Below are 243793 nucleotides of genomic sequence, written 5' to 3'. Positions count from 1 at the left end.
ATCTGGGAGCCAGGTATGTTCAAAGTGGTCAGTGGTAGAAGCCCTCATGAAGGCAGGAATGCTGCAAACCTCCACTTACTGCCTTCCAGGACCATTTAAGTCATAGTAGTAAGAGCTGCTAGAAGTAGTCATTACCAACTTGATTACCAGCAATACACAATGATGTCAAGAAGACATTCCACATCCTTCTGTCATCACTAGCTCTCATTTCAACCACTAAAATAGGTACCAGCTATAGACCAAAAAAAAGGGAGACATGAAACGTTCATGGCTGTTCAAGTTAGAAAACTATGGCAGCGGCTATATTAACAGAAATGCAAATGTGTACACTAATTACAACATTTATTTACAGTCATTTTCACCAGTTGTGCAGCCTAAACTGCCATTATCTTGTTTAGTCATTCCTAAGATGCATTATTTCTGACATCAAAATATCCTGAAATTGGGAAACTACTGACCCAACCCCAACTGTGATAGAACTGCATGAACACCTTTCTAAGATGAAGGACCAGCATCACAGCAGCACATCAGGCCAACAAAGGCAGAAGTCCAGCAGCAGGAGAGGGCAATCGCACGATGACAGCATCGTGAGGTCAGCTCACCGACACTGTAGGTGTGCAGGCTTATCCTGATGACAAGAGCCATGGACCTCACCACGTGTCTGAAAACTGCAATGTTGCTACTTAAATGCCAAGCCTTTAATGGTGCATTAATAGATCGTTATTAAGTAGCAAATTAGCAGCTTAAATCTACATAAGTCAGCTGTGTACTGACTGTACCTCACAGTAACAAATTCACCAAATCTGTATCTTGTCTTCTTTGTAACAATGTTAAATATTCGTATATCTCAGTTCTCAGGTGTGATTCCAGCAGCTATGGTGAGGCAATTGCTGCTCCTGAATCTCCACCTTCATTTGCCTTCACTGGTGTCACTGTCGCTGTCACTGCTGCTGTCAGTATCACTGTCACTGGTCAATGCAGTTAGGTTACCTAGGGCTTCCCTGTTAAGAAAAGAAAATGGAGGATTACACTGCAATTCAACTGGGTGCTGGGGTTCTCGGTGTCTCTGACACTCACCTATAGCCTGTCAGTTTTGAAATCAGAAAAAGGGACCCTGTAGCTGCATCAAACTATATTAGAAACAAAAATGTTCTAACAGTCAAATCTATAGGCTTTCCTGACTTGCATGACAAATGAAATAGTCATTAAATTACTACATTCTGACTTTTTGCAAGGAAATAGAAGGGATAGAAAGCTATGAACATTTTGAATGGGCAGATGGACGAAAGGTCTCCATTTTACAAACTTTGCTTCATGGTGCCCACTTACTTTTGTTCCTGGTTGATTGCAAAATCACTCATTACTCTCTGGGTGAGGCCCTCACAAATAGGTAAGCTGAAGGCACTTGCCAGCTTTACTACTTCAATGGCCTGGGAAGGGCTGTTAGACACTTTTGCACTGTCCATAAGCTCATTCAGCAACTCACTTCTGTAAAAGAAAGGCAAAGTGTGAACTTTCTCCAACCCCTTCAGTAAAATATTTATAGGCAAGATCCAGTGTAAGTTCAGTAATAGAATTCCCAACAGTATTTCTGGAGACAAAATTAGATGAAGTCTAACATTTATTTTTATTTGTTTGCGGTGAGGTTAGAAAGTCTACAGGGCCAAAGGGATTATCAGCATTCATTCAATATGACTTCATGATGATCTATTCAATGTAGCCCCAATGTATGATGATCCATGAGCACAGATAAAAAACTGCTTGCCTCAGGATGCCCTGGATAGTAGGGAGTTGACGGCATGCTTGCCTAACAGCAGAGTGCCCAAATGTAGTGGCTAAGGCTGGTGAAGAAATTCCAAATGTGGCTACTTCCAGGCTGTACCCAAAGAGAGCTAGTTGATTTCAACTTACCTAGGAATCTTATTATGCTTCCTGAAAAGCCCCAACATTTTCCTGCTCAAGAAAGGAAGAAGATTATGAATACTATTAGAAAAACAAGGCAATCAGATACTATAGCTGTCTTCCCTCTGAAATCAGAGACTAAATGCCCTTTTCTTAACTATACTGTTAAGCTCCCAAAGACACACATCTGTGGGCTCTACTAGCTCCCAGCCCTGTGTCTACATGAGAATCACCGCAGGTGCTTAAACTCCCCAAACGAATCTACACTGCAATTTTCACAGGTAAATCTGATATGCTGCCAATGTCGAGATTTGCTGGTATAGGTTGAATATTCCGAATCCAAAAATGCTCCAAAATCTAAAACCCCATACACTTCTGGTCTCAAGCATTTTGGAAAAGGGATCACCACTGTCCTTCTAAGGAGGGAATCCATCCTGTGCACAGCTGGAAAAGAGGCATAGAACAGAACCATGCTGTCTCCCTCTCTCAAAGTACGGCAGGGGTTCAGTCTGTCTTAGAATTCTGTTATGAAGTGCAGGCTCAGATTGAGGCAACAGTCTCATGTAAGTGCTCCCCATCAGCCTGCCACACGCAGGACAAAGGAGAAACACACACATTCAGCTCCCATGACTCAGCTGAGGTCCGTACCCCTGCGCCAATCATCACAGCCTGGTCGTATCAAGTGTGTGCCAAACTGCCTGCGCTAACAACCAAATGCAAATGTCATACGTCTCTGTCACTAGCAGTATAGTTGCTAGAGACGTGAGCCACACCTCAAAAACAAGCCTTCATCATCTTTTCCTGGAGATAGCTGACTAGCAATCAGATGTTCAAATAAAGTTACTTTCTTGTACAAGGAGCCATGCACAAGCACCCCCCACTTATGACTCTCAGAACACACATTTATATACAAAACAAAATCCAGGAAAACCACCTGTCACTACCTCTACAAAAGATCCTTTTGCTCATTTTTGGAAACATGAATATGCATAAGGTTCCCATTCACAAACACTAAAAATTAGTATGTGAATGAAGTGCTGATAAAAACATAACCAGAACACAGTGGCACCAACCAAGGATGGGTTGTGGTCAAGGCCAAGTTTAGTTAATGTGCGTAAATGCCAGCTTCCAGAAGTCTAAGTACACAGCCCACATTTTCAGCTGGAGAGTGGGATGGGAGAAGCATCCAAAAATACTTCAATAACCCAAATGACCAAAACATTTTCAAAACTACGTTTCTTTGATCATATATTTCTTTGACCTTTAGTCAAGTGGAGTAATGAGGTTTAGTGACTGACTTGTCCATAGACACAGAAAGTAGAAAGACAATTCTCAGCCTATGGTTTCAGAGAACTATGCCTTATCTCAACTACATCGTGCATATTGTCTTCTTCCAAAAGTTTGCTTTTTAGTTGGTATTTGCAAGTTCCCGAATCAAATACTTGTTATATGGCCAAATCAAAGAACCTCTACCAGCGTGGGTCAATGTTTTAGATCCAAATACAAAAGCTTCTAAGTGTATACTTGTGGTACTGTACTCACCAGGCTTCCTGAGTTCTCCCAGCCCTTAAAAAGAGGATAGCTATACAGTTGAGAGAGGTGGCTGGCCAATCCTGAGCAGTCTGTCTGATGGGTTGGCTTTCATACGCAGATTTGATATCAGCAGCACAGTCAGCAAATGCCACCTGAAGCTGAGAAGCTTTAGGAGTCAGCAGAACTGCCTAACTGATTTTATGAGAATTTCAGTTCAGGAGACTTAACACAGGATCCTTAAAATCTGAGCAATGCATTTTACCATTTGAATATATTATGTGTATAGCACACAAGTAATTTAATTAAAAAAGGACCCTGTCCTAAGTATTTTGATTAGCCACAACTTTCAAATTCAGCTATGCATTTCCTTTGTAGATGGAGATTTTTTAAAAAGCAAGCTGAAGACAGAAGCTAATTTCATGTTGCTTGCTTTGGACTACAGGAAAAAGGGCAACTTTAAGAAAAGATTTCTGCTAAGGGCAAGATATGTTTAGATGTATCATCACTCAAATATGGGTTTGGGTGGCAGAACTCTCCAAAATGGCAGGTGAAACCGGGAAAACTAGCCTTAAGAAGACCTCAGTATGGGAGGATATACTGGCTGGTGAGTTACAGGCCTACCTCTGGTGGGTGCTTGTCCCTTGCCATGAGCATCAGGATCTCTTCTCTCAGCTCGCTGCGGAAAGCATGACCATATTCTTTACTATCTTGAAACAAGAAAGGAATAAGGAGTGATCATTGTTATGTAAAACCAACACTCTCTTGTTCACTGTCAACCTATTTTTTGGTGGGTAAAAATAAGTTGCTGTTATTTATTCTAGGCTTATCCCAGGATTCCAGAAACCCACCAGGATTCACAGTGGAACAAATGTAAAAGCCAATGCCTGGGCCTTGTTCCAGTGACGTGTTCATCACGGCATGTGCACTACATGGGAGCGGCCACCAGCTCCACGTGGTAAGACGTTGTTTTATAGCACTTGGGAATTTTTGATATACTTTTATTACTCATTAGAGCAGTCGTGTGAAGCAGGAGGGCAGGACTAGAGCCTACTGACTTTATAGTACAGTAGTCACCTAGTGAAAGATACAGAGTATCTATTTCATTTTGCAGCCAAGTTATACACATAAGACACACATGCGCGTGATTCGTGATGCTCATGGCTATTACTTGGAAACATAATCATCACTGACTGTGGTTAGCAAAGTGAGGCAACAATGGCACAGAGGAATCACACAGGCTTTCGGGTCAAAAACCTTTATTCAGATTTAGGGTCTGCCACGTCATTAGCATTTATTTTCTTTGGGTCATATCCCACAACAGGTGCACAAAACTCAGCTCATTCCTATGTCACGAAGGGACTGACTTAAGTCATTTTCAACAAATTTTTCTCCTGATAGCCAACATGCAACATGAGCACATGACCTTGAAGTAGATCTCAACTAACACATTCAGTTCAGTCAAAATGGAAGTTTTCATCCCTAACAGTAATGTTAGCACATTCCTTATCAAAATAGAGGATACTGAGGTGAGATGCACTTGGGCACATAAAAAGTAAAACTGACCTTTCCAAATTTTAGGAATCACTTCTAGCCGATTGGCCACATCCAATGCTTGGAGAAGATGTATCAATGTTTGGGAGTGGGGAAAGTAGACCTGATTAAGACAAACACATTTTTAAAGCATTAATCTGCAGAAACCCAATTCATCTAGAATGATAAATAACAAGTAATAAATGAACTATCTTACTGAAGGTATCAGGTCCTCATACCACTTCAAGGTGACATCAATTTGTTCCATTAGACAAATCAAATCGAAGAACTTGGAACTGTGATGAAGGCAAAAAGTGTGTTTAGTCTAAAGTCCCTGTGTCTAACAAAAGGGGAAATAAGGATTTAAATTACAGCGTATTATATGTTACAAAGAATTTCAAAATACTTACAACTTGAAGTTAAATGAGCCAATTATTTGGTTTAAGAGCTGCCAGTATGTGCTGACTTCTCAATTAAACACCCTACCCTCGACTGGTCATTTCTAACTGTTTCCTTTGTATACTCTTAGGTCATAGTGAATAGATACTGAATTTCAAATTCATTTTAAAAACATGCAACGTGAAACAAGGATTTGGATACACAGAAAACAATTCTCACACATCTGTTAACATGCTGCCTTCTTAAATTCATGTTCTTATCTGCCTAAAAGCAAACCCATTTAGGGAGTATCTCTGGGTTCCAGTATCTTGATCTTTGAATACAAAAGCAAGGGAGGTGAGAGGAAATCTTCAGGGCTCACCATGCTATAACAACTTGAAAATGTAAAATGAGAGTGGGTAGAGGAAAAAGATATGTGGATTTTACAGTGTTGCAGAAAAAAAAAAAGAAAACCCTTAAAGGACACAAACTAGTCTTTCAAATCTGGCAGTTTTACCATTGCTTTAATTCCTAAGTGCTCAATTAACATGTCCTATTTGATCATTGGCATGCTGCCTGAAACCAGAGGTGAGGTATGAAGGGACGTCAACAGCCTCCCACTTGCAGAATCTGGTAACTCATGAAAAAGGATACGTTTCCAACACACTTACTAATAGAAATTACGATGATGTTCAAGTCCAATGAATTTCCAGTTGTCTCCGGTATTTAAAAGGCCATGTATTTGGTAGGCAAGTTCTAGATCTCTGAGAGATGAGCACTGAAAATTTGCAAGTAGTAAGTATCACTCTGATACCGTCAGCTAGTGGTTCACAAATAAATAAAAACAGTAGAGCATCTTGTGAAAATACTTAATGTTGACTCAACGTATTATTGGTCGACAGCAAATAAGTTACAAGAAATGGGGGGGAGACAAATCCCAAGTTCTGTGAAATTTATTATAGTATTATTTTAATTTAGCAATTATACCATTAGAAATTAATCCTATAACAACACCTGGTCAAGTGCACAAAAGACACCTGTAGTGCAGAGTCTGGACTAGTAAAAATCTCCATGAAGTAACTCCAAAATCTACTCACAGGAAAGTTAAGTTATAGTTCTTACTATGAAATACTGATTGCTGTCAATAAATAAAACACCCTGAAAGTATGCCTGGATATACATACACTTGAGTACCCACAGTAAAAACCTTGCGAGGATCCACACTAAATACTAGGTTGGTGAAAAGTAATTGTGGTTTTTGCCATTGAAAGTAGCAGCTTTTGTAATTGCGGTTTTTGCCATGGAAAGTAATGGCAAAGGCCACAATTACTTTTGCACCAAACTAATAGTAAAGCAATTAAATTACCCTTAGGGAACTGGGTTCATCCTAAAACTGCTTGAAATGTTTCCTATGGTAAGCATGATTAAACAAACTAAAATAAAAACCATTATCAATTTTAACTTACTAACAGGCAAATCTGAAATATTATGAAAATTCATAATATTTAGGGGCATGAAAAACGTCAATGTAAACAATAAACAAAGGGTAGGGATAGTATGAGATTGAAAAGTACAGATTTTAGGCCAGGCGTGTTGGCTCAGGCCTGTAATCCCAGCACTTTGGGAGGTGGTCAGGAGTTCAAAACCAGTCTGGTCAACATGGTGAAACTCCATCTCTACCAAAAAAAAATACAAAAATTAGCCAGGCATGGTGGCGCACACCTGTAGTCCCAGCTATTCGGGAGGCTGAGGCAGGAGAATTGCTTGAACCCAGGAGGCAGAGGTTGCGGTGAGCCACTGTACTCCAGCGTGGGTGACACAGTGAACCTCCATTTCAAAGAAAAACAAATTACAGATTTTAGAGAAAGAAGAAAAAACAGAAGCAAAGACATGAACACAAGAGTTAGAAAGTGAACAGAACCAGGGAGAACCCTCCAGTTACAGATTAATTTAGGAAATGGATAGCGAATTAATAAAGAAATGATACTTACTATGCTCATGGCTGACTGAAAAAACTTATCTGAAAATCAAAGTTCACAAGAGTTTTGGTTACAATGGATAAAATATATTTTCAAGTCAGTAACATTAACAAAAATCCTGCCAACAAAACTGGTAACATCAAGATAAAGCTAAGAACGTAAAAACTTAAGAGAGTCAGGAACGTGCCACAGACATTTTGGCTTTCTCAGAAAGATCATGGCAAATATTACTAAGCTATATATACCTACTATGTACTCAAATTTATTTAAAAATATAATAAAAAAATACTTCTAAGCTATAGGGATCACAAGGCCTCTAACTGGCACTCAGGGAAACCGGCCCTCTGTCTTTAGAGGAGGAAAACACAAGTGATTGCTATACATACCATCATCCGGGTCCTTTGGAGAAAATCTCTTTTCCATTAATTCATTCATTATATCATAAATGATGACGGATGATCTCTTTGAAGGGTTTCCTGCAGAACAAGAAAGCAAATGTGTTTAATCCACTTCCTTTACCACCACCAAACTCACAGTACCTAATACAAAGGGACACATTTCTCCTTCCTCCACCTCCAGCCTGGGTCCTCGCATAGACCTGGGTGGAGACCAATGCTTGCTAAAGGAAACACTATACCCTGCAGAGAGCAATTCTCTGTAAAATCTGGAATAATCACTGGTCTCTGTTCATGTGCTCCACTGAGACTTTCCCCTTCCTTTAGTCTCTTCATATGAAGCCTGGCTTACTGGAGTAGGCGGCAGACAGTAACACACACTCCTTCACCAAACCAGCATACTTAGAAAAACAAATTTTTTTTTTTGTTGAGACAGAGTCTTGCACTACTGCCCTGGCTGGAGTGCGATGGCACAATCTCGGCTCACTGCAACCTCCGCCTCCCGGGTTCAAGTGATTCTTCTGCCTCAGCCTCCCGAGCAGCTGGGACTAAGGCCCCTGTCACCACGCCTGGCTAATTTTTTGTATTTTTAGTAGACACAGGGTTTCCCCATGTTGTTCAGGCTGGTCTTGAACTCCTGACCTCGTGATCTGCCCGCCTCGGCCTCCCAAAGTGCTGGGACTACAGGCATGAGTCACTGCACCCGGCCAAAAATGGTTTTTGCTAGTAATCATTTGTGTTCCCTTTAAATATAATCAGAATGAGGTCAAGAAAAAGTAAACTAGAATTAATGGACAGGGCAGTTCTTAAAAATAACATGAGCTGAGCACTAATAAGTCAGAAAATCATCTGCAATATTCCCAGTCAAATATTTCTCTACACTCCTTTCCCTACCTGTGCTGTATGTCGTGGTAGTAGAGCTGTAATGACAGTACAGATAGAGTTTCACAATTTACTCAGGCATGCTTCCCTTTGCTAACATTCTTAATTTTATTAGTTACATAATATTCTCTTTTCAATGTATTGTTTCTAGGTTATTTGAGGCTCTCTCTTTTGGGTAAATTCCTAGAAACTATTATTACTATTGAGACAGCGTCTTGCTCTGTCACCTAGGCTGGAGTGCAGGGGGACAAACGCAGGTTACTGCAGCTTCAACCTCCTGGCCAAAAGCAATCCCCCTGCCTCATACTCCTGAATAGCAGGGACTACAGGGATGCGCCACCATGCCCAGATACTTTTTTCATGTTTAGTAGACATGGAGGTCTCTCTATGTTGTCCAGGTTGGTTTCAAACTCCTGGGCTCAAGCAATCCTCCTGTCTTGGCTTCCTAAATTGCTGGGATTACAGGCGTAAGCCAAAATTACTGTTGCAGACAGGCAATTTATATACATAAGACAAACCAACACAGCTCCCCCAGATCCCCCATCCCCCAGTCCTGGCTGTTACTTATGAAATGTAAGTACATCTGACTTTGATTAGCAATTGAACCAGTGATGAGAGTTATAGAGGAAAGGAATATACTTTGGGATCAGAAATAGTAGCTCCATCACAATCTCACCAAGGTTGAATAAAATTTTAGGGGACACAATTATGGAAACTGTTTACCTGTTTCCAAGGTATAGTCAATTAACTGTTTGGTTCCTTTTCCTAAAGATAAAATTTGCCTACACAGGTGAGGATATGGATTTCACAAAGTTAGTCCTCCAAACCAGAGAGAATCAAGTTCCCTTCTGTAATTTTTATAGTCTATCCACAAGAAAGAATGACTAGAACTGTCAATTCTGAACTCAAGGGTTATTTCTTAGGCTGGGGATAATGGATAAGACCCAAAAGATTTTGAGTGTCTCATATGTGCCTTCCAAGCACAGTAGCAGACACGGTGTGGAACTCATTTAACTACCACACCCTGCTGCTATTCCTCAGGTAGGTATCCAGTCACTTTGACATAGCTGGTAATAAATTGTAGAGTGGACATCTCAGCTCAGGTGTGTCTCTCTTCAAAGTCCATCTACAGAGCAGAGCTCCCACTGGAACTGACCTAAAAGTGGACAACGAATGGTGCCTTGAGGTCCTCCCAAAACGCTTCACAATAAGTTTACCTTTCCTCTGGAGCAGCAACGTCCACAAACTTTTGGCAAAGATGGAAATGTTCTGAATCTGCATCACTGAACATGGTAGCCACTAGACACATGGCTACTGAGCACTAATGTGACAAAATAATTTATTATTTTACTTAATTTTTTTTTTTTTTTTTGAGACGGAGTCTCGCTCTGTCGCCCGCCCAGGCTGGAGTGCAGTGGCGCAATCTCGGCTCACTGCAAGCTCCGCCTCCTGGGTTCACGCCATTCTCCTGCCTCAGCCTCTCTGAGTAGCTGGGACTACAGGCGCCCGCCACCACGCCCGGCTAATTTTTTTTTGTATTTTTAGTAGAGACGGGGTTTCACCATGGTCTCCATCTCCTGACCTCGTGATCCGCCCGCCTCGGCCTCCCAAAGTGCTGGGATTACAAGCGTGAGCCACCGCACCCGGCCTATTTTACTTAATTTTAATTAACTGGCCACATGTGGCTAGTGGCTACGGTATTAAATAGCATAGCTCCAGAGAACGAAAGGAACTTCAACCAAAATACATTCTACCCAATTCCTGTTTGTACAACATCACTGCCACTACAATCCATAACCCTCACCCCTCCAGCTCAAGTTTTAGACCACAAACAAGATTGCTACCCTCAAGAATAATTTTAGGTAGTAAGACCCTGTCCAATAAAAAAAAAAAAATCAGCTAGGCATGCTGGTGGGCATCTGTAATCCTAACTACTCAGGAGGCTGAGGAGGGAGGACTGTTTGAGCCCAGGAGTTCAAGGCTGCAATGAGCAAGATCCTGTCTCTAAAAAAAAAGCCACAACTTTCTGCTCAGGCTGTACAGGTTAATTTACAAATTCTCTTTTCTTAATTCATATGCAGAGAAGATAACCTACAACAATTAATCACATAAATTCAAGAAAGCTGGTCAATTTTCTATATAAATTAACACAATTTAAGGCCATACATACCAGGTTGATCAAACAGCTGAATAATATGGTGATATGTTGCCAGCGAGGGTTCTCAAATTACCAGGTAGATAGAAAAAATAAACAGTGAGGTAAAAACACAGCAATCCAAAATATAGTTTACTGAGACACACTGAATTAAAAACATATTGTTAATATTTAAGCAAAATATGCATTTCTATTCCTTTGAACAAAGATATTTTCCAACTCATTAATGTAAAGGTGAAAAACTATCATGAAGACTGTATCACTTTTTGAAAGTCCAAATACTTACTAGTCACATTCTTCACTGAGAACAGTAAAACATATTGAAGTGAATTGATTCCCAAAGCAACTTTCAATAAAGTAATTAATGAAAAATATACAATACACTAGCACACACTTAGGTTCAAATACCTAATTATGCTAGGAAAATGTCATGAATTTAAAACTAGCTAACTCAAAGCAATCACTTCTCCTCAGATTCAACAGATCCATAAACAAAGTACCTAAAATACTAATGAACACTAAGATGATGAAGGCACTCCCACTATAATAAGTACATGTAATTAAATGTGCCAAATGTGGAAAGAAAATTTCCAACATATTATGTAAGCAGAAGGATAATTTAAAGCTCTTTGCTTATGTAGCCCTGAAACCTCTGGCTGGCACAGTCTCTGTCCTCAGAGAACTCAAGGGCGCATCCTCACCTATTCCAATGGCTTTCATTTCACGTAAAATCTGTAAGGCCGGCGATCTTGCAAGCACATGAAATCTTCGGAGACATTTCAGAATGGTATTAAAAGTCTGCAGATTTGGTTTCACCTTCTGTGCAACCATGTGTCTTAGCAGCTCCTAGTTGAATAAAAAACAACAAGTATCTTTCGTGCCTGGGTAATCTGTCCAATAATCTATGTTTCATACAGAATAAAGAATTTAGCTTGCTTATGTTTAAAGCAGGTTAGTAACTATATCCCTATTTTAAGAACTGTTTATTGATTAGCAGGTTCCATGATTCTGCCTTTTAAAGGAGCCTGCTAATTCAAACACCCACCCCACTTGATAGAGGTGGTCAACTGTCTTCAGTCTTCTACCTAGGAGAGTTTTCCAAGAAAAGATGCAAAAATAATAGACTAGTATGATATAAAAAAGTGTTTTTTTTTTTTTTAGACAGAGTTTCGCTCTTCTTGCCCAGGCTGGGGTGCAGTGGTGTGATCTTGGCTCACTACAACCTCTGCCTCGTGGGTTGAGGCGATTCTCCTGCCTCAGCCTCCTGAGTAGCTGCAACTACAGGCGTGCAACACTATGCCTGGCTAATTTTTGTATTTTTGTAGTAGAGCCGGGGTTTCACCATGTTAGTCAGGCTGGTCACAAACTCCTGACCTAAGGTAATCCACCCGCCTCAGCCTCAAAGTGCTGGGATTATAGGCATGAGCCACCATGCCCAGCCGTTTCTAAAGTTACTAGGCAAGAATCAACCCAGTGATTTCAACTTTTTGAACTTATACCTGATAGGATTTGACAACAAATATGCATTACTTTGTAACAGAAAAACTACTATGGAAAATAAATGAATAAAATGGTCCAGAATTCTAGCTGTATACTCTGGGTCAAGTAACTTTTTCTTCTTATATGCCAGACACAGCTGAGTTCCAGGGCTGCGGAAAGGGTAGTGAACAGGTAACTGCTACACAGTGACTGCCATACACATGCTCATCAATGCTGTCTCCAGCCCATGTACTTCTTTTTTTTTTTGAGATGCAGTCTTGCTCTGTTGCCCAGGCTGGAGTGCAATGGTGCGATCTCTGCTCACAGCAACCTCCACCTCCCGGGTTCAATCGATTCTCTTGCCTCAGCTTCCCAAGTAGCTGGGATTACAGGTGTGCACCACCACGCCCAGCTAATTGTTTGTATTTTTAGTAGAGACGGGTTTCACCATGTTGGCCAGGCTGGTCTCAAACTCCTGGTCTCAGGTGATCTGCCCACCTCAGCCTCCCAAAGTGCTGGTATTACAGGTTTGAGCCACCACACCTGGCCAGCCCATGTATTTCTGGTAAAGAGTATTTAAGCCCTATTAAAAAATAAACTGAGGATTCCTCCTTACCAGTATTTTACTCCATTTTTCCTCAAATTTCTCATTTATCACGAATACTGTTGCTTCAATCATTGCATTAAATGTGTATACATCAGCTGTAAAAGAATAAAATGATAAAATTTGGGGTTGAAGATTAATCCCTAAATGGCTGAGTTTAAGGCAAAGCAGTCATTCCTATGTGTCCCTTGGTTAATCACATGTCCACAAAACTGGAAAACTACTCTCCTCTCTGGATCTCTACTCTTGCTTCAATCATCTATGCGTCAGGAAAAGGCAAAGTGTAGGCCAATGACTGAGGCAAAATCCAAAGTCTTCACACAGACAATTAAGAGAAAGAAGGAAACGGAGAAAAGGACGGAGGGGAGTTCTTAAACTCACCACGGAGTCTGTTGTTTAGTAACTCAGTGTACAAGTTTAATGCCTGCTCACAAGCTCGGTGCTGGAAAAGGAAAACGAAAAATTAAGCATCATCAAATTCATTTACTTAAGAAGTCCTTGCACATTTCTGTCTCAGAGTTTGGTAATATAGCTCAGGCTCAACAGATCAGGCTCCTGTTCTCATGAAGCTCATACTCTAGTGCAGTGGGGTTTTCTATCCACTGGTAATGCCTCAACATATTTTTATTTGTCACAACTGAAAGTGGGGGAGGAGTGTACTACTCACATCCAGTGGGTAGAAGCCAGGGAGCTACTAACATCCTACAATGCACAGGACAGACCTCACAAATTACCTGACCCAAAATGTTAGTGGTTCTGAGGCTGAAACACCCTGATCAGTGGAAATGAAAGACAAAAATAAATAAAACAAATGTACCTTCACCATTCCTCGGATCATTGTGCAATAGGAATGGGCATTTTTCTCTGGCATTAGAGAAAAGATTCTCTCAGCGTTGTTTTTTGCTCTAGACACAAGAGAGTAAATGTGAACCCGGGCAACAGGAAATACCAATGAGAGCTACCACCATTTACTGACGGTTTATTATGTTCTAGGCAATGTGCCAAGTACTTTACATACATTATCTCAATTCTTACAGGGCGTTATGGTTATTATCATTTTGAAAATGGGGAAAATCAAGACTTAACGATCTTAATGTGTTGTCAGGGCTTTGCAGGTTAAGTGGCAGAATTAGAATTGAAAATGAAAAGTTTGTAAACAAGTATATAAATATCTATGCTATTAAAAACAAGATGCAACTGTATGACAAAGTCCCTAGTAAAGTTTCCTCACCTTTCTTCAATCTTCAGATACTACTTCCCAGAGGCAAAATGGTTTCTTTTGGATCCTTCTGGCATATTCTAGCATATGTACTTTTAACACTTCTCTCACTCCATAACCTCCGCCTCCCAGGTTTAAGTGATTCTCCTGCCTCCACCTCCCGAGTAGCTGGAATTACAGGCACGTGCCACCACGCCTAGCTAATTGTTGTATTTTTAGTAGAGATGAGGTTTCACCATGTTGGTCAGGCTGGTCTCAAACCCCTGACCTCAAGTGATCCACCTGCCTTGGCCTCCCACGGCGCCAGGATTACAGGCGTGAGGCACTGTGTCCAGCTTACCCCAAGGAATTTAATCTTTCATCCTATCAAATTCATCACTTCAATAACAATTTTAGATAATCATGGTAGCTTTCCCTCTCCAGACATTCACATGAAATATACTCCTTTTAGACACCTAGCAAATCTTCAATATAATTAAGTTATTACCTTTCATTCAAACTGCTGTGTATGTCCACATGTTGGTCAGTGGTCTTAATTTAGCAGTACACTCTAGTGTCTATGATATTTTTAGTAAACAAAAGTATTAAATCTTTCAGAATTAGAGGTATATATTCCAAGGTAGCACTGTTAATGAAACTACCAAAGGAACCACACCATATGAAAGTTATGCTGAGTTAAACAGATGAGGGGGAAAAAAAGGGTCAACCTCTCAACAGATTCTTGTGTTGTTGAATGGAGATAAAGACCTTATTGAAAAACGGTCTAAATGTGTACGAATACAAATAGTGAAATTTATATTGCACAATAAAAATCAATTATTTTAGGACATCACAAGAAAACATCTTCACGGGGTGATGGGGCATATTCCATGCACTGTAAGACACTGTAATTCAAGGTTCTAATTACGTGTGACATACTGCCATGTAACTCCAAACTGACGACCAGCTTTCCTCCTAGATGTCTCATCATTTTCCTCTTCCTGAAATGAATAATCATCAAGAGAAATAAAAGTTAAGGCAATGGAATGCATTTCTCAGTCAGACTACTCAAAATCAGAAAGGCAAAGGGAACTCAGAAAAATAAAGGAAACACAGATCCAGCAGAAGGCAAAGAGGAAGCCCAATAATGCTTACATCTAGACAGTTAATTTCTTAAGTGCAAATCAGATGAAAAGCCAAGTTGACTCTCAAAGCAACAAGTGACAGAGTGGAGATAAGATGAAGCCAGTTCCGGCCGGGCGCGGTGGCTCACGCCTGTAATCCCAGCAATTTGGGAGGCCGAGGCGGGCGGATCACGAGGTCAGGAGATCGAGACCATCCTGGCTAACATGGTGAAACCCCGTCTCTACTAAAAATACAAAAAATTAGCCGGGCGAGGTGGCGGGCGCCTGTAGTCCCAGCTACTTAGGAGGCTGAGGCAGGAGAATGGTGTGAACCCGGGAGGCGGAGCCTGCAGTGAGCCAAGATCGCGCCACTACACTCCAGCCTGGGCGACAGAGCAAGACTCTATCGCAAAAAAAAAAAAAAAAAAAAAAAGATGAAGCCAGTTCCCCGTTTGTCCTGGTCCTCAGATAGAAAGAGGAAAACCAAACAACACAGCATATTTGCTCAGAGACTACATCTGGCTTGATCCATACAAACTGTCATAATTAGGGTGAAAGCAAGATAAACAACATATAGTTAATGCCTAACACTCACCCAAGCAAACTAAGACTTTTTTTTTTTTTTTGAGACAAGAGTCTCGCTCTGTCGCCCAGGTTGGAATGCAGTGGTGTGGTCTCGGTTCACTGCAACCTCCACCTCCTGGGTTCAAGCAATTCTCCTGCCTCAGCCTCCAGAGTAGCTGGGACTACAGGCACGTGCCACCACGCCCAGCTAATTTTTTGTATTTTTTTTTTAGTAGGGACGGGGTTTCACCATGTTAGCCAGGATGGTCTCAATCTCCTGACCTCATGATCCACCCACCTCGGCCTCCCAAAGTGCTGGGATTACAAGTGTGAGCCACTGCACCTGGCAAGACTTCTTACAAGACTAAATCTTGTCTTTATTTATAAACCAAGGTCTGGGATGAGGCTGACGTAGAGCAATACAGGCTTGGTTGGCATTGCAGAGGTCAGTGCTGGCTCTGTAGCCTGCTGCCTCAAGAGCTGGGGCTAGAGAGGCGGAGGGCCAACCAGAGCAGGGCTTCACGAAGTGATGCTCCGGAAAGCAAGGTGTAACTGCAACCTACTGCCTATGCACTTTTAAAAATGTAAGGTTCTCTACATAAATAATCTACATTTGGCCAGGTGCAGTGGTCAGTAATCCCAAAACTTTCAGAGGCTGAAGGATCGCTTGAGCCCCAGAGTTGAAGACACCATCCTGGGCAATACAGCAAGACCCTATGTCTACCCACCCTCCCCACCCAAAAAAAACTAGCCAGGCATGGTGGCCCACACTTGTGGTCCCAGCTACTTGGGAGAATGAGGAAGGAGGAACACTTGAGCCCAGGAGTTAGAGGCTGCACTAAGCTATGATAGCATCACTGCACTCCACCCTAGGTGATAGAGTGAGACCCTGTCTCTGAGGGGGAAACAAGAAATCCACATTTAGTTGGGCAAAGAGTATAAAAGATAGAAACGAAGAAAAACACCAATAATCCCATCACCGAGAAACACTTTTTAAATGATTTTTTTCTTATGCATTTGTAAAAACATTTTTACAAAAATGGAATATATACTGCTGATAGCCTGTTTCCCACTTATTGGATGAATGCTTCCATAGCCAAACAAATCTACTCTAATGTGTTCAATGGCCACACAACTTTTATCATAATTTGATCATCTACTGTTGGACATCTAGATTGTTTTCAACATTTTTGCAAATATAAATACCTCCTTATGAAAAATGTCACATGAGCATCTCTATTTGATCCAAAGGATTTGAGACCTAGTTCTAGAAGTAAAATTCACGGTCGAGAGAGAGGCTATGACTCAGCTTACAGGCGGCCCCCAGCACACTACTGTTCTGACTCCAGCCCAGTGTTCTCTCCTCTAAGTCCACGTATGAATTTTTGAGGGGGCCCAGGCCATGGAGTCTTTCCCTGGCCGGAAGACATCATGTTATTACTCTAAGTGACACAGGCCAGCCCAAACATTTCTGATCAATGCTTTGCCTTAATATGAAGTAGGTGAGGACAACATATTGTTAAAAAGTAAACTAGGACAGAAGTAACTGTTTAAAATCTCTCTTCCTCCTGTACCACTTTTTATCAAGGCTATAGTACCACACATCTCAGTACAAATCTCTACTACCCTGACACATGGCAAAACAACTCATCTTATTTTTAAAAGCAATTTCTTCAAAAACAAGCTTAAGGAAAAAAAAAAAAAAATCAAGGCCAACAGTTATTACCAATGCTTCTGACTGTTCAGTTTGTTGAAAATGATAATCAGTTGAGGGCTCCTGGTCACCATAGTAACACAATAAATCCAAGAGACTATTTGTTGTTTCAAGAGACACAGTGGTTCCTGTGGGCAAGAGACAGAAAGAGAAAGAAACCTTGAAACAATGAAGAACTAAATCCTGTTAGGTTAAAATGCGTCATTTTTTTATATTAGCGGTGGTCTTCATGGCTACATACTTAATGTTGTCCACTACTTTACGCACTCAACGTCAACTTAACCACCTGGAGTGACATAGACAGGGACATAACCCCTATTAACCACGTAATTTGACGTAGAAGACTGGAACACAAGATGAAGTTTGGACCTGTGCTCACTTATTTTATGTACTCATTATCCTCAAACTACTTCATGGTTTTAATTATCATCACCAAACTGAACACACTGCAAACTATCCCCACTTAGTTCCCCCCAGCCCAGGTGCATTTGAACAAACGCAAGCAGAATTATTCCATTTGGATCCAGATACTCACTAAAAACTTACCTAGAAATACTAGCATAATTGTCTAACTATAGTAGTCTCTTAAAAATTGTTCAAAACATTATGTTCCCATCTTGACACTCATTAAAAAGGCTAAAAAGGGAACAGGAGGAAGAGAAGTATGAGATATAATCTGCTATCTTATAAGAAAAGTAAATGTATCTTTTTGTTTTGAGATAGGGTCCCATTCTGTCACCCAGGCTGGAGTGCAAGAACATCATAGCTTACTACAACCTTGAACTTCTGGGCTCAAGTGATCCTCTCACCTCAGCCTCCTGAGCAGCTGCGACTACAGGTATGTGCCACTGCACCTGGCTAATTTTTAAATTTTTTGTAGCAATGAGTTCTCACTATGTTGCCCAGGCTGGTCTTGAACTCCTGGGCTCAAGCAATCCTCCTGTTTTGGCCTCCCAAAGTGCTGGGATTACAGGTGTAAGCCATCATGCCCAGCCAATAAATTATCTTTCTGAACAAAATACATTGATAAATTTAAAATGCCCATCAGGAAATGTAAAAGTCCAGAAGAGAAAGCAGGGCAGAGGGTACAGGCTATGGAGAAGCAACTGGTTCACACCATCTCAAAGCTATGAGACCCTGGAAAAATTACCTAATAGTTACCATCATAAGATTACTATAAAACACACCAATGAATACGGTATTGTAGAATTAAGTATGTGAAATGGCTAGCACAGTGTTTTGCACTTATTAGGGGCCTGACAATGAAATGTTCTAGGATCCTTTCCCTGGTATGTTAGCTCACTTTGTTACTGAGCTATGGGTCTGACACCTGTCTTTACTGAAGGACTGCACAAACCTATCCAATAAAGGGGGTAAAACTAGAAAAAGACAAGCCTTAGCACTAAGAACTTTAATGCAGATTCACACCAGATGCCGATCATATTAACAAGCAGAGGGAAGTGCCTCACTAAATTATAATCTATTGCCATCACTCAGACATACATCTGATGCTGTACCAATGTACACACCAAAATTCTCAAACATAGCTTTCTGCAAATGTTTCTTGTGTTCAAGTGTATAATGATTCAGTCCAGTTTCCACCACTTCCATGTTTATTCTAAATCACCGAATAGCACTCTAGATTCTAAAAACTTAACGCCGGCTGCTTCTGATGTTGCTATATGTAGATCTTCATGGTGACTTAGCAGCTGTGCTATTTACATGTGTAGCTCCGGAAGTTTACATCCAGCTCCAATTCAGAGAACCACACAATTTTAGAGCTAGAAGCTTTGAGAAATTAAGTAACTTTTTGAACGCTAAGAACAATTAGTGACACAGATGGCACCAGCATCAAAGCCCCTGAACCTAATTGAGTGTGCTTTTCTTTTTACATATTTCTTTCTTGTGTGTTGTGGCCCAATCTTCCAAACATCCTTAAAGAGTCCAGGAAAGCTGAGCACGGTGGCTCACGCCTGTAATCCCAGTACTTACGGAGGCCGAGGTGGGTGGATCACGAGGTCAGGAGATCAAGACCATCCTGGCTAACATGGTGCAACCCCGCCTCTACTAAAAACACAAAAAAGTTAGCTGGGCGTGGTGGTGGGTGCATGTAGTCCCAGCTAGTCGGGAGGCTGAGCAGGGAGAATGGCGTGAACCTGGGAGGCGTAGCTTGCAGTGAGCCGAGATTGCGCCACTGCACTCCAGCCTGGGCGACAGAGCAAGACTCCATCTCAAAAAAAAGAAAAAGGGTACAGGAAATCTGGGAGCACTGTGCACCTACCTAATGTTAAAAACAGAAGCTAAGGTAGAAGGGTGATACAATTTCTCTACCAGTGCTACAATAAACCAACAAAGCTGCCATTCTACTTCGCCTGTAATTCTTAAATAACTCTAAAGCTAAAAATGAAATAAACTATTAAAAATATAAAGCACGCAGCCATCAAAGCAGAGTAAGTATAGCAGGACCTGTAACTTTTACTCAAAATATCTGAATCATATAACTGGGGCCCACTTCAAAGCCCGTGTTATTACAGGGGCTTTAATCGAACTCAGTCACCTGCTTGCAAAAGCTGATCAAACATGTCCACAGAGGCTCTGACTTTTCTGAGCTCGATTTGTTCCTTCAGGGCGGCTTCACTTACGTCTTTGATCTGAGGTTCAAAGTACTCAGGCATTAAACACTAGGAAAACAAGATGACTAAAGTTACTACAAACAGGTAAAGGTGAGGAAAGGATAACCGATTAGGACAAGATTTTTATCACCAACATACCAAAGTAAAACTTCACTGCTCCAATTCACGTTTCCTGCACCAGATACTATTGATCATTTTAACATGATTGTCTTCACAGGGAATGGAACTAAACCCTTCATCTCTAATGCTGTGCATCCTCTAAACATTTAATACTACCCAAGGTATGCTGATTTTACCTCATTCACTAACTTATTCAAATACTTTCTGAATGCCTACTACTTTACCCCCAGACATTAAGCTTGGCACTGGGGATACAGAGACGAAAGGCATTCTCTACCTTTGGGGTACTCACAATCTAATGGAGAAAGCAGATAACCAACAAATGATTATTCCACCACTGCCACTGTCTTAGTTCAGGATTTTAATATTTTGACTTACACAATCACACTGGCTTCCTCATCTATCTACAAGTTCTACTATGAAAACAAGAAGTGTGTGTTTCCCTCTGAGCTTTGGGAAGCAGAGAGATGTGGGGGCATGGGAGCAGTTTAGATATGATGAGTCTGAGATTAGTACTTCCACCAACAAACTCAGGAGGGCAGAGGCACATCTGCTTTGCTCACCACTATATGGACAAGCACTAAGCACAATACCCACCACACTGCATAAATCCTCACTCCAAAACTACAGAACAAAAAGGGAGCTGGAAATACAATGTGGAGTTCAAAGTAAAGGGATCGAGGCTAGATACACAAAAGAGTACCAAATGGATTATAAGGGTCACTGAAACAGAAGAGTATACACAATAAAAAGAGAAAATGAGCATAACAATCTAAGAAAGATACCCATGCTTAAGAAGCGGATTAAGGCCGGACACGGTGGCTCACACCTGTAATCCCAGGACTTTGGGAGGCCAAGGCAGGTGGATCACGAGGTCAGGAGTTCAAGACCAGCCTGGCCAAGATGGTAAACCCCGTCTGTAATAAAACTACAAAAATTAGCCAGGTGCGGTGGCAGGCACCTCTAATCCCAGCTACTCAGGAGGCTGAGGCAGGAGAATTGCTTGAACTCGGGCGGCAGAGGTTGCAGTGAGTCAAGATCGTGCCACTGCACTCCAGCCTGGGCAACAGAGTGAGACTCCATCTCAAACAAAAACAAACCAAAAAAGAAGCGGATCAAGGGCAAGCAGCAGTGGCTTACACCTGCAATCCCAGAGATTTCAGAGGCCGAGGAGGGTGTTTGCTTGAGCCCAGAAATTTGAGACCAGCCTGGGCAGTGCAGTGAGACAAGACCCTGTTCTCTACAAAAACTAAAAATTAAAAAAAATCGGCCAGGCATGGTGGCACACCCCTGTAGTCCAAGCTACTTGTGAGGCTGAGGCAAGAAGATCACTTGAGCCCAGGGGTTCCAGGCTGCAGTGAGCTATGATTGCACCACTGCACTCCAGCCTGGGTGACAGCATGATGCCCTGTTTCAAAAAAAAAAAAAAAAAAAAAAAAAAAAAAGGAAGAGAGGTAGTGAAGGAAACTTCGGTCATAGAATTAAAGATCTAAGAGCATGGTGTCACAAAAATCAAATGGGGAAAATATTAAGATGAAGAGCAAATAAATACAGAAAGAATATTAAAGAGTTAGTCTTGTGATCAAAGCTAACTCCACACTTTAAAAGGCTTATCATCCAAATATCGAGGGTATTCAAATGGCTACTGAAATATTAGCCATGAAAGCCTGGTTTAATTTACATTTAGAATAGTATTATGTAAATAATGTAACTACCTCTCCTTACCGGTATATGAGGTTCAGCTATGTCCTTCTGAAAATATTTGGGGTACGAATGAATAATAAACTTGGCCACATTCTCTCCAGATTTCTTTGCCAGTGAAAATGAACGCTATATAAAGAAAAAGATTTAAATACATGTAATTTAAACTCAAGCAAGATTATAGTTACACTCTCAGCAAGAATTTCTCCCCCCTCACAAAAAAAAAATGCAACAACACACAGAATCCCAATTAGAAATTATAGACTATCCCATCTTTTCTACTGTGATATAATTTCAGTTAGCATCTTATACACAGCTTGAAATATACAAAAAGCAAGCCATTTAAACTGAGTGGGTCCCTCCAGTGTGAAAAAGCCCTAAGTATTAGAAACCAAAACCAAAAATCCTCTCCCCATTGACGATATGTACATCTTTTTGAAAAAAGTAGTAAAGGGTTCACAAGGTCTATCAATTTCTCAGCATTTGTAAACCTTTCCCAGGTTATTACAACTAAATTATTTATGTACTGTTGTATACAAACCAGCGAGATAAAATACTGGAAAATTATATGAAAATACTCACAGATTCCAAAGAGGATGCTGGTATAAGGTAAGGATCATCTTGAAACACATAAGGCACAGCTGTGGTATCCTGTGGAAAAGACATAATACAATTTCTATATTTATTTTGAAGACAGCTCGCTGTAACTTTTAGCTCCTGAGCTCAAGGGATTCTCCTGCCTCAGCCTCCCAAGTAGCCTGGGCTACACGTGTGTGCCACCACAGCTGGCCATTTAACAAAATATTTGTAGAGAGGGTGTCGTGCTGTGTCACCCAAGCTGGTCTCAAACTCCTGGCCTCAAGCAGTTCTCTCACTTCTGTCTTACAAAGGGCTAGGATTATAGACGTGAGCCACTGCATCCAGCCCACAAGTCTTTTTTAGCTAAACTTTTAAGAGGACCTTGTGAGTTTTGATAAACAAAAATTCCGTAAGTTGTCATTATGTATGGAACCTAAATGCGCAAATGTGTGTGGGCATATATACATGTATACATAGAGAAGAAAGACAAAAGACAAACACCTGCACTGTACTCTCAGCTCTACAAGACTTGCCTTTAATTATGCAAAGCAAACAATGGCTTAAGCCTCCCTCTCCATGGCTGATTTTAATATTTAAGTTTGCTATCACTGGGGACTGTTTTAAACTCTAGGTAAGAATCATCTGAATTAACTAGTCCTAACAGCAGAATCCCAGAATAGGATTTCCTCCAAAGCAAGGTCACTATCCACCCACGCTCAACTTCACCAAGAGTCCCTTCTCCAAATGGAAGATATCACCGTGCCCTCTCAGGAGTGAACAACAGAAGCTTCTCCCACGTCTTGTTACCCATTAAAATTGCTCCCTAAACCCGAGCATAATCAACTCTCCAATACCACCAGGGGCCCCACTGAGAAATGCCCCAGAATTGCCTTCTCTATACTCTTCTGTGTCTGAGTGCCTTACTTGGGCCTTTATTCCAAAGCAAAAACTTATCCTATATCCTTAACGCTGTTTTACTGACCTGGACTCCTCAGGGAGGGGGCGCGGAAGCTTCCCTGCAGCTCTCAAGGGAAAGCTGCTCATACCTGGAACCTGGAGGCAGTATTTTATTTTGGACCTAGCTTTCTGCTACCCCTTTCAAAAACCCCTTTCCCTTGAGCCTCACCTTAGGAGCCCTGTTGTGAACTTCAGTTTTTATTTGAATTACACTAATGGAAAGCCAATGTTGAATTCTTAAGAGTTATATGATCCAGGGTCACTACAGCTGCTGAACTGAGAGCAGTGTGTAGGGAGGTGCAGTGGGAGATGACAGAGACTGCTGCAATTAATCTAGACTTGTAAGACGACAATAACCAAGGTGATTGGTAGTGATATCAGGCATCTAAAATTTTGATATTGTGCAGAAAAGAGTTAACAGACCTGAAACCACTATCCTTAGGAACGTCTGCTTCCAAGCCTGGCCCTTGGCTGCCATCTGGGAATCTGGATATCGGAAGGGTTCCCACCATTCCTAGAACTGCTAAGAATGGTTCACTGTGCCTAACCTGTTTGTACAACGTGTTTTGTGCCAAACACCTGCTTTCCTTCTGGGAGTGTGGAAACTTGGTATAATATATGCCAGCCAGTGGGTGGTCTACATGGCCAGCCTCCCCTAAAAACTCTGGGCACTGGGTCTCTAATGAGCTTTGGTAGACACTTTGCATGTGTTGTCACAAGTCACTGATGGAGGAATTAAGTATGTCCTGTGTTGAATCTTCTGGAGAGGTCTTTTGGAAGCTTGTGACTGATTTCTTCTGGTCTTTATCCAATGAGCCTTTTCTCTTTGCTGACTTTGCTTTGTATCTTCTTGCTGTCATATCTCTTAGCCTGGGAGTGGTCACGGAGACCTCACACACACATATCTTTTGAAGAGATAAACAAAGGCTTTGCTAATATGATTCCCAGGATTTTGGCCTGAGCAGCTGTAAGAATGGAGTTGCCATTAATGAGATGGCAAAGAAATATGTGAGGAATGTTTGGAGGGAAAGGGGTTTGGTTTTGGATATGTTAAGCTCTTTATCACACTCTCAAGTGGAAAGGTTTCCCATTCTCCACATAGCTGTCTTTTCTAAAATGTCTGCTTAGAATTCCTTTCCCCCCATCCTGGCTAACACAGTGAAACTCCGTCTCTACGAAAAATACAAAAATTAGCTAGGCGTGGTTAGGGGGCGCCTGTAGTTTCCAGCTACTCAGGAGGCTGAGGCAGGAGAATGGCGTGAACACAGGAGGCGGAGCTTGCAGTGAGCTGAGATCGCGCCACTGCACTCCAGCCTGGGTGACAGAGGGAGACTCCATCTCTATAAAAAAAAAAAAAAAAAAAAAAAAAAAAATTCCTTTCCCAGTCTCGGTGATATAACCCCTTCTCAGTGCTACCTCAGTCTTCCCCTCTAGAACTACACAATAACTGTGTCTAATTCTATATCCAGCACAGTGCTTGATAAGCATCATAAGGGCACAAAATATTGTTGCTGAAATGAATGGATAAACAAATAACTCTTGGATTTTTAAGGGCCAGATAAGTCACAATTCTACACATAATTTCTATAACTTCTTTGATTTGAAGGTGGCCCTGGGCCATTCTCATTGAAATGCTGAGAATATCTCAGAGGTCCATTTCTATGTTTACATTTCAGGTGCCTATTTATGGATAAGTGAGCTACTGAAAATCTCAATGCTTTGCAAGTAGGGAGATGTAGTAAAGTCCTTTTTCAGAAACTGGTAGAGTACACCAGTGCACATTAGACCCAACACTATCTTTAGTAGCTCCATCTTTATTTTATTTTATATTTAATTTTATTTTTGTGGCGAGGGGGGAAAGGATCTTACTCTGTGGAGTACGGTGGTGCGATCCTGGCTCACCGCAACCTCCACCTCCACCTCCCAGGATCAAGTGAGCCTCACCTCAGCCTCCCAAGTAGCTGGGATTACAGGTGCATACTACCATGCTCAGCTAATTTTTGTGTTTTTTGCAGAGACAGGGTTTCACCATGTTGCCCAGACTGATCTCAAAGTCTGGAGCTCACAGGATCCACCCGCCTTGACCTCCCAAACTGCTGGGATTACAGGCATGAGCCACTATGCCCAGCCTAGTAGTTCCATTTTTAGATGTAGTTTAATATCTACAATATAAGAACAATTCTGCGTACCTGTAATAATCGACTTAAAGAGGATCAATATCCATACAGATACTGTGGCAGAAAGAAAGACTTAATTATTTTAGACTTTTCCCCACAGATGAAATTAAAAGTTTTCGGTTAATAAAAAATACAACCAAGCAGAAAGTTCCATTTCTGATGCATTTACCAAAGTTTCAGTGTATCTACCAGACTACAAACTCTATTCTTGAGTTGCCAACAAAGCAAATTTCATGTCAATGAAATCAACAATACAGTAGTAGCAGTAACAAAATACAATGTACCAAGCATTTCCTTTGTCTCAGACTCTGTCCTAAATCTTACGTATACTTAATTCATTTGTTAATAATTCCCACTGCAACCTTGAGGTTTGGTGCTATAATTAACCCCCAATTTATAAGTCAGGAAACAGAAGTATCAAGAGGTAAAGTAACTTGCCTAAGATCATAAAGCTAGTTGCTTGGCTATTAAAACAAACCAGTAGGCTCCAGGACCCAGATTATTAATCATTACATGATTGTCTGCATGACAGGTACATTATTTCTCCAAGTTGGTACACTACAGCCAAATCATCCCCTAAGAACATACATTTCAACAAGCCCTTCCAGGGATTAAAGATCACTGGTATGGTAGAAAAACACTGCATTTCGAGATAAAAGGCGTGGAATTAAGCCTTTAATTAAGGTTTTAACATCCTAACCAGCCACTGGCCACTTTCAAAACCTTAGCTTCCTCATTTGCTAAATGAAGGGATTTGATAATTTCATTTAAAAAAATTTTTTTTTTTTTTTTTTTTGAGACAGAGTCTCACTAACTCACCCAGGCTGCAGTGCAGTGGCAGGACCTTGGGTCATTGCAACCTCTGCCTCCCAGGTTCAAGAGATTCTCTTGCCTCAGCCTCCTGAATAGGTAGCACTACAGGTACCACCATGCCTCATAATTTTTGTTTTTGTTGTTTTGGTAGAGACGAGGTTTCACCATGTTCACCAGGCTGGTCTCGAACTCCTGACCTCAAGCAATCCGCCTCCCTCGGTCTCCCAAAGTGATGGGATTAGTGATGGGATTACAGATGTGAGTCACTGCGCCCAGCCAATAATTTTATTCTTTAAAAAAAAAAAAAAAAAAAAAATGGCCAGGCACCATGGCTCACGCCTGTAATCCCAGCACTTTGGGAGGCCAAGACGGGTGGATCACGAGGTCAGGAGATCAAGACCATCCTGGCGAACACCGCGAAGCCCCGTCTCTACTAAAAATACAAAATAGCCAGGTGTGGTGGCGGGCGCCTGTAGTCCCAGCTACTCTGGAGGCTGAGACAGGAGAATGGCGTGAACCTGGGAGGCAGAGCTTGCAGTGAGCCGAGATTGTGCCACTGCACTTCAGCCTGGGTGACAAAGCAAGACTCCACCTCAAAAAAAAAAAAAAAAAAAAAAAAATGTTTGGCGCAGTGGCTCACAACTGTAATCCCAGCACTTTGGGAGGCCAAGGTGGGCGGATCACCTGAGATCAGGAGTTCGAGACCAGCCTGACCAACATGGAGAAACCCCGTCTCTACTAAAAATACAATATTAGTTGGGCGTGGTGGCACATGCCTGTAATCCCAGCTACTTGGGAGGCTGAGGCAGAAATGCTTGAATCCAGGAGGCGGAGGTTGCGGTGAGCCGAGATCGCACCATTGCACTGCAGCCTAGGCAACAAGAGCGAAACTCTGTCTCAAACAAAACAAAACAAACAAACAAAAAACAGATGGGGGTCTTGCTACGTTGCCCAAGCTGGTTTTGAACTCCTGACGTCACGTCAAGTGATCTTCCTACTTTGGCCTCCAAAAGTGTTGGGATTACATTCATGAGCCACCTGGCTCAGCTGGATTAGACAATTTTAAAGAAACTTTCTAGATCCACAACAGTTTACTTCTGAGTAATGACGAGGTCTAAGTATTAAATGTGTTATTAGCCGAGTTAAAAAGTGTGTTATTAGCCAAGTTTTAGGTTTAAAAAAAAAAAAAACCAAAATCCTACTTACCCTGTTTACTGTGGATGCAAGTGCCTGAAGAACGGCTACTTTATCCCTAAAAAAAAGAACCACAAGTTAATCCTCATCAGAGCGCTTCATAGCCACAAACTGAACAAGTGATTCTACTCTCAGTGTACTGGCCAATAACAAAGTGCAGATCTCATCTGAAGCTGGTTCTTATGTCACAAGGTCACTAGAATAAATTAGAAATTAAGAAAACTGCCGGTTCTTTCCCCTAGTTGGTACATGTTCCTCTCTTTGCCTGTCCTCTCTGGCCTGGTGCATAATGCCATAACCCAGGGCTAGTGATTTCCATCCCGCCCTCATAAAACTATCTGGCCTACTTCCTCTATCCACTTTCCTATGGATTCTTACTGCAGTTTTCGGGACTACTGTTGCCTTTACTATCGTAATTGGTAGCTCTTGATTCAGTTATAGGAGAATAAACCACAGGCTTCACTCTGGACCTATTGCATCAAAGCCTCCCAAGATCCATGGAGGACTGTCACACACACTCTGACTGAATTCCCAGATAATTCTGATGCAACCTCCTGGTTTAGAACCTCTCAACCATACATAACCTTATGGTAAGAATTGCAGGCCAGCTGTCCACTGCACCTGAGTAGAGACCTTCACTGAACTATTAGAAAAGGCTTCACCGGAATAAATGACAGACAAGATAATTTGATCTCAGATATATTTTTGCTCCTATGTTAGATTTAATGTGTTTCCTTTCCAAAAGGGAATTATACCAAGAGCATTTTTCTAAATAAAGTTTAACATAACATTCTTAAGACTATAAGTCATCTGAGGAAAACAAAAGTACAGGAAATTTTATATTTTGTCAAAACTAATTCCCTGATGTATATAATATCCACTAAATTTTCTATCCACGTTTAGAAGTCACATTTATGTAATTTCAGCAAGTGTGATAACGACACATTCTCACATCTCTCAGCATTCCTTCAGCAGATCTTTTATTGCCCTATTTAAGTCTTATCAAGTTAGCATACTTTCCTAACATATTGAACAAATGGCAGTGAAAAATGATGACATTGAGATTACTCACTGATTCTCTTTCTTAAAACAGTTACTTTAAAAAGTTATCACACATTATCTTAAAAAAAAAACTAGAACATTACACGTTAACCTAAAGTGTCTAGTGTCATCTTGTGACCCCTCTCCACGATGAATTTGGTATTTGTATTTCCAGAACTTTTAAAGGTATTTTTACACATAAACATCTCCCTAAAGAACGTATACACACTGTCATTCTGCATGTGTCTACATAAGTTTGACTGCACTATCCATGTTATTAAATATAGAGCTAATTAATTCCTTTCAATGTAAAAAGTTACTGTATGATAACCTTTTAAAATTATCCATTCACTTTTCAATGGGCATTCAGGCTGTTTCAACCTGTTACTATTCCCAAGTAATAAAGAACAGTCTTGTCCATGTATATATGCAAATGTTCCTCCAAAGTGGCTAACCAGTAAGGTACGCACATTTCCGATTCTGATTCTGCCAAATTTCCCTCCAAAGACTTGTTCCAATTTACTGTCCCATAAACAAACGTATTTCTTCAAATCTTCTCTCTGCCAATATGGTAAGTTTTAATTTGCACTTCTTTTATGATCCCAGTTACCTATGCATTGACATAACTGGGCTCCCTGGCCTCCCTAAAATAATCACACAATTCAGATTAATAAAGTTTTTTAAAAAGGCTTTTTAAATGAACCCGAGTCTTTTTTTTTTTTTTTTTTTTTTTTTTTTTGAGATGGAGTCTTGCTCTGTCGCCCAGGCCAGGCTGGAGTGCAGTGACGCGATCTCCACTCACTGCAAGCTCCGCCTCCCGGGTTCACACCATTCTCCTGTTTCAGCCTCCAGAGTAGCTGGGACTACAGGCGCCCCCCCACCACACCCAGATGGTCTCGATCTCCTGACCTCATGATCCGCCCGTCTCGGCCTCCCAAAGTGCTGGGATTACAGGCGTAAGCCACCGTGCCCGGCGAACCTGAGTCTTTAGGTCACATAATTTTAAGACCTAGCTTTTTGAGGGGCCATTAAATGCATTCAATAGTACTACACTGTAACAAACACTTTTGCCAAGTTTTAGTTCCTGCATATTCAACAAATGTTGAATAAATGAGATGAGGCAATTTGTTCAAGGATATATCCAGTGGAAAAAAAAAGCTAAATTTTGCTGTCCACACCATTTACTTTATTTTACCCCATTAGAGATAATAAAGACAGTAACTGTCTGCTCTTCCAACCATATGAGAGAACTTCCTTAAAAAAAATTATTCTAATGATGATGTTCATGTATAACCATGTATTATTAACCACGTAAATAGTAACCCACACTAATTCAAAATCTCTTTCAATTGTTCTTTTAAGTAAATCTCATTGCTCATTCACTCACTATTCTCCACCTTTCTATTTTTTGTCCTTTAAACTCCTAGCTTCTCCCCGCTCAGCTACTCTCTTCAAGAATGCTCTCCTATTGCTCTTCCTGTCACTGTGTCCTTACCTAACCCTTATACTTCTCTCATAGTAAGAACTCAACCATTTGCTGAATGAACATGATAGAATACTTACCAAGTTTTCTTTTTTGGAATTACTACTTCTTCAATCCCTAATGTAAAAAATAAAACATGAATCAGTTTCCTAGTACTACAATGGAATCCAACGTGTTGATATAAAAATAGAATTCAATATATTTTAAAATATACCTGCTTTATCAGTTCCTTCAACCTTTGAGAGGGTTGCACTACCAGAATAAAATCTGCAAAAAAACCAAAGCCTTAAAGCTAATAGTCATTAATGAAGTACCCAGCTCACCTCCACCTATGTGTACTTTGAGCCCAAATTTTCCAATTATCACGGATTAAACTGGATAACTCATGTCAATGAATGCTGAGAAGACAGTCTGCACAGCATGTTCAATATCATTAACGAATGGATACAGGATATGGACAAGACTATCAAAACTTTTTTTTTTTTTTTAGAGACAGGGTCTTGCTCCATTGCCCAGCCTTTAGTGCAGTGGTGCAATTATAGCTCACTGAACCCTTGAACTCCTGGGCTCAAGCGACCCTCCTGCTTCAGCCTCCTGAGTAACTAGGACTACAGGCATATGCCACCATGCCCGGCTAGTCAAAATTTTTGGAAGCAAGCAATCTCATTACATAAATGGCAGAGGGGGAGGAAAGTTTTTAATAGCACTTGAACAATCTGGTTTGAAATGCAAGAACTTTCAACTTCAGGAACCCAAAACACTATGACATTAAAAAGAACAATTCAGTGAGCTCTTGCTTCTATACAGATACTGCCCTGATCAGAAAGGACTACCTCACTTAGATCACCCATGGCTTCTCATTCCACTTCTTTCAACAATCAAGAACGTACCGAATACATAAGGCCCGATTTAGACTTGGAATTGCTGATATTTTCTATTTTCAGAGGTTCAATATGAAATCCTTTTTAAACCAAAATATAGAATCATTGGCCCATGACTGAGTTTTTAAGTGTTCTGTTTAAGTGTTCTGATCACACTAAAAACACAGTCAACACACCACACAGATAATGTGCACAGTTAGTATTATCTTGTGTTTCCCCTTACTAAATGGCATCAGTAACATTCAGAAAATTGTCAAGATGTGATTGCATAGAAAGATACTTCCTCCAGTAGTATCTGGTTTCAGGTATCATTTTAAAACAAGAATACCCCTCTATGTTAAGGACATTTCAGAAAGAGATCAACTCTTTCAAGTCACACTATTTGTTTCTCATGACCTTAAAACAGAGATCACAGTTATTTTAAGAACGGATGCTGAGGGAGAGATTCTACTTCAGGCAAACAAAATGAGTAGAAAAATGCTAATGATGGCTACCAGGAAACGGAGGACTGGCATTGAATGGCAGCACAAAGGTTTCTGCAGTATCAGATGGAGTGGTTTCTGTTTCTTGAGGGGAACTAAGGGAGAGTACATATAAAAAACATATTGTAAATTACATATCCCACTTCTACCTCACAAACTTTTCGGATGGTTATTACCAACTCCAGTCTGCAGACGAGGAAATCTGTCTACTATCATCCAATTAAGTGAATGGCAAACACTAAAAATAAAATTAGGCTTTTAGCAAGTTTCCACTACAAATTACTGCCTCTCATATTCCCACAATGCCACTGGTTGTACTGAGTGAAAAAAAAAAAATTACACAAATAGGTCACACATGTTCCAAGCTATAACTATCACAGATCAAAAGGGCATGGTCACATCTTTCAGACTTTTCTGCTTTTATGAAAACCTGATAACTTCTTTAGCCAAAGTCCCCACGGTGGCGACCAGAGACTGCCTTTTATTTGGGAAGATCTTGTACGGTCTCCTCGCTCCTCCTGATTGGGTTAAAATGAGTAATGGCGGATAATTTTTAATTTGGTGTAGTGTTGCTAATAGCCACACTCACTGGAACGCAAGCTTCACGAGAGCAGGGTCCTAGCTTTGCGGATGGTGTTAATTAACTACAGAATATTGCAAGCAACCAATAAGTATTTCTCTAACGAATAAATGCGTTGCGAACCCTATTTCAAAGGGCCACCTCCCCGTACCTGGTCTTAAGGGCACGCGGCCGTAAGGGCGAGCATGAGCAAACCACTTCTTCGTGCCTACTTCCACAGCCAGCTGGGAAACATAGGACTAAGGTGACTCCGCGGTCTTCTTCGCGGATACCCGAAGCGTCTCTTACCTGTAGCTGCGTGCCTGTTCACACAGACGCGCCCGCCGACCCGTCAGCGCCTGGCCAAGCCTGCTGCGGAGCCGCAGCCAGCGAACAGCAGCTACAGCCGCCATCTTTGACTTCTCCGCAGAGCATGTTGGGAAAGCGTTCCTAGACCTTCAGGAAGGTGGGGCGAAGTGGGCGGGGAGCAGGGAACAGCTCCGCTATTGGCTGAAGCGGAAGAAGACGGAAGCAATCATAAAATGGGAGGTTGCAAGCTCATGGTTTGAAAGACTTTGTCACGGAAGCTAAAAGCTCTATACACCCGATTTCCCTCGGAGGAATTTTCCTAAATAATTATTTTGATGTCTTATATATCTTTGATTGTTTTCAAAACAAAAGAGCGAGCAGAGAGTCGTAAAACTATTTGTTCCCCCCCCCGTGCAGAAGTGATCTCATCCACGTAAACGTCATTCCTGCGACCGCTTCCGCGCGCAAGCGCACTTTGAATCGCGTGGTGACTTCCGGCTTGAGGGTGAATGAAGAATAGTCAGGTGGTGAGTGGAACGTCTCTCTGGGTGTCGGAATTGAAAACGGACCTGGAGGATGTTGATCTCCAAGAACATGCCCTGGCGGCGGCTGCAGGGCATTTCCTTCGGGATGTATTCGGCTGAAGAGCTCAAGTAAGGAGTTGGTCGGGTAGCGTGCCCAGCCTGGCTCTTGACTTCGGCGCCCTAAACTACGATTCCCAGAAGCCCTTGCGCCCAGTCTATCGTCTGAGTCCATGCTTGTGTGGCGCTTGTCCTGCTGGGAGCCGTAGTTCTGGGAACGTTCCTGGGCCGGCGTGGACTGCCTAGATAAGAGTCCGGTGGGGCTGGGGGAAAGAGTTTGCGCTGGGGGTGGGGGAATATAAGGGTGGGGAGGGTCCTGGTCTGCAGCGTTATCATCTGCCAGTCTCCTTGTTAACTAACAAGCATTTGTGGAATTAACCATAATGTACCCGACATGGTTAATTAGGCACGTAGTAAGTTTCCTCTTGTTGGTAAAATGATTGTCCTTCAAGTGTCAGTTCAGGCTTTAACTTCTCTTTGCTAGGACCCCACTATATTCTGGGTCTGGTTGTTAAACCAAGGGAACTCTCTTTAGTCTTCATTTTGATCAAGGTAGCATTTGACATTCTCCAATGCACTCTCTTGAAACTTTCCTTTCTTCCAGAACCTTATTTGTCTTCAAGTTCTCCTATTTTTATGACAAATACTTCTACCTCCCTCTCTTCCTCTATCGATCTATAACCCCACAAACATTTATTGAGCATCCAGTTTTTTCCAGGCACCAAGCTAGGCGTTAATGACACATTGGTGAGCAAGGTCTGTACCTCGTTTTACTCCTTAAATGTTGATGTTCTTCAAGATTCTATTCTGGTAATGTTTTCTTCATGGTAAATATTGCCCCTAGACGATCTCACCACTTTCATGATTTATAGTCTCAAATTTAAATCCCCAGCGCAAATTTATTTCCCTGATTTTCAGACCCATTTGTTCAGCTGTCTGTACATCTTTAATTGAATTTTACACAGAGATCTTAAATGCACATCAAAAACTCAACATGGCCAGGCACGGTGGCTCACGCCTGTAATCCCAGCACTTTGGGAGGCCGAGGCCGGCGGATCACGAGGTCGGGAGATCGAGACCATCCCTGGCCAACATGGTGAAACCTCGTTTCTACTGAAAATACAAAAATTAGCTGGGCGTGGTAGCGGGCACCTGTAGTCCCAGCTACTCGGGAGGCTGAGGCAGGAGAATGGTGTGAACCCAGGAGGTGGAGCTTGCAGTGAGCCGAGATCGTGCCACTGCACTCCAGCCTGGGTGACAGAGCGAGATTCTGTCTCAAAAAAAAAAAAAAAAAAAAAACCAGCCTGGGTAACATGGCAAAATCCTGTCTCTAGAAAAACATATTAATCGAAAAATTGGTTGGGCATAGTGGCACATGTCTGTGGTCCCAGCTGCTCGGGAGGCTGAGGTGGGAGGATCACTGGAGCCCAGGAGTTCGAGGCTGCAGTGAGTTGAGGTTGCACCACTGCACTCTAGCCTGGGCAACAGGAGTGAGACCTTGTTTAAAAAAAAAGAATAATGCTGCCTGTGAAGCAGTCAGTGTATAGTAGATGCTTAATTCCTTTTTATAAAGTTTATCAATGTACTTAGTGCAAGTTTTGTTCTAAATCTGTTTTTAAGAAGTTACCACTCATTCATTTAGCACATATGTATTTTATGACTTATTCATTTAGCACATATGTATTTATTAACTATTGGGTACCAACACCGCACTTAGTATTGGGGTGCGCTAGTGAGAAGGACAGACAGAGATTGTGCCCTCCAGAGCTATCAAACAGGCATTAAATAATCATGTAACTATAGTTTTGTGTTGGAAAGGAAACATCAGAGAGGTTGGTAACCTTAACTTTCCTCTTGGTCTTTTTTATCCCCTTAGGAAATTAAGTGTTAAATCCATTACGAACCCTCGGTACCTGGACAGCCTGGGGAACCCATCGGCACACGGCCTGTACGATTTAGCTTTGGGCCCTGCAGATTCCAAAGAGGTGTGCTCCACCTGCGTGCAGGACTTCAGCAACTGTTCTGGGCACCTGGGCCACATTGAGCTCCCACTCACGGTGTATAACCCTCTCCTCTTCGATGTAAGTGCTGCCTTAGTTGTGTGGGTCTCAGGCTGCTGGTGGGATTTGTGAGTGCTGCCTCTCTCCCACAAGAGTGGTCTAAGGAGGTTAAGCCGCAGGCACTCCAATGAAAGCATTCTGTAGAATGAGATTTTGAAGCTTTGAGCCAAATACAATAACTTCAACTTACCCTGTAGCCCTAAATAAATGAATATCAGTTTGATTCCAGTTGAGTAGAGCCACAGCCTGATTCTGTTTGCGTGGAGGGTCGGGGAGAGTTCAGATTCATCCGCTACACCTTTTGTTTCAGGGTGTTTGTGCTCTTCAGAAATCTCAGTGGCACCTGCCTGGTAATAGAGAGAACTTCAGTATTCTCAGGGTCTCCCTGAGCCCTTCAGGTGTCTCTATAGGCACTTGTGTGGTGGCAGGAGAAGCAAAGCCCCAGAAAGCCCAGCAGTGAGGTCAGAATGAAGCTCCTGTCTAGAGTCATGCTGGTACATTTTCAGCTTTTTATTTCAGCTAACCTCACCTCCAGGATTTTTTTTTTTAAGCTACACATATATTGGTATACATGGACATGATTTTTGTCTGTTAATCATGTTAAAGAGAAGTGTCTTTTTTTTTTTTTTTTTTTTTTTTAAGACAGTGTCTCATTCTGTCTCCCAGGCTGGAGTGCAGTGGCTCGATCTTGGCTCACTGTAACCTCTGCCTCCTGGATTCAAGTGATTCTTGTGCCTCAACCTCCCGAGTAGCTGGGATTACAGGCACGTGCCATCATGCCCAGCTAATTTTTGTATTTTTACAAAAATTACAAGAGGCAGGTTCACCGTGTTGACCAGGCTGGTCTCAAACTCCTGGCCTCAAGCGACTGTCCTCAAGTGATCCGCCCACCTTGGCCTCCCAAAATGCTAGGATTATGGGCGTGAGCCACTGCACCTGGCTGAGAAGTCTCTTAATTAAATCTTGGAATAAAATAAAGATATTTGTCTACCTCAGGTTGTACACCCAAAGTAAATTTCAAATCTAAATGGATTAAAATAAAACCTTAAAAGAAAATAGAGGGGAATATTTATCTGGTTCTTAAGATAACAAAGGCCTTTCTAAGCATGTAGGCTGAAGTAGAGTTTTTAAAGGACTAGACTGACTACATAAAGAAACTTGTGAGGATACTGAAAATCACCATGACTACTGTGTCTCTTTCTAATATCCTGTTTGTTTTTATTCCCTCTCTTCAGAAGCTGTACCTGCTGCTTCGGGGCTCTTGTTTAAACTGCCACATGCTGACTTGTCCCCGGGCTGTGATTCACCTCTTACTCTGCCAGCTGAGGGTTCTGGAAGTCGGGGCCCTACAAGCAGTCTACGAGCTTGAGAGAATTCTGAACAGGGGAGGTGGGTAGCGGTGGGCACAGGAATCAGGAAAGGCAAAGTGGTGGGAACAAGAGATGCTTGTATGTTGTCGTAGTTACCATGCCCATAGTCACTAGCACGGTTGATCTTTGTGTCTTATAACTGGATACCAACAGCTGAGTGTGAAAACAGGAAGCCGGAAGAATAATAAAAGGAATGTTCATAGAAACAATAGTGAAATACCATTTAATCAATTTATGAGCTTTTTCTGATTTTCTGGACCAAGGATTCAATCAAGGTTTATTCAATCAAAAGACATTGCTTTTGATTGTTACATCTCTTTGATCTGTCTTAGAGTAGAACATTGTAATGTAGAAAATTGTTTTTCATGATACTGACTTTTTTGGAGACTCAAGGCCAGTTGTCTCATAGGATTTCTTACATTTTAGATTGTCTGATTATTTCCTGTAATTAGATTCACATTTCAGCAAGAATACAACCTACATGATACAGGGTACTTTGTATTGCATCATTTTAGGAGGCATATGATGTCAGGTTGTTCACTTATTGGTAATACTTACTTTGTTTACTTCTTGTATTTGGTGTTTTTGGTCTTTTTTTGTATTAACACATAATATTTACACATATTTTATGGGGTACATAGTGATGGTGTGATACAGACAGTGTATAGTGATCAGATCAGGATAATTAGCATATCTGTCCTCTCAAACATTTATCATTTCTTTGTGTTGCGAACATGCAATATTCTCCTTCTAGCTGTTTGAAACTATATTATTGTTAGCTATGGTCATCCTATAATGGTGTAGAACACTAGAATTTATTCCTCCTGTCTAATTGTAATGTTATCTCCTTTAACAAATCTCTTCCTGTTCCCCTCTTTTCCCTACCCTTCTCAGCCTCTAGTATTCTCTATTCTGCTTTTACTTCTATGAGATCAACTTTTTTTTTGGCTTCCACATATGAGTAAGAATGTGCAGTGTTTAACTTTCTGTTCCTGGCTTATTTCACCTAATGTCCTCCAGTTCCATCTATGTTGTTGCAAATGACAGGATTTCATGCTTTATTATAGCCAAATAGTATTCCATTGTGTATATATATACCACATTTGCTTTATCCCTCTATCTATTGTTGGACATCTAGGTTGGTTCCATATCTTGGCTATTGTGAATAGTGCTGCAATAACCATGGGGGTGCAGGTATCTCTTTGATATACCAATTTCTTTTCCTTTGGATAAATGCCTAATAGTGGGATGCTGGATCATATGGTAGTTCTATTCGTAGTTATTTGAGGAACCTTCATATGTTTCTCGTAGTGGCTATTCTAGTTTACATTCCCACCAACAGTGTATAAGAGTTCCCTTTTCTCCACATCCTCACCAGCATTTGTTTTTTTTTTGTCTTTTGGGGATAGCCATCCTAATGGGATGAGATGAAACCTTATTGTGGTTTTGATTTGTGTTTTCTCAATGACTAGTGATGTTGCACATTTTTTCATATATTTGTTGGCCATTTGTATGTGTTTTGAGAAATGTTTGTTCAGATCATTTGCCCATTTTTTAATCAAATTGTTTGGGATTTTTGCTGTTGAGATGTTTGAGTTCTTTATATATTCTGGATATTAAGCCTCTGTCTCTAAGATGAATAGTTTGCAAATATTTTCTCCTATTCCGTAGGTTGTCTTTTCACTCTGTTGACTGACTACTTTGCTGTGCAGAAGCTTTTTAGTTTGATATAATCTCATTTGTTTATTTTGGCTTTTGTTGCCTGTGCTTTGAGGTCTGATTCATAAAATATTTTTCCAGACCCAATTTTGAGTTGATTTTTATAAAGGAGGGGTGAGATCTAGTTTCATTCTTCTGCATATGGATATTTAGTTTTCCCAGCATCATTTATTAAAGGCACTGTCCTTTTCCCCAGTGTATGTTCCTGGCACCTTTTGCAAAAATCAGTTGGCTGTAGATATGTAGATTAATTTTTGGGTTCTCTGCTTTCATTGGCCTATGTTTCTGTTTTCATGCCAGTACCCTACTGTTTTGGTTACTACAGCTTTGTAGTATATTTTGAATTCTGGTAGTGTGATGCCTCCAGCTTTGTTCTTTTTACTCAAGATTGCTTTGGCTGTTCAGGGTCTTTTGTGGTTCCATACAAATGTTACGATTTTTTTTTTTTTCTGTTTCTGCAAAGAATGTCATTGGTATTTTGATAGGGATTGTACTGAATCTGTAAATTGCTTTGGGTAGTGTAGTAATTTTAACAATATTAATTATTCTGATCTATAAGTATGGGATGTTTTTCCATTTGAATCCTCTCCAGTTTATTTCACCAGTGTTTTGCAGTTTTCCAAGTCTTTCACATCCTTGGTTAAATTTATTCCTAGGTATTTTTTTGGTAGCTATTATAAATGGGATTGCTTTCTTGATTTCTTTTTCAGCTAATTCATTGTGTGTAGAAATGCTACTGATTTTTTTTATCCTGCAACTTTACTGAATTTGTTTATGAGTTCTAAGAGGTTTTTGGTAGAGTCTAGGTTTTTCTATTTATAAGATTATGTCGGCTGGGTGTGGTGGCTCACGCCTGTAATCCCAGCACTTTGGGAGGCCGAGGCGGGCAGATCGCAAGGTCAGGAGATCAAGACCATCCTGGCTAACACGATGAAACCCCATCTCTACTAAAAATACAAAAAAATTATCTGGGCATGGTGGCGGGTGCCTGTAGTCCCAGCTACTCAGGAGGCTGAGGCAGGAGAATGGCATGAACCCAGGAGGCGGAGCTTGTAGTGAGCCAAGATCACGCCACTGCACTCCAGCCTGGGCGACAGGGCAAGACTCCATCTCAAAAAAAAAAAAAAAAAAAAAGAATATGTAATCTGTAAACGGACATTTTTACATCCTTCTTTTCAGTTTGGATGCCTTTTCTTTCTCTTGCCTAATTTCTCTGGCTGGTTACTTTTGGATAAAGTAGGGATGATGAGATCTCTATTGTAAAGAGATTTTTTTTCATAGTTAATATTTACATGAGAATTTCTGGTGCTATTAAAAATACCTTATTTAAAATTTCATTTTGTTTGTTGATATGTAAAAATGTTATTGATTATTTATGAAGCGACGTGGCAAAATTATCTCATCAATTCTGATAGTTTATCTGTAGATATTTTTAGATTTTCAATACAATCCTATCTGCAAATACTGGCCTTTTTGTTCCTTTCCAAGCCTTATATGTTTTCTTTTGATGGCTAGGATCTACATTACTGTGTTGAAGTGGTAGTGGGTATCTTTGTCTTATTTCTTGTCACATAGAAAAGTTGTTCCCCTTTCCTGTTCTCCTCCCTCTTCTTGGATACTTCAGTTCTGAAGACATTAGGTGAGCGGAGCAAGCTGGGATTCCACAAAGAGACATGGCCTAGTATGTGGTGTCTGAGCCCCAGCAGAGTGAGCAAAGCTTTGTGGGAAGGGTGTCCCTGCACAGGGACTCAGCCAGAGCAGAGTGAGAGGGGATCCCTGCACGTGTGGGCAGCCCTGTGCAGAATACCAGAGCTCGAATAGGGTAAGGAGGATGTTCATTTGCAGATAAAGGCACAGCTTAGAGTGTGAGAGTCCAAATCAGGTGAGAGGGTGTCTGTGCAGGGTGGCCCAGCATGGGGTGTATGAGCCCAAATATGATAAGGAGGGGTCCACAAGGAGGGTGGGCTCATGTGGAGCTTGAGCCCAATTTGGGTGAGGGCTCCACACAGAGGAGGGGATGACGGCGGCAGTGGTGGGAGAGTGGATACGTACGGGGGGAGAGAGACATTGATGAATAAGTACTTAATTGATTGAATATGTACTTAAGGATAGTGGGGGCCAGGTTTTAACTATCAGAAAAGAGAGTTACAAATATATGAAAGAGAGAAGACAGAATTAATCCTGTATTGTTAAAATGAAATTAAAAGTTCTGGTATAAAGTGTGTGTGTACACATGTATTTTCCCCTGGCCCTGTCCCTGAAAGGGCTCAGAGGAGTGATAGTAATAGGCGCACCTAGCACCCCTTTCTTGTTTTCTAAATACTATTCTCCACTGAAAAAGCTTCTTGGAGAAATGGCTGATCTAGAGCTGGGACAGAGAAAGTACAAGACCAGCCTGGAATGTCACATGCCAGAAAGGAAGTATGTGCTCAAAGAACGATGGGACATGTCCAAAGGGCACAAAAGCCTGTGTAAAGGGCCCACTCTGGCCAAATCTAGGACAGTTTGAGCATCATAATAAATGATGATACTAAGTGATTATAACCCATTGAATGAAGTAGGAATCCATGAAGCTACTTTTATGTTGATATAAATGAAAGAATGAATGGAGTGACTGAAAGTTTAAGTAATAGGCTACTTACGCACTTTCAAAGTACCCTCCCTCCCATACAGACACATAATCTTTTTTAATTACGAAGGTCAGAGGGAGAATAACTTTACCTCCCATGGAGAAGAATTATTGCCTGGCAGTCACCCCCTTACTCAAGTGATCAAAGTGAAACTTACCTGATGGGACTGACTGAAATCATGCACCCCCTTATAGGATGCAGTGAGAAGAACACAACAGTGCTTCTGGATATTCCTGCCAAAGATGCGTTAGCCGAATCTGATAATGAGGAAACATCAGACATGCCCACAATTGAGGGATATTCTATAAAACTTGCCTTTAATCTTCAAAACTGTTAATGACTAAAGACTAAGGAACTATTCTAAACAAAGGAGACTAAAAAGTGTAACAGGTGGCTCTAAACTGGATACTTTTGCTATAAAGGACATTAGTATTGTTATTTTGAGACAGAGTCTGGCCCTGTCATCCAGGCTAGAGTACAGTGGCACTATCTCGGCTCTCTGTAACCTCTGCCTCCCGGGTTCAAGTGATCTCCCACCTCAGCCTCACGAGTAGCTGGAACTACACCCAGCTAATTTTTGTATTTTTTTAGTCGAGACGGGGTTTTGCCATATTGGCCGGGCTGGTCTTGAACTCCTGACCTCAAGCGATCCACCTGGCTCAGCCTCCCGGAGTCCTGGGATTACAGGTATGAGCCATCACTCCCAGCCTGTAAAGGATATTACTAAAGGAGTTGGCAGAATTTGAATGGTGTTTGACGATTAGAAGGTAATAATTTATCAATGCTAAGTGACCATTTTTTGATGATTGTATCATGGTCATATTTGTGAGTGTCCATGTTTATAGAAAATGTTCACCAAAGTATTTGGAGTTGATGGTATATAAGATCAGCAGTGTACTGTCAAATGGTTCAAGAAAGATAGATTTCTGGAAATACTTGGAGTTTTTCTATAAATTTGAGATGGTTTCAAAATATAAATAAATTGTACCCTTAAAATAGTGAACCCTTTCAACATTTCACTATAAAGTATGGTGTTTACTGAGCTTTTAATCAGATTAAGGAAGCTCCTTTGTATTCCTGTTTTGCTGTGGTCGCTAAATATTAAATTTTATCAAATACCTTTTCAGTATATACTGAAATTTTCAGATAATTTGGCTCCTTTTAAACCAGCTAACATGGTGAATGACTCCATTCCTTTCCTAATGTTAAACTAACCTGGGATTCCTGGGATAAACCCAAATTGTTTATGATATATTACCTTTTTAATATGTTGTTGGATTTGATTTCTTAATATTTTACTTGGGATTTTTGCCTCTGTAATCATGAGTGAGATTGGTTTATATTTCCTTTCTCCTATTGTCTTTTTGGGTTTGGGTATCTAGATTATGTCAGCCTCATAAAATAAGTAAGATAATTCTTTCTTTTTTTTCGAGAGAGAGTCTCACTGTGTTGCCCAAGCTGGAGTGCAGCGGCGCAATCTTGGCTCGCTGCAGCCTCCGCCTCCCGGGTTCAAGTGATTCTGGTGCCTCGGCCTCCCAAGTAGCTGGGATTATAGGCGTATGCTACCACGTCCAGCTAATTTTTGTATTTTTAGTAGAGACACTGTTTCACCATGTTGGCCAGGCTGGTCTTGAACTCCTGGCCTCAAGTGATCCACCCACCTTGGCCTCCCAGAATGCTGGGATTACAGGCATGAGCCACTGTGCCTAGCCAAGTTAGATAATTCTCTCTTTAAAACACCCTGGAGGAGATTGAAGACATAGTATGCCAGCAGGGCAGTGCCACACATTTCTCTTCAGCATGTGTCCTCACAGGGACTAGTTGTCTTTGGCTCCCCACATGACAGACGACTGCTCAAACGCAAAGGAACGAGATCACATCAGCGGCTATGGGAGCCACCCTGGCCTAGAAGCCCCATCTCCCAGAAAGGAATCAATATCGTTTCTAACAGTTCCACGGGCTGTGCTTCCAGGGACCCTAGGATATGCCCAGCTAGGACCCAGGGAAGCTCAGAGCTGTAGTCTTTCCAGTCCAGATATAGCCTAACCAATTGGGGTCATTTTTACCATCAGTAGTGTTGCCTAATAACACAACTGACATTTCTACTTTTATTTATTTATTTGTATTTATTTATTTTTTGAGACGGAGTCTTGCTCTGTTGCCCAGGCTGGAGTGCAGTGGCGCAATCTTGGCTCACTGCAACCTCCGCCTCCCAGGCTCAAGTGATTCTCCTGCCTCAGCCTCCTTGAGTAGCTGGGACTACAGGCAAACGCCACCATGCCCGGCTAATTTTTTGTATTTTTAGTAGAGATGGGGTTTCACCATGTTGGCCAGGCTGGTCTTCAACTCGTGACCTCAGGTGATCCGCATGCCTTGGCCTCCCAAAGTGCTGGGATTACAGGTGTGAGCCACCGTGCCTGGCCTATTTCTACTTTTATTACATTTCCGAGGGAACAGAGCTAAAAAGTTAACTCATGGTCAAATTTGTCCAAAAGAGAGATTGAGAGAGAGAAAGAATTTTCTTAAACCAGTGCTCACAGTAAGTTATATGTTTCTAGGAATTTCCCCATTTCATTTAAAGTTTCAGATTTATTGGCATAAAATTATTCATGGTGCCTCCTATTATACCTTAAACTTTTTTTTGTAAAATATACACAGAAATGCATTGATTCTATGTACAGTCCAATACAAAGTAACTATCACCCTTAGAGTCCAGTTCAATGTCAGCCTATTGTTTATGTCCCCAAAACCCTCCCTCCTTTCCCTGTCCCCTTGTGTATTTATTTTTGACAGTTTGTCTGCCATTCACCTTTAAAAATTCTTTGTTGGGGCTGGACACAGTGGCTAATGCCTGTAGTCCTAGCACTTTGGGAGGCTGAGGTGGGAGGATTGCTTGGGCCCAGGAGTTAAAGAGCAGCCTGGGCAACTTAACAAGATGCTACCTCTAGTTTTCTAATAATTATAAAAATAAATGTAAAAATAAAAATTATTTATGGGAATAATTTGAGGGCTAGGATGATGCTGCCTTCTCCAGAGAAGATTCTCATTGCTTCTGCTGTGTGCATGGCACTGATGCCAACTTGGGTCTGTCATTATCCAGGTTCAACGCTTAAAGCTCCCTGGATGGCCTGAGTGATTGTACAAGGGCTGGTAGTTCCTGATAGTATAGTCCTTTGTGTTCCAGCTTACTATGTTTATGTGTTGGGGGGCGAAGAATGATGGCTTCCTGTTAGATTTCTAACCTTATACTAAAGAAGCTTTAGGTTTTTAAATTTGTTCTTTTTAAAGGCAGAATCTCACTGTGTTGTTTAGGCAAGCACTGGAGTGCAGTGGCAATTCACAGGTACGATCATAGCGCATTGCAGCCTCAAACACCTGGGCTCAAGCGAGCCCCTGCCTCAGCATCTGGAGTAGCTGGGACTGCAGAGGCACCACTGTGCCCAGCTTAGGTTAAGACTTTCATTTCTGTTTCCTACATCATTTGAGAGTTTGTGAATAAAAAGTCAAAATTGCTGCACTGGAAAATGTACTCAAGGCCAGGGCTCCTGGGGAGCATCATAGGCATATTCCCTGGGGCACATGAGTATACCAAGTGATGTCTTGCCTCAGCACAGCACCAAAGCTCTGCATCAACGCATGTGGCTGCATGCTTTTTCATCTTGCTAGATTCCTAGTTTCCCTTTAGTTTGCTCTGGTTATTTATTCCTCACTGTCCTGTCAGCTCTTCAGAACGTTAAGATTTTTAAAATATTTTAACCTATCTTGGTTCTTTGCAGTCTTAGGTTTGGTCTGGGGAATCCAGCCCACCATTACTGGAAGTACGATGTTCTCATTTGATTTTTTTTTTTTTTTTTTTTTTTCGAGATGGTGACTGGCTCTGTCACCCAGGCTGGAGTGCAGTGGTGCGATCTTGGCTCACTGCAACATCCCCCTCCCAGCGATCTTCCCACATCATCCTACCAAGTAGCTGGGACCACAAGTGGATGCCACCACACCTGGCTAACTTTTTGTATTTTTGGTAGAGACAGGATTTCACCATGTTGCTCAAGCTAGTCTCAAACTCCTGAGCTCTAGTGATCCGCCTGCCTCTGCCTCCCAAAGTGCTGGGATTACAGGTGTGAGCCACCATGCCTGACCTTGTTTGATTTTTTAACAGCGATGCTGTCTCACTCTTTTGAAAGTGCAACACAGTAGCCATAGTTTCTTTTTCTCCCTTCAAATGAACCTTTTCCACCCTTTGAGAGGCTGGTCCCAGTTGTGCTGCTCATCGGAGGTGTACATTACTGTGATAATGGAGTTTTCCTCTTTGTTTTCCAGTTTCTGGAAGAAAACGCCGATCCCTCTGCCTCTGAAATTCAGGAGGAATTAGAACAATACACAACTGAAATTGTGCAGAACAAGCTCCTGGGGTCCCAGGGCGCACATGTGAGTTAACACTGTCTTTCTCCCATGCTGTTTTGGTCATCATTTTATCACTCTCCCTCTGTGCTGTCCTTTGCATATACTTCTGGCTTCCCAAAGTAGACCTGAGTTTGAATTTGAGCTCTGCCTCTCATGAGACCTGCAACCTCACAAATTACACAACTGTCCCTGAGTGTCCACTATCTAATCTCTAATGCCTACCTGCAGGACCAATGAGAGGATTATGTGACATATGATTTTGGTATAGCATCCAGCAAGCCTCTTCTTAAAAAATGGCATCAGGTCTTTTTTTCTTACTCCAACACTTCTCTCTAACCCACCGCTACCTTATTCTCCCCTCCATACACTGCCTAATTATTAATTTGTTCAACGAATGAATGAATGGGTAGATAATTCACCTGTGATACTAGTCTTGAAATCTGCTTCACTTCATGCCTGGGTTTCACACCAGAAATGCTGATTTAATTGGTCTGGGGTAGGGTCCAAGTGGAGTTACAAAAGCTCCCAGATGGTTCCCATCTGCTGCCAGGTGCAGAGCCACTCATGTGGCTGGACTGTGGATGTGCCTTCCTCAGAACCCTGAGGTCCTTCTGAGGCAGGCCAGCTGCATCCAGAGGGCTTCCTTTTACAAGTGAAGGTAACTAGCGCTTATTGAGTACTCGCTGTATTTCAAGACCCCACTGCATTCATGATTCTTTATCTTAGTAAGAGCTTACTGAGGTGGTTATTACTCTTATTCCCATATTATAATTGAGGAAACTGAAGGCTTCAAGAGGTCACTCAGTAATTATCAGAGATCAAGTATATTAGGGTTCTATGGAAGATTTTGTTTAAGAAAGTGGTGGTGGGGGTGTTTCCTCTGGTTAAAAATAAAAGGTGAAAACATAAAGTAAATATATTGGATTCTCTTCAAAATGGCACTCCTAGGTTCTCTGACTTTTTTTGAAAAAACAGGTGAAGAACGTGTGTGAGAGCAAGAGCAAGCTCATTGCTCTCTTCTGGAAGGCACATATGAATGCTAAGCGCTGTCCCCACTGCAAGTAAGTATCAGGGCCCTTGCCCCAGGTGAGACGCCTCTGGGCAGTCACTCGTTGCTGTTATTAAATATCTTACTGGGTTTTTTCTCTCCTCAATCACAACTGTCCTCCTGCGCAGGACCGGGCGATCCGTTGTCCGAAAGGAACACAACAGCAAGTTGACTATCACGTTTCCAGCCATGGTGCACAGGACAGCTGGCCAGAAGGACTCGGAACCCCTGGGTGAGCAGGCTGGGTCCGGAGAGGAGCTCCATGTGAGGCCAGCAGATGTGTCCTAAACCCTGGGAATACCTGGTTCTCCTCACCACGTGTTTCTCCCCTGCGTTTGGGAGGGGCCAGCAGAGGCACACTGTGCAGGCCTCTCAGGCCTGAGGGGACCCTGGCGAGTGCCCAGCTCAGGCCTCTCACACGGGAGAGCTGATGGGAGGGGCTGCTTTATGAGGCAGTGCCCCACAGGCGCCTCTTGCCTTAAGTGGTCGTTTTTCTGAAAGATTTTTCAGGAAGAAATTAAGAAATTTACCTGGCAAATATTTTGAAACATTTTACTGTAAAACAAGTGTGGATCTATTTTGGAATAAAATGTAGGCGAATAATTTTTAAGAAAATGCAAGAATTCAGCAAAACATGAGCGCCTCCTGCAGGCTACTCCTGGCTCTCCGCTCAGATCCCCCCCAGGGTAGAGAGTTCTTTCCTCAGCTCTGCCCTACCCAAGCTCTGCTTGGGAAAAATTTTGAGATAACTTAATACTCTCACTTTGTAATTTTTATAGTCAGAGGCTTATTTAAAAATGTTTTTTGGTTTTTATTCTGAAGTGGTCAGAAGATTAAATAGAGTATTCCAAGAGAAGCACTGAGAGCAGTACCTGCTGTGTAATATGTGCTATATAAATGTTAACTGTTCATTTCTTTTTATGTCATCAGTGTGCCAGGGTAGAAAATGCATAACCTGGCCGGGCACGGTAGCTCACACCTGTAATCCCAGTACTTTGTGAGGCTGAGGCAGGCAGATCACTTGAGGTCTGGAGTTCAAGACTGGCCTGGCCAACGTGGTGAAACCCCATCTCTACTAAAAATACAAAAATTAGCCAGGTGTGGTGGCAGGCACCTGTAATCTCAGCTACTCAGGAGGCTAGGGCAGGAGAATCGCTTGAACCCAGGAGGTGCAGTCTGCAGTGAGCTGAGATCGTGCCACCGCACTCCAGCCTGGGTGACAGAGCAAGACTCCATCTCAGAAAAAGAAAGAAAGAAAAAGCACAACCTGCAATTGTCACTTGGCTCTGCCACTTTTTCTGAGTGGCGGATAGAAGGCTGTTTTGAGGCGTTTCCATTTCCAACTCTATGTACTGGCATTCATAAAGCCTCTTGCCTAGAATTGAGGAAATTACATGCATGGCAGTCCATAGCAGATACTGTTACTAAACCTTTCACCAGGGCTTGAGAATATGGGATAAGCATGGAAATAACATCCCCTCCTGGAGATGCATGATGTATGTTTTACATTGAACACTCTGGCATGGCCTGGAGTAAATGAAAAACCGGTTTATTATTTTTTAAAAATGTTATAGTTTAGGATAATTTTTAGACTTAATAGAAGAGTAGTAAACATAGTACAGAGAATTCCTTAATACTGTTTACTTCATTTGCCCTACCGTATAACATAGTAGATTACCGTGGTGCATTTGTCAAAACTGAGTTTAACATTGGTGCAACACTGTTACCTAAACTACAGACTTTTTAAATTTTGCTGGTTTTCCAGTAATTTCCTTTTTATGCTCCAGGATCCAACCCAGGATACCACACTGCATTTAGAAAGCCTTTTTAATTTTGTTTCATGGTTGGCAGTTAACACCATAAGAGTGGATTTTCCTACACTTAACCATTAAATAGCCCTCAAAACAATTTTCTTGTAATACCTGTTGGGAATAGCTTCTGTAGCCCTTAGGATGCCTTATAAAATGTGCATAGATTGAGAACAAAGATGGTTCGAATTCTAGAAGATAGTTTTCGTGGGGCAAATGTCCAGCAGGTAAGTAGCCTTTCAATGCCTTCACCAAACCCATTCTTCTAAAGTCATCTTTCATTGCAGCCACGCGAATATGATGGTGCAACCAAAAGTCTGTGCATTAGAAACAAGTAGACCATAGTCTTCCACAGCTCCAGGCTTGGGTATTCAGTATTTAGCACACATTTATTTGTTGGGCGCTCAGCATTATGCCAAGGACCGTGTTTGTGATGAGCACAATGCCAAGACACAGACCAGACCATGTGGTCTTGCTCTCTGAAGGGGCTGCAAGTGACACGCATCAGTAACCCTGGGGAGCAGTGATGTGGAGGAAAGTGAGCACCCTCAGCATGGGTCTGACCATGTTCCTGGTATCAGAGGGAATCAAAAAGTGAGGGCTAGGCTGGGAGTGGTGGCTCACGCCTATAATCCCAGCACTTCAGGAGGCTGAGTCAGACGGATCATCTGAGGTCAGAAGGCAGGCAGATCATCTGAGGTCAGGAGTTCGAGACCAGCCTGACCAACATGGTGAAACCCTGTCACTACTAAAAAAAAAAAAAAAAAAAAAAATTATCCGGCTGTGGTGGTGCACACCTGTAATCCCAGCTACTCGGGAGGCTAAGACAGGAGAATCACTTGAACCCAGGAGGTAGAGGTTGCAGTGAGCCGAGATTGCGCCATTGCACTCCAGACTGGGCAACAAGAGCGAAACCCCGTCTCAAAAAAAAAGGAAAAAAAAAGCGAGGGCTGTGCCTGAGTAGTCCCCATGGACTGGTGATCCCACAGGGAGCGCTGTCAGCTTGTGAAATGCCACACGTGCTGCTCCAGTGTGCTCCATGTGCCCCCCCGAGCCCCACAAGGCACATTAACATTTAAAATGAGAATTCATATAGCCAAGACACTTCCAGCCATTGTGATCCCAGGTTATTTGACCTCTGAATCCCTTTTTCCTATGGCACTTCTTACAACTGAAAGAAAGACACATTCAAGATGCTCTGAAATCCCAGCTAGGCAGAAGTCATTGTTGCAAGCTGCAGAAGTTCTTGTTAGGAGGGGATGCAGCTCATGTGAGGAGATGGGCTTCCACAGCTCTCTTCTGACTCTAAGATCCTGTGATTGAAGAACAGCCTCTGCCTTCACGGTGACCAAACTGCAGTGGGGGCATTGCTGGGACAGGAGCTGAGGAGATTCGACCCATCTTCAGCATTTCCAACCTATTTAGTAGAAGAGAAAGTTCAGACATTCATTTTCAGAAATGCCCACATAATGCAGGTTAATGGGGTCTGTTTTCTCCCACTGAACATATGTATCTTTCTAATGCTGTGGTTATCCCTGAAGGTCAAGGCCATTCTTCATTGCATATCCATGCTTCCTTCAATTGCGTTAACTCGTTGAAATATTATGCTTTTATTGACATCAAGACTTTAAACATGCAGACTCCTTGACTTAGCAATTCTGCTTTGATGACTTTATCCTAAGGAATTAGAATACTCACAGTGTTGTTTGAATAGTTTAAAACTGGACATGGGCCGGGCACGGTGGCTTACGCTTGTAATCCCAGCGCTTTGGGAGGCCGAGGCGGGCGGATCGTGAGATCAGTAGATCGAGACCATCCTGGCTAACACGGTGAAACCCCGTCTCTACTAAAAATACAAAAAATTAGCTGGGCGTGGTGGTGGATGCCTGTAATCCCAGCTACTTGGGAGGCTGAGGCAGGAGAATGGCATGAACCCAAGAGGCAGAGCTTGCAGTGAGCGAAGATTGTGCCACTGCACTCCAGCCTGGGCGACAGAGTGAGACTCTGTCTCAGAAAAAAAGAAAATACTGGACGTGACTTAAATACCTATTAACAGAGACTACTTAAATTATGGTGCATTTGTTAATTGTTCTCCAAGTTAGAGATTTCTCTAAAAACTTATGATGACATATCCTCTGCATATTTTAAAGAAACTAGCTGGAGAATTGGAGGTGGAATGAAGCTAGTTTTTAAAAATGGAGGAGGCCGGGCGCGATGGCTCATGCCTGTAATCCCAGCACTTTGGGAAGCCAAGGTGGGTGGATCATGGGGTCGTTAGTTCGAGACCAGCCTGGCCAACATGGCAAAACCCTGTCTCTACTAAAAATACATAAATTAGCAGGGCGTGGTGGTGTGCGCCTGTAATCCCAGCTACTCGAGAGGCTGAGGTAGGAGAATCGCATGAACCTGGGAGGCGGAGGTTGCAGTGAGCCGAGATTGCGCCACTGCACTCCAGCCTGGGCGACAAGAGCAAGACTCCGTCTCAGGGGAAAAAAAAAAAAAAGAGGAAAAGGCAAGAGTGGTGTTTTTAAGTGTAGACTATCTTAGTCTATTTTAAACATCTATATTTGAGCCGTATACTCTTAATTTAGAATTTGCTGTGAGCTAGACACCCTGTCAAGTGTTAGGAACACAGACAAGGCATAGTTCCTGTCCTGATACGTGAATAAAAAGGGAAAATTGAGCAATGTTTAGTTTCAGTGGATGTATCCAGAAAAGGTTTTTTGGGTTTTGTTTTGGGCTTTTTTTTTGAGACAGGGTCTCACTCTGTTATCCAGGCTGGAGTGCAGTGATATGATCTCGGCTCCCTACAGCCTCTGCCTCTCAGATTCAAGCGATTCTCCTGTCTCAGCCTCCCTAGCAGTTGGGATTACAGTCATGTCCAGTATTTTCTTTTTTTCTGAGACGGAGTCTTGCTCTGTTGCCCAGGCTGGAGTGCAGTTTCACGATCTCCACTCACTGCAAGCTCTGCCTCCTGGGTTCACGCCATTCTCCTGCCTCAGCCTCCAGAGTAGCTGGGACTACAGGCATCCACCACCATGCCCAGTTAATTTTTGTATTTTTCATAGAGACACGGTTTCCCTGTGTTGGCCAGGCTGGTCTCAAACTCCTCAGGTGATCCGCCTGCCTTGGCCTCCCAAAGTGCCCAGAAAGTTTTGAACCTGAAAGACACACTACTTACTTGTCTTAGTTAATCATCTAAATGCCTGGACCCTACCTCCTGAATGGCAGCCCCAAGCCTGGTCTTCTAATGTAACCTGGGTATTGCTGGTAGATGGCATCCCAGAGTTATCTTGCTCAGTGTGAGAAACCAAGCGCAATCTATTTCTCACGCACCAGTATGATATTTGTAAAAAGAAGTCAGTATATATTTACCCATAAAAATACTTATTTATCCATAATTCAACTTATGTGAACTTTTCTGGTAAAAACCAGGTAGATAAAGATATTTATTATAATGTTACTTATAACAGCAAAATTTGGAAATCAATCCAGATGTCCAATTATGAGAATATGGTTAAGTGAATTAGGAATCATCCTTGATGGAATATCACATAGCCATGAAAAATGGTGATCAGGCAAAAGCTACATAGCAACGTGCAGAAATGCTGATGAGATGATACTAAAAGGGCAAAGTAGCACAAAAATAAATCCACACTGAAGATTACAGTTGTGTAAAATACTTGTATAGACAAAAAGGCCTGGGAAACAATATATAAAAGCGATAGGAGTTGTTCATGTGATAGGATTATGGGTAATGTTTTCTTTTACTTTGCTTTTTTTTTTTTTTTTTTTTTAGGTTTTATACAATAGCCATATGGTTTTTATTACCATAGAAATGAGATTAAGGACCAGAGGGAATCCAGGCCTGATAATATGCTACCGTAGAGATTGATTTTTGTGGTCAAGTTGCAGGCTTGGGGATAAAGAATTGATAAATCCCATTGCAGAAAGAGTACCTGTTACTGATTTATTGCACTTTGATTCTCCTCCTTGGCTTCAGGAATTGAGGAAGCTCAGACGGGAAAACGAGGATACTTAACACCCACCAGTGCCCGCGAACACCTTTCTGCCCTGTGGAAGAATGAAGGTGCTGTATCAGTCTAAAGAAATAGCCTTGATCTTCTCTAGGCTGTTATTTCCTGGACTCATTAACCCTGCCTTATTACTTCTTTTAAGTTGTAGTGACTGTAGCTCCCTCCTGGAACTGATCCAGAGGTTTGGGGCAGTCTTCAGGGCACATTGACATTGAGATATCGTAGAGCAGGGGAGGTCATACCCATTACGAAAAACTTGACAATTATTACAGCTGAGCCTGGTTATCAAATGACAACTCCTGGTGGGCCTCGCTTAATACAGGTTGGCATATTTTTAGAAGGTTCAGTGTAACTTATTTTAAATGCCCGTAAGTAAAATGCTGTGTCCTTCTGTGAATCAAAGAATGAACTCTGTCTTATTTAAATTGGGACTTTACTATAAGGGAAATCCTTCTTTCCTTTTGAGTGTATAACAAAACCTACGCAGTATATTCAAGCCCTTGTGAGAGTATGTGTAATAAGCACTTACAAATGAACACGTTGTTAAAGAGATATCAACAAAAAAAAAAAACACTGGAGTTAGTATGATTGCTTCTGTGGCAGGCCCTAGCACATTTTAATCTTTTTCTCTAGGCATTTTTTAAAGTAACCAGAAACCTGAAATAAAGCTTTGATCCACAGAAGATCCTTTCTTGGCAGTAACTGTTAGGGGTGGGAGGAGGCTTAACTTAAAAAAAATTTTTTTTATTCAACATATTTTTTAGGAAGATCAAAGTAATAATGATGTGTGTGATGTCTATGTGTTTTAATAGTCCAGGAGGGTGATTAAAAACAAGTGAAGTTTCTTCCCCATCCTTGCCCATCTCAGTCCCTGGGTTAAGAGCTATTGTCCCTGTAGTACCCATTTTTATGCTGTTATATCCCCTGCATGCAAACCGTCATGTATACAGAGGCTATTTTTTGTTTTTATAAAGAAAAATGAGGCCAGGCACATTGGCTCATGCCTCCAATCACAGCAATACGGGAGGCTGAGGCAGGTGGATCAGTTGAGCCCAGGAGTTCGAGACCAGCCTGGGCAACCAAGCAAAACCTCATCTCTTAAAAAAAAAAATACAAAACTTAGCTGGACATGATAGCACGCACCTGTAGTCCCAACTACTTGGAAGGCTGAGGTGGCAGGATTGCCTAAGCCTGGGAGGTCAAGGCTGCAGTGAGTCATGATCTCACCACTGCACAGCAGCCTGGGCGACAGTGAGACCTTTTCTCAAAAAAGAAAACTGTGACCTTAACTCTACATATTATCTTGTATTCTGTTTTTTCCTCACTAAGTAATATTTTTATGGTTGTCCTCCCATGCCCTTAGTTATAGATTTAAATGGTCTCCTTGGTTTCTTTCTTTCCAATGCAGGATTCTTTCTGAACTACCTTTTTTCGGGAATGGATGATGATGATATGGAGTCCAGATTCAATCCGAGTGTGTTCTTTCTAGATTTCTTGGTGGTGCCGCCCTCAAGGTAATACCCTTTAATTAACTTATTTCACCTGAAAAAAAGCGTACTAAGGAACTGAAACGTGACCTCTAAGAGAGGTGAAAGGGCCAAGGGCACTGAGAGACAAAGCTGCAGTTCCGCTCCAGGTGCAGGCGGTGGGAGGGCTTGCTTTCCTTGCCGTTTGTTGTGAACGCGATAGGAATGTTGGTTGTTTTTGTTTAGTTGTTTTGAAACGGAGTCTTGCACTGTCTCCCAGGCTGGAGTGCAGTGGCATGACCTTGGCTTACTGCAACCTCTGCCTCCTGGGTTCAAGTGATTCTCCTACCTCAGCCTCCCAAGTAGCTGGGATTACAGGCACATACCACCACACCCAAATAATTTTTGTATTTTACATAGAGATGGGGTTTCACCATGTTGGCCAGGCTGGTCTCGAACTCCTGACCTCCAGTGATCCGCCTGCCATGGCTTCCCAAAGTGCTGGGATTATAGGCTTGAGCCACCACACCCAGCTGGAATGTTGGTTGGGAAGGTTGGTTGTTTTGAGCGTGGTGGGGTGTGCTCCCTACAGTAGATATGGGTGAGAGGCTGAAGAACATGACCCTTTCCTCACACTAAACATTGGTTTATTCTGTATGTCGCCCTGCAGGTATCGCCCAGTCAGTCGCCTAGGAGACCAGATGTTTACCAATGGCCAGACGGTGAACTTGCAGGCTGTCATGAAGGATGTAGTTCTGATTCAAAAACTTCTGGCATTGATGGCCCAAGAACAGAAGCTGCCAGAGAAAGTGGCCGCACCCACTACAGATGAGGTCAGGGCTGCTCTGGTGCTGATGTGATGAGCACACACGCTTAGTGCTAACTCTGTGCAATGTGGATGTAGACACTGGGTACCGGGAGATGCTTCCTGGAATGTTCTGTGCAGCTGGCGGCAGCCTTAGTGTGAGCTCTGGGCTTAGGGGGCACCTAGGAACATTAGGGGGACACACATGGGTCTGAGAATGGAAAGGTCTGGGTTCTGGTCTAGGTTCTGCACCAAACGACCATGCCAGGTGACCCTAGTTGAGTCACTTCCTTATACTAGTGTCTGCTATAAAATGCATGTGATTTGTGGTGAGATTTCATACCTAGGCTGTTGCGGGCTACCAGCTCTCAGCAGCTCTAGAAAGAATAGCCTGCTTCCCTTAAGCTCTAAGAGTGTCCCTTCTGGGTCACAGTACTAGAGCTCATGTCGCCAGCTCTATTTTGGACACGTTAATGTCTCCAGCATTGGGGTCAGGAAGGCAGTATTGCAGAGTGGAAATTCCTCTCAGAATAGGACAGTTTCAACTAACATTTCCTGAGCCCCTTCTGTGTGCCGGGTTAAGTAGTAGATCTTCAGTGGGTACAAAGGTGAATTGGGCATCCAGGAAGCTTGCTGAGGTCATCAAGATCCTTCCCAGCTTTAAAGTACTCTCTGGATGCAAATAGGCAGCCTTGGGTAGACAGTCCGGGTTCTCAGACTCCAGCCACTGCGACAGTCCCGCTGTGTGCCGGGCCCATCACAAGGTGGCGCCACTGTCTCCTGGACACTTATGCTGCAGGTTACACTTGGGGCTTTCTGTGGTTTTGCTTGTTTCCTGATTGGCCAGCATTGGTGTGCTTTTAAAAACTCCTTAGTGTAAGAGACATCGACCATCTGCATGCCTTAGTGCAGTTTCCAAGGAAAGACCATGGGATAACTGTACCCAGTGACCAGGGTTGAGAATCTTAGTTTGATGTCCCTTAAAAATCGGGCAGCCTGGCCAGGCATGATAGCTCACGCCTGTAATCCCAGCACTTTGGGAGGCCAAGGCAGGAGGTTCACTTGAGCCCAGGAGTTTTAGACCAGGTGGGCAACATGGCGAAATCCCGTCTCTACCAAAAATACAAAAAATAGCTGGGTGTGGTGGTTCACGCCTATGGTGCCAGCTGCTCAGGTGGCTGAGGTGGGAGAATCGCTGGAGCCAGGGAAGTTGAGGCTGCAGTGAGCCATGATCGCACCACTGCACTCTAGCCCGGGTGACAGAGTTAGACCCCATCTCAATAATTTAAAAAATAAATAAATAAATAAAAAATGGGTCGTCCCATTTGTCAAATAAATGCTTGGCCTCTGAGGGGCAAATAGCATCCTCTGATTCCTATGTCCCAGTGCCCTCTTTCCTTGTGATTGACAGGACATGTTTTTTCTTTCCCCTTACTCTCTGTGTTCCATCCTCATGGCAGCCCTTGCCAGGCACTGTGTAGGCACTGGGGCTACGCCAGTGAGACAAGTTCTCACTCATTTCACAATCACTGATCCTGAACCAGGTAATGCCATGAGCAGTGAGTTGGGTTAACAGCCGGGTCATCATGCAGGCGACTGTATCTCCCTCCGGGACTCTAGCCAGAAGGGGACCCTGAGTGTTTTATGTAGAATACATCTATTTTCCCTAGAACTAAAGAAGATTCCTGTGTTCCTCAGGTTTGAGGACAAGCCCGCTTCATCACTACTGGGTTTTCATGACATTCTCGTTTCCTGAATCTTCACCCACCCTCACCCTCCCACCTGAAGACACTGACCGGTTTCTTCTCTTATCTGCCCACACTGGAAGACATGGGACCATCTGTCTCCTTGTGTCATACCCAGCCGTTGGGGCCAGTAGGTGGCTAGACAGTATCAATAAGTGGTGCTCTAAGCCAGCTGAAGGCTTCTGTGTATTTCTGTCCCCTGGGTAGGGAGTGGGAGAGGAGGAGACGGGGCTAGGGGCAAAAATATTAAAAAAGGATTGGTTAAATATTCCAATGAGACTTGGCAATCAGCCAGTAACTTGATATAGCTCAGTTGGAGACCCACATCTTAATTGAAGACATAGAATATCATATGGCAAACCTAGTTCCTTTTTAAAAATTGTTCCACCTGCATGTTTGTAATTGGTTTGGATCAAGTTTTTCAAAGCCATAAATAAAACTGAAACTGCATATGAGAACTGGTTATCTGGCAAGATGACAGAACTTCATAAGAAATGTACTGATGTGGGAAGGACTTCCTAGTTTTCTTTAGGAATTGCGTATTAAGGGATTTCAGCAAAAATGCCTTAAGGAAGGAGCGTGCTTATAAATTTTGAGTTCATCTTACTACTAGAAAGAGACAGGCTGGTAAATATGTAATAGTACTGATATGTCTTATCGACATGTACTTACAAGATTGATTTATTAGCATGTTTGTCTCCGATCTGTCAGGTTCAGAGGAGATAAACTCCAGAGTGCATAGTTATCAGAGCCAGAGTAAGAAAGAAAAATTAAATCAAGCCAGGCCTTTTGGAGCTTTTTTTCACCATCCCTGTTTTCTTGGTTTTTTATCTTCCAGGAAAAAGACTCTTTGATTGCTACTGACCAATCCTTTTTGAGTGTACTTCCAGGCCAGTCCCTCATAGACAAACTTTACAACATTTGGATTCGCCTTCAGAGCCATGTCAATATTGTGTTTGATAGCGAGATGGACAAACTAATGATGGACAAGTACCCAGGCATTAGGCAGGTGAGCAAAAAACTGGATTCCCATTGCTAGCTACAGAAGATAAAGAATAAACATTGTGTATTGAAACAAGAAACTAATAAGCCTACTGGAATTCTTGTTGAATGTTTTTTATGGCCTTTTTTCTCCCATAAAGATCCTGGAGAAGAAAGAAGGCCTGTTCCGAAAACACATGATGGGAAAGCGAGTGGACTACGCTGCGCGCTCAGTCATCTGCCCAGACATGTACATCAACACCAATGAAATTGGAATTCCCATGGTGTGTGTGTGTGTGTGTGTGTGTGTGTGTGTGTGGTTAGAGCTCATTTGCTCCCCGTGGGCGGCAGACAAGAATGCCGCAGAGGGCTGGGGACAGGATGTGCAACAGATTATACTGGCTTGGGCGGAACTAGCTTCTGCCTCTTCCTGGACAGCCCACAAGGAGGTGACTGGAAGCTGCATGATGGCATTGCTCTCACTCCTTGCCAGGCTTACAGACACCTTCTACCCACAAGTCAGCACCAGGGAGCTGAATGCAGGGTGTTCCACATCCCCGCCCACAAAGCTTCCTCCTGCCCACCTCAGCCTCATCTTTTGACCTTCCTTACCAAATTGAATACATGACAGGGGAGAGGAAGAGGGCATGGGGCATATCAGTTATCAGTCCTGTGTACTTTCCAGGCATCAGAAATGTGTACCCATGGAGAGGCTGAGGCAGGAGAATGGCGTGAACCCGGGAGGTGGAACTTACAGTGAGCCGAGATTGCGCCACTGCACTCCAGCCTGGGCGACAGAGCGAGACTCCGTCTCAAAAAAAAAAAAAAAAGGTGTACCCCATGTTACTGGGAAGAGGAAAGGGAGTGAGTCCCAGAGAGAGGCGTGTGCATGTTGCCCAGGCCCTGTTTCACTTCTCAGGGTCAGCAGCTTGCTGTTCACCTGTTAGTGCTCTCCCCCGACCCCCTCCGGGAGCCAGCTTCATCTTCTCACATCCTTAGCACTTCACACCATGGTGCTCAGCAGCAGCAGCCTTTAATCAGCTTCCTCCTTAATGGGCCGGCCTCTAGGTCAGTAATGTGAGGGTGGTTTAATTTCCCTCCGTGGAGAGCCTCATTTCCTTGCACGCCACCCCCTCCACCCCTCTCTGGGGACTGGTGATGAGCAGCGCTGAAGTGTTTCCGATCATCCTGTGTCCCCATGGCCTCATCTCTTTGTGGCACACTTGGGTTTCCTGTACAAAGGCGTGATGTGTCAGGAGACAGCAGTCTGAGAAGGCCCAGTCCTGTGCCCACTGCCCCCTGGGAACCATAGTCCTTGCATCCAAAAGCTGGATCATGCGGTGAGGACAAGCTTTGCGAAGTCCAGTGGTGACATTCCCAAATCTGAGGCCCCGAGGAGACAGGTAGCGACTTTTGGTTTCCCTCTCTGGACAGAGGGCAGGGGCCACCCTTGTTGGCCTTGACTTCATAGCGCCTACAGTATCCCCAGCTCCGTGAGAGACCTTTTGTGCTGCCTCTTCTGTCCTCTAGGGTGCTGGGTTTTCTTTCTTAGATCTGGGTTTGTTTGGTAGTGGCTTGTCCCTGGAGGAGAGACCCCGAAGTCATTTCTCTGCCCACCTGCAGACTGCCGCAAGTCTCAGGGCCATGGTGGCCTGGGGCATAGGTATTCCTCACAGGATACCTGGGAAGATTAGTGTGGATAGAACTGCCTCTGGCCCCTTGGATCACATGCTTCCCATAGAGCACTGTTGACAGGTGCCACAGGAGCAAGGAGCTAGAGACCAGCAGTGAAGCACAGACTAGTGTGCTCCCATATAAAGCAGTGTCCAGGGGTGGAGACAGACAGTAAATAGATGAACAAGTATATATATGCTCTATTGAACGGTGATGGGTGGTAAGTGCATCAGCAACAGTAGAGCAGGCTCAGGCTGAGGAACGCAGGGGCCGGGGTAGCCACAGGAGCCTTCTGAGAAAGTGCTGCTGCACGGGACCTGTACAAAGCTACACAAGTTCCTTTATGTAGGACATCTCAGAGCCTCTGGTGTATTTGTGTACATTTGGAAGCATTAGAGGTTTATAATATTCAGTAGCTCAAAAACTCATTTAACAGGGAACTTGTTTTACTTGGAGCGTATCCCAGGCCCAGCTTTAAACACAGCACACTGCATTTTCTTGGGTATCAGAGGAATGCGTCAGTTTCATCTCAAGTACCACCTTGATTGTAATGGCTACCAGAACTGTGGAGTTGAGATATTCCGATGCCATGTCTGGGCTCAGGGACAGCGCCATGATCCATTAGTGATGTCTGCTAGGGTGGATGAGGGATATCATGGCATTTGCCACCTGTCTCAAGCAAGTGCCCCATGCCACCTTTGGGAACTTTGAATTTATTGGCAGATAAGAAAATGAAGTTTTAGAGTGGGTTAAAAATATTGGCCAGGCGTGGTGGCTCACGCCCATAATCCCAGCACTTTGGGCAGCCGAGGCGGGCAGATCAGCTGAGGTTGGGAGTTCTCTACCAGCCTGACCAGCATGGAGAAACCCCGTCTCTACTAAAAATACGGAATTAGCCAGGTGTGGTAGTGCGTGCCTGTAATCCCAGCTACGCGGGAGGCTGAGGCAGGAGAATTGCTTGAACCCAGGAGGCGGAGATTGTGGTGAGCCGAGATTGCGCCATTGCACTCCAGCCTGGGCAACAAGAGCGAAACTCCATCTCAAAAAAAAAAAAAAATTATATAAACTGCTGCGCTTAAATTATTCTCCTCAGACTAACTGATAGAAAAGGAGGCCTAGTCTCTATACTATTAAGGGAGTAGCAGAAGACAGGCACGATGTTACTTTGCTCACTGGAAGACCTTCTTGGCCAAGTCAGACAGCTCCTCCACATCTTGGGTGGAAAAGACAGCGTATTGAGACAGATTTGGGGTCCATGAGACCTTTTTTTCCTCTCTGCCCTGAATTTCTACCTCCATTCCTCATTTCCAGGTGTTTGCCACAAAACTGACCTACCCGCAGCCAGTTACCCCGTGGAATGTTCAGGAACTTAGGCAAGCAGTCATCAACGGCCCCAATGTGCACCCAGGAGCCTCCATGGTCATCAATGAGGACGGCAGCCGCACAGCCCTGAGCGCTGTGGACATGACTCAGCGAGAGGCCGTGGCCAAGCAGCTCCTGACCCCAGCCACGGGGGCACCTAAGCCCCAGGGGACAAAAATTGTGAGTAAGGGCAGCTTTGGTCAGGGACCCATCCAGCTCCTGTTTGGATCCTGGTGATTGGTGGCCATCAGGCATGGCTCCAGTGAGCACTGACACAGGAGCCTATCCCTAAGAGGAAGCTCCCCGACACGTGGGTGGCTTTTTAGATTCATCTGTAGTCCCCGGCCAGAAGAATGGCTGCCCTTAAACAGGACTACTCAAAGGGCAGTCCCCAGACCAGCATCAGCAGCATCCCTGGAGCTTGTGAGCAATGCACATCCCCCGACCTCTACTGAATTTGAATCTCTGAGAATAGAGTTCGGAATCTTTCTTTACCATGCTTTCCAGAGGGTTCTTCTGCATGCTGATGTTTGAGAGCCACTCTTAGGAAGGGAGTGCTCTGTGCCAGTGATAACCAACAAATGACAGGTTATAACTAATGTTTCCATTTTGGGCAATTGCTAATGCCAGCCCATAGTGCTGTGGTAGGGAATCCTGAGGCTCTATCGAGTTCCACTGGAAGGAGCACATGATCGATTAACAACGTTGCTGAGTGCATGAAATCAGCAGGTGACAGCTCTGTGGCTCTGTCACATAATAGCCATTCCTGCTGGGAGGGGAGTAGCAGATGACCCCTAACTAGGCAACAGTGGCAGCAGTTGTTGGAGGGAAATGGATTCAACTTGGATGTAACCCACACGTGACTACCGGAGTCAACATGTGACTTCCTGGATTTTCCTCACCCACCTGCACAGCAGGCAGGCCTCTCCTTGCCCTCTGCCCACCCATACCCATGGCTGACCTGCCCTTCTTTAACACTGAGTTCAGCTCTGCAAAGTTGCATCAGCCTTGAAGGAAGTTTGGAGGAACCGAGAGGAAAAGGAAATGCTCCTGGCCTTGCGGTGGTGCCCATCACTGCTCATCACAGGCCGTCTTGCTTCCTCTCGTTCTCACCGCCGTCCTGAGGGACAGCAGTAATACACCACCTGTATTACTGTATTCTCCTTTGGTGACAGGGCACATGCAAACATAGAGATCAAGTCACCTCTTTTGTTCTTCTCTAGTGCACAAAGTAAGGTTTGTATTCAGGTTCATAGAATCGATCTGCCTTTCCTAAGTGCCTGGTGTTTTGCTAGGCACCGTGTGAGCAATGCAAAAAGAAGCAAGGTGTGTTTCACTTCACTTACATTTAACTCAGGTCAAACATGTGAAACAGACTCACAGTAGGAAAGGAGAGAGAGAGACTGGGAGAAGGGGTGAGGGATGAGGCAGTACTGACGCCCCCTGCATGCTAGCACTTTGCAGTCCCTGCGGACGGATCCTCGCCACCCTGGAGTTGACAGCATGGTGGGGGAACCACTAGGAAGTGAGCATATAAATGTATTGCTGTTGCGGAGGGGTGTGGTAGACGCCATAGGGAACAGCAGTGATGGATAGTGACTTTAAGCACATAATGCCCAAGAAGAAACAAGTTTAAGGGGAATGTGCAGGGCAAGTGGAGAGTTTGGGGTCATCAGGAAGCAACTGTGAGCCAGGTGCTGGGGCCAGCCTCAGGGCTAAAGAGGGGACTGAAGGCAGCGAACTCTTGCTGTTCTCTCAGGCCTTAGCAAGCCCTCATTCCTCTGGGGTCAGATAATAAATATTTCTGTGGTCCTGGGCCATGCAGGCTCTGCTGTAGCTGCTCAGCTCTGCCGCCTAATACCAAAGCAGCCACAGGTAGTACACAAATAGGCATGGCTGTGTTCCAATAAAACTTTATTTATAGAACCAGGTGGCCAGCCTGAGGACTGTAGTCTGCTACCCTCAAAACCTGTGATTTTTTTTTTCTTTTTTTTTTTTTTTTTTTTTTTGAGACAAGGTCTCACTCTGTCTCCCAGGCTAAATTGCAGTGCTACAATCACAGCTTACTTCAGCCTCCACCTCCTGGGCTCAGGTGATCCTCTGACTCAGCCTCCTGAGTAGCTGGGACCACAAGTGTGGCTAGTTTGTGTATTTTCTGTAGACATGGGGTTTCACCATGTTGCCAAGGCTGGTTTCCAACTCCTAGGCTCAAGAGATCTGCCCTCCTCAGCCTCCCGAAGTTCTGGGATTACAGGCATGAGCCACTGCTCCTGGCCTGTAATTTTTGAAGACTTTGGTTAATGTGTTGCATATGGGTCAGGGCAAGGCTGAAGGGGCTGTGTGAGGCTGATTGGGAAGGAAACACTGTGGTCTCGTCCGAGGAGGAACCACAGGCTAGGTGAGGAGAGGAAAGGCCAAAAGGACCCATTTCCCCTGTGAAGTATGAAAGCTCTGCCCCATCCCCTGGGCCTTGTAAATAAAAGAGGGAATGGCCCAGAGAGCCAAGGCTCATTGCCCTGCTCAGCATCCTGCCAGAAGCAGGCCTTTGGCTCCAAGCCTGCCTCTGAAAATTCTGACCCTGGGGCACTGGGGCACGCTAATTTTCACTGCAGTATTTATTTAGAGACAAGAGAAAGGAAGGGCCTCGGGTTTGGGTTGGCAAGGGGAATACCCTATGCTCCAGGGCTTCTGTTTGGATTGGCCAGTGCCTACCAGACTGGCCTGTGTACCTTCCCAGCTGTGGCGAGTTTGCTTACGCTGGAGGATGCCTCAAATTTTCAAGACTCAAATCCTAGGCCCAGCCTGGCTTTTTGGGCTTGGGCCACAGGTCTAGGCAGTTTCTCCCTTGAGAGGCTAAAGAAAGAAGACCTCAGCTTATATGACGCAGTCAGACAGCGGCCAGTGCCCTGGGCAGATGCTCATGGGAACCCTGAGTTTAGGTCTCCTTGGAAACATGGGACTTGGCAATGGGGAGGGGAAGGTTTGAATTCCTTCGGGAGCAAAAAGACGGACTCCAGGCTAGGTACTCTTAGGATTGCTTTGTAACACTTGAGGGTTTTGCTCCCTGCTTCTCTGAGCTAGAGAGAGAGAACTTTTAACCTCACTGAACAGGAATCAGGGAGAGAGTTTTGGGGAGTATCTCTTAATTACTTCTAGCCTCTCTCTTTAATGAACTTTCTAACGCAGTTTCATAAATGTGGGCAACATAAGAAGAAACTAGACTTCCAATAATTTGTTGTTTTCTCCTACCTGCTATCTGTTGTGATTTAGAGGAGATTTGGGGTGGCAGAGATTTCACCAAGTCTCCATAATTCCTTTGTACTAGAGGAGCCCTTCAGAATGCATGGGGTGGCAGTTACCTTCATGCATTTGTCTTTTAAGGTGTCACTTGATGTTCAGTGTTTAGGAGGCCCAGTAGTTAATATAATTAAAGATAAGGATGGTAAGGGTCTTAATAGGTGGTACGGGAGAGTCAGCTTTGTGAGAGAGATGTCTGTCAGAAGGACATGACCAGCCAGATATTTATAAGGGGGGAAAAGTATGAGCAGTGGTCATCTTAGAGGGGTACAATTACTTGTGATTTTTAAATTCTTATCTTTAAAATTGTCTGTATTTTCTGTTTTCCCTCTCACAGTGAGCATAGCACTTGTTCAATATTTCTTTCTTTAAAAATAAGTGAAGATCTTTTTTAAAATATACAGGAGCATCACATATTCATTATAGGAAGAACAATGCTAAGATGTAGGAAAGTAGATGAGTGTGGTGACTCATGCCTGTAATTCCAGCACTTTGGGAGGCCAAGGCGGGAAGATCATTTGAGGCTAGGAGGTTGAAGCTGCATTGAGCCATGATTGTACCACTATACTCCAGCCTGGCAACAGAGAGAGACGCTGTCTCAGAAAAATGTACAGCCTAGTGAGGATCCAACCACCCCTTTCCAATACACACACACACACACACACACACAGACACGCAGAAGCTGGGTTGGTTTTTAAATTTTTTTTTTCATCATGTCACATGCCACCTGGGTTTTTTATTCTTTGCTGTAATACATTATTGCCATCACTTCAGGCCTTCTATACATTTACCTTATCCTTGTTCATCACTGCATAATATTCCATAGTGTGGATATACTATTTCCCCTTCTATGGGGCAGTCAGGTTATTTCTAGTTTTTGCCTCTAAATGCTGCTACACAAACATACATACTCATCTAACCTTGTGTGGGTGCTTTTTTTTTTCTTGAAGAGCCAACAGGAAATGTGTTTTAAGTGTTCTAATAGCTATTTTCAAACTCTGTTCCCAAAAGACTATGACAATTTACAGCTCTTAATTTTTGAAGTGCAGTAAAGTGTTCTCTGAGGGCATTGAACTAACTAAGAACCCTCTTCTGGCTCTGCTATATGAAGCTGGGCAAAATTTTTGTGAAATGTAGAATTTCTATTTAGAATAGTGTACTCACATGTGATCATTTGGTGGGGGGGATTCGAGAGTCTGCCAATGCCTTTCAAACCCAGTGGTTTTATGGTTATGTCTTCATTTTGTTATGGTTATGTCTTCAGGAGTTGTATCCATTTCTTTCTTTGGATTAGTTTTCAGAGGAATCCAGGAACCCGGGAGGCCTATGCATTTCTGAAGAAGACAAAGACCTGTGGTCTTATTTGTTCCTTATACTTCTGAGCCTAGAGCCAGGATCAGGGTTGTAAAGGGCCAGGACCAGAAGGGCCTAGGACGTATTTCTCAGAGATTTCCAGGGTTTTGCTCTAGATGAAAAATTCCCCTTGCATTTAGTTGACTAGAACGTGAGACAGAAGCCACACCTTGGTCAAGTTGAGGTGAGCACTTGGAAAGAGCCGTGGTGATACTGACGTTTGCACTGATCACCCACCTGTCCACTCTGTTCCCAGGTGTGCCGGCATGTGAAGAATGGGGACATTCTGCTACTGAACCGACAGCCCACCCTGCACAGACCCTCCATCCAGGCCCACCGTGCCCGCATCCTGCCTGAAGAGAAAGTGCTGCGGCTCCACTATGCCAACTGCAAGGCCTATAATGCCGACTTTGATGGAGACGAGGTGAATGCCCATTTCCCCCAGAGTGAGCTGGGCCGGGCCGAGGCCTACGTCCTGGCCTGCACCGATCAGCAGTACCTTGTTCCCAAGGTAGGTCTGGCCTTGAGGCCGTTCCGTGGTCATCGTCAGCATGACTTAGCACTTTTAAGTTGGGTCCTGCCAGCCCCTAGGGTCATTGGGCAGCTCCAGGACAGGGGCACCTGGAATGGAGGGTCCTGGTTTCTCCCAGGTGGGGTTTTTAGCCCATCTAGTTGCTTAGAGGCTGGGAAATGTTTCTGTCTTGCTGCGTTGTAAAATGTAAATCAGGACAGAAATTGTGATAGCCATCCCAGAAAGCCAACCTTAATAACTGTGTAATAGGTCTTGTGTTCAGCACTGAAGTTTGGATTCTGCAACTTGGTAGCCCCCAGCCAGCATTAGCATCCCAACACTGTAATGGTTCTCATGGTCCACTGATGACTTTGATCCTTTGTTCTGACAAACACGAGTTTTAAGAAGCAGCCTAACCCCAAGAGCCCAGAAGAGATCCCCCAGCAGCCCGTGAAGGCATCTTCTTTCCTCTTTGAATCCTTTCCTTCTTTCTCCAAGTTCACTCCTCAAGGGCAACCCCACGTAGTCACAACTATCCGGAGGGACACGAGGAAAGGATAGAACTTCCTCCCCCGTCTCCTGAGCAGCTGACTCGTGGCCAAGAGTGGCAGGGGCCTGAGTTAGCATGTGCTCATGAGAGGGAGAGAGCGGGGAAAGAGGCAGGCTGCAGGGAAGAAGACAGAGTGTGTTCCAGTGCCTCCTTCACCCTCACCACCCACCCGAAGGTCTGAGTCCTCCTAAATTATAAGCCATTTGTGCCACAGTGATTCACAGTTATACATCATTCATTTGGATTGTGGTGGAGTATGAAGAATAATCGTAACGTCAAACCAAGGCTCCCATTTCCCAAGTACTTTTTCAGTGCCATACACTGTGCAGAGAGCACTTTAGAGGCTCCTCATCTCACCCTCCCCACAGTCCTTGGAGGTAGGTGCTATTCATGTCCACATTTTACACTTGAAGGATTCGTGTAACTTGTCCAAGGACACTCAGCTGAGAAGCAGGAGGAAGGACAAGGAGCTCCTGGATCATCCTAGGGTTTGTGCTGGCCGCAGGGTTGGAGAGCTCTGTGCACAGGGAGTGCCAGGGGCTGCTCAGAGATGCCTAGCGTCAGTCAGCATCCTCTGCTCCTTGGAGCTTCTCTATTCCCATCAGCCATCTGCCACTAGGGAATCAGGCAGGTGGCCAGGAGCCCGGCATCCCGGACCCTTTTCCCACCAGATGCACCACTGTGGCTTCACAGGGGTCCTGGTTGTTTGAGTTGGCCTTTCCCTTCTCTGCCCACCTTTGTTGGCTGTGGATTAGCAAAGGGACTAAATGTAGGAAGAAGTGGTGAAGGGCCTACCCAGATTACTTGGAAATTTAAAAAAAAAAAACATTTGCTAATTTGAAAAGTGGCTTTTTATGTTTTCATTTAAATAATAATGTGGCTCTGTGGTGGTGGCAGTAAAAGCTGCCGTTTTTTAAGTGAGCCACGGGCCTTAGGCACTGCTGTAAGCAGTTTGCAGGCATTCCCTTCCTTATGAGGTTGGTGTGATTTTCAGACAAGGAAACACCAAGTGAGTAATATGTCAGCCAGCAATGAGGCCAAGACTCGAACCCAGCAGCTTTGGATGACACCCAACCCCCCACCCCGCCCCCCCCACCTGTGCGCTTGGCTGTGCATGTTCTTAGCGTGTTCTTAGCCCCACTCGACAGGCAAGGCTGGTACTAAGGGAAGGCAGGTGACCCGAAGTGGCTCCCAGAACTGTGTGGGTCTCTGACTCTATAGCAGCCAAGTCATATTTCACCAGAGGGGACACAACTGGGGAGCAGCAGATGGTTTTTTGCTGGCAGAGTGACCTGAGGCATTAGCTATGTGGGGAGTTGAGGTGCTCGAAGTCCTCAGACCAACGACCTTGAATGTGCTGTGCTTGATTTTGATTGAATAAGGTGCAAAGCCGTAGGAGACTTGATGCTTACATTGTGTCCTGCAGTGGGCTGACTTATATAAATCCAAGTGGACCTCATCACGTGCTCATATGCCTCTGAGTTTTAGGTTGGGTGTACACTTACGGGAGGCAGGAGAACACAGGTAAATAAGCTTAATGTCAATAATTTATTGAAAAAAGCTTATGGGAGATGGCTTGAAGATTCTCTGTACTTTCATTCACTTTCTTTTGTCAGAGGTAAAGAGCTTTTGATTTTTGATAAATTTTATTTAGTCCTTGGTGTAAATGCCAAGAAGTGGAATCCTTATGTTTGCTAATGGTTATAAAAATGCAACATGTCTTTATTGGCAGAGTCCTAAAAGGACAAGAGCTGATTTGGTTAAACTAGGAAAACCAGTATTTTGGGGTCATTTTTCTTAATGTATCTTTATTTCCCTTAGTTTCCATATTTCTTTATAATTCAATTTCTTCTCTATTACCAGATTATCTTCCTTAAATAACGATAATACTAAATTAAAGTAAATTTTGTCATTGGTTTTATGTACTTAGTAGAGTTTTGTGGCGTCTTTTTACTTAAAATAGGAGTTGAATGGAACTCTATTTCTTTTCCATGAAAACAGTTAAACTTTTCATTTATGTGTTACTTTTTGGACTAATTTTTTTTCCTTCTGTTTATTTATTGAGGGCCCATGCTTTGTGGAAAGTTTTTAAGCAAGGCTTGAGATATGTTTCCTGACTTCTACTTAGTCAGCTAGAAAACTCAAGTTACAGGATACCCTATTCCCAAAGCATCCTGACCAGAGACATTAATTGTAATGTCATTTTGCTGTGCTATTAAGGAGAATAGTAAAGCTGACAATTTTCTGGGGTTTTGATTCGGAGATGTTCTTTCTGATCCTAAGCAGGAGTTAGGAAATTTATAAGTAGACCTTTAGTAATTGCTTTAATCAGCATTCTGCCATAGAATTTGTGATGATTGCATTGAAAGCGATTTAGCCATCAAAGTAATTGTCTAGTCATGGAAAAATCTGGGCAGAGAGAGGAAAAGGCACTGAATAAATCACAGAACCTGTAATTATGTTCTTTAAGGAAGAAAACAAAAGGAAAAATCAGTATCTGCCCCCCAAAGACTGTGAGATGAGTCCAATGCATAATACTAGCTTGGCTTTTTCCCCCAAGCAAAATAAGACCATCTAGGCAACAAGAGGTAGAGTGTAATTTTTTTAGGTACGTTATTAAGTCAAAGCCTTCATAAGAGGGGCTGTGTGCTCCATCTCATCTTGCCTTCGGTCTGTGCCACCTTTCCAGCCCATCTGTAATCGTTATCTTTGAGTTTACATAGAGCCCATCACTGTAGTGTTTAGACCATTTGACAAGGAGCTTTTTTTAGCCTTTGAGTTAGTACATGTGGTTAAATTTCTAGTGCTTCTCCCAGGCTGCATTTGTGAGTTCCCTTAGCCTTAGTTATAAAACATGACCATACTGTTGGCTAGTATTTAACAAATAATCAAATTATTAACAATCTTTATATCCAAGGCACAGGTTTTTCTCAAATTCCTATAAACATTGAAAAGTTTACAAAAGCTATATCTTAAAGAACGTCAGTGAGCATAGCTGTTTTTCCTTTAGCGTGCGTTATGTTGCTGTGAACACAGACCCGACAGATAAGGTTCAGGAGACCGGGGATCAGAATGGCTGTGAAAGTGTCAAATGAAATTAATGCACTCACCAAATCTCGGGCTTTTCATAAAAGCCTTTCTTTTTGGCATCTGGTAGATAACAGCCTTTATTAAGGGCCCACCATGAACCCTGTGCCGTATTGTGAAGAGATAACTAATAATGGCTATTCTGCCTTCTGCAGTCATGCACATCAGGCCCACTCGCAGCTCTCTTGAGGAACCTGTGCCGGAACCCCTTCCTCCCTACACTGGCCAGCTCAGCCCTCAGGCCTCAGCTGTGAAACTGCCCTTCGGAGAGGCTATTTCTGACCATCCCCCCCACCTCAAGTCTATATTATGACCCACCCTGTTATTTTCCTCTTTGGCATTTAAAACACTTTGTGATTTTGTATTTATCCGATCATTTGTTTACTGTCTAGTTCTCCTTCATCATAAAGGACCATGTCTGTTTGGTCCCCTGGAGTAGGGAAAAGCCTACCCAGTGCCTAGGCATTGAGGAGGCTCCTGATCAATATTTGTTGAGTGCATGACTGATTTACAGAAGAGCCAGGCCAGAAACGTGTGAAAAACACTAAAGCATAAAACCAAAGTATAAAAACAAGAACACAGCTGACAGCAGCCAGACCAAATTTAGGCATAAATGCCAAAAATATGCTGGAGTAACTAGAACCAGATGGGATTAAACAGAGAAGGCTTGGGGAACTGGATGAGTTTGAAGCAGTTTTGATATAGGATAGTGGGCAAATGGCAAACGTAGAAGCCAGTGCTAAACCCTGGTCATGTGCGTTGGGAAGCAGTTGGCTCCCAAGCAAGAACATAGTGAGGACGTGGGCAAGACAAGACAGGGATATAAGAAGGGCTCTTGCTAGAAAGTGGCTTCCAGGCAGGTGATTAGGGAATAGAGTTTGACTTAAGATTTATTTTCATTCTTCTTGTGTTGTCTGTTTACGCTTATAGGATGGCCAACCATTGGCGGGACTGATCCAGGATCACATGGTTTCAGGGGCAAGCATGACTACTCGGGGTTGCTTTTCACCCGGGAGCAGTATATGGAGCTGGTGTACCGAGGACTCACGGACAAAGTGGGGCACGTGAAGCTCCTTTCTCCTTCCATCCTGAAGCCCTTTCTGCTGTGGACAGGAAAACAGGTAATTGGGAGAGAACAGCCAGTGTATGTAACAAAAGGAAATAGGCCACTCATGTAAAAAGTTTTATTCTCAGAAGAGCCCAGACCAGAGACAGAGAAATGGCTAAGCTAGCAATAGTCTGACTTCCTTTCCCCTTTGTTTGGGGTTCCTGAGTCTGGGTGGCTTCAAGGGAGTGTCTAGCAAGAGTAGACTGCATAGTAGCCTGGTGTGGTGGCTCACGCCTGTAATCCCAACACTTTAGGAGGCTGAAGTGGGCGGATCACCTGAGGTTGGGAGTTTGAGACCAGCCTGGCTAACACGGTGAAACCCTGTCTCTACTAAAAATACAAAATTAGCTCGGTGTAGAGGTGTGCGCCTGTAATCTCAGCTACTGGGAGGCTGAGGCAAGAGAATCGCTTGAACCCAGGAGGTGGAGGTTGTAGTGAGTCAAGATCAGCCACTGCACTCCTGCCTGGGCAATAGAGTGAGACTCCATCTCCACACACACACACACAAAAGTAGACTGCATTGTTTCTGTCCTTTGCTTCTAACTTAAATTTAGTGTCCTCATAATACAAATATGGTGGTAATAGGCAGTGGTGCTGGTGGAGTAACAGTAATATTTGTTGGAAAGTTCCATGTGTTTGCTGAGTGCTTTAGACACATTATCTGATTTAATCCTCACAACTAATCTGCAATGCAGAAACCATTATTATCTCCATTTAGGAGATGATAAATTACATGCCCGAGACTGCAGGAGACAGATCAAACCCAGGACTTTTCAACCCTGGAAGCATCATACCATACTTCCTCTCAAAGTAACCAAATTACATGATATGTGGTGACCAAATATTGAAAAACAGTAAAATATGTTCTTCTACTGTTGCCTGAGTCTCCAAATTCAGCCTTAAGGATCAACTTCTAGTTGGCTATGTGATCTTAACCCTGTGGGTCTCAGTTCCTCATCATTTCCTGGGACAGTAGAAATTAACTTTCTAAGCTAAGTTCTGATTCTAAACATGGTTTTTCTCTTTGAAACCAGACTGACCCACAAACAAATTCTTGTGTAATATAGTCACTCTTGCCCTTTTCACCTATTTGCAAAAAAAAAGCCTCTACCAATCTTTAGAGACACACTAAAAAATCTCACCCGTGACAGAAGCAAAACCTGGACCTATTTCCTAATTTTATTTGGTACAGAGGATTTTAAAAGGATTCAAGGTGTGGCCTCTGGGCATAATGGAATTACTTTGGAAATCAGCAACCAAGATATTTGGAAAAGCCCTCAATATTTGTACTTCTAAATAACGTACTTCTTAAATAGCTCATGGGTCAAAAGAATCAAAAGGGGAATTAGAAAGCATTCTGAAGTAGATGAAATGAAAACACAACATAAAATTTGTGGGATGCCACTGAAGCAGAACTTAAGGGGGAAATTTATACATAAAATGCCTAGGTTAAAAAGAAGAAAAAGGGTCCCAAATCAATGACTTCAGCTTCAAGTTTATGATCTCTAAGGTCTCTTCCTGCTCTCCAGTTCATAGTCTGTGGACCTGGAACTTGATTTTCCTTTTTAAGCCAACCTTGCATTCCTGGATAAACCTTCCTTGGTCGTGAGGTATTATCCTTTTTGTATATTATTGAATTCAATTTGCTAATATTTTTGTCTAGAATTTTTTTACTTCTGTGTTTGTGATAGATATTGGTCCATAGTTTCATTTTCTTATAATATGTTTGTTTGGTTTTGGTATCAGGGTAATGCTGGCCTCATAGAATGAGGTGTTAGGAGGTATTTCCTCTGGTTTTCTGTAAGAGTTTGTATAGTACAGTATTCATATTATTTATTCCTTAAATGTGTTGTAGAATTCACCAGTGAAGGCATCTGGGCCTAGAGTGTCTTTGTGGGAAGGTTTTCTTTTTTTTTTTTTTTTTTTTTTTTGAGACAGAGTTTTGCTCTTGTTGCCCAGGCTCAAGTGCAATGGTGTGATCCCGGCTCACCGCAACCTCCGCCTCCCAGATTCAAGCAATTCTCCTGCCTCAGCCTCCCGAGTAGCTGGGATTGCAGGTATGTGCCACCATGCCCAGCTAATTTTGTATTTTTAGTAGAGATGGGGTTTCTCCATGTTGGTCAGGCTGGGCTCGAGCTCCCAACCTCAGGTGATCCACCAACCTTGGCCTCCCAAAGTGCTGGGACTACAGGCCTGAGCCACCGCACCCAACCTGTGGGAAGATTTTCAATTAAAATTTCTATTTCTTTAGTAGACATAGAGCTATTTTTGGTTATCTACTTCTTGAATGAGCTTTAATTGTTTGTGTTTTTCAGGGAATTTGTCCATTTCGTCGAAGTTACTGAATTTATAGGCACAAAGTTGTTCATAATGTTCCTTTGTTGACCTTTTCTATCTGTATTGCCTATAGTGGTGTCACTTCTCTCATTCCTGACATTGATAATTTGTGTCTTCTCTTTTTTCCTGATCAGTTTGCCTAGAGGTTTATCAGTTTTATTCTCAAAAAAAAAAAAAAAAAGTTTTTGGTTTTATTGACTTTTTCTGTTTTCTGTTTCGTTGATTTGAACTTTATCACTCTTCTGTTTACTTTGGTTTAATCTGCTCTTTTCTTTCCTAGTTCTTTAAGTTCTTTAAGTCAATTTGAGACCCCTTTTCTTTTTTTCAGTGTAGGCATTTTATGTATAAATTTCCCCCTTAAGTTCTGCTTAAGTAGCATCCCACAAATTAGTATGTTGTGTTTTCATTTCGTCTACTTCAGAATGCTTTCTCATTTCCCTTTTGATTTTTTTTTTTTGATCCACAAGTTATTTAGAAGTGTGTTGTTTAGTTATTTAGACATACAGATATTGAGGGCTTTTCCAAATATCTTCGTTGTTGATTTCCGGTTTAATTTCATTGTGCCTAGAGACTACACCCTGGATCCTTTTAAAATCCTTTGTACCAAATAAAATTAGGAAATAGGCCCAGGTTTTGCTTCTGTCATGGGTGACGTTTTTCATTGTATCTCTAAAGGTTGGTACAGGCTTTTTTATTTTGCAAATAGGTGAAAAGGGCAAGAGTGACTACACTACACAAGAATTTGTTCATGGTTCAGCCTGGTGCTACAGAGAAAAACCATGTTTAGAATCAGAAGATAAGGAACTTAGCTTTGGAAGTTTATTTCTACTGCCCTGGGAAATGAAGTCTTAAGAGTGTTTCTCCAGGACATTTCATACAGCCTCTTGATTGATTTTCTATTTACAAACCGAAGGTCTCTCATTATTTGTTCAAAGAGCATGCAAAGAAAGAGATTTGCCTGTCATTGCAAATCTCGAGTTTATAACTCAGTGCACATTCACAAAGTGAATACATCTTTGCAAACTCTCACCCAGATCAGAAAGTAGCATATCACCAGCACCCCCAGAAGACCCCTCCACGGCCCCTCCCAGTTTCTACCCCTCGTCAAAGGTAATTACTAACTTGACTTCCAACACTACAAACAAGTTTTGTCTTTCCTTGAAGTTTATTTAAATGAAATCTATCTTTGTGTGGTTACCCATGTTATTGTATATAGTAGCAGTTTATTTTTCATTGCTTTATAATATTCTATTGTGTGAATATGCCATCATATATTTATCCATTTTTCTATTGATACACATTTGAGTTGTCTTCACTTACCTTCATTTGGCTGTTACAAATGGGGCTACTGTGAACACTGTCGTGTGTATCTTTTGTTGAACACATATATATATTTCAGTGGGTAACTATTGAGGCATGGAATTACTAGGTCACAAGATATGTGTTTAACTTTAATAGATAGTTTCCTAAAGTTTTCCAAAATGCTTGTAATAATACACACTTCTACCAGGATGGAGTGCAGTTGTGCCATCTCAGCTCACTGCAACCTCTGCCTCCCAGGTTCAAGTCATTCTCTTGCCTCAGCCTCTCGAGTAGCTGGGATTACAGATGTGCTCCACCACACCTGGCAAATTTTTGTATTTTTAGTAGAGACGGCGTTTTTCCATGTTAGCCAGGCTGGTCTCGAACTCCTGACCTCAGGTGATCTACCCGCCTCAGTCTCCCAAAGTGCTGGGATTACAAGCATGAGCCACCTCACCCAGCTGTTGTTGTCGTTTTCTTTCTGGTTTATTTGTTTAATTTTAGCCGTTCAGGTGAGTATGTAGTGGTAGCTTACTGTTTTAATTGTCATTTCCTTAATGACAAGAGAGGTTGAGCACCTGTTCATATGCTTCTTGGCCATTTGGATATCATATTTTGTGATGTGCCTTTTCAAATCTTTTGCCTATTTTCTATGTCATTTTCTTATTGACAAATGAGAGGTTTTTTAAAAATATAATTTGGTGTAAGTCCATTAGCAGATCTATACATTGCAAATACCTTCTACTTGGTGGCTAGCCTTTTCACCTAATGCTGTTTTCTAATGATCAGAAGTTTCCAATTTATAGCTAATCTGGGCTTTTTGTGACTAGTCCTGTAGGAGCTCTTTGCCTGCCCTGAGGTCTTGTAGGTATTCCCCTCTGTTATTATCTAGTAGCTGTATTGTTTTACCTTTCACACTTAGGTCTGCTATCTGCCTAGGGATGATTTTTGTGGATGTGCATGAAGCGAGGTAGGGGTCAAGAGTCATATTTTCCCATATGGATTTCCTATCCAGTGAATGCAACATCATTTGTTGAAAAGTCCACTTCTCTACTGCTAGTACTTCTATGTCACAAACCAAATAGTAATATATGAGTGGGTCTGTTTCTGGACCCTGTTTGTTTCCATTGCACCAACAGCACACTTAATTACTGTGGGTTTATACTAAATCTTGACTTCTGATAGTACAAGTCTCCAGCTTTGTTCTTCAAGACTGCCTTGATAGGCTTTAATTACATCTCAATATACCTTTAAAAAAAACAAGACTGTCGAATATTTTGGGGTGTTTGTATTTCCATATACATTTTAAAGTCAGCTTGTAAACTTTTACATCGTGCACACAAATACCTGCTAGAATTTTTTATTGGGATTGCATTGCCTCTGTAGGTCACTTTAGGGAGAATCAGGGTATTTACACTATTGAGTCATCTAAATGATGAACATAGTATGTCCTTCAATTATGTAAAAGCCTTATACATCTTTTCATTAGATTCACTCCTGGATACTGCTATGGTAGATGATATTGTTTATTAAATTTTCTAAGTGTTTATGGTTGGTATCTGGAAATACAATTAATTTTGTATATTGTCCTTATATTTGACAAGCTTTACGAATTCAGTTATTAGATCTCTGTCCTTCAAGTTCTTTAAAACTATAAAAGTAAACAAGTTTGTTGATAAAGATAAACATAAAAGGAAAAACTCCCTCCCTCCCCAACCCCACTCTCCATATACACACATACTCTCTTAGAAAATAAATAAGAATGAGGCTGGGCATGGTGGCTTATGCCTGTAATCCCAGCACTTTGGGAGGCCACGGTGGGTGGATCACATGAGGCTAGAAGTTTGACACCAGCCTGGCCAATATGGCAAAACTCCATCTCTGCTAAAAATATAAAAATTAGCCAGGGGTGGTGGTGCACATTTGTAATCCCAGCTACTCAGAAGGCTGAGGCACGAAAATCACTTGAACCTGGGAGGCAGAGGTTGCATTGAGCTGAGATTGTGCCACCGCACTGCAGCCTGGGCAACAGAACGAGACTCTGTTTCAAAAAAAATAAAAGAAATAATAAGATCATATCATACCATCCTTGGGACTGTTCAGGAGAACCATGAACCACAATTAAATCTGACATTCAATTTTGAGCTTCTATTTACAGCCACCTATTTACCCATGACATCCTGGTACCTGAAGCATGCATTTTCCTGATCGCCAGGCACGTGGACCTCAGATTGGGCTGGTCTTTAAGATGGCTTACTCTGAACGAGCCACCAAGTCCTCCAAAGGGAACTCCATTATATCAGACAGTCTGCTTTTTCATTGGGACCACACTAACACACTCTAAATACGGCAAGAAGTTCATTTAACTGTTTTCATAGGCTATTCTGACAAATGTTTTTGTAATGGTCTTGTGACTGATTTCATTCACTGGATGTACTGGGTGCTCATTCTGTGTCTGTACATGTAGATCTGCCTCGTTCTTTTTAACCCCTCCTGTGTTGAATTCAGTGATATGGATATACCACAGATGACTTAACTGTCCCTCTGTTAGTGGATGTTTAGATTATTACCTGGTTTTTACTATTCTAAACAGTGCTATGGTGAACACCCATTTCTGTATATGTTAGTGTACTTTCATTGACATATCTTTTTGTTATTATTATTATTGTAGAGCTGGGGTTTCACTGTGTTGCCCCGGCTGGTCTCGAACCCCTGGCCTCAAGTGATCCTCCTGCCTTAGCCTCCCAAAGTGCTGAGATTACAGGCATGATCCACCATGCCTGGCCAAGTATATGTTTTAGATAAATTCTTAAAGTACAGTTGCTGGGTCAAAGGATATAGACATTTCAGTACATTTTTTTAAATCCATTTTATTTTTAAGACTTTTTTTAAGGTTAATACAGGCTTAGTATAAATAATAATTCCCATAGATATTGCTGCCCTTCTTGGTTTAAGAAAACATTGCAGATTTTTTCTCCCTAGCATAGTTTATGACCAGAAAGTAAATTATACATTTCTAGAATGTTAGTGCAAGAGGAGACTTCAGTTCCTCTTGTCTGGGTCCCTTATGTTTTTTTTTCATTGAGATATAATTCATATTCAACATAAAATTTACCATTTTATGAGGTAGGAGGATTGCTTGTGGCAACACAGTGAGACCCCCATCTCTATTAAAAAAAAAAAAAAATAGGCTGGGCGAGGTGGCTCACGCCTGTAATCCCAGCACTTTGGGAGGCCAAGGTGGCCGGATCACGAGATCAGGAGTTTGAGACCAGCCTGACCAACCTGGTGAAACCCTGTCTCTACTAAAAATACAAAAATTATCCAGGCATGGTGGCACGTGCCTGTAATCCCAGCTACTCAGGAGGTTGAGGCAAAAGAATCGCTTGAACCCAGGAGGTAGAGCTTGCAGTGAGCCAAGATCGCGCCATCGCACTCCAGCCTGGGCGACAAAGCAAGATTCCGTCTCAATAAATGAGTGGAATGGAATGGAATGGAATGGAATGGAATGGAATGGAATGAGATGGAGATGGAGGTGGAGGTGGAGGTGGAGATGGAGATAGATGAGATGGAGATGGAGGTGGAGATGGAGATAGATGGAGATGAGATGGAAATGGAGATGGAGATAGATGGAGATGAGATGGAGATGGCGATGGAGATAGATGGAGATGAGGTGGACATGGAGATGGAGATAGATGGAGATGAGATGGAGATGGAGATAGATGGAGATGAGATGGAGATGGCGATGGAGATAGATGGAGATGAGGTGGACATGGAGATGGAGATAGATGGAGATGAGATGGAGATGGAGATAGATGGAGATGAGATGGAGATGGCGATGGAGATGTAGATGTAGATGGAGATAGATGGAGATGGAAATGAAAATGGTGGCACACGCCTATAGCCCTAGCGACTTGGGAGGCTGAATATAAGGCTGCAGTCAGCTATGATTGTGCCACAGCACTCCAGCCTAGGTGACAGAGCAAGACCCTGTCTCTTTTTTTTTTTTTTTTTTAAGGACCATTTCAAAGTGTATAAGTCGGTTTTTAGTGTATTCACTATGTTGTGCAACCATCATCACAGTGTAATGCCAGAACATTTCCATCACTCCAAAAAGATGATGTGTACTAATAGGTATAGCAGTCAGTCCCAATTCCTCCTTCCTTCTCATCCCCTGACAACTACTTTTTACCCGTATGAATTAAGCCTGTTTTGGACATTTCACGTAAGTTGTATCAAACAATATGTAGCCTTTTATGACTTATTTCTTTTACTTAATGTTTTCCAGTTCCATCCATTTTGTAGTGTGTAATAGTACTTTATTCCTCTTTATGGATGAATAACATTCCATTGTTTTCTCTGTATCCATTTGTCAGTTGATAAATGGATACTTTGGATTGTTTCCATTTTTTGGATACTACAAATAAACCTGCAATGAACATTTGTGTACCAGTTTTTGTATGAACATGTGTTTTCAGTTTTCCTGGGTATATGCCTAGAAGTAGAATTGCTGCATCATATAGTAATTCTATATTCAACTTTTCTGAGGAACTTTCAAACTATTTTTCAAATCAGCTGTACTATTTTACATTTCTACTAACGATGTGTGAAGGTCTCAGTTACTCCACATTTTCACCAACACTTATTTTTTGTTCTTTTTTTTCCTTTATAGATTCTACTTCTAATTCTGGTTCTATTTCTACCACTGCTGCCGTTACTTCCTCCACTGAAGTCTTGAACCCCTGAAAGTCATACTTAAGGGTTGGAATCAACTTGTTCCAAACTCCTGTTAATATTGATATTCCTCCCATGAATCACAAATTTTTTAATGACATCTAGAATGGTGAATCATTTCCAGAAGGTTTTCCATTTACTTTGCCCATATGCTTCAGAAGAATCACTATCTATGGCAGCTATAGCCTTAATGAAATGTAGTTCTTAAATAATAAGGCTCAAAAGTCAAAATAACTCCTTTATCCGTGGGCTGCAGAATGGATGTTGTGTTAGCAGGCATGAAAACAGCATTAATTTCCTTGCATATCTTCAGAGCTCTTGGGTGACCAGATGCATTGTCAGTGAACAGTAGTAATATTTTGAAGGAACCTTTTTTTCAGAGCAGTAGGTCTCAACAGGGACTTGAAATATTCAGCAAAACATGCTGTAAACAGATGTGCAGTCACCCAGGCTTTGTTGTTCCACTTATAGGCACAGGCAGAGTAGATTTAGCATAATTCTTAAGGGCCCTAGGATTTTTCACAATGGTAAATGTTCATTGGTTTCAACTTAAAGTCACCAGCTGCATTAGCCCCTAACAGGAGAGCCAGACTGTGCTTTGAAGCTGTGAAGCCAGACTTCTCTCTAGCTGTGAAAGTCCTATAGATGGCATCTTCTTCCAACAGAAGGCTCTTTCATCTACATTGCAAATCTGTTGTTTAGTGCAGCAACCTTCATCAGTGATCTTAGCTAGATCTTCTTCTCGCTTAGCACTAGCTTCTTTTTTTTTTTTTTCTTTTTGAGATGGATTCTCGCTCTGTTGCCCAGGCTGGAGTGTAATGGCGCGATCTCGGCTCACTGCAACCTCCAATTCCCTCGTTAAAGCAATTCTCCTGCCTCAGCCTCCCGAGTAGCTGGGATTACAGGCATGTGCCACCATGCCCAGCTAATTTTTGTATTTTTAGTAGAGACAGGGTTTCACCATGTTGGCCAAGATGGTCTCGATCTCCTGACCTTGTGATCCGCCCACCTCAGCCTCCCAAATTGCTGGGATTACAGGTGTGAGCCACTGTGCGCCTGGCCATTTTTTTTTTTTTTTAATAAATTTGAGATGGAGTCTCGCACTGTTACCCAGGCTGGAGTGCAGTGGTGCAATCTCAACTCACTGCAACCTCCACCTCCCAAGTTCAAGTGATTTCTTCTGCCTCAGCCTCCCTGGTAGCTGGGATTACAGGCGTGCACCACCATGCCCGGCTAATTTTTGTATTTTTAGTAGAGACGGGGTTTTACCATGTTGGCCAGGCTGGTCTCAAACTCCTGAGCTCAGATGATCCACCCACCTCGGCCTCCCAAAGTTCTGGGATTACAGGCGTGAGTCACCACACCCGGCCAGCACTAGCTTCTTTACCTTGTGCTGAGATGTTATAAAGACAGCCTGTTTCCTTAAGCCCTGTGAACCAGCCTCTGCTAGCTTGAAACTTCTTCTGCAGCTTCCTCACCTCTCTCAGCCTTCATAGAATTAAAGAGAGTTAGGGCGTTGCTGTGAATTAGGATTAAGCTTTGGCTTACAGGAATGTTGTGGCTGGTTTGAGCATCTATCCAGACCATTAAAATTTTCTCCCTATCAGCAATAGGGTTGTTTTGCTCTCTTACCATTCACATATTCACTGAAGTGGCACTTCTAATTTCTTTCGAGAACATTTCCTTTGCATTTATAGTTTGGCTGTTTGGCACAAGAGGCCTAGCTGTCAGCCTGTCTCAGCCTCACTAAGCTTAATTGTTTCTAGCTTCGGCGTTAAAGTGAGAGACCTGTGAGTCTTCCTTTCACTTGAATACTTAGAGGCCACTGTAAGGTTATTAACTGGTTTAATTCCAATATTGTTGGGTCTCAGAGAATAGGGAGGCCCAAGGAGAGAGAGAAAGAGAGAGACAGACAGACAGACAGACATGGGGGACAGCCGGTTGGTGGAGCAGTCAAAATACCAACATTTAGAGATTAGGTTTGCCGTCTTATAAGATGTGCCAGCCTGGGGTGTCCCAAAACAACAACAGAAACATCAAAAATCACTGATCAGAGATCATCATAACAGATACAGTAATAATGAAAAAGTTTGAAATATGGTGAGGATTACCAAAATGTGACACAGAGACACAAAGTCAGCACTTTCTGTTGGAAAAATGGTGCTGGACCTGCTCCACACAGGGTTGCCGTTAACCTTCCATTTGTAAAACACCATGTTATCTGCAAAGGAGAACAAAATGAGATATGCCTGTATTTAGATCCTCTTTCTTTCAAGTATGTTAGACTTTTTGATGTACAAGTTTTGCACTTCTTTGCCTAAATTTATTCTTTTTTTTTTTTGATGCTAATGTAAATGGAACTCTTTTTTTTTTTTTTTTTTTTTTTTTGGCAGGGGAGTGGGGGAACAGAGCTTCACTCTTTGCTTCCCAGGCTGGAGTGCAGTGGCGTGATCTCGGCTCAGTGCAACCTCCGCCTCCCCAGTTCAAGCAATTCTCCTGTCTTAGCCTCCCGAGTAGCTGGGATTACAGGCACCCGCCACCATGCCCAGCTAATTTTTGTATTTTTAGTAGAGACGGGATTTCACCATGTTGGCCAGGTTGGTCTCAAACTCCTGACCTTAGGTGATCCGCCTGCCTTGGCCTCGCAAAGTGCTGGGATCACAGGCGTGAGCCACCACACCTGGCCGGAACTTTTTCTTAATTTCATTGTCAGATTGTTCATTGCTAATATATAGAAAGAGAATTAATTTTTATATGTTGATCTTGTATCCTTCAGCTTTGAAGAAGTCATTTACAAGCTCTAATAATTTGTTTTGTTGGCACTTAAGGATTTTCTCTCTATAATATCATGCCATCTGCAAATGTAGTTGTACTTCTTTCTCTCTAATCTGGATGTCTTTTATTTCTTTTCTTGCCTAATTGCCCTGGCTAGCACCTCTAGTACATTGTTGAATAGAAATGGCAAGCGTAGATATCCTTGTCTTGGTCCTGACTTTAGGCAGAAGGCACCCAGTCTTCCATCATTGAGCATGTTAGTGGTAGGTTTTTCATAGGTGCCTCCCTTTATTAGGTTGGTGACGTCTCCTTCTGTTCCTAGTCTGTTGAGTATTTTTATCCTGAAAGGGTGTTGGAGTTTATCAAATGCTCTTCTGCCCCCTTGATTTTATAGATGAAGTGGCAGGTCATATTTCCCTGCCCTTGTATGGGTGTGTTTCTGTTACCTTTCACACCAAGTTCCAGTCTTGATTATGCCTAGCCTAGGGGGTCCCCACTGTGCATGTGGCACCTTGGTTGAGGTGCAGCTTGAAGTAGGCACCCCAGGGAAGCGTCACTGTCCTGCCTTTGCTCCTTCACCCCACTCACCGCACAGTGCTGGCCTTCCATGGAGCTGAGGCATGGAGAGTGTGGGTCATAACCTTTCTGGTCATCTTCTGCTGAGAAAACGGAATATTTTCTGCTCTCCTGCTCTCTTTAATGATGCTGTTGTCCATTGTCCCCTGCTGCTGGTGCACGTGGGTGAAAAGGCAGCTGCTCTTATAACTGCCCTGTCCCGTTGCCCACTCTTTTTTTTTTTTTGAGGCAGAGTCCCACTCTCTCACCCAGGCTGGAGTGCAGTGATGTGATCTTGGCTAACTACAGTCTCTGCCTTCTGGATTCAAGCAATTATCGTGCCTCAGCCTCCTGAGTAGCTGGAAGTATAGATGCATGCCACCATGCCCGGCTAAATTTTGTATTTTTGGTAGAGACGGGGTTTCACCATGTTGGCCAGGATGGTCTCGATCTCTTGACCTCGTGATCCGCCGGTCTCAGTGCTGGGATTACACGCGTGAGCCACGGCGCCCTCGTTGCACACATCTAAAGACACTACTTTGTGGGGCCTGCTGCAGGCACATTAAGCACTGTTGATGGCGGTTAGTCTCCCAGCCCTGGAGCCTGTCACACCTGCCCGTCTGCCCCTGCCCTGCTTCATCTCTGGGAATGTGTGCACCTGCATTCAGCCCTTCTGTAGCCAACTTTGGTTATCTCCAGATAAAGCTGTGTCCCTTTGAGCTCTCTGCAGAGCAGCTGCTTGAGAAAGTGCTTCTCTTGGCTTCCTGTTAGCAATTGCTTGTTGGGTGGATGTCCCCTCTGAGGGATCCAACTGGGGCCGGGGAAAGATTCCTTGGCCTTTCAGTAGCTATAATTAATTCCAGTCATAGTAAAGAAATATCTGAGTATGTGGCATAAAATGAAAACACTTTACTTTTTCCTCTCCTTCCTTTGGTCTATTTAGGAATTTATTCAAGTCTAGGGGATTATTCACTTTAAGAACTATTTTAGAGAGTAAAAATCCCAGTGAAATTCTTTCTCGTGTATTTTTGTTTTCATTCCTCATTGGTTTAAATAAAAACTGAGATCACCTTGTCCTATGGAGGTGGACCTGTCTGTTTTTCTTGCCATACCTGAGATCATCAGAAATGGCATTGCGAGGGCAGGAGGTCCTGAAAGGGAAGTTCTCAACTCTTCTTTTTGCCGTCAGTTTGTCCTCTTTTTGCCATCACTTTTCTTTTTGCCATCAGTTTGTCCTCTTTTTCTTTGCAGGTTGTGTCAACGCTGCCCATAAATATAATCCCAGAGGACCACATCCACCTGAATTTATCTGGAAAGGCAAAAATCACCGGGAAAGCCTGGGTGAAGGAAACTCCTCGATCCATTCCTGGCTTTAACCCTGACTCAATGTGCGAGTCCCAGGTATGGCTGTCCAGCTGTGTGGAGTGGAGACTTGTAGTCCTGGGGTTAGACAGATTGGTTTAAAACGGAGACAGAAATGGAGGCACATTCACAGAAGCAGGTACTGTGCCTCAGAAGAGAAGGCGTTGTGCCTGAGTTGGTGTCAGCTTTTGTTTTGGAAAGGTTTAGGGTTGATCTCCAGCATTTGACCCTCAGTATAAAACTCACAACCAGTTTAGGAAGGCTTCTCCTGCAAAAAGGCTGAAATTGATTATGCAAAGGTTGGCAACGCAGAGTCCTGTTTTCCCGCAAGACTGCTGAGTGGCTTGAGATAAACTGGTGTAAGACTCCACACCCCAAACTCTGAGCCTTAGGAACCAGGCCGCAAAAGGGCAGGTCCAGGGCAGAGAGAGCTGTCCACACTGAATATTTCCAAGGCCTCTGCGTGTTCCCTGTGGAGAAGTCTTTCCAGGTCCCCAGTGCACAACGTGTTATCGCAGAGTCTTAATGGACAGTCCATTCACCCCTGAAACTGCCAGGTTTCTTTTCCTTTATAGACCATATGCTTCATGGATGCTACATTATGCAGCTAGAAATGCTTTTCTTTTCATTAGCTTCTAATGCTTTAACCCAGCTTTGAGGGTAACCTGAAGGCCTGAATAACCCACATTCAGGCCTTAGAGGGTGTTATGAAGATTTTGTTGTTACTCCCAGGCTTCAAGGGAGGAAGTACCTAGGCCAGAGGCACAGTTACGAGGTTGAAGCTCACCACTTCAGGAAGACCTTGTGGCTAGAAGCTCCCATGTGCAGTCACAGGTCTTTGTCAAGGATACTTGACCTCAAGTCAGCATGGGTCGGTGTGGGGAGTAGGGGATATAAAACACATGGAGAGAAAGAGTGTGGGTGTGTATGTCTATGTGGTATAGTCCCTGAAGGGAACTGTATATGCTGGTCTGTATATGCTTGCCTCCATTATATTAAAAAATAATAATATATAGAGGGAGAAAATACTAGTTTCACATATGCCCTACTTTTTTTCCATGAAGGATTCTAGGCGGGTCACAGTAGAGGGACTTGTACAACGAGGGTGAGACACGGAGTAGCGGGTGGGTGGCTCCCACAGGAGGCATCGCCCGCAACCCGGCATTGGTGGCCTTGCCCTCCGCAGGTGATCATCAGGGAAGGGGAGCTGCTCTGCGGAGTGCTGGACAAGGCGCACTACGGGAGCTCTGCCTACAGCCTGGTCCACTGCTGCTATGAGATCTATGGAGGCGAGACCAGCGGCAAGGTTCTAACCTGCCTGGCCCGCCTCTTCACTGCCTACCTGCAGCTCTACAGAGGCTTCACGTTGGGTAAGTGCCAGGCTCGCTGCCCTGGGGCAGTGACCAGTCAGCGCAGCCGCCTGGCCATCTCCCAGGCCCAGGGCAGAGAGAGCCGTCCACACTGAAGATTTCCAAGGCCTCTGCGTGTTCCCATTGCAGAAGACTTTCCAGGTCCCCAGTGCACCACGCTTTATCACAGGGTCTTAACAGATAGTCCATTCACCCCCAAAACTGCCAGGTTTCTTTTCCTTTATAGACCATATGCTTCATGTGTGCTACATTACGCAGCTAGAAATGCTTTTCTGTGTCCTCTCAGGGGAAGAAGCTGGGAAGCAACTAGGCTCCTCCTACAAAGGCGCCCTCACTTGGCCACCCCTCTCCTCCACAGCCAGTGTTTATTCCCCTTCACAGTGCAGAACGGCACCCTTGTGCCCATTTCCATTCTGTTCCTTTCCTAACCCCCCCCTTTACAAGTTTCTGTCCTCGGACTGATTTCTCATACTCGTACAACCCCATTCCCTGCTACACAAGTGCCCTTTCAGAATTCTCGGGGCCCATCCCACTCCACAGAGGGGCTTCCCTGTTGTCAGAACTGCCCACTGCCGGCCAGGCGCGGTGGCTCACACCTGTAATCCCAGCACTTTGGGAGGCCGAGGTGGGCAGATCACTTGAGCCCAGGAGTTCGAGACCAGCGTGGCCAACATGGAGAAACCCCGTCTCTACTAAAAATACAAAAATTAGCCAGGTGTCGTGGCATGCACCTGTAATCCCAGCTACTCAGGAGGCTGAGGCGGGAGAATTGCTTGAACCCAGAAGGCAGAGGTTGCAGTGAACCAAGACTGCACCATTGCACTCCAGCCTGGGTGATAGAGCAAAAGAACTGCCCACACCTTCCCACTGCAGCGGGGTCATCAGCACTCTTGGAAACACTATGCTGGGCAAACCTGTCGGGGTGATCCTAAGACAGGAAGAGGAACTACCTTGTTTGCACCCCAGAAATGAGAGCACACTGTTTTAGGAAAATGGCTTTGATAAAGAGCCTTCACCTTGGGTGAGTGCTGGGCTCACTGCCCTGGGGCTCCCCTGAAGCAGTCACCTGGCCCCTTCTAGTGTGGGCTCGAGATCAGATCTGTCCAAAGGCTCAGCCTCTGGCCAGGCTTATGGAGGATGCTGCACCTCCATGTACACAGAGCAGGGTCCAGCCCTTCCACAGTCCCGTTAGGGGGATGCGAGATGCTGCATGTCAGGCATGCACCGCGGTGTGCATAGGCGTTGTCTGGTTCGTGGTGGAAGTAAGGCTCCTCTGCTTCACAGACCCACTCGTGTGCAGACAGAGTAGGAGTCTCAGCGTCGGGCCTGTGGACCTGCACCTGCTGCAGCTAGAGTTTGTTCATTGGCCCACACTGGGGCCTGCATTATACATTTTATTCTATTTTAATTGTATCATATATTTAATTATGGAAAGGTTAAAAAAAAAGCATACGTGAAGATAATTTAAAATCACCCAGCATGCATTTGTCAGAGATAACCACTAATAGTAATCTGATGTTTGTTTTTCTAGACTTTTCTAGTACAAATACATTTGGAAAAAGTGGGATCCTACGCTACATACTCTACTTCCCTTACCCACCCACCCACCAAATGTCCAAATGTATTTATAAACGTCCTTTGGGATCAGCTAATACAAATCTACATCCTCATGTCTGGTAACTACAGATTATTCCATTCTTATGGATATATCATAGTTTATTTAACCAGTTCCTATAATTAAACATTTAGGCTGCGTCTAGATTTTCACATTATTGCTGGGATGAGCATCCTTGAAGAAACATCTTGGCTTATATGTCCCATTATTTTACCAGGATAAGGATTATAAGTGAAGTCTGTTTGGCAGCTGAAACTCACCTTCCCGTATCTTAATTCCACTAAGAGACCTGAGCCACTTCTGGGGACATCTGTGTCCAAGATCACCCACTTCCAGTTGGGAACCAGACTAGAGTCCCTTCCAGGACAACCAAAGAAAGTGAAGCATGATGACTACACCTCATGAAATGTATATTTCAATTTCAAATGGTGACCTAGAATAAGCACAAGGATTTCTGCTAACTAGAAAAAATCAGAGCGCTTTTGAAACAAAAATAGAGGAAGATCCCACACCCAGCTCATCATGAGGAACAAACTTAACAAAGGTGCCAGGCTTTAGCTCTGCTCAGTGCATGGTACAAAGAGCAGTTGGTCCCTTGAGTGTGAAGATGATCCAGAGGCTCAGGGCTGCAAGAGGAAGCAGGGCCAAGCTGGGAGTGGGGCTACGAGGGGGAACAGGCGAGAGATTGACTTCAGTCCAGCCCATCTCAGCCAGCGGGGTCCATAAAGGGCAGAGCTCGACGGCCTGGAGCTGACCCCATGGGAATGCCCACTTTCATGGTGTGGCCTGCTTACAGAGGAACTGTTTCTTTCCCCTTCTGTTCACACATGTTCTTAGAAGCCCTCCAGGACCTTGCATTAGGAATTCCAAATATTTCAGCCCCATCTTTTGAACAGTACACCTGCTGTTTTCCTTCCCACTCAGATCTTGGCTGAGGGACTTTTGAGTCCAGTAGCACTTACAGTCACAGAAAAGAACTAGTTTTGGCCAGGCGCAGTGGCTCACTCCTGTAATCCCAGCACTTTGGGAGGCCGAGGCAGGTGGATCATGAGGTCAAGAGATCGAGACCATCCTGGCCAACATTGTGAAACCCTGTCTCTACTAAAAATACAAAAATTAGCTGGGCATGGTGGCGTGCACCTGTAGTCCCAGCTACTGGAGAGGCTGAGGCAGGAGAATCATTTGAACCTGGGAGGCGGAGGTTGCAGTGAGCCAAGATCACGCCACTGCACTCCAGCCTGGGCAACAGAGCAAGACTCTGTCTCAAAAAACAAACAAAAACACTAGTTTGATCAAGAGTTGATGTGGAAAGACCTACTGCTGCCCAGGATGAGGAATTCCTCAACCCTTTGAGCCAGAAGGGCAGGCTTCACTGAAGTGACCCAGGCTGTCATCCTCCTGAAGCAATGCTGAGGGACCTGCGGTGGTGGTCCTTGTCACCCAGGCTTGGGTGTGTCTGTGTGTGTGCCTACACAGGTATACTCAGCTACGTAGGGTGGCCCCTGTGACATGTGACTTCTGGGACCCCAGACTGAGATGTTCTGTCTCTCTCTTTCTTTTCCCTGAGCTTATCTTTTCCTCCAAAACCTCTTCTTCACCTTCAGCCTATTCATCCAACACATATCTATGGAATGGAGATAGTATAGCTGGTGGCTAAGAACATGAATTTGGGACCCAGGCCTGGGTTTACTTTCTACCCAAATGACCACGAGAAAGTAGCCCAATTTTGAACCTGAGTTTTGTCATTTGTAAAATGGGGATTATAAGGTTTAGGCTCTGGTAAGCACCTAAGAGATGCTGGCAATCTGTTAATAATAATGTTAATATCATCTTCATTACTCAGGTATTTCCTGCATCTGTGGCACTGGGCTCTGTGCTCTGGCCTTACTGAGTTTAGTCTGGTGGGAGAAATCAGGCCTGAGGTCCCCTACAAGCTTGTCTGTTTCACTTCACAGGCGTGGAAGACATTTTGGTGAAGCCAAAGGCAGATGTCAAGAGGCAACGTATCATTGAAGAATCCACCCACTGCGGGCCCCGGGTAAGGAGGGACTTCGAGGCCGTGGCCTGCCCTAGAGGGGTGAAGTGTGTGCCGAGTCAAAACCCACACCCTCCTCGTTTGTCCTCAGCCTCCGATGTGTTTCTGATCTCATTCTAGGCTGTCAGGGCTGCATTAAACCTGCCAGAAGCCGCATCCTATGATGAGGTCCGAGGAAAATGGCAGGATGCCCATCTGGGCAAGGACCAGAGGGATTTTAACATGATTGATCTGAAGTTCAAGGAGGAAGTGAACCATTACAGCAATGAGATTAACAAGGTTAGCCCAGCATTGCATGCATTTATCCCCACCACTATGAATGCTGATTTTTTTAGAAATTACATTTTGATTCTCGCTCAGGCCCTACGGAGCACTTTGGCTGTTTTAACAGCTGACTAGGTGAGACGCGAGGTGGGATGGGTAGAACTCGTTCTTTTGAAGGGCCCAGGGCATTGTTCCCTGCCCCAGTTAGGGTCTATACAGGCCTGGGAATAGTGCCGAGAGAGAATGCTTTGTGCTGTTTTTCTTTTTAAATGTTTTTATTTTGGGGTGACTGCATTAAAGGGGCTGAATGGGGCCACCAGGGGTGAATAAGCAGGGTGAGGGACCCAGATCGCCCCTGCTGTTCGTGCAGCGGAGCCAGGAGTGAAGGCTCAGGTTCCAGTCCTGGCTCTGCCTTGAACTTGCTGTGTGACCTTGGGCAAGTGAGATAACCAGTCCCTGCCTTGGTTTCCTCACCTGGAAGTGGGGCTGTGAGGGGCACCACCTCACAGGGCTGCAGAGAGGCTTCAGGAGCTACTAGTACACAATGCCAAGCCAGTTCCTGGGCAGTTGAGAAAGGAGAGGGAAATCTCTGCATGAGCTGAAACCACAGCCTGCTTTTCCCTGCCTTTCTGCCCCAGAGCCAGGGTTCTCCATCCTGCTGCTTGGAGGAGCTGGCCTGGCCCTCACCCTGCCTCCTGGGCCCTGGGGCCCAGCCTGAGGAGTGGGGAGGAGGAGGCAATGCCAACGCTCATCGAAAGTCAAAGTTCGTCTGTAGTGCTCTCTTGCCTGGCTTTTAGCATCCCTTAGGCTGCTGAGAAGACCGACCTCACATGGGGACAGGTTCCATCCTTGAGGGGTTTTGTTGACAGGAGCTTTCCTAGCACCTCCCTGAGAACCAGGAAGCTCAGCTTCTAGGGCTGACTGGGAATGCCAGGAGTAGGGACGTTGTCTTCAGATGCATCTCAGAATGGTTCCTTGTCCCTCCAGTTACCCTCTTCCCACCACCTCCGCCCACCCTGGCTCTGTCCTGTGTTGGGCTGAGTCTGTGGAATTCCAGGCACAGGCTAGAAGCCCCAGACTCAGAGCCCCCTTCTCAGCATCTCCCCAGGATCCCCCTGAAGGGGCATGCTTGGTTTTGCTGGCTCTTGAGCTAAGACAGAGCTTCCTACATGGGGCTTGGGTGGCATGTTCCTAAATGTGACATGATGCGGATGTTGGTATTCACACTGGGAGAGGACCCAGGCCAGGCTCTGCTGGGCGAATCAAGGGCATCACCTTAAATTTTATTCTTCTCCAGCTTCTTGTTAGAATCACGAACTGGATCTGCCAGCCCCTCTGCTTCTCGTTTTCCTTCTCCCTTTTTGCTGCTCTTTGGCCAATGCATGAAACCTCGGGGATCCTGGCAGAGGAAGTCCAGCGAGTGCAGGGCAGGGAGCACCTGTTTGACCTCTCAGGGGTTCCAGGGAAGGATTAATGCTGAATGAGGGTTTCTCTTACCTCGAGTGGGATTTGGTACTTAGGTCTGAATGAATATTCTGGCTGTATTGCTTCTGCCTCCTGGATTTACATCCTGATTCTGGGATTTTTAAAGAAGGTGAAGTCACTGACCACTGTGCTGATTTAATCTGCAGGCATGCATGCCTTTTGGCCTACACAGACAGTTCCCAGAGAACAGCCTGCAGATGATGGTGCAGTCAGGAGCCAAAGGTTCAACCGTGAACACAATGCAGGTATGTGCAGAGGCGGGTTGGCAGCTTTACAGGTGTCAGCAAAGGCGGGGGATAGCAGGAGGTGGTTTCGGTTTGTTCCCTATGAAACATGGCAAGTACTGAAAAAGAGAAAAGCGTGTAGAAATCACTATAGGAGCTAACCACTGTTAACATGCCAATGTTAAAGGCAGATGTAGTTATGAATATGCAGATGGGATATGTACAACGTAGATACATATTGTAAATTTACAAACTGTACTATTGCATATATTCACGTTATATAGATACATTATGTACACTCATACAATTTTCACGTAATTTTGCATGATCTTTTCATCTTTTCTTTTCTTTTTCTTTTTTTTTTTTTTTTTTTTTTGAGATGGAGTCTTGCTCTGTCACCGGGTTGGAGTACAGTGGCGCAATCTCGGCTCACTGCAACCTCCGCCTTCCAGGTTCCAGAGATTCTCCTGCCTCAGCCTCCCGAGTAGCTGGGACTACAGGCACATGCCACCATGCCCAGCTAATTTTTGTATTTTTAGTAGAGCCGGGGTTTCACCATATTGGCCAGGATGGTCTCAATCTCTTGACCTCGTGATCTTCTCGCCTCGACCTCCCAAAGTGCTGGGATTACAGGCATGAGCCACCGTGCCTGGCCGATCTTTTCTTAATATTAAATTATAAACATTGTCCTAGAGATTTCTTAACCTTATACCTTGATGACCTTGAGAGGGTCTAAAGGCCCACCCCGTTGTCTGTTGAGTGTGACAACAGAAAGGCCGAAAGCTGTTAGGAAATCCCGACTACATCGAAACCTAGGTATACCGCTCTCTCCAACACACCGAGAGTATTAACAGGCAGCTTTCTAAGCAAACAGCTCAGTAGCTTGAGTTCCCATTTTGTTGTTGTTGTTGTGTTTTGTTTTGTTTTTAATTGAAAATAAGACAGAGTCTCCCTGTATTGCCCAGGGTGGTCTCAAACTTCTGGGCTCAAGGGATCCTCCTGTCTCAGCTCCGCAAAATGCTAAGATTATAGATGTGAACCACCACACCCGGCCCTGAGTTCCCTTTTGACTCTAGAATGTGAGGATCGCAGTAAATGGCTGTTTCCTGCAGGCCTCTCTTTCCCCCATCAGGACCCTCCAGTCCCTTACAGGTATAACATGAGATGCTTCTGAGACATGGCTCCTTTTATAGATAGCACCCATTTTCAACTGACCCCAAATGTGAAAATCCAGATCAGTCAACCAAAGGAAGGTATTTTTTTTTTTTTTTTCTTAAAATGGAAGCTTCCTGGTTTGTTTAGAAATGTAGGTTAGCCTTCAAGAACTCAGTTTCCATGCAGCTTTTCTTCAAGGTCAGATTATACTTTCCCTGCTGGGACAAAGCACTGTTAAACACACGTGGATCTTCAGTTTCCTGTGGGTTTCCTGTCCTCCAGATCTCGTGCCTGCTGGGCCAGATTGAATTGGAAGGTCGGAGACCCCCGCTGATGGCGTCTGGCAAGTCACTGCCCTGCTTTGAGCCTTATGAGTTCACCCCCAGGGCTGGTGGCTTTGTCACTGGCAGATTCCTCACCAGCATCAAACCTCCTGTATGTATTTTGGTTTTTCCATTTAGCTTTTTCCCTCATTTCTAGGCTTAATTGTAGGTGAACTATGACTGCCCTACAGGGTAGGGCAGAAGACACTGGGGGCTATTGTAGCTGTCGAGGTCAAAACGTCCTAGGAGATCAGGGAAGGGAGTGGCCTGTCTGGTCAGGAAAGGCTGCTGGAGGTGTTGGCCTGAGCCCCTCAGGAAGCACGCTGTCCTCACTGTCACCTTTGGGACTTGGGTCCATTCTCTGCAGGAGTTCTTCTTCCACTGCATGGCAGGACGAGAGGGCCTGGTCGACACTGCTGTGAAAACCAGCCGCTCAGGCTATCTCCAAAGGTAAAATGTATCTGCCGTGCCCCTTGAGGTAGGGTGCCAGGGCCCTTCAGCCCATCGTCTTTCACGTTATATCAACAGCTCGTTTAAGATTCCTTGGATGAAAAAACTTTTGGAAAGTTTCCATGAATGGTCTGAGACAGGAAGCAACAGACACTCTTCCCCTTCGCATGAGCTCAGAGGCTTATACAAAGGGCTCTGTGTTCTGAGGGTCTGCCATTCCCTGGGGGAAGCTGTGGCTGTGGGAGAAGGTCTTCGGCAGTGGCAAGCTTGTCTTGCTTCCTGGAAGGCTCAGCTGCCAAGACAGTAGTGACTAACGTTGAGCTCTGTCCCCACAGCTTGGGGTGGGGGGACAGTGACTCCTGGGAAGCCCCGTTAGGGTGGCAGGAGGGGAAACCTAGGCAGAGTGTCCGGAGAGGTAAGCAAAGGGGCTAGGACCAGGGCAGAGAGCAGGAGAAGTTGAGATAAAACTGAGGAGAAAGGCCGCCGGTGGAGGGATTCACATCAGCATGTGGTTCCCAATACGCCTTAGTGTCCTTGGCAATCCGTGGGCTGACCAAGTTTAAGAATGCTTGACAGCTCCCCTGCTTCGCCCGCCTTGTGGTTCTAAGGACACTGGTCTCTGGGGAGCTCTGCATTGTGGGAAGAGTGTAGGGTCAGGCAGTCATTTCAGCAGCTGGGGCTAGATGGAAGCCCAGGTCTAGGGGTGGCAGCCAAGCCTCTCAGTAACATGGCTGCAGCCTCCTCCTCTTAGAAAACCATCAGGAAATGCAGCCCCTGGCTGGGGACACTGGAGAAAGCCCAGATCCCGGGGCATTGGATCCAGCCTGTTCTGAAGTCTTGTTTGCCTGCAGAACAGCAGCCCCCCTTTCCCTCCCCTCCACTGCCCCCAACCCTCATCAGAGGCTGCCCTGGGAAGGTGATGGGCCGGCGGGGACTGAGCCAATGATGTCCTTACAGGTGCATCATCAAGCACCTGGAGGGACTGGTCGTGCAGTATGATCTCACGGTCCGTGACAGTGACGGCAGTGTGGTGCAGTTCCTGTATGGGGAGGATGGCCTGGACATCCCCAAGACACAATTCCTGCAGCCCAAGCAGTTCCCCTTCCTGGCCAGCAACTACGAGGTAGTGTGCTAGACCCCGGAGCCTGGGGGCTGAGCAGTGGGCCTCCCCCACTGAGGTTAGAGAACTGGAATGCACTGAGCTTTGCAACCCAGTCCAAGTGGCCATTGGAAAGTAGAGTGGGAAGGGTTTATAAGACACCAGTCAATGCCCTGAAACACTTGACAATTTCAAAGCCTGTGAACTTTCATCACCTGAGGTGGCTGGAGGGCACGAGCACCTCTGGAATCATACCTACTCTTTGGGGCCATTTGCCACGTGCGGGGCCCTCAGCTAAAGCACACTATCAATACTATCCGTTTTCCTCCTCACCGCAACCCAGGGAAGTAGGCATTACTCTGCCCATTTTGCAGCTGAGGCAACTGAGTATCAAAGCATAAGTAAACAATGGGTTAGTGGCAGAGCCAGCATTTGAACATGGGCCCATCAGACACAAACTCATGATTTTCATCGTATACCTTAATGCCTTTGTAGTGACCATCACTGTTGACTGGGCAGTTACCTCATTTGGCAGATAGGGAAACTGAAACCGATGTGACCTGTCCAAGGTCATCAAGCTGTGGTAGAATTGAGGGTTGTGCTCTGGTGCTGAGTCCTTTCCATCCTGGTTCCTATCCCCGAGGTTGGCCATCACTCTTCCCCTCTTCCTTTCTTCCCAGAAACTCCCTTGTGCTCCTGGAGGGGATCTGAGTGTGCTGCTTTCCTTCCTGTGTCTCTCTCTGCTCCCAAGACCGTTGGTTCCCAAATCTGGTTTGCACAAAGTGAGGGCCCTGATTAACAATGGATGCTCAGCCTCTCTGAGAGTGGGTGCTCGGCCCCATCATGAGGGCTCCACACCAGCTACTTGGGTCCCCTGAATTTGTGCTCCATGGCCCTCTGTCACGCCCTCATCTCTTTGATCTCATGTGTGTGATTTGTTTGTTTGTTTGTTTAGGTGATAATGAAATCACAGCATCTCCATGAAGTTTTATCCAGAGCAGATCCCAAAAAAGCTCTCCGCTACTTCAGAGCTATCAAAAGATGGCAAAGCAAGCACCCCAACACCCTGCTGAGAAGAGGTGCCTTCTTGAGTTATTCCCAGAAAATTCAGGAAGCTGTGAAAGCCCTGAATCTTGAGAGTGAAAACCGCAATGGCCGCATCCCCAGGACTCAGGAGGTGATGCAGGGAGGTGGTGTCCTTAATGTCCAGCACGTCCAGGCTTAGTCAGTGGGTGAGGGATGAGGGGCTGTTTTCCTAAGAGAAGGTAGAATCATGAACTCCAGCTTCGTTCACCGTCAGTCAGAACAGAATGGTTCTCAAATGGGAATGTAAGGTGGGGACTCTTAAGGGTATAGGCAGGGTTTGGGGGAACTAACTGGGGCCTGTGACTTTGGGTTCCCCACGATCCCAGGTATGAAGGAATGGGGAGCAGTCATGAGAAACGGAGAGGACAGCTATGTGCTAGGGCCACTGGATAGAGCCCTGGGTAGAGACCCACTAGAGGGGGGGTTGGGGATAAGTACCAGGATCCCCTTCCTCCTGGCTTTCCCTCTGCTGCTGGTGCCTCCCATCAGCCAAGCACACCTGGGAGCTGGAAGCAGGGGATCTCTTTGAAGCAGTCACTTTGGGACAGCCTTGAGGGCACAGAGCGTGTGAAAGAGCCTGGATCCAGAAATAACCGTGGATCCAGCACAGTGACTGCATCCTAGCTGGCCTGAGACAGTCGTGGCTTTGCCTCTTATCCTAGCCTAATCATAACAATCTCCTGTTTCACTCTAAAAGAAGCCCAGTTTGCTCAGTAAATTACATGCTCGTCCTTCCTGGGCTTGAGTGGGCCAGGATGAAGAGCTGCTAGGCTTGTAGTCAAGCAGGGTACCCTAGGACAGGTTGAAGTCTCTCCCCGTTTTAAATGGGGAGATGGTTTCTCACTGCAGTCAGGTTTCTTTCTGTCTCCCTTTATTCTCATTGGAAGCCAATGCTTTTGATCCCTCTTATGCTACTGGGTATCCCTCCCACATAGCTGAGACCCATCCTTCTGTTCAGATGCTGAGGATGTGGTATGAGTTGGATGAGGAGAGCCGAAGGAAATACCAGAAGAAGGCGGCCACTTGTCCTGACCCAAGTCTGTCTGTCTGGCGTCCTGACATCTACTTTGCGTCAGTGTCAGAAACATTTGAAACAAAGGTTGATGACTACGGTCAAGAGTGGGCAGCTCAAACAGAGAAGAGTTATGAGAAATCAGAGCTTTCTCTCGACAGGTATTGACAGTGATTTGTTGCACAACATGTGCAGGAGAATCTGCCTCCTAGCCCCTGCGTCCTAGCCTCTGCCCTACCCACTCCGGAAGAGGGATGCCTCCTGGGTTTGAGACTCCAGCTAGAGGGAGGGCAGTAAGACAGCCAGGGGCACCGCACAAGCCCCGAGGGCCCAGGAGTGAACAAGTGCAGGCAGGCAGGAGTGGACACCCCCATCTGGGCCAAGATAGGGATAGTGGTCTGCTAGGACAGGCTTGCACAGACAGTGTCTGCTCTCTTGGATTTGGTGTGGTGGGTGGGGCTGCCTGAGAGTCAGGGAATCTGGTTGCTGTTCACCTGCTGCCAACCGTGTGACCCAGGGCAGGTCATTCATGCCCAGGGACACCAGGTCTTAACTTTTCATGAGGCCTTGGATCTGATTACTCCAGTGATCCTTTGAGCTTTGGGTTCCCATTTGAAGGCCTTAGCTTGGACTAGTACAGACAGACAGACAGACACACACACACACACACTAGTACAGACACACACACACACACACACACACACGCACACACACACACAGTGTAGCTCAGTGCTCCTAGTGGCTGTTCTTACAGGGTCAGGCTTCATAGGAAAAATGGTTAGTAAATTACAGAATTGTGCAGCATGAATACTTCTGATGTGGTCTGCAGCCATTTGCACTAACTAAAAATATAAACGCTCTCATCACCCCCATCCCCATAATGGCTTAGCGAACCTCTTTCTAATTTTTATAGCAGGAGGTTTAAGCTGTCTCCAAATTGTCGTAATTGAGAAGAAAGAATGGATAAAGGAAAAAGTGAATAATGAACCCAGAAATTCTCCTGCTTAGGGGGCTTGTGGTAACAGGCCCAGAGTGGACATGTGACATTCTAGGGGCAAATATGAAGAGTCCAAGCATGAATGTCTAGAGCTTCAGCCACCCAGCTGAGATCTGTGCTGTGTAATTTCAGGACATCTCAGGGTCACTGGTGGGAATTTGAAGATTAGAGGGATCTTTTGCCTAGGAAAAACGAGTCCAGAAAGAGGTAGAGGTTTCAGGTTTCTGGTTTCGGGCAGCATTGACAGTCTGTGGTGTCTGTTCCTGACCCCTGCCACTACCCCCCCTCCCGACCCCCCACCGCCGTCTCTAGGTTGAGGACCTTGCTGCAACTGAAGTGGCAGCGCTCACTGTGCGAGCCAGGCGAGGCCGTGGGCCTGCTGGCTGCCCAGAGCATCGGAGAGCCCTCCACCCAGATGACCCTCAACACCTTCCACTTTGCAGGCAGAGGCGAGATGAATGTCACCCTGGGTATTCCAAGGTGTGGGGCACAAGGGAGCACGGGGTGGGGTCTGTGCTAGCCTCTCTTGGAGAAGGAGCCATTTAATGAGAGGGAGTGAGTGAGTGTGTGTGCGTGTGTGTGTGTGTGAGAGAGGGACAGGGTCTCACTAAAGTGGGGATCAGGGTTAGAATTTGCAGAGCCCAGCTGGATTCTTTGGTGCCTAGGCCTGGTAGGATCTCCATTTATCCCTCTGCCAACTCCTGCATCCAAGTTCCTGGGGATGCCCGTGAGACTGCACACTGCTGGGGGAAGGACTCAGGAACGTACATTGTTAACAAGCCCCACACAAGGTGCCTGGTTGCCCAACTCCAGGGGAACCATTCACATAGAACGTGCCCCCATGTGGCCCTGGGCCCTGGCCCTTCAGGTAAATATATGCGCTGGACAAGGGGAATGAGTGTGGGGTCAGACCCATCTGCATTCAGTCCCTGGTCCTGCGTTTTTCTAGCAGAAAGACTCTGGACAGGTACCTCACTTTCCAAACCTCAGGGGGTCCTTCTGTGGAAGGCCAGAGGCTGGGACCCCCTATACATCTGGGCAGTGAGGGCTGGCTGAGCTCAGCAGGAGCACGGTGGGTGCTAGTTGCCTTCCCTGCATGGCTTGTTCATTCAGTAAGCGTCAGCAGGCACCTGCTGTTTGCAAGGCACAGGTGATAGGAAACAAGAATCAGACAAAGCCCTGAGCACAAGGAGTGGGCACTCCAGGGAGGAAACTGACAGGGGAGTCCCTTACTGTTGCACACGGGACCAGAGCTGGGATTCTGTGATCTAGCATATTATCCCTGTGAGATCCCCAGGCCTCTCTCAGATCTCAGAACTCTGACATCATTAGGAGAAGCTGCACCCAAACAGAAGGTCTGGTTGCCACTCATGATTGGATGTGCCCTTATTCTGTGACAGGTTGCGGGAGATTCTCATGGTGGCCAGTGCCAACATCAAGACGCCCATGATGAGCGTGCCTGTGCTCAACACCAAGAAAGCCCTGAAGAGAGTGAAAAGCCTCAAGAAGCCACTCACCAGGGTGTGCTTAGGGGAGGTAACGTCTCTCCTTCCCGGGTTGCAGACGTGGTGAAGGCATGTTCCTATATCCTCCCCATGTGTGAAGAACAGGCTTTGCTTACTGCTCTGACCCTAGGCTCAGATTCCCACCAATGAGAGATAAGCTGTCTCTGCCAGGTGGTGAGCAGAGATGGATCAGGAAGCTTTTAAGAGAGTCGTTAGTTCCACAGCGTCCTCCTGTGCCTGAAAAATAAACCATTTCCTGAGTTTGCCTACCACCTCTTCTGAGGCCACTCCTAGGAGGTTCAGGCCACTCTCTGGAGGTGACTGCAGGCTGTGGGCCCCCCAGCAGATCCACACCAGTATAGCTCACCAGAGTTTCTTTGGGGTTTGGCCTGTGATCTCAGCTGCTGTCTCTGTAAACCTTTGGGCCTCGTAACCCACTCACATTGCACAGTCACCTAGGACCTGAACAAGTCAAGTTCTCTCTGTCTGTCTGGTTCCAGGTGTTGCAGAAAATTGACGTCCAGGAGTCCTTCTGTATGGAAGAAAAACAGAACAAATTCCGGGTGTACCAGCTGCGGTTTCAGTTCCTGCCACATGCATATTACCAGCAGGAGAAGTGCCTGAGACCCGAGGACATCCTGCGCTTCATAGAAACAAGGTCAGGGCTCAGGCTGTGATTGTCATTGACATTGACCCAGAGAATGCACTTGAACTGGGGCAGGAAGCACCTAGCCACAAGGCTCCTAGAGATTGAGTGCCTTTGCCCAAATGAGCCCTTCAAGGGAAGTGTTTAGGAAACAGAGGGCCTTGCAGCCTGATCTGGAAACCTGACCCCCAATCTGCCTTGTGGGTGTGACTTTATTAGCCACATGTCACTCCCTGAGCCCATTTCTTCTCTTGGGTTGACGTCAGGATTCTTATCTTCCGGGGCTTGCAGGCATTAAGACATGGAAATGTGGGTGTGGTAAAGAGAAGGGAACACCATCAAAGCAGTGCTTGTGTGGTGTCAGAGCAGCACATGCTGTTAATGTTTGCTAGGATGTTACTCCAGGCAGTATAATGTGGTTCCTGATACATTCAGATTCTGTGAATAATGAACAATGTGCGGGTGGCTTGCTGCCGTTAGATCTCCATTCTATAACCAGGATTGCCTCCAGAGAAATTCGAGTTCCTGTCCCGAGTTCCTGTCCAGCAGGGAAAGGAACTTTTGTCTCAAGTTCAAGTTACTGTTAGATATTTGAAAAGCAGAGGCCACAATGCTGAGTTCCAGGGAACAGGAGGATGGGCTTTTTGGGGACTGGGGCAAGCCTGGAGGGGCCCACGAAGCACTTTTGACTCACCCTAGACGGTGAAGTGTGAACACAAACAGGCTGCATAGTCCAGCAGGTGACAGGCCAGTGAAGCAGGCTTGGAGGCCCCCAGCAGACTGAAGAGTGTGGAACCTGTGTCAAGGGGCACCTGTTACCATGCAGGAATGGAGGCCGGGGGGGCCACATCTTGATTTAAAAAGAAAACAAGCTTCCCAATCCCTACTTTTTTTTTCTTTCTTGGGTCACTTGTTTACTTGCCTTTGCTTTTATATAATTGAGGTCTCCTGACTTTTAAACATCAGCAACTAATTCATGTGTTTTTAAAAGCCCAGTAAGGCCCAGATGGATCTCATCTGTTGCAGGATCTGGCCACAGGCCACTGACCACTGCCTCTAATCTAGACCAGTTCTTGGGTCTTCTGGGAGCTGCTGAGATAGAGAAGCAATGACAGAGCAGAAGCAGAAAGCTCCCTGCACTCAGCCATCCCACAAACACATACTGAGCCATGCCCATTCGTCACTGAGTCACAGGGGCAGGCGTGGGCAACACAGTACGACTTTTCTGCCCTCAGCCCTCTGCCCTCTCACCTTATGGGGCCTGGCCTCGAGGCAACCCTCTGTGCAGGTGGCATTTGGGATGGTGGGTCTTGGGGTGGAGGAGCTTGGATGTGAACTCAGTCCTTTGGATGGGGGTCACTGGCCAGGTGCTTCCTGCCCCAGTTCATGAGCCCTGGGTGAAGTTGTTGTTGGCTGGGCCTCAGGAGCACCTGCGTTGGTGCCGGCCTGGGCTGAGAACATTCCTTCTGTCGAGTGGTCCTCCATGCTATCTGGTAACTGGGCAGAGTGGCAGGGGAGTGCTGTGTGCACCCGCCTGCTGGCTCCTTAATTAACAGCGAGGAACGTAACTACCAAGTGCAGGGGGCGTTTGTGCTGGCCTGGCAGCGGTTTTCTGGGAAATGGGAATTCGGATTTCATGGCCTCTTGAGAATAACTAAGGGTGGGCGGAGTTAGATGTTCTGCCCCAGTTCTGTTCACAGGAGGCCCAGGCCTGCCCAGCAGGTAGGTTAGCACGAGGCCGTCGCCAGCCCATGCTGGGGTTCTTTTTACTTATATTACCTCATGGAATTGAAAATAGGAAATCACTTTTTAAGACTTCTTCCTGATGAGGGACAGCCCTGGCTTGTTCCCAGCCGTGAAGTACTTTTTCAACTCCTCCCTGTGTTTTGCTTGTGCACTTGAAAAGCCATGATAAATAAAGCCATGCGCAGTAGCTTTTGGTGGAGGTGGCCTCAAGGACTCAGCAGAATGGGGCTGAGGGGTTAGGCAGAGCTAAAAGATGAGGCAGTAGATGAGCAGGGTGCGGTCTGGACTCCCTTTGTCAGGCCCCAGGCAGCAGAGCAGCTGCGTTCAGGCCTCTGGCTGCCCACAGGAAATGGGAGGAAGTGTGAGTGCACTTTAAAAAGAGCAGCCAACCCCCAAGAAGCTTTTTCTCCTTCCTTTCTCCCTTCCCTCCCACTTCCTTCCTCTCTGCCACCCTCCTTTTCTTTTTCTTTGCTCCCACCCTCCCTTCTCCCAGCTGTGGGGTCATGAGACCCTTGACAGAGCCTGGAGAAAAAAAGCACGAGACAGATGGTTCCCTAGTAGAGCTATACAAGCGTAGAAGGCCCCCCAGATCTCTGCACTGGCACCCGTCACGTTGGCTGTTTGTGTAAATTGTCTGGCAGGTGGCCAGGGAGGTGAAGTGGAAAGAGCACTGAGCTAGGAGTTAGGGGCTGTAAGTTTTGGCCTCTGGTCCCCAGCCATGAAAAGACCCAGCTGACAGTCTGTAATTGTAGCTTCTGTGAATCTGACTTTCCAAAACAGCAGGTGGTGGAGCTGTTGCCAGGAGCATTCAGAAACCACCAGGGGTCATGTGCTCTGTTCGTAATTATTTACGTGGGATGGGAGGCTTCTCTGCCCCTGCCCCTCCTGTTCCCTTTCGGTTGCTACATTCTGATGAACTGCACAACCTTGAGAAGGCAGTCACTGTGGGCCATTAGTTCCCCTGCTCTTGGCAAAACCACAGAAGAGCAAATTGCACCTCCAGGAAAACTGGCACACTGGTCGCATGCCTACCACTTACTCACCAGGTGTTCATTCTGCCTCCTCACCTGCTTCCCTCCTACGTTCTCCACAAGTCCTGGTCACCAAAAGAGGCAGGGAAGGCAGAAAGCATCCCCAACTGGGGGAACCAGGGAGGGCTTCTTGGAGGAGTTACAGCTGCTGAGGCCTGGCCTTGAAGGATGAGTACAGCTTCAGTAGGTAGATATTGGCCAGGGAAGTTACTGGCAGAGTGAGCCGCTCAAGCAAAGGCCCAGAGGGTGCACGGGGTGGAGGGAGCAGATGGGCAGTTAGAGTTGAAGCCGGATGTGAAATGCTGGGGGCGAAAACATCAGAGCCGTGACATTGCCACAAGTTGAGACAGGCTGGGGCACCCAGCTGAGGGAAGCAGCCCTGTGCGTGGCAGCAGCTGAGCCCCGCACCCCCACTCCGCCTCATTCCATCTCCTCTGCTCTGCACAGTAGCCTCGGGCATGGAGTGAGAGTGATCGCATGTTGCAGATGAGATCAAGGCCCTCCTCTCCAGTCTATGGCAGGATCAGGACTTTAACCTGAACCTGTCCTTACAGAAACATCTCTCCTGCCCCCTCTTTCCAATGGGATTGTATCTTTCTAAAGTCAAGCCCGGCCTCCTCTCATCTGGCCATCCTGTTCCTGTCCCCAGTGCCTGGTAAACAAGCTCTTCTCTGGATTAATGGATGAGAGGGCTTTTTTTCTGCCAAGGGCAAACCACATATACCTTTAAAAAGTTAAAAAATAATATTGGGGTCCGGGTGCAGTGGCTTATGCTTGTAATTCCAGCAGTTTGGGAGGCCAAGGCAGGTGGATCACCTGAGGTCAGGAGTTCACAATCAGCCTGGCCAACGTGGTGAAACCCCATCTCTACTAAAACTAGAAAAATTAGTCGGGCATGGTGGTGCGTGCCTGTAATCCCAGCTACTCAGAAGGCTGAGGCATGAGAATCATTTGAATCCGGGAGGCGGAGGTTGCGTGAGCCGAGGTCGCACCACTGCACTCCAGCCCGGGGGATTAGAGAGAGACTCCATCTCGGGGTGGGGCGGGGGGGGGGGAAGAAAAACATAATAATAATATTAGGGAAGATGAGGGGCATTCTTTTGTTTTTAATGAGCAAAATAGTATACATTTGACCTGCCTACTTTTTCAAATGAAGACTCTAAGCTCCTTGAGGGCCTGGAGTCTGTCTTTTCGTCCTTGCTTTGCCACCAGGGCTGGCACATGCTGGGCGCAGTATAGGCGCTCAGAGAAAATGGGATGGCTGGCTGGATGTGTGAGGGACCCAATTCTCACAGTCACAAGCAGCCCTTTTTGGTGTGCTATTCTGGCCTGTTGGAAAAGACAGGCAAGGGGTTACATGAGGAAAGAAGTGGTATGGAGGGGACAGGGTGGATCCTAAGAAGACCTAAAAATAGATGGCTCTGGAGGAAGTGGCAGGGGGCCAGGTTCTGAGCTTCAGCTTGGTTCTTTTAAGTTCGTGTGGTTCTAACTTGTTGACACGATTCATTGCCACAAGCTAAGTTATCCCTGCCCTTCGAAATTTTGATGAGCCCTTCCGAAGTCCTTGTTCTTTCATCACATTGCTGGGGCTCCCACACCAAGGAGATGGGAATTCTCTGGCCAGAGCAACACCACCTTCTGGAGATGCTGCAGGTGGTGGGCAGGGGAAGGTCCTAGTCCTGGGTGGGGTTCCCCTCTCCTACAGTAGACTCTGCCTTCCTTGTTAGAGGGCGACCACAGCGGCACCTACAACTGTCCTTCACCAAGCACCCACTCTGCCAGGTGCTGTGAGAGGAATCAGACATAGGGTTGTTTCTCATCGTTAGCAAACAAGATTGCAGAATACATAGTAATTCCCATATTTTCTAGACAATGGGGCTTAAAGCTGAGGAAGCTGCCTGTCCTACTCATACCCCGGGAGTGGCAGTGCACCTATTGAGACCAGGCCTGTTGGGCTGTGGAACCGGTGTTCCTGACACGCCAGAGACGGTTCCAAAACGGCGGGTAGGGAAAAGTGAGCGGCTAGGAGAGGCTGGGCCTCCATCTCATGCACTAATCCCCTGTGGGAATCCCTCGGCGTCCTATCCCCGAAATGAGGGCAAGGCTGGACATGCTGGTACTGCACAGGGCTTTGTGGCTTTCTTCTTGTTTTAGATTCTTTAAACTTCTGATGGAATCCATCAAAAAGAAGAATAATAAAGCATCAGCCTTCAGGAGCGTAAATACTCGAAGAGCTACTCAGCGGGATCTGGACAACGCTGGGGAGTCGAGGAGGAGTCGGGTGAGTGAGTCCCCGAGGGTCGCTAGGGTCGCACAGGGAGAGCCCCCAGACTGGGCAGGCTCTGTGCCTATTCTGTGTGCTCCTCCAGCCCCGTCCTGGTGCTGGCCCATCTCCTGCCTATCTCAGCTTTTACCTGCTGTTCTGAGAGCCCAGAAGCAGCATTCACTTCTTGGCCTGATGGGTCAGGCAGGCGAGGCTGCCAGGCAGCATGGTGTAGCCAGCCCCGGGGCAGGCCTCCGCATCATAGCTCAGCTCTCCAAGACCCCGCCGTAAGTGGTCTTCATCCTGAGGTGGGGCTCGAGGTCATGGCGTGTGCTGAGGCTTTGAAAGTTCTTTTTCCGGTTTCCTTTGGCTCTGCCTTCGACTTGCCCAGGCAAGATGAACTGTGGCCCACCAGTGCACTGGCAGGGACCAGAGAGGTATCTGGAAGCAGAGAAGTTGGGCTGCAGTGACAAAAAGGGGAAGAAGAGGGAAAAACCAATGGGAGCAAAATAGTCCAGGAATGGATAATCAGACACCTGCCAGGAGACCCAGGAGCAGGCCAGACCTGAGGGTGGTGTGGGAGCAGGTCCCTGGGTGCCATCTGAGCCAGCAGTGAGCCTGCTCGGGTTGGGGGTGATGTGGACTGGGACTGCCCCCAACCAGCTCTGTGGTCTCAGTTGTGTCACCCTTCTCTGGGTCTGTCTCCTCACCCCTAAAATGAGGGGCTGGCCTACACCAGGGAAAATGCTAGGTCTCTCCTGCTCTGTGAGATCACCTGCTAGCTCACTCAAGCACAAGCGGGCATGGACTATCTTTAGAATGCTGCCTGGTCTTGATTCTTAATTCACCCACAAGGAGAGTATAAAAAACTAGGAGCCAAGTTCAGGATGAGAAAGGAAGAGATACTCAGAATTCCACAAGATAACCCTTCCTCCTCAACCCCACCTGCAACTGGGTTTGATCAAAAATATTTGGGACAATATTTGACACCATCTTCTTCTAAGAAAGCAAGTCCTGGCACTTTTTTTTTAATTTTTAGGAATGAAACTTTGCAAGTAAGTGGTGCATGTAAAGATGAGGACTGAAGGGAAGGAGGCCTGGGATCTGGGGCTGGACAGAGTTAGATGCCAGTGGACGGGTTGGGTTGGGTGGCAGTGGATGGAGAGTGGTGGCTGGATGGGGGAAGGGGTTAGAAGGGTGGGGCATGGATGGTTGGATGGGTTGGTGGGTGGATGGATGGATTCACTGAGCACTAGATATTGGAGTTAATCGTTTTCCTCCTTGCCCACAAACCACAGGGAGAGCAGGAGGGTGATGAGGAAGAGGAGGGGCACATTGTGGATGCTGAAGCTGAGGAGGGGGACGCCGATGCCTCTGATGCCAAACGCAAGGAGAAGCAGGAGGAGGAGGTGAGAGACCGTGTGTGGGGTGAAGGGGCTGTGGTCCCAGCCCCCTTCCCTGTTAACCTGGAGGGATTATCTCCCGGCACCCAGGCCACACCTCTGTGTCATGAACCCACAAGGAACCCTGAAGCAGCACCTGCCTGCCCAGCATACCTCTCTCTTGAGAAGATGGGGTTCATAGGGCGGGAATTTGGCACGGGTCCACTCTTGGGCTGCCTTTTAGATCTGGCCATCCCTGGACTTGAATCAGACTCAAGGACCTAGACAGGCTTCTGGCAAGAAAAAGTCAGGCTGCCTCTGGTTTTTACAATGAAAACATACCTCTCTCTCCTCCCGCAAACCAGTCCCCTGCTGTCATAGTGGCCGAGGGAACTTACTGGTGAGTGGGTGCACCAGCGAGGGCCGAGTGAGGGTGAGCTCCACCTCTGTGGGGGGCTCAGTGGGACAGACAGGTGGCATTCTGAAGGAAAAAGGAAGAAGAAAGACTAACCAGGCCGGAGCAGAGGAGTTGGGAGCGTGGAGCAGGTGGGGCCTGGGTAGCCCAGGCCAGCCAAGGCTTTGCGGGGGTCTTTGTTCCACAGGCAGAGTCCAGGTAGATGGTGGGGCCCCAAGTGACACAGCCTGTGCTCCCTTTTCTGCCAGGTTGATTATGAGAGTGAGGAAGAGGAGGAGAGAGAGGACGAGGAGAACGACGATGAAGACATGCAGGAGGAACGAAATCCCCACAGGGAAGGTGCTCGAAAGACCCGAGAGCAAGATGAAGAGGTGGGCTCAGGCGCTGAGGAGGACCCGTCCCTTCCCGCCCTCCTGACGCAGCCCCGGAAACCCACCCACAGCCAGGAGCCCCAGGGGCCCGAGGCCATGGAGCGCCGGGTCCAGGCTGTGCGTGAGATCCACTCGTTCATAGATGACTACCAGTACGACACGGAGGAGAGCCTGTGGTGCCAGGTCAGTGTGGCTGTGCAGGCCAGGGCTTGGGTGGTCGGTCCAGCTGGCCAAGTGCCTCTGTGGAAGGGGGCTGCTGAGCTCCCCTGCACAGCTGGGCAGGGGGCAGCCAACACTCCCCATGGTCTCCCGCTCGGAGCACACCCAGGCCTCCTGTTTGGGGCCTGTGAGAGTCATTTGTTCTTTGTAATCCCAGATCCCTTTAGGAATCTGGTGATAGCTATAAACCCTCTGCCCCAAAAAAGGGCCCACACATGTCATTTTCAAACCCCTAGTAAGCCAGTTCTCCCTGATCTTTCAAGACACATAGGACTGATTTACCAGGCCCTTTATGTACTTTCAAATACACCACCTCCTTTAATCTTCAGTACAACACATATGTTAACGTGGACCACATGTGTTGTAGAGACACTGTTCGTGCCCTCAGGCAGGGACACTTCAGTTCCCCACACGCACAGCCCATGTCACCATCTTTTTAGGGATTTCATGGTTCCCTTCAACCCTGGATGGTCTGGATGCCTAGACATGTGCACACGCTTACGCTTTGTCTTTCCTTTGATCCAGTTCAGTGGTTCCCAAGTGATGGGGTAATAACAAGAACCACTGATGGGATTTGCACACGTGAAACAACGTGTACTGTGCTCTGTGGTCTTTAAGGACATTAAGGGCAGTGCAGAGTGGATGTGAATCTCAGCGTTGCCACCGACAGCTGTGAAAACAACCCCACTGTTTCCCCCTGAATCTGGGGGACTGGAGATGGGTGACCTGTACACAGTTCAGCCATCTCCAGTGTTGAGACTACCTGCCGGCTTGCCCAGCAGGACCACCTTCCCCCCGCCAGGGAGTTCCTGAAAAGGTTTTGAAGGAGTCTCGCCTCAGTCCTCTTTGTGGGGACTGGGGTGGCTGTCACCCTACCCAGCTCTCCCTCCTTTTGCAGGTGACAGTGAAGCTCCCTCTGATGAAGATCAACTTTGACATGAGCTCCCTGGTAGTATCTTTGGCCCATGGCGCCGTCATCTATGCGACCAAGGGCATCACCCGGTGCCTCCTGAATGAAACAACCAACAATAAGAACGAGAAGGAGCTTGTGCTAAACACAGAAGGAATCAACCTCCCAGAGCTGTTCAAGTATGCAGAGGTAAGACAGGCTGTCTGCTGGCCTAGGACAAAGCATTAGCCCTCACCCCACGTTGTCTCAGGACCCGGCCACCGGGAGGCTCGCTCCAGCCGATTTACTCTGGCCCTTCCTGAGCCGTGCGTGCTTCCAGGCCACATTCCCCAAACCAAGTGTGCGTGCCCTCGTCCGCCTCCCGGGGATTCTGGGGCATGTTAGCCTCATTCAGGTCCCCAGTGAAGCACCGTGCTGAACTTATCCAACCCAGAGTTGCCCGGGCTAATTTGAGTAGAGTTTTTTCCTTGAAATTAAGACCCTCGGGCCGGGCGTGGTGGTTCACGCCTGTAATCCCAGCACTTTGGGAGGCCGAGGCGGGCAGATCATGAGGTCAGGAGATCAAGACCATCCTGGCTAACATGGTGAAACCCCGTCTCTACTAAAAAATACAAAAAAAATAGCCGGGCATGGTGACGGGCGCCTGTAGTCCCAGCTACTCGGGAGGCTGAGGCAGGAGAATGGCGAGAACCTGGGAGGTGGAGTTTGCAGTAAGCCGAGATCGCGCCACTGCACTCCAGACTGGGGGACAGAGCAAGACTGTCTCAAAAAAAAAAAAAAAAAAAAAGAAATTAAGACCCTCCCGAAGTAGAGTTGTAGGAAATCATTGCTGCATCACCTGCCTAGATGCTGTTCGCTTTATCTGGTAAAGGGGGTCCCAGGGGTAGAGGTGCCCTGGCATTCCTGTCCCACCTGCTCACCAGCTCGTCTGTCCTTTCCTCTGAGCTGTGTCTCCAAGTTCTCCCACTTCACCAACTCTCTCAGAACTTTCTGGGTTTCCCCCACAGAACACTGAGGATCTGGGGCCCTCTAGCCTAACCCCCCAACAAGTCTACACCAGGCTAGCAAAGCTCCCCCTGCCATGTACGCTTCTGCCCCCGCCAATGACCACCCTGCAAAGTCTCCTGCTCCCCTGAACCCTTTTACCGAACACTTCCCAGAGGATGAGCAGGGAGATTGGCACCTGCCGAGAGTGCAGGGTGAGAGGCTCCTCCAAGACAGCTCAGCCGTAGCCTTGGCCCCTTGGTGAGGCCCAGCAGATGCCTGTGCAGCTGACCGGCCCCCACTCCGTGCACCCTGGAGGGGTGTGTAATGTGTCACTGCTGGGGGAGCTTTCCTTGCCTCCCAAAGGAAGCCTTAATCCTAGTAAACAGGTGTCTCAGTTTAAAAATAAGAAGAAAAAATCCTTTTCTTCTTATTGAATCCAAAGCATGTCCAAAGTTATCCCTGGATTCTTGTAATGACAATATAGACCTTGGGCCCCAGCCAGCGAGCCGTCAGCAGCTCTGCCTAGCCATCTCCTTCTGCTAATCCTGGGCCACCTCTTGACCACTTTGTCTTCAGCTGTACCGAGCTGCCAGACACAAGGAGAGAGAGAGCGGCCAGGGGGAGATATGCAGGCAGAAGGGAGCAGAAGGCCAGGCCCTCTAAATAAATCCCTTCCTTCCTCTCTCCAGGTCCTGGATCTGCGCCACCTCTACTCCAACGACATCCACGCCATGGCCAACACGTACGGCATCGAGGCCGTGCTGTGGGTGATCGAGAAGGAGATCAAGGATGTGTTTGCCGTGTATGGTAAGAGGAGCTTGCAGATAACACCCCAAGGTCTGGGTGCCAGCCGGAACACCAGAAGGCTCAGGGCAGGAGGGTCAGGACCGTGTCGGTCCAGCATCGAGTCAGTCCAGCACCAAGGCAGGCACTGCAGCACGGGTTCAGTGAGTGCACCTGTAGGAGACTGCAGATCTGTGAAGAGGTGACATCTCCCATCACTGAGGCTGCTTCAATGGTGTCTCATCTGCGGGTCCCTTAGAGGAAGCTCCTGATTGATGACTTGGCCCCATCCTGCCTTTGGGGTTTTAGTTCCCAAGTGAAAACAGTGCGGTTAGATCCTCATTTCCTGTGCTGCTGGAAGGAAGCGGGAAGCAGGATGCAGGGGTCAGGGAAAAGATGCCCCAGACCACAGGGAAGGGTTAAGTAGCTTGAGCAGGTGGCGGAGCTGCAGGGGAGCCCCAGAGTCTAACTCCCAAGCCATGTGCTGATGTGGAGGCAGCCTGGCTTGTGTCTGCTGACTGTTCCCGTGGTCACTGCTTAATCCCTCCTAATTTTACCTCCCGTTTGACAGGCATCGTGGTCGACCCTCGCCATCTCTTCCTGGTTGCTGATTATATGTGCTTTGAGGGTGTCTACAAGCCACTGAATCGCTTTGGGATCCGGTCAAACTCTTCCCCGCTACAGCAGATGACATTTGAAACCAGCTTCCAGTTTCTGAAGCAAGCCACCCTGCTGGGTTAGTGCGTGGGCAGGAGCCCTGGCCTCCCCTCTCCTGAACACCCATGGGCATCTTTCCATGGTTCCTTGCACACCAGTGGGATCTTGGGATCTGAGGGGAGCTGGGGCAGCTGGAGGGGGCTGAACAGCAGACACGACAGCTGCCTCTACCCTTTGAAGGAACAGGAAGAGGGCCTTCCCCTCTCAAGTGCTAAAGCGGGCTTGCCTCGTGATCCCACCAGCTTCAGAGACTCAGGACCCACCTGAGTCCTGAGGCTTCGGTGCTCAGCCCCGCAATCCCCTCATGGCATTCCCAACTTCCACCTCAACACCCTGACACGTGTTCTTGTGTCTCTGCCAGGATCCCACGATGAGCTGAGGTCTCCTTCTGCCTGTCTTGTGGTTGGGAAGGTTGTCAAGGGCGGGACAGGCCTGTTCGAGCTCAAGCAGCCCCTGAGATAGCGGCTACCCCGGCACCATCTGCCCAGCTCCAAGGACCTTCGGTGAAGGCGTGGCCCAGCCTGCCTTCTGCATGAGAGGACCAGGAGACTGGAATCCAGGGCAGTTCCAAGTGACAGTACAGAGCACAGCAGCGACCTTGGGCCTGAAAGCAGTGGGCCTCTGAGCTGGGCCAGCTTCACCTGGAAAGTGACAGAGTTGCTCATCCTTGCCCCTCCCTGTCTCTGGATTTTTGTCAAGGTTTACCAAGTCTTCTGAGTCCCCCTGAGATGGCTGGGGCCTCACCTGTGGTGCAGGAGGCCTCTGTGGCATAACCCTTAAGGAGAAGTCCTGATTCACTGAGAAGACCAAGGGGAAGCCATGCTTTGCTACTGGGGACCCCAGGCACCTCCAGAGTAGGGAAGCGGGGTTCTTTTGCTGTGAGTGGCCAGGGACAACAGACAAGATTCCTGGGGGCTCCCGATGAGCAGGAACATGGAGCCTGCTGCCCAAGGCCTGCTTCTTCCAGCTGCTCCAGCCCCTGGGGGCAGAGTCCACAAAGAGTCCCCATCAAGACTTCTTCCCTAAGTCAAGTAAAGGGTAGCACAGTCCTCCACCCACCCAACCTCTCTGCCTGGCCAGGGTCCTGGCCCTGCCACTGTGTGGCAAGGTGTCCTTCTAGATCACATCAGCCCCAAGGCTGGGGGCAGTCGCTCTAGGGCCGCAGCAGTTCACTCCCACACATAAAACCCAGGTCACTGCTGGGGCGATTGAACAGGTTGCCTGGCTTTTCTCTGCTGTCAGTTTGGTGCGGAGGCCTATGTTCCGCCCCATACGCCCCGTAGGCCCTGCTTATGGGAAGGAACACAGGCCTCCAGCCCAGAGGACTGTGCCGCCCTGTTCTTGGTCGTCCACATTTCCTCTCCCTCTAGCACCAGCAATGCATTTCCCTGGCATGGGCAGAAAAGACAGAGAGGACTGCCCAGCCACCCATCGTCTGGGAAGTGAGGAGCGCCTCTGCCCGGCCACCCATCGTCTGGGAAGTGAGGAGCGCCTCTGCCCAGCCACCCATCGTCTGGGAAGTGAGGAGCGCCTCTGCCCGGCCACCCATCGTCTGGGAAGTGAGGAGCGCCTTTGCCCGGCCACCCATCGTCTGGGAAGTGAGGAGTGCCTCTGCCCGGCCGCCCTGTCTGGGAAGAAGTGAGGAGCGCCTCGGCCCGGCCGCCCCGTCTGGGAAGTGAGGAGCCCCTCGGCCCGGCCACCGATCGTCTGGGAAGTGAGGAGCGCCTCTGCCCGGCCGCCCCGTCGGGAAGAAGTGAGGAGCGCCTCTGCCCAGCCACCCCGTCTGGGAAGAAGTGAGGAGCACCTGCCTCTGCCCGGCCACCCCGTGTGGGAAGTGAGGAGCACCTCTGCCCGGCCGCCCCGTCCGGGAAGAAGTGAGGAGCGCCTCTGCCCGGCCGCCCCGTGTGGGAAGTGAGGAGCACCTCTGCCCGGCCGCCCTGTCTGGGAAGAAGTGAGGAGCGCCTCTGCCTGGCCGCCCCGTGTGGGAAGTGAGGAGCGCCTCTGCCCGGCCGCCCCGTCTGGGAAGAAGTGAGGAGCGCCTCTGCCCGGCCGCCCCGTGTGGGAAGTGAGGAGCGCCTCTGCCCGGCCGCCCCGTGTGGGAAGTGAGGAGCGCCTCTGCCCGGCCGCCCCGTCCGGGAAGAAGTGAGGAGCGCCTCTGCCCGGCCGCCCCGTCCGGGAAGAAGTGAGGAGCGCCTCTGCCCGGCCGCCCCGGCCGGGAAGAAGTGAGGAGCGCCTCTGCCCGGCCGCCCCGTCTGGGAAGTGAGGAGCGCCTCTGCCCGGCCGCCCCGTGTGGGAAGTGAGGAGCGCCTCTGCCCGGCCGCCCCGTCCGGGAAGAAGTGAGGAGCGCCTCTGCCCGGCCGCCCCGTCCGGGAAGAAGTGAGGAGCGCCTCTGCCCGGCCGCCCCGTCTGGGAAGTGAGGAGCGCCTCTGCCCGGCCGCCCCGTCTGGGAAGTGAGGAGCACCTCTGCCCGGCCGCCCCATCTGGGAAGTGAGGAGCGCCTCTGCCCGGCCACCCATCGTCTGGGAAGTGAGGAGCGCCTCTGCCCGGCCGCCCCATCTGGGAAGTGAGGAGCACCTCTGCCCGGCCGCCCCGTCTGGGAAGTGAGGAGCCCCTCTGCCCGGCCACCGATCTGGGAAGTGAGGAGCGCCTCTGCCCGGCCACCCATCGTCTGGGAAGTGAGGAGCGCCTCTGCCTGGCCACCCATCGTCTGGGAAGTGAGGAGCGCCTCTGCCCGGCCACCCGTCGTCTGGGAAGTGAGGAGCGCCTCTGCTCGGCCGCCCCGTCTGGGAAGAAGTTAGGAGCGCCTCTACCCGGCCGCCCCGTCTGGGAAGAAGTGAGGAGCGTCTCTGCCCGGCCGCCCCATCTGGGAAGAAGTGAGGAGCGTCTCTGCCCGGCCGCCCCGTCTGGGAAGTGAAGAGCGCCTCTGCCCGACCGCCCCGTCTGGGAAGAAATGAGGAGCACCTCTTCCCGGCCGCCCCGTCTTTGAAGAAGTGAGGAGCACCTCTGCCCGGCCGCCCCGTGTGGGAAGAAGTGAGGAGCGTCTCTGCCCGGCCGCCCCATCTGGGAAGTGAGGAGCGCCTCTGCCTGACCGCCCCGTCTGGGAGGTCTACCACGGAGGCCAGAAGCAATGAGGGGGCTGCACGTGGTGGCTCACGCCTGTGGTACCAGCACTCTGGGGGGCCGAGGCGGGTTGATCACTTCAGGCTAGGAGTTCGAGACCAGTCTGGCCAACATGGCGAAACATATGAAAAATACAACAGAAAAACCAACCAACCAACCCAGTGACAACAAAACAGGTCTACCCTGGAGTCATGCTCTAATTTTTTCTATTTTCCTCCCTTTCTGATCCTTTATCCCACTTTCTTTTTCTTCCTCTTCTCCTTCTTCTTTGTCAAATAGAGGATTGAGTTATTATCACTGATCCATATAAAGTCCCTCTCTCATTTATTTTCTTTAATTCCCACTCCCCATTTCTATTCCCCGTCTTCCCATGTGCAACCTTCCTAATATGTTTGATACGCATCTTTTTGTTTGTATTTTTAGAAAATGTTTATTGTTTTGTGTGCAAAAAAAAAACTAATAAAAAAAAAAAAGAAAAGACAGAGAGGACTTGTACAAAGGCTTTTGTAAAACCAGAGGCTGCTTCTATCTTTGTCTACTGTTGTTTCAGCTCAGGGTGGGTAATAAACATCATTGGAACTAGCTGTTAGGAAAGAAAAAAAACTTGGGTTTTTTAAAACAATTTTTTCCCTTGTTTTGCAGTTTCTGCATCTGGATTTGAGAACCCAGGGCAGGGATTTTCTTGGCACAGTCAGGTCTTGGGTCCCTCTTCCTGTTCTTTCTTGTCTGAGGCCTTAGGGGGAAGAGCTCAGCCTCTGCAGCCTCCTCCGCCTCTGCCCCTGGCCTACCTCTGCAGTGACCTCCTTCCAGAGCTAGCTGCTGGCCCTGTGGCCAGGAGAAGCACAGGGGAGAAGCCTTTATGCAGAAGCTGTGCTAGCCTTGGTCTGGGGTGGGGAGGCTGCTGCTGTGACCTTAGGGGTAGGGTTGGGGATCAAGGGAGGCTTTGTCAAGGGAGAGTGACCATGTTGCTCCCTACAGACATGCAATAGGACCCAGCCTGCACTTCCTAGGCCTACGTTGGGGAAAGCCTGACGGAAATCAGTACCTCCTAACGGGGTCTGCCAGGTTCACGAAGGCATGGGCACAGAGGAATATGACAGTTTTGAGGCAGGCAGCAAGGGCCCATCCTGCAGTGTAAGACATTCATTCTTGGAGTTAAAGGGCATATTCACTTGATGATTTCTACACACACTAGAATTGTGAGAGTGTCCTTAAAGGAGATCACAGAGTAACCTGGTGACTGACACATGGTGAATGGATGACTGTTGGTTCCATGGGTTCCATCTCTCCCGGGCACTGAGGGTGCAGAGGCAAAGGAGCAAGCCCTGCATATTGGCAGGGCTGTGACCATCACACTTAGATCAGACCCCCGACCTGTTTTGGGATGTGAGGGATGCCCTTCTGCCCCACCCATCCACATGGTTCCTGGGCAGCTCTGTTTCTTTCCTGATGGATGAGTGTTAAGACAGCATGTCTGGTTTTTAAACACATTTGGGAGCCTGCACATCCTGATGATCAAGGACTCTCACTGTGGTGGCCTTAGGGAATTGCACTCTCACTTTGGTGGTTCCCTATGCTCGGAAGCCTCTGAGAGTGGCCTTGGCAGTTTAACATGGCAGAGGCTTTGGAGTCTTCTTAGGACTGTAAGTGCCCATTGAGGATGCATTTGAGTTTTGGAAAGTAGGCCCAAGTCAAATCTGATGGATGGATTCAAGAACATGGACTAATCTGCATTGTCATTTTTAATCAAAATGTAATGGAGAGGCCGGGCGCGGTGGCTCACGCTTGTAATCCCAGCACTTTGGGAGGCCGAGGCGGGCGGATCACGAGGTCAGGAGATCGAGACCACGGTGAAACCCCATCTGTACTAAAAATACAAAAAATTAGCCGGGCGTGGTGGCGGGCGCCTGTGGTCTCAGCTACTCGGAGAGGCTGAGGCAGGAGAATGGCGTGAACCTGGGAGGCGAAGCTTGCAGTGAGCCGAAATTGCGCCACTGCACTCCAGCCTGGGCGACAGAGCGAGACTCCCGTCTCAAAAAAAAAAAAAAAAAAAAAAAATGGAGATTGATCATTTGGTGGGGTTCACAAACTTTTCTTGAGAGCTGTGAGTTCTTTTTTTGAGATGGACTTCTGCTCTTGTTACCCAGGCTGAGTGCAATGGCGCAATCTCAGCTCCACTGCAACCTCCACCTCCCAGGTTCAAGCGATTCTCCTGCCTCAGCCTCCCAAGTAGCTGAGATTATAGGCATGCGCCACCACGCCTGACTAATTTTTGTATTTTTAGTAGATGGGGTTTCACCATGTTGGCCAGGCTAGTCTCAAACTCCTAATCTCAGGTGATCCGCCTGCCTCCACCTCCCAAATTGCTGGGATTACAGGCGTGAGCCACCATGCCCGGCCTCGACTTAAGCATTTCATAGAAATCCTGAGATGCCATTAGCTAGCCACTGTTTGGACATCCTTCTCACCTTGCCCTCTGGGGTGATATCCATACCTACTTGCTTGCTTCTAACAGTTTTTTTAATTTGTTTTGTAGAGACAGGGGTTTTGGTTTATTGCTCAGCCTGGTTTCAAACTCCTGGGCTCAAGCGGTCCTCCACCGTGGCCTCCCAAAGTGCTGGGTGGTGTGAGCCACTGTGCCTGGCCAGTTAATTTTTTTTTTAGTGTCCTTTTTCTGGGTTCTCAACAGAAACACTATCAGCATTCCCACAGATATTCCTGTGAGTCTTTGAAACATTTTCTATCCTGCATTGAGTAAGAATAAAACCGAGGAAGGGATGAAGCACCTTGTCTCATCCCCAGTCTGGAATTTGAACCTTCTTTTCTCTTCACTTTGCCCGCCCCCAAATAATATGTACAAATGTCTGTACCCATTGAGCACTAACTCCCCATTCCTTCCACCTCCCCAGCCCCTGGCAACCACGGTTCTACATTGTGTCTCTGTGAATTTGACTTCTCTAGGTCCCTCATACAAGTGGAAAAGTACAGCATGTCTTTTCGTGACCGGCTTATTTCACTTAGCATAATGTCCTCAAGGTTTATCCACGCTGTAGCATGTGTCAGAATTGCCTTCTTGCTTGAGGCTGCTGATACCTCATCATGTGTATGTACCATATTTTGTTTAATCACTCATCTGTTGGTGGACACTTGAGTTGCCTCCACCTCTTGGCTGTTGCAAATAACCCTGTGACCATGGATATACAGATACCTGAGGCCAGGCCGGGCGTTCACACCTGTAATCCCAGTACGTTGGGAGGCCGAGGCGGGCGGATCATCTGAGATCAGGATTCGAGACCACTCTGGCCAACATGGCGAAACCCTGTCTCTACTAAAAATAGAAAAATTAGCTGGGTGTGGTGGTGCGCGCCTATAATCCCAGCTACTCAGGAGGCTGAGGCAGGAGAATCGCTTGAACTCAGGAGGTGGAGGTTGCAGTGAGCCGAGATTGTGCCACTGCACTCCAGCCTGGGTGACAGAGTGAGACTGTCTCAGAAAAAAGAAAAATATCTGAGACCCTGCTTTCCTTTGAATATATACCTAGTAGTGGAGTTGCCGGATCATATGGTAATTCTTTAATTTTTCTGTGGGAACTGCTGTCCCTTTTTCCACTGCAGCTACACCGTTTTATGTTCCCACCGATGGTGTGCAACAATTTCAATTTCTCCACATCCTTGTCCTTGTTACAGTAGCCACCCTAATGTGTGTGAGGTGCCATCTTGTGCTTTGGTGTGGGCTGTGTTTCAATCAGATGTTGGGACCCTTAAGTGTTCTGCACCTGTGGAGAGTTAGGAACCACTTAAGGAGTGTCTGTTGCTTGCCAATCTTAAAATTTTTAGTTTACACCTGAATCAGGGGCTATAGGAATCCAGACTGCTCTTGAAATAGAAAAGACTGGTCGTTAAAGGCTGGTTCGTTGAGTCTTTCATCGTTGAGTGATAGCACCTCTGCAGATGGCTCAGTGGGGCAGCTCCATACCACAGCCTGCCCTTGAGGTTGTGTAGTTTAGATAGGTCACAGAGTTGCTGGGCCTACCGCAGGTCTCCTGACCCTGGTGCAGTTTTACTTCAATCACAACCACCAAAATAGCTACAGTCAAAAATTCCAAAGTTCCTACACCATCAACATCCACCCCACTTCCATCTAAAGTCCACTTAGAGGCTCTCAGTTTTGCACCTTGGAAACACTTAGGGAGCTTTTTAAAAAGATTGATTCTGTATTTTTAGTAGAGATGGGGTTTCACCCAGCTACTCAGGAGGCTGAGGCAGAAGAATCACTTGAACCGGGGAGTTGGAGGTTGCAGTGAGCCGAGATTGCGCCACTCCAGCCTGGGCAACAGAGTGAGACACCGTCTTAGAAAAAAAAAAAAAAAGATTGATTCTGGCCAGGCACAGTGGCTCACACTTACAATCCCAGCACTTTAAGAGACCCAGGCAGGAGGATCACTTGAGCTTAGGAGTTTGAGACTAGCCTGGGCAACACAGTGAGACCCTGTATCTACAAAAATTAGCCAGGTGTTGTGACATGTGCCTGTGGTCCCAGCTACTCAGAGGCTGAGGTAAGAGGAGCAAGTGAGCCCAGGAGTTCAAGGCCGCAATGAGCTATGATCGCACCACTGCACTGCAGCCCGGTGACAAGAGTGAGACCCTGTCTGAAAAAAAGATTGATCCCAAGGCCTTGCCCAGATTCTGATTTTATTGGCCTGGAGTGTGGCCTAGGCATTAGAAGATCTTCAAGAGTCTAAGGTGCAGCGGAATTGAGATCCACGGACAGAAAAAGTCCTAAATTGTGGAAATGCACCGCCACCGTCACCACCTATCGGTACGATGACATCTCAAGGAGTGAGTCACTGGCCCTAGGTTTCTGCAGTAAGATCTTAAGAGCTGATCTCTGCCCTCAAGTGAGTGCATGTGCAGTAAAGCTGTCATCGTGCCATGGCAGATGTCTGCAAGGACTTTACAGTGGGGTCCAAAGGATGCCACCATCAGCTCCACCTGGGGCTCAACAAAGCCTGAAAGAAGAAAGGGATGATGCTTCCAGCAGAAATCTGGAGGCCTGCAGCCCTGCCAGCCCAGCACAGCGAGGCCATTTGTCCAACTTAAAAGTCCCTGCCAGCAGGGGCAGAAGGAGGGAACTCAGCCAGCCAACGTTTCCTACAAGCAGCTCCATGAGAGGTTTCCACTTAAAATGCTAAATCATAATTATTTAATCAGATTCGTTCCTTAAGTTCTTTAAGCAGCATCGCTGTCCTACCACAAGTGGTCATCAAGGAGCAGGGTTTAACTCTGAGTTACCCAGCAGGGTACCTGGGTAACTGCCTGGGTTGAGGTACCCAGCAGGCTTCATGTGCACGTGCACACTGCCCCCTGATGGGACCTGGTTTATTCACAGGCTCAGGTGTCACTGCAGCTCCTCAGTGACTGTCTTCACGCAAGTTGGACTCAATGGCCTGGGAGGTTTGTTCCAACCGACAGATACCTGACCATGCCCATCCTCACCATTCCCTCCCCCATGCTGCATCCATCCAACCTTGATATCCACTGTGTCCCAAGCACCCTAAGATGCACAAGCTATGTGGGCCCTGCCCTCACAGAACTTGTAGTCTTCTGCCCCAAACAAGCCAGTTCACCCTCTTCATGATCAGGCCAAAGGTTGAGGTACTCAGCAGGCTTCATATGCACACGCACACTGCCCCCTGATAAGACCATGCCTTGCCCAGCTGGCTGCACTCTAGAGGGTGCTTTGTAGGAAGGACAGAGTGGAGAGGACAGTGGGGAGGTACTTGGGTGTTCAGCGGCCAGAAGGGAGGGAAACTGAAAAAGAAGCAGGAGTCCAGCCATCCCCTCCCCACCTCCTACCCCCACTTCCACCCTGGCTGCTGGCCCTTTGCCCTTGAATATAGGTGATATAGGTGTGGCTATGCAGTTCCAGTCACAGTGCTGCCTCTACGTCTTTTGCAAGCTGGGGTCTTCCTTACTCAGAGGGCCTGGAGGCCCTGCCAGATGCTGCCTTCCGGACTGGCTGCCTGCTGCGGTGTTTTCACGGGAGCCAAGCCAGCCCCAGGCCTGTAGCCTCCCATGTGACAGAGTTTCAGACACCACAGTCCTCAGCTGGACCACAGTAAACACTTGGCCTTCCCCAACCCATGATTCTTGCTTGGAAACACGAACCTGATGTTCCAGGTGCATTCAGCCGATCAAACCTCAAGAATGTGATTGAGCAGTGAGGCTGTGTTTTGGGCAAGACACTGAGCTCTGAAATAAGACTTTTCTTGGAATCTCAGGCCCTCAACTTACAGTGGGACCCTAAGAAATGCACTTCAGTTTCCTTTTATGTAAAATGGTGATAAAATTAATTGTGTTCATTAAATTGCACACAACTGTACATGTTTACCTATATACTAAGTGGTTCTCAACTTGGGGCAATTTGCCCCCCAGGGGACATTCGTCAGTGTCTGCGGACATTTTTGGTTGCTAGTGGAGGGAGGTGCTGCTGGCATCTAGGGAGTGGAGGCTAGAGATGCTGCCAAACTACAGTCCACAGGACGGTCTCCACAACAAAGAATTGTCCAGCCCCAAATATCAAGAATGCCGAGTTTGAGGAAACCCTGCCACATACACATAGATGTGGATTAACATTGTTTATTTTACAAAGTGGAATCATTTACATTTTAGCCATTCTGATAGATGAAACAGTGGCATCATTTTTTTTTTTTTTTTTTTTTTTTTTGAGACAGGGTCTCACTCTGTCACCCAGGCTGGAGTGCAGGGTCGCAGTCATGGCTCACAGCAGCCTCGAAGTCCCAGGACCAAGCAACTCTCCCACCTCAACCTTCCAAGTAGCTGGGACTACAGGCACACAACATCATGCCCAGCTAATTTTTTAATTTTTTTGTAGAGACGGGGTTTCACCATGTTGCCCAGGCTCAAACTCCTGAGCTCACACGATCTGCTGCCTTCACCTCCCAAAGTGCTGGGATTACAGGTGTAAGCCACTATGCCCAGGCTCATTTGTACTTCAGTTTGCAATTCTCTATTAATACATCTAAGCATCTTTTCACATGTTTATTGGTTATTCTGATTTGCACTTCTGAGAACTGCCTATTTGTATCCTTTGCCCATTTTTCTATTGGGTTATTGGTATTGCTTTTGCCAATTTTAAAGAATTGTATTTACTATAGATATAGATAACCTTTTGTCACTGTGCTAAACATTTTTCCCTCAAGCCAGGTAAAGAATTCAGCGCAGTCCCTGCATTGTGTAAAACCTTGAGTAAAGATGTTAGCTCTTGGCCGCCCAGGCCAGTGGCCACCTTTAGACTTTGGCTAGGGCTTCTGGAGCAGTTTTTGTTTGTTTTGTTTTGTTTTGTTTTGTTTTGTTTTGTTTTGTTTTTTGAGATGGAGTCTCTCTCTGTCGCCCAGGCTGGAGTGCAGTGACACAGTCTCGGCTCACTGCAACCTTTTGGAGCATTTTCTAAGGTACAGAGATTGATTGAAAAAGCACAGCTGGGCATGGTGGCTTACGCCTATAATCTCAGCACTTTGGGAGGCCAAGTCAGGAGAATCACTTGAGGCCAGGAGTTTGAGACCAGCCTGGCCAATATGGCGAAACCCCGTCTCTACTAAAAATACAAAAAATTAGCCAGGCATGGTGGCACACAGCTGTGGTCCCAGCTACTTGGGAAGCTGAGGCACGAGAATCACTTGAACCTGGGAGGTGGAGGTTGCAGTGAGCCAAAATTGTGCCATTGCACTCCAGCCTGGGCAACAGAGCCAGACTCTGTCTCAAAAATAAAATTTTTTAAAAAGGCAAATTACCTATTGTGACGGATAAGAAGACTACACTTACAGCAGCATGTCCAGTTGTGCTGGAGGGGACTGTGGTAAGAGCAGAAAATTACCAGAAGTCAGGAGCAACATGAAGCAGCCCTGCCGTCATTCGTGGCTTCTGCTTAGCTCGCTTACAAATGCAGGGGCTCACCTTGACCTGGAGCTCACCAGGTGCAGGCTGGCCCCAGTCTTTTACACCTGTTCCTCCATCCACTCCTCACAACCACCCAGTGAGGGAGCATAGTGACTCTCCTCGTCTTACAGTAACTCACCCAAAGACATAGTCATCAAGTTGTGGAACAGGGATTTGAAGCCAAGCAGATGTCTCCAGAGTCTAGGTCCTTAATCTCCTCCCTGTGTCCACCCCCTTTGCTTGGACAGACCTTGAGGATGGGACTTTGTTAGAGGCTGCCCTGCATGCGTTATGGCAGGTAGATGTGAGGGCACCAAATGCCTCCCCAGGCCCCGGAACACCTCTTCTAAGGTATGTCTCTAGGAGGTACAGACGAGACTACTAGGAGGTGGGGTCTGCAGTTTGTCTAGTTGGGGAGCTGGCAGCTCACAACTTAGACGACTTAGATGAAATTAGAGCAAACGAATAACAAGCAGTCACCTTAAGGAACTGAGACTCCCAAGTGATGGCCCAAATCAAAGCACAAGTCAATATTGAAGAGTATGAGGAAATAGTGGTGGGTTAACCCAAAGGGATCTTCCACCCTTGGGGCTTCCCTGCGGAGAGGACCTGGCTATGGACTCTACCAGTTACAAAGAACCTCTTCGTGATGTCATCTCATCAAATCTCCACAGCCAGGCGACACATGTCCTATTGGCCCCATTTCACAGTTGAAGAAATGGATCTAGCAGTGAAGGGGAGGCCAGGTCTGCTGCCCCTCTTGGAGCTGTGCCTTTGCACGGGGCACCTCTGGCATCGTCCTCGGGTTCTGACTGGTGTAGGGTGACATCTCCTAGGTCATGCTGATCAAAGTGGCTAGTTCTCTCCTTTGAAAATAGGAGAACCCTGAGGAATGAAAGCCAGGTCGGTGAGGGAGGGAAGGGAAGGCTACAGAAGCCTGGAGGGTGGGTCCATGGGAAGGTGGCCTGCGGGGCTCAGCATGGGGGGCAGAGTATTGAAAAGGGGAAATGGAACAACTTGGCCAGCCAAGGCCAAGGCCACTCCACTGCCCATAGGACGTCTGTCCTGCTCACCGTACTTCTCATCCGCCTTCCATCCCGGCCTCTGAAGGCCTGGCCTGGCCGGGCACAGCCCTGTCGCAGGTGCTCTCCCACAGACCGGCTCCTCACCCAGCGTCCTGCCGCCTGGGGACCACCCACCCCCAGGGACAGGGCTGCCCGGGCTCTGCCTGGGCTCTCACAGGACCTGGCAAGCCGCCCTGGCCCCTGGCCTGGGACACGGTGTTTCCCTTCCATTCACAAGCTGACTCATTGGGATTCCTCCGCGTCCGGTCACAACACAGGCTGGGGCCTTGGGCAGCCAGCGACCATCTGGCCAGCCCAGCTCTAGACTCTCTGTTCTAGTCCAAGACTCTTTTTTTTTTCTCTGTAGTTCCGATTTTAATGCTCAATTAAATGTTGGACAAAGAAGGAAGGAAAGGGAAAAAAGGGAAGGAGTGGGGAATCCACGTGTCCACGGTCCTCAGAAATGAACATCTTTTTCTCCTTCATTTTCTAGAGCAGTGGTTCTCACAGTGAAGTCCCCAGGTAAGCAGCAACAGCAGCCCGTGAGAATGTGTTAGAGCGCAGGCCGGGCGCGGTGGCTCATGCCTACCATCCCAGCACTTTGGGAGGCCAAGGCAGGCGGATCACATGAAGTCAGGAGTTTGAGACCAGAAGGCCAATATGGTGAAACCCTGTCTCTACTAAAGATACAAAAATTAGCTGGGCGTGGTGGTGGGTGCCTGTAATCCTAGCTACTTGGGAGGCTGAGGCAGCAAAATTGCTTGAACGCAGGAGGCAGAGGTTGCAGTGCGCTGAGATCATGAGATCGTGACACTGCACTCCAGCCTGGGTGACGGAGCAAGAGTCTGTCTCAAAAAAAGAAAAAGAGGAGGAGGAGGAGGAGCCAGAGCAGGAGGAGTTGTTACAATGCATATTATCAGGCCGCACCCCAGACTCCTGAGTCAGAAACTGCAGGGTGGAGCCTGTTATCTGAGTTTGAACACTTTATCTGGGGGATTTTCACTCATGCTCCAGTTTGAGAACCACTGCCCTAGAACTATCACGAGGAAGCCATCTTACCTCTGGCCTGCCCTCTTTTTAGCTGTTTCAGCCCCAGAACTCTCCTGGGTTTGTGGAAATAGCCCCAGAGGCCCTCAGCCTCTGCCGACAGCAGCTCCTGTCAGCGCCCCAGTTTGGCCTGCAAGCGGGTTGGGCATGGCAGGCCTACAGCAGCAGCAGGTGCAGAATAAGCCGCCAGCTTCTCTCTGCATCCTTTGCAGGCATTAGTTCATTCAAACTTCACAACTGTCTGTGAGGCAGGCGGGCGACACCAGCACCTCTGTTTTGTAGATGAAGGAAAGGAAGACTCGGGCGTGTTATCGACTGTTTTCCCGTGAGAACATTCCGACTCCTTGGGGACAAGGTCTGTGCCTGTGAAACAGTTAAACAACTGGCAGAGAAGCTTTGTGTATCTTGGATGGGATGTGGGGCTCCCACAGGTCCTCCTCCCCAGAGCCAGCTGAAGGGAGATGAACTAGGACATCCTAGGGCCTGGCATCCTCCTGCAGTGCTCCTGCGCGGCATTTTCCCAGACCCCAACGAAGCCCACCGGCACCTTTGTCTTGGATGTTTAAAACTCCTGCCAGGCGCGGTGGCTCACCCCTGTAATCCCAGCACTTTGGGAGGCCAAGAAGGGCGGATCACGAGGTCAGGAGTTTGAGACCAGCCTGGCCAACTTGGTGAAACCCCGTCTCTACTAAAAATACAAAAATTAGCTGGACATGGTAACACGCGCCTGTAATCCCAGCTACTTAGGAGGCTGAGACAGGAGAATCACTTGAACCTGGGAGGTGGAGGTAGCAGTGAGCAGAGATTGTGCCACTGTACTCCAGCCTGGGCAACAGAGTGAGACTTTGTCTAAAAAAAAACAGAAAAACTCCTCTAGAACCAGGAATCCCATTTTTGGGTCTATACACAAAAGAACCCAAAGCAGGGACTTAAACAGATATTTGTTCACTCATAGCAGCATTATTGACGATAGCCAAAATGGTAGAAACAACCTAAGTATCCATGGACTGATGCATAAATAAACAAAATGCTGTATATACATCCAATGGAACCTTATTCAGCCACAAAAAGGAATGAAATTCTGACACACGCTACAACATGGATAAACCTTGAGGACGTTACTCTAAGATACAAAGTCAGACACAAAAGGACAAATACTATATGATTTCATGTATATAAGGTACTTAGAACACTCCAATTCTTAAAGACAGAAATTAGAATCGTGGTTGCCAGGGGTTGGGGTGAGGAGGGAATAGGCAACTAATGTTTAATGGAGGCAGTTTCAATTATGAAAGATGAAAAAGTTCTGGAGATGGATGGTGATGACGGTTGCACAATAATGTGAATGTACTGAATGCCACTGAACTGTACACTTAAAAATGATGAAAATGATAACTTTTACATTATGCATATTTTACCACAATAAAAAAATATTGCAACCCCTTAATAATTCCTCATCCACCCCCAAAAAACCCTTTGGGTGTTGGAGCCATTTCCAGAGAAAGAGCAGCACACAGATTATTCTGCAAACACTCTACACAGTCACAAGACTCCATGACTCCACTGTGGCAGGGGAGGGAAGGGCCAGGACACTGGATTTGATTTCCTGGGCCCCACTTTCTGGCCCTGTGACCTTCAGCAAGTGGTCAGCTGATCTCAGAACCCCAGCCTCCTCTTCTATAAAATGGACTGATAATATCTCAGGGTTCTCATGAAGACCAGGCAGGAAATGATTTGAATGCTTCTGGCACACGACAGGTGCTCACCATTGGTGTTATAGTTATTTATGATGTTCCCTCAGCCTAGAATGTTCTGGCCCCTTCTCTACAGAGTAAGCTCCTGTTTATCCTTCAAAGACCCCTCTGCTTAAATCCCATCTCTTCTGTGAAACTGTCATAGTCTGCAGTATTGTTCACCAGTACCGGCTTCCCCTCCCTGCCAGATGTTGGGCACGGCCATTTGACTTGAATGACTTTCTAAGAGTTGCTTAATTATTTTCCATGAATGACTTCTTTCCCTCTGGCCTGGTCACCAGTGCTGCTTCAGATGGTAGATGCTCTGGTCGCCTGGCTCCCAGGAGCAAAGCCCCAGCCAACTCACAGTGCACAGGCTGCATGAGTAAGGAACAAACCTCAGCTATTTAAGCCTCTGACATGTAGGGTTGCTTGTGACCCCAGTATAACCCAGTTTAGGGCCACTCCAAGTGTGGTCTTCCTACTGCCAAGATCAGCAGCCCTGGGAGCATGTTGGAGATGCACACCTTGGACCCCACCCCAGACCTAATGAACCAGCCTCTCCATTTTCTCATAAGCTGGTGCATGCTGAGCATGGCTTCTCTCCCATAAAAGCACTTAGTGGTGGTGGTTCCCCCCCAGCTCCTCCATGGCCTCTGCAGCAGGCCCTGCTAGTTGCTTCCTCAAGATCTATCCTCTCCTTCTTCCTTACTGAGAATTTGGATTTTATTGGTGATGTCAGTGTGCTCAGGTTAAAATATTGATTCCCCAGACTCCCTTGCAGCTAGGGGTAGTCATGTGACCCATTTCTTTCTCTGGACCAGAGGAAGGCACTGAATGAGACTTCGGGGAAAGCTTGTTCAAAAGGATAGGCCTAGGTGGCAAGTGCTTCTGGCCTTTGGCTTTGTTTTTCCCTTTCTTCCTATCTGGAACTTGGATGTGGTGGTAGGGTGTTATGAAATGGTCCCAGTGACTTAAGCCTCCTTGTATTCACACCGTCAGGTAGGCCCCACCAGCACTGAATCTAGGCTGGCCTGTGACTCGCTTTGACCAACTGAATGTGGTAGAAATAAGATTCGGGGACTTCTATTCTGTTTGGAACCTGGGACCTGCCCAGGCTTGGGAGTCAATCACATCTCTATCAAGGGGAGAACTATTTGTGCAACTCATCATCATCCAGGCCAGAAACTGGGGAGTCATTCACCTCTGCCTCATCATCTGCAGCTAATTGGTGACCAGGCCCATCCCTTTCCATGGCCCACATATACCCTAGGGTTGGTCCATGGAACAGCTGCCTCTTGATCTCTTGCCCCTTCATCCCCACCCTGTCCACTGCTCCTCCCCACTTCTACTGATCAAGTCTGCACAGAGCAGTCAGATTGCTCTTTCTAAATGCAAATCTGAAGATCATTCCTCAATGCTCTTAGGGAAGTCCCAAGGCCCTGGCATGGCCTGCATAGCCATAGATGATATAGAGGCTCTCACTCTCTGATTCCATCTCCAGTTACACCCCTCTCTAAATGCCATGGCCTCTGGACACACCATGCTACTCCCCGTTTCTGATACAAGCTATGCCTGTTAATACTCCCATGCCTTTGCCCCATGGCTTCATGATGATTCGATGTCTCAGCTGGTTTGGGTTGCCGTAACAAAATACCACAGACTGGGTGGCTTAAACAACAGAAATTTATTTCTCACAGTCTGCAGCCAAAAGTCTGAGATCAAAATGCCTGCAAAGTAGGTTTTATTCTGAGGTCTCTTTCTTTGCCTTATAGGCAGCTGCCATCTTGCTTTGTGTTCACATGGCCCTTCCTCATTCCTCCACAAGGAGACAGAGAGAGACAGACAGAGGCAGAGACAGAAGAGAGGAGAGAGAGCACGAGCACGTGCTGGCACACTCTGATGTTTCTTCTTAGAAGGACATTAATCCTATTGGATCAAGGCCCCACCCTAGGACTTCATTTAACCTTAATTACTTCCTTTGAGGCCCCATCTCCAAATACATCCACCCTGAGGGTTAGGGCTTCAACATATGAATTTGAGGGGTGACACAGACATTCAGTCCATTATACTCAATTAGGGATGGCTGCCTAGAGAACGCTAAGCATCACAGCAGGCTGTGAGGTAGGGATGAGCCATCAGAGACAGTTGAAAGTCTCTCATGAAGGGTTCACCCTTCTCTTTCCTCCCCCTGTGTGGGATATGCTGCATCTGTCTTAGAAATGCTGCACAGATGCCTATACTGGGGTCTGTCTGGATCACAGGCGGCTCTTCCTGCCACTGTCCCCTAGAACAGCTGAGGCTTTTGCCCTTCCTGCCATCTCCACTACCTGCACCCCACCCATCCCAGCACTGCCACACCACCCTCCGGCTGCCATCACTTTGAATGAGAAGCAAATAGTTTCAGTGACTTCCAATCCTGCTAGAGCAGGGGAGGGATTGATTTGCCTTCTGACTGGAGGCAGGGGGGCCCATGTTAACCACTGCAATGTCACAGGCAAATCAAGAGCAGGCAAGGGTGTCTGCGACTGGGGAGCGGGGTGCTGTGGGGAATGGAGAAAGGTATTCAAGACTCAAGTACTTAGCATCGTCAAAACCATAAAGATGGACTGCAGAATGGTGGTTGCCAGAGCCTGGGGGAAGAGGAAATGGGGAGTTAGTGTTTCATGGGTACAGAGTTTCAGTTTTACAAGAGGAAAAGGGTTATGGAGATGGATGGTGGTGAGAATTGCACAACAATGTGAATGTACTTAATGCTACTGAACTGTACAGCTAAAAATAGTTAAGATGGTCATTTTTATATTATGTGTATTTCACTACAGTAAAAAAAATTTTTCGAGAATAAAAAGGACATGCACTAGCTGTTAGAATGCAGCTCATGTGATTGTAAACGTGTGTCTGAGTGTGTGGGGGGGGCCTGTTCCCCTGCCTCCATGCTCAGTCAAGCTTCCTCCACCAGCAGCACATGCCACATGACCAAGCCCCCTAGGGACGGCCGCAGGTGGGCATCCTGCCCTGGCCATGCTCCTGCTCTGGTCCTGCAGCAGCCTCTCCCCATTGGGCACTAATTCTCAGCCAGTGCCCCCTACCTAGCCCTGTGAGATGTGCTCCTCAAGGCCAGTGTGGGCTGTAGGACCGACCATCCTGGGTCAGCTGCATGTTGGGAGGGCCAGAGGGGGGCAACTCTGTCTAGGTGGAAGATCAAAGACAGGCCTTCCAGGTGAGGGGCCAGGTAATAGGCACAGGAATGTGTGAGCATGTACAGGACAGCACATTCTCCCTTTTGCCTGAAGTGGAAGGTGGGAGCACAGGGCAGAGGGTAGGGGGCAGGGATACCCAAGCAGGAGTAGGTTGTTAGGGCTGGACTGGAGAGTGAAGAGACAGCCCCAGGAGCCTGCTCTCTTTGGCTCGCAGCCTTGAGAAAGGAGCAGGGGCTTCCTGCAGCTGGTTCACACAGGGCTCCATCTCCTCACTTGGGGGCAGTGTCTTACGGTCACTGCTGGGAGAGAAAGAAGCGGGGCCCAGCTCTGCTCAGGACCCAAGAGGACCTAGAGCCCCGCACTCAACAGGGGACTGGCCTTCAGCAAATTTCCCAAGGATGAAGGAAGGCTGGGAAAAGCCTGTGATCATTTCCCAGGCCCCTCACAGGCCTCCCAGGAGACCCACGCAGAGGGCGCTGGCCTCTGCACGTCCCCAGCATTTTCCTGGAGGTCACACTTTCCCAGCCAAGAAGGATGTCAAGTGCCTGGGAGCAGAGTCACAGAGGTGAGGACTTCCTTGGCCCTGCCCAGATGCCAGTGCCCTGGGGGAACGGCTTCCTGCCCAGGAGCTGGTGCCATCAGAGGTGCACTGAGAGGCGGCCAGGTCTACCTACACTCAAAGCCTGCTCTTTGGCATGCCCCAGTCCTGTGAGAAGGATCCTAGGTAACTCACTTTATGAGGCTCCTTGCTCTCCAACAAAGCTGTTTAATGTTTATTGCATTGTAAAAATCGAGCTTTTTCACATATGTTTCCTGCCCACCCGCTGTGTCTTCTACAGTGGGCTCCCAGAATGGGGACTAGGGGGAGGCAGCAAAGGCAGTTGTCTGACATCTCACGCCCTACTTTGCAGCCCCTCTGCCCGTTCTGCCTCCCTTACTGACAAAACCCCAGTTTCAATCAGGTTGTAATATGTTCAGCTATAAGTGGCCTAAACCAATCATAGCAACCCCAGCCCCTGTGCTCTTGACTGGCCAGAACCTTATCAATAGCATGTAAGTAGCTTCTGGGAAAATACCTAGTTACATCCATAGGGAGAGGTCCATCCCCTCCTTCTCTTGCCTTTGTGCAACATCCTGTGCAGGTGTGGAGCTGGGGCAGTCACCTTGCTGCCACTGGTATGCCTAGAGATCGGCAGAGGGCTGACCTAGGGTCCTGGCATGGTTGAGTCGTTGTGACCCATTTTTATTCTGCATTGTATTTTTTTTTTTTTTTTGAGACAGAATCCCACTCTGTTGCCCAGGTTGGAGTGCAGTGGTGTGATCTCGGCTCGCTGCAACCTCCACCTCCTGAGTTCAAGCGAATCTCCTTGACTTAGCCTCCCGAGTAGCTGGGATTACAGGCACCCGCCACCATGCCTGGCTAATTTTTTGTAGTTATAGTAGAGACGGGGGTTTCATCATTTTGGCCAGGATGGTCTCGGTCTCCTAACCTTGTGATCCACCTGCTTTGGCCTCCCAAAGTGCTGGGATTACAGGCGTGAGCCACCAGCCTAGCCTCTGCATTATATTTTAAAGTTGATTTGCTGTCATCACTCTTACATTTTACAAGGAAGACTATACCTTTCACCCTGTTCCTAAATTTAAGAAAACCTGCACAGTCCTCTTCTATAAGGTGAGTAAATGAAAGTGAGATCAGTGAAGTCAGATTTAATAATCTCCTCAACTGGTAGATAAGATCAAATGCCTATGCCGAACACAATTTGCAGTTTTGTGTGAACAAAAGTTTTCTACAACACACATCCCGGCAGATGTTACTATAACAAACATATCCTGGTCTCTCAATTGTAAGTCAATCAATGATCCTTAGAACTATTTCTATTAGAATTATCATTATTCCAGAAAAATTCTATGCCCTTCTCAATAAACAGACTTGGAAACTGAATTTTATGATAAAAAGAGGGGGGACAAGGTATAGATTTAACTTACCTTGTTTGGTAACAGGTATGGAAATATTTGCTAACTTTTCTTTGTCTTACAATGGCTGGCTCAGAGCTTGTCTTCCTAAAGCATGTATGTCAGTAGACTCCCGTTCTGTCATAGTTCTTCAGTAACTATGGATTCAGACTTGCAGGCTTGAACTTGGATTAAACCCTTATAGCCAAAGCTGAGTTAAAAAATGTGTGGCTTGTAAGTTTTTGTTTCCACAAACTCATGAACCAACCTTGGAACTCCTACTTCCAGGCCTTTGTTATATTAATTATAATATAATTAAACATTTTTATTATTAAGTCTAGTCATTTGGGTTTTCTATTGTGGTCAAATGCATACTTTTTTTTTTTTTTGAGCAGAGTCTTGCTCTGTCACCAGGCTGGAGTGCAGTGGCATGATCTTGGCTCACTGCAACCTCCACCTCCCAGGTTTAATCGATTCTCCTGCCTCAGCTTCCCGAGTAGCTGGGACTACAGGTGTGCACCACCACACCCAGTTAATTTTTGTATTTGTAGTAGAGACATGGTTTCACCCTGTTGGCTAGGATGATCTCGATCTCTCTTGACCTCATGATCCACCTGCCTCAGCCTCCCAAAGTGCTGAGATTACAGGCATGAGCCACAGCGCCCGGCCTCTTTGTTTTTGTTTTTTTTTTTTTGAGACGGAGTCTTGCTCTGCTGCCCAGGCTGGAGTGCAGTGGCATGATCTCGGCTCACTGCAACCCTGTCTCCTGGGTTCAAGCGATTCTCCTGCCTCAGCCTTCCAAGTAGCTGGGATTACAGGCGCCTGCCACCACGCCAGCATAATTTTTGTATATTGAGTAGAGATGGGGGTTTCACCATGTTGGCCAGTATGGTCTGGATCTCCTGACCTGCTGATCCGCCCACCTTGGCCTCCCAAAGTGATGCAATTACAGCCGTGAGCCACCGCGCCCGGCCCAAATGCATTCTTAACTAGCACAGTGATTTCCTAGTAAGGAATCCATAGAAACATTTCCAATGAACAAGTTTTCCTTTCTAGGGTTTCTCATCAGAGCTGATTATGCTCAAAGCCTTGAAGACATCATTGACCCTTCCTTCACTCACCTCTACCCTCCTAATCTAGAAACTACTTCCCCAATATATTTTGAATTGGTCCATTTCTCCCTATTTTTTGCCACCAGTGGAGTTCCAGCCCCTCTTTATATCTCGCCTCTGCTACTGCAGTCCCCTCCCAACTGATCTTGCTGCTTCCATGTTCTCCCTCCTTGAAGCAGCCAGAGTAGTCTTTGAAGAGTACAAATATGATTCTTGCTTTCCATCCTTAAACTATTTCATGGATTCTCCTTGGACACAGGGGAAGAGTTTAAAAAATAACCATTTCTATTTTTTCTTTTCAAATTCATTATTACTATTTTAAGTCGGGTGCAGTGGCTCATGCTTATAATCCCAGTACTTTGGGAGGCCAAGGCTGGAGGATTGCTTGAGCCCAAAAGTTCAAGACCAATCTAAGCAACATAGGAAGACCTTGTCTCTTAAAAAAAAAAAAAGAAAGAAAAATTAGCCAGGTGTGGTGGTGCACACCTGTAGTCCCAGCTACCCAGGAGGCTGAGTGAGGCAGGAGGATCAATTGAGCCTGGGAGGTGGAAGCTGCAGTGAGTCATGATTGTGCCACTGCACTCCAGCCTGGGCAACAGAATGAGATCCTGTCTCAAAAAAAAAAAAAATAGTATTATTTTAGACTTCAGATCGTGAGCATCAAAAAATTATTTTATTTTTACATCAACAAAAATATTGTATGCGTTTACTGTGTACAGCATGATATTTTGAAGTATATATACATTGTGGAATTACTAAATCTGACTAATAAACTAATGCATTACCTCACATAGTCATCATTTTTGTTTTGTAAGGAACACAACATATTATTAACTATATTTACTATTATTGCTATTATATTTACTAATATACTATTAACTATATTTACTATTATAGCTATTATTAACATAGTCCCTATGTTTAAAATAGATCTCTTGAACTTTTTCCTCCTGTCTAACTGAAATTTTGCGTCTTTTGGCTAATATTTTCCCAACCACTCCGCTCCCAACCACCCCAGCCCCTGCTAACCACCATTTTACTCTCTGCTTCTATAAGATCAACTTTTTTAGAGTACACATCTTAAAAGGGGGTGAGATTATGCAGTATTTGTTTTTCTGTGCCTGGCTTGTTTCACTTAACATAATAGCCTCCAGATTCATTCATGTTGTCACAAGTGACAGGATTTTGTTTTCTGTTTTGTTTTGAGACAGGGTCTCACTCTGTCACCCAGGCTGAATGCAGTGGCACAATCACAGCTCACTGCAGCCTTGACTTCCTGGGCTCACGCGAGCCTTCCACCTCAGCCTCTCAAGCAGCAAGGACTACGGGCACATCCCACCACGCCTGGCTAATTTTTGACTTTTTGTAGAGACAAGGTCTCACTATGTTGCCTAGGCTGCTCTCAAACTCCTGAACACAAGTGATCCTCCTGCCTTGACCTCCGAAAGTGCTGGGATTACAAGCATGAGCCACCATGCCTGGGTGATTTTAATACTTTTTTATAGTTGAATAGTATTCCATTGCATATATATATACCACATTCTTTTTATCCATTTATCTGTTGATGGACTTTTAGGTTGATCCCATATCTTGGCTATTGTGAATAGTGCTGCAATAAACATGAGAGTGCAGATGTTTCTTTGTCATACTGATTTCATTTCCTTTGGATGTATACCCAGAAATGGGATTGCTGGATCATATGGTAGTTCTATTTGTAGTTTTTTTGAGGAATCTCCATCCTATTTTCCATAATAGCTGTATTAATTTACATTCCACCAACAGTGTGCAAGTGTTCCCCTTTTCTCCATATCCTTGCACTTCTTATCTTTTGTCTTTTTTGATAACAGTCATTCTAACAGGTATGAAGTGATATCTCACTGTGGTTTCAATTTGCATTTCCTTGCTGATTAGTGATGTTGAGCATTTTTTCATATATCTGTTAGTTGTAGGTCTTCTTTTGAAAAATATCTATTCAGGTCCTTTGCCCATTTTTTAATTGGGTGATTTGTTTTCTTGCTATTGAATTCTTTGAGCTCCTTATGTATTTTGAATATTAACCCTTTACTGGATGTATAGTTTGCAAATATTTCTCCCATTCTGTAGGTTTTCTTGTACTGTTAATTGTTTTCTTTACTATGAGAAGCTTTTTAGTTTGATATGATCTCACTGTCAACTTTTGCTTTTATTGCCTGATCTTTGGGGGTCATATCCAAAAAGTCATTGCCCAGACCAATGTCACAGAACTTTTCTTATACGTTTTCTTTTAGTAGTTTCATAGTTATGGGTCTTACATTTAAGTTTTCAATTCATTTTGAGTAGATTATTGTATATGGTGGGAGATAAGGGTCTAATTTCATTCTTTTGCATATGAATATTCAGTTTTCCCAACACCATTTATTGAAGAAATTGTTCTTTCCCCATTGTGTGTTCTTGGCTCTTTTGTTGCAAATCAACTGGCTATAAATGCATAGATTTATTTCTGGGTTCTCTGTTCTGTTTCACTGGCTTACGAGTCTGTTTTTATGCCAGTACCTTGCCGTTTTGGTTACTATCACTTTGTAGTATATTTTGAAATCAGGTAGTGTGATGCCTCCAGCTTTGTTCTTTTTGCTCAAGATTGCTTTGGGTATTCAAGGTCTTCTCTGGTTTCATACACATTTTAGAATTGTTTTTTTCTATTTCTGTGAAGAATGTCATTGATATTTTGATAAGGATTGCATTGAATCTGTAGATCGCTTTAGGTAGTATGGACATTTTAACAATATTAATTCTTCCAATCCATGAACATTGGATATCTTTCCATTTATTTGTATCTTCCTCAATTTCTTTCATCAACATTTTATAGTCTTTAGTATAGAGATCTTCCACCTCTTTGGTTAAATTTATTCCTAAATATGTAGAAGACCTTAAACCTATAGCATGGTGTATAAGTTTCCTGTTGCTGCATATCAAATTACCACAAATGTAGTAACTTAAAAGAACACACATAGGCCGGGCGCGGTGGCTCACGCTTGTAATCCCAGCACTTTGGGAGGCTGAGGTGGGCGGATCACGAGGTCAGGAGATCGAGACCACGGTGAAACCCCATCTCTACTAAAAAAATACAAAAAAATTAGCCAGGCGTGGTGGCGGGCGCCTGTAGTCCTAGCTACTCGGAGAGGCTGAGGCAGGAGAATGGCATGAACCCGGGAAGCGGAGCTTGCAGTGAGCCAAGATTGCGCCACTGCACTCCAGCCTGGGAGACAGAGCGAGACTCTGTCTCAAAAAAACAAGGAACACACATGTACAATCCCAGTTTCTGTAAGTCAAGAGTTTTGGCACAGCTAAACTGGGTCTTCTGGCCAGGATCCCACAAGGCTGCAGTCAAGGTGTGGACAGGGAGCATGATCTCATCTGAGACTTGCTCATTTTCAGCAGGTCCCTTGCAGCTACAGATCTGACACTCAGCCTCTAAAGACTGCTTGATGTTCCCTAACACATGGTCCTCTCCACAACATGGCAATTTGCTCCCTCAAGGCCAAGGAGAGAACATCTCTGCTGGTTCTTCTGACTCTGACATCTAGACCCTTTTTAAAAAAATTATGGCATAATGCACATAACAGAAAATTGACCATCTTAATCATTTTTAAGTGTACAGTTCAGTGGCATTAAGTACTTTCACATTGTTGTCTCTGTAATTTTAACTACTTTAGGTACCTCATATAAGTGGAGTCATACAGTATTTGTCTATTTGTAACTGGCTTTCTATTAAATGGCTCACATAAACTGACCTAATGTTCATCCACCCAAGAAGATAATATTCCGGGCTGGGCACAGTGGCTCACACCTGTAATCGCAGCACTTTGGGAGGCTGAGGTGGGTGGATCATCTGAGGTCAAGAGTTCAAGACCAGGCTGGCCAACATGGAAACCCCGCCTCTACTAAAAATACAAAAATTAGCCAGGCATGGTTGTGCATGCATGTAACCCCAGCTACTTGGGAGGCTGAGACAGCAGAATCACTTGAACCCAAGAGGCGAAGGTTGCAGTGAGCCGAGACTGCACCATTGCACTCCAGCCTGGGCAATAAGAGTGAAACTCCGTCTCAAAAAAAAAAAAAAGGTAATGTTCCTTTTTATCAATTAAAGTCATCTGATTAGGAACCTTAATCACATCTGCAAAATCTCTCTACTTTTGCCATAAAATGTAACCTATTTACAGGAGTGACATCCCATTATATTCACAGGTCCAACCTGCACTCAAGGGGAAGGGATAATACAGGGTGTGTACACAGGGGGCAGGAATCTTGGAGCTCATCTTAGAATCCTGCCTACCACAATGGCCTCTAAGGCCTTGCATGGTCTGGCCCCTATGTCTCTCTCCCTCTGACATGATCCAAGTCATTGTCCTCATTGTCTGCCCTCCTTTGGCCACACTAACCTTCCTGTGCCTGAAGTATCAACCTCTGAAATAAGTTGTTTCCATTTCTGGAACACTTCCCCCTAACTCTTCACCTGGTTAATTCCTACTCATTCTTTAAGTCTAAACATAGAAGGTCCTCTAGAGTTCTCAAAACTAAATGAAGACCCTACTATATCCTTTCATGACATCCTGTACTTTCTTTTCCTTTTTTTTTAGATGGAGTCTCCCTCTGTCACCCAGGCTGGAGTGCAGTAGTGCGATCTCAGCTCAGTGCAACCTCTGCCTCCCGGGTTCAAGCAATTCTCCTGCCTCAGCCTCCCACATCCTATACTTTTTTTTGTTTGTTTTTTGAGACGGAGTCTCGCTCTGTCGCCCAGGCTGGAGTGCAGTGGCGCAATCTTGGCTCACTGCAAGCTCTGCCTCCCGGGTTCATGCCATTCTCCTGCCTCAGCCTCTCCGAGTAGCTAGGACTACAGGCGCCTGCCACCACGCCCGGCTAATTTTTTTGTATTTTTTTTTAGTAGAGACGGGGTTTCACCGTGGTCTCGCTCTCCTGACCTCGTGATCTGCCCGCCTCGGCCTCCCAAAGTGCTGGGATTACACACGTGAGCCACCGCGCCCGGCCTCACATCCTATACTTTTAATTCAAACCCATATCACAGTCTGTAATTCAATATTTGTCTGTGGGATTATTTCTTTCATGTGAATCTCCCCACTAGACGGAAATCTCTATTACAGTAGAACCCATGTCTGTTTTGTTTGTTATTGTATCTCCAGCCCCTTGCATAGCATCTGGCACTTGGGAGGCTCTCATTAAACATTGATGGACTGACTGACAGGCTGAATGAATGGAAAAAAATATACCAAGACAGTCACAACCACAAATTGCTTCCCCATTAATCTTCAGAAGCAGGAAGCTGAACAATGTTCTTGGTAGTAGGATTCACAACTCCTTATATTAGTGAAGATACAAGTAAGGTGACTGACACCTTGATATACAGTGACTACAAAGGCTCAAATAAGATAGAAGTCAATGCCTTGCCTATGAAACTGGTCAGAAGTAGACTGGCAGTACAAGGTGGGAAGGCCATTTGGTTTAATGAGGTTGTCCACATCATCAAAACTGCTCACTCACCAGCACCATGCCCACACTGCAGTCCACAAGACAAAAGAAAAGTGGAGGACGAGCCATTTACTGATAATAGTGTGATCTGTAAGTTTCACACATCACTTCTGCTCACATCCCATTGGCTCAGACTTAGCCACATGATCACATCTTGCTGCAAGCGAGGCTGGAAAATGAAGTCTTTACTTGGGCAGCCATAAGCCCAGCTTAATCTCAAGACTATATCTATTAATACAAAGAAGGAAGGGAGAATTGGTGGTAGTTCCTGCCACCCTCATGCCTGTGTAACTCTTCTTTTCAAATACACTTTCTTGTCTATTATCTCACTTAATCCCACAGGTTAAACGTGGGCTGGTCTTAGGAAACACATATTCACGTAATAGCTGTGACTCACTTTGCAAGCTGAAACAAAGTATCTGTTGCGTTTTCTCTATTAGTTGCCTGAGCACCCATTTGTGTATATTAGCAGGGAGGTCTGGCATCTCTTTTTTTTTGAGATGGAGTCTCGCTCCGCGCCCAGGCTGGAGGGTAGGCACGATCTTGGCTCATTGCAACCTCTGCCTCCCAGGTTCAAGCAATTCCTCTGCCTCAGCCTCCCTAGTAGCTGGGATTACGATGTGCACCACCATGCCTGAATAATTTTTCTATTTTTAGTAGAGACGGGGTTTCACCATATTGGCCAGGCTGGTCTCGGATTCCTGACCTCAAGTGATCTGCCCACCTTGGCCTCCCAAAGTGCTGGAATTACAGGCGTGAGCCACAGCGCCAGGCTGGCATCTTTTTTTTGAGGCTTTCCTCTCACTTTTCCCCACCCCGTTGCCAACACCGTTGCCCAAGGACTCCTAGAGGCTGACCATCCAAAGAGCCCAGTCTGCCCCAGCCACCAGGCCTAGAGAAGAGGCTGGGATTTGGGATTGTTCTTGTTGCTTCTGTTGCCACCATGCTGTGTCTTGGTTAAAAACTAGTTTTGCCCCATATGTTGCAGCTTTGTCCCTTCTACAGGGATGCCCTCATTGGCCTGATTCCCCAGGAGCCTCCTGCACAGGAGCTTCAAGTTCACCCTTCTATGCTCAGCCTCAGCAGAAGTTGTGTGTGTCTGAGTGTTCAGGGCATTATTGTACTTGTTCTTGTACTTGGCCAGGAGCAGCCTTTCCCCACAATCCTCTAGGCCTTGTTGCCCTCCTTTTCTTTCAGGATAATGATGTCCTGAGTAGGGTCTCTTCCAATCCACAAGGGAGGTCCTAATGACAGTGATATTTAGAGGGGAAGCAGTTGGGGGTCTTAATTCTGCCTCCTCAGGACCTTCCTTGGCCCCCAGGCAGCCATCGCTGCATACAGAGGGTGCTGGGTGAAACAGATCTTGCTTGGCTGCAAAGGCTCCTACTATACATTGGCCCTGTGGCAATAGGGGCCACTCTTTTTGTTTTTGCACAATTCAGAGTGGCCAGTGTGGTTCAGAGGGAGAAGACAACCAAGATCTAATCCAAGGTGACTCTCAATATCCACAGAGATAGAAAAGTTATTGGCAGCTTTTCTCCCTAAATGTACTTACCCCTCATCGAGCCCCCAGTCACATATGGGAAGGAGGCAGAGGCTCAAAGGTATGAACTGGCCAAGCTCACAGAGCCAGCCACCAGACAGACCGTGGTGTCATGCCTCCTGGCTCTGACCACCCTGATTCTGATGTGTCTATGCTTGGGCCCCACGTCTCACCCAGAAGGCTGACTTGTGTCACTTCAAGCACTTTCTTCTGATTAACACCTCTTTGCTTCCAAAGTCATTGCCATTATTTACTTTGAAAGGTTCTTCTCTCTTTAGCCTACCCTTTGGAGGGACTGATAATGCTGCCCAGGTGTGGCTTCATTTATTGTCTGTGAGTGTTCATCCAAGAACTACCTGGTAACTTGATTCATTCATCATGGGGTGTCCTTCCACTCACATTTCATTGGCCAAAGTAGTTTACATGATAGCATCTAACTTCAAAGAAGGCAAGAAAATACAACCTTACTATGGGGATGAGAGGAGGAAAAATTGATTATCTATGCACCACTCTAATGACTATCATGGCTTTTATGAGAGGATTCCTATGTGCTTTGTGGAAACCAATGCATTTCACCTAAAATTCTTCAAATCTATATCTATAGTAAATCTCTAACAGATCAGCCTGTTGACTCTGCAAGAAAAGAAAATGAGATTAATTTGACATGATATATTCTTAGTAAATGTACTGGCTTCCAGTGATTTGTATTTTTTCTTTTAACTTAAAAATATTCCAATTTAAATTCTTTTTATTTCTAATTTATATTCTATGTAGTCACAACCTAATGTTTAATGAACCACTCTAGAATTTTCCCAGGGAGAGACAGAAATCTACAAGTCTATGGTTTCTTAATGCATGTGTAATTAATTGCCACAAAAAATTAATTGCATTATATTCACTGTTAAAATGTTGTAAAGACCTTTGTTATAGAGGACTCTGTTGCTATGGTCAAAGCAATTGCAACTCAAGATTGAATGAGCAAAAGTATGAATCCTCGAAGCTCTGTGTGTGTATGTGTGTGTGTGCGTGTAGCCAAAGATAGTTGAAACCAACTGATGCTTAACCTCAAAAGCAGCAAAGACTTGGACTTTCTATATGGGCAAAAGGAGGCCTGGGGTCCCACAGCATTCACAAGGCCAGATCAGGACTCCCCATCTGAAGATAGGCAGATTGTTCTGTGAAGGCACCTCCTGGGTGAAGTTCTTTCTGATGCTTGCTTAAGGTCCCCTGTCTTACCCTTTCATCCAAGCACTCAGATGACACAACCTGGGGCCCCAGATTTTTCTATCAAGAGAGAGTGACCGGCACCATCATATGATGAAGCCAGAGGACAAAACCAGGTAATGGAGAGGCCTGAAGAGAAGGTGACACTGCCTGGAGCCACAGGGTCTCCCCTTAGCTCCTTTGGGATGAAGTTGGCTATGCATCTGTGCAGTGAGGTGCACAGAGGGTCCTCTGTGTGTCCCTGAATAATATCCAAACAGGACAGTGCAGAGGCTGCAACTGGTGTATGAATATGGTTCTCCTTCTATCAGCTCTTCCTCCTTGATCTCCGAGCACTCCCACTTCAGAATGGCAGGGGTTAACCGTGAGGCGTCACCTCCAGCTGATTGGGCAGGGAAGGCCTTAGCTGGGATGTGGGATTTGGATGGCATGTTGAAGAACAGATGGAGAGAGTGGGAGCAGGGGTTGGAAGGTCAGTGAGGAAGATCTGATTTGTCACGTGTGGGAAGTTCCTGAAATAGGAGGTAGACCAGAAAGTTGAGGACTGCTGCAGAAGCCTTGAACGTCAGGCTGAAGAGTTCAGACACTTCAGCAGGAATCCATAAAATGCTTTGATCTGGGTCTTGACATGTATAGACCTGGGTCAAACCAAGACAAACTTGACAGAGGGCTGTGGAACAGACTGGGAAAAAGAGACCAGAGACAGAGTCACAGGCTATTGTAGTAGTCAAAGCCAAAAGTAAGATATCCATGAGCCAAACTGCCAAAGGAAAGGAAAAGACAGGGATTCCGGTGACTAATCCTATGAATTTGAGAGTGAAAAATACTTAGAAATTGACAATTTAAAAATGTTTTCTGTCCACACCCTGTATGATGCTGAAATTTTAGGCATCTGTGTCCCCAGAAAAAGAGAGAGCCCTGACCAAATTGATAGCATATTTCTACCTCTTCCCCGCGGTCACATTCTCCTGGGAAAATGAAGTTTCTTACAAAAGAAGTAACTCCACCCAGTGCACGTGCATTCTTTTTCACTCTAGCAGAATAACGGATATCTTCTCAGTTCTATCTTATTGCTAATGTTTATCTCAAACCTAGAGCTCTTCATCCACTTTCTACGGGAGCCGGAGTAGGAGGTGGGGCAAAGAGACAAAGCTGACTCCCCCTTGATCTTATTGCATCAGTCAGAGTCCCAGCAGGAGAGAGATGGCAATTCAAAGTTACAGTTCAGTCGCTGGAGAGAATACAGTGAGCAGACGCTTTATAAAGACATGGGCAAGATGGAAAAAATGAACAAGGATGGTGCAGCACCTCTGGGATAGTAACATTGGGGAGACATCACCACCCTAAGCATGAAGGACCAAGGCGGGAACGTGGCATCAAGAATGCAAAGAGATAGCACTTTGGGAGGCCGAGGTGGGCGGGTTGAGGTCAGGAGTTTAAGACCAGCCTGGTCAACATGGTGAAACCCCATCTCTACTAAAAATACAAAAATTAGCTGGATGTGGTGGCATGCGCCTGTAACCCCAGCTACTCAGGAGGTGGAGGCAGGAGAATCACTTGAACCTGGGAAGTGGAGGTTACACTGGACTGAGATAATGCCACTGCATTCCAGCCTGGGCAACAGAGCAACAGAGTGAGAATTCGTCTCAAAAAAAAAAAAAAAAAAAAAGAACAATAACAACAACAAAAGAACACAGAGAGAGCTATACCCAAAGGAGGGGCTTGCTGGAAAGGGTGCCACGGCCTTCAGTAGAGGAACCAGACACTTCACCACCAAGCCACCCCCTATGGCAAAGAGGGAGAACAGTAAATGCCAGGATGGCTCTTTCCTCCTGCCCTCCTATTCCCTGCTGCTGGCCACAATGGGCTGAACTCAACCAGAACCCAGAAGGTGCGGGAGCTTAGTTGACATGGGTCCTACAGGCCAGTCCCAGGGTCAGGGCAAGGTGGAGAAGAAAGGAGAGCGAGTGAGTCTGGAGGGACAAACGAAATCTTCAGCATGCTAATATTGATATGCAAAACCAAGCAGCACAACAGAAACCCGCATCTTTCGCTGAGCTCTAACCATGGACCCAGCACGAGGAAATGATGTCAGGCCAAGGCTGGGGCTCTGAGTAAATGGTTTGTACAGATAGGAGCCTGCCACTGAGGCCCTGAGGGAAGCAAATACCTGAAAACAGGCAGAGACAGAGGGAGAGAAACTGCAAATCCCTTTCCTAATTCCTAATTCCAGTTCTCTGAGAGGTTTTGCAGCTTGTTTCCATGAGAGTCCCCTGATTTCAAAAAAATATTTCCGTTTCACACAAGGCAGAAATAGAAACTTCCTCAAGTTTCTAGTATACCCAAAGTTTCAAGTTTCAAGTATACCCAAAATTCTTTGGTTATAAGAAATAGAAACTAAAGAATTTAGGGTATACTTCATCTAAAACAAGAACTTCAAGCATGCTTAATTTCATCTAACCCATAACCCTATCTCCTTCCCCATGTTAAAGAAGAGGGGATTCAGGATCTGAGTAAGATAAGGTGAACCTTATCCTGGGAGGCGGGACTCATGCTCGGGTCTACCCGACTGCAGCACTGTGGAATTTTCTAGGACTCCACAGGCAGGCAAAGCTGGCCAAAAGCAACTTCCAAAGCCAGGAGGGAACTCCACCCCCAACCAAAACCACTCAGTGAGGAAACTGGTGTCTCCATTTGGTTTTGAGCGAAAACACCCTGGAGTTCTGAGGAGCTCGCAGGCGCGGCCACCCAGCACCTAAGTGTGGGACAGGGAGCAAGAAAGGGACTGACCTTGGACCTGTGAAACCGCAGCCCAGTTTCCCCAAGTGCTCCTAGGAAAGCAGTGTATTTGAAAGTGCTGTCATTCCTTTGCTAGATGCCAAGAATGGAGTGGGCTGTGCATGGGTGCAACTCTTCCCCACACGGCCACTGCTTCCTGCCCCAGTGAGAGCCTGAGCTCTTGGAGTGAGGAGGGACCCCTGGCCCCTCTGGGTGGGCTCTTCGGCCCCCCTCTCTCGTCCCCACCCCCAGGCCCACACCCTGTTGGCCTCCCACCTCAGAGTGGAAGGTGAGGTGAGGTAATGTCTGTGCTAACCCGCAGTGGCAAGGAGATGAAAAGAATCTCAGAAATGCTATGTTTAATTTAAAGCAGACCCAGCCTGCCTTAGCCAGGCTGTAATTTCACTCAGAAGAACCAGATTGTTTTTCTTGGACATTCCGGGCTACCCCTTGTTAAAGCCCAACTGGAATGTTAGGGGGCCCCTTACTGGGGGCCACATGGCTGTCCGAAACTCATTCTCCCTTAGGCCAAGGACTCCTGCTTTGGGGAAGGTCAAGACCTCTCTGAGAGTCACTTAAGGGCCTCCCCTTGGCTCCCTGGGACTCCTCCCCACCCGGCACCCCACCCCTAACTTGGTGCCCAGAGTTCTAAGGGTAAAAGTTTGTCATAGATGAGAACAGCAGCACCATCTGTTCACTCTGTGTTCTCTGTGCCCAGTGTTGTGTGAAACTTTCTATCCAGTATCTTGCCAAATCCTTACAGCAACCCTATAAGGTGGGTAGAATTTTTTATGATTCTCCTTCTACAGAGGGTGATAGGGAGGCTGCATAGCCTGTCCCAGGTGGCCCAGTTGGGATTTGAGCTCGCTTAGCTCTGGGTGCAAAGCCCAGGCTCTCTGGGCTGCCCATCCCAATGGCTCCTCCCTCCTGGGGCTGAGGAGTTCGGGGGACATTTGTTTCAAGGGAGCTGCCCTTGTTGGCCATCTGGGTATCTGTGGAGGGAGTCGTTATGGGGACACCTGGGTGACAGACAGCTGAAGGGACGAGGTGCTGTAATCCTGAGCCCTTCTTCTTTCTAGTTGCTGACACCCCTACTTTGGGTAGGGTTGGGTTGGGGCCTTCCAATCTCTATAGGTTTTACTGCTTCCAAAGACCTGGCAGACTCCTGGTTTGTGATGATCAAGTCCCAGGTCAGAGCAGGGAGAAGCAGCCCATGAGGCTGGTGAAATGGTGCCCAACGGAGGGGAAGGCCCTGGCTTGTGATCTTGGGCAAGTCCCTCCTCATACCCAGCTTCGGCTTCTCCTCTGTAAAATGGTAAGTGGGGATGGAATGGGAGAGAGATGCAGGGCTCTGATTTCTCAGGCCTCTTCTGGCCCTGACATTCTCTGACTTTATTCTGCCAGGATCTGTGCAGATGGGCCTTGGCCCAAGGAGACATGGGAGGTAGAAGGAAGGGAGGGACTGGCAGGGGAGGGACTTCTGGGGAAGTTTCCAGGACTTGGGGGAGGAGAAAAGAACGAGTGGAGCCTGAAGCCAGAACCAGGCATGGGGTGGCCCAGATGGATTTATTCCAGAGCCCGGCCTTCTTCCTGCAGGCCTGAGGGACACTGTGGCTGGCTCAGGGCATAAGGCTGCCCCAAACAGAGGGAGGGGCCTCTCTCTGCCTGGTGCCCCCTCCACTCTCAAGGCTCAGTGCAACTAAGAAATGAGCTCTCTTGCCTCACTGCTGGGGCTGCCTTTGATTTCATGGGGAATAAGGAAGGGGCCCAGGAGGACAGGATCCCAGGTGGTGGATTCTGTGACTGATGAGACCCCTCCGGCTCCCCAGGACTGGCCAGCAAGAGGAAAGCTCGTGTTGCTTATGGGGTGGAAGCCAGGAGCTGCAGGCCTGGGAAGGGGCTGATAAGGGGCTGCTCTCACTGCTCAGGGGACAATGAGCTTAGTGTGGGAGGGCTGGGCTGTTGCTTTCCCTCAGGGCTCCCAAGAGAGGTTTCTATGGCACCCGGAAGCTGACTTGGCCACAAGCGTCAATGGAGACATTGTGTGGGGGTTCTTGAGCCCCACCTCTCTCACGGGGTGGGGAGGAGGGAGAGCGAGGCAGGGGAGCCTTCCCTCTGGTCCTGCAGATGCCCCTGTGTACTGTGCTATGAGATGGGACTGGGGCCTCTGAAGATGCCCACCTCCTTCCTCTTCTTCAGGAAAGGGTGGAGCCACTGGGGGCCTTCCCAGAGCAGACACTATATGTGATCCTGAATCCAGGCATGTGTTCCTCAGGAGTTGCTCACCCGGGGGAGGGAGGCAGACAGGTGACACGTGCCCTCTTTGTGCCTTTTTCCCACACTGAAACCAATAGGTTGTGTCTCTCCTCTACCAATTCACCTGTAGGAATGACAAGACTCAGCCAGGGTGACAAAGTGAGACCTTGTCTCTAAATTAATTAATTAATTTAGCTTGGAGACTCTTGCATGCCTCACCTAAACACTGGTCAATCCATGGGTTGGCCAGTGCCCCTTGACCTGGGTAGCTTGGGTCAGACAAGTGAGTGGGGTCATGACACTCTCCCTCTCAGGAATGTGGCCTCCAAGACTCAGAGGGAAATTGCCTCTGGTGGAGACACTGGTTCCACTCGGACTGGGCATGGTGCTACCCAGACTCCTCCAGGACTGAAGGGCCTGCACTCCAGTGGTCGTCCCTCAGCTCAGCCCTCTTTGGGAGCAATTCAGCCCAAATCCAATGACTGGTCAATATAGAGGCATAAAGGCCAGGTACTCTTGTCCCAACTCAAGGCAGCTCTCAGCGTTCAGCCCAGCTCCAGAGCTCCTCCAGTGCTGGGCCAAGGTCTTTGCTGGGACTGTATCACAGCCCAGTTTCTGCCACCGCCACTCCCTCCTTCTCCTTGTGTGTCCTGACTCTGGGGCACACAATAAGTGGTCTGCCCACCTATGTCCATCTTAGAGTGTTTTCCAGGGGACAGGAAAGATGCCACAGGGAGGGCAGGAAAGAGGATGCATAGTTAGACCTCTCACAGGTCTGCCCCTTCTGTCCCAGCTGAGTCCTGCCTCTTCTGCAGAGGGTGGGGTGGAAGCAGTTCCTCCACCCCCACCTCTGACCTTCCTGCATGTCTGTCCTAGAGAACGTTTGCCCAGCTCTCAGGGTCTCCAAAGGAAGAAGTCAAATAAGTCACAGAGAAGCAAGGCCAGACATGATATTTCCTCTCTGGGCCTTAGTTTCTTCATCTATAAAATGGATCACTGCCACTTACTTCATAGAATTTAGGGGAAGATCCAGAAAAAGAACATAAAGCCACTAGTTTAAGGCTTTCTTATTCTGCTGGGTCTGAAGTCAGTCATCGATGGGCTAGAAAAACAAAAGAGCCCCAATGATCGTCATGTACAGTCCCAAAGATTCCCAGGACAATGGCCATCCACTTCACCATTTCCCCTGGGGTGAGTGTGCTTAAGGACTCAAACACTACCAGTGACTCTCCTTGACAGATGGTATCATCCATGCCAGGTGGCGCCCCAAGCCCTCTTTGTCCTCCTTGTGCCCACTCATGTTGCAGAGAAACAACTGGAGGTCAGGGAGACTCGGCCGGGGTCACACAGCTGGTACACTGTGGAGCCAGTCCCGCCCAGGGTGCGAGACCCCCAAGCTTTGGTTTGGGGAGAGCCACTGCTCTCACTTCCTCCCCATTGCAAAAGGGACTCAAGGTGGGAATCAGGGTCAGCTGCACCCTGAGAGGAACTTACCTGATTTGCAGCCAGGGATGCTCCTCTCATCTTTTGGGGAACTATTGAGAAGGGAAAGACGTGCCCAATTTCCCAGGATTTCTCTGAATTCCTGGATATTTACTCCTCAGATTCCACATCTGGGGAACGCAGTGATGTGCTGAAGCTAGCTCATACCAGCTCAAAAAAGCTGACCATGCTCCTCTCCTCACAGTTCCACGTCCACACCTTCATGTTGGTCACCATGGTGGGAGTAGGGACACCATGAGAACTGGCAATTCTACCCATCAGGGATTTGAGGGCTTTTGTTTTCAGGGAGCTGTAGTTACACACTGCCCAGCACACCCCTGGGTGGGTTCCTTAGGACCCCTAGGGAAGTAGTCCCAGCTACTTAGGAGGCTGAGGTGGGAGGATCCATCGAGCTCGGGAGGTCGAGGCTGCGAGTGAGCTGTGATTGTGCCACTGCATGCCAGTCTGGGCAACAGAGCAAGACCCTGTCTCAAAAAAAAAATATATATATATATTCTCTTTACTATACATGTTACACTTAAGTTTTTTGAAGGAAGAAAAACAGCATTTTCTTCTGAAGTTACTCACATTTTAGTGGGGATAGAGGGCAATAATGGCACTGGCTCCAATGATAAGAGTTTTATTAGCTTTTCTAGTTTTTTGCTAGTTTTTCTAGAGGGCCCAGGGGAGCCTGGGAGATACCCTTTGGGCTGTGGGGTTTCATTTTGGTCACATGTCTCATTTCTGCCTCTGATTCTCCTAGTTCTCAGAACCACTAATATTCTGCCCCACGTGCTAGGATCTGTTTTTAGAACTTCCTCTTGACAGCACTACTCCTATCTTGTGTCCACAGAAGGGGATCCTGACTCAGCACAGGGTTCTCGGGTGTGCCGATCCTGGGCTGGGCCTCTTGAAGACCTATGTGGCCCTTGAGCCCTCGGCTTACTTTTTTTTTTTTTTTTTTTGAGATGGAGTCTCGCTCTGTCACCCAGGATGGAGTGCAGTGGCGCGATCCGGGCTCACTGCAAACTCTGCCTCCCGGGTTCAAGTGATTTTCCTGCCTTAGCTTCCCAATATCTGGGATTACAGGTGCCCCCCCACCACGCCCAGCTAATTTTTGTATTTTTAGTAGAGATAGGGTTTCACCATGTTGGTCAGGCTGGTCTGGAACTACTGACCTCAACTGTTGCATCCACCGTGGCCTCCCAAAGTGCTGTAATTACAGGCATGAGCCACCACGCCCGGCCCCTCAGCTTACTTTTTTTAAAATTTTTAAATTTATTTTTATTTTTTTTGAGATGGAGTCTTGCTCTGTCGCCCAGGCTGGAGTGCAGTGGCATGATCTCAGCTCACTGCAACCTCCACCTCCCGGGTTCAAGTGATTCTCCTAGCTCAGCCTCACGAGTAGCTGGGACTACAGGCACGTGCCACTGCGTCTGGCTAATTTTTTGTATTTTTAGTGGAGAGGGGGTTTCACCGTGTTAGCCAGGATGGTCTCGATCGCCTGACCTTGTGATCCACCTGCCTCAACCTCCCAAAGTGCCCCTCAGCTTACTTTTAAAGACCTTGTTCCAATAACACATCAAACAGCCCACACTGAGTATAGGTATGTATATATACATATATGTACACATATGTGTATTATTTATTTATTTTTAATTGATGCATAATAATTGCACATATTTATGGAATACATAGTGATGATTTGATACATTTCATGTATAGTGATCAGAGAAGGATCATGTGTATTTTTAATATTGCAAAATATTTTTAAATGGTTTTAATAATTTTTCTTTTTAAAATAACAGGACACAAGCAACTTGTTATTTCTTGGCAATCCCCACACACTCCTCAAGAATTCTTGCAAAGGAGGAAATGCTACTTTCAATTTGTTTTGCAAATGTAATGAAATTTTTAAAAATACTGAATGTATCAATTAAGGAAGCTGACTTAGTGTTCCACTTTGCAGGCATTTAATTAAACATTTATTCACTTTGATCATGCAGTTTTCTTTTTATATTTTGGAAGAAATTGGTTTTTTTTTTCTCATAACTCAGACTTTTCCTGTAAGGATAGTGGCCAATCAATCAACTAGGTCTGGCTGGGAAGTCAACTTTTTGGCCAAGTGGGTGGGCCTGGCCAGGACATTTGGGATGAATAGCAGAGCCACAGCTGGGGTATGCAGGAGAGGTTGTGGGCAGAGCGTAGATGGTCCCAGAAGAGTCAGCTGTTCCCTCAGGAATTAATGACTGTTAGGCTGCTTTCCAGCTTTTGGTGATGGGGAGAAAATCTTTGGGTCAGTCTAGAATACCCTTGGAATCATGAACTTCATTTGAGCCTGACCCAAAAATGTGTCTGATGAGTCGTCTTTTTTTTTTTTTTTTTTTTGAGATGGAGTCTCACCCTTGTTGCCCAGGCTGGAGTGCAACAGCACGATCTCAGCTCACTGCAACCTCCACCTCTCAGGTTCAAGCGATTCTCCTACCTCACCCTCCCAAGTAGCTGGGATTACAGGCACCCGACACCACACCTGGCTAATTTTTATATTTTTAGTAGAGATGGGGGTTTCGCCATGTTGGCCAGGTTGGTCTCGAACTCCTGACCTCAGGTGATCCACCTGCCTCGGCCTCCCAAAGTGCTGGGATTACAGGCATGAGCCACAGCGCCCGGCCTGATGAGTCATCTTAAAAAGTCCTCTCATCAGACAGATTTTTATAAACTGACGAGAAAAGATGTCCCAGGTAGAGTCAAGTGAAAGAGGCACAGTGAGTAACAGACAGCACAGTGTGGGTGTGCACACACTTGGCCACACACATGCACAGAAACACAGACAAAATCTGGAAGAATGTACTAAGAACTGGAAACACTGAGTGTATCTGGAAAGCAAAATGATGTGTGAATTTTCAACTTCTAAAATAAGAATGCTGGCCGGGCATGGTGGCTCACACCTGTAATCCCAGCACTTTGGGAGGCCGAGGCAGGTGGATCATTCGAGGTCAGGAGTTTGAGACCAGCCTGGCCAACGTGGTGAAACCCTGTCTCTACTAAAAATACAAAAAAGTTAGCCAGGTGTGGTGGTGCACACCTGTAGTTCCAGCTACTCGGGAGGCTGAGGCAGGAGAATTGCTTGAACCTGGGAGGCAGAGGTTGCAGTGAGCCGAGATCATGCCACTGCACTCCAGCCTGAGTGGAAGAGTAAGACTCTGTCTAAAAAAAATTAAAAAATAAAAAATAAAATGAAATAAGAATGTACATCCATCTCTTGATTTATGTGGTCAGTCCTAAAATGTGTCCATTCACTGCAAAATGCTTACTCAAAATAAAGATTCTCATACGAAATACGGAAAACGTAAGTGGTATGTTCCAGTTGATGGAAAACAACATATTCAGACTGTCCTTTTTGTCATCTATTAAATGTAGCCAGTAAACAACCGATAAAAATGAATATTAATGATTATCAGGAAACAAAAAGGTCCCCAGGCAAAGACTAATGAAGTGGCAGGTGGTGTGGCCAGCCTATAACCACGAACTATATGTTCCTCTATTTTCTCCGTTTTAGAAAATGTTGTTTCCAAAATGTTTGTCATGGGTGACATTTCAGTCTTTGTCCTTTTAAAAATGTTATGGCTCTGTTGTTTGATAAAGTGACATTTGATTGAAAGATGAAGACGGAGGCCACTTCTCTAAGGGCTGGCAACTTTAGATGATAAATATTTGGCCATGTATTCACCCAGGGCCTCCCAAGGGTATGACTTGCTAGTTGCTAGTCACATAGCCTTACAAGGTAAACCCTGAGAAATGCATGTCACAGAGTGTCATCTCAGACCACCTGGAGGATGCAGTACCCAGGTTAACTGGAAGCGCAAGGCTGGCTGAGAGTTCACTTCACATCACATGGTGCATTTGCTTGTCTCCAGGTCACATGCCTGAACTTCCCGGTCAGAAAAAGGCCCAAAAAAATTGGGCAGGCAGGTTATTCCAAAACAAGCTTCTATATATTTTATTTTATTATTTATTTATTTATTTTCAGAAAAAGCCTCACTCTGTCGCCCAGGCTGGAGTGCAGTGGCGCGATCTCAGCTCACTGCAACCTTCGCCTCCCAGGTTCAAGAGATTCTCCTGCTTCCCAAGTAGCTGGGATTACAGGCACTGCCACCACGCCCAGCTAATTTTTGCATCTGTAGTAGACACAAACACCATGTTGGCCAGGCTGGTCTCGAACCCCTGATCTCAAGTGATCCACTCGCCTCGGCCTCACAAAGTACTGGGATTACAGGTGTGAGCCACCACCTATATATTTTAAAGGAATTAATTTCTTTAATCATTTTTTTCTAAAATGTGTATACATTAATCTCAAGTGAACTGATTAATCAGAAACAGTTCTACTCAATAAAATTTTAAAAGGAGAAGCTCAGGCTCCTGGGTGTCCATGTTTTCATTAGTTGATTTGTTCATTTAGTCACTCAGCTTTGGCTCATTACTGACTGTGATGCTCTAGACCCCATCCTGGAAAGGTGCAGAAGGCACGATGGCACATAAGCCAAGGCCCAAGCCACCAGCACATGCCTCATCCTCCCATCGACTCACAAAACACAAACTCAAAGAAAAAATCATTAAAAATTTCAAGATAAGCCGGGCGCGGTGGCTCATGCCTGTAATCCCAGCACTGTGGGAGGCCAAGGCGGGTAGATAACCTGAGGTCAGGAGTTGGAGACCAGCCTGGCCAACATGGTGAAACACTGTCTCTACTAAAAATACAAAAATAGCCGGGCATGGTGGCAGGTGCTTGAAATCTGAGCTACTTGGGAGGCTGAGACAGGAGAATTGCTTATACCTGGGAGGCGGAGTTTGCAGTGAGCTGAGACTTTGCCATTCCCCTCTAGCCTGGGCGACAAGAGCGAAACTCCATCTCGGGGTAAAGAAAATTCAAGATAATTAACTCCAAACATTAAACCCCAAACGTGAGGCCTTTTAAGTGAGGGCCTCACACTGGTCTCAAACATGACCGGCCCTGCTTTAGGTTATAATTATCCTTGCACATTGTGTAAGTCAAACCTCCTCAATATATTCAGTGTTTCCCCGAAGGCAGCTCATTCCAGGGCTGGCCACGAGATGCCGTCTGGTGATATGTGAACAGGCATTTTAAACATTTTAATAGTTTAGTATTGATTTTGATGTGCATTAGAAAAATATGTGATTATCACATTCCATCTATTAATATAATTTCACAGGGGTACATAGACTCCCTTAGAAGCAAACTTACTGCAGGTAAAAAAATTAGTTACTCTAAAGAAAAATATTAAGTATTTGCTAGGCACAGTGGCTCATGCCTGTCATCCCAGCACTTTGGGAGGCTGAGTCAGGAGGATTGCTTGAAGCCAGGAGTCTGAGGCCAGCCTGCACAACAAAGCAAGTTCTTGTCTCTGCAAAATATTTAATAATTAGCCAGACATGGTGGCACATGCCTGTAGTCCCAGCTACTCTGGAGGCTGAGGTGGGAGGATCGCCTGAGCCCTGGAGGTTGAGGCTGCAGTGAGCTATGATGGCACCATTGCACGTTAGCCTGGGCGACGGAGTGAGACCCCTTCTAAAAAATAAAAGTATTAAGTAAATGATAGTACCTGTAGCAAAATATGGGAAGATGGTACTCAGTTTGACAAATACTATCCAAGACTATGTGTTCTTTAAGGTGTGGAAGTCATGGGGGCAGCTTAACACTATGCTTGGTGGGTCACTCAGCAGGGGTAGACCTCTTGCCCACCTCTGATCCAGCATCCCAGCGCAGAAATGGTGATATCCCTGGGGGTCTCCCGTCCACCGTGGGTTGGGGCAGCAGGCCCATGGAATAGGGAGATGCCCAGCCCAGCACACTGACTCAGCAGCTATAACTCAACATGCTGACCCAGCAGCTATATTGGGAGGGGATCAGGGCAGCCAGTGGTCTGTGGGCTCCGGGGTAGAGGGTGGGGGCCCGGGTGCCTGTGAGGGTCTGCACTCACATCGGTATCCCCATGCCTGATGGAGCACGGATGTCAATAGAGAACAAAAAACAGGATGACATGTCAAAAGAGAAAGACCGTGGAGGAAAGGAGAAAGCTTTACATTTTAGCACTTTTCAGCAACACCTTTTTCTCCCTTTTTAAACAGGGTGCCCACGTTTTCATTCTGCACTGAGCCCCACAAGTTATGTAGCATGTCCTGACCCAAAGCAGCACGTGTCAGGTCTCACTGGGGACATGTCAGGTGCAGTTTCCAGGAAGCACTAGAGGATGTGTCTCCTAGTGGTTTCAGGATCCAGAGAAGCTTTGTGGTAGATATGGCATCTGTGTTGGGCTTTGGAGCCAGAGGCGATTAAGACCTGCAGGGCTGGGAGAAGGCTCACCTTGTGGAAATGCCTGGGGTGGGACACTGAGGCTCTGCCTGGGGGATTGCCAAGGTGTGGTCTGGCTGGAGCACAGGTGGGAGATGGGTCAGGAGGTAGGGATGGGAGAGAGGCCCAGGAAAAATAATCCAAGGCTGGGACGGGGCAGGATTTGGCTTCTCATGGTGTTCATACAAGTAACATGTTACAGATTCCTTTCTAAACTTTTAGAGGCCAGGGACTGAATTTTAGCAAGACATAATTTATGAGAGGAGAGTGAGACAAGCAGAGCAGGGTGTGGGGAGAGTTAAGAGCAAGCAAGGCCAGACGCGTTATCCAGGCCAAGAAAGGAGGATTGATTGCAGCTGTCTCCAAAGTTTTTTGGTTATGCACTCATAAAATATTTTTGGGCACACACCCTAATATGTGTATCTGCTTCTGCATCAACTGTATACTTGCACAACATTATTATTTCTGATGGATGTTATAAAACAAAAGCAAAAACAGAACTTTTAAAAAGGTCATTAAAAATGAGCATAAAAAGGCCTGTCAACCATGCTCCCTCTGCCCGGCAGTGGACCACCACCTTCTGCCTGTTGGGGATCTCCAGGCTGGCGTTGTGTCTGGAGGCAATTTGCCTGTTTTTATGTCCCCTGTGGCAGCTCAGGACTCCCTTCCCAGATCTTCTCAAGTAGATTAAGGCTGGGTCTCGGGTCAATTTATGTTTTATATGTGTGTGTAGAGCCAGGAAGATACAAGATGGGGGTGGGGGAGGCAGACGCTGAGTTAGCTGAGTGTCAGGGAAGATCTCAGAGGGGAGTATCAGGGGACCCTTGCAACAACCCAAATGGCAGGAATTGTTGCCTCTAGGTTGTTAGGGGATGCTGAGAAATCCAGTAACTTACCAAAGTCACACAGCTGGAGCCAGGATTTGAACCCAAGTTTGGCCAACTCCAGAATCTCCCCTTGTGAACTTTGGGTTCAGTGCCACTGTCAGTGCAGATCTGGCCATTCCTGGATGAGGCAGGGCACTGGGGCTTCTGGAGTTGGCACCCTGTCCAGGCATGCACAAGGGTGCCTCCCACAGCCACCAGGACCTCCAACTCAGGGCTCACTGTGGGGTGGGCTGGCAGGCTGGGGAGCATGGCAGGATACATAATCCCTCCCTCTCCCCTTGGGTGGATAACTCTGAGGCACATTCCCTGTCCTCTCCCAGAGGTGCCCCCAGATGGGCCTCTGTAACTTAGTGGGAACCCACTTATTAGCACCCCTGTATAGGCTTCTGTCTCTTGCCTTCTATCCCTTCCTTGTCCCACTCCCCACTCCTGGTATCCCTTCTTTAAAAACTACTTGCAAACAAATCCTTGTCCTGGCGTCACCTTCTGGGGAGCCCAATGTTAGCAGCCTGCCTGGGAGGGAGCCCTGGGTCTGGGATTCGACCATATTGCTTGTGTGCCCTGCTCTCTTCTCCTAAGCCATGGGAGACATTACCAATCAATCACAGCATTGTTTTCTAGAAGCCCAGAGTTCTCAACAGGGCACTTCAAACATATATATATATATATATATATTTTTTTTTTTTTTTTTTTTTTGAGATGGAGTTTCGCTCTTGTTGCCCAGTCTGGAGTGCAATGGCGCTATCTCAGCTCACTGCAACCTCTGCCTCCCAGGTACAAGCTATTCTCCTGTCTCAGCCTCCCAAGTAGCTCAGATTACAGGCATGCACCACCACGCCTGGCTAATTTTTTTTGTATTTAGTAGAGACAGAGACGGGTTTCACCACGTTAGTCAGGCTGGTCGTGAACTCCTGAACTCAGGTGATCCATCCACCTCGGCCTCCCAAAGTGTTGGGATTACAGGCTTGAGCCACTGCGCCCGGCCCAAACCAGTATTAAACAATTGGTTGGAGGTGACAAGTGAGTTGAAACCTATTTGCCAGGGACAGAGTCTAACTGGGATACCTGCAGAGGAATATGCCCCTCGATTCCAGCACTTAGTGTGAAGTGAACTGATACCCAGGTTAGCAGAACAGGGTGAGGTGAAGAGGAAAGAGGAGGGTTCTTCTCATGCACAGAGCACCCCTCCCCAGACAACTTTGGTGACAAGTCCCAGAAGACCACAGGAATGGAGAACAGCAGTTAGAGGTGACATTAATACCATTCATTAAGTGCCTGATGAACTAGGCCTTGGGCTGAGGCCCCTTATGTCATGATCACCAATCCTTTTGTCAATGATTCTCCTGGGGCCTCAGTAGGAGGCGGCAGTATCAGATGCCAGGGGAGGGCCATCTGAAGTGAAGCCTCTGTTCTCCCCACTGCACCCCACTGGGCCTTGAAATTCAGCCCCAAATTGACCAAACTTCTTATTATTCAGCATCACACCTTCGGTGACCATACATCCCAGTCTATCCATGGTGGTCTGACTCTCACAGAATTTCCTACTTTTCAGTCCAGCATTAGGGCAAGAAGTGTATACAGCCAGCAGCATTTGCTAGATTTTCAATATGAATACAACTGCAAACCACAGAGACATCATTTGTGAGGCTATGTGTCTGATTCTTTTTTTAATTGACAAATGACAAATGATATTTATGCTTTCCAACATGAAGTTTTGATATAAGTATATATTGTGGAATGGTTAAATCAAGCTAATTAATATATTTATCACCTCACCTACTTATTGTTATGATAAGAACATTTAGCATCTGCTGTCTTGGCAATTTTCAGACATACTGTACGTTACTATTAACTACGGTCAACACACTATACAACAGATCTCTTGAACTTGTTCCTCCTTACTGAACTTTTGTCTCCTTTGACTAATGTCTCCCCAATACCATCCTACCCCATGCCACTATTCTACTCCTGATTTCTATTAAATTATTTTTTTAGATTCCACAAAGAAGTGAGAACATGCAGTATCTGTTTCTCTGTTACTGGCTTATTTCACTTAACATCATGTCCTCCAGGTTCACCCCTGTTGTCACAAATGACAGGATTTCCTTCTTTTCAAAGGCTGCATAGTATTGCATTATAAACACGTATCACCAGCCAGGCACGGTGGCTCATGCCTGTAATCCCAGCACTTTGGGAGGCCGAGGCGGGCGGATCACAAAGTCAGGAGATCAAGACCATCCTCACTAACACAGTGAAACCCCGTCTCTACTAAAAATACAAAAAAATTAGTCAGGTGTGGTGGCGGGTGCCTGCAGTCCCAGCTACTAGGGAGGCTGAGGCAGGAGAATGGCGTGAACCCAGGAGGTGGAGCTTGCAGTGAGCTGAGATTGCACCATTGCACTCCAGCCTGGGCAATAGAGAGAGACTCCATCTCAAAAAAAAAAAAAAAAAAAATAGAAAAAAAAAATCACCTTTTTCAAATTCATTCATTGATGGCATGTCCTGGTTTTTAAACTTAGAGACTGTGATCATCCTTAAGTCTGGGCTTCTGTAGGCCTTTCTGGTGGGGTCTCCTTCTTGGAGGGTTGAGATAGCTAGGCCTTGGGCGTATAGAATTGCTTCCTATCTGCAAGGTGAGATATACAAACTCAGCACATTTGCAAGTGTTGTCTCTGCATCTAAAGCATTTCTGGTAAGTGCTTTTTTAAAATTATTAAGTGTTTCTGCATTTCCATACAATTTTAATTTATTAGCGCTCAGCCCGGCTTGTAAGCAGCTCTGTTTCCTCTGCTTGGGGATGCTGCATCCTAGGCAAGAGAGGCTCCTGGCAGAAGCCGCAGGCACCCACCAGAAACCAAGGCTCACTGTGGAAGCCTTGCCCAATCTCCCCTCCACTCTCCCACGTGGCAGTTCCCAAAAACCCAGCTCTATGTAGACATGGCTTTTGCCTTTGTTTGTTTGTTTTTGAAATGGAGCCTTGCTCTGTAACCCAGGCTGGAGCACCGTGGATCGATCTCGGCTCACTGCAACCTCCACCTCCTGGGTTCAAGTGATTCTCCTGCCTCAGCCTCCCGAGTAGCTGGGACTACAGGCATGTACCACCACGCCCGGCTTATTTTTTGTACTTTAATAGAGACGGGGTTTCACCGTGTTGGCCAGGATGGTCTCGATCTCCTGACCTCGTGATCCGCCCGCCTTGGCCTCCCAAAGTGCTGGGATTACAGGCATAAGCCACCAAGCCTGGCTGACTTTGCCTTTGTAAGGACAGGGAATCTTTCCAGCATTCCACATTAAAGGCACACCCTTGAACGCCCCCTGCAATTATGGCTAAAAGATCAAGCTGGATGCCCCCCAGGACTAAGAGAGAGGACAGCCAGAGGCTCCTGGAACACAGTTCCTTGTGTTTGGCACACTCACAGCTTGCTGCAGCCACAGCCTCCCGGACTCAGCCCCTACCCAAGTAGCTGGGACTATAGGCACATGCTGCTATGCCCAGCTAATTTTTAAATTTTTTTCCTTGTGTTTGGCTGTGCTGGCTCCACTAGATACTATTCTCCCTCGGGTGTCACTTCACACCTCTCTGGTCTTCCATCCCACTCCTAGCCCAAGATGGCCATATTTGAAGTTCTGGTTTGCCATTAGAGAAGTCTTGGTTGACCTCATCTGTAAAGTGGGGATTCAGGTCCCTCCTTCTTAGAGATGATGTGAGATTTAATGAAATGGAAGAACCTGGGAGAGCTCTCCCAGTGAGGCCTGCCCTCGGGGTGGGGGGAACGGGCTGCCCCAGGAGGGGGGTCAGAGGCTGATGGCATGTGTTAACTGCCTCAGTGTTAACTGTGAATGGGAACGGTTGTATCTCCTTCACAAGATATTCTCATAAAATGCAAGTAAAACCAGCCTGACCAAGATAGGGAAACCCCATTTCTACTAAAAACACAAAATTAGCTGGGTGTGGTGGCACATGCCTGTAATCTCAGCTACTCGGGAGGCTGAGGCAGAGAATCACTTGAATCCGGGAGGCGGAGGTTGCAGTGAGCCGAGATCGCGCCATTGCACTCCAGCCTGGGCAATAAGAGTGAAACACCATCTCAAAAAAAAAAATGCAAATAAAAAACTCTATGCAGAAGAATCTGCCCAATAAATGGAGGCAATTAGTTCTCCATTGCTGACAATTGCCCTCTGTCATCCATTCATTCACTTGATGACATTTATTGAGCTCTTACTATGTGCCCCGTCTCTGTTCTAGGCTCTAGGATGCAGCAGTGAACAAAACAGAGGAGTCTACAGAGTGGACATGACATGCAGGGGCCATGGAGAAGGCGAGAACTGTGGAAACATCGTTGTTGAGTATGTCAAATGGTGACGTGTGCTGTAAAGAAAGAGTGAAGCTGTACTCAGAGCAGACAGGAAGACAGGGGTAGGGGTAGGTCTGGGCTTTTGTACAGGGTGATCTGAGAAGGCCACTTTGACAAGGTGATATGTAAAGTGAGGACACAAGCCCTGTGACTGTGTGGGCACAACTCTCCTAGGAAAAGGGAGCAGCAAAGTGCACAGACCGCAAAGCAGGAATGAATGTGCTCAGTGCATCCAAGGAAGAGCCGGGGCCAGCAGAGCTCAAGTGGAGTGAGTGTGGGGAAAGAGTGGACCTGGTCAGTGGGGTGCTGGGGACCAGACAACGTCAGGCCTCGTGGCCGTCGCTAAGGATTTGGGGTTTTACTTTGCATGAGATGAAAAGCCACAGGAGGGTTTTGAATAGAGGAGTAGAATGATTTGACTTGAGTTTTTAAAAGGTTTATTCCAGCTGCTTGGTGGAGAGTGGATGGAGGAGGTGAGGGCAGAGGCGGGGAGACCAGTTAGAGGCTGCTGCAGTGACGTGGGAGAGGACTGTGGGTGGTTTGGGCCATATTAGAAGCAGTGGTAAGAAACACCGAGCTCTGGATGTGTTTTGAAGGTATGCCAACGTGATTTACTAACCGATCCATGAAGGGCATGAGAGGAAGAGAGCCATCAAAAATGACCCCCAGGGTTTTTGTCTGAGCAACTGGAGTTGCCCTTATTTGAGAGTTAGAAGACCAAGAGGGCCGGGTGCAGTGGCTCACGCCTGTAATCCCGGCACTTTGGGAGGCCGAGGCAGGTGGATCACTTGAGGTCAAGAGTTGGAGACCAGCCTGGCCAACATGGTGAAACCCCATCTCCACTAAAAATACAAAAAATAGCCGGGCATGGTGGTGGGCACCTGTAGTACCAGCTACTCGGGAGGCTGAGGCAGGAGAATTGCTTGAACCCGGGAGGCGGAGGTTGCAGCAAGCCAAGATCGTGCCACTGCACTCCAGCCTGGGTGGCAAAGCAAGACTCTGTCTCAAAGAAAAACAAACAAACAAACAAACAAACAAAAGGAACACATTAGAGGGACAGGAGATGTCGTTTGGGTGCGGCCAGGCTGGGTGGCTCATGCTTGTAATCCCAGCACTTTGGGAGGCCCAGGTGGGAGGACTGTTTGAGCCCAGGAGTTCGAGACCAGCCTGGCTAACATAGCAAGACTCCATCCCTACAAAAAAATTTAAAAATTAGCCTGGCATGGCGGCATGTGCCTGTAGTCCCACCTACTTGGGTGGGGGGCTGAGTCCAGGAGGTTTTGGCTGCAGTGAGCTGTGATCACACTGCTGCACTCCAGCCTGGGCATTAGAGCAAGACCTTGTCTTAAAAAAAAAAAAAAAAGTTTGAATTGCCCATTAGACATCCAAGTAGAAAGGTCAAGTTGTAAGCTGGATATAGAAGTCTGGAGTTTAGGGTAAAGGTCTGGGCTGGAGATCTAGCTTTAGGAGTCCTTCAGTCCTAGAAAGAAGGTGAGGTCAGGAAGGAGTGACAGAGGAAACACCCAGGCCTGGACCTTGGGACCCTCCAATGTTCACGGGCAGAGAAAAGTGGGGAGCGGCCAGTGAGGCAGGGGAGACCCCCTAGAGTGAGTGTCAGGAGGATGGAGAGAGCTACTCTGTCAAAGGCTGCTGTTCATGGGCCAAGTAAAATGAGGTCTGAGAATAGCCCATTGCATTTGGCAGCTGGAGGTCCTCCGAGGTCTTGACGTGAGCTGTTTTAGTGGAGCCAGGTAATAAAAGTCAATGGGTAGGAGTTAAAGCAAGAAATTTCTTTGACTTTTATCACCTGGCTCCACTGAAACAGCTCGTCAAACCTCTGAGGAAGGGAACTGGAGACAGTAACTGGAACACTCTTAAAGTTCTTTAGGCTGGGGACAGTGGCTCATGTCTGTGATCCCAACACTTTGGGAGGCCGAGGTGGGTGGATTACTTAAGTCCAGGAGTTTGAGACCACTCTGGACAATATGGCAAAACTCAACTTCTACTGAAAATACAAAAAATTAGCCAGGTGTGGTGGCCTGCTCCTGTGGTCCCACCTACTGGGAAGTCTGAGGTGGATGGATCACCTGAGCCTGGGAGGTGGAGGCTGCAGTGAGTCCTGATTTCATCACTATACTCCAGCCTAGGAAACCAGAGTGAGGTCCTGTCTCGGGAAAAAAAAAAAAAAAGAGTTATCCAGCCTGGGCAACAAAGTGAGACCCTGTCTCTACAAAAAATAAAAATGAAAACATTAACTAGGTGTGGTGATGCACACCTGTGGATCCAGCTACTTGGGAAGCTGAGGTGGAAGGATAACTTGAGCCTGGGAGGTCGAGGCTGCAATGAGCTGTGATTATGCCACTGCGCTACAGCCTGAGTGAGAGTGAAACCTTGTTTCAAACAAAAACAAAAACAAAACAGTTTTGTCTACAGGTGAGCAGAGCAGGGAGCAATGGCTAAAGCAGGATGAGAGATAAAGGAAGAGAACTAGGTTGTTGTTCTGCTTCCCATCTTGTTATTCCAGGTCAGACATGGTGAGGTTCACCAAGGCAAATCCAATAGTGGGAGTTGGAATGTGGACAAGGAAGTTCTGTCATGATCAACTGTGGATCTACATTGGGTAAGGAGTGAAATGAGGTAATTAGGGGCTAATGATTCATGAAGAGGTGGTTGGATCATAGATTCTAAGTCTCAGTTGGTAGAAGGATTATTAAGGTCTGGATAAGAGAAGGAGTGAGCTGGAAACCCAGGGCACAATGGTTGGAGAGTGGGACATAGAAACTGAGATGACTAGGCCGGGCACGGCGGCTCACGCCTGTAGTCCCAACTACTCAGGAGGCTGAGGCAGGAGAATGGCGTGAACCCGGGAGGCAGAGCTTGCAGTAAGTCAAGATCGTGCCACTGCACTCCAGCCTGGACGACAGAGAAAGAATCCTTCTCAAAAAAAAAAAAAAAAAAAAAAAAGAAAAGAAACCGAGATGACAGACAACTGCAGCCAGCGAGAATGACATTTCTAGGGTGCGACCGTGGGAGTGAGAGGTTAGGGTGGAGGTGACCAGGTGGACAGTAGGACACAGAACTGAGAGGCACAGAAGGATCTTCTGTGTGGATATTGAAATCACCATGAGATAAATGTAGTGCTGGAGAGAGTGAGAATGAACTCAAAGTCCTCAAGGATCGAGATGAGAAGTGACCGGGGGTCAGCAGGTGCCTTCAGGAAGGAGGGGGTCAGTAATCCCAGCACTTTGGGAGGCTGAGGCGGGCGGATCACGAGGCCAGGAGATCGAGACCATGGTGAAACCCCGTCTCTACTAAAAATACAAAAAATTAGCCGGGCGTGGTGGCGGGTGCCTGTAGTCCCAGCTACTCAGAGAGGCTGAGGCAGGAAAATGCCATGAACCCGGGAGGCGGAGCTTGCAGTGAGCCGAGATTGCGCCACTGCACTCCAGCCTGGGCGACAGAGCGAGACTCCATCTCAAAAAAAAAAAAAAGAAGGAGGGGGTCAGCTGGGCATGGTGGCTTATGCCTGTAATCCCAGCACTTTGGGAGGCTGAGGCGGGCAGATCACCTGAGGTAGGAGTTTGAGACCAGCCTGGCCAACATAGTAAAACCCCATCTCTACTAAAAATACAAAAATTAGCCAGGCTTGGTGGCGCATGCCTGTAATCCCAGCTACTCAGGAGGCTGAGGCAGGAGAATTGCTTGAACCCAGGAGGCAGAGGTTGCAGTGAGCCAAGATCGCGCCACTGCACTCCAGACTGGGGGACAAGAGTGAGACTTGGTCTCAAAAAAAAAAGAAGGACGGGGTCAGTGGTATAGTTTGATGAGATGTGAAGGGAGATTCAACCCAGTGGTTGTTTAGGAAGGAAAGAGCGAATGGTTTGGAATCAGCAGTCAGTACTGAAGAGGTTATTGACCCCACCCCAGGACCGAGGTATGAGGGCAGGAGGGAGAACAGCTACCACTTGAACACCGGAGCTCAGGTGATCCGCCCACCTGAGCCTCCCAGGTAGCTGGGACCACAGTCTGGAAAGGGGATGTAACAGCTTCACTAGGACGCTTTTTGAGTCTTGAACTCAGTTTCTCAGATTACATAATTTCACTTCCTCCTAAGTTGTTTGAGAGGCACCACTTTCTGAACCTGCATCTGATGCTGACATTGGGAATTTTAATCCAAACCACAATTACCCATTCAAATAATATTTGGACAGTTTTCCTCTCATTTACCCAGTAGATATATATTTATAATCTTCAAGTTGCTTTTTAAAATGATTTTAAAAGGCTTATTTACAAAAACATGCAACTGTTTTCATTGTGAGGTCATATCCCTAGGGAGACTTACTAACTCTATGTTCAAGTTTCTTTGCCTATTTTTTCACCACTGTCATCAGGTGACCTTTATAAACATACAAACTAGCATTGACTGAGGTCATTTCAGGTGAAGGCATCTCAGACAGCTGTCATTACTTAAAAAGATGAATAAAGAAAAAAGCAGAGGGAGGAAAGGAGAAAGAAATGCAGAAAGAGAAAAAAGAAAATAAAAAGAAAGAGACGAAAACAGAAAGAGGAAAGAGTGAGAATGAGAGAGAGAAAGAGAAGGAAGGAAAGAAGGAAGGAAGAGGAAAGAGGGGAAGGAAGGAAAAGGGAGGAAAGAAGAAAGGAAGGGAGAAAGGAAGGGAAAAATTGAGGGAGGGAGGGAGAGAGGGAAGAGACTAAGGTTTCCAATATAAGACTACATGGAATTAGTCTTTTCTGAGGGATAATTTTCAGAAAAATAAACCAAAAAAACCCTTGGCTCATATTCAGTCATCTCTGGTGCCATCTTTTCATTCATAGTGTCTAGAACAGTGCCAATGAATGTTTCTGGAATGAATGAACTGATTGCTATTGCCTTCTAGCCCTAATAAAGATTCCTCCATAACCCTTAGATCCTTGGACCCCTGGTCCTAAGAGAAACATCACCCATCTCATGCCCCCATGCCTGGCTTTTGCTTGGCTACTAAGCTCCAACTTGCTTCTTTTTTCTTCTAACATGTGTATTCAGAAGCTCTTGGCTTTTATTAAATGCAACTCTGCTGCTAATACATTACAGAATTTAATCTTGTGCCAGCCACACCCTGGCACTGAACCCAGCTGGGCAGGGGGCCAGATTTGAAGTGAGGTTCTCCCTACCAGTGATTAAGTTTGGTTAAGAGGTGAGATAGTCACTGCCAGATGCAAAAACTCCAGGAGGCATTTCCAGCTGCATTTAGAATTCTGTAGTTTCTGCCTCTGGTGATGGAGTTTGGGGGTCATCTGAACTGGGAGTGATGAGAGGTAGGAGCTGAAATAGAAAGATGCAGCCGGGCGTGGTGGCTCACACCTGTAATCCCAGCACTTTGGGAGGCCGAGGTGGGCGGATCACGAGGTCAGGAGTTTGAGACCAGCCTGACCAACATGGTGAAACCCTGTCTCTACTAAAACTACAAAAATTAGGCAGGCATGGTGGTGTGCGCACGTAGTCCCAGCTACTTGGGAGGCTGAGGCAGGAGAATCGCTTGAACCTAGGAGGCGGAGGTTGTGGTGAGCCAAGATCATGCCACTGCACTCCAGCCTGGGTGACAGAGTGAGACTCCATCTCAAAAACAAAAAGAAGAAAGAAAGAAAGAAAGAAGAAAGAAAGAAGAAAGAAAGAAAGAAGAAAGAAAGAAAGAAAGAAAGAAAGAAAGAAAGAAAGAAAGAAAGAAAGAAAAAAGAAAGATGCAAATAAAACAGAGGTGAGGACAGCAGCGGGTGAGGAGTGGGTCTTCGATGTTGGTAGAAACTTCTCCAATCTTTTACACCTCTAACTCTATCTCCCTTCTGAAAGCCCTCATCTGGCCTGGAATTGGCTTTGAGGGTTGTACCAGTATGCATTTTGATAACACATGATGAGTTTTTAGATCAAAGCACACTAGGGTAGTTGTTGTTGAATACATGCATGGCTAATTCTATAGCCTCCTGTGGAGTCAGGTTACCCCAAGCCCTGTGCCTCAGCCATGGGACACATCATGATGGTTGTCAATGGATCCTCATGCACTATTCCCTTAGCTCTTGAGTATGTAATAGAATCCTTATTTGAGAGCCCAGGTTGCTATCAGTACAAGTAAAAGGAAAAGAAGAAACACCCAGAGTGAGATTCTTCAGGTAGCTTTGAGGATGCCCAAGGTGAAACATTAATCCATCAATAACAACATGATGGAGAGGCAGGTGTTCCCTCTTCTGTACCCCCTCTCCTGGAGTGTGGGAACTACTGAGGCTCTCACAATGCAACTCAAGGCTGGGGAGGAGATAGATACCATTTTGTTTTTGTTTTTGTTTTGAGACGGAGTCTCACTCTTTCACTCAGGCTAGAGTGCAGTGGCATGATCTTGGCTCACTGCAACCTCTGCCTCCCAGGTTCAAGCAATTCTCCTGCCTCAGCCTCCCGAGTAGCTGGAACTACAGGTGCCTGGCCACGATGTCCCGCTAATTTTTGTAGTTTTACAGAATTTTTTTGTAGAGATAGGATTTCACCGTGTTGGCCAGGCTGGTCTCAAACTCCTGACCTCTGGTGATCCACCAACCTCGGCCTCCCAAAGTGCTGGAATTACAGGTGTGAGCCACTGCACCTGGCCTAGACATATACCATTTTTGAATAACAAGGTATAGTAGAAATGCCAGCGGGAAGTTTACTCTTCATAGGTTGAACACGTGATGTTGCAGATGCATTACCTCAATGCTGATCACCATGAGGGCTAATGAAATCCAAAGGAACTTTCTGCCAGCCCACTCATCATTCCCCCTGCCCACTAACCAGCCATGCAGACAGAAATGGCTAAAAAGGCCCCAACATCAACACCAAAGACTGGGCATAGAGGCTTGTGCTTGAAAAGGACCAAAGGGCAGAGGTGCAGAGAGAGTGGGAAGGAGAGAACCTGGCGGAGGGAGGGTGATCTTTGCTAGTCAAGGTGGCCACACACTTAGTCTTCCAGATGGGGTCACGGAGACACATTCAACAGGGCAGAGGAGCCACAGCAAACCCTGGCTCTGTGGATTTTCTATGGAGAGGGCTTGAAGCAAGGCATCTGGGGGTCCCCTGTGTGACCAAAAGACCAGCTACCAGAAAGGCTGCTTGGCATGGGTCTGACACTGCCTTCCCTTCCCAAAAAGGGTCAAAGGAGGGGCTACTCCAGCGTGTGCTGAATGCTTCCTAGGTGCCAGGTGCTTGAACACACATAATCCCCTTGGCAGAGAGAGCCCAGTCACCATCCAAGGTCCCAGGGATTAGATGCCAGGCCTGTCTGACTCGGGTCTGTGGTCTTCCTATAACACAGGAAAATGGCAGCAGCTGACAGGCTTCTTGTTTTAAGCACTGGCTGGGGTCCACCTCTCATCTGAGGCTGCTTCAAGCCCTGCCAAGGTCCTCCCAACAGAGCTCGGTCATGCCAGATATGAATTCGTTTCACACCCCTCTGATCTTTTCCATGCTGCCAAACACACTGCATCCCTCATTTTCATTTAGGCATTCTGTTGAAGGTGAAAACAACATGTTGGAAGAGGGCTGTGAGAGGAATGAGGGAACACTTATTTAAAAATGAGATTTACCCTGTTCAGCCCTACTCAGTCCTTGGAAATGACCTTCAGCACAGATTAGAGGTCTCTTTTTGGAAAACGGCAAAATTACAGAGACTGGTCCACTCCTATGTCCTCTTACTGGTCCCTTGGAATAGTAATTTTCAAACTTTACTGTGCCTAAGCATCCCCTACAGAGCTTCTTAAAACTCATATTCTTGGGCCCCATCCCCAGAGACCCTGATTCAGTGGGTCTGGGTGGGGCAGAGGCAGAATTGTCATTTTTGACAAGCTCCCAAATGATGCAGATACGAATGGTCAGTGAAGTGTGTGTGGAGTGCCTCTGCCTTGTGGACGTCACAAACGAACCTTTTCTAGGCACTGGCTGGATTTGTCTGCCACATTGAGGAATCCTCCCACCAGTGCCCTCAAGAAACCGTCAGGTTGGCTGCAGCCCAAATAGGGCTGAGAGTGGGGAGAGCTGGGGTGTAGAATCTGCTATCATGAAGCTATGTGGACGAGGGCAAGCCATTTTCCCTGTCTGGACCTCATTTTCCTCATCTGTAAAATGATGTCTAAGTGCCCTTCCAGTGCTAACATATAAGGACTCCACTACTTTTCCACTAGGGCATTGGTACCAAGTTGAGTTCCATAAGTTTCTCTCATTGCCAGCATGCCATCTCCAGGGTTCCAGCAGTCAGTAAACCAGGTCCCAGGGAACCACTTAAACTCTTGCGCTCTCTCAGGCTTAGAGAGGAGGGGGCCCTATAGATCATCAACAAAGACAGCTGCATGTCAGAAAGCAGGAAGGTCCAGGTGAGCTGCTGGCTCAAACTAGGCAAGTACGTGGGTCTTGTCATGTCTTTTCCTTGACATTTAAAGAAGGGAATATGAGCACAGTAAGGTATGTACTCTGTACAAAAATATTTCAACACTATTTCTTTATAGATGAGATAGTTAAAGAGACTGGATCCAGCTGCCAGGCTGAGTGCATACAACCATTCAATGTCAACACAACCTTCTTACAAGGCAGAACAAAGATTTTATTTTAATTTTATAGAGAACACCCACCGTTAGCATGACATTTACCACTAACACTTTACTTGCTTTCTCACATATCTATTCATCTAGCCATTCACTAATCCATCTTATTTTTGATGGATTTCAAAGTAAATTGTGACTTCAGTACATTTCCCCCTGAATATTCAAGTATATAGATCATTAACTAGAATTCAATATTTGATATATTCTCTTTGATGTAAAATTTATATACAATGAAATGCACCAATCTTGCATAGGTGTTAGCTGAATTTTGTCAAATGCATCAAACCTGCACAATGCAAACCCCCATGAAGACACGAAGCATTGCCATCACCTCGGAGAGTTCTCTCAAGCCCCTTCCTGTCACAGATTCTTTCCCATTCTTCATTAAAGATTCATTTTACCCAGGACAGGTTTTTTAATTTAGTTTTATCGAGTTATAATTTACATACAATGAAATTCACCAATTTTGTTTTTCTGGAAGAGTTTTAACAAAGTTGTGATACAGTTGTGCAACCACCACCAGAGCCATGACATAACATATTTCCATCACCCCAAAACTTTCCCTCATGCTCTTCTGCAGCCAATCACCTCTCTCCCACACCTGGCCCCTGGAAACCACTGATCTGCTCTCTGTCACTATAATTTCGCCTTCTCTAGAATGTCACGTTAATGTTACAATACAGTATGTAACCTTGCACATTTAGCTTCTTTCATTCAGCCACATGCTTTTCAGACTTACCCTGTTGTTTTATGCATCAATAGTTCATTCTTTCTTACTGAAAACTAGCATTCCATTGTGCTTGATGTACATAATTTGCTTATCCATTCACCTGTTAATGAACATTTGGATTATCTTCTGTTTCTGGAACTCAAATCCCAAATGAATACAATATAGAAATGATATGGAGTGAGTCTTGGCTGGAAAGAATTAATCTCTGTATTAATTCTTGTATGGGGAGTGGGAATAGACATCTAGATCAAGGATCAGCAAACTTATTCAGTAAAGGGCCAGATTACAAATATCTTAGGCTTTGTGGGCCATACAGTCTTTTGTCTCAACCACTCAACTCTCCCATGATAGCACAAAAGCAGCTACATATAAACAAATATATATATATATCTAGAGAAAATGTAGAAACAAGTAAGTGTGGCTGTGTTCCAGTGAAACTTTGCGTATGGACACTGAAATCTGAATGCTATATACATTTCATGTTTCATAAAATATTATCTTTTGATTTTTTTAACCACTTAAAAATATAAAGGCTGAGTGCAGTGGTTCATGCCTGGAATCCCAGCACTTTGGAAGAACAAAGTGGGAGGATCACTTGAGCTCAGGAGTTTAAGACCAGCCTGGGTAACATAGCAAAACACTGTCTCTACCCCCTAAAAAGAAACAAAAACAAAAATTAACTGGGCATGGTGATGTGTGCCTATAGTCCCAGCTACTCGGGAGGTTGAGGTGGGAGGATCTCTTGAGCATCAGAGGTCAAGGCTACCATAAGCCTTGATTGTGCCATCGCACTCTAGCCTGGGTGACAGAGTGAGACCCTGTCTCAATAATAAATAAATGCAAAAAAATCCAAACAAACCATTCTTAGCTTGTAGGCTGTGCAAAAATGTGGGACAGGTGGGATTTCGTTACAGAATACCAGGGGTTCAGTCTAGGTCCTGCTGCTCACAGCACAGAAAGCCAGTCACTGAGACAACAAGCACTGCCAAGGAAGAAGGCTTTAATCAGGTGCCAAGGAGAAGGGAGCTCAGTCTCAAATCCATCTCTCTGACCAACTAAAACCTGGGGTTTAAATAGCAGGGAAGAAATGTAATGATGTTGTAAAGAAACAGGAACCAGGGAGGGGCAAGGAAGCAATCATGATGAATGAGGAGTCAGGCATGTCATTGTCTGAATGTGGTGATCTGGGGAGTTTCAGTTCTTTGCTACTTTCTTGAGAGGCCTGAAGGTCTTTTCCTGAGGAAGGAACTCAGATAAAGCAAATGTAAACTTCAAGCTTTAAGATCAGAAAAGTCAATTTTGATGTTTATCCAAAAGAACAGTCTATGGGACTATTTGGTTGGTTTCAATTTGGCCCATAGCCTATAGTTTGTCAATAGTCTAGATTACTTCAAAACATTTTAGAAAATTATGTTTAAGTACATGTCATCAAAATTTAATTATAACCACAAGAGGAATAGAAATAGGATATATAACTGCCAATCCATAAAAGGAAAAACAATGGAATAACAACAATGATCATCTGAAGAAAAGATTAAAAAGTAAAAGAAACCAAATAAGAAAGTATGATAAATAGAAGACACAAAATAACATGACAGGAATAAATCTAATTGTATATGTAATAACAGTACTCATGAATAGGTTAAATTAGCCCATTACAAGACACAGAGTTTCAGTTTAGGTAAAGAAAATTTTTAAAATGCGCCACTGCTGTTGCCAAAAGTTATATCTAAAATGAAATTATGCAGGGTATTTGAAAACAAAGGTATAGAACTATATATGCTACCTAAATGGGTATCAAATATTATGTAATTTCTTCAAGAACAGGTAAATTGTTGTTTATTACATAATAAACAGCAAACACTAGGTAAATGCCATAAAAACAGATGTGTCAATATTAACACCAAAAACAACAATTTGAAATAAAAAGCATCAAGGCCAACAGGGAGAGTTCATATTGATAAAAGTTGTAGTCCACCAAAAAGATATACTAATCATATGCTTCAGTGTACCTCAAAATAGAATTCTGAAATCTATTGAATATATATATATATCAATAGAATATTGTACTGGATAAATAGAAAGTACCCATTCTTCCAAACATCTACAGTCCTTTTACAAAATGAGTCATGTATTTGACCACAGAGAGAATTCCAATACATTTCAAAAAGCAGAAGTTATACAAACCTTCTTGTTTGGCCACTGCACAATAAAATTAAAAATTAAAAAGCAGCAGCCAGGTGTGGTAGCTCATGCCTGTAATCCCAGCACTTTGGAAGGCTGAGGTGGGTGGATAACTCAAAGCCAGGAGTTCAAGACCAGCCTGAGAACATGGAAAAACCCCATCTCTACCAAAAATACAAAAATTAGCCAGTCTCATGACCTGGTCTCAAAAAAAGAAAAAAAAATAAAAAGCAAAATGAAACATACAAGATAACAAATATATACATATATTATATATATATATTTTTTTTTTTTCCCCAACTGGAAGTTCTAAAGCAACCTCTAATGCAGCAGTCCCCAACATTTTTGGCACCAGGGACCAGTTTCATGGAAGACAATTTTTCCATATATGCAGTGGGAGGGCTGGTTTCGGGATGAAACTGTTCTACCTCAGATCATCAGGCATTAGATTCTCATAAGGAGCACACAACCTGGATCCCTTGCATGTGCAGTTCACAATAGGGTTCGCACTCCTATGAGAATCTAATGCTGCTGCTGATCTGACAGTAGGTGGAGCTCAGGTGGTAATGCTCATTCTCAGGCTGCTTGCCTCCTGCTGTATGGCCCAGTTCCTAACAGGCCACAGACTGCTCCGGTCTGCGGCCTGGGGGTTAGGAACTCCTGCTCTAACATTACTCTTAAGTTAACATTACTCTTAAGTTAAAGAGGAAATGTAAACTAGAAAGAAGTGCCCACCAGAAACCCTGTTTCAGGGGCTTGTGGGACATGGCCCAAGTGGGACTCAGGATAAGTTTATTAGAAACAAGTAGGGCTAACACTAAATGAAAGAGCATGAAATCAATAGTCTAGAATGAAAAGGCAGCAAAATAAACTCAAAGAAAGTAGAGGGATGGAGTATAAAAATCAGCAGAATTTAATGAGGTAGAACACTCACACAAAAATATGAACTTAATTAATACAACAAAATCTTGATCTTTGAAAAGACCATTACTATTTACAAATCTAGTTAAAATTCATTTTAAAATATATTTAAATTTAAAAGATAATTAATGTTTGAAATGAACAAGAAAATACAACTATGGATATTTTTTAAATATTTCCAAAGATGACCAAAAAGAAATTGTTAATTTAAAAAATTGAAAACCTAGATTGAAATATAAAATTTTCTAGGAAAGTGTAAATTACCAATTTTTTTTGTAGGGACTATGCAATGAGATTTTGCAGCAGGGAAGAGAGCTTGGGTTCAACTCTCAAAATTACCAAAATGAACACAGGAAGAGACAGAAAACCTATATAGGTCAATAAACCCATAAGAAATTTGAACAATTGTCAAAGTTCTTTTTCTAAAAACAAACACCCATACTCAGATGGTTTTATTTGTGAATTACATCTAATTTTCAAGGGTCTAATAGTTTCTATGATATATGAATTCTTCCAGAGTATAGGAAATAATCAGAAATCTACAAGGCTAAATACCAAACTGGAAAGCATAGCATATGTGCCAGTTGGGTGCCACGAGAGGCAACTTTTTTTTTTATTATTATTGTACTTTAAGTTTTAGGGTACATGTGCACAATGTGCAGGTTTGTTACATATGTATACATGTGCCATGTTGGTGTGCTGCACCCATTAACTAGTCATTTAGCATTAGGTATATCACCTAATGCTATCCCTCCCCCCTCCCCCCACCCCACAACAGTCCCCAGTATGTGAAGTTCCCCTTCCTGTGTCCATGTGTTCTCATTGTTCAATTCCCACCTATGAGTGAGAACATGCGGTGTTTGGTTTTTTGTCCTTGCGATAGTTTGCTGAGAATGATGATTTCCAGCTTCATCCATGTCCCTACAAAGGACATGAACTCATCATTTTTTATGGCTGCATAGTATTCCATGGTGTACATGTGCCACATTTTCTTAATCCAGTCTATCATTGTTGGACATTTGGGTTGGTTCCAAGTCTTTGCTATTGTGAATAGTGCCACAATAAACATACGTGTGCATGTGTCTTTATAGCAGCATGGTTTATAATCCTTTGGGTATATACCCAGTAATGGGAAGGCTGGGCCAAATGGTATTTCCAGTTCTAGATCCCTGAGGAATCGCCACACTGACTTCCACAATGGTTGAACTAGTTTACAGTCCCACCAACAGTGTAAAAGTGTTCCTATTTCTCCACATCCTCTCCAGCACCTGTTTCCTGACTTTTTAATGATAGCCATTCTACCTGGTGTGAGATGGTATCTCATTGTGGTTTTGATTTGCATTTCTCTGATGACCAGTGATGATGAGCATTTTTTCATGTGTTTTTTGGCTGCATAAATGTCTTCTTCTGAGAAGTGTCTGTTCATATCCTTCGCCCACTTTTTGATGGGGTTGTTTTTTTCTTTTAAATTTGTTGGAGTTCATTGTAGATTCTGGATATTAGCCCTTTGTCAGATGAGTAGGTTGCAAAAATTTTCTCCCATTCTGTAGGTTGCCTGTTCACTCTGATGGTGGTTTCTTTTGCTGTGCAGAAGCTCTTTAGTTTAATTAGATCCCATTTGTCAATTTTGGTTTTTGTTGCCATTGCTTTTGGTGTTTTAGACATGAAGTCCTTGCCCATGCCTATGTCCTGAATGGTATTGCCTAGGTTTTCTTCTAGGGTTTTTATGGTTTTAGGTCTAACATGTAAGTCTTTAATCCATCTTGAATTAATTTTTGTATAAGGTGTAAGGAAGGGATCCAATTTCAGCTTTCTACATATGGCTAGCCAGTTTTCCCAGCACCATTTATTAAATAGGGAATCCTTTCCCCATTGCTTGTTTTTGTCAGGTTTGTCAAAGATCAGATAGTTGTAGATATGCGGCATTATTTCTGAGGGCTCTGTTCTGTTCCATTGGTCTATATCTCTGTTTGGCACCAGGGACCAGTTTCATGGAAGACAATGAAACCGGTACCATGCTGTTTTGCTTACTGTAGCCTTGTAGTATAGTTTGAAGTCTGGTAGCATGATGCCTCCAGCTTTGTTCTTTTGGCTTAGGATTGACTTGGCAATGCGGGCTCTTTTTTGGTTCCATATGAACTTAAAAGTAGTTTTTTCCAATTCTGTAAAGAAAGTCATTGGTAGCTTGATGGGGATGGTGTTGAATCTACAAATTACTTTGGGCAGTATGGCCATTTTCACAATATTGATTCCTCCTACCCATGAGCGTGGAATGTTCTTCCATTTGTTTGTATCCTCTTTTATTTCATTGAGCAGTGGTTTGTAGTTCTCCTTGAAGAGGTCCTTCACATGCCATGTAAGTTGGATTCCTAGGTATTTTATTCTCTTTGAAGTGATTGTGAATGGGAGTTCACTCATGATTTGGCTCTCTGTTTGTCTGCTATTGGTGTATAAGAATGCTTGTGATTTTTGCACATTGATTTTGTATCCTGAGACTTTGCTGAAATTACTTATCAGCTTAAGGAGATTTTGGGCTGAGACAATGGGGTTTTCTAGATATACAACATGTCATCTGCAAACAGGGACAATTTGACTTCCTCTTTTCCTAATTGAATGCCCTTTATTTCCTTCTCCTGCCTGATTGCCCTGGCCAGAACTTCCAACACAATGTTGAATAGGAGTGGTGAGAGAGGGCATCCCTGTCTTGTGCCAGTTTTCAAAGGGAATGCTTCCAGTTTTTGCCCATTCAGTATGATATTGGCTGTGGTTTTGTCATAGATAGCTCTTATTATTTTGGGATACGTCCCATCAATACCTAATTTTTTTTTTATTTTTTATTATTTTACTTTAGGTTTTAGGGTACATGTGCACAATGTGCAGGTTTGTTACATATGTATCCATGTGCCATGTTGTTTTGCTGCTCCCATTAACTCATCATTTAGCATTAGGTATATCTCCTAATGCTGTCCCTCCCCCCTCCCCCCTCCCCCCACCCCACAACAGTCCCCGGAGTGTGATGTTCCCCTTCCTGTGTCCATGAGTTCTCATTGTTCAATTCCCACCTATGAGTGAGAACATGTGGTGTTTGGTTTTTTGTCCTTGCGATAGTTTACTGAGAATGATGTTTTCCAGTTTCATCCATGTCCCTACAAAGGACATGAACTCATCATTTTTTATGGCTGCATAGTATTCCATGGTGTACATGTGCCACATTTTCTTAATCCAGTCTATCTTTGTTGGACATTTGGGTTGGTTCCAACTCTTTGCTATTGTGAATAGTGCTGGAATAAACATACGTGTGCATGTGTCTTTATAGCAGCATGATTTATAGTCCTTCAATACCTAATTTATTGAGAGTTTTTAGCATGAAGTGTTGTTGAATTTTGTCAAAGGCCTTTTCTGCATCTATTGAGATAATCATGTGGTTTTCGTCTTTGGTTCTGTTTATATGCTGGATTACATTTATTGGTTTTCTTATGTTGAACCAGCCTTGCATCCCAGGCATGAAGCCCACTTGATCATGGTGGATAAGCTTTTTGATGTGTTACTGGATTTTGTTTGCCAGTATTTTATTGAGGATTTTTGCATTAGTGTTCATCAAGGTTATTGGTCTAAAACTCTCTTTTTTGGTTGTGTCTCTGCCAGGCTTTGGTATCAGGATGATGCTGGCCTCATAAAATGAGTTAGGGAGGATTTCCTCTTTTTCTATTGATTGGAATCATTTGAGAAGGAAGGGTACCAGCTCCTCCTTGTACCTCTGGTAGAATTCGGCTGTGAATCCATCTGGTCCTTGACTTCTTTTGGTTGGTAAGCTATTAATTATTGCCTCAATTTCAGAGACTGTTATTGGTCTATTAAGAGATCAACTTCTTCTTGGTTTAGTCTTGGGAGGGTGTATGTGTCGAGGAATTTATCCATTTCTTCTAGATTTTCTAGTTTATTTGCATAGAGGTGTTTATAGTATTCTCTGATGGTAGTTTGTATTTCTGTGGGATCAGTGGTGATACCCCTTTGTCATTTTTTATTGCGTCTATTTGGTTCTTCTCTCTTTTCTTCTTTATTAGTCTTGTTAGTGGTCTATCAATTTTGTTGATCTTTTTAAAAAACCAGCTCCTGGATTTATTGATTTTTTGAAGGGTTTTTTGTGTTTCTATTTCCTTCAGTTCTGCTCTGATCTTAGTTATTTCCTGTCTTCTGCTAGCTTTTGAATGTGTTTGCTCTTGCTTCTCTAGTTCTTTGAATTGTGATGTTAGGGTGTCAATTTTAGATCTTTCCTGCTTTCTCTTGTGGGCATTTAGTGCTATAAATTTCCCTCTACACACTGCTTTGAATGTGTCCCAGAGATTCTGGTATGTTGTGTCTTTGTTCTCATTGGTTTCAAAGAACATCTTTATTTCTGCCTTCGTTTCATTATGTTCCCAGTAGTCATTCAGGAGCAGGTTGTTCAGTTTCCATGTAGTTGAGCGGTTTTGAGGGAGTTTCTTAGTCCTGAGTTCTAGTTTGATTGCACTGTGGTCTGAGAGACAGTTTGTTATAATTTCTGTTCTTTTACATTTGCTGAGGAGTGCTTTGCTTCCAACTATGTGGTCAATTTTGGAATAGGTATGGTTTGGTGCTGAAAAGAATATATATTCTGTTGATTTGGGGTGGAGAGTTCTGTAGATGTCTATTAGGTCCGCTTGGTGCAGAGCTGAGTTCAATTCCTGGGTATCTTTGTTAACTTTCTGTCTCGTTGATCTGTCTATGTTGACAGTGGGGTGTTAAAGTCTCCCATTATTATTGTGTGGGAGTCTAAATCTCTTTGTATGTCACTAAGGACTTGCTTTATGAATCTGGATGCTCCTGTATTGGGTGCATATATATTTAGGATAGTTAGTTCTTCTTGTTGAATTGATCCCTTTACCATTATGTAATGGCCTGCTTTGTCTCTTTTGATCTTTGTTGGTTTAAAGCCTGTTTTATCAGAGACTAGGATTGCAACCCCTGCCTTATTTTGTTTTCCATTTGTGTGGTAGATCTTCCTCCATCCCCTTATTTTGAGCCTATGTGTGTCTGTGCACATGAGATGGGTTTCCTGAATACAGCATACTGATGGGTCTTGACCCTTTGTCCAATTTGCCAGTCTGTGCCTTTTAATTGGAGCATTTAACCCATTTACATTTAAGGTTAGTATTGTTATGTGTGAATTTGATCCTGTCATTATGATGTTAGCTGGTTATTTGGCTAGTTAGTTGATGCAGTTTCTTCTTAGCATTGATGGTCTTTACAATTTGGCATGTTTTTGTAGTGGCTGGTACCGGTTGTTCCTTTCCATGTTTAGTGCTTCCTTCAGGAGCTCTTGTAGGGCAGGCCTGGTGGTGACAAAATCTCTCAGCATTTGCTTGTCTGTAAAGTATTTTATTTCTCCTTCACTTATGAAGCTTAGTTTGGCTGGATATGAAATTCTGGGTTGAAAATTCTTTTCTTTAAGAATGTTGAATATTGGCCTCCACTCTCTTCTGGCTTGTAGAGTTTCTGCAGAGAGATCAGCTGTTAGTCTGATGGGCTTCCCTTTGTGGGTAACCTGACCTTTCTCTCTGGCTGCCCTTAACATTTTTTCCTTCATTTCAACTTTGGTGAATCTGACAGTTATGTGTCTTGGAGTTGCCCTTCTCGAGGAGTATCTTTGTGGTGTTCTCTGTATTTCCTGAATTTGAATGTTGGCCTGCCTTGCTAGATTGGGGAAGTTCTCCTGGATAATATCCTGCAGCGTGTTTTCCAGCTTGGTTCCATTCTCCCTGTCACTTTCAGGTACACCAATTAGACGTAGATTTGGTCTTTTCACATAGTGCCATATTTCTTGGAGGCTTTGTTCGTTTCTTTTTATTCTTTTTTCTCTAAACTTCTCTTCACGCTTCTTTTCATTCATTTCATCTTCCATCACTGATACCCTTTCTTCCAGTTGATCGCATTGGCTACCGAGGCTTGTGTATTCGTCACGTAGTTCTCGTGCCACGTTTTTCAGCTCCATCAGGTCCTTCAAGGACTTCTCTGTATTGGTTATTCTAGTTATCCATTCATCTAATTTTTTTTCAAAGTTTTTAACTTCTTTGCCATTGGTTCGAACTTCCTCCTTTAGCTTGGAGTAGTTTGATCTTCTGAAGCCTTCTTCTCTCAACTCATCAAAGTCATTCTCCATCCAGCTTTGTTCCGCTGCTGGTGAGGAGCTGCGTTCCTTTGGAGGAGGAGAGGTGCTCTGATTTTTAGAGTTTCCAGTTTTTCTGCTCTGTTTTTTCCCCATCTTTGTGGTTTTATCTACCTTTGGTCTTTGATGATGGTGATGTACAGATGGGTTTTTGGTGTGGATGTCCTTTCTGTTTGTTAGTTTTCCTTCTAACAGTCAGGACCCTCAGCTGCAGGTCTGTTGGTGTTTACTGGAGGTCCACTCCAGACCCTGTTTGCCTGGGTATCAGCAGCAGTGGCTGCAGAACAGCGGATATTGGTGAACCGCAAATGCTGCTGCCTGATCGTTCCTCTGGAAGTTTTGTCTGAGAGGAATACCCGGCCATGTGAGGTGTCAGTCCGCCCCTACTGGGGGGTGCCTCCCAGTTAGGCTACTCAGGGATCAGGTTGTTTGTCTGTGCCCTGCCCCCAGAGATGGAGCCTACAGAGGCAAGCAGGCCTCCTTGAGCTGTGGTGGGCTTCACCCAGTTTGAGCTTCCCAGCCGCTTTGTTTACCAACTCAAGCCTGGGCAATGGCGGGCGCCCCTCCCCCAGCCTCACTGCCGCCTTGCAGTTTGATCTCAGACTGCTGTGCTAGCAATGAGTGAGGCTCCATGGGCATAAGATCCTCTGAGTCAGGTGTGGGATATAATCTCCTGGTGTGCTGTTTGTTAAGCCCATTAGAAAAGCGCAGTATTAGGGTGGGAGTGACCCAATTTTCCAGGTGCCGTCTGTCACCCCTTTCTTTGACTAGGAAAGGGAATTCCCTGACCCCTTGTGCTTCCTGGGTGAGGCGATGCCTCGCCCTGCTTTGGCTCATGCATGGTGTGCTGCACCCACTGTCCTGCACCACTGCCTGGCACTCCCCAGTGAGATGAACCCGGTACCTCAGTTGGAAATGCAGAAATCATCCGTCTTCTGTGTCACTCACGCTGGGAGCTGTAGACTGGAGCTGTTCCTATTCGGCCATCTTGGCTCCTCGAGAGGCAACTGTTGACTTGAAGTTAGGAAAGCAAATAGTTTGTCACACCTGCAAAAGAGAAAAGGTAGGCTCAGGATTAGGTCAGAGAAGCTGTCAGACCAGGATACATATCTGACCAAATATTTGCCAGGCCAACAAGAAGCCCCAGAGTTCTAGAAGCCATGCAATAAAATTATAAACCAAATTAGAGGCCGGGTACAGTGGCTCACACCTGTAATCCTGGCAATTTGGGAGGCTGAGGTGGATGGATCACCTGAGGTCAGAAGTTCAAGACCAGCCTGACCAACATGGTGAAACCCTATCTCTACTAAAAGTACAAAAAATTAGTTGGGTGTGGTGGCAGGTGCCTGTAACTCCAGCTATTTGGGAGACTGAGGCAGGAGAATCGCTTGAACCCTGGAGGCAGAGGTTGCAGTGAGCCGAGATCATGCCACTGCACTCCAGCCTGGGTGTGAAAGAGCAAGACTGCATCTCAAAATAAATAAATAAGCAAATAAGTGGAGGCTTGTGTTCAAGGAAAATGGCTGGGCTCTTGTTCCTTCCTCACTCTAGCTTAGTCATTACCTGAAAGCATTCTGAGAAAAGCATGACCTTGTGTCACCACAAAATATTAAAAACAAAAAAAGAAGAAGAAGAAAGAAAAGAAAACTAGGCTGGGCATGGTGGCTCACGTCTATAATCCCAGCACTTTCGGAGTCTAAGGCACAAAGATTGCTTGAGCCTAGGAGTTTGAAACCAGCCTGGACAACATGGCGAGAACCCCATTCTACAAAAAAATACAAAAAAAATAGCTGGGCATGGCGGCATGCACCTGTAGTCCCAGCTACTTGCAGGGCTGATGTTGGAGGAGGATCATCTGAGCCCAGGAGGTCAAGGCTGCAGTGAGCCATGATTGTGCCACTACACTCCAGCCTGAGTAACAGAGCAAGACCCTGTAAAAGAGGAGAGACAGAGAGAGAGAGAGAAGAAAGAAAGAAAAAGAAAAGAAACAAAGGAGAGAAAGAAAGGGAGAAAGAACGAGAGAAAGAAAAAGAAAGAAAACTATGGGCTAATCACACTAAAACCTTAAAGGCAAAAATAATAATAATAATAATAATAATAAACCTATTAGCAACTTGACTGCAGTGGTGTTTTAAAAGGATTATACATAAGGAACATAAAGATAGCTTTAAGCAGAGAATCTACTAAGATAATTTGCTACAGGAGTTGATGAAGGGCAGAAAAGATATTCCTATCACAATAAATGCTTTCATGAATAGATTTGATAAAATGTATGCCTATTTCTGAATTAGAACCTAAAATTCTTAGCAATCTAAAGGTAGGAGGAAACTTTCTTTGCTAAGCCTAACTAACAAAAACTTGTAGCAAACATCCTATTCAGTGGCAAAAAAATAGACATTCCAAGAAAAGTCAAGAACAAGACACGATGGCCCACTGCCACCATTACTACTTTATTTTTAATAGTCTGCTGGTGATCCTAACCAATTAAATAAGAAATAAAAAGAGAAAGGAGAAGAAAAATTATGAATTTGCCATTCCTTGTAAAATGGACTGTGGTTATGGTTGCCCAACTCTGAATAGACTAAAAACCATTAAATTATATCCTTTAAATGGGTGAATCCTGTGGTATTGATGGCAGGGGCAGGCCATCTGAAGCAGCTGCTGTCATCACGCTGGCTGCAGCGGTGAGGCATGGCTGGGGCTGCACTCTCTATTGAGCCAGCAGGAGCTAGAGACAAGCAGGAGACCTGCTCCTTCTGAGTTGGGGCAGGAGCTGCCTGTATGCTGCTGCAGCTGCCCAATCCATAGCTGTGGACCTGGGCATCCCTGTACTCTCGGGGCTGGGAGCAGGCAGGAGACCCACTCTCCTGGGTGTAGCTGCAGCTGCCAAAGTTGTCACTGCAGACCCGGGCCTCTGGCTTCACAGAGCAGGCAGTAGCCCCACTCCCCAGGCACAGCTGCAGCTGCCCCAAGTGCAACTGCCCAGCCAGGCATCTCTGAACTCTTGGGGGCCCAGGAAGGCACACCCTGCCCTCCCAGGCTCAGAAGTGCCTGCTCCCACTGCCTGGCTTCTCTCTGCTGTCAGTGCCCACTCCAATCTTGGAGCAAAGATGGGCCCAAGCATGGGCGATGTCTCAGCCAGGCTGGGTGTGCGCATGCTTGGGACAGTGTTGACACACCAGTCCCCTGCTGCCTCAGCCCCCTCCAGACTTTGGTCACCAACGAGCATAGGAGGGAAGCTGAGTGGGAGTTGAGGGCAGCTTGGTGCTGGCCTGCAGTCACCCCTTGGCAACTACAGCCTGGATGCCATGAAAGGCAGCAGGAGGCAGGCAGATTCCTGGGTGGAAGGGGGTGGGTCCCCAGTGGCCCCACCTTCGGGCCAAGGAGGGCCTGAAGGCTGAGGGGCTGGGGGCCAGGCTGCCAGTCCCGCAGACCAGAGTGGGAACTTGTGGTGCCTTTTCTGGGCCTGCCCAGGGCTGCCCATGGACCAATCAGCATGTGCTTCCTCCTCTCTGAGGCCCATAAAAGCCCCGGGCTTAGCCAGAGCTGAGCAGACATCAGGATGACCAGCTGCAGAAAGGAGCTACCCACTCCAGGGCCTCCTCTCTGCTGAGAGCTGCAGAGATGATGGGATGACCTGCCTGCAGAGAGAAGCTTCCCACTCCAGGGTCTCCTTTCTGTGAAAAGCTGAACACTCATCAGGACACCCTGGCTGTGGAGAGGACTGTGAGTCTCCTCAGAGCTGTTCTATCACTCAGAGCTCCCCTTTGTCTTGTTCACTCTCCACTTTTCTGTGTACCTCATTCTTCCTGGTCACAGGACAAGAACAAGGACCCATCAAATGGCAGGGCTAAAACAGCTGTTAACATAAACAGGGCTGAGATGTGTCTTGCTCACCACGTTGTAGGTGAAGAGGAGAGAGAGCTGTGGCCCTTTGGGAAGCCCAGACGTGGGAGCTCCCCTAGCCAGGGCTGTGACTCCCTCTTTGGGGCCCTGTGGTTCTTGGCATCTCCAAGCTTCAAGGCACCCCATGTTCCCTGGTGCCAGCTGTGGAAACTGCTTGCAGTGTACCTGGTCCAGCCATAGCCTTGCAGAGAGCCCACACTGGCACCTGGAACTGCCCACCCTGCTGCAGCAGCCGGCGTGTCTGACTGCTCAGTAGCCAGACCCCATGCTCGCTCACACACCCCTCACCACTTCATGCCTGACTTGCCCTTGGCAGGTGTGGGATCCAGGCTGATAGCATGAGCTGAGCGCAGTCGCCAGGCCAAGTGGGCAGAACGAGCCCAGCAGGCCTGAGCAAAACTTGGGCAAAGGCACCCCCGGCCACAAAGGTTTCTGGCAAGAAAAAGGACACTCCACAGATCCCGTAACAGTATGTAAATTGTATTTCAATATAGCTGTTAAAAAATTATCATTATCAGCTACATGATTATCTACTAAGAAAATCAAAGAGAATAAATTTTAAAATGAATTAAAAGTGAGAGCATAGAAAGTTGCCAAGTGAAAAATCAACATACAAAATTACTTTCCAATACACCAGCAATAGCCAATTTTAAAGCATCCCAGAAAAGAAATCCCATTTACTGTATACAGAAAGATCAAACATCTACAAATAGGTCCAATAAGAAATGTGGAAGGCTTAAATTGTAAAAACAATACAGCTTTACTGATTGATATGAACTGAGGCAAAAAACTGGGCTGCCAAGCACTTCCAGCCCCTTGTCTCCCTTCAGGAATGGCCAGGGGGTCAGGTGGATTCTTTTTAGAACAGCCTTGGGGATGTCACAGGAACTACGGAGAAGGTGACTAATGAACTATTTAAAATGCTTTGCACCAAGTGGGGCACATAGTGAGCAGTCAACAAATATTAATCCATTTTCCATGTATATTCCATGTGCAGCCAGAACTTGGGGTCACAGACATTGATAATCAGACTGGATCCTGTGGTGTTAGCTGGTTGATTGGGATGGCAGGAAAGCTTAGGGAAGAGCAGGACAGTTCCTGAAATTAAAATATGCCACTTTGAGGTGAGGGGATCTGAATGGGCATACGAGCTTACAGAAAAGCAAGTTGTTACAGTTCAGAGATACAACACACTCAGTGTGTGTGTTTGGGTGCAAGTGGGGAAGCTGTCTCACTTGGGGTGACCAGATCATGAGATATGGGTCTCCCTCATGTTCATCCCCGAACACCCCAACTCAGGGGTCTGCTAGAGCTCCCTCTGTGGGGTGTATTAAGCTCAAGCTCCTCTCTAGCCATTCGAGGCTTCCACGATCTGGTCCCACTGGTGGACAATGCTGGTGCTCAGCTTGGACCTCCGTCCTTTTTAAAAATTATTTTTGTCCTCCTCCTCCCACCCGTAATAGCCAGCAACTGTAGCTAATGCATTCTCAAAGGACTATCCTCAGACTACATGGTGTTGGAAGTGCTGAGAATGTACTTTCCCCAATTACAGTAATGTCTAAGGAAAATGATGTAAAAAGAAACCAAAATTCCCAGAGGCTAATTGATTAAACAGAAGTTAAGTTCCTACAGCCTACTTCCGGTTGTAAAAACATCACTAAACTTCTAAATAGAGACCAAAATACTTCTAATATTAACCATTGAAATAAATGTGAACTATACATACATTTTAAAAAGATTAATAAAAACAAGCAAGATAATGATTTACCAACTTATTCCATTCAAGGTGGGGGTGGGTCAGAGCTCATCCCAGCAGCTCAGGGCACCCAGTGGGGACCCGCCCTGGACAGGACGCCAGCCCATCTCAGGGCACGCTCACACAACCCACACTCTGGAGTACCCAGAGAAAACCCACGGGGACATGAGGAGAACCTGCAGGCTTCACACAGACAGTGGCCTGGCTGGGGATCGATTTTTTTCTCATCAGTGTTAGAACGAAACCACGTTGAACTAAATGACATTATTCCAGGACCTGCTGTCCAGGTGGCGCAGACACTGAGGGGGTCTCCAGGCTTCTGCTTCCGCACACCAGCTGACCTCGGTTCTAATAGTGGGGGTCTGTATTAGTTATGGTAAACCTGGCTGCCATAACGAAAACGTACCGTGATTCAAGGATAAAAGCAGCTTGTTTTTCAGATAAAGACTAAAATGGGTATTCCTGATTTGTGGATGGATCTCTTCTAAGAGGGGATTTGGGGTCCAGGTTCCTTCCCTCTTATGTTCTGTCAACTGCAACATGTGTCTTCCAGAAAGTTAGAGGCTGGCCTGAAAGTGGAATGCATCACTTCTAACAGTAAGGAGGCTGGAGAGCTGTCAACCCAAGGAGAAGAGGAAATGGGTTTGATGGGCAGCTGAGCAGTCTCTGTGTTGTACCTGTGCCATATTAGTTGTTAAATATTTTGGATGCCACCCCTGGTCAGAGACATGGATTTGAGGCTTGACTCTGCCTTTTTTTTTTCCCAATCAGTGGCTGCCGCCTAGGCTCTGCCTCTTTTTCCTCTTTTTATTTTTGAGATGGAGTCTCACTCTGTTGCCTATGGCCGGCTAATTTTTTTATTTTTAGTAGAGATGGGGTTTCACCATGTTGGCCAGGCTGGTCTTGAGCTCCTGTCTTCATGATCCGCCTGCCTCAGCCTCCTAAAGTGCTGGGATTACAGGTGTGAGCCACCGCACCCTGCCGGCCCTGCCTCTTAATAGTTGAGAGAGGATAGGCATGGTGGCTCACACTTGTAATCCCAGTACTTTGGGAGGCCAAAGTAGGAGGATTGCTTGAGGCCTACAGTTCAAGACCAGCCTGGGCAACATAGCAAGACCTGTCTCTACAAAAAAAAAATTTAAAAATTAGCTAGGCATGGTGATGAGTGCCTGTAGTCCCAGCCACTTGGGAGGCTGAGGTGGGAGGATCACTTGAGCCCAGGAAGTCAAGGCTGCAGTGAGTTATGATCACTCCACTGCACTCCAGGCTAGGCAACAGAGTGAGACCTTGTCTCAAAAAAAAAAAAAAATAGTTGCGAGAACTTGAACAAATTGTTTAACCTCTCTGAGCCTCAGTTTTTCCATATGAAAACAGAAATGCTAATAATTATAATAAATAATACCTTCAGGGTTACTTGGAATTATAAAAAAGATTATGTTTGTCAAGGGACCTTATAAACTATTAAGTCTCATGGAAATGCTCTTCTTCATTCACCCTGCCTGGGATGAACTTCCTTTTCCCTTCCTTTATCTAATTTCTATCCACCTTTCAAAGTCTGAGTACAATTCCCTGTTAAGAGGGCCAGAATGCTGTATTCTATTAAATAGCAACTGTGACCTCTTGGGGTCCTGACACCACTAAAAAGAAGAAAAAAACATTGGTTTGAAATAGCTTGGGAATTTTACTACCCTGGGGAAGCCTAAGAGCAATTCCCGCAACTGTAGCACTTCCCCCTAACTCAGAAATATTTGTTTCGCCTCCTGGTGAGCTTGTAGCAAGTTGTGACATTCCTCCCCAAAACACTAGGAATCAGGACCTTCCTCTTGGACAATTGGTGTCCAAACCCAACAACTAAAAAGATTAAAAACTCACTTTAAGGGAAATTAGAGGCTTACAACATTTCTTCATACCGCACCAGCTATGATATCAGACCCCCAAAATGTAAATGGCAGAGCCCAGAACACCTGACTAATCCTCATAAAAATGCCCTTAACAATCATCACTTAGAAAATATTCTGAAGCATTTCCAGTCTACGATATGTTCTATTTTTCCCAAAGGATTGCATTTCATAAATGCCGCCTGATTCAGATGCCACTTAAACTCAAAATCCTTCTTTTGTTAGTTTTGCCTCCCACAAAGATGTAGTCATTTGAGACCAGGGACTGGGTCCTTTGACTCCACACTAGAGACATGGCAGACCATCCCTAAAGATTTGTTAACCAAGGACTTCCCGTGGGGAGTGTCATTTCCTGGAATGGGATAGTCATGCTCCATTATCATGTTAAGCATCCAATATAACCATTACAATATTGGGATTCTTGAAATCTAGTGTTCTTGAGCATTCATCTCCCCAGGTTAGCATGGACCCAACCACGTGGCACCACTCAGTGATAGGAAATGGGTGAATCACAGAGGAGTTTCCATTCATTCATCTGACAAATAATTATTAGATTTCAAAACCGTTCTTAGCACCTGCAAGGAGTTTCAAGAGAAAAGGCATATATATATGATAAAGACCCACTTTCTAGTCTAGTACAGTGACACCAGGTTATAAGCAGACCAATAAAGTTGGATAAAGAAGCAGGCAAGAGATTTAGAAGTAAGGTCCGAGGAGGCAACATTAGGGACAGGCATGTGGGAACATGACCCAAGGGAGGCCCAGAATTGAGAACAGGATTCAACAGCTGTCTCCACTTCTCAGACTCGCAAATGTTAAAGACTGACAACACCAGGTGTTGCTAGGGTGTGCAAAGCAGACTCCCACGTATTGCTGGAATGGTGTAAATTTGCACCAACCTATCTGTGGGGCAATCTCACAAAATGTACCAGCATTTAAAATGTATATATGTATAACTCAGCAATTACAGTCCAGACATTTATCTTGTGGGAATAACTGGGCAAATGAAAACTGACATTGGTACCACTGTAGCCTATTCATTGTGTCACTGCTTGGAGAGGGTAAAATTGTTATCACTTGGTCACAAAGTTGTCCCTGAACCAATCACAATGGCCAGAGGGATCGAGTCTGCTTGGCCAGACCTCAGTCACACATCTCTCCTCTGTTGCCAGGGGATAGAGGAGGACTGTGATTGACAGCTGAGCCATATGGATTAGGATTAGAGAAAAGACAATTCCCTAAAGGAAAAAAAAGGAAGAACATTGTTACTAGAGGACTGAGAATGGGAAAGCCAAATAAAATCTGTAACTAGGGCCGGGCGCGGTGGCTCACGCCTGTAAACCCAGCGCTTTGGGAGGCCGAAGCAGGTGGAGCACTCGAGGTCAGGAATTTGAGACCAGCCTGACCAGCATGGTGAAACCCCATCTCTACTAAAAATACAAAAATTAGCTGGGCGTGGTGGCATGTGCCTATAATCCCAGCTATTTGGGAGGCTGAGACAGGAAATGGCTTGAACCTGGAAGGCGGAGGTTGCAGTGAGCCAAGATCATGCCACTGTACTTTAGCCTGGGTGACAGAGCAAGACTCTGTCTCAAAAAAAAAGGAAAAAAAAAAATCCTGTAATTACCCCAGTATACCATGGCAGGAGTCACTGGTGCAGGGGGAGAACTGCTTCATAGATTAGATTATCTTTTACAGAGCCTTTACAGTCTGTGATGAAACCACCTCCAGAGAGGAGGAGGAGGAGCAGAGAAGGCCACCCTTGACGAAGGAGACCCAGACTTGTAAATCCAGCTCTACGAATAATTGAATAATTTTAAAGACATGGTTGGGGCTGTGAGGTAGTTGTAAGAAAAATATAAGCAAACAAGATGAATGAGGATGCTATGGACAGAGCCAGGAAAAGTCCCTGACCATGGAGGGGTCCGTGTGGTGTCCACACATGTCAGCAAGACATTAGCTAGCACTGTGGGTACCACTTGCTGCCAGGTGACCTGGGACAAATGACTTAACCACGTAAGACCTCAGTTTCCTTATCTCTAAGATTGAGAGAAGAAACTGATCTATGGTCTGACTGTGAGAATGTCATGAGCCTGTGCAGGTAAAAACACCTGTGTGCCAGTCATTGTGTACAGAACCTCAGCAAGGAGAAGGGCAGGCCAGAAATGGCCCTCCAATTTAAACAGAAGAGAAAAAAGTAAACAGAAGAGATGAAGGATGGTGGCTCCAGGAAGTCTGAAAACTAGGGGTTTATTCTAGGGCAAAGGGAGCCCTCAAATTTAAGCTGGTGGCCATAATGAGGGTTACAATGGCACTTTCCATCAGAAACTATGTTAAAAAATTGGAACTTGCCCCCCTCCCACAAGTCCTTAACTGTGTATAAGTGGAACGACTGTTTACTTGTACATTTTTATTCTCCATGGCTCACTCTCACTGGCTATTGAAACACTTCAGGAACTTCTTAAACCCCCCAAGACCAGGTTAGGGCACCGTGCCACCACCACCCCGTTCCTCCATTTTGCCCTGTGCCAAGAGCACCACAGGCCTGCTCCTGCCTCAAGTGTCCTTCCCTGGGTCCAATGGGGGACAACGTGTACTGTGGTTGCCTTGAATTTCCTCACCTCAAATTCAGATCTAGTGATACTTGCACCATCAAGGTGGCAAGCACGCATTGTTCTGTCTGGGAAGGAAGGGGAGATCAACACCATGAGAAGTATGAGTGTGGAGAGAGCACGAGGTGGTCCCACTGCTCCTGACCCCACGAGGTCCAGTCTGTGTGAAAAACAGCATTGACCCAGAAACACAAAGGCACCCCTGTGTGTGCGGTATTGGGCAAGCCTCTGGCCTCTCCAAGCCTGTTTATCCTTAAAATTGTGGCAATTCTATCCTCTGAGGGCAGCCATGAAAAATGGGGAATATCTTGCAAGAGCCTCGTAGCCTCCTAAGCAGCCATGCCCTGAGATGTCTGTCTTTTTTTTTTTCCCCGAGACGGAGTTTCACTCTTTCGCCCAGGCTGGAGTGCAGTGGTGCGATCTCAGCTCACTGCAACCTCTGCCCCCCGGGTTCAAGCGATTCTCCTGTCTCAGCCTCCAGAGTAGCTGGGATTACAGGTGCCCACTAACACGCCTGGCTAATTTTTGTATTTTTAGTAGAGACAGGGTTTCACCGTGTTGGCCAGGCTGGTCTCGAACTCCTGATCTCAGGTGATCCACTCACCTTGGCCTCCCAAAGTGCTAGGATTACAGGCGTGAGCCACTGTGCCCCTCCAGTGTGTCATTTTTACTCTTCCCCATCCCACAAGATTTTACGGAGTGTCACAGCTGTGGTCTGTGCCCTGAGGTAAGAAGTAAATGGGTCAGATAATGAGGCGTGAAAATGAAGCCAAAATGAAGCAGGTATTTCACAGAGGCTCGTCTTGGAGTTTTCCATCAGGAATCCAAAGTGTTACTGCTACTGCAGACATCTGGTGTTGCTTGGCTGTGGCCAGAGGGAGATGCGATGTGTCAGCCAGGAAATCTCAGAGGTGCCTGTGAACAGGAGGGAGGCCACTCAGAAGCGGTGTCCACCGGGCTGTGAAAGGGCAGGAAGAGAACGAGGAAGCAAGGAAGAAGGCAGAAGATGCTCTCTTTCCTTTCCCTGGCTCCTCATCACATGCCTGGGGGCCCAACCACCTCCGGTATCAGAGCATAGCCACCCTCACATGGCTTCATGTCACCCCCACCCCCAACTGTGAGATCTCCCTAGACATGAGGCAGAGACTCTAGCAAAAGGATGGCAGTGCTCTACAGCAAACACAGCCATTCCAAATGGCATTCGTGAGACAATTCCTTCATTCTCTGCTCTGTGCTTGGTGCTTTGGAAAGAAGCAAAAGACATTGAAGCTGTAAGCTGCTCACAGTAAACAGCTGTATTTGCACAGCCAGCCCTGTAGGCCTTCCCCAGGTCTAAGCCACCTAGGACCATAGATGCCACTGTGGCTCTTCTGTAAGCACATCACTGGTCACTGATGTCCAGAGGGATGACTGGAGTGACAGGAAGGTAGGAGTACCTGGGGGTGTGGTCTGGACCCCAGTCAATGTGGAGAGGCACTCTGGAGGCTGGGTCAGGTTACTCAACCAGAGAGAAAACACCAGATCAGGATGGCAAATTCAGCAAGGGGAAGGCTGTGGCAGGAACCCAGGCGCGCCCACGGAGAGTAGCAAAGGCTGTGCCATCAACATATGCTATCAGGCCAGGGCAGACAGGGAGGCTCCCTGACCAAGTTCAGGCTGCAGGTGTGGTTAGGACGATAAAGACAGGCAGCCTTCTTTCCCTCCCCTTTTCCCCCCTCTCTCCTCCTTCCTGCCTTTCTTCCCTTGATTTAGCAACTTTACACGGGATTATTTCCAAATGGCAGGGGTTCTTGGGACTTTTACTACTCTAATGTGTACTGTGAGTCTAAAAACTACCTGACTGTTCTTGCTTGCCCATATTTCTTGGTTCTCAAGAACACATTTCTTCCTAGGGAGCAGAGCAGCTCTACAGTCCAAGATTAGCTAGTCTCCGGTTAGAAAACGTCTCTCCAGCATCAGTTGAACTTTGGGTACACATCCCCTTGCACGATGTGGGTAACTCCCTGGCCTTATCAGCTGCATGGTGGCTATCTCTTGGGTGGACTCTTTCCTCAGAAGGGTCACATGCTTTGTCCAACTCTCTTGAGTATTGTTTCAGAGCTTAAGGACACATGATTTGATCTTTCCCTCATGCAGGCCACAGACCTCACTTACCCTATAGGCCCTCTCCAGTCACTGCACCCCCACAGGTAAACAGGCAGGCAGAGAACTCATGAACACAGATTGCCCGGAGCTTTTGCCACACCAGGGTGGGACCTTCCCTCTTCTCACTTCAGCCTGGGACACTCAGCCCATTTGGGTTCTCATGAGACGCTGGTGCCCAGGCATGAGATCTGAATGAAATCTTTCTAGGCAACAGACACCTAACAACCAGTCTCCCTAATCCCACCAACCACCCTCCCTGTGATGCTGGCCAGAACATTTTAAACACCAATGTGAGCCCTCCCTGCAGGTAAAAATCATGTCTAATCTCGCCATCACCTCCCCAGCCCCAGACACCCTTTGCTGTCCTCCACCTCTCCTGCTGCCCATGATGCACCCATACCCCACTGCCAGTTCCTGAGGACTCCATGCTTGCAAATAGCATGCCTCTCCTGGAAAATCATTACTCACTCTCCTAGAGCTGGAGCAAATGTCACTGCTCTGTGTACCTTCTCGTCCTCTAGGCAGTTTGCTACTCTGTTCTCTGAAGCCTGTTGCTCCACCTTGTGTAATAGGGTTACTGCCCTCTGACTGTTGACACTTGTGTCTCTCCCACCTCTGCTAGAGCAGCTTGAAGTCAAGGGCGGGACGCAGTGTCTGGTGGGTGCTTCCTACAGATCTATTGATGAAGACTGGACAGACACAAGAAGCTCTAGTTAGGGAAGAAGAATAGTGCACTGCGTACCTATTGCGTGCCAGACACTGTTCTAAGTTCATTTAATACTCACAACAACCCTGTGGGGCAAGTGCTATTGCCACCCTTAGTTTACAGCTAAGGAAACTGAAGAACAGAGTGGTTAAGTAACCTACACGAGGCCTCTCAGCTACTAAATAGTAAAGCCAGGCTGGATTTGAACCTGGAGACTCTGCTCTTAACCAGTATACCTATTGCCTTTCAAACTAACAGAAATGAGACCAAGAGTTAAATTTCAAGGTTAGAGGCATCAGCATCAAACAGACTGGATGCAAACATTGGGTCTGACCTTGACCGTACTCAACCAAGCTGAGCCTCAATTTTCTCAAATGTGAAATGGACATTATAATAATATTTGCCTCATCTTTCGTTTGGTTGATTTTAAAACTCTATGGATCTGTTGTAATCCATAACGGCAATGCCTGTGTGCTGTGACCTTGTGAATCTTTCAGATTTGAACTGCTGCTGCCAACCCTAATCTCAACCCTATGAAAAATGACATTCACAGAGGATTGCCTGGAGTGTATTTAATATATCTCCTCCTTTAGATTTTTGACGGAACCAGACCATCAACGCCTGTGCTCTTGGAACTCTGACATTCCCTGCAAATATCACATTTGCTTTCATTGCCCTTGGGTGTTGGGCCCTTGCTGTATGTTTCAGCTGATTGGGTTTATGGTGGGCACGTTGGGGTGGATGTGACTCGGTTTCCTTTACACAGGATCGCGGGGGCGAAAGAGCACTGGAATTGTCTTCATCCCTAGAAAAGTGCCATAGTAAAGGGAAACTGTATTATTTTAATTGCTGGGAGTAGAATTTTTCTTAGGTAGTAAATGGCTTTTGTTTGGGAAAACATTTCCATAAGCTGTGACTGGTGGGAGTAGGAGCCCAAAGCACTGGATATTTCTACAAGTAACTCAAGGTAAGAGATAGTCTGTTCTGCCTGAGACAAAGAGGGGAATTTGGCCTCTAAGAGGCTGGAGAGAAAATTCAGAGAAGCCAGAAGAGGAAGGGAAGGGATGCCTATAAGATAGTGTGTGGAGTGAAGGCCAGTGGCAGAGGGCCAAAGGCAGTGTCCTCCATCTCTCCAACCTTGACTTTTTGTGAACATCTTCACTATTTTGTGTGAGTAGAGTCTTTTGTAGAAGTCAAAGAAAAGGCTAAGCTTCACACCTGCGAGCCATGTGGTGTGGAAAGAGGTAGCCTTTGTAAGATCAAGAGCTCGGAGAAACTCGGCCCCCAGGGGAACAGAAGAAAACTCAAAACATGCTGTGGACCTCCCCCGGGCCTGGAGACCCCAGCCAGCATCTGGTTTACATGACTGATTGTGTTTTCTTATTGGCTTTCGTCACTGGGAAACTCACTGGGTCATTGAGTATATCGGGGTCCCTTATAATAAATGTTCAGGAACTTATTGGCTTTCATAGTTGGGAAATTCAGGGTATATCGGGGGCCTCTTATAATCAATGTTCAGGAACTTATGCAGAGCTGCTTCCCACACATTATCCCACTATTTGGCCTTCATTTCTCTTGCTTGTCCAGAATGAACCTTGTCTTCGTCTGCCTGGCATCCCTTCCTGTGACACATATTGTCCCACTCCATATGGTCCCTACAGAGCTGCCAATCAGAGTGCCCAACCCCACCTCCATCACACGGGTGGGTACCTGACTGCTGGCAAAAATGCCCCACCCACCTGGCCACAAGGATGGCCACAGAACTCAAGCTGGGTCAATCAGAGAATCATCTAAGGTTGATATGAGGAGAGAATGTTCTCTCAGCTGCTTGCTAATTTGAATGAGTATGAATTTGAGGAGCTCTCTTGCCCATCGTATGAACACAACTTTATTTAGCCTGGTGCCAAGCGGAGGCAAGCAGATCTGAGAGACAGAATAAGAGACAGAGCACTGACAGTATCATTTGGGCCCCAAAATCTAGCTATACCTTCAGCTGGAGCCATCCCTGGACCTACCTGTAAATTGAGCTAATAAATTCTCTCTTTTTTCACCATGCACTGGGATACAGGCTGGAGGCGGAGGTCAGATTAGATTTGTTCCCATTTCAAGTCCAGAGGTTGCCCTCAATTTGGGCATAAAGACAAAGGGGCTGTTCTTATCGTTAAGTGTCAGAAACTACAAGGGCAAATTCAGTTCAAGAACCATGACCAGGAATAGATTTCTGAAGTTAGTTACTAGCTAACAAAAAATCGAACAGAACACTTCCCCAGTAGGATTGTGGGAAAATAAAATTTCCAGAGAACTCCAAGCTTGGCAAACGGTGATCTGTGGTTGCTCAAATGCAAGGGCAAGTCCCAGGCCCTGCAGTTATGCTGAGAGGAGGCGGCCATTAAAGTAGCACCCCAATGAGGAGTCTTTCCCTAAGTCCTTCTCAGAAGTGGCCATGGAAAACCCTAGACAGGGGGTGTCCTTGAAATAGGAAGGGAGTTGGGGTCACTTGGATTGGCTGACCAGGGAAGTGACTCCCCTGCCTGGGGCTGTCCCAGTTCCTTCCCTGTAGACCATGCAGTATACAAATGGGAGACTTTATTGGGGTGTTTCTTTTCCCTTTATCATTGGGGCCTCCCTATGCTGGACATGGTGGTGATGGCGGTTAAACTTTTTTTAAAGCTATAATCTACCAAATCCACAGAAGGTTGTTTCAAAACCTAATGAAGAAGGAGAATATATCACCCAGAAGCTCTGGGCCTGGGACTGGATCTGGCAACTAGATGTTAATTGGTTTTTAAGTTTTTGTTTATATAGTCATTGTATTATGCCAGGTGGGGGCATTCAGAGAATTGTATTTATGGAAGAAGGGTGATTTTCTTGCTCTAGCTTTCCTCCCAAAAGAGACCTCTTCTCTGACCCCATGTAGTTGTGGAGTTTCTAGGAGTCAAAATACCCCCACCCCTATTCCATCTCCACAGAAGTGGGACCTAGCCCATACTAGCCAGACGGAGGCCCTCCATCTCTCTACCCATTGTGATTGGTTCAGTTGTGGGCATGTGACCTAAACACAGCCAATCAGGATTGACAAACGAGCACTAAGGCCTTCTTTACCCAAAAAATGCTAAAGAAGTCAATGCAGCTTCAAATTCAACATTCGGTTCTCTTTTCTTAAAGGTTCTTCCTTCATCCCAACATTGAGATTTTCTACTGTTTTACCTCATGAAAGTTTAGAGCCTCAGACCATCAGTTTTCCTTTAACCTATGATGTGAGTTATTTAGACAATATGTTTTAATTTTCAAACCTATAGATTTTTTGTTGTTTCTGATTAACTTTATTGTTTTTATTAGAGAAAGTGATTTATATAAATGCCAATTCTTTGAACTTTATTTAGACTTGCTTTATGAACTAGCATGTGTCAGTTGTTGTAAAACATATCTTGGGTGCTTGAAAGTAATGTTTTCCTAAATTAATTGGTGCAAAGTTCTATGTAAGTCAATAATTATTAGTGATGTTCAAATCATTAATATTTTTATGAATTTTTTCTATCTACTTGGTCTGTAAATCTGCCATTATAATGATGGATAAGTCAACTTCTCCTTGTTATTCTAATTTTTGCCATATTTTAAAGGCATGTTAGTAGGTATTTGCAAGTCTGGAATTTTTAAATCTTCATGTGAAATAAATTTTGTAGCAATATGTGTAACTCTCTTTATCATTAGTGTAATTTTTAGCTGTAAAGCCTACTTCATCTGTTATCAGTCTGGCTGCACCAGCTTTGTTTCCATAAAATTTGCTTAGCGTATCATTTTTTCATGCTTTTATTTTCAACTTTTCAATGTTCTTGTGCTTTATCTTTGTATCATATAGGCAACATATAGTTGTTGTTTTTTTTTTTATCCGATCTGGTAATCTCTGTCTTTTAACTGGAGATTTTGGTCCACTTACATTTATTACAGATGTCCAAAGTTAATGTCTTAATTTGGATTGCCTCAGAAGCAGACCCTGAGGTAAGAATTTGAATGAAAAGGTTTATTTGAGAGGTAGCTTGAGGGGACACTGATAAGGGAGAAGGGAGATGAGACAGGGAAGGGAAGGAAGCCAGTAAAGTATGTCTCATTTGGTTACCAATGTGGCCAACTAGGGCTAAATCCCAATAGGTAACTCTACAAGACAGTGCAGAACAAACCAAGGAATGAGGGTGAGGGAGCTGGAGTGTTTATCCATTAATTCCCACCCATTATTAGTTTAGGGCTGCTTCTGGGGACATTAATTCCTCAGCACTTACAGCTTGTCCTGCACACATGCAGGGCAGACACAGTGGTCAGAGGGAGCCCTCATGCAAAGAGCCCCAAATACTGCCAGTTAGAAGTTCGGAGAGAGGCCAGAAAATGCTAAAATCCAAGGCTGTATGGGCAGGGCACTTATAGCATCTGCTATCAGTTAATATCTTTACCCTCCTGCAAAATACAAACACTTTAACTCAAACTACTGTCATCCAATTTGTACAATATTGTCTAGAATTTTAGTTCTTTTTAAGCACACAAATCATTATTTTATATAGTCAGTATTTGTGTAGATTTCACCAGATGTCTACATTTTTTTCTTGCTCACTTTTCCTTTATACACCTTAGATTGCTTTTCTGGAATCATTTTTATTCTTCCTGAAATAAATCCTTTGGAATTCTACAGTGGGAGTATGTTGGACTTACCAGTCTTGCCTGAAAATGTCTTTATTTTACTCTTGCTCTCGAATGAGAATTTTCCTGGATAAAAATTCTACACTGACAGTTATTTTCTCTATTTTGAAGATATTATTGTTTATTGGCTTCTGTTCTTATGTTGATAAGTCAACTACTAGTTTGTTATTCTTTAGTAGGTAATTTGTCTTTTCTGCCTGCCTGCCCTTAAGATCTCTGTCTCGAATGTTCTGCAATTTTGCCATGGGTGTTTAGGTATAAATTTCCTTTTCTTTTAATTTTTATTTTATTTTTTTTAGACAGACTCTTTCTCTGTTGTCCAGGCTGGAGTGCAGTGGCACAATCTCGGCTCATTGCAACCTCCACCTCCCCTCCCAGGTTCAAGCGATTCTCGTGCCTCAGCCTCCTGAGTGGCTGAGATTACAGGCATGTGTCACCATACCCAGCTAATTTTTTGTAATTTTAGTAGAGACAAGATTTCACCATGTTGGCCAGGCTGGTCTCAAACTCCTGGCCTCAAGTGATGCACCCACCTTGGCCTTGCAAAGTGCTGGGATTGCAGGTGTGAGCCACTACACTCAGCTTTTCTTTTATTTTTATTGCATTGAATTTGTTGGGCTTTCTGAATCTGACAATTTATATCTACACCATTTAGAACTAAGTTAAACACATGTGACAGAAAACTCAAAATAATGGTGGTTTGTAAAGGACAGAAGATTATTTCTCTCTTGCATGCAAGTAGTCAGATGTTGGACAATCCTGGGCTGTTAAGGGTCTTCTAGCTCACTGCTCCACTGCCCTATAATGGCTTCCTTTCTCAGGGTCTGAGTTGGCTTCTGGAGCTCCAGCCCTCACATCTGTGTCCCAGTCAGTAGAATGGTGCAAGAGAAGGAGGGCTTGCCCCTTTTTCTCTAAAGAGACTTCCCAGAAGTTTTAAAGACTTCTGCTTATCCTTCAATGTCAGAATGCAGTCACATGGCCACACCTGGCTAAAAGGGAGTCTAGAAATAATAGAACTTTGGTAGGTTGCATTGCTACTATAGCTTGGATATTTGATCCTCCAAACCTCATGTTGAAACTTGGTCCCCAGTGCTGGAGGTGGGGCCTAATGGAAGATGTTTGGGTCATGGGGGCAGATCCTCTATGAATAGCTTGGTGTCATCTTCACGGTAATGAGTGACTTCCAGCTCTATTAATTCCTGCAAAAGCTGGTTGTTGAAAAAGCCTGGCACCTTTCCCATCTCTCTCTTGCTTCCTCTCTTGCCATCTGATGTCTGCACAGGCCAGCTTTGCTTTGACTTCCACCATGAATGGAAGTGGCCTGAAACCCTCACCAGAAGCAGATACTGGCACCATGCTTCTTGAACAGCCTGCAGAACCATGAGCCAAATAAACCTCTTTTCTTAATAAATTGACCAGCCTCAGGTACTTTTTTATAGCAACACAAATGGACTAAGACAATTACCATTCCAAATGAATTTGTGGTTCTGACATCTGGAAGAGGAGGACGAGTGCTATTGGAATAGGCAACTAGCAATCTTTACCACAGTCTGCCTTTTGGCTATCAGACATCCATTTTACACTCCATTCCCACATTTGGAACATGTTCAGCCTCCAAAAGAGAAACCTTGAATTTCCCATCCAGTTACTACATCTAGGTCAAAGTTCAGTATCTTTGGGTAACACAAAGGTCTTCCCATCAGGTCTAGATGTAGCTCTTTATGTTCTGGTGACTTATAAAATAAAAGACAATCCATCTGATAAACAATGACTGAATAGGTTAACACAATTATAGCTCTTGTTCAGCAAAGGGGAAAGTGAGAAGCATGCAGTCATCACCAGTCCATAGTGATCACCAAGTCCAGTTGGGGAGGAGGAGTGGAGGCTTCTAGCCCTAGCAGTGGGGTAAGCTGCCTGGTTAGTCCATCTAGCAGCCCCAGTTTCTTCCTTCTGGGAGGAACATCCTAATCTATTGTCCGTTGTGACCATCACTTTGCCTTCTGTGAGGCTCTTCCCTATCCCTTGTCCCCCATGGTCACATCTAAGTGGGCATAAAAATTATGCTTCTTGGAGCTGCATAGCATTTACACTCTGTTTCCTGCTGATGCTGATTTAGGGCCTGGGGTATGCCTTAGGGAGTTTAATTGTCACAGATCCAATATTCCATTGTGTTAATATTACCACAAATTATTTATCCATCCCACTGTTTGATGGGTGTTTTGGGGTAGTTACCAGTTTGGGGTTAGTACAAATAGCGCTGCTATGAATATTTTCAGGTTTGTCTTTTGATGAATTTACATTTCTGTTGGGTATTCTTCCAGCTACCTATTACTGCACAACAAAGTGTCCCAAAATGTAATAGTGTCAAACAACACTCATTTTATTATGCCCATGGGCCCTGTGAGTGACGAACTTGAATGGGGCATGGAAGGTATGGTTTGCTCTGCTTCACCTTGCCTGGGGTCTCAGTTAGGAAACCCGGATGGCTGGGGGTGATTTGAATGCCAGCGCAGGAGTCATGTGGAGACTTCCTGCTCACAAATCTGGTGTCTGGGCTGGAATAACTTGAAGCCTGCACTTACCTGTGACTAAACCTCAGGATCCCTCTCCATAGCCTGCCCCTGTGACTTAGGCTTCCTCACAGCAGGAAGGTCTTGATATGGTCAAACTCCCTGCCTGGAGGCTCAGGAATCTAACAGCAATTATTCTAGAAAGAGAAATGGAAGCTGGAAGGCCTCTTATGACCTTTTTCTGTCTGCAGAGTCTCATGGTGTCAGAAACACCACATTCTATTGGTTGAACTGTCAAGCTCTCCATAATTCAAAGGCATTTGATGTAGATTCTGCCTCTTGAGGAAAGATGTGTAAAAGAATTAGAAATATCCTCAGGAGTGGAATTTCTGGGCCACAGAGTATGCACATACTCAGTGTTGGTGTTGCTAATCAATTTGACAAAGGAATTATATCGGCATAACCCCCATGAACAGTGTATGAGAGCTCTGCTTGGTCCTGCCTTTTTCATTTTAGCTATTCTGGTGGGTGTGAAGTAGCAGCACATTGTGACCTTAATTTGCATTTCCTTTAGATTTTCCTGATGCCTAATAATACAAGTTGTAGTGGGCTGAGTGGTGTCCCCCAAAAATATCAGATGCTTTAATTCCTGAAAGCTGTGAATGTTTCTTTACATGGTAAAGTTTTTGCAAGTGTGATTAAGTTAAGGATTTTGAGTTAAGTAGATTATTCTGGATTATCTGGCGGGCCCTAAAAACCATTACAAGTTGATATGGTTTTGCTCTGTTCCCATCCTAATCTCATCTTTGTAGCTCCCATAATCCCCACATGCCAGGGGAGGAATCTAGTGGGAATTAATTGAATCATGGGGCAGGTCTTCCCCATGCTGTTCTCCTGGTAGCGAATAAGTCTCACAAGATCCAATGGTTTTATAAAGGGGAGTTCCTCTGCACATGTGCTCTTGCCTGCCACCATGTAAGATGTGCCTTTCTCCTCCTTTGCCTTCTGCCATGATTGTGAGGCCTCCCCAGCCATGTGGTACTGTGAGTACATTAAACCTCTTTTCTTTATCAATTACCCCATCTTGAGTATGTCTTTAGTAGCAGTGTGAGAACAGACTAATATAGTAAATTGGTACTGGTAGAGTGGGGCGCTGCTCTAAAGAGACCCAAAAATGTGGAAATGACTTTGCAACTCATTAACAGACAGAGGTTGGAACAGTTTGGAGGGCTCAGAAAAAGACAGGAAGATGTGGGAAAGTTTGGAACTTCTTAGAGACTTCTTGAATAGCTTTGCCCAAAATGCTGATAGTGATATGGACAATAAGGTCCAGGATAAGGTGGTCTCAGATGGAGATGAGAAACTTGTTGGGAAATGGAGTAAAAGTCACTCTTGCTATGCAAGGAGACTGGTGGCATTTTACCCTTGCCCTAGACATCTGTGGAACTTTGAACTTGAGAGAGATGATTTAGGATATCTGGCAGAAGAAATTTCTAAGCAGCAAAGCATTCAATAGGAAGCAGAGCATAAAAGTTCGGAAAATTTTCAGCCTGGCAGTGCAATAGAAAGGAAAAACCTATTTTCTGGGGAGAAATTCAAACCTGCTGCAGAAATCTGCATAAGTAACAAAGAGCCCAATGTTAATCACCGGGACAATGGGGAAAATATCTCCAGGGCATGTCAGAGACCTTTGTAGCATCCACCCCCTATCACAGGTCTGGAGGCCTAGGAGGAAATAATGACTTCTCAGGCCAGGCCCAGGGTCCCACTGCTGTGTGCAGCCTATGGACTTTGTGCCCTGCATCCCAGCCATTCCAGTCGTGGCTAAAAGGTGCCAAGGTACAACTCAGGCTGTGGCTTCAGAGGGTGCAAGCCCTAAGCTTGGCAACTTCCACATGGTGTTGAGCCTGCAGGTGAATAGAAGTCAATAATTGAGGTTTGAGAATCTCCACCTAGATTTCAGAGGACTTAGAGAAATGCCTGGATGTCCAGGCAGAAGTTTGCTGCAGGCGCAGGGCCCTTATGGAGAATCTCTGCTAGGGCAGTGTGGAAGGGAAATGTAGGGTTGGAGCCCCTGTAAAGAGTCCCCACTGGGATGCTGCCTAGTGGAGCTGTGAGAAGAGGGCCACCATCCTTCAGATCCTGGAAAGGTAGATGCACCAACAGCTTGTACCATGCACCTGAAAAAGCCACAGACACTCAACACCAGCCCCTGAAAGCAGCCAAGAGAAGGGTTGTACCCTGCAAAGCCACAGGGGTGGAGCTACACAAGGCCATGGGAGCCCACCTCTTGCATCAGTGTGGCCTGGATATGAGACATAGAGTCAAAGGAGATCATTTTGGAGCTTTAAGATTTGGCTACCCTCTGGATTTTGGACTTTCATGGGACTTGTAGCTCTTTTGTTTTGGCCAATTTCTCCCATTTGGAATGGGTCTATTTACCCAATGCCTGTATCCAGGAAGAAGCTAACTTGCTTATGATTTTACAGGCTCATAGGTGGGGGGGACTTGCCTTGTTTCAGACAAGACTTTGAACTGTGGTCTTCTGAGTTAATGCTGAAATGAGTTAAGACTTTGGGGGACTGTTGAGAAGGCATGATTGGTTTTGAAATGTGAGGACGTGAAATTTGGGAGGGGCCAGGGCAGAATGATATGGTTTGGCTGTGTCCCCACCCAAATCTCATTTTGAATTTTAGTTCCCATAATTCCCATGTGACATGGGAGGGGCCCAGTGGAAGGCAATTGAATCATGGGGGTGTGTCTTTCCCATGCTGTTCTTGTGATAGTGAATAAGTCTCATGAGATCTGATGGTTTTATAAAGGGCAGTACCCCTGTGCATGCTTTCTTGCCTGCCACCAAGTAAGACGTGACTTTGCTCCTCCTTTGCCTTCCACCATGATTGTGAGTCTTCCCCAGTCACGTAGAACTGTGAGACCATTAAACATCTTTCCTTTATAAATTACTCAGTCTCAGGTATGTCTTTATTAGCAGCATGAGAACAGACTAATACACTAATACAGACTAATAATTTATAAGAATACACTAGTGTTCTTTTAAAAGAGAGGCAGAGGTAGGTTAGACATTCACAGAGGAGAAGGTGAGGGCAAGATGGAGGTAGAGATTGGAGTGATGCAGCCACAAGCCAAAGGAAGCCAGGAACTGCCAGCAGCCCCCATAAGTGAGAAAAGCCAGGGAATGGATCTTCCTCAGAGCCTCCAGAGGGAGCATGGCCTTGCCAAGACCTTGATTTTGGACTTCTTACCTCCAGAACTTTGAGAATACATATCTGTTGTGTTAAGTTGCCATGATTAGGGAATTTGTTACAGCAGCCCCAGGAAACTAACACAAACATATTTTTATTTGTTTACCGGCCATTAACATATCTTCTTTCATAAAGTACTCATTCAGGTATATTGCTCATTTTCTATTGGGTTGTCTACCGATTTGTTTATTGATTTTAGTAGTTCTTTTTATACATGCTCTTTCTTTTCTTTTTTTAAAATATATTTTATATAAGTTGAACTGGTTTGTGTTCCCTGGGAAGAAGAGACTGAGGTGGTAGAAGTGTAAAAGGCTTACTGTGGAGTACACTATGAAAGAAAAGGAAAGAAGATGGGATTGGGTAAGGGGAGCCATCGAACTGCAATACAGCCCTGGTGGCCTCTGACAGCCCCATAGGGAGCTCTGAAGCAAAGACCGCCCATCAAAGGAGGCCTGATTCAGGTGGAAATAGCTAGGCCTTTGTACCACTGCCTTCTTTAGTCACTGGCTGGAGCATACTCTGCAAAGAGCATGGTTGGTTACCTTTGCCTTTCTGAATTATTGGCCGAGGATAGCCTCCAAGAAGAGCATGACCTTGGCTTAAAAGCTGATGTGGACCTGAAGCATCCTGCCAAAAGCAGGAGGTTGTGAGTTCATCACACTCCTCACAGCTCCACAGGGGGTCCTTTCTTAAAGGAGGATCTGAATGGTGCATTCACATTGTCATGAGTCCTATATTGTAAATGTCTTCTCCCAGTCTATGCTTACCTTTCACGCTTTTAATGATGTCTTTTGATGAACAGCAGTTCTTGATCTTAATGTAGTTAAATTTTTCTTTTTTTCCTTTATAATAAGTTATTTTTATGTCATTGTAAGAAATATTTGCCTAGCCTACCCCAAGTTTTCTTCTAAAAGATTTATTTTTAAACCTTTCATATTTGGACCTACAATCCATCTAGAATTTTTATGAACAATATGTGAAGTAGGGGTCACAATTTATTTTGTCCATTTGACTATTCAATTGCCCTTCAAAAGACCATCTTTGCCCCCTGCCCCACCATACTGTAGGTGTCACCTTTGCCATCAATCAGGTGAACATATATATTTTGATTGGCAGTTCCTCAATGGCTAATGATGTTGAGTATCTTTTCATGTGCTTATTGGCCATTTGTATATCTTCTTTGGAGAAATGTCTATTAATATTCTTTGTTCATTTTAAAATTATGTTATTTATCTTTTTATCATTGAGTTGTAGGGGTTCTTTATATAGTCTAGGTACAAGACCTTTATCAAATATATGATTTGTGAAAATTTCCTCCTATTCTGTGGGTTGTCTTTTCACTTTCTTGATTATGTTCTTAGAGGTACAAAGAGTTTAAATTTTGAGTAAGTCTAATTTGTTCCTTTTTTTCTTTTGTCACATTTTTAGTGTCATGTATAATCCAAGGTCATGAAGATACATGCCTATGTTTTCTTCTAATAGCTTTGTAATTTTTTAGCTCTGACATTTAGGTTTTTGAACCATTTTGAGTTAACTTTTGTATATGGTATAAGACAGAGGCCCAACTTCATTCTTTTGCATGTGGATATGCAGTTGTTCCAGTACCATTTGCTGAAAATACTATTATTTTCCTCATTGAATTGTTTTGACACCCTTGTTGAAAATCAATTGATTATAAATGTGAAGATTTGTTTCTGGATTGTCAATTCTGTTCCATTGATCTATGTCTGTCCTTATGCCAGTACCACCCTGTCTTGGTTACTGTAGCTTTTTAGTAAGTTTTGAAATTGATAATTTTGACCTCCAACCTTGTTCTTTTATGTCAACATTGTTTCAGTTACATTGGATCCAAGATGAACAAAGTGTCCTATTGCATAACATACTCCCTCCTTTATAAGACAGTTGTGGTTGAACAAAGATTTTGTTGCCTTCGGTTAGTCTTACCACAGATGATTTCACCATGATCAGTTGTTCTCAGCTGGGGACAATTTTGCACCTCCCTTCCCTCCAGGGGACATTTGGCAATGTCTGCAGAGATTTTTGGTTATTACAATTGAGAAGAGGGTGCTACCCATCTAGTGGGGAGACACCAGGGATGTTGCTAAATATCCTGCAGTACACACAACAGGCCCCCACACCAAAGATTATCTGGCCCAAAATGTCAATCGTGACAAGGTTCAGAAACCCTAGACAATAATTATCATGTCTTTTTCTAAAGCTTTTTACAGAAGTCCCGAGTACATGTGTGACTGCTATTTCTTTGAACTCCTTTAGCTTAGAAATACATTTTGAAAATGTTTATTTGTCAAAAAGTAATGAAGGAGAATGAACATTGCTACCATTTATTGAAGACCCTTTCTGCCTCAAACAGTGCTTAACATGTTAATGAGGCCATTCATTTCATTATTTTCTCCAGAACTTTTCTGCTTTGGGTCAAAGGTTGATATAAAGCTTCCAGAGGAAATGATGGGTACACTGCAATTTTCAAGTAAATCACATAATTCAAAGCAGAAACTATTTAGATTGCATCTCTAGGCATGAAAATATGTAACATTTCAAAGTTGGATTTTACTCAGATGAACGTGTCGCATTGTGACTGATAGGAGTACAATAATTTTTCCACTCACTTTTGAAAAAGCTGGAGTCCCAAACGCAAGCCTGGTACTAGTCTTCCAGCATCTAGACTCAGGCTGCCAGTAAGAACATTCCCACAATCACTCCCCTGGCCCCCAATACAGACTCTACCTGTCTCAGCTTGTGCTATCTTCCCTGCAGGGCTAGGGATTGAACAATGACTTGAAATTTTGCAAAATAGCATCAAGCTCACTTGCCCAGCTACAGCAAGAAAACAAAGATAATAAAAATCCTCATAAATGTATAGGGCCATTTGACTCAAGAAGTCCGATAGCATCGTCCGGGGATTGGGGCAGTGGATAGGGATGAAATAAGTGGCTAGAAAGCAGAAATGGAATAAGGGTTTTGTATTGTTAGCAAGGTCAGTGTAGGGTGCTGAGCATGAGTCTGCAGCAGTGTCTATATCCAATGGGAGAGAGCACAGTTATCAACTGAGAACTGGCATATGCCATATTTGCTATACCTGCTTGAATGTCTTTTTTTTTTTTTTTTTTTTTTTTTGAGACTGAGTCTTGCTCTGTCGCCCAGGCTGGAGTGTAGTGGCACGATTTTGGCTTGTTTCAGCTCATTACAACCTCTGCCTCCCAGGTTCAAGTGATTCTCCTCCCTTAGCCTCCCGAATAACTGGGATTACAGGTGCCCGCCACCATGCCCAGCTAATTTTTTGTATTTTTAGTAGAGTCAGAGTTTCAACATGTTGGCCAGGCTGGTTCGGAACTCCTGGCCGCAAGTGATCCACCTGCCTCAGAGTCCCAAAGTGCTGGGATTACAGGCGTAAGCCACCGCATCCAGCCGAATGTCTTGCTTTCATTGAGAAAGGCATATTAATGGGGGAAAGTTATTGGCTGTACTTTATGTCATTTATACAGGGTTAGGAGAGAGGTCATCTTATCCTTATTGGCACACACAGTGGGAAAGGGTGCACATTCAGGTGCATGTTGGCCTATGTCATCAGATTTCCACCACACCCACCTCCCCATTGTCCCGTAACATTTGGCCACTGTCTCATCTTTCCCAGTTCTCCCATCCTGGTTGGCTCGGTAGATTAGTTGATTCTCTTTTCAGGTGCTGTCTTTGAATTTTCCACACTCTGGGCGTGTGCGCCTCAGCTCTTTGGACATCACCCTGACATTGAGCCCCTGGTTCTGTGCTTGGGACTGAGGGTAAATGACACAGTCAGTGTCCCCAACCCCACTGCATGGCAAAACAAATACTGACACTTCTAATTGCCTTTTATCAGCTGGGGAAGAGTGGAATATTATCAGGATTTCAGGCAAAATGACTGGGTAAGAGATGACTTGATACCTGACTTAAAATAGGACACCCTGATGGGCAGAGCCCCAACTCTGACTTTGCTCTGGCTTGAGACAGTCCTCAGACAGTTCTCTTGGGTGAGGCTGCCAGATAAAACACAGGATGCCTAGTTAAATTTTAATTTCAAATAAACATGGATTTCTTTTTTAGTATATGCAGGACCCTTTTAGCAAAAGTATGTCCTATATTTTTATTTGCTAAATCTAGCAACCCTACTCGTGAGCTAATATTGGGTCGGTCACCAAGTGTACCTGACACCTTGCCGTGGGCCAGGGCTGGGCAAGAGTCAGCTCCCACCTCCCCATGCCCCGCTACCAGCCCCGACCAGACCTGACTGCACATGTGCAGTGAGCAGTACAGGCCTGTGTTGAGGCCCCACTGATGGATACCTGGAGAATGGGCGCTGTTCTCTGGCCTCTGCATGGGGAGGGCCTCCACCTCTGTCAAGATCCTTGTGGTGGGACTTTCCACAGCTGGGTTTGAGGTACTGCCAGGCAGCTAAAGAGAGTGACCAGCAGACATAGGTTTGAACATTACCCCAAAGGCATTGCACAAGGTCTGGCCTGGTACACCAGAACATGGCAGGAGCTGGCGCAGCCAGGCCCTGAGCAGGGACCTCCCACTCCTGTCCCTTCCCGCGTGCTCTGAGTGACCCTGGGACAGAGAGAGAGGGAGAGGAGAGCCCTTGCCTCTTCCCACCCCCAGCCCACTGGCCACTCAGGAGGAACCCTGAGATGGGGTCAGAACAGGGCTAAGTGGACTCTCTTTGATCTGCAAGTCTCCTGTGACCCAGCCCCAGCCACATCCTTCTCCCAGGGACAGTGTCTCATCCCACCTGCCTTCCTAACAGGGACCCTTCTTCTGCCACTGGCCTTCCCTGTCTACCTATATGGCTGATGATTTTCATTCCTTATGAAAATAAAGCTGGCTTTAACTTATTTGTAATGTGCACACTTAATGCACAAATTCTAATAATGCCATCCTCCAATAAAAGAAACCAGGGCTCCTTGGAAATGGCCACTAAAGAAAAAAACAAAAACAAACACAAACACAAACACAAGAAAACAAGCTTTTAGACAATTAAAGTTAGTATTATTCAGAGTCTTACAGAGGAGTCCAACCCCAGAGGGGTCCTTCAGAGTGTTTCTGTTAGACTGCTCCAAAGCAGTATTTCAACCCACAGCTCATATACAGGTGATGGAGGTTCTCTGCTTGTGTTCAGAAGTCACATTACAGCAAAATCTCATCAAACTTTGTGTGTGTAGATTACAGAGGCACAATCATTAATCTTGTCAGATGTTATCAGGCTCATTCCCAGGAAGTTACCTCTCTTGGCAGGGGGAAAGAACCTTCTTATTGCAGGCAGGCCAGATTGCTAGCAGCATGGGGTAGGTCACAACACAAGGCTGCATGCCATTCTCCTGAATAATGATTCATCTCTTGTCAGTGGGCGACCAGTACTTTGGCCTTAGCCATTGAAGAATACTAGTCCAATTTTGAAGAGTTTAGGTAGAGAGAAAGGTAAATGTTTTAATTTTGTTCACAAAAGTAAACTTTATCCAATTGTTGTAAGATAAAAATAGCTCAAAAGAAAAGAAGCATTCTTCACTTTGGAAAACAAAATATAAATAGAATCAGCAATGTTTCAAACAGAAGTCATAAAAATCACTGTAACCTTCCATCAGTTCAGCCCCATGAAAATCGCTTTAGTTCTCCATCAGTTCAGTCCCATGTAATTCTTGTTCTGATTGTTGTTTGGCGATCTTCATAAATGCTCTCATTAGAGTTCTGGAATTTTTTGTTTAGTCCATTGATCTTAAAGTTACTAGACATCTGTGTTCAAGAGTACTTGTTAAGGCCAGTCACAGTGGCTCACATCTGTAATCCCAGAACTTTAAGAGGCCAAAATGGGCAGATCACTTGAGGTCAGGAGTTGGAGACCAGCCTGGTGAAATCCTGTCTGTACTAAAAATACAAAAAAATTAGGCAGGCATGGTGGTGCACGCCTGTAATCCTAGCTACTTGGGAGGCTGACACATAAGAATTGTTTGAACCAGGGAGGTGGAGCTTGCAGTGAGCTGAGATCTCACCACTGCACTCCAGCCTGGGTGATAGAGCCAGACTCTTCTCAAAAAAAAAAAGAGTACTTAGAGAATAATTCAAAACAATAACTGTGGATGACAAAAACTTATAATAGCCATGGTTAAAATCTGATGAAAGTTCTCAATTGAAGAAAATTTGGTTATTTCTATTACATATAGTATTTTAAGATAACAACGAGAATGATGACAGACAGTGGCCCATCAGGACCATCAGACTTTTATAAATTTTATATACTCTTTAGAATGCTCACATTAATAACATCCATACTTTGGAAATATAACTTTGGAAAACATTTAACATTACAATCAAAATTATTTGACAGATAACATATTAGAATATTTTGAATTTATATAATTATAGAACATTTATATCAATAACATACCCATAAATGTAACTGGAAGATCTAGTATCATTTATGATTTGATAATACTTTCCTTATAATTTACCAAATAAGTCTAATCATTTAACATCTATGCAAGATGACAGATGCTTTTTTTTTTTTTAGGTTTTTCAGCAACCGCAACTGGAAAATCTCAAAGTTATGTGAAGCCAAAAAAAAAACCACTTAATTTAGGATTTTGATCCTGGGGAAATCTGCCAAAGATGTCAAAAGGTTAAAAACATTTAATTGAAACAGAATTACAGGTCATTGTTAAGTAATAATCATTTAGAAGTTACATTCGGGCAAAATCTCATCAAAGTTTGGGTGTAAGAGTACATCTGGTTATAGATTACGGAAGCATAATTCTTCATCCTGTCATTGTCTTACATACAGGAAAAGGCAAGGGCTAGAATCAATGAACTTATCTTTTCTAAAAATGTGGTAATCAGGCAAGAGATGTGGGAACCTATTCTCTATCCTGCTTATCATCGTCAAAGCATTCTTCTGGAGGGCTCTGCTCAGTTACTGAGTCAGAGGTTTCTGAACGAGCAGAAGGAGCAAACGTGGCTTTTTTTTTTTTTTTGACAGTGTCTTACTCTGTGGCACAGGCTGAAGTGCAGTGGTGTGATCATGGCTCACTGCAGCCTTGAACTCTGGGATCAAGTGATCCTTTCACCTCAGCCTCCCGAGTAGCTGGGACCACAGGCGCATGCCACCAAGCCTGGCTAGTTTTTTTTTTTTATGTAAGTTTTTGTGCAGAGCAGTGGTTTCATCATGTAACCCAGGCTGGTTTGGAACTCCTGGACTCGAGTGATCCTCCCTCTTTACAGCAAGGGCCAACTATGTGACTAGTCAGAGGCAGATGTTCACTATTTTGTCTCATAAGAAAGATTGATTTTAGGACAGGCAGGAAGTGTACAAGATGAGATGAGCCTGGAGCATCATGTAGTGCCAGAAAGTAATGAAGTGTTTTACACACACACACACACACACACCCCAACTCACATTGATGGGAAGAGGTCAAAGGGGCACAGGAGCCAATTGAAAGAGCTCCCAAAGGCCAAAGCTGGAACAATTTGAGCAACAAAATAAAGTAATATGGAACTATAATCCAACGTCTGAGATAAATATTTATGAGTCACACTAATAAAAATAAATGATTGAATTTTAAAATGGAGAAGTGACAGATTTACCAGCAGAAAAGTCTAAATAACTTATGTAGATAGTTCATCCTCAGGAAGGTAGAGGATAACTCTCCCCTCCTCCATGTGGGCTTTGCATAGTGACTTCCTTCAAAGCATACGTGTGTGAAAGAGGAAAACAAGAATAACTGCAGTGGAGAAACTTCACAAACACTACTTCAGCCAGGTGATCAAGGTTAACATCAAGTGATAAGTAATGCTAATAGTATGCACTCTTGATATGATGTGACAAGAATGGGCCTTTACCTCTGTGGTCTTTCTCCAAATAACCCATAACCCCAGTCTAATCATGAGAAAAATATCAGACAAATCCCAATGGAGGGGTAATCCACAATCTACCTGAAAAGGACTCCTCAAAACTGTTGGCTGGGAGTGGTGGCTCATGCCTGTAATCTCAGCATTTGGGGAGGCCGAGGCAGGTGGATCACTTGAGGCCAGGAGTTCGAGACCAGCCTGGCCAACATGGTGAAACCCTGTCTCTACAAAAAATACAAAAATTAGCCAGGTGTGGTGGCATGCGCTTGTAATCCCATCTACTTGGGAGGCTGAGGCATGAGAATCACTTAAACCCAGAGGTAGAGGTTGCAGTAAGCTGAAATCACTCCATTGCTCTCCAGCCTGGATGACAGAGTGAGACACTGCCACAAAAAAAAAAAAGAATAAAAACTTTAAAAAAATTTAACTGTCAGCATAATCAAAAACAAGAAAAAGACAAGGAAAGCCTAAAGAAACATGACAACTAAATGTAATCTGATATTCTGGATGGAATCTTAGTACAGAAAAGGGACATTAGGTAACAACTAAAGGAAATCTGAGGCTGGGGGCAGTAGCTCACGCCTGTGATCTCAGCATTTGGGAGGCTAATGTGGGTGAATCTCTTGAGCCCAGGAGTTCGAGACCAGCTTGGAAAACATGGTGAAACCCTGTCTCTACAAAAAATACAAAAATTAGCAGGATGTGGTGATGTGTGCCCATAGTCCCAGCTACACGGGAGGCTAAGGTGGGAGGATCGCTTGAGCCCAGGAAGTTAAGGCTGCAGTTACCTGTGATCACACAACTGCATTTGGGCGACAGCAAGACCCTGTCTCAAAAACAATGATAAAACTGAATAAAGCATGTACCTTAGTTAATAATGCATCAATATTGGTTCATTAATTGTGACAAATGTATCATGTTAATATAAAATGTTAATAATAGGGAAAGCTGGGAGTGGAGTACATAGGATCTTTGCACCATCTTTTCAAGTTTTCTGTAAATACAAAACTATTCTAAAATGAAAGCGTTATTTTTTTAAAAAGACAAAGGTAGGAGGAAGCTGGCTTTATTGAGTTTTCTGATTATGAAAATAAATATGCAAATTCAAGCAATACAGAAAATACAAAGGCAAAAGTAGCAATTACTTGAAATCTTAGCCTGCCTTTAACATTTTGGTAACTCCCCCCAGTCTGTGTCTAATGTCCACAGAGTTGAATGTGAAAATTTTTATGTAAATCAGATCTTACATGAATTGCTATCCTATCACCTGGTTTTTTCTCCACACAACAATACATTTGCGTGTATTCAAAGGTTATCTTTAAATGCTAGTATAGAGCTACCTCATTATTTTAATAGTTTATAGTATTCTATAATATTATAATCCACCTGAGAGAACTTATTTGCCTTTTAAGTGTGTTTATTTTCTCCTCTGAACAACACTGCATTCACACGCATATACAAACATCCTTGAACCTGTCCTTTGGTATTCATGGGGGCTTGGATCCAGGACCTCTCATGCATACCAGTATTCCTGGATCTTCAAGTCCCTGATATAGAGTGGCAAAGTATTTGCATATAACCTATGCACACCCTCTAGTGTACTTTAAGTCATCTCTAAATTACTTATAATGCCTAGTACAATGTAAATTCTAGGTAAATTGTTGTTATACTGTATTGTTTAGGAAATTACAAGAAAAGAAGTCTGAATATGTTCAGAACAGACACAGTTTTGTTTGTTTGTTTGTTTGTTTGTTTGTTTGTTTTTGAGACAGAGTCTCGCTCTGTCGCCCAGGCTGGAATGCAGTGGCGCAATTTTGGCTCGCTGCAACTTCCACCTCCCCAGTTCAAGTGATTCTCTTGCCTCAGCCTCCTGAGTAGCTGGGACTGTAGGCGTGTGCCACCACGCCTGGCTTATTTTGTGGGTGTGTGTTTTTTTTTTTTTTTTTTAGTAGAGATGGGGTTTCACCATGTTAGCCGGATGGTCTCAATTTCTTAACCTTGTGATCCGCCCACCTCGGCCTCCAAAAGTGCTGGGATTACAAGCGTGAGCCACCGTGCCTGGCCACAGTTTTTTTTTTTTTTTTAAGTGAATATTTTTGATCTGAGATTGGCTGAATCTACAGATGCAGAACCCACAGATCTGGACGGCCGACTGTACTTACATAAACTCCTGGATCTGGAGAGCCAACTGAACTTACATAAATTCCTGGATCAGGGAATGAACATTTACTATCTTGGTAGAGATTGCCAGGTAGCCTACAGCAGCATTGCTTCATTTTTCACTCCCATCACCAGTGCATGACAGTACCTGTTTCCCCACACCTTGCCAATATTGCATGTTGTCATTCTTCTTAATATTTGTCAATCTGATAGTCGAAGATAGCTGCTGATTTCCATCTACTGTTGTTGGCCTATCTTTCAAGCCTGTGTTCCCACATTTCTATTGTGAAATTACCATACTTACTCCATGTTCTAGACTTTAACTGGCCCGTCGGTCCAATAGTTGAGTCCCCACCCCTAGAAAAAGATCTTGGAAGTCAGGGCCATTATAATTCAAGATTTCCTTTCCCTTTCCAGGGCCTCAAGTATTCTGGGAAGGTACAGGGCAGCCAAAAAAATTATTGTTGAAATGAATGGCCCTAAGCCAATGACTGCATGGAGGGTGAGTGTGTTGTTGGGGCCTGAGTAGCTGGGAATTGAGTGTGTTCAGCAGGGTGACCCTTTATAGACCAGGCTTCTTACTTGGGAGGGGCTCTACAGCCCCCAGGAAGATGGTGCTGCCTGAATGGACATGTTTTCCTGGAGGACCCATTCCCTGGTCACAACTGATTGAACCAGAGGAGGGAACTGATCCAAGCTGAGCATTCAGATTCTCTCTCTGGAATTTGAAATAAGAGACACAGAAACAAGTTAAGTAATGTGGGCCATTGGAGTTGTAAGATCAGGGAGAGTTGAGGCCATTTTTGGTACCATGGTAACCCAAAACAATGAGTTATTGCAGATTAGGAGATTTTCAAGGCCCACAAAACAAGCTAAGAGAGGCAGAGATGAGGAACACGGGGAGGGAGGGATTGAGAGACAGAAAGAATCAGAGAATAAAAAGCTGTGTGGCTTCCCCAGGTCCTGTGGGCCCTGGCTATATTTCTTGCAGGTGTGCTCCCTGGGGTTACCTAGTGTGAATCTTCACAACAAATTATTTCAGGAACTCATCCTTAACCAAGACCAAAATAATTGCTCAAGTCCAACAACTCTTTTTGCTTTTTCTTCACAGTTTTCAAACAACTTTCATATAAACGAACTAAATCCTGATAAACTAATATTATACGGATACATATTTGTAAGTGCATATTTATCTATCGTAAATGCATGGTTAGCAAGTAGTTATTGATTAACCATAGTGTGTCTGGCACTGAGCTGGGAACCACAGACACACTAGAAGTGTAAAGACACAATTCCTCACCCCAAGGAGCATCGATGGGAGATAAGCTAACAGATGAAAGAATTACAAAACAAATGACATCATGTGGTAATTACTAAATGCAAGAGCCTTGGGAAAGGTCAGAATTACTGTGGGGCAAAAAAGTCAGAAAATTTCTTACAAGTAGAGAAACTTGGACTGGGATTTGAGTGGGCAAATGTTGAATAAAAAGAAGAAAAAAATGAGGACATTCCTGGAGAGGTAGAAGAAGAAACAAACAGTCCTCTAACATGTTGCCATTTGTAGTTGCTTTTACTTGCATTCTTTCCTTTTTTTTTGAGACAGTCTCGCTTTGTCACCCAGGCTGGAATGCAGTGGCATGGTCTCGGCTCACTGCAACCTCCACCTCCCAGGTTCGAGTGATTCTCCTGCCTCAGCCTCCCGAGTAGCTGGGACTGCAGGTGAGAGGTGACAACGTGCAAGCAGCCCTCACTCGCTCTCGGCGCCTCCTTGGCATTGGCGTCCACTCTGGCCATGCTTGAGGAGCCCTTCAGCTCACCACTGTGCTGTGGGGACCCCTCTCTGGGGCTGGCCGAGGCTGGAGTTGGCTCCCTCTGCTCACGGGGAGGTATGGAGGGAGAGGCGTGGGCAGGAACCAGGGCTGCACACGCACATGGGTTCCAGGTGAGCATGGGCTCAGCAAGAGCCTGCTGGGCTTGATCGGGGATGAGCTCCCTCTGGGTTGCTGGAGTGCCCGGGCTATGTGCTGCAAAGTCCTGTGGCGAGTGCCAGTGACAGAAGCCAGCTGGACTTCTCCCACTGGTGGGGACTTGGAGAACTTTTCTGTCTAGCTAAAGGATTGTAAATGCACAAATCAGCACTCTGTGTCTAGCTAAAGGTTTGTAAACACACCAATCAGCACTCTGTCAAAAAGGACCAATCAACTCTCTGTAAAACAGATCAATCAGCTGTCTGTAAAATGGACCGATCAGCAGGATGTGAGTGGGGCCTGATAAGGGAATAAAAGCAGGCCACCCAAGCCAACAGCAGCAACCTGCTTGGGTCCCCTTCCATGCTGTGGAAGCTTTGTTCTTTCGCTCTTTGCAATAAATCTTGCTGCTGCTCACTCTTTGAGTCTGCGCCACTTTTACAAGCTGTAACACTCACCACGAAGGTCTGCAGCTTCACTCCTGAAGTCAGTGAGACCACAAACCCACCAGAAGGAAGAAACTCCTGACACATCTGAACATCTGAAGGAACAAACTCCAGACACACCATCTTTAAGAACTGTAACACTCACCGCGAGGGTCTGTGGCTTCATTCTTGAAGTCAGCGAGATCAAGAACCCACTAATTCTGGACACATTTTGGCGACACAGATGGGACTATCGCCTATTGCCAAGCAGTGAGTACCACTGGACCCCTTTTACTTGCTATTCTGTCCTATTTTTCCTTAGAATTCAGGGGCTACATACTGGGCACCTGTCAGCCAGTTAAAAGCAACTAGCATGGCCACCGGACTAAAGACATGGGTGTCAGGCTTTCTGGGAAAGGGCTCTCTAACAAGCCCCGACTCTTCGGAGTTGGGAGCATTGGTTTGCCTGGAACCAGCTTCTGCTTTTCCTGTACTTCTGGGCTGAGCCGAGGGTCAACAGAGAGGAAAGCCATTCAGCTCCAAGGTCCTGACAACAAGTTGGTTGACCCTGTGGCCATGAGTGGAACTCTCAAAGTCATGTCACCCAAGCGAGACTTGCCCATCTGTTCTATGTACCCTGACCCTTGCCTCCTGGGTCCTAATGCCTGCCAGACAAACTTCGTCTTGCCTCTCTTCTCTGAGGCCAGTCCTGCTTCTAAAAAACACTCCCTGTCTCTGGTGCTTTTCTAGTTTCTCCTATAAGAACAATTTCTAGTATAAACTCCAGGACTCTATTCCCTTCTTTAGGCACCTGGGCTAACCAATCAGAAAGACATGATTTTTGTCCAAAGCCCCATCATAGGGGGGACTATCTGGAATTTTAGGATCCCTCTTCAGACAAGCAGGCCTAACAAAAGCTGTTCCTGAAGCTAGGATATGGGGAGCCTCAGAAATTGTATCCTTCCTATTTGTATAAGTGAGGACAAAAGTTGTCACTCTTCCAACCCTGGATATCCCTTCCCTCCCTCAGGGTATGGCCCTCCACTTGATTTTTGGGGCATAACATCTGTATAGGACACGGGTAAGGTCCCAATACTAACAGGAGAATGCTTAGGACTCTAACAGGTTTTCGAGAATTCATCGGTAAGGGCCACTAAATACGATTTTTCTCAGTCCTCTTTGTGGTCTAGGAGGACAGGCAAGGTGCAGGTTTTCAAGAATGTATTGGTAAGGGCCACTAAATCTGACCTTCCTCGGTCTTCCTTGTGGTCTGGGAGGAAAGCTAGTGTTTCTGCTGCTGCATCGGTGAGCTCAACTATTCCAATCAGCAGGGTCCAGGGACCGTTGCGGATTCTTGGGCAGGGAGAGAAACAAAACAAACCAAAACCATGGGTGGTTTTGTCTTTCAGATGGGAAACACTCAGGCATCAACAGGCTCACCCTTGAAATGCATCCTAAGCCATTGGGACCAATTTGACCCACAAACCCTGAAAAAGAGGTGGCTCATTTTTTTCTGCATTACGGCCTGGCCCCAGTATTCTCTCTCTGATGGGGAAAAATGGCCACCTGAGGGAAGTATAAATTACAATACTATCCTACAGCTTGATGTTTTCTGTAAGAGGGAAGGCAAATGGAGTGAAATACCTTATGTCCAAGCTTTATTTTCATTGAAGGAGAATACACAACTATGCAAAGCTTGCAATTTACCTCCCACAGGAAGACCTCTCAGCTCACCCCCATATCCTAGCCTCCCTATAGCTCCCCTTCCTATTAATGATAATCCTCCTCTAATCTCCCTTGCCCAGAAGGAAATAAGCAAAGAAATCTCCAAAGGACCACAAAATTGCCTGGGCTATCAGTTATGTCCCCTTCAAGCTGTAGAGGGAGGGGAATTTGGCCCAACCCAGGTACATGTCCCCTTCTCCCTCTCTGATTTAAAGCAGATCAAGGCAGACCTGGGGAAGTTTTCAGATGGTTCTGATAGGTACAGAGGTGTCCTACAGGATCTAGGGCAAACCTTTGATCTCACTTGGAGAGATGTCATACTATTGTTAGATCAAACCTTGGCCTTTAATGAAAAGAATGTGGCTTTAGCTGCAGCCTGAGAGTTTGGTGATACCTGGTATCTTAGTCAAGTAAATGATAGAATGACAGCCGAAGAAAGGGACAAATTCCCCACTGGTCAGCAAGTCAATCCCAGTATGGATCCCCACTGGGACCTTGACTCAGATCATGGGGACTGGAGTCATAAACATTTGTTGCCCTGTGTTCTAGAAGGACTAAGGAGAATTAGGAAAAAGCCCATTAATTATTCAATGATGTCCACCATAACTCAAGGAAAGGAAGAAAATCCTTCTGCCTTCCTCAAGTGGCTACGGGAGGCCTTAATCCCCTGTCACCCAAATCACTCGATGGTCAATTGATTCTAAAAGATAAGTTTATTACCCAATCAGCCGCAGATATCAGGAGAAAGCTCCAAAAGAAAGCCCTGAGCCCTGAACAAAATCTAGAGGCATTATTAAACCTGGCAACCTCGGTGTTCTATAATAAGGACCAAGAGGAACAGGCCCAAAAGGAAAAGCAAGATCAGAGAAAGGCCACAGCCTTAGTCATGGCTCTCAGACAAACAAACCTTGGTGGTTCAGTGAGGACAGAAAATGGAGTAGGCCAATCACCCGGTAGGGCTTGTTACCAGTGTGGTTTGCAAGGACACTTTAAAAAAGATTGTCCAATGAGAAACAAGCCACCCCCTCATCCATGTCCGCTATGCCAAGACAATCACTGGAAGGTGCACTGCCCCAGAGGACAAAGGTTCTCTGGGTCAGAAGCCCCTAACCAGATGATCCAACAACAGGACTGAGGGTGTCTGGGGCAAGAACCAGCTCATGTCATCACCCTTACCGAGCCCCGGGTATGTTTAACCATTGAGGGCCAGGAAACTGACTTCCTCCTGGACAGTGGCGCAGCCTTCTCAGTGTTAATCTCCTGTCCCGGATGACTGTCCTCAAGGTCCGTTACCATCTGAGGAATCCTGGGACAGCCTGTAACCAGGTATTTCTCCCACCCCCTCAGTTATAATTGGGAGACTTTCCTCTTTTCACATGCCTTTCTTGTTATGTCTGAAAGTCCCACACCCTTATTAGGGAGGGATATATTAGCCAAAGCTGGAGCTATTATCTACATGAATATGGGGAACAAGTTACCCATTTGTTGTCCCCTACTTGAGGAGGGAATCAACCCTGAAGTCTGGGCATCGGAAGGACAATTTGAAAGGGCAAAAAAATGCCTGCCCAGTCCAAATCAGGCTAAAAGACCCCACCACTTTTCCTTATCAAAGGCAATATCCCTTAAGGCCTGAAGCTCATAAAGGAATACAGGATATTGTTAAACATTTAAAAGCTCAAGCCTTAGTAAGGAAATGCAGCAGTCCCTGCAACACCTGAATTCTAGGAGTACAAAAACTGAGCGGTCAGTGGAGACCAGTGCAAGATCTTAGACTCATCAATGAGGCAGTAATTCCTCTATATCCAGTTGTACCCAACCCCTATACCCTGCTCTCTCAAATACCAGAGGAAGCAGAATGGTTCACGGTTCTGGACCTCAAGGATGCCTTCTTCTGTATTCCCCTGCACTCTGACTCCCAGTTTCTCTTTGCCTTTGAGGATCCCACAGACCACATGTCTCAATTACATGGACAGTCTTGCCCCAAGTGTTTAGGGATAGCCCTCACCTGTTTGGTCAGGCACTGGCTCAAGATCTAGGCCACTTCTCAAGTCCAGGCATTCTGGTCCTTCAGTATGTGGATGATTTACTTTTGGCTACCATTTCAGAAGCCTCGTACCAGAAGGCTACTCTAGATCTCTTGAACTTTCTAGCTAATCAAGGGTACAAGGCATCTAGGTCGAAGGCCCAGCTTTGCCTACAGCAGGTGAAATATCTAGGCCTAATCTTAGCCAGGGGACCAGGGTCCTCAGCAAGGAACAAATACAGCCTATACTGGCTTATCCTCACCCTAAGACATTAAAACAGTTGTGGGGGTTCCTTGGAATCACAGGCTTTTGCCGACTATGGATCCCTGGATACAGCGAGAAACCCGGCCCCTCCATACTCTAATCAAGGAGACCCAGAGAGCAAATACTCATGTAGTAGAATGGGAACCAGAGGCAGAAACAGCCTTCAAAACCTTAAAGCAGGCCCTAGTACAAGCTCCAGCTTTAAGCCTTCCCACAGGACAAAACTTCTCTTTATATGTCACAGAGAGAGCAGGGATAGCTCTTGGAGTCCTTACTCAGACCTGTGGGACAACCCCACAACCAGTGGCATACCGAAGTAAGGAAATTGATGTAGTAGCAAAATGCTGGCCTCACTGTTTAAGGGTAGTTGCAGCAGTGGCCGTCTTAGTGTCAGAGGCTATCAAAATAATACAAGGAAAGAATCTCACTGTCTGGACTACTCATGATGTAAATGACATACTAGGTGCCAAAGGAAGTTTATGGCTATCAGACAACCGCCTACTTAGATACCAGGCACTACTCCTTGAAGGACCAGTGCTTCAGATATGTATGTGCGTGGCCATCAACCCTGCCACTTTTCTCCCAGAGGATGGGGAACCAATCGAGCGTGACTGCCAACAAATTGTAGTCCAGACTTATGCCACCCGAGATGATCTCTTAGAAGTCCCCTTAGCTAATCCTGACTTTAACTTATATACCGATGGAAGTTCATTTGTGGAGAATGGGATACAAAGGGCAGGTTTTGTCATAGTGATGTAACTGTACTTGAAAGTAAGCCTCTTCCCCCAGGGACCCATGCCCAGTTAGCAGAACTAGTGGCACTTACCTGAGCCCTAGAACTGGGAAACGGAAAAAGAATAAATGTGTATACAGATAGCAAGTATTCTTATCTAATCCTACATGCCCATGCTGCAATATGGAAAGAAAGGGAGTTCCTAACCTCTGGGGGAACCCCCATTAAATACCACAAGGAAATTATGGAGTTATTGCACACAGTGCAAAAACCCAAGGAGGTGGCAGTCTTACACTGCTGAAGCCATCAAAAAGGGAAAGGAGAGGGGAGAACAGCAGCATAAGCTGCTAGCAGAGGCAGGGAAATATCAGCAGAAAGGAAAGAGAGAAAGAGACAGAAAGTCAGAGAGAGAGAGAGAGAGGAAGAGACAGAGAAAAAGAAGGAGTCAGAGAGAAAGAGAGAGACAAAGAAGAAGTCGAAGAGAAAGAAAGAGAGTTAGAAATAGTAAAGAAAAAGCAATGTACCCTATTCCTTTAAAAGCCAGAGTAAAGTTCTGTCTACCCAGCCAAGGTATATTCTTATGTGGAACATCGACCTATATCTGCCTCCCCACTAACTGGACAGGCACCTGCACCTTAGTCTTTCTAAGACCTAACATTTACATTGCCCCAGGAAATAAGACCCTATCAGTACTCCTCAAAGCTCAAGTCCGTCAGCGCAGAGCCATACAACTAATACCCCTACTTATAGGGTTAGGAATGGCTACTGCTACAGGAACAGGAAAACCCAGTTTATCTACTTCATTATCCTACTACCACATATTCTCAAAGGATTTCTCAGACAGTTTACAAGAAATGATGAAATCTATCCTTACTCTACAATCTCAAATAGACTCTTTAGCAGCAGTGACTCTCCCAAACCGCCGAGGCCTGGACATCCTCACTGCTGAAAAAGGAGGGCTCTGCACCTTCTTAGGGGAAGAGTGTTGTTTTTACACTAACCAGTCAGGGTTAGTGTAACCAGTCAAGCTCTCTCTCTCTCTCTTTCTTTCTCTCTTTCTCTCTCTCTCTCTTTCTTTTTTTCTTTCTTTCTGGGCAGTAAATGCTGCCCAGCATTTACAGGAAAAGGCTTCTGAAATCAGACAATGCAAACTGTTATACCAACCTCTGGAGTTGGGCAACATGGCTTCTCCCCTTTCTAGGTCCTGTGGCAGCCCTCTTGCTGTTACTTGCCTTTGGACCCTGTATTTTTAACCTGCTTGTAAAATTTGTTTCCTCTAGAATCAAGGCCATCAAGCTACAGATGGTCTTACAAATGGAACCCCAAATGAGCTCAACTGACAACTTCTACAGAGGACCCCTGGACCAACCTGCTGGCCCTTCCACTGGCCTAAAGAATTCCCCTCTGGAGGACACTACAACTGCAGGGCCCCTTCTTCGTCCCTATCCAGCAGGAAGTAGCTAGAGTGGTCATCGGTCAAATTCCCAAGAGCAGTTGGGGTGTCCTGTTTAGAGGGGGGATTGAGAGGTGACAACGTGCTAGCAGCCCTCGCTCACTCTTGGCGCCTCCTCTGCCTCGGCATCCACTCTGGCCACACTTGAGAAGCCCTTCAGCTCACCACTGCGCTGTGGGAGCTCCTCTCTGGGGCTGGCCAAGGCCAGAGCCAGCTCCCTCGGCTCTCAGGGAAGTGTGGAGGGAGAGGTGTGGGCAGGAGCTGGGGCCAGTGTGGGTTCCAGGTGAGCCCTGGCTCAGCAAGCTTTGCACTCAGCATGGCCGGCTGGCGCCTGCTGGGCTTGATCAGGGGATGAGCTCCCTCTGGATTGCTGGAGTGCCTGGGCTAGGTGCTGCAAAGTCCCACGGCAAGTGCCAGTGAGAGGGGGAATCTGGCTGGGCTTCTCCAACAGGTGGGGACTTGGAGAACTTTTCTGTCTAGCTAAAGGATTGTAAACACACCAATCAGCACTCTGTGTCTAGCTAAAGGATTGTAAACACACCAATCAGCACTCTGTGTCCAGCTAAAGGTTTGTAAACACGTCAATCAGTGCTCTGTCAAAACGGACCAATCAGCTCTCTGTAAAATGGACCAATCAGAAGGATGTGGGTGGGGCCAGATAAGGGAATAGAAGCAGGCTACCCGTGCCAGCAGCAGCAACCTGCTCGGGTCCCCTTCCACGTTGTGGAAGCTTTGTTCTTTTGCTCTTTGCAATACATCTTGCTGCTCCTCACTCTTTGGGTGTGCACGGCCTTTATGAGCTGTAACACTTGCCACGAAGGTCTGCAGCTTCATTCCTGAAGCCAGCGAGACCACGAACCCACCAGAATGAACAAACAACTCCAGATGTGCCGCCTTTAAGAACTGTAACACTTGCCGCGAAGGTCTGCAGCTTCACTCCTGAAGTCAGCAATACCACGAACCCACCAGAAGGAAGAAACTCTGGACACATCTGAACATCTGACAAACTCCGGACACACCATCTTTAAGAACTGTAACACTCACCACGAGGGTCCACGGCTTCATTCTTGAAGTCAGTGAGACCAAGAACCCACCAATTCTGGACACACAGCTGTGTGCCACCACACCCAGGCAATTTTTGTATTTTTAGTAGAGACGAGGTTTCACCATGTTGGCCAGGCTGGTCTTGAACTCCTGGCCTCAGGTGATCTGCCCACTTTGGCCTCCCGCATTATTTCCTTTAACTCTTTAAACAATGCTAAAGGTATTACTATTATTATTATTATTATCAACAATAGCCTGGTTTATAGCTGAGAAAATGGAAGCTCAGAGAAGTGACCATGATGTGTCTAAAGACACCCAAGTCAATAAATGGCAGAGAACGCACAGATAGACCAAAGGTAATGCCAGCCCCTGAAGGAGAAACAGCAGCTCCACTTTTCTCTCCCTGGGGAATCTTACTTCCCTAACCTCACCTTCATGGGCCTGACTCTGCTAGTCTCTTCACTCCATGCCTTCACTCTCCAGTTTCTAAATCAGCTCTAAGGCCACATGTTAAGGTCTCTGGTCACTGCGTTTCCTACACGCTTCCTTGGTTGACCTGCGGGAAGGCTTGGCTGGGACAGCACCTGTGGTCAGGTTGGAGCTTGCCGGAAGCCCTGTGTCTATGTGGTCTCTGACACAGTGGTCACAGGTGTGGGCCTGTCCGTCTTCACACTTGCTACAACCATGAATCCTACATATAGGGGAGGAGAGCAAGGTGGGCTGGAAAAGGGAGTTCCGCATTGCCCAAGAGCTGCTTACGATTTAGATAAGCCTGTCCAGCGTGGGTCTCCAAACCTGATTCCCACACTCACCTGGAGTGATGTGTGGACTCTGTGGAAAGGTTGGGGCCTCATCAGGCACCCCCATTTATCAGTCCAGCATGATAAGAGCTGAGCCAAGATTATTGCTCCTTGAGAATACTGCTGAGATCAGAGTGACAAGCCCCATGCATAGATGGGGTGGGTGCTGGGAGGCCCAGTGGCCAGCTGTTGTGTCAGGGGCACCCCTGCAGAGAAGATGTCGAGTTGTCATTGGAGAAGTCATCCCACACAGCCTTGTCCTGGCAACTGGGGACGTCTCAGGAGGCCGATGAGTTCTCCAGGCAGCAGCCCTGAGGGCCAGGGGTGTGCCCATGGTGGAGTTGCGCAGGAAGCCGTCCTGCTGGGCTTGGCACCGTGGGGGAGGGGTGGGAGTGGGAATGGGGCAGGAGCTGAGCCTTCCAGCTCATGTGGGACCCAGGGGCCAGAGGATCCGGCCTATTCCAGGGACTACACTTCCCAGGCAGAAGTCTCCGTTTAATTTTCAGTGAAAATGAGGATACTCTGCTTCCTTGTGAAGGGTAGTTTTAAGACATTGACAAGCAAATGTGTTATAACAATGTTGCAACTTTTAAAATGCTATTCCAAAGAGGACTGTGGTTATCCTGGTGATTAGAATGAGGAACACAGTTTTCCATTTGACACAGAGTATTTCTTTTAAGGGTAAGAGCCAGTGGGCTAGCTTTCATTGCACTGACCTGCAGCCCCCAGGACTGTCCCCTGCTCTGGGACCATCCCTGACTTGCTGGAGGGATTTAGGTTCTCAAGAATACTGATATGAATTGGCAGGTATCACACAACAGGTAATCCCAGGTGCATTACATGCATTACCTGTCTCCATCCTCCTTGGGAGGAAAACACTACAATGATTCCCCTGAAGTAGAAAAAGCTGAGTGACTTTCCCAAGGGTCACGTGGCTAGGAAGTGGCGAGCCAAGAGTCACCCTGGGCAGTCTTATCTCGGAGCCTTTGTTCTGGACTTACCTGTTCTGTTGCCTTAGGAAACATGCCTGCCTCTGTTCTTCCCTGCCCCTACCCATGCCAGTCTCCCTTTACCCCTTCCTTCTTGCGCTCCAAGCATCCAGATATGGATCAATTCTTTTCTGCTTTTTGAATTAATAGGGTTCTCTCTTGCCTCTGGGCCTTTGCACATGCTGTTCCTTCCTCTAGGACACCTGTCTCCCCATTCTTCTTTTTTTTTTTTTTTTTTATTTGAGATGGAGTTTCACTCTTGTTGCCCAGGCGGGAGTGCAATGGCGAAATCTCGGCTCACTGCAACCTCTGCCTCCCAGGTCCAAGCGAAGAATCGCTGCCTCAGCCTCTCAAGTAGCTGGAATTACAAGCATGCACCACCACGCCTGGCTAATTTTGTATTTTTATTAGAGACAGAGTTTCACTGTGTTGGCCAGGCTGGTCTCGAACTCCTGACCTCAGGTGATCTGCCACCTCGGCCTCCCACAGTGCTGGGATTATGGCCATCCTTCTTTACTTGAACAACTTTGACTTGTTTAAGTGTCAGCTTGACCACTTGCCTTGTGGGAAGCATTTTTGGAGCCCTCCAAGTATGAGTTAGTGCTGCCGCTCTCTGCTCCTGCAGCAGGTGTACACTTCCCCGTTGCAGAATTAATCCCTCTGTACTCTAACTGCCTTCTCACTCTCTGCCACTGAATCCTGAGTGGTCAGCAGTGTCTGCACATGGATGCCCCACACATACTTGTTGGAGGAGGAATTAATGAATGACTGCTCAACACGGCCTCTTTCACTGTTAGTCCACCCCGCCCTGTCTCCACCTTGTATTGTCTACATCTTATACCAGGCACATTAACACTTTATTTGGTGAATCCTAGCAAGGCCTGGAAGAGAGGCCAAAGCAACAGAGGATAGGACCTTCAGGGGGTTGGGGACAGCAGGTGTTTATTAACTGGTACAGAATTATTTCAATCTTTTAACAACCAATAACACAACTGTTGTGTGTCCTACCTGTGTGCATTGTTTATTCCACCAATGACTTCCCTGAAGTGATCAGCAACCAAGGTCACTGGCAGGATTGTGCAGAGTGGAGTGGGCTGAGGGCTTGGAAGGACAGCTCTTCTGCTGGTTGCCCAAAGCAGCATCACTGATGCGTATTAGCCAATTATTCATGGTTGAGATAGGGAGACAATAAGCCTCTGTGACATTTCCCTGGGACCTGGGGTTTGAGAAGCACTCCAGGATAGGGAAGGACAGAAGCTGGTACTGATTTAGCTCCTGCACCAAACAATAGCTTTGTGTGTGCGTGAGAGAGAGAGTTTGTGTTTGTGTGCCATTATGCATGGTAAGCATCTGCATGTGTGTGATGGGTATTTATATGTGATCTGTAAGTATATGTGCAGTGTGAGGGGTGGTTTGGTGTGTATTTGTGCTGTATGCCATGGATATGGTGTGTAGATGTGGTTGTGGTTGTGTGCATGTGTCTATGTGTGTGTATGTATGTGTGGTGTGTATTATAAAGGTACTGAGGCAAGTGTTCTGGATGAGACTGAGGAGATGGTGAGAGAGAGAGAAAAGAATGAAGGGGACCCTCCCTTAGCCAACTCCTGGAAGTTCATTGTATGTGGTCATCCAAGTGGGCAGAGTGAACAGGAGACCTGGCTGGGACCACCAGCGACCAGCAGGACAGAAACACAGAGGAGGAAGAGAGAGCCCCAGCGATCATCTCGCCTGATCGGGAGGGTGTCTTCCCTCTGCTGGGTGGGCAGAAAGCATGTTCTAAAGACAGAAAATTTAGCAAAAAAGGGAGAAAGGGCTCCCCACTTTCCTTTGCAACTTCTGCACCGTTTTTGTTGTGTTTTTGTTTTTGATACAGCTCTGTGCCAGAAAGAGCTTGCCCAATCGAGCACATGAGGGAAAACTCATGGCCTCCCAGGCCACATCAAACAAAGCAAGGCCTTCAGCACAAGAGAGATTTTTGCTCTTCTTGGCAGGGATGACATCCTGGAGATTATAAAGGATTTGGGTCAGGGAGAGTCATCAAGAACATCCTGTTCCAGGAGCCCTGAGGCCCAGGATGGAGGACAGGTGACAAATACATTGCCCAGGGTCACATCACTGTTTCTCTCTGGTGGTTGAGTGTTAGCAGAGCCCCAGATTGATTTATTGATCAGGTTATTGGAAGGGCAAAGTCTCCCCCAGGCTTCCTGATTATCAGTGCAGAGCTCTTTCCACCTCTCCAGCTAACAGGAGACCCATGGTCTCCTCCAACCCTGTGGCATCTTCTTTTTTTTTTTGAGACAGAGTCTCGCTGTGTCACCAGGCTGGAGTGCAGTGGCGCAATCTCAGCTCACTGCAACCTCCGCCTCCCAGGTTCAAGCAATTTTCCTCCCTCAGCCTCCAGAGTAGCTGGGACTACAGGCACGCGCCACCACGCCCAACTAATTTTTGTATTTTTAGTAGAGACAGGGTTTCACCGTATTGGCCTGGATGGTCTCGATCTCTTGACTTCGTGATCCGCTTGCCTCGGCCTCCCAAAGTGCTGGGATTACAGGCGTGAGCCACCACGCCCAGCCGTTTTCAGAAAATTCTTTCACAAATGATTAACTGACAACACAAAATGAAAATGTTGCCAGCTGGCTGCTGACCACATATGACAAGCCACCTCTCCACCACCAAAGTCACCAGTGCCCCATTAACCCTCGGGACACGGATCTCCTCAGTTTGTTGTTGGAACATTTGAGGAAATAGCCCAACTTAAAAAAAAAAGTGTTAAAAATTTGGTATAATTTATACACAGTGAAATGCTCAGATCTAACCTACAGAGTTTGATTACTGGCAAATGCATTCACTGTGTAGCCATTACCCCAATTAAGATAGAAAGCATTTCATCACTTAGAAAGTTCCCTCTTGCCCCTTTCCAGTCAACCTCAATTGTTCTGATTTCTATCATCACAGATTGGTTTTGCCTTTTGTTGAATGTCATATAAATGGGATCATACAGTATACAGTCTCCTATGTCTGGCTTCCTTCATGCAGCATAATATCTATGAGATTCATCTACATTGTTGTGTATATTAGCAGTCCCTTCCTTTTATTGTGGAATACTTTTCCATTGCATGCATATTCCACAATTTGTTTATCCATTTATCTGTTGATGGATGTTACATTTGGATTTTTCCAGTTTCTGGCTACTAAGAATAAAGTTGCTGTGAACATTTATGTACCAGTTTTTGTGTAGGGCGGATGGACATAAGGTTTCATTTGTCTAAGATAAAAATACCTAGAGGTGGAATTTCAGGGTCACAAGATACATGTATGTTCAACTGTATTTAAAAAAAAAAAAAAGCGGGGAGTGGTGGCTCACGCCTGTAATCCCAGCACTTTGGGAGGCCAAGGCAGGCAGATCACGAGGTCAAGAGATCGAGACCATCCTGGCCAATATGGTGAAACCCCGTCTCTACTAAAAATACAAAAAATTAGCCAGGAGTGGTGGCAGGCACCTGTAGTCCCAGCTACTCAGGAGGCCGAGGCAGGAGAATCACTTGAACCCAGGAGGCAGAGGTTTCAGTGAGCTGAGATTTTGCCACTGCACTCCAGCCTGGCGACAGAGTGAGACTCCGTCTCAAACAAACAAACAAAAAAACCTCCATGAGGAGGGGGTGGCCACAGCTGTTATTGAAAGTAACCATTTTGGCTGGGTGCAGTGGCTTATGCCTGTAATCCCAACACTTTAGGAGGCTGAAGCAGGTGAATCACTTGAGGCCAGGAGTTTGAGACCAGCCTGAGCAACATGGAGAAACCCCATCTCTACGAAAAATTAAAAAAAAAAAATTAGCAGGGCGTGGTGGCAGGTGCCTATGGTCCCTGCTACTAGGAAGGCTGAGGTGGGAAGATCACTTGAGCTCAGAAGGCTGAGGTTGCAATGAGCTGAGACAGCACCATTGCTCTCTAGCCTGGGCTACAGAACAAGACCCTGTCTCAAAAAACAACAACAAAAGTAACTGTTTAATTTGCTGAACTAACCAATAGATTTCATAATTGGTGTGCTAACTTTGGGTTGTACCCAAGAAAATGCTTCTTCATGTTACTAATGGAAGAGGACTAAGTAAAGTTGAAATAGATACGCTGAGATTATTTACACCAAAATTTGACCAAACCTTTTGGAAATTTGCCTTAAGCTCCACTGATTACAATTAAGCAGGATGATTCATTAAGAATGTAAATTATGGAAAGGTTGGCCTTTGAAAACCTAATCTGAGTTCTGAATTTTTACTGCTGTAGACTTAGTCTTACCCCAGGAAAGATAAACAGAATTCTTTGTAACTCAAGGGCCAAGTTGCCTGGGCTTTCACTCTCTTGTAGATGTACCTTCAAGCCCAATTGTAATAGAAAGTGGCATGATGAAGCTTTTGTGTTCGGGGAATTTGAACGGGAAAAATGGGTCTGACTCTGGCTGGCCCCTGGGGAACTGGGGCAGAGGAAAATGGCTGCTGGCCCTACATAGAGGTGTTGCAGTCTCACCAACGAACCTTAATGTAGCAGTTTCTCTTTGTTTTAACTAGTACCCCAGGTCCTTTGTCCTATGTCCAAGAAAATTAAGGAATGCAGACACAAACGTGGGGTTGGAGGGAAAGTTTAATAAGTGAAAGAAATAAAGCTCTCCGCAGCAGAGAGAGGAGTCGGAGTGGATTGCCAGGTTACAGCTGAGAAACCCCTCTCATCTCTGTAGCAGTTTGAGTAAATTCTCTTATCACTAAGGCTGTCTGTGCGACGCCCCTTATCTCATGCAGCTGTGGGTATGTTTTTAGGTAAGCACAAAGCACAGCTTCTCTTGTTTGTATACTGTGGGTTTGTTTTAGGTAATCCCCCCCTCCTCCCTGTGCAAGTTCTCACCATGTATCTGACTGAAAAGGGGAGAAAACTTTTTCGTGGGAGCTTGCTAATTACACAAAGAATAAAGAACTCCTGTGCAGGACCCTGTTTGTTTATATGTCCAGGTCCAGCCTGAGTTTTGTTTTGTTTTATTTTCCCTAGGTTGTTTTATTTTTTTCTGTTCCAGCAACTTTTCAGGCAGGCTGCTTCTGCACTCAGAATTTTTCCCAAATGATTTTTCCCACTTTCCTTCTCCCTTAGAGGCATCCTGAACTACTCTGTTTGTCTTGGCAAAACCTTAGAGAAAAGGCTGCAGGTGTGTGGTTAGGCTGAAACTAGGGACTGTGGCCTAAAAAGCTCATGTGAGAGGCTGGACTAGCTTAATCTGTAACCGGGGAAGTGGGATCATCAGAACTGGAAGCTAGACTGGGAGCTGAATTGTAGGACAGCAGCAGCAGCAGGTTCCTGGGAGGTCTCCAGGGACCAAGACTGCAGACATTGAATTTCCTGGCAATCTTGGTTGTCCTCTGTATAAATGAATCATTGTTTATCATTCTCCAGATGCTTCCGGTGTTAGAATTTTACACTCACACCCTTTGCTATGTGATTTTGCAGTGCCCTCCATTAGTGTGAGTGCAGTATACCTCCACCAAGCCCAGCAGCCCTGTAGCCTAATGCAGAGCCTCCTAGCCAACCCACAGCCCTGAGGGCAAGGAAAACAAAAGCTCATTGTTATATGCTCGTGGTTTGTTATGCAGAATTATTATAGCATTTACTGACTGATACATCTACCAAATACCTGGTCTTTTCTTTCATAATAATGCGAACCCCAATTTTTAACTGGCTTTTTGGAATAAGGCTAAATTTCCCAGCCTTTCTTATGGCTAGATGTGACCATACTAGTGAGTTCTGGTCAATTAGATGTCAGTAGAAGTGGTTGGGCATGGTGGCTCACGCCTGTAATCCTAACACTTTGGGAAGATTAGGCAGGCGGATCATTTGAGGTCAGGAGTTTGAAACCAGCCTGGCCAACATGGTGAAACCCCGTCTCTACTAAAAATACAAAAAAAGTTAGCCAGGCGTAGTGGCGGGCCTGTAATCCCAGATACTCGGGAGGTTGAGGCAGGAGAATTGCTTGGCCCCAGGAGGCGAAGGTTACAGTGAGCCAAGATCGTGCCACTGCACTCCAGCCTAGGTGACAGGGTGAGACTCCGTCTCAAAAAATAAAAATAAAAAAAGTTAGTAGAAGTGTTTGTGGCAACTTTTGAGACCTTTCCTTAAAAGCCAATGGCATGCAATCTTCATCTCTGTCTTCATCCTACTGTCTGGAACAAGGATATAACAGCTGGAGCTCTAGCTGACATTTTGTATCCTGAGAAAGTTGCTCATGCCCTAGGGAAGATGGAGCTGTGAGCTACCTGGAGCTACCTGGACTATTCTATGAGACAGAAACAAATTGTTCTTTAAGCCTCTTTATCTCTACCATTCCCCTGCTGAACTTAATCCTGACATAGTTCTCAAGCCAGCTCTTACTAAGTCTGAAGAATAATTGTGATATTACTTATGAGCAGACTACTGACTATTGTGTAGCAATAATCAACTGTTATCTATACAAAGCAAAATGGGTACAGAACCAAACAGTTTAAAGTCAGTCTCTCAGGAGGGAGGATAGAGAGTGACTGATAACAGTATTGGTTCCATTAGGAGTTATAAAAATGTTCTAATATGAAATAGTGGTGACGGTTGCACAACTCTGTGAATACACTAAAAAAACAGAACTGCATAATTTAAAAAGGTGAATTTTGGCCCAGTGTGGTAGCTCACGTCTATAACCCAGCACTTTGGAAGGCTGAGGCAGGAGGATTGTTTGAGCTCAGGGGTTCGTGATCAGCGTGGGCAACGTGATGAGAGCCCATCTCTACAACAAAATTTTAAAATTAGCTGGGTGTGGTGGTGTGCACCTATAGTCCTAGCTACTTGGGAGACAAAGGTGGGTGGATCACTTGAACCTAGGAGGTGGAGGCTGAAGTGAGCAGTGATCATGCCGCTCCACTCCAGCCTGGGTGACAGCAGAGTGAGACCCTATTTCAAAAAAAAGGGGGGATGGTGAATTTTATGGTACTTGAATTATATTGCAATAAAGCTGTTACAAAAAAAAATCAATCTCTTGTTCATTGTTTATGCCTTTGTTTTGTTTTTGTTTGTTTGTTTGTTTGTTTTGAGATGGAGTCTTACTCTGTCACCCAGGCTGGAGTACAGTGGCATGATCTCGGCTCACTGCAACCTCCGCCTCCCAGGTTCAAGCAATTCTCCTGAATAGTCAGCCTCCCGAGTAGCTGGGATTACAGGTGCCCGTCACCACACTTGGATAATTTTTGTATTTTTAGTAGAGATGGGGGTTTTGTATTTTTATTTTTATTTTTTTTTTATTTTTTGGATCATAAATAATAATGTCTTTAATATATAATGAACATTTACAATTCCATAAGAAAAAATAAATATCAGGTAAGATGGCCAAAGGATCTGAATGCATAATTTACATAAGAATAAAATTTTAAATTACATAGAATAATCTTCTTTTTTTTTGTTCTTATTAAATCTGTCTTCTTTTTTTTTTATTTATTTATTTTTATTATACTTTAGGGTTTTAGGGTACATGTGCACAATGTGCAGGTTTGTTACATATGTATCCATGTGCCATGTTGATTTCCTGCACCCACTAACTTGTCATTTAGCATTAGGTGTATCTCCTAATGCTGTCCCTCCCCCCTCCCCCCACCCCACAACAGTCCCCGGAGTGTGATGTTCCCCTTCCTGTGTCCATGAGTTCTCATTGTTCAATTCCCACCTATGAGTGAGAACATGTGGTGTTTGGTTTTTTGTCCTTGCGATAGTTTACTGAGAATGATGTTTTCCAGTTTCATCCATGTCCCTACAAAGGACACGAACTCATCATTTTTTATGGCTGCATAGTATTCCATGGTGTATATGTGCCACATTTTCTTAATCCAGTCTATCGTTGTTGGACATGTGGGTTGGTTCCAACTCTTTGCTATTGTGAATAGTGCCGCAATAAACATACGTGTGCATGTGTCTTTATAGCAGCATGATTTATAGTCCTTTGGGTATATACCCAGTAATGGGATGGCTGGATCAAATGGTATTTCTAGTTCGAGATCCCTGAGGAATCGCCACACTGACTTCCACAATGGTTGAACTAGTTTACAGTCCCACCAACAGTGTAAAAGTGTTCCTATTTCTCCACATCCTCTCCAGCACCTGTTGTTTCCTGATTTTTTAATGATGGCCATTCTAACTGGTGTGAGATGGTATCTCACTGTGGTTTTGATTTGCATTTCTCTGATGGCCAGTGATGATGAGCATTTCTTCATGTGTCTGTTGGCTGCATAAATGTCTTCTTTTGAGAAGTGTCTGTTCATGTCCTCTGCCCACTTTTTGATGGGGTTGTTTGTTTTTTTCTTGTAAATTTGTTTGAGTTCATTGTAGATTCTGGATATTAGCCCTTTGTCAGATGAGTAGGTTGCAAAAATTTTCTCCCATTCTGTAGGTTGCCTGTTCACTCTGTTGATAGTTTCTTTTGCTGTGCAGAAGCTCTTTAGTTTAATGAGATCCCATTTGTCGATTATGGCTTTTGTTGCCATTGCTTTTGGTGTTTTAGACATGAAGTCCTTGCCCACGCCTATGTCCTGAATGGTATTGCCTAGGTTTTCTTGTAGGATTTTAATGGTTTTAGGTCTAACATATAAGTCTTTAATCCATCTTGAATTAATTTTTGTATAAGGTGTAAGGAAGGGATCCAGTTGCAGCTTTCTACATATGGCTAGCCAGTTTTCCCAGCACCATTTATTAAATAGGGAATCCTTTCCCCATTTCTTGTTTTTGTCAGGTTTGTCAAAGATCAGATAGTTGTAGCTATGCAGCATCATTTCTGAGGGCTCTGTTCTGTTCCATTGATCTATGTCTCTGTTGTAGTACCAGTACCATGCTGTTTTGGTTACTGTAGCCTTGTAGTATAGTTTAAAGTCAGGTAGCGTGATGCCTCCAGCTTTGTTCTTTTGGCTTAGGATTGACTTGGCGATGCGGGCTCTTTTTTGGTTCCATATGAACTTTAAAGTAGTTTTTTCCAATTCTGTGAAGAAAGTCATTGGTAGCTTGATGGGGATGGCATTGAATCTATAAATTACCTTGGGCAGTATGGCCATTTTCACGATATTGATTCTTCCAACCCATGAGCATGGAATGTTCTTCCATTTGTTTGTATCCTCTTTTATTTCATTGAGCAGTGGTTTGTAGTTCTCCTTGAAGAGGTCCTTCACATCCCTTGTAAGTTGGATTCCTAGGTATTTTATTCTCTTTGAAGCAATTGTGAATGGGAGTTCACTCATGATTTGGCTGTCTGTTTGTCTATTATTGGTGTACAAGAATGCTTGTGATTTTTGTACATTAATTTTGTATCCTGAGACTTTGCTGAAGTTGCTAATCAGCTTAAGGAGATTTTGGGCTGAGACAATGGGATTTTCTAGATATACAATCATGTCATCTGCAAACAGGGACAATTTGACTTCCTCTTTTCCTAATTGAATACCCTTTATTTCCTTCTCCTGCCTGATTGCTCTGGCCAGAACTTCCAGCACTATGTTGAATAGGAGTGGTGAGAGAGGGCATCCTTGTCTTGTGCCAGTTTTCAGAGGGAATGCTTCCAGTTTTTGCCCATTCAGTATGATATTGGCTGTGGGTTTGTCATAGATAGCTCTTATTATTTTGAGATACGTCCCATCAATACCTAATTTATTGAGAGTTTTTAGCACGAAGAGTTGTTGAATTTTGTCAAAGGCTTTTTCTGCATCTATTGAGATAATCATGTGGTTTTTGTCTTTGGTTCTGTTTATATGCTGGATTACATTTATTGATTTGCGTATGTTGAACCAGCCTTGCATCCCAGGGATGAAGCCCACTTGATCATGGTGGATAAGCTTTTTGATGTGCTGCTGGATTCGGTTTGCCAGTATTTTATTGAGGATTTTTGCATCAATGTTCATCAAGGATATTGGTCTGAAATTCTCTTTTTTGGTTATGTCTCTGCCAGGTTTTGGTATCAGGACAATGCTGGCTTCGTAAAATGTGTTAGGGAGGATTCCCTCTTTTTCTATCGATTGGAATAGTTTCAGAAGGAATGGTACCAGTTCCTCCTTGTACCTCTGGTAGAATTCAGCTGTGAATCCATCAGGTCCTGGACTCTTTTTGGTTGGTAAGCTATTGATTATTGCCACAATTTCAGAACCTGTTATTGGTCTATTCAGAGATTCAACTTCTTCCTGGTTTAGTCTTGGGAGGGTGTATTTGTCGAGGAATTTATCCATTTCTTCTAGATTTTCTAGTTTATTTGCATAGAGGTGGTTGTAGTATTCTCTGATGGTAGATTGTATTTCTGTGGGATCGGTGGTGATATCCCCTTTTTCGTTTTTTATTGCATCTATTTGATTCTTCTCTCTTTTCTTCTTTATTAGTCTTTCTAGCGGTCCATCAATTTTGTTGATCTTTTCAAAAAACCAGCTCCTGGATTCATTAATTTTTTGAAGGGTTTTTTGTGTCTCTATTTCCTTCAGTTCTGCTCTGATTTTAATTATTTCTAGCCTTCTGCTAGCTTTTGAATGTGTTTGCTCTTGCTTTTCTAGTTCTTTTAATTGTGATGTTAGGGTGTCAATTTTGGATCTTTCCTGCTTTCTCTTGTGGGCATTTAGTGCTATAAATTTCCCTCTACACACTGCTTTGAATGTGTCCCAGAGATTCTGGTATGTTGTGTCTTTGTTCTCGTTGGTTTCAAAGAACATCTTTATTTCTGCCTTCATTTCATTATGTACCCAATAGTCATTCAGGAGCAGGTTGTTCAGTTTCCATGTAGTTGAGCGGTTTTGAGTGAGTTTCTTAATCCTGAGTTCTAGTTTGATTGCACTGTGGTCTGAGAGACAGTTTGTTATAATTTCTGTTCTTTTACATTTGCTGAGGAGAGCTTTACTTCCAACTATGTGGTCAATTTTGGAATAGGTGTGGTGTGGTGCTGAAAAAAATGTATATTCTGTTGACTTGGGGTGGAGAGTTCTGTAGATGTCTATTAGGTCCACTTTATGTAGAGCTGAGTTCAATTCCTGGATATCCTTGTTAACTTTCTGTCTCGTTGATCTGTCTAATGCTGACAGTGGGGTGTTAAAGTCTCCCATTATTATTGTGTGGGAGTTTAAGTCCCTTTGTAGGTCACTGAGGACTTGCTTTATGAATCTGGGTGCTCCTGTATTGGGTGCATATATATTTAGGATAGTTAGCTCTTCTTGTTGAATTGATCCCTTTACCATTATGTAATGGCCTTCTTTGTCTCTTTTGATCTTTGTTGGTTTAAAGTCTATTTTATCAGAGACTAGGATTGCAACCCCTGCCTTTTTTTGTTTTCCAGTTGCTTGATAGATCTTACTCCATCCCTTTATTTTGAGTCTATGTGTGTCTCTGCACGTGAGATGGGTTTCCTGAATACAGCACACTGATGGGTCCTGACTCCTTATCCAGTTTGCCAGTCTGTGTCTTTTGATTGGAGCATTTAGCCCATTTACATTTAACGTTAATATTGTTATGTGTGAATCTGATCCTGTCATTATGATGTTAGTTGGTTATTTTGCTCGATAGTTGCTATAGTTTCTTCCTAGCCTCGATGGTCTTTACAATTTGGCATGTTTTTGCAGTGGCTGGTACCGGTTGTTCCTTTCCATGTTTAGTGCTTCCTTCAGGAGCTCTTTTAGGGCAGGCCTGGTGGTGACAAAATCACTCAGCGTTTGCTTGTCTGTAAAGTATTTTATTTCTCCTTCACTTATGAAGCTTAGTTTGGCGGGATAGGAAATTCTGGGTTGAAAGTTCTTTTCTTTAAGAATGTTGAATATCGGCCCCCACTCTCTTCTGGCTTGTAGAGTTTCTGCTGAGAGATCAGCTGTTAGTCTGATGGGCTTCCCTTTGTGGGTAACCCGACCTTTCTCTCTGGCTGCCCTTAACATTTTTTCCTTCATTTCAACTTTGGTGAATCTGACAATTATGTGTCTTGGAGTTGCCCTTCTCGAGGAGTATCTTTGTGGCGTTCTCTGTATTTCCTGAATCTAAATGTTGGCCTGCCTTGCTAGATTGGGGAAGTTCTCCTGGATAATATCTTGCAGAGTGTTTTCCAACTTGGTTCCATTCTCCCCATCATTTTCAGGTACACCAATCAGACGTAGGTTTGGTCTTTTCACATAGTCCCAAATTTCTTGGAGGCTTTGTTCATTTCTTTTTATTCTTTTTTCTCTAAACTTCCCTTCTCGCTTCATTTCATTCATTTCATCTTCCATCAGCGATACCCTTTCTTCCAGTTGATCGCATCTGCTACTGAGGCTTCTGCAATCTTCACGTAGTTCTCGAAACTTGGCTTTCAGCTCCATCAGCTCCTTTAAGCCCTTCTCTCCATTGGTTATTCTAGTTATCCATTCTTCTAATTTTTTTTCAAAGTTTTTAACTTCTTTGCTATTGTTTTGAATTTCCTCTCATAGCTCAGAGTAGTTTGATTGTCTGAAGCCTTCTTCTCTCAACTCATCAAAGTCATCCTCCATCCAGCTTTGTTCCGTTGCTGGTGAGGAACTGCGTTCCTTTGGAGGAGGAGAGGTGCTCTGTTTTTTAGAGTTTCCAGTTTTTTTGCTCTGTTTTTTCCCCATCTTTGTGGTTTTATCTACTTTTTGTCTTTGATGATGGTGCTGTACAGATGGGTTTTTGGTGTGGATGTCCTTTCTGTTTGTTAGTTTTCCTTCTACCAGACAGGACCCTCAGCTGCAGGTCTGTTGGAGTTTACTAGAGGTCCACTCCAGACCCTGTTTGGCTGGGTGTCAGCAGCGGTGGCTGCAGAACAGCGGATTTTCGTGAGACCACAAATTCAGCTGTCTGATAGTTCCTCTGAAAGTTTTGTCTCAGAGGAGTACCTGGTTGAATGAGGTGTCAGTCTGTCCCTACTGGGGGTGTGCCTCCCAGTTAGGCTGCTCAGGGGTGAGGGACCCACTTTAGGAGGCAGTCTGTCCGTTCTCAGATCTCCAGCTGCGTGCTGGGAGAACCACTACTCTCTTCAAAGATGTCAGTCAGACAGGGACATTTAAGTCTGTGGAGGTTCTTGCTGAGTTTTTGTTTGTCTGTGCCCTGCCCCCAGAGGTGGAGCCTACAGAGGCAGGCGGGCCTCCTTGAGCTGTGGTGGGCTCCACCCAGTTCGAGCTTCCTGGCTGCTTTGTTTACCTAAGCAAGCCTGGGCAATGGCGGGCGCCCCTCCCCCAGCCTGGCTGCCGCCTTGCAGCTTGATCTCAGACTGCTGTGCTAGCAATCAGTGAGACTCCGTGGGCATAGGACCCTCCGAGCCAGGTGCGGGACACAATCTCCTAGTGTGCCGTTTTCCAGGCCCGTTGGAAAAGCGCAGTATTAGGATGGGACTGACCCGATATTCCAGGTGCCGTCTGTTTCCCCTTTCTTTGACTAGGAAAGGGAACTCCCTGACCCCTTGCACTTCCCGAGTGAGGCAATGCCTCGCTCTGCTTCGGCTCGCGCACAGTGCGCTTCACCGACTGTCCTGCACCCACTGTTAGGCACTCCCTAGTGAGATGAAACCGGTACCTCAGGCAGAAATGCAGAAATCACCCATCTTCCGTGTCGCTGGGGCTGGGAGCTGGAGACCGGAGCTGTTCCTATTCGGCCATCTTGGCTCCACCCCGGGGTTTTGTATTTTTAGTAGAGATGGGGTTTCACCATGTTGGCCAGGCTGGTCTCAAACTCCTGACCTCAGGTGATCCACCCGCTCTGGCCTCCCAAAGTGCTGGGATTACAGGCGTGAGCCACCGCACCTGGCCTTTTTATGCCTTTGTGAGGGAGGTGTTATTTCTGCCACTTTACAGTACATAAAACTAAGGCTCAGAGAGCTGAAGTGACCCTCCCAGTTTATACACCTCATAAATGTCAAAGACAAGACTGGAACTCAGGTCTCCTGACACCAGCACTGTGATGCTTCCTTCCCAACCCCCGAGTGTGTTTGGCCCTCCTAGGGCCATGAGGCATCTGGATTCAAGGACTATTAGACAACTTTGAGTGATGGGTCAAGCTTGTTTTCAGCTCTTCCTTTTAGCACCTTCTCTTCTGGCTTCCCCATCCTCTGCTCACCCACTTGTTATGCCAACAGTCCTGGTCGCTCAGGATCCCTGCATGTTCTATCTGACAAGCATTCTTGCCAAGAAATAGAAAAAGATATTTGACTGATCTAAACCAACATAACACAATTGCAAATAGGTTTTCCCATGTTGCCATGTACCCCAACTCTCACATGTCCCTATCCCCAGTAGCTGGAGGTGTGGGGCATCATCCATTTGGACCTTACCATCTGGGGGACTTTCAATTGACAGCAACACACATTTATGGGAGGATTCTTTGAACCAGCCACTTTGATGGATGCTTTTAAATGCATTCCTACTGAAACTTCCCCACAATCCATGGAATATGAGTATTGCTGAGCCCATTTTACAGATAAGGAAACTGAAGCTTAGGAAAGGTTAGGTAACCTACCCAAGTTTTTGCAGATAGTGACCAAGCCAGCATTCCAACCCGGGTATCCTAATTTGAAATTCATCATTCTTTTCCTTATTTTGTATGTGCATTTGTCAGTGTTCCCCATGAGGTCTAACACATTTCTGGAGCAAGGCAGGAGATATCAAGGAGGTGACAAAAAACAAATAAATGAAAGCCAGCTTTTGCCAGCTTGCTTAAGAAAAAAAGAGGCCTTTTTTCTTAAGGAAGATTTATGAATTAGCCCTCAGCCCAAGCACACACATATGTGGCAGCAAGACTTACTCTAAGGTTTTCGTTTTTAACAGAAGACAGCCAACTGCCTGGCATGGGCATGGTTTGTGCATAAAATGGGCAGGAAAAGAATGGGAGGAAGAGAAGCAGCACAGGTTTTGCTTTATCTTCTTAGAGGCAACAAGGGCTGCTGAGGGGATGGAAGCCAAACATCCTGAGAGGGGAGTCGCTTGAGAGAGTTTGAGGGTGATTAAGTTTCAAGGGAACTCACAAACTACAATGTTGGAATGTTGGTAAAGTCATGGGCTGGCAAGATGTAGAAACTCTTGCCAAATTAATGCCATGTGATGTTATTTACAAGACCTTACCTCCTTCCAAAATGGATTGTAGGTGGGTGAACACTGGGCCCTTTGCTGGTATTGTGGTCACTGCTTGGTCTGGGACACTACTCTGCTGGCCCCAGTGCCACCAATGCTTTGCCATCAACCCCAGAAGGAATTCCAATTACTTTGTTCAGTCTAGATTTATTTATTTATTTACCTGTCTGAAGATGGAGTTTCACTTTTGTTGCCCAGGCTGGAATGCAATAGCGTGATCTTGGCTCACTGCAACCTCCACCTCCTGGGTTCAAGTGATTCTCCTGTCTCAGCCTCCTGAGTAGCTGAGATTACAAGCACACGTCACCACATCCAGCTAATTTTTTTGTATTTTTAGTAGAGACAGGGTTTCACCATGTTGGCCAGGCTGGTCTCGAACTCCTGACCTCAAGTGATCCACCTGCCTCGGCCTCCCAAAGTGCTGGAATTACAGGTGTGAGCCACCATGCCCGGCCCAGTCTAGATTTAAAAGTCCCAGGTGGCCAGGCGCGGTGGCTCAAACCTGTAATCCCAGCACTTTGGGAGGCTGAGGCAGGCAGATAACGAGGTTAGGAGATCCAGACCATCCTGGCTAACATGGTGAAACCCCATCTCTACTAAAAATACAAAAAATTAGCTGGGTGTGGTGGCGGGCGCCTATAGTCCCAGCTACTCGAGAGGCTGAGGTGGGAGAATGGCTTAAACCCAGGAGGTAGAGCTTGCAGTGAGCCGAGATCGTGCCACTGCACTCCAGCCTGGGTGACAGAGTGAGATTCTGTCTCAAAATAAATAAATAAATAAAAATTAAAATAAAAAAAAAGTCCCAGGTGAGGATCTGATTAGCTGTACTTGGTTTGTATATCTGTGTTCCTGCTACCAGAGGTCCAGGGGAGTTTTTCACTTTCTCAGCATCCAAGATGAGATCCTCACACAAGGGCAGATTCCCCACAATCAGGAAGTAGTCTCAGATGTCAACAATAATAACAAAAAAAGTCTATTATAATTGAGATAATGATACCTACTTCTTAGGGTTGCTGGGAGCATTGGATAAGATCATTCATTTATTCTGCCACCATTTATTAAGTTATTTCCAATACCCTAAGCACTGTGCTAGGTGTAGGGTAGTGCCTGTAAGTCCTGGCACAAATAAGCACTTGACAAATAACAACTATTTTAAAAGATGCCATAAATGGACATGGAAAGGAAGTAAATGGTACCTAGGAGGTTTTTTTTTAATTGATTTATTTGAGATGGAGTTTCACTCTTGTCGCCCAGGCTGGAGTGCATGGTGGGATCTCGGCTCACCGAAACCTCCGCCTCCCGGGTTTAAGCAATTCTCCTGCCTCAGCCTCCCAAGTAGCTGGGATTGTAGGCATGTGCCACCACACCCAGCTAATTTTTTGTATTTTCAGTAGAGACAGGGTTTCACCGTGTTAGCTAGGATGGTCTCAATCTCCCAACCTCAGGTGATCTGCCTGCCTTGGCCTCCCTAAGTGCTGGGATTACAGGCATAAGCCACCGTGCCCAGTAGGAGGATTTTTTTAGTTGAATATTCAACTGAGCTCTGATCTCTGAGCTTCCTGGAAGCCAATGGGAATAGTAATTCTAATGACAGTAACATCGAAGAGCTGATTTATTGGGTATTTTCTATGTGCCAGGCACTGTGCTAAACATTGTACATTTATTAACTCACTCCCAGTCCTCATGATAACTCAATAAAATAGATATGGTGATGATGATGATTTTACAGTCCAGCACATCTAACCAAGATCACCCAGTTAGAATGGAAGCACAAGGATTTGAACTCATATCTGTCTGGCCCCAGAGCCCAAACTATTAACCACTGCCCTGTAATTCTCTCTAGCACCAAACATCTGGGATGAACTATGGAGGGCTGCCAGCTTCCACTGCCATAAGTCAAGCCTTTGAAAGCTCCCAAGGTCTGTTTATAAAGGCTGCAAAGGCACATGATTTATCCCTTGCCATCTTTTCCACATTTTTGTTTATTAGGCTGGTTTGCATTTTATGCAATGGATTTAAAATTTCCCTTTCTTTTCCTTGCTTAGGAATAGTGGCAGAAACAAGTGAGAAGGAAGTGAGAAGGTGCTGAGGATGGATGTGAAGCAAAACCTTTTACCCAGTCATGGTAGATTTGCCATGGCAGCGAGCCTGGCAGGAGATGGGCCTTTAATCATCCGTTTTCCATTAATTCTTGGAACCAGTGCTTCCTTGGCACAATGGTGAAGAAAACAAGATTGGTTTTATGCTCAAAAATGTAGGGGCTGGAAGGGACCTTAGATCTTCTAGTCCAGTTGTTTCCAAGCGTTTTTAAAGCAGTGGAACCCATTCCTTAAAGGAAATTTTCACAAAAGCTCACATTCTAAAATAGACCACACAGGAGCTACTATGGCGGAAGTAAGGCTGGGGGCCCAGAGCAGCTTGAGAATCACTGAGTCCAGCCCCCGTGATACAGGTGAGGAAATGGAGGCCTAAAAATGAGAGTGACTTGTCCACGGTCTCATGGCCTTTTAGTGGCAGAGTCGGCTCCCAGGCCCAGCACCTGTACCCAAGGCAGTGCCCTCTCTGCTAGATCATGGCTCTTGGCTCCTTCCAACCCAGCACCTCCCCACTCAGGACTCCTCCTCCAGCCTCATGATGGTAAAACAGAAGGAGCCATTTCACTAAAAATCCTAGAAGACATTGGAGCACAAGCAGTTCTTCCCCTTAGAATCCTCTAACAGAATGATGCTGAGCAGGGAGAGCTGTTCCTTTCCTTGTTGCCACAGGTGGCTGTGCAGCAGGAATGCCATGTCAGATGTGCTTCAAGAGGACATGAAAGATTATTGATGATGCCTGGGGGAGGTGCAGTGGCCTGAGGATGTGTGCTAGGATGGAAATAGCAATGATGTCTGTGTGGTCAAAGTTCCATCAGGAAGTAAACAGCATCTCAAACTGGGTGTCTGAGGAGCATGTAGTGAAGGACCGCTTACAGGGATGTGGGCAGGGTTAAGGGGTGGTGAAGCATGACAGAGCTAGCAACAGCAGGAAGCCTTTACCTCTCCTGGATCTGAGGGGGGCAAGGGCAGGTGTGTTTAGAATATCGGCCACTTGATGATAAGAGTTGCAGCCTTTGTTATGGGAATACCAATTTGTTATGGGAATACTAATTCACTGCAGGGAGAGAGCAGGATATAAATACTCTGACCTCATTCTCCTCTGGCCCCTGCCTCCAGTGCCTTTCATTGGCTGGACCTGACCAGAAGCTAGGGCAAAGTAGACTGGATGATGTAATTCATAAAGGTCAGCATTTCAGGACACCAAGCATGGCAGAGGAGGGTGGAGAGGAGGGTCTGGAGGGATACTATGGCTTAAATATGTTCTCCAAAGTTCATATGTTGGAAACTTAATCCCCAGTGAAACAGTGTTAAGAGGTGGGACCTTTGAGAGGTGAATAGGTCAGGAGGGCTTCACCCACATGAATGGATTAACGCTATGATTGTGGGAGTGGGTTCATTATCATGGAGTTGGGAGTGAGCTCCTAATGGAAAAATGAGTGTGGCCCCCTTTGGCTCTTGCTGTCTCTTGCATGTGCTCTCTTACCCTTCCACCTTCCACCATGGGATGACACAGCAAGAAGGCCTTCACCAGATACCAACTCCCTGATCTTGGACTTTCCAGCCTCCAGAATTGTGAGAAATAAATTTCTGTTCATTATACATTATCCAGTCTGTGGTATTATGTTATAACAGCACAAAACTGACTAAAACAAGGGGCACACAGAATATAACCAATGCAGTATTATCTAGTAGAAGCAGCAGTGTCCAGTAGGCCTCAGAAAGAGCTGGCTACACTTGTTCATAAGCACATATGAGTCACTCCCAGAAATTCTCATGGGGCACAGGAACTTTGTAGGGCTGATGTAGGGAAGAACTTGAGAAATAAGGTCATAACTATGACCTCATTTATACCTACTGAGGCCTGGGGAAACTTAGTACACTTTATTACTAAAGCCTAGCTCCCCTGAGATTGGCAGTAGTAGACTAGTGTCTGGGTTAAAGGGGCAAGTGAGGTCCCCAAAGGTTTTCTTTGTCCCTGGAGACATCTTCGTCTGCAGCATTCTTGCTACCATGGCAGCCACAGGGAAGTGTGGCTTTCTCCTTGCCTTTGATATCTACAATATTGCAATGCACTTCTGACACTAGCTATCCATAGCGGACCAGACTCCACAAGTTAAGGACACAGTCCTCGGCTGGGCACGGTGGCTCACACCTGTAATCCCAGCACTTTGGGAGGCCGAGGCAGGTGGATCACGAGGTCAGGAGATCGAGACCATCCTGGCTAACATGGTGAAACCCCGTCTCTACTAAAAATACAAAAAAATTAACCAGGTGTGGTGGCAGGTGCCTGTAGTCCCAGCTACTTGGGAGGCTGAGGCAGGAGAATGGCGTGAACCCGGGAGGCAGAGCTTGTAGTGAGCCGAGATCACGCCACTGCACTCCAGCCTGGGCGACAGAGCGAGACTCCATCTCAAAAAAAAAAAAAAAAAAGGACACAGTCCTCAACAAAACTGCCCTCACTTCAGATGTCAGTCACAAGTATGGGGTCCCCAGGCCACTTGCAGTTTTAATCAACTGGCTATAAATTCAGGGGTTCCTACTATCTCCTCATGTTTGATAATTTGCTAGAATGACTCGCAGAACTCAGGAAAGCACTATATTTATGATTTCACTTGTATTATAAAATGTAAAAATCAGAACCAGTCAAATGAAGAGACTTATAGGGTGAGGTCTAGGAAGGTCCCAAACATGGAGCTTCTCTGTCCTCCCGACATGAAACCAGGGCACATCACCCTCCCAGCGTATCGATGTATTCACCAGCCAGGAGGTTTGCCTGAGCCTTAGTGTCTAGAGCTTTGTTTGTTTGTTTTTTGTTTTTCTTTTTTGAGACAAAGTATTGCTCTGTCGCCAAGGCTGGAATGCAGTGGTGTGATCTCGGCTCACTGCAACCTCCACCTCCTGGGTTCAAGCGATTCTCCTGTCTCAGCCTCCCAAGTAGCTGGGATTACAGGCATGCGCCACCATGCCCAGCTAATTTTTGTATTTTTAGTAGAGACAGGGTTTCACCATGTTGGCCAGGCTGGTCTTGAACTCCTGACCTCAGCTGATCCACTCATCTCAGCCTTCCAAAGTGCTGGGATTACAGGCATGAATCACCGTGCCCAGCCAGTTTCTAGAGTTTTTATTGGGGTTTCATTACATAGGCATGATTGAGTGACTCGGCCACATGATCAAACTTGATCTCCAGCTTCCTACCCCTCTAGGCTCAAATTCCAACCATCTAATCACATATGTAGTTGGTCTTTCCAGCCCGGCCAGCCTCCATGGGCCCGCCATTAGTTACCTTATTAGCATAAACTCAGGAGTAATCCAAGGGGCTCACCACGGATAACAAATATTCTTCAACCACTCAGAAAATTCCAAGGGTTTAGAAACTCCGTCCCATGAATCCAAAAACAAAGACCAGACAAACTCTTTATGACACAACAATATCTGTAGCACAGCTGTCACAAGGCAGAAACACTTCACCAGGATCTGACTAAAGGCTGGCACTGAGAAGGTGGGGGTTTTCCTTGGTCCCAGCCTGCTATGTTCTTAGCGACTGACTGGAGTGTTGTGTAGAGGCTTCTGTGGCTACATCCAGGACCAACTGGAAGGAGTAATATGGTTAACCGGTCATGACAGCCCTTGCAAAGAAGAGGATAAGAAGGGGAAAGCAGGAGCATGTATGTTGGATACTTGCTAATCCTGGGCTAAGGGATTTTTTTCTTTTTTCTCTTTTTTTAAAGAGAACAACCGCATTGTAATAAAAATGATAATGCTGTTTGCAAACAAAAGTTTGCTCTCATGAAAAGAATAAAAACCTGGGACTCCAATTCACTATGCCAAAAGGAAAAAATTAAGCTGAAAGCTGAGTCATTCAAGAAACTGCCTTTCCTTTTGTTTCAAAGCAGATAGCTACAGAAAAAAAAAGAGCATGGTGGTGTATGCCCAGCTACTTGGAAGGCTGAGGTGTGAGGATCACTTGAGCCCACTGCAGTCCACTCTGGGCGACAGAGCAAGACCCTGTCTCAAAAAAAAGGCCGGGCATGGTGGCTCACGCCTGTAATCCCAGCACTTTGGGAGGCTGAGGCAGGCGGATAACGAGGTCAGGAGATCAAGACCATCCTGGCTAACACGGTGAAACCCCATTTCTACTAAAAATACAAAAAATTAGCTGGGCGTGGTGGTAGGTGCCTGTAGTCCCAGCTACTTGGGAGGCTGAGGCAGCAGAATGGCATGAACCCAGGAGGTGAAGCTTGCAGTGAGCCGAGATGGTGCCACGGCACTCCAGCCTGGGCGACAGAGCGAGACTCCATCTCAAAAAAAAAAAAAAAAAAAATCACATTTACCCCAAATGATTGTCTTAATGAATGTGGGCCTCTTCTAGGGGCTATCATGTCAACCCACCCACGTGGAGAGCTGATGTTCAGCTGATACATACTGGTTATCAGACCAATCGTTAAATGATTTGAAACGCTTTCCGCTGGTTGGTAAATCATTGCTGCTCCCCTCTCCCAGAGTGCCCTCCTATCATTCTGGCTTTCCTGGCCCCTCTCCTGGGACCACGATGGCTATATATAGTCATTTGCAGAGTGCAGTGCAAAATGAAAATGCAGAGCTCTTGTTCAAAAATGATTAGGCTGGGCATGGTGGCATATACCTGTAGTCTCAGCTATTCCAAAGACTGAGGCAGGAGGATTGCTTGAGCCCAAGAGTTCAAGGCTGTAGTGCACTGTGATCACACAGAGCCACTGCACTTCAGCCTGGGCAATATAATAAGACTCCATTTAAAAAATATATATATTAATGCCCATAAAGCCAGCCCTGCCCACATCCCTCTCCAGACCTCTTCACAATCTAATTGAAGGCTAGCTTCATGGCCAACGTCCTTCTAATTAATAGTAGCTGGCAGAACACTTCAGCTGTTCACCTCCATTACCCCTGCAAATGCAGGAGGAGCATGTAATGTGACCAAGAAATCAATGTTTTCAGACACTGACCTTTGGGGGTTGTTACTGCAGCATAATTCAGTGCATCCTGACTAACAGTCACCAACACCCTTTAAGTTCCTAAACATTTGATTATCATTTTGCCCACATGGTTTTGTCTTTGCATCACAAACAGGACAACCAAGAGTTGTTTTTTGGCGGGAACATGGTTTGACTGTTACTGGAAACTCCTTCTCAGGATTACACAAGGCAAAACAGGATTCCCAAATCCTATTTTTTTTTTTTTTTTTTTGAGACGGAGTCTCATTCTGTAGCCCAGGCTGGAGTGCAGTGGATCAATCTCTGCTCACTGCAACCTCTGCCTCCTGGGTTCAAGGGATTCTCCTGCCTCAGCCTCCTGAGTAGCTGGGACTACAGGCGCATGCTACCACGCTCGGCTAATTTTTTGTATTTTTAGTAGAGACTGGGTTTCACTGTGTTAGCCAGGATGGTCTCGATCTCCTGACCTCGTGATCCGCCTGCCTCGGCCTCCCAAAGTGCTGGGATTACGGGCGTGAGCCACCACGCCTGGCCTCCAAACCCTATTTTTAACCAGTGTCCTTTGCCAATACAATGAAGCAGATGCTTTCTACCAATGTTCAGATAAAATAGTAAAATGTGTATTCATAAACGTTTTAATATGTCACAAGATTAAAAGACTTACGTTTTCATTGTATGCTTTTCTTTTTGTTTTATTTTATTTTTATTTATTTATTTATTTTGAGACAGAGTCTCACTCTTATTGCCCAGGCTGGAGTACAGTGGCACAATCACGGCTCACTGCAACCTCTGCCTCCCAGGTTCAAGCAATTCTCCTGCCTCAGCCTCCCGAGTAGCTGGGATTAGAGGCATGCACCAGCATGCGTGGCTAATTTTTGCATTTTTAGTAGAGACAGGGTTTCACCATGTTGGCCAGGTTGGTCTCAAACTCCTGACCTCGTGATCCACCCGCCTCGGCCTCCCAAAATGCTGGGATTACAGACATGAGCCACCGAGCCCAACCATTATTTTGTTTTTATTATTTGAGACAGTCTCACTCTCTCACCCAGGCTGGAGTACAGTGGCTTGATCTTGGCCCACTGCAGCCTCTACCTCCCAGGCTTAAGCAATCCTCCCACCTCAGCCTCCAGAATAGCTGGGACTACAGGCGTGCACCATCACACCCAGCTAATCTTATTTATTTTTTATAGAGATGGGGTCTCACTGTGTTACCCAGGCTGGTCTCAAATTTCTGGGCTCTGGCGATCCTTGTGCCTGGGCCTGCCAAGGTGCTAGGATTACAAATGCGAGCCACCACCTGGCCTTGGATG

At 45.6% G+C, this 243793-nt stretch overlaps 2 protein-coding genes, 2 long non-coding RNA genes and 1 other non-coding gene across 11 annotated transcripts; 2 read left to right on the top strand and 3 right to left on the bottom strand.

The window, feature by feature from the left end:
- Positions 1–325: 325 nt before the first annotated feature.
- On the bottom strand, positions 326–32805 carry PTCD3 (pentatricopeptide repeat domain 3). 5 transcript variants are annotated; one of them, XM_055243592.2, is made up of 24 exons: positions 32367–32805; positions 30350–30402; positions 30216–30252; positions 27624–27669; positions 22474–22542; positions 21916–22020; positions 19995–20118; positions 17450–17565; positions 14975–15036; positions 13655–13742; positions 13219–13279; positions 12850–12935; positions 11456–11600; positions 10770–10820; positions 7709–7798; positions 7335–7363; positions 6015–6121; positions 5183–5261; positions 4999–5089; positions 4057–4142; positions 3445–3593; positions 1912–1953; positions 1330–1488; positions 326–1001 (listed from the first exon to the last, which is right to left on the bottom strand). In XM_055243592.2, exons 1-24 carry the CDS (start codon positions 32468–32470, stop codon positions 911–913), a joined length of 2070 nt encoding a protein of 689 aa, XP_055099567.1. In that variant the 5' UTR covers positions 32471–32805; the 3' UTR covers positions 326–910. The 5 variants fall into 5 exon arrangements, with proteins under 5 accessions (XP_055099567.1, XP_063473633.1, XP_063473632.1 ...); XM_063617563.1 differs by lacking the exon at positions 1330–1488 and having other exon boundaries at positions 32367–32489; XM_063617562.1 differs by lacking the exon at positions 10770–10820 and having other exon boundaries at positions 32367–32484.
- On the bottom strand, positions 2438–2574 carry LOC129463341 (small nucleolar RNA SNORD94). Its single transcript, XR_008651129.1, has one exon. It is a non-coding gene; the product is annotated as a small nucleolar RNA SNORD94 (small nucleolar RNA).
- Positions 32764–112733, top strand: POLR1A (RNA polymerase I subunit A). Its single transcript, XM_055243591.2, is given in 35 exon segments — positions 32764–33019; positions 34824–35028; positions 36243–36396; positions 45024–45151; positions 46103–46188; positions 46304–46407; positions 51987–52073; positions 53429–53534; positions 54157–54319; positions 56875–57045; positions 57179–57301; positions 60003–60233; positions 64960–65214; positions 69782–69851; positions 69854–69972; positions 82914–83063; positions 84211–84394; positions 87965–88047; positions 88165–88323; positions 89940–90038; positions 91455–91607; positions 91863–91945; positions 92903–93068; positions 94000–94221; positions 95089–95303; positions 96452–96619; positions 97540–97675; positions 98145–98302; positions 103222–103348; positions 104629–104739; positions 105376–105681; positions 106616–106816; positions 108304–108421; positions 108969–109133; positions 109476–112733. Coding segments are annotated over 35 exon segments (5184 nt in total). The 5' UTR covers positions 32764–32942; the 3' UTR covers positions 109577–112733.
- LOC129463085 (uncharacterized) lies at positions 90033–103812 on the bottom strand. 3 transcript variants are annotated; one of them, XR_008651001.2, is made up of 5 exons: positions 103482–103812; positions 98985–99086; positions 98012–98176; positions 97657–97881; positions 90033–90136 (listed from the first exon to the last, which is right to left on the bottom strand). It is a non-coding gene; the product is annotated as an uncharacterized lncRNA (long non-coding RNA). The 3 variants fall into 3 exon arrangements; XR_010115611.1 differs by lacking the exon at positions 103482–103812 and adding an exon at positions 101104–101508; XR_008651002.2 differs by lacking the exon at positions 103482–103812 and adding an exon at positions 99542–99774.
- A 30154-nt stretch (positions 112734–142887) lies between the features above and the next one.
- On the top strand, positions 142888–147105 carry LOC134732443 (uncharacterized). The gene is made up of 2 exons (XR_010115614.1): positions 142888–146713; positions 146916–147105. It is a non-coding gene; the product is annotated as an uncharacterized lncRNA (long non-coding RNA).
- The last annotated feature ends 96688 nt before the right edge of the window (positions 147106–243793 follow it).

The sequence above is a fragment of the Symphalangus syndactylus genome, chromosome 14 (genome assembly GCF_028878055.3).
Source record: "Symphalangus syndactylus isolate Jambi chromosome 14, NHGRI_mSymSyn1-v2.1_pri, whole genome shotgun sequence".
In the NCBI taxonomy this organism is placed as follows: Eukaryota; Metazoa; Chordata; class Mammalia; order Primates; family Hylobatidae; genus Symphalangus; species Symphalangus syndactylus.
This window is presented reverse-complemented; position numbering and strand designations above follow the sequence as displayed.

Bases quoted from the DNA above. Each gene is read 5' to 3' on its own strand.
- PTCD3 (XM_055243592.2), bottom strand. From the start codon at position 32,470: ATGGCGGCTGTAGCTGCTGTTCGCTGGCTGCGGCTCCGCAGCAGGCTT. The intron at 30,403-32,366 runs GTAAGAGACGCT...GTTTTTTTGCAG, and splicing joins GAACAGGCACGCAGCTACAG to ATTTTATTCTGGTAGTGCAA. The intron at 13,280-13,654 runs GTACATTTGTTT...TTCCTTTTCCAG, and splicing joins TGATCCGAGGAATGGTGAAG to CACCGAGCTTGTGAGCAGGC.